Source organism: Musa acuminata, chromosome BXJ2-6, assembly GCF_036884655.1.
Source record: "Musa acuminata AAA Group cultivar baxijiao chromosome BXJ2-6, Cavendish_Baxijiao_AAA, whole genome shotgun sequence".
NCBI classification, from domain to species: domain Eukaryota; kingdom Viridiplantae; phylum Streptophyta; class Magnoliopsida; order Zingiberales; family Musaceae; genus Musa; species Musa acuminata.
Genome location: NC_088343.1, coordinates 8022667 through 8250971, shown reverse-complemented (window position 1 = coordinate 8250971; position 228305 = coordinate 8022667). Strand labels below are relative to the sequence as shown.

The following is a 228305-nucleotide window of genomic DNA, read 5'->3' as shown; positions in this document are numbered from 1 at the left end:
GGCCATGATTTTGGTTTAAGCAACAAGCATGGTGCTCGAGACATGGTGCTGCGGTTCTCAAGTATGGTCTTCCCTGCTGCTATCTCTGTAGCGGGTGTAAATAATGAGCTTTAACGATGCCTATGGTGGAGAGTGTTGGGCTGATGGCCCATATTCAGCTCATGTGGGTTTTATCAGTCCACAGCTCATACCCCCTCTTAACCTAACCCTAATTAAGATTAGGAGGGTGTGGTGGCTGCGTTTTAGAGGCAGATTAAAGCTATAAAAAGGCAGCAACGAGGCAGATCTTTGGGGCCACGGGATTCCAAAGAGAAGAAGGAGATCAAGGCAGAAAAGGAAGAGAAAGAAAGGGAAGAAGACAAGGACAACGCAGAGAGACTGTTCACAATCATCTAGCAGTGTTCTCATCTCAGGTTAGATCAAATCTACAGTAGACTCTTGCTGTGATTACTTGGGGAGGTTTTAGATATTGTGGGTAGTGACGTGATCCTTGTATCCCAGTTATTCTCTTGTGATTGTTGCTAGGGTTTTGGGCAAGAGATTGATATTTGTATATTCATTATTCTCATAGTGGATTATCTCTAGTTTGCCCCGTGGTTTTTACCCTTCACATTGAAGGGGTTTTCCACGTATATCTTGGTGTTCCGTTTGATTGTGTTTCCATTTTATTCCGCTGCGTATTTTGGTCTTCTAGTATTTGTTCCTATACAAAGGTTATTCCTCTTTTTATCCCCATCAACTGGTATCAGAGCGGGGTTTTGGTGATTTAATTTTTGTATTTGAACATGGAGGCCAGTAATATTTCTCGCATGATTAGTTTAAATGGAAATAATTGGATGATATGGAAACTAAGAATAGAAGATCTCTTGTATTGCAAAGATTTGTATGGACCTTTGCAGGGGGATAGTGCAAAACCTACAACTATAACAGATGATGAGTGGAAGAGGTTAGATCGAAAAACAATTGGGTTTATTAGACAGTGGCTTGATGATAGTGTATTTCACCATGTTTCTACTGAAATTTCTGCATATTCTCTTTGGAAAAAATTGGAAAGTCTATATGAAAGAAAAACAGCTGGCAACAAAGCTTTTTTGATCAGAAAACTTGTGAACCTAAAATATAGAGAAGGTGCTTCTATTGCTGAGCATTTGAATGAAATGCAGAGTATTACTAACCAGTTATCCTCTATGAAAATGTCTCTTGATAATGAGTTGCAGGCATTGTTACTTCTCAGTTCATTACCAGAAAGTTGGGAGACACTGGTGGTTTCCCTAAGTAATTCTGCGCCAGATGGTATTGTCACTATGAGTCAAGTAACAAGCAGTTTGTTGAATGAGGAGTTGAGAAGAAAGAGTTCGGCAACATCTCAGAATGATTCACAGGCACTTATCTCAGAGAACAGAGGAAGGTCAAAGTCTAGAAGCAGTTCACGTATGGGTAGGAGCAAGTCAAGATCAAGAAAAGATATTGTTTGCTATAACTGTGGTGAGAAAGGACATTACAAGAACCAATGTAAGCAACCTAAGAAGAACAAGAAAAAGGGAAAAGAAGTGGAGTCTATAGAGTCAAAGGATAATACTACAGCTACAGTGCAGGGTGGTGATTATTTGATTTTGTCTCCTTTTGATGATATTTTTTCTTGTGTGTGTCAGGATCTTGAGTGGGTGATTGACACAGGTGCTTCTTATCATGCTACACCTCGGAGGGAGTTTTTTGCTACATACAGGTCTGGAAACTTTGGTGTTGTCAAGATGGGCAACTATGGCACAGCAGACATCATTGGCATGGGTGATATCCATTTAAAGACCAACCTTGGCTGCAAGTTGGTACTTAAGGATGTGAGACATGTGGTTGACTTGAGGCTGAATTTAATTTCAGTTGGAAGACTAGATGATGAAGACTATGAAAGCAGATTTCACAAAGGGCAATGAAAACTCAGTAAGGGTTCTCTTGTTATAGCTAATGGAAAGAAATGTCATACTTTGTACAGGTTGCAGGCTAAAGCTTATGGTGAGCAGTTAAATGCTACAGAGAAAGACTTCAGTATGGAGTTGTGGCATAGGCGATTGGGACACATGAGCGAGAATGGGCTGCAAACTCTTTCCAAGAGAGAGGTATTACCAGATCTCAGAGGTATACATCTGAACCCTTGTATTGATTGTTTAGCTGGTAAACAACATAGAGTTTCATTTGCTAGTGCTGCTTTGTCTAGAAAAATGCATGCCTTAGACCGTGTTTATACAGATGTATGTGGTCCTTTGAGGACAAAAACTCCTGGTGGATCTGTTGATGTTCTTGGTATAAGTGGTGCACTTTATTTTGTCACTTTTATAGATGATTTTTCTAGGAAAGTTTGGGCCTATGCTTTGAAGACCAAAGATCAGGTTATTAATGTCTTTAAAGAGTTTCATGCCAGGGTTGAAATGGAGACAGAAAGGAAATGGAAATGCATAAGATCAGATAATGGTGGTGAGTATATAGGATTGTTTAATGACTATTGCAGGTCACATGGAATCCAACATGAGATGACAGTTCCTGGTACACCTCAGCATAATGCAATTGCAGAGAGGATGAACCGCACCATCATGGAAAAGATCAGATGTATGCTTTCACAGGCCAAGCTACCCAAAAGGTTTTGGGATGAGGCTTTGAGGACTGTAGTTGATGTGATCAACTTATCACCATGTACAGCCCTAGATGGTGATGTTGCAGAGCATGTATGGTCAGGGAAAGATGTTTCCTACAGGCATTTGAAAGTGTTTGGTTGTCGTGCATTTGCACATGTTCCAGATAATGAGAGGTCCAAGCTGGATGGTAAGTCTAAAGAATGTATTTTTCTTGGTTACTCACATGATCAGTTTGGTTACAGGCTTTGGGATCCAGAAAAGCAGAAGGTGTTCAGGAGCAGAGATGTGATCTTCTTTGATGATCAAACCTTTGAGGATTTGAAGAAGAAGGCACCAGCCAAGACTTCTGCAGAAGGATTAGCAGATTGTGACCCAGTTACTCCTCCAGTATATCAGGGTGATGGGGGAGATATGCAGGAAGATGGTGTAGAACCTGATATTGATCTACCTGTAGGACATGTTGAGCAAGAAGAAGTAGGAGAGCAAGTTCCTGCAGAACCTCAGTTGAGAAGATCTTCTAGACAACGTCAACCTTCTAGAAGATACTCTACAGATGAGTATGTGATGCTTACAGATGCAGGTGAACCAGAGAGTTACCAGGAAGCAGTTGAGAGTGAGCAGAAAGAGAAGTGGTTAGCTGCTATGTAGGAAGAGATGGATGCTCTTCAGAAGAACCACACTTATGATTTGGTGCTGCTACCAAATGGAATGAAGGCCTTGAAGAACAAGTGGGTTTTTAGGTTGAAGACTCAAGAATATTGTTCTCAACCAAAGTACAAAGCTAGATTGGTTGTGAAAGGCTTTGGTCAAAAGAAAGGTATTGACTTTGAAGAGATATTTTCTCCTGTTGTTAAAATGTCTTCTATTCGTGTTGCTCTTGGTATTGCTGCTAGCCAGGACTTGGAGGTTGAGCAGTTAGATGTGAAGACAGCTTTCCTTCATGGTGATTTGGAGGAGGAAATTTATATGGAGCAACCAGAAGGCTTCAAAGTCAAAGGTAAAGATAATTTTGTCTGCAAGTTGAAGAAGAGCTTGTATGGGCTAAAGCAAGCTCCAAGACAATGGTACAGAAAGTTTGATTCATTTATGACAGAAAATGGATACAAAAGAACGGCTTCAGATCATTGTGTGTACATCAAATGGTTTGGTGAGGATTTTATTATTCTCTTACTTTATGTTGATGACATGCTTATTCTTGGGAAAGATATGTCTAAAATTGACAGGTTGAAGAAGGAAATGAGTGAGTCTTTTGCAATGAAGGACATGGGGCCAGCAAAGCAAATACTAGGCATGCAGATTTCTCGTGACAGGAAAAACAAGAAGATTTGGTTGTCACAGGAGAAATACATCGAGAAGGTATTGGAAAGATTTAGTATGAGCAATGCTAAGCCAGTTGGTTCTCCTCTTGCAGGTCACTTCAAGTTGTGCTCAGAACAGAGTCTGTCAAGTGATGAGGAGAAGGAGAAAATGCAAAAGGTTCCTTATGCTTCAGCAGTTGGAAGTTTAATGTATGCAATGGTATGTACGAGGCCAGACATCGCATATGCAGTGGGTGTTACTAGCAGATTTCTTGCAAATCCAGGCAAAGAGCACTGGGCAGCGGTGAAGTGGATTTTTAGATATCTCAGAGGGAGCTCTAAGGTTTGTTTAAGCTTTGGAGGTGGACCACCTGTGTTGACAGGTTACACAGATGCAGATATGGCCAGAGATATAGATACGAGGAAGTCTACTTCAGGTTATGTACTTACTTTTGCAGGGGGAGCTGTGTCATGGCAATCCAGGTTACAAAGGTGTATTGCTCTCTCCACCACAAAATCAGAATATATTGCTGCTACAGAGGTATGCAAAGAAATGTTATGGATGAAAGAATTCTTACAAGAATTGGGGCTGAAACAAGAAAATTATGTGGTGCATTGTGACAGCCAGAGTGCCATCCATTTGTGTAAGAACCCAATGTTTCATTCCAAGTCAAAGCATATAGATGTCAGATACCACTGGGTTCGAAATGTATTTGAAGAGAAGCAGTTGCAGCTTCAGAAAATTCATACAGATGACAACGGAGCAGACATGTTAACGAAGACCTTACCAAAAGAAAGACAGGAGATATGCCGACAGTTGGTCGGCATGGCTTCACATTGAGGAGTCATGGGACAACCTCCCTTATGGGCTGAAGGGGGAGGTTGTTGGGCTGATGGCCCATATTCAGCCCATGTGGGTTTTATCAGCCCACAGCTCACACCCCCTCTTAACCTAACCCTAATTAAGATTAGGGGGGTGTGGTGGCTGCGTTTTAGAAGCAGATTAAAGCTATAAAAAGGCAACAACGAGGCAGATCTTTGGGGCCACGGGATTCTAAAGAGAAGAAGGAGATCAAGGCAGAAAAGGAAGAGAAAGAAAGGGAAGAAGACAAGGACAACGCAGAGAGACTGTTCACAATCATCTAGCAGTGTTCTCATCTCAGGTTAGATCAAATCTACAGTAGACTCTTGCTGTGATTACTTGGGGAGGTTTTAGATATTGTGGGTAGTGACGTGATCCTTGTATCCCAGTTATTCTCTTGTGGTTGTTGCTAGGGTTTTGGGCAAGAGATTGATATTTGTATATTCATTATTCTCATAGTGGATTATCTCTAGTTTGCCCCGTGGTTTTTACCCTTCACATTGAAGGGGTTTTCCACGTATATCTTGGTGTTCCGTTTGATTGTGTTTCCATTTTATTCCGCTGCGTATTTTGGTCTTCTAGTATTTGTTCCTATACAAAGGTTATTCCTCTTTTTATCCCCATCAGAGAGGCCAAAACGATGGAAATGTGGTGTTGTCAACTTCTTGTGCTGTCTGGTGGGGTTTTACTTTGAGGTGACACTTCGGATGTCGAGATGAAAAAAAGGGTTAAGCTTTGGAACGAAAGCTAACAAATAAATCTATGTGATATGGAGGATTTTTCTAAATCCATTATTATCTTAAATAAAGCTAATAAATAAATCTACGAATTGATGTGCTTGTGTTTTTCGAGACTCAAGGGGTGATTTATTTATGACTTTGCAATTGCAAGAAAGAGTATTACTGCACTGGATATTGGGGAAAAAAGGCAAATCAACTGGTGGCTAAGAGAGGTGGACGTGAGTCACATCTGGCACATTAGGTGTTTCAACCAGAGTTGAGTATGTATATACATATTGTATGTTTAAGAGGGGTTGGCAACGCACTAACAGGTTGATGTCTCTCATATCGGCGCTTGCACAACTGACTTCGGAGGAGACCCCAAACCCAGTGGTGGTCACTCACTGATTACTACCTAGCATGGTCGACGGATGTGGCGCCACCGCTTTCATTCTCATCCTCCAAGCACGACGCCGCCGTCGGGAGGGGAAGAATCGTGCTCGTTGGTCCAATGTAGCGACGGGCCGCGGCGCTCTGGGTGACGACAGAGACCGACATGAGAGGTACGAAGAGGACGGGCGGGACTAACTCTGGCATCGAGGACATGCGTGGTGGCGACAAAGACGCGGACCAAGTGATGCTTTCCAAGTCGCAGATAGACACGTGTCATTTTCAGAAGCCCTCTAAAAATCATTTGCATATTTTGATGTGGATTCCCATCACCACCGGTCAGAAGAAGAAGCCAAAACTTGATGGTTTTGAGGCCCAAAATTTGTTTTTGGGGCTTTATATCATCGTATTGGTAGGCGGTAAGTCTAACTGACGGTACTCGTACTTAACATTTGTTGCACCCGGCTAGGTCGTGATTATTAGCCTGGGGGCCACTGGGCCACGGCACCGATAGCACTCTCGTCCTCCGAGCTTGGTGCCATCACCGGCAGGATGACGGTCGTGGTCGACAGACGGACATATTTGCATGCAGCGGATGACATAGGCGGTGAAGGGTGACAGCAAAAGGTCGAGGTCAAGGCCCCCCCGGGCGACGTGTGATGTCGACATGCGCATTGTATTCGCGGTATTGAGAGATTAAAGGGACTCGGGAGAGGTCGCACGGGAGCAGGTGGCAATAGGCGTGGAGAGCCGGTGCGGCACAGAGAGGACGGTGGCAACGAAGAGGCGAATGGCTCGATGCTTTAGGAGTGGCGTAAGCAACCGGCCCTCCGAAAAAAAGAGATTCTGATCACTTCCGGTGAGAATAATAATGACCACCTTAAAGGATTTGACGCTAAAATAATTGTTTTTGGGCCACTTTGTCATCGGACTGGGAACTGTTAAGCTGACCGGAGATGTCGATTCCTAATGGTTATGTGTAAGGCCGGGTCCGGTGGAACGGTTTGAAATGATAGGCCCATATAAACATGTCCGTAGAGTCTGGTCACCACAGTGAGAATAAGGAACTGAAAATTGAAGAGTTTTAGCCCGAAATTTTTTTTTTGCCCACTTTATCATCAGACTGGTGGGCGGTAAACTCACACGAAGGTACTCCTACCCACTCTACGTATATCGGGCCGGCTCAATCGTGATTATTGGGTAATCGCATATTGAGCCATCTAGGCTTAAATCACATGCGTTGTACTCGTAGGAGCCCCATCCTGATTTAAATCTCATGCATTCAATTAGTACATTGCCATATTGTTTTGATCTCCTATGTTTAATTAGTACACCATGTTGGCCCATATTGATTTAGAAATGATGCGTTTAATTCGTAGGCCCACCCATGAGAAGAGAAGAAGGGCGTAACCAGCTTCTCGACATGGGAGGAGTATGCACGACGCCATTTGAGGGGATGCGAAATGATAGGACATGATGCAACGGTGTATTGGAAGATGCAGGCGGTGGCGAAGGGTGATAGCACGAGCTGGGAGGGAGCCAAAGGGCAGTCGCAGAAGCTTAGAGCATTGGATCGAAGACGGTGCCATCGTGCGACGGCGACGGTAGATGCATTATGATTCACAACACGTCAGATGGTCCATCACATCTACAAGATTCCAGTGACCGGAGGTGAGAATAAGACGTGGCCATTGAAGGCTCTGAGCCCCGAAAAAAAAAAATCGGGCCTATTTGTCATCCGACTGGTTGACGGTACGCTCATGCACCGGTGATCGTACCTGATCTTTTATGGGTCAGGCGGAGGCAAGCGTTTCGGCCCGTCGGGTGGGCCTCATTCGATGGAACTGGGCCTAAGCAAACTCTATGGCCCAAGATGTTTTGGGCCAAGACAGCGGTAATCTCAGTCTAATCTCCTGCGCGCTCACCATTCGCGAAATGGGAACTTGGCCCGAACGCGGAAAACCGCGCCCGCCCGCACAAGGACGTAAGCATCTTGAAACGGACGGCGATCCAGAATCCGCATAGAAATCCCACGTGGATGGCCCCACCAAAGGGCGCTGCGTTGACGATCTAGAAGCTTTGCACGTGGGCGAGAGCTCGCGACCAATTGAAACGCTTACTACTGCCTGTACGAGCAAGGAGACGACGGACGCTATGGTTAACGTATGCCGGTCGCCCTCAATTCAAACGCCTTCACGCGTTTCTTTTATCGTCGGCGCTCATGTCAGATTCGCTCCATTCCACACATACACCCATCGGTCTTTATAAACGCCGGCCTTCCCATCGAAACCCCATCGACGAAGCTAACAACACAGCGAAAGAAGAGAGATGACGACACAACGCCCGGACCCTCGCGGCCTGCCTCAGATTCGGTGGCAGCGCCGCCTCCGCCGACGAGGACGTCCCGGCGGTCGATGACTGTAGCTTCATCATCCACCATGATCCTCCGCATCACATCGAGTTCCTAGAGGCGGCGGATGAGGACGACTCCGACGACGACTCCGGCGAGGACTTCGAGTTCGCATGCGTGGTGAGGGACCCGGACGCCTCCCCCTCGGTCACCGCCGACGAGATATTTTCTGGCGGCCGGATCGTCCCCGCTTACCCCGTCATCAACCGCGACCTCCTCCGGCGCGGAGGAGACAGAAGCGGCAGCGGAAGCCAACGATATAGCCGACCAAATTACGCTTCCGATGGCTCCTGACCGAGGAGAGGGAAGCACGGTCGGCTTCGACGTCGGAGGAGCCGAAGGCTGTCGGAGAGTACTGCGTGTGGGCGCCTGACTGGTGCAAGAAGAGCGCCTCCACCGGGTCGTCGCTGCGGTGTCGTCTCCGGGACCTGATGATCGGCCGGAGCCAGAGCGACGGGAAGGAGAAGTTCGTGTTCCTCAGGGCGGCGCCACCATAGCCCCAGCGTGCAAAGGGGAATATCGCAATCTCCACTACTATGGCGGCGGCGGCAACGGCGAAGAAACCGTTGTTATTACGCGATGGCATCATCGTCATTTACACTCTATAGAGTTAAAAAAATGAGAGAAATTTGCAAGCTGTTAACTCCAACAAAATTAGTACAAAATTAGAGCATGCTTGATGATTTAAGGTACAGGATACCCACTGATTAGTGGGGTTAATCAACATAATAAATCAAATGTAAAGGCCCCTGCGCTTTTGCAGCCATTGAAGCATGACCAAATGAAATAACATGGTATCCAAGTAATTGCATATGTGAGACTCTTAACGATGGCTCATAACTCTTGGATGCAACGCTGACGGCGCATAGTCTAACAAAATTGCACGCAGCAGAACCCACCACTTTGGAATCAACCGTATGTCTCTGTAGTTATGGTATATTCCCCCGGAAGTCAACAGCTATCCATCTAGACTTACAGCTGGTAACTAGATGAAGATATCACAACTCCGCATGGACCACATTTTCTTGATCAGCTGTTGTGCTGGATGAATCTTGCGTGGCGTGCCCTGTCTCAGATGTTTGCTCACCAGAAGTGGAGTTGGATGTGCTTGTGCTGTTATCATGGTTGGCTGGTTCTTCCTTTGGAGGCTTCTCAGGTTTTGGTTTTGGCTTCGGAATCCTATTGACGCTTGCTACCTAGAAGCACAAAGGATCTTTCATATGTCAAAGTAGCAAAAAAAAAAAAAAAAAAAAGAGATTAATCTAATGTTAGTTATGCGCACAGGTCAGAGACCGCTCTTACCTTATCCTGAAGCTTGGACACTTTCTGGTAGACTTCATCTGACGTGAAGATTGGTGTGCTGAGGAGGGATGCCCTGGAGCCAGAAAAAATTTAAAAAAAGACTTTAAGTGAGCACAAACATCTAATTGTTTCTGAAATATCTTCTTGTGCCTTAATCTCTTCTAGCGCCACAAATCTAAAGTACAAGTTTGTAATTCGTTGACCAATAATATAGAATATGATTCAGTCAATGGTAGAAATAAGGTAACATATTTTAGAAGAAAAAGATAAGGCTCATCCATTTATTAGAGTTCAAAAAATTACTTCTTTTGTAGTTCCTCCACCTCTACCAACCAATTTTTAAGTTTTCCCGCTTCGCTCAGTACCTGACAGTGAATTTCATTGCAGTTATGGTTACAACTTATTAAGCATGATAATAGCTTACCAGAAAAACACACAACAGGATCAATCGGAGTCATATGATTAATAGCATACCTCCTCGATTCTAGTTTTGGGAAGCCATGGTTTATTTGTTTCCCAATTATTTACGATCTGTAAACATCCAGAGAACAAAATTAATTGAAGTGTATACAGTAATCAGTTACCTACACAATGTTGACAAGACTATATATCAATAAATGACTGTCAAAACCTCTCTACCAAAACCGATAAACAAAATTAAACCATAGTTTCTTTATATAAGCATATATCAATTTCCCATATCATCAAAAAAGGGGAATGAAAAACTGAAAACCCATGATTTAAAAGCTTGCCCATGAATATGCTTTGTGAAAGTCTAGATAAATTTCTGAAAGTAAGCATGATTGTTGCATGAAATCAATTCAAAAACTACAGCAAATATCCTCACAGAAAACCTATATGCAGACATAACAACTTAATAATAGATGATAACATCTCCCAAGGGGAAAAAAAAATTGCATGGGAGAAAAAGCAAACTTAAGGCCTCATATACCATTTAAACAAGTTCTAAACCACAATGAGTAGTTGTCTAAACTGAGAACTTACATACTTTAGCATAAACAAGGATATTTAGCAGAGACAAGGGCATCAAGCATGAACCAGCACACAAATCTAACTTCATACTTTGCACTTCTAGATGTTTCACAGTTAAATCAAAATCTCCTCATTTACCATTTTAAAAATGATATTGATGTCTATGTAACCAATATACCATTTAAACAAGTTCTAAACCATAATGCGTAGTTGTCTAAACTGAGAACTTACATACTTTAGCATAAACAAGGATATTTAGCAGAGACAAGGGCATCAAGCATGAACCAGGACACAAATCTAACTTCATATTTTGCACTTCTAGATGTTTCACAGTTAAATCAAAATCTCCTCATTTACCATTTTAAAAATGATATTGATGTCTATGTAACCAAATCAGTCGTGGAAATTCACAGGGACCTGTTCTGAATATCAAACTAGGGCAGTATTTGTAGTCATACAGGACAACTAAAGCCTTGCACCACAACAGTTTTTCTCCATGGTAGCCTGGGTGTCCAAGAATAGAAGTGATAAGATCACCACTTTTCATGTATAGGCAGGCTCAGTAGATCTGAGCAAGTGAAATCATATGGTAAATTACCTTTTGCAGCTCACCAAGGTACAACTGAGCATGTTCACAAGCAAGTGATCGTGCAGTCAACTCGTTTAATCTAGATAAATATATCAAATATTAGTTACTTCATATTTGCATAAATCATTACCACCATATTATTTATTACTTGAAAGTTAAACTGGGATCTACCTGAAAAATATTGGGTCACCAATGGCTTTAAGTAACTCTAGTCGTTCTTTGAATTCACCTGCTGAAGCATCCTCACCATCAGTATACAACCACTCTTGCACCTTCAGAACAGAAAAGGATGATTAAAACCCAATGCAGAATACCATGTGAGTAAGCCTATCAAACAAGTGACCAAACTCACCTCAGTAAGTTTCTCTACAAAAGAGTGGCGCTCTTCTTCAGATGATATTTTCTCAACTTCATTATTATCTTCTATCTGCAATAAGAAGAAAGAGATATCTAGTTAAAACAAGAGAATTCAGTTTTCAAAATTAAGTTCAGCATATAATAGTCAAGTTGTTTTACCAGCTGAATTATCTGAAAAATTAAATCAGTTAAATGAGATGGTCATATTCTTGTTGGAGAGAACTGATTTTTGCATTGCATGAAAGATCTCTTTTTCAAAGGCCACAAAGCACATGTCAACGTAAGAATCCAATTTCTTAGTCAAAAGAATTTGCAGTCTGCTGTTGTAATCTACTGATGAACTAACAGGCATTTTCCAAAATTTCAGGAAATATGATGCTTGAATTTGTTGTTGTACTTTGTTATCTTGGAAAATTATTGAGATCCGAGCAACTGATAAGAAAATTTATTTCAACATAAAACAAAATCCTGTCATCACCACATATAAGTTGTCATATTTCAACCAGGATAAATTGTTTCAGAGTTGTTTATCAAGCTTAAAGGCAAGCTACTATGAATTTATGATGAGTCATTGCTGACATTTTGAAATAATTACTCCCAAATTCTCCTCTAATCTAGTTTTATAGACGATAAGGCAGTTTATGCTCTCCTCAGAACATGTTTTGACAAAATCTGTTTGATTTGCTTTATTAGATATCTTTTCCGTACAAGACTGTCCTTAAAGATGTTCTCTGACCTTCAAAACAGTTTCCAGAACAAGGCTTTCTAATTGTTTTTCTATACAACACAACACTAGATATAAGATTATGTAGCCTCTTGGCAATTTGTGACTACTCAATAATGACCAAAATGTGCAGTCATTATTTTCTTATATAAACCCATGTTACTATCGTATACAGCCAACCACCACGAGCAAAAGCAAATTTGCACCAACCCCGCACAACCACCACACCCCCCTCCCCTCCCCCCCCCCCCCCCCCCCCAACTCTTATTTTCCTTTTTCTTTGTAAAATCAGGGGTGAAAGGCAAATGACCCAAACCTACAGAACCTGAGACACAATTCTAGGTTAACTGGGAATTTATTGATGGGCTGATTTGATCTTTATAAAGGTAGAGACATCTCTTCACAGACAATATATAAGTTCTCTCACAAATGATCATACCTTAAATTTATAACACAATCATTACTATTATATAGGAAAAACTACATGGCAAACCTTTTCTCTTGTAGAATATATATATTCTTCGAGGCTGTTTTTGAGCTCTGCAGTTATCCTCCTTTCAGCATCCTTTTTGTCAAGTGCCTCTAATTTGATTTTAGCTTCAGAAATTGATTCTTCTGAAAGAACAGATCCAGGGCCTGTAGTTTTTTCCAGTACCTACAGCATATGGATTTACTCTAGTTTCAGTTAATCTCCCCTTGACACTTCAAACATAACAGAAGCGAACAAAAAGCCAGCAGTATAATCATTCAGGTTTTACCTTCAATGGTACCCTAAAGGTTTTCTTCTTTAATACTTTTTCTGTAATGATATCTGAAGCTTGCTCGCCTTTTGTAGAGTTGGATGAGCCATTAGTACTATCAGCAGAATTCAGGTTTTCTGCATTATCTTGCGAACTGTTTCCTGGACTTGTTTCAGTAGATACGTTAAAGCTATTAGTGGCATTATTCTCCAATGTTGTGTTTTTCTTAGGAACTTCTACCCACTCAGATATCTCAATAACCGCCTCAGCTCGATCCAGAGATAAAACTCCACTTCTGCTCAAAGAAAAATGCAGATTTGCTTTGATGGGAGCTGAGAGATTGCGAGCCACATACCTAGAGAAGAAATACACTGAGTTAGCAAAGTAACTAGAACAACACGTAATAAAGCAAATTAGTAATGCAACAATCTAATCAACATAAAATGCATGACTGGCAGTCCACAAAAGCAACTGATAAAATACAACAGAAGTTGCCTATAGCTAGTTGGGTCCATAGGTAGTTGTCTTACTTTTCACTGGCTTCAGTCAGACCCAATACTGAATATTGTGCAAATATGTAAGTAGAAGCTCCTGGGGGCAGTTCATTCACTTTGTCATAGCTAAGAGAAGCTTCAAAGTCCTTGTTATGTTTGATAGACCTGAATAACTGTTCAACAAAAGGTCATGACAATAGCCAAGAAGCTCAAGTCCAAATAGGTGTTACCACATCAGAGAATAATGTGCACTGTTAAAACTTAAAAGTAGGTACGAAGTTTCTACCTTGATGGGCATTTTTTTCATCCGTGGTATAAGCAACATATTAGTATTCTCATCTTTTAAAAGATCAGGGCCATCTAATTCAAGCAAAAAGCCATAAGAAGATCCATCAATCATTCCTAGCTTACGGTTCAGCTTGATGCCATCACTCAAATTTGCAGCATGCAACGATGAGCCAAGAACTATTGCTTCATCAGCATCAAGGTGCTTGTCCAGATAATTCCTTCCAAGAAATTCCTGAAGCTTCGCCTGCATGATGCATTGTAGACAGGCAGTTACATCACTACACTTCTGTAGCTGATGAACAAGAATCTTCAACATGGCATTCATAAATAATTACAATAATAATAACATCAAAGCCGTAAGTCCCAATTGTTTGAGATCGACTATATAGATCTTTTACCGCCATGAAGATCTGTAAGAAATCATATATTTGATTAGGCTCAAAGTACTTAGATCTTTATTTATAATTTCTATTAAGATCTTTTTAGGTCTTCCTCCACCTCTCCTCATACTACAAATATTAATTAATAACAAAAATTTAAATCTCAGTCTTGTATAGTATCAGCATACTAGTGGTACCTGGGGCTATAGCACCTAGTATCACCAGAAAAAGATAAAAAATTGTATAGCAATCATACCGACCCATATGGTTTGGTGCGACCGGTATTGGAAACCTTGATTAAGGGCCATACTTTAGAAAGTGATAGGTATAGCACGTAAATTATTCATCAAGATGCGTATAGGATTCAGCCACATGCAAATGTGTTTCAATTATGCATCAATTATTTTACATGGTATCAACTTGCGCAAGCATATTGCATAGACTTCTGAAGTTTGTGCATATGGAACTGCATGCAACTTGTTTTGACATCAAAACTATCTGACTTGATCTTATTGACAACATATTGTAAATTTTCTGAAAATATCAACCGATTAGAACAAATACAAAACAATGAGAAATTTCTACCTAAACGATCATTCGGACTTCATAGCAAGTACATTTAAATATAAGCATCTGTAAAAGAAGAAATCTAGATGGCACAAATAATAGCGAAAACATACTTTGTACTACATTTGTCATGGTTTTATATCCAATGCCAGTTATACTTAAGGGTGACTAAGGCGAGTGATACCAATTATCTAGGCCAAATTTGGTAAGTAAAAGATGTTTTTGTTAAAAAGCCAGCACCTCAGATTTGCCAACCAGTATGAGAAATAAGCAGATGCTTTAGACAAGCACTACTCCTTTTCTTGTATTTAGATTTTAGATAATGATTATTAACCAAGACAGCATATCAACCTATGTTATACATAATCTTCATTTTACATTAATACACCTTCATACAGTCTCTTTATTTGGCTTGGTTATTGATATACCATCATGGAACTTTGAAATCCAATGCAATTCGAACAGCACCTCCAATGGACAACATAATTAATCAAGTCTTAATCTTTTTAATCCTTGCTATGAAGACTTTTATGCAAGCAGAACTGCTCAAATTCACCTCTTCATATTATGAGGTCACTGTCCGTCATCATACTTACTTAGCTGGTCACTCATTGCATTTACTACTGATGTTGAAGGCAACAGCATCCGTCATAATTTTATATCTAGCAACTCTATTATAATTTAGTAGTCAATCAGCCTTCTCCAATCAAGCAATGCTAGAATAAGTTGTCCCTTTTAATCTCAAGCTCTCTATACTTATGAATTGATTAACATGCACGATAACACAGATTAATTTTTATCACATCTCACTTGGTTTCATCTGATATAGGTTACTGATTGAGATCTCAATTGACAAAAATCCTGGTTCTGTACAAGAAATTTAACCTATGTGTATCTGGTCAATATTGAGTTTGTTGAAGGAATCTTAATTAGTCAGGATAGGTACTAAAATATATGATCCATTTGCATCAGAACAATGAACAACATGCTGAATAGAGATGTAAAATCAGTATGGTGACATAGGTCATCCACACCAACACTGCTCAATATTCATGATGACCACTGTGAGCCATCAAAGCATTTCTGTAGTCATAATACAAGAAACTACGGCAAATCATTTTGTAATGACCACTCGGCTAAAGCTTTCTTCAGAACTCCAGCTTGTCTATGCAATAATGCAGGGAAAATTTTTACACAATTACAGTTGTCAATGGAAAAGAAATAATTTAAGGTTACCTGTAATTTTGGCACACGAGTAGCCCCACCAATCAGCTCCACAGCATAGATTTCATCTATCTTCAAGCTGGAATGTCTCAGCACCTCTTTTACTGGCACAAGCGCCCTCTCCCACAAGTCTGCACATAGTTCTTCAAATTTTTCACGGGATATTGTGCTTCTGGAACACACAAACAATGAATAGTTTCAGTGATTGTTTCCTAAAGGTATGCTACGAAGGCTGCATATAAACATTATCGTATAACACAAACTTGGCCAATATTAGTAGTTTGGTAGCAATATGCAATTAGAAACACTTTTTATAACACCCATTAAGATTCAATACAATATCTTTAAATATTGTAACTTTATACCTCTTAATGCAATGAGTAATGCTCTTAACCCAATGAGGAATGCAAATAAAGAAAAAAGAACATCTTATATAATCAATTATCCCCTAGTACATGCACAATTATGCAAACAGAACAAAACAATGAACATTAAACTCAATAATTTAGTAGTGACAAAATTTAAGGTTTACTCAAGTCATAAACATTCCACAACTATTTTTAACAATCTGAATAATATGATAAAGTCCTAGTAATATAAGTACTAGACATATATTAGCAATATGAAAAACAGCGTAAGATTCATGTCATCAGAGAGGAGAAAATCTGATCAGCGCCAATATGTATATTGTGTTGTTAAGCTTCATGGTGGTTATACCTGAAATCAAGGTCCTCAAAGAGGGATTCCACTGAAACTGGGGCTACCGTATTTGCACTCAAAATTTCTTTTGTACGCTTGACTTGTTTCTTCAGTTTAGCCATTGCCTTAGGAGACTTCCTCACATCAATTCCATTTCCTAATTGCTTATTGAACTCATCAGCAAAATACTCCACCAACCGCATCTCCATATCTTGACCTCCAAGTTTAGCATCCCATCTAACATCCTTTACCTGACAAAAAGTAATATGCTGGGATGAAGTTCCTACAATTTTTAAACAGAAGAAATCATATATTTGACATGACCCTGGCAGGTCAAATTTTGCCGCATGGAACAAAGTTTAGACAATATGCAAGTTGGATACTGAATGGAAGTCAAATGAATGGAGGAAGGTCAACAAAGAAAATGCGACTAGACCAGCAGTCTAAAAGGAAATAAGGGAAAACCGAAGGTGAAGAATTTGAAGAACCAAATTATCAAACCCCAACACATATATAATGCAGGAAATACAATAAAGAAACTTGATAGAATAAACAATTGATAGCCTTCACAGCTAATATCAGTTGCTATTGAATCATTAGGCTTATCGCTCATGCATAACCACAATTTTGGCAGAAATTGGAACTAGCAATAAATATAATGTCTTTGAATGCTTAATGCAAAATAACATGGTTTTAAATTTTCACAGCACCAATCATGTGAGGCATCAGAGAAAGGTGTTAGACCTTCAATCCTAGAAAAAGCTCCTGGTACCCGAGAGCTCACTGTACCTATTCCCTCTTATTCTCCAGATCTTTTAGTATTACTGCTACCCATTATTTGTGTTCTTTACTGTAAGATGACATCAATCATGGACAAAAATTGATCAATTTGGTGACAAACAATCTGTTTGCTGAGAGCTGTCCAAGGTTCCAACAAATAACCAACCTAAATTGCTTAGTTTCAGACTAAGGTCTTTCAGATCAACCCTTGTGAGCATTGCCCAGAAAATTCCTTCACCAAGGTCTAACATAAAATATTCTAAATCTCATCCTTAATACAGCTCCACACAGGCTGTGATTTCATTTATCGAGTTCAGTAAGCTACATTGGAGCAGGAACATTTTAATTTATTTTTCAGTTGAATAAATTTTATAAGTTAGGAGCTATTTAAAAAAATCATAATCAACTCGAAGCGTGGAAACATCTCCTATGTATCTATTTGAGTATCTTTGCGTAATCTTGTCAGATTGAAGATGGAGACCAAACCAAAAATGGATGTAGGAAGATTGTTTAAGGAAATTTATCCCTTGAGTAACAAAAAATAATAATGAAATATAGCTTCCTCGGTCAAATGTATGCCACATTTGAAATTTATCAGGGTAAAACCAAAGCTTACCAGGAACTGATTAACAGATTTTGTCTTCCCGATCTCCTTAGTATTGTACGCCGAGAAGTAAACTAGAGCAGCGTAAGTGCTACTGGAACCCATATCGTAGAGTATAACATGTCGTGACTCGTTCGAGAAATCCTTATCAAGCCCATACTGCAAAGCAGCGCCAGCGTGCTCGTTAATCAGTGAAAGCACATTGATCCCAGCCAGATGCGCTGCCTGAAGCACTCCCCTCCGTTCCGCCTGGCCAAAATAGGGTGGCACTGCAATCACCGCATCCTTCACCGGAACCCTCGCGTGGGACTTCGCTAAGCTCATCCCATAAGTAAGGATCATCGCAAGTAACTCCTCTGCGGTATAGACGGTGACCCCATCATCGACCCTGATACCGGCGGCCCCTCTCGTGTCCTCGATGAGATCGTACGGTAGGTAGAGCGAATTGGCGAGATCCTTGGCATGCTTATAAGACTTCCCAATCATGTCGCGGACCAATGAGTACACCTTATCGGGGTACCTCGCGACGATCCCGGCGGCCTCCTCGCCGACGAAGCGGTTACCACCATGGAAGGCGACTAGGGCCGGGGACTTCCGTTTGGACATCTCGTTGATGGCGATGGAGATCGGGCTCTGGCCGGGCTTCAGGTTGACGACGGCCACCTTCATCCATTCGGAGCCCAGATCGATGCTCGAGACGGCCGATTCGGAGGGAATCGAAAGAGAGGAAAAAATCAAAAATAGGGCCAAGCGTAATCGGATTCCAGCCGCAGATATCATCATCTTGGCGGCGGCCGATCTCGAGCGCCGGCCACGGATCAAGATCAAGAACGGATTTCTGGTAGCGAAAGATGGGCTCATAAACCAGGGGATGGGGAACGGGAGGGGAATACCACCATTGGAAGATGATTAGAATTAGGGTTTGGAGAAGTCGCCTCCGCGGGAATTGGAATTGGAGCTCTACGGAAGGAGGAGGAGGGAAGCGGAGCTCACTCTTCTCTTCCGGAGTTTTCTTACTTCTTTATTTGATTTTTCACCGCTTTATTTTCTTTAAAATAGTTGTCCGTGTCACATATACACACGTATAATAGATCAAGGGAAAATTGGACCCTAAAAAAGCGAATTACTACATGGAAAGGCCGAAAACAGCCAATGGAATCTCGCCACGTTGACTGAGTACACATGGCAGTTGGAAGTACGCAGGGCGCGTTGGGAGATCGTGGGTCCATTCCGCGGGCTGATTAAACTCTATGGGACAATCTTGGCCGTTGATAAATGGACGGCGATGACAACTTCACGCCAAGTTTCCAACGGCCCAATAGACATCTCGATCTGTCGGCCAAGGCTTCTCTAATCAAACAGTCCGGCCCAGATTTGTCGTGCCTCATGACCCTAAGCCTCGGACCAGCCCACCTCACAAACGGATCCAACATCTACGAATCCAAATTTAAATTAAACATATTTAATTTTTATTTACATTTTTTTAACTATATTATATATAGATCTTCTTAGCACATAATTCTCCGTGAATGAAAATATTTTATTTTTGTTAATAACTTTACACATCTAGTTTGATATAAACTTTTTTTTTTCATATATTGTTTCTTAGGGACCAAACGATCATATCTATAAAGCATCATTGGCCTAAAAACTATGTTATAGAATCGTTGTTGATCACACAAAACTGATGATGTCCTCCTCTACTTTAAACATCATCCGAAGAAGAAGATGAGGAGGGAGGGAGGGAGGGAGGACCACAAATGCACTAGGAAAAGAAGATGCATCAAGAAGAAATGCTAAAAACGTAGTGCCCGCCACACGGATGAGGAAAGATGAGTTGGCCGGCCATCGCTGCCAAATTTATCAACACCCACTCCACTACTTAAGTTCTTTGCTTGTGGCCAATGAATTCCTTCCACATGATAAAAAAGATTTGAGTTGAGTTGAATCATCATTTGTCTCAAAAGTTTATGTTGAGTCCATTCATATACTTAACTCCACTTGAATGATCGAGTACTGTAGTGTCAGAGATATTGCCATGCACCTTAAAAGCACGAATGTGGAGAAGGAACAATAAAATATCAATCTTCTTCGCATCTCTATCTAAGCTTTTAAGCTCTACAATTCCCTTCCTATTGTCTATCTCTGTAGAGTTGCATCGCTTGCAGATGCGAAGAGTTTGATTAGGTCGGAGCTCCTTTAGGTGCATGGCGTTGTTTCTTTAGTGGGGGCGGTTTAGTTAGGGATGTGGAATGGAACAAATGCTCCATCTCTTATTGCTCACATATGATGACCCACTATGTATTTTCTTAATCCCTTATTGCTCCATCTCTCTGTCTTTTACTTTACATAAGTCTGGTTTTGATTGCATGCAGAGATCGAGGAAGGCTATTCTCGCACTGCAGCAGTCACCTATAACGTCATTGCACTATGCCACAATTATCTATACACCTATGAGTCAGTGTGAGCCAATCCCTCTTATTTTTAATACCTCTACCGAAATTAAGCAATAAAAGAGAATAGAAAGATGCATGTAGTCATCATCGTCATCCCATTATTACAACCACTAGGCTTAATTAGCAATCGTAAATACATCAGCAACATTAAGCACGGAAACACCCCAACATATATCAGACTCTGAGACACATCAATCGAACTACTAGTCCCACAAACCAACCTAATTAAGAAGCTTAAGGTGACAAATAAAAAGACAAACGCAGAGCATGAAAGTAAAGAAGGAAGACGAACTCAAAGCACGTGTGTGTGTGTGATTAAAAGCCTCGATATCATGGAGGAGCCACGGTCCCTGCAGCTGCTCAGCGGCGCCGGGCGGCTGGCTCCTTCTGCGAGTTGAAGTAGACGGTGGCGACGGGGAGGCCGAGGTCGTACTGCGCCGCCAACGACCGGGTGTTGAAGTTGGCGCGCGTTGCCGGGGGCGCCACCCCCGGCAGGCGAGACTTCTGCTGGAACAGCACCAGGACGTACCGGTGGATCCCCACCGGTGGCCTGGGACCCATGTACGGCACCGCCTCCTGGCCTGCCCAACCAGAGAAGCAAACGTGGTGAGCAAGAGTCCGCCGGCGTCATGCAGCAACGACAGGTGTCGTGCCATCGGTGAGCCACCTCTCAGGCGGAGGCAAAGTGTAACATGTGTCAGACGTAGAGTTCAACAAGTGTGGGGTGCCATATGAGATCCAGTGGAGCAGTTCGTAATTATGTGGGTTTGTAGAAGAGGTTGCTTTCTTTGAAGAGAGGGTTTGTGGGAGAAGATCTCAAGTTGTATGCACCGTTCATGCAGTGGCCAAGAGAAAGAAGACTTTTGGAACATATGCATGCAGGTCACAATCATTCACCATAAAGTCAATGGTCATTTCTAGCCTTCTCTTCTCACTTACCTCGAGAAGGATCCGTTCCACCCGGCATATTAATCACCATCCTGAATCCACAGATACAACAACAACAAAGAAAAAAACGTTTAGAAAGGAAGATTTTGCACGAACAGACCACATATATAGGTACAGGAATGATACTATAGTCACAATAAGCAATTCGAAGGGTGATTACCAGTGGAGCCACTCCCTCATTGTGGGATCACTAGGGCTGGGTGCATCAGGGTCAGTCATTACCTGCACACCAGAAAACTCCCCTGTAATCCCTTTTTCGACTTGAATTCAAGTAACGAAAGAAGAAAGAGGAAACGTTCACTTCAGCAAACAAGCAAGCGAACCCCCAGAAATAAGCTTCACAGACCAGAGTATAGAGGTCGGCCTGCCTGCCTGCGATCTGCACCGACGGCGGGTTGGCAGCCATGGAAGGCTTGATGTCGCAACCGTTGTTGACGTGCTTCAATCCAAACCTCACCATCATGCTTATGGTGGGCACAAAAAGGTCTACCACATCTCCTATCACCCTCCCCACCACCAGGGGATCCACATAGCCAGCCATGCCAGTTATCTACTGGTTTATTACCTAAAACCAAAGGTCACAGAGGAAGTAAACCAAGAAAGTGGTGAAGAGGTTGCAAAGAGAAGAGGAACCAGAGGATGTGTGTTCAAGGTTTAGGGTAGCTGTTCGAGGCTTTATGGCAAGAAAAGCGTGGTCGAGGGCGGGGCGATGGTAAAGCATGGATATATGTCGTAGCGTAGGGTTCTTCTCGGACAAAGCATGAGAGCGACACGTGGAGGCCATTAGCGGAATTGAACAGGTGTCAATCACAAGTGGATTATGGGGATTCGCTGATAGGAAGGCGGGGGATGCAAACGCAGGTGGGAGACGAAGTCGGTTCAGCCATGCACGACATCATCTGCGTTCGCATGGACGAATGATCCGGACAGATTTATCCTTTGGGCCTTCCTGCGCAGGATTAATACTCGTTCTTCCTTCCGATTTCGGAGCACAAGCATATATGATCACCATGCAATCACGTTCAAGTTTTCCTGCGCTACAGCATGCGATCACCGGCTGAGGATGTAGCGATAAGGATCAACCTGAATCATGCAGCAAGAACAATATGTTGAGCGTTACGTCATCCAAGATATGCAGGAGCAGAAGCCTCCAAAGAATGGTTTCGAAGGGTGTGAGGCACGCATAGGGAACGATGACGCAAGGCTTGGAGGGATGCGCAAGAATCTGCACAGGAAGCCAAGTGGATCCAAGTGGATCCAAGTGCACCACCAGGTGACTCCGGCATGGAGCTTTTGTTTGGTCGAATAGCAGCGAGGAGAGAGCAGAGCGCAAAATTCTTGGTAGGCTGCACATGTATCGATCCCATCAAATCGAGCCACCTGTTGATAAGGAAGAATTAACACGAAGTCGAAAGCAGAGTTAGCCTTCCTCGACCTGATACCTCCAAGGAAGCAACTCAAGTACAACAAAACTAAAAGCAGCAAAAGAAGCTCTATCGACTTACTTCCTCAGATCGGTCTCTGTATCTGCGTCGTCTACGCAGCAGCTACCTCTTCCGACTTCCTAATTCCTTCAGCCAAATCGATCCAAGGCTCCTTGTTATATAAACACGATCTAACTTGGAGTGATGATTTGATAATCTATTATTGCCGAGATTAATAACAGCCAACCAGCTGCAATTTTGTAGTGATGATGGAAGATATCCAAAGAGACTATTATAATTTAAGTTCAAGAATTGAAGCTGATCAAAGTTTTCGATTGAAGAATTGAAGAACTTTTGTAAAGAGTGGTGATGTGTTTTTATATAGGTTTTGAGGAAAAGATTTCCCTCCATCATATGCTTAAATTATTCAATCAAATAATGCACAATGTGGTTGATGCTTAAATTTGATTGAGAATGTAAGGAATATAAGAATATCATTCCATATTTGCTTTTGTCATAATCTTCTATCGTGTCCTCACAAGATTGAGCTTCCGATAAGGATGTCAATCTTAGACCATTGTAATTGAAATATCTTATGAATGAGAAGCTTTGTGATGCAATTTGTTAGTTGGTCAGAAGTATGGATGTGAGAAACATGTAGTTGATGTTTGACAACTTGATCTCTAATAAAATGGAATTTAATGACAATATACTTCATGCGTGAGTGAAATATTGAATTAGTGCATAAGTATGTGGCACCAATATTATCACAGCATATTGTAGAAGTGGATTTAGAGGTGATGCCAAGTTCATGTAGCAGATTGGTGACCTAGTTGAGTTTTACAGTGACGATAGCGATAGCTCTTGATATTTAGCTTCAGTAGTGGATCCTGCGATTGTATTCTATTTCTTAGAATTTCAACTGATTAAATTTGCTTCAGACAGTGTAGGTTGACATAGATGTTCTATCATCAGTGTTGCTTGTCTAATCAACATCGACGAAGGCATGAAGATGAAATGATGAGTATTTATAAAGAATAAATCTATAATTGAGAGTCTCTTTAGGATACCACAGAAAATATTTTAGTATCGACCAATACGTAGTGGAGGGATGATATATCGATTATGATAATTTATTGACTACAAATGAGACGTATGAATGTGTGAGAGAGATATACCGTAAGGAATCAAATATTTGTCAATACTATGTAAGATCCATAGTAGAGTTGTCATCATATAATTTAAGTGATTCAATAATGGAGAGTGGGATGGTGATTTCTTTGACATTTTTCATGTTCTTTTTTGATAATAGATCTTGAATGTACTTTTTTGAGATTAAAAAAAATCTAGAATATATGAATGTTGCTTCTATTTCCAGAAATTAGCTTAAGGTTCCTATATCTTTGATATAGAATCGATCTAACAATTACTTAAAAATTACTTGATCTCTATGATATTATTGCTTATGATGATAATATCATCTATATAAATCAGTAGATATATAGTACCTTCCTTTTGTTATCATAGAAATAAAGATGTTTTAGATTTAAAGTTGATGAAGTCATCTAACATAAAAAATTATCTAAGTTTGGTATACTAGGCTCTTGGAGCTTAGCGAAGTTCATAAATAGCTTTTCGTAATTTATAAACATGACTTAGAAATTAAGGATGGATAAAACCAAGATGTTGTTGCATAAAGACATCTTCAGATAATGTCCCATGTAAAAAAATATTGTTAATATCTAGTTGACATATATGCCAATCTTAGTGATAGCCAAACTCAAGATGATTCAGATTATTATCACTTTAACAACCAGACTGAATGTTTATATGAAATCAACACGTGATCGTTAATGAAACACTTTAGCTACCAGATATGTTTTGTATCTGAGAATGAATCCATTTGAGTTCCGCTTAATTTGAAAAATCTATTTACATTTGATAATATTTTGTGTGTGGTAAGATAGTACAAGGGTCCATGTCGCATTATGGAATAGAGTATCATATTTTTTATACATGGTTTTACACCCGTATAAAGATTTTTAGGCTTATGTGATGATTATGGGTTCAGGTGGAGAGCTAATAGTAGCATAAAGATTAAAGATTTGATGTGATTTGAAAATATCATTTTTTGAGCATATTGTGATGTGAAAATATTATTAGGTTATATTGTAGGTATGAGAATTGGTAGAGTTATGACACATACCTGATCAAGCTGATGCATTGTGGTGTTACTTGGATTAAGAGAAGACAAAGACATCATTTGTGATATCGAGGGTATTATTTTATTAGGCATTACAGGGTGAGTTTGTGAAGAAGTAAATACTCGTATGAACCTAATGATGTAGTGAAAGGTGCACTGCTGATTGATGTAGTGAAAAGTGCACTTGGGAGATTTTGATGTATACTCATATGAACCTAATGATGTATGGTTATTGTAGTAGCTCGTATTATTAAAGGAACAAGATTTTGGAAGGGAAAGATGGACTTAACAAAAATAATATGACTTGATACAAATACATTTTGAGTTTAAGATCATAATATCGAAATGTATTATATTCAAAAGAGTGCTCAACGAAGATGCAAGGTATGAATTTTGGTGTTAACTTGATGCATAGGGGCGTAGCCAATGATAATATAAATAACTAAATATTTTAAGTTTTTGAAGGCTTACGGTATTGTGAAATAATTTTTCAAATTATAACTGATGTTATAGGATTGGGGTGAGCATACAATTAATAAAGTGGACTACAGTTTGAAAGTCTGTTGACTAAAAAGTTAGTGGCATAGAGGCTTGGTGGAAAAATGTGAGTTTAGTTTCTAACTATATGTCAATATTTTCATTCATCATAGCCAACTAGTTAAAGTGTATGTGATGGTGATTTAGGATGTTGTATACCACAAGATGAGAGATAAGTTATTGGAGCTTGGTATTCACCTTCTCTATTAGAATAAATTATTTTAATGATAGACTGGAATAAGTTCGTGACCATCTTTCTAAAATGGATAAAAATTCTAGTAACTTTATATTTATATATGAGAGGGTATAGTCAAATATATTTGGTGAAATAATATATGAAAATAACATAAAATCTAAAATTATCAAATGAGGTGGTTGGGGTAGGTCCCATACATAATATAAATAATTTAACGTGGTTTGAAGCAGAATATAAAAAATATTCCAAAAGATATAACTTTCATCGTTAAAACAAACATTATAATGAATTACAATTCTACTTGAAAATAAAAAGGAGTAACAAAATATTAGCTATTATTGAATGAAGGATGATAGATGACTAAGGCGGTGATATCACACATTGATTGGAGTAGCAACTAAAGCAAAAATAATTGATTTGGTGATTTATGAAGTTAATAGTCATTCTTAGATATTATTTTTATCCTGGCCTTGGACCAAGAATGCTATTATGCTTAGATCTTTTACAAGAAACGAGTTAGAAAAAAACTTCATAAAAGTATTATTTTGTTTGCAGAATTGAGATACAAAGATAAGATTTTATTTGATATGAGATGCATATAAAATATCATCAAGTATAAAAATGTTTATATGTGGATTAAGTATTGTAAATCAGAGGTGATATTATGAGAAGTACTATAGTCAACAATCCAGTTATTTAGATGAGTAGTCGGAGTAGTCATGATGCTCACTTGAGGTCAATTGGGTATAGTGGTAAGCTTAAGTCGAGACCAACAAACTTTTACTATGTGTCCAATTTTATGTGAGATGACTTTTTATCAATTATTATTGTTGAGATAACAAAACCGTTGATAATTGTAGTTGAAGTTATTTTTTAGGTTGTTTAGATTAAAGTTGCCATGTGTTACCCATGTGTTTAATAGTATAATAGAAGATGATAACTTTGTGTGTTACCCATGTGTTTAGGAGATATCTTGTTCAATTCTTTATTAAAGTTCTTATTTTGATTAATATTTCTTTTTGGACTTTTGATTGAATTGTGCTATGATAGTTGGTTATGTCATCTACTATTCTTGTTTTAAATATGTTTCATAATCAACCATCTTGTCATACATTTCTTCAAATGACATCGTTAGTTTTTTATATTCATCTAATAAGCCACTGAGAATATGAATAATGTTTTCTTCGTTACTCAAGTGATGACCCATTAATGCTAAGTCATCTATAATAACTTTTAGATTTTACGTATAATCAATAATAATACTTCCTTTTTGGGTTATTTTTAGAAGAGATGGTATTTTCATAAAAGATCATACTTCTATCATATCGCTACGTAAGATTAATGATGCTATAAAGCTAGTAACGGAGGCTTGAATAATTTTTAGAATAATATAGTCTATACATAATCATAATTTATAATTAGGATTTGCTATTAGGGTTGGTTATCCTACTAATTAATATTTTTGAATGGACATAGTCTACTACATGAAGAGAATGTTGGTAAACTAAGCTCTTCAAAATACATAATTACTGCCTAAGGATCAAAGTTGCTGCATGAATAGACGAGAGTCATATAGGTGGAGAGCAAATATTGTTCCCTAAGAGAATAAATCACCGAAACTTAGGAGCTAGAAGAGGAAGAAGACATGATTGTTGGATAGTCAAAGGAGAAGGCACGCCAGAGCAGTAGACAGTAGCAGATGATGTAGTTGAAGAAGCCGATGGAAGGTAGTCGGGAGAAACCAGTGCTTGTGTTGCAGTGATGTCTGATGTTTTTGATCTACGGAGGAGGAAGAATCGTCGGTGCATTAACGAGGCAGCAGATCAGCAAGGAGTCCCAATGCAAATTATAGACGAGTAAAGTAATCTTTGTCGGCGAGGGGAACTATCTGTTACAAATTGCCAACGGATTGGTCAGATCAGCAAGGTGGATGACTGATCAAATCAGCAATGAAGAAGGGAACGATCGCCGGAGACGATAGATCATATCAGCGTCGAAGGAGGACTAATCAGATCATCGAGGTGGTGGAGCAGATCTATTGCGCAGATCGCGTTGTCGTTGCTGCTGCTACGACGAGGAAGCAGTGCTGCTATCGCTACAGATCAATGAAGACTGGTTGCTGCTATTGCTGCAGATCAACAAGGATACGACATTGTTTGCTACAGCAACAACAATAGCGGGGGGTGAAGAGGAGCAACCGAGGAAGCTGTGTCGGGTAGGTCAACGAGAAGAGCCAAGCGGTGGGTGAAGAGGAGCAACATAAGAAGCTGGGTCGGTGATGGACGATGGTGGCGAGCGAGAAGAGCAGATCTAAGAGACTTGGCATTGGAGGAACATCGGGTAGAATAGGAAATCGACAACGAGGTAATCGCTATGGCAGATCAGCAAAGAAAAGGGATTGCTATCTTCTATAGCAAATCACCATAATCTCAGGTATAAGGTACAAGAAGATGACACCAAGTTTAACTTGGATCAGTTCACACACCGATCTCGTATGGTTGCAGTGGAAGAAAAGACACAAATCAGAAGAGGTATGAATCCCAAAAAAATAACAATCTATCAGAAATTAGGCGGCTGCAATGTAGGATCTTCCAATTGAAAGCTTGTATTGCAATATAGGTGGCAATCTTCTCTTTTATTATTCCAATGTAATCCACACCTACCAAACCTTTTAATTTTTGTAAGACAGAAGCACGGAACAATGCAACCTTAATGTTAAGAAAAGGCATCCCGATAGCAAACGATTAGCCAAAGATTACGTGCTTGTATCAATGCACCCTTCATCGTTTTGTATGACCAAACCAGCAAAGTTATGGGAACGGAAAGTGATCTCTTCAAATCGTCAGTTGGACCGATGGATCAATTGGCTGCACCACATCAATTACAAGTATTTTAGAATATATGAATTTATCCACAACTAAATATGGTATAAAATTTAAAATACTATTGTAAATAAAAAAATAAACAATGTTAGACAAATGAAAAATAATTTTTTTCATATAGACTACGATAAAAGTTAATAATATCAAACGACACTATAAACATAGACCTCTCATCCAGAATATCTAAAAAGTAATTACATGAGGATGTAGCATGAGAAGGTGGATATCAGTCAGAAATATTGGATGTGGAATCAAACACAGGTAAGTAAAACAAGGCATGGATTCCTTTTTATTGATATTTAAATAAAAATTGTGAACATAACAGACACTTCAAAATATTGATATCAATGTAACTATTTCAACAAGAAATATTGATATGGATTTAACATACATATATAATGAAAGTTTAAGCAAAACTTGTACTAAAAGCAAAACAGTGCATTTCTGATATCCCTGGATTTGATGGATCTGCTAAGCTGAGCTTTTTAACCACTCAAAACTGTTTTTCTTGAACAAGTTTAGCAGTCGAGCAACGGCTAAACTACTGATTTAGAGGACAGTAAATGCTTCTCTATCGCGACAGATTGGTACAATTCATATAACATGGATCACGTATCTGTAGATAAACAAATTATATTTAGCACAGATCTTTGCAACAGCAGAAAACATAGTTCGATGTCTTTGCAATACAAGTACCTCTTCACTGAAAACATCAAAAAATTTGAGAGCATCAATAAGCTTAGAAAGATGTAACAGTACTATGTGCGCTTGGTTTGTTTGCTTGTGCCAAATCACATCAGATAGACTAATATCATAATTCAAAGCATATATGTGTGCACCTAAACTACCAATACAGGCATAAATTATTTAAAGCAAAGCACAAAACAAGATCCTGCTACTAGAGTTTTCATTTGTCATAACAATATACACGATGCCTAAACATAGCTCTTCAAAAGGAAAAATCAGCAGGACTGGATTACCAGCTACAGACCACACGAGGTAAGGGACAGCTTTTACAAGAAAGAAACACAACATAATTCTATAAATTCAAACAAACATACCGTCCCATGAAACATACTTCACCCTTGGTAGAACCTCAATCACCCAAAATTCAGAAAGTACTCCAGCCTTGGTAGAACCTTAATCACCCAAAATGCACAGAGGTTGCCTCATGCTAAGCTCTGCTCGAAGCTTTGGAAAAAGCTGTAGGTCGTTGCTTGTTCCCAAAACTTTCTGTCATCCAGAAAATCAAGTTACAAATAACTAGCAATAGGAGATTATCAGGACATTGCACTTTTGTTTGTCACAAATAACTTCAACAATGATGACTAAGTTTAATCTGGTAGAAGATGCACCACATAGCATGGAAACATGCTCCTTAGTTCAGCAATAAAGAGAGCAAGAAAGCAATAAACAATACAGAAGATAGGCAGTATTAATTAAAACCATCTTTGCTTAAAGGTTTCACAAGAAGAAGCAGATCAGTGTCCTGTCCTCTTTTCAGAACTCTGTAAACGAAAACTCCACTGAAACTCCTTAGGTACTTTTAGTTGCATGCCTCTGTTGGAAATTGAGCATAGAGGACTCTAATGTGGTGAAGCTTCTAACATCACAGCCAAAACTTAGTACAACATTAAAACTATTGTCGTTGTCACTTCATTCTTATTTTGATAGCCATGAACCAGATCATGTAACTATAGAAACAAGTAATAGGACTAGCAACAATGAAGGGCAACAGATAGCATAGAGCTAACAAAATGATCAAGGAGGCATACTGGCAGCAAAGGTAATTAATATATTCTGCAGAATGGGAACAAATCAGCAATATACCAGCAGAGACATTGCTATCAGCCACCAAAATGTCGGCAAGTGCTTGACATTGGACCCGATATCAAGATAATACAGGTATACTTAGTGTTACGTGGCAAACACTGGAACATAAAACCATGCTGTAAAGACTGGAACATAAAACCAAAAGAAATTACACACTGCCATCAGATTGGAATGAAGGAACCAAAAACCAAAAGGTCCTATCAAGTGATGAGTAATGATAAGTAAATAAAGGCTCCAACAAGACATAGTCCCAAGAGTTTCAAAGAAGACAAAACTTAAGGGATCCCAAACCTTAAACAGGCTCCAAAAAACATTAATTACGGAATAATTAATGTATGAGTTGAAGGAGCTGCCAACATGACATGAATCCCAAGGTCAGCTACATGGCATAAAAGGTTGACAAGATGAACCATCGAAGGTCGTATATGAATTCCCTTGCACTGAAAGACTTGGAAAGTAGAAATATTGTGACCTTTTTTTTTTGGTAAAGAATGTCATAAGTATAAATTTTAAAAGATCATGGACACTTGATAAAGAAGCCCACTCAGCAACTGTCGGAGAGGTGGACATACCACTTTAACTCAAGAAGCATCCGGATAATAGCAAGAAGGATTTAAGTGCCATCTGGTGCCTAATCAAAATCAAGCACCTTTACAAAAGAAGCAATTTTAAAATATAGGCCTAGAGTCATCTACTGGCAATATGCTCAAGACTACTCAGTTTAGGGTTGGCTCCAGTGTTCTTACCTAAGCTAAACGCTCGCCTATGTTTATTTAGGTAGGTCAGTTTAATCACAAACGAATTAAATAATAACACTGACAAGTCAACAACCTAGAAGGAATACTATCATAGGCTTGTAAATATTCAATGTACTAATAAGAGTTATTAACCTTACATTACAGACGATCAGAAAAGATTCCATTGTTCTAGCATGTACATTATAAAAGTTCCAATGAAACATACGACAAAATTTAATGTCAGAATAAGTTAAACTTTTCTTGCAAACCATAACAAGAAAATATATCCAGGATGGTGATTATTACCAAGGCAGCAAGATGAGCTTCCTGTAAAATATTTCCATCAATCTCCAATCTAGCAATTGGAAATTCTGGAATATGTCCTGATTGCTTCTTACCAAGCAAATCACCAGGCCCACGAAGTAGAAGGTCAGCATTTGCCAGGTAAAATCCATCAGAAGATCTTTCAAGTACTTTCAATCGATCGAGACCCGCAGAAGTAGAAGACAAGAAAACACATTTAGATTTTCTTTCTCCTCTTCCAACTCGTCCTCTCAACTGATGCAACTGAGCAATTCCAAATCTCTCAGCATTCATAACAACCATCATAGATGCATCGGGGACATCAACACCAATCTCAATGAGTTGTGTTGCAAGGAGTACACGGGTTTCCCCAGTTCTAAATTTTCTCAGTGCATCATCTTTTTCATCACTGGTCATGCGCCCATGCAGCAGACCACATTGGTAACCTCTAAAATTGTCTGGTATTGATTGAAAATCAGCAGTAGCAGCATGAAGCTGTGGCAGTTGCTCAGATTCTACAATTATTGGATAAACAAGATATACCTTTCCTCCTGCTATCAACTCATCTCTCATCATCTGCAATGACATGCAATATGTTTCAACAAAGATCTTCAGGACATGAACTAAAATGGTAAGTTGTTTTATTGTTATGAAATACCAAGATATTAAATAAATATCATTTTATGGGAAGCACATAGAAGGAAAAGTGGCCATTAATGATTTAAGGAATTCAGAGTCGCCATGTCAAGTTTTATGAGAGCATAGATTTTGTTTGGAAAGTTATTTTTGAATTTCTGCTTGCCAATTTTCCATTGAATTTCTTGTCTAGTATTCATGGCCTCATAATAATGACAAATCAGACCTATGATCAATAAGGAGGAAGTATATCTCAGTTTTAACGAAAACATAACTGTGTTCATTAGAGTGTATGTGTGTGTGAGCATGCATATTTAGGAGAGATTGCCGGGCTACATGACCTTTTTTGTTGTGTCAATTGTTATTTTCTACTTGCTGAGTTTTGATTGAATTTATAGTCTCATAAAGCATAGCCTTGTATAATAACAACAAATCAGTCCTATTACCAATGAGGAAAAATATACATCACTTTTAACCAAAATCAAACAAGACTAAGTGTCTTTCTTAAGAGTGCTTGCATGTCTTCATGTTTAAGGGGATTCATGGGGATGTGAGACCTTTTTCCTTGCGACTTAACAGAGTTGTTCAGCTCAGGTTTAAGAGGTGGTGGCCCGATTCGCCCAAACCCTTCAGTGTGCATAAGAATGAGTGGGAGAGAGCGAGCACAATTTGGCAGTGACGTCAAATCCTATTGAGCTGACAGCTGAAGAAATACGAAGCAGGCAGTAAGATTGGTTCAAAGGGGCTACAAGGCAGTAACCCTTGAATCTGACCCTAACTGTCCACAAAGGAACAGTCCACATCCCAATTTATGCCTGGATCAGTACACACCGCTGGTACATAATGGCCGAAGAAAATTAGGAACCATGTATCTGACATTCTAATGGTGCTGTCAAGTAATCTCAAGGTACTTATAAGTAATAAGCTTACAATACATGCATACCTATAGGCAAAAGCAGCTCACACAGGCCCTCAACCACACACATCGCATCGAGTGGCAGATCTAGTGTTTGTGTTCAGGAACCCACTTGCATGCTCATGCCTTTAAGCTAAAGCAGCCTATACAGTCCCCTTGCACTTCATTCCGGCATAGCAGGCCTCAACTTTATGTTACGAATCCCACCTGCATTTAGTCGTTTATTTTTCGGCCCTCTTGGCAATTGATTTGAAGTGCATATAGGTTGGATTTTTCTAAATATATGAGTGCATTTAGCACTTTTCTTAAATTATGGCTCTGTTAAGGGTGTCAAGTTGTCTCCCAACATTTAAATTTGAATCATTATTGGCAATCTTTGTATTTATAACAGATAAACGCTAATCATGTCCAAAAGACTATGCATTATATAGAAGATGAAACACTTCAATAGTTGTCATTCTAAATTTCTACGAATACATAGCACATGGTTTGAAAAGCAGGTCCAACAGTGTTACTGACTGGTATCTGCCGTTCCAACCAAATGTTCATAATGGTTCATACAACTCGGCATCACTCAGTAGACTGCTCATTTATTATATCAATGTTCGATTACATCATGCGAGACAGGTCAAAATACGATGTGGTATTTTGATATCATACCAATCTGACAATTTGTCAGATCCAGTATTGGACCAGTATTTAAAAACTTGAGATAGCATATTAGCTATTATATGTTTAATCTAACTAGGAACTTTTGATTCTGTTGCAATGTAATGTGCTCAAATGGTTACGCCACTAATAAGCGGCTTGGTGATTTTAATAGAAAAGCTATTTAGCAAATTTTATGGGTAATTTGGAATGTCACAAACCACAAGTTATGGGACTCACACTTGTGGGCCCACTTAACCCAATAAGACTAATCAGCGCTTCATGTTGCATTACTTGCTTGTAGAACAGTCTTCTCCATATATTATTTCTTAGCTTAAAATTTTATCAGCTTATTTACAGTTTCTTTAAATTTTACTTTAAACATGTCATAGGATAACTACAAAAATCAATAACCGCATCTAAAGAAAAAGTTTGAACAAGATAATTTTAATCAGGGCATAATAATCAAAGCTTACCTACTTTGCAATTAAAAATATATATATGGAACAGCTGAAGAAAATATAACGTGACATTCATTTACTAGTTAAACAGGCATCCCCACTTAAAAGTTAAAACCATAAGAAAACTGAAATGAATCAGAAGAGTGATGCACATGCAAAAGGCACATTTTAGCTCACAATGATGGAATCCTTCAGATTACAGAACGAACTGACTACACTAAGATTTACACAAATTAAAAGATGATTGTACAGCTATTGTCAGGGTACAAAATAGTTTATAAAATTGTATTAATTGTTACCTGGAATACCTTCTCAAAACCAATTTCATTTTCTTCAATAGCAAAAGTCTGCACTGGTGACCGACCAGGAGGCAAATCTGTAATCTACAGGAAAGAAGATCAAAGACAATGATCAACTAATCACAACTAAAACACAATGGAACTAAAAGCACTACGGTTGGAGTTATGAATATTGTTAACATATTCAAGGGCATATAAGCTGCACACATGATGTAGTCCAAGCTACAGATATCATTCTATAACATTAAAGACAAGATCTGAAAGTGTTTTTCACCATTCCAATCAAACATATGAGAGAAATTGTCAAATGTTTTCCACATAACATGAATTTCATTTAATTTTCTATTTTAGTAGTTTGCTCTCCCATGCAAAAATTATGATGCTAGTTTACCTCCTTATTTTCTATTTGTCAATAAAAAAGACACAAGTAAAAATGTGAATTCGAGAATAATTATTTGATATGATAGCTTGTACTTAAGTAAAGATGTGAAAAATGGTCACTGAGTCATGTGAGTTTTCACTTTTTTCCGTCTCCCTTTTTTCCAAGCTTCTGTTTTTTGTATAATAGAAGAAATTAAGCTAGATTGTATCAACGCATAAAGAGAATAAATGATCTCTACTCCAATAAATAATACTACTGATCACTTCATTCGAAGTATTGGGAAGAACAAACCATTCAATCTCAATTCTCAAGTAATCACGAATTATGCCATTAATTGTGTGTATAAAAAGCAAGAAAAGAAATATGTACTTGAGTTAGAGACATATCCCCAAATAAAGCCAAAGCCAATGTTCTTGGGATTGGAGTGGCTGACATTGCAAGAACATGTGGAGCCATATAAGCTTTATCTTCAAGAGAATCATCCAAGTTTCTCCAGTTCATTCTTAAGCTTGTTGAAGCAGAATATAACTGTAAAAAAAATTATCTTCCATTTGAGTCAGAGGCATCATTGATTATAGAAGAAAATAACAAATTAAAACAATACTATAGCTACAGTAGCATCTAAGTCTGTACATATAGACTGAGCTTGCCTAACATTTATTTGCGTTTTAACAAAACACTATTTGTTAAGAATGATGTATACATGCTGGAAGAAAACATGTTGAATGATGACAGCACAATTTCATGTTGATTCAGTAAAACAATCATAAAATTGTTTACATGGTCAGAACAACAAATAAAAATAACATATGAACAAGAAAATGGCATGAAGCATCATATCACCTGATCAAAAAAGGAAAAAAATCTACCATTATAAAAGAATTTAGATGTGGAAAGAAAGACTACATAAAAAGCTCTTACACAGTCAGTCACAAGTTAAAGTTCATGCCTTCATGGAGCTCAAGTTGAAGTTATCTGGATTGAGAATTGCCAAACTTGACAAGTTATTCACTCACAAAGGATAAAGCTAATTTGTTAAGATGGTAAAAGGCAAAGTCTCAAATCTCAGTCCAATACCTATTTCGTTGAGTGTGTTGTGTTGATACACCCCCATTCTGAACAATAATGGTCCAGTTAAGAGAGGAGAGAATTGAAAGAGAGGGAGATTGAGAAAGAGTGAAGAGGGGAGAAGGAAGCGGAGGTGAGGATAAGGAGGAAGAGGTGACAGACAGAGGAGGCAGGGCAGCAGTGGCGGAGGTGGTGGCAAGGGAGGAAGAAGAGAAGTCATCATGGTGGCAGGAGGATGGGGAGGGAGCAACAATGCCACAGGGAGGAGGCCATGGCTATATGATGTGAAGAAGGGGAGAGAGATGGACAAAAGGAAAGCGAAGAAAAAAAGAAAAGACAGATGGATGACAGCCAACATAATTTAAAAAAAAAAGGAAATATTGATACCAGAGTGGTAAGTTTACTGCACTATGTCATTCGGTGCTGGTCTACATATCCTCCAGTAAGCTTAGAAATGTCATTCAGTGCAGGTCTACATATCTTCCGGGAATAAGATTAGCATAATGAGCTTATTGGGCAGCACAGCCCACAGCTGAACCATCACTCAGTCCACCCCCTGATTGGCTGTCAGATCAGTAAATACCGACCCGTATCAATCGATAAGCATAGTATTTTAGAGCCTAGACATTAGATACAATACTAAGAGATCACATAGTCATATGTTATTAGTGCAATTTTGACAAAAATGGAGCTAAAAATTGGAAAACAGAAGTCCACAGCTTCAGCTAGTACATCAACGAATTTACATTAATGGGAATGCACATTTAGCTAGTCAAACTATGGGAAACCTTATGTTAAACCAAGACTCCGTCTCCAAAAAAGAAAAGATTTCTGCTCAAAAGGAGACATTAATTCTCGAAACAAATGCAGATCTCAAGCAGGAACATTAAGCAGGAAGAATACCATAGTACAAAATGTTCTAGCAACCAAGATCTTCATGAATAAAAAGCTATTACCAAACGAATTTGACAAAAAAAAATAAAAAATAGTTGAAAAGAAATATTTTTACCAAAATGACTTATGGTAGAAAATCCAAGGTAAAAACAAGTACCAAACTGTAAGAACCTGTGTTGTCAAAGGCGCTAAGAGCTAAAAGGCGCCAAGGTTTCAAAACACACGGGAAACCAAGCGTTCGCCTAAGCGAAATGAGATGCTCATCAATATAAAAATTATAAAATATAATTAAGCAGGAAAACAAGAATTAAAAAATTAGACAATACAGTACAATCTATGATTACCATGATTAAGATCCCAGGATTCTAAAACTATAGTGACAAGTGACACATTCAGTAATTAACACAATTCATAAACTATTATTAACAAGAATTGCAAGGAGAAACAAAGAACGAAAGTTAGTAATGTGGGCCATCGGAGCCCCACTGAAGTAGAGAGGAGAGGGAAGGGAGAAGGGGGAAGAGAGAAGAGGACAGGGTGTGTTGTTGGGGGGATTGGGCGACTTGTCATGAACAAATATGTACAAAGGGTGTTCACTGTAATGTTTGTGTCTTTTAGTTTTGTTTATACTTTGCACAGCATGTAGAGGGCTTACAATAGACTTAGCAGCCCCACTTTGATTGGCTTTCGTGGTCGTCTTAGTCCTGTAAATGCAGGCTGTGTGTAGCCATCACGCAGAGACAAAACTATCCAAAACCAGGCTATCTAAGCAACCATTTGAGGGTTTTCTAGCTCTACAGAGTGGTGCAAAGTATCAGCCAACACAGCACCTTGGAGCTACCCAGGTGGTACATGGTTGGATGAGCCTTTGGGATAGTGTCTAAGGCTAGTTCATTGCGTTATTCCACAACAATGTCATGTGGGCACTTATGGGGACTTTTGGCAGCGGCGGACCATCGTTGGACTTTTATCGCGTGGCTGTTCAAAGCTTACAAAATCTATATTTATAATTTGTATTACATATTAAGTGTTGACTGAAATGTCTACTTGTATAATTTTAAGTTAAATGCTTCCTCCAACCTGTCCAGTGATTTAAAAAGCGCTAGGCGCCAAAAGGCGCCAAGGTCCACAAACGCCCGAGGCGCTAGGCGCTCGCCCAGGCGCTCGCCCGAGCGAAGCGAGGCGCTAAATTATAAAAATATATAATATAATTATAAAAATATATAATATAATTATAAAAATATATAATATAATTATAAAAATATATAATATAATTATAAAAATATATAATATAATTATAAAAATATATAATATAATTATAAAAATATATAATATAATTATAACAATAATTTTAAATAAATAAAAATTAATAATATTAAAATCAAAATAATATATTATTAATCTATTAACAGAAAAATTAATCATTTCAAAATTCAAATAAACTTAATATTAAGAGTATACTGAGCCTAATGGAGAAACGAGGAAGCAGCGGCGAGCGACGGCAGCGGCGGCGAGCGACGGCAGCGGGAAAGGGAAAGGGAGCGGAAGGCGCGAGCAGCGGGAGGCCTCGAGGGAGGCACGAGCAGCGAGAAGGCTCGCGGGAGGGCTCGCAGGAGGCGAGAGGGCTCGCGGGAGGCGCGAGTAGCGGGAGGCGTGAGCAGCGGGAGGGCTCGAGGGAGGCGCGAGCAGTGGGAAGGCTCGCGGGAGGGCTCGCAGGAGACGCGAGCAGCGACAGCGAGCGACGAGATCGCGATCGGGATCGAGAGCGGCAACGGCAGCAGGTTAGTGTTGGGTTAGGGTTAGGGTTGGGGTTATATCGGTTTAGTTGGTTCGATTGAACCAACTAACAACCGAACCAGGACCGAACCAGACCTAAAATTCTGGTTCGGTCGCCTTGGTTTACCTAGGCGCTCGCCCGAAGCGCCCAGCGCCTGGGCTCGGGCGAGCGCCCAGGCGGCGCCTGTTTGAAGCGCGCCGCTTGGGACGTTAGCGAGGCGCTCGGGCCTCGCCTCGCCTCGCCCGAGCGCCTAGGCGAGCGCCCGAGCGCCTTTTGCAATCACTGAACCTGCCTTATCTTTTACAGGTCCTTAACGGACCATAAGAGGTTTCGACTTTCGAGGAGGTTGATCCTTTACGGATAGACATGCAAAGATGTCGCATGACTTAAGCAAAACCAGCCAAGTCTATGACAGATAGCATAATAGCCGAACAAGCATGCTTAGAAACACTTGGCATGCAAACGTGGGAATCTAACGAGATGGTGGACTTATCTAGGAGAGATAAATCCCGATTCTCTAGTGGGAGAATCATGTGCAACGGACTGCACATGTTGATGGGGTACCTCAAGATGACAACTCCATAAAGCTCAATGGACCGAGCAAGTGACGAGGAGTCGTCGTATGATCTCGCATAAGGTAATGCATTAGTAGACGCATTGTGAGATCAAGTCGGAGAGCAACCCTAGGCAACACCAAACGAATACACACTTAGAGCTAATGTGGAGATCAGACTTAATAGAGGGGTGACCCGTGGATTGGTGGGCGCAATAGCCATCATCAACTAAATACAAACTGAGAAACGGAGCAACTTGAGTGAAACTTAGTGAAGTGCTCAAGCCACATGAAGGGAGTCGATATAAAAGACGAAACATGGAGCAAAGGCGTGAAGCTTTCATCAGACAGAGGTCGAGGACATGAACTCTTGTAGAGGCAAGAGCAAGATCATGTCATTCTATAAGTCCCTCATTCTGATAAAGCAGACCTATGTTGGGTGGTGCAAAAGTCAAAGAGAGATTCAAGACACATACACCTTATCTCGATGAAGCAATTGATGGAGGGAATAAGGCAACTCAACTAGCAGAGGCGAAGTTGAGATCAAAAGGCCTTAACACGGGACAAGAGGACGTGGAGGCGGGTACTCTTAAAGAATATATCGATGTGCTACCGTTTGAGTTGCCCCAAAGGAAGCTGTGCACATTGGAGATTGTGTTGGGAAAGGAGGCTGAGATCCATACAATGGCGCACCAATTTCAGCGAAGTCAGTGGACTTCGAGAGTTGCTGAGCGACGGAGTGTCATAGAGCTGCACTTCGTTCGTGTGTGACACGAGAGCGGGTGGACGAAGGTCGATGGACAAAGAGGAGCAAACACAATCGGAGGTGACGAAGGCCCTACGATGTGCTAGCATATGTCATACATGGAGAGATCACAGTGCGAGTTTATCTAACAAATATTATTAATGCAATGGAGATATCAGTGTTCGCAATACCGTATCGTACCGGTATTTCAACCTGGGCTCGGTACCGGTACGGTACGGTGTATCGAGCGGTACACCCAGGTGTACCGAGAGGTACACTCAGGTGCACCGAGCACTGTAGCACTGCTACAGTGCACTGCTACAGTCGGACCGGTACCGGGCGGTCCGCGTACCGCTGGCCTGTCGGATCGGTACGTACCGCCCGTACCGGGCGGTACGATTCGGTATGGCAGACCATGGGAGATATCACTAGGAAGCGACATGGTGTAACAAATCGTGGTGGAACAGTTCAAGACAATGCAACACACAAGGGAGAAGTCCCATGAAGGACTTATCATACAAAAGTATGATCCGAAGCTATTGAGAGCTCCACTTCGGTGAGCAACACGACGACAATAAGGGTTATGGATTCAAGAAGTGAATGTTATGGTACAATATAGGCAAGTCTTCCGTGCGTGGACTGAATTTTGCATTGGATGAAAGCCTTGGTCATCAGCATATGAGGGGGTTGTGTACCACAGAGGGGGATTCCAAGTGCAAGTACTAGTGAATCCCATGGGGTAACTTCATTCGATTGGAGGGAGAGCGCATGGTTGTGAAAGGGAACCGAGAAGGTGAAAAATACAAAGGCAAACTCTAAGTACTGAGACAAGACCGAAGTGTAAAGGCTTGGGAACTTCGTAAGACCGATGCCAACGTGCTTCTAATCAATGTAGCCAAAAGTGGGGAGACTTTAGGTCAATGAAGGTGTACCCAACCAAGGAACGGAGTAGGTAGTATGTAGTGATGTACCTTTTGTACTCAGAGTAGGCGACAGAAATGATAGAGAAGATGGTACAATCTCATAGGCGTACAAAACTATCTAAGGCTCTTAAGTCGAGACAAAAATTTTTTATTTCGAGCAATAAGACGAATTGCAATAACTAATTCAACACAATGAGTGCAAACACTTTGGGTGCTTCAAAAGTGTGAGCAAAGAACAGGCAAAGGCTAGTTACCAACTTGATACATGAAGTACAACCCTCAAGGAGGTAGGCAAAGTCAAGTAACCTTTGCCTTCTCAACTCTTAAGAGAATAGGCGAAATCGAGTACTCAAATTCTTGTATTTATCCAATTGACACATGTTCAAAGGTCTCTCGAAGAGACTTAATAGAAGACAATAATTGTCAAATCCTCACCAATGATGGTCGGTTCTATCGAGAGTAGATTGTTTGCCTCATTTTCCAACAGAATGTCGATCGAAAGCAAAAATAATGCGAACCTATTTGAGACGACAACCTATCGAGAGTGATGCTGCGAAGCAAGAATAGGAGATTGGTAAGGAGGGAGGATCGAGAATGTTGCACATTGTCACACTTACAATCACTCTCACACCACACGTCACAGTATATATGTGGACTCTCATATCGCACATCACTATACATATGAAAAATACATTTTCCTTACAAATTATCTCTTTTTTATGCTTATGCAATGCATATATTAAACTTGTACCTTAACCAAACTCATGGTAATAATATCAATCAAAATAAATTTTAAAAAATATATTATGAACGTATATAATACATATGATCACAGTATCACTAATTTGCCTCAAAATTGAAGTGCCAACAAAAGGACCACAATCTTAATGAACAAATGTGATATAGAGCTGTAAATATGCATTTTTGGAACACATGGTCATGTTATGTCTAAACTAAGAAGCATACATCTTAAGATACTTTACCGGACCTATATTAGTGGTTGGTCGATCAATATGCACCGATCTGATTGATACACTGTTACTTTGTTATGTTGGTCTTACCAATGACTCAAAAAGGAAGGAGCAGCGGGTCAAGAAAGAGGAGGGAGGAAGAGAAGAGGAAGAAAACACGTACAATGGTGCTTGCTGCTCAGGGGCAAAGAGGACCTGTGGATGTGGCAGGCCCTAAACCCAAACATTAAGTATTTTTTTATTTTTGATTTGTTTTTTATAAGAGGAACCAATCAACCCAAAACGGGGATGGTCTGTATACCAATTCATGCCTGAATACCATCCATTTTGTATGATACCAGTACAAAATGCAGTCTATAGGTGACAGCTTCCATTATTATAAATATATATGTAAAATAAAATTAACTTCTTTTGCAAGTTTGGATACGATTATAAAAGGTTAAGAAAGACTTGCTAAAGCTCTTTATATACAGTATACTTCAACACCAATAACTGTTTCATAAATTGAAAATTGTAACGGGGTTATAAAGGTTAAGATGAGAAAGTACAACTTGCTAGAGAGTGAAAGTTCTAGGTAGGAAAAGAAGAGATGGAAGGAGAGTAGAGTAGAGAACAAGAGGAAGAAAAAAATACCTTATTCATATTAATTTTCCTATAAATTACTTCTAAATTACTCAAAAAATAAGAAAGAACATCCACAGTAAAGAACTTCTAGTATAAAAGGAAAGATCTTAGTGAAAAGCAAACAACCTTACTGTTAAATTTTCCTCTTTGGATGACACCAAAGCGATGCTGCTCATCAATGACTGCGATACGTAAAGCGGAAAATTCAACTTTCTCAGCTATAAGGCGGTGAGTTCCAATCACCATTGCTATTTCTCCCATCTGAAGACCCTGTTGACCAACAAGAGAAAAATAAGACTAAGATAATTACCTAAACCACAAAAGAATTAGGAAAAACACGTGCCTTGAGAACCATTCGTGACTGTTTTGAGGATGTAGAACGAGTTAATAAGGCAACAGAAGGTGTGCATTCAGTCCCTCCAATATTCTCCAACAAAGAAAGCAAATGTTCGTAATGTTGGATGGCAAGCAGCTCAGTTGGAACCATAAAAGCAGCCTGACAGAAGTTTTAGCACTTTACAATAATATTGATGGTAAAGCTTATTATTAATAAGCAGGCCAGCAATGCTAACAACATCAGATAAATTAGGATAAAATCAATTGGCAAGTGCATATCTTGATGTATCCAACCTGAAATCCTGAGCTTATAACTTCCATACAAGCCAAAAATGCAACAACTGTTTTCCCGCACCCAACATCACCCTAAAATAGAATTTCTCCGTTCAGTAATCATTTGGAAATCATCAATAGGTGAATTTTATTGTTACTATAAAATCACATGCAGGAATCTATTAGACATAAAATTGAAAAAAAAAAAAAAAAAAGTAGAGCAACTGAACAGCTTGACAGCAAGATCATTGCTGTTCATAAAGCTCAGAAATGTGAACAAAAGGAACTCACTTATTTCATGATTTTAATTAAGATATAACTGAAATAGTGACTAAATTCAAAGAAAAAAAGGCCAACGAAACCAAACATGTCCTCGGTACAGCAGGAGAGAAATCATCAGTCTACAAACAGTTATAAGAATAGCTAAAGATACCAGCTGTCTATAATAAATGTTCAAAGTTGGATTAACATCCAGTTAAATACAGAGGCACAAACACATTTGAATAGATGATACCGCTGCACTATCTATTTTCCTTTTCTGGGGAAAACTAAACAATTAACACTGCTACATGCTTCTTTCTGCTTCTAAAAATATGTTAGTTTCCTTAGGAGACTGGTTCACACAAAGTGACCTAACATCTTGAGCCAAAACTTTAGTAATTGACAGATCCAGTCATATACGCCCAACCAACCCCTTTTTCCATCTTATGACATTGAGCTATAATGTGTTACAAGTTACAACCTCCTCCATTTGAAGGCATCATGTCCTCATTAGGTAGCCTAGAGTCTACCTCTGGGATTCCTATATGGGATTAACATCCAGTTAAATACAGAGGCACAAACACATTTGAATAGATGATACCGCTGCACTATCTATTTTCCTTTTCTGGGGAAAACTAAACAATTAACACTGCTACATGCTTCTTTCTGCTTCTAAAAATATGTTAGTTTCCTTAGGAGACTGGTTCACACAAAGTGACCTAACATCTTGAGCCAAAACTTTAGTAATTGACAGATCCAGTCATATACGCCCAACCAACCCCTTTTTCCATCTCATGACATTGAGCTATAATGTGTTACAAGTTACAACCTCCTCCATTTGAAGGCATCATGTCCTCATTAGGTAGCCTAGAGTCTACCTCTGGGATTCCTATATGGGACCAATCAAGGAACCATAGTCCTAATAGTTGGCCATGGTTGACCCAGACTGAATAGGCCTCTTACCACTTGTTTGAAAAAACTTATACATGCAGAAAACTTTTGGTGATATTTTGAATAATATAGGAATAAGAAACAGTGGGACAGTGTTCATGTTCAAAAACCAATTTCAAGTTATAGCTAAAAACGAAAAAGAAAATAAAAGACAACACCTGTAGAAGTCTATTCATCGGAACAGGCCTCTTGAGATCCCAAATAATCTCTGAAACTGCATTTTGCTGACTAGGAGTAAGAGAATACGGAAGAGTCTTTAGAAAACTCTTAGTAAGATCAGACCAATCCTTAACACAGACAGTGTTTAATTCATGGTTCTTATATTTGTCCAGCAACTTTTCCTTCTCCATTGGTGTTCCAATTGCATCAAGCATCTGAAATAGTTTTGCCAACTGGAACATAAAAAAAAAATTTAGTCACAATACATTCATAAGAAATAAATGATAACGAAGAAGTATATCATAAGCTCCTAACAAGAAATATGACTACAGGTGAAAGTGTGAAAACCAATAAAGTTAAGTGCAGATTTAGCACAACAGTAGCAAAATGAAGGATAGAAGTCCTGGTGAAAGTATTAAGTAATCTTGCATCTGGAATACTCCTAATTAAAACTTTGAAATTCTAATCAGAGTGCAGCAGAATCTCGAAATTTGGGAATTGAAGATTGCATTATTGAAGCAAGGTAATGTTCTTCCTTTCATAATTGATGTGGGAAAGTTTTGTGTGGCATGCACATTGACAAGTTACAACACTATAAAACATAATAAGACAACTCAGCCATTATATGAACTAATACTTAATTCCATTATTTTAGCAACAAAAAAGAGCAGCTTGTGACAAAATTGAAAGTAGCTGTAACCAAGGATTGAAATATCGTACCGTACCAAAGTTTCGATATTCTCTCGGTACGGTACTGTACTGTATACCGCTCGATATATCGTTCGGTATATATATATATATATATATATATATATATATATATATATATATAATTTATAAATTAAAAAAATACTGTCCGGTAGCGAGCGGTCCACGTATTGGTATATACCACCTGTACCGGGTGGTATCATTCGAAACTGTATACCTTAACTGTAACTAAAAAAACAAATTAGGTGACAAAGCCAAAACAGCATCCTGCTTGCTTCCAGGTTTCAGAGTCTGAACCACTAATTGGTGTTATAGCACCAGTTCTCTCAAAATGAGACATGGGAATAAGAATGATTAAGATCAGTTTACGCAATGTATAAATCACTTATCATGGTAAGCAAAGGGACTTTAGCACATGTAGTCTGTATGGCAGCATATGTAAAACAGTATGCATGTTTATTGTTTAAAGCGGCCATTTGTTGTCTCAGTCGGTTTGGTTCATACCAGCTAGTATTTACCGGTCCGAGCCTGAACCAAGATGTCAATCGCCCCCTTTTCGAGTGATCTGGTCCAATATATTAAAAAAGAAAAAAATCCTATATAATTCAGGTTTATATGAGCACTCTTCGCGGTATAAGCTCCCTCTGCAAGTCGTCTAATACCAACCGTTGTGTGTTGCTAATTTTGGGTATGTTCCCTACTCCTCCATGTCTCCTCTTCTTTCTTCAACATCCTCCTTCACTGCCTCCTCTTCTTCCTCTTCCTTCTTTCTTCCTCTTCCTCCTCTTTTATCTTCCTTCATATTTGCAAGAGCTCTTTGTCATACATGCCCCTCTACAAGTTGCATAGCCACCCATAGTGTGTCGCTGATTTCTGATATGCTTCCTTCTCTTCTTCCTTCCTCTTCCTTCTCTTCCTCCATCGCTTCATCTTCCTTCCACTTCCTCCTTTCTCTTCCTCCACATTCGCGAGCCCCCTTGGTTGTACACACACCCCCGCTACCACTTGTCACTGCCCATTGCCACCCGCCATGTGCTGCCAATTACAAATATGCTTCCTCCACATTTGCCTCTTCCTCCTCATCCTCCACTGCTTTCTCTTCTTCCTTCCTATTCCTCCTTCCCCTTCTTCCTCCTCTTCTTCCTTCCTCGTCGTCATCTTCCTCCATCACCTCCTCCTCCTCCTCCTCCTTCTTGCTCAGCTAGAAGCTAGAAGGCTAGGGCCGGCTGTGAAGGGTTGCTTCAAGGCTGCACATAGATTGTTTTGAGGCTACGCCTTCTTCTTTGAGGAGGTTGCATTGGATCCGTCAAGGGGGCTACGACCCCTTTGATTTATAGCTAGGGGGTGGAGTCCTAACCAGGTTAAGACTACCACCTTAGCTAAGATCAGCGCCCCTTGGTGCCTCCTAGTTGGGAAGCAAGTTCTCCTCCAACTCGAGAAGAACTAGGATTGAGAAAGGCTGCTTCTCTAGGCTGGCCGCAAAGCCTTATCCTAATTCGAGTGAGACTCAATAATGTTGGTATGGCCGAACTTGATCTGAAGCTTTCGTCTTGCATTGGTTTAGGCTAGATTGGATTTGACTCAGAGTTCAAGTCAAAGTCCAGGCAAGCCAAATTGGACTTTAATTGGAATTTGATTCGAGCTAACCTAGAATGAGACTTAAGCTGTGTGTGGATCCTTGAGCTCGAATTCGAACTTGAGCTTGGTTCAGTTGGATCAAAATCAATTTGGAGTATGACTCAAAATCCATTGAGCTGAATTCGAGTTCAACTCATACTTGGCCTGATCGTCTAGCGTACATGCACTACAAATAGCTTAGTGTGAGAGATACAGGAATTTTCTGAGAAAGTATACATGCAAAATAAAAAAGTTTCTAAATATTCATAATCGATTTAGGGAATTACGAGTCAGATAACATGCATAGAAACAAGGAGGATGATCAATCTAGAAGTCATATTATGAGAGAGGTGATTTTTACATTTTTTTTCTTTCTTTAAGATAAAATGATTGAGATCCTCAAGTTGTAGTTAAGGCTCATTCTAGGATTCTACCATAAGAACTTTTTTCAATAGGCAATCTTTGGTGGCAAGGCATGATGCAACCAGCATAAGTGGAGGAGTCTATTTTGGAAGAGATATGACAAATTGCACAAACAATTACCCGAAGTAAAAAAAAAAACTCATCAAATATTAGTCTTCTACAAGCTAAATCAGCTTCATTTAAGTTGTTTTGGAAGATATGTGACAAATTGCACAAACAATTACCTGAAGGTAAAAAAATTCATCAAATATTAGTCTTCTACGAGCTAAATAAGCTTCATTTAAGTTCTTCGGAAGGTGGATACCCATATAGGCCTGCATTTTGTTAGAAAGAAACATTCAATGATATAAATTTTGTTTCAGAATAGTCAAAGTAAACACCATGAAGTATGGTAGACATAATTACTAATATTATATTCAGAAAAAATAAGCTGCAAAGAAGAAAAACTGATTATTTAGTGAATAATCACAAGGGCATAAAACAGAGGTAAATAATTCAGAATATGCCAATATAAAATAGGACTAATCAGTTGTGGCCAGTTGAGACACATATGAAGTTGAACAAGCAAACTTCGTCGAACATGATAAGAAAGGTCCCTTTTTCTAACATCACATGAAATTGAATTCCAAAGGATGATAACATCAAAAGGGTTCTATGGATCAAAGCTGATGATAATGGGTTCTAGGACTGCATAGAAGGTTGATTTCATGATGATTACATTAAGACCTGGTTCCTTCCACTTGCTGAATCAATGTTCCAAGGCCAATTCAGGATTGCAATAATGGCTATTAGGTGTATCCTCAATTTGGTGAATTTATTTATTGATTATTTTTCTTTTTGGTTAGTTATTGATGCATTAGAACTTATTTTCAATCACTTATACCTTTTTGGGGGAAGACAGACATATGCAAGTTTTAGGGTCTTTATATATGAGGAAAGTCCTGAGATTTTTCTTTATGTTACATGACGGCAAGAGCATCTGTCAAGGTAAAAAAAACCTTTTTTATGATCATTTTCTTTTATTTCTCATAAATTGTTAGGTGCAGTTTTTTTTTTTTTGTAGTTGACAAAATTTCCAGCTTAAGTCGAGTTTCTTAGCATAACTTCCCTTCCCCACCAACCCAACAGTTAATCCTTAACTTCTGATCATGCACAAATAGACTAACCTAGAGGCAAGACAAATTTCCCAAAGAGGATAAAAAAACAGCAAAAAGAGCAGTACCACTTGTCCATTACCAACATAAAAATGATATGATTCTATAATTGCAAAAATGTTGAAAAATACATACAGAAAAGATAAAGACTACATATAAGGGATTAGATTTGCAATTCCAATGAGTTAATTAGCAACCTTCCGCAAGAAACATTAAGTTGCTGTAAGAAGATATGATATCAACAAAAACCCAACTAGGTAAGATACAGGAATAGGAAGTAAGATAATTGAGAAAATTCAAGCTTAAGAATATTTCGAGTAAAAAAGTTGCTTACATCATAAAGGTTAAGCAAGTTGAAATCCTTACGAATCTCATCAGGCATGGGGTCCATGTCAACAGTCAATGTCTTCAAGGCTCTGCATATATCTAAAGTACACATATTACTTGCCATTGCACATTTATCAGACTTAACTTTTCAGGGATTACAGAAGAAATATACACGTAAAAGCCTAAAATTTGTAGTCATATCTGCTACAAGCAATATATATATATATATATATATATATAGCATATGGGTCCAAGAATTCTACTGGAACTACTTTCTGGGCTCAACTGAGGCAAGTACTATTACCTTAAAAAAATGTTTTTTTTCAATCTATTTCCTACTTCGGCATCAGCAGGTAGCACAAATTACTGGAGAGCTATCACACATCAATTGGGACAATGTCATCTCCCTCTCTATTCACCTGCTTTTGCCCATAAATAATGCAAGCAACAGGCGGAAATATAGCACCCTATTATCATGTCTTAGCAAACAGAGAGAGATGTAGTACCAGGATCTCTTCTATCTGTCTATGCAATAATTAGTATCACTCAAAAGTTTCCTAGAAAACATACATCTACAGTTCCTCAGTGATTGAGCATTCTATTGATGAAGATTGTAAGCATGGGCTGCCAGGCACTTAAAGTATGCTATCAGCACAATATGGTCACAAAGGCTGCCATTTCGTGACAAACAAGCAGTGTCAATACCTTTATAAAATGGTGAAGTATCCATATCATGCCAGCCAACTAAGCCAAAAGATTGGCTAGATCATGTGTCACCATGGCTGGCACAACATGACTCGACACATGTTTCCATTGCCAATCAACATGCACCCCACCTGATCATGACATAGCAGAAAATGCCCATATATATTATACTACAAGGCGATGCACCAAAATATGGATCTTTGGCATTGATCAATGCCATGATGGTAATCTCAAGTACAAAAGCTCTTTAATGCAACAACTTCATATGATGACAAAAAATTAATGGTGTCTAATGTCGCATAAAATCAAACATATAAATGAAGAAATAATAAATAACTAGTGGAAAAGTCTAGCTATAAAAACAAAGACATTTGATGAGGGACAGCTATGAGTCAGCTGACCTTGATATTATGTCACGAAGAAATTGTGGTTTTATGCCAGCTTTAGAAGGATAGAGAGGATATGGCATTTTCTGCCTATTTACATCCCGTTCCTCCTCATCAGGATTACCAATAACGTACTCCGTCATTTCATAATGGCCTTCTGCAAGCATCTTTCTAACCTACACTTCAGCAAATTACAGATACTCAAAAAGATAATTTGTTCACCTAGGCAAATAACAAATAAAAACAGCATATATATTATATGGTATAGCCACAAACAACTAAGCAGGTTTCCTCACCCATGTTTATAATATGTACTTTTAAAGAATGTGCACAAAAATAATATGTAATCATCAGCCAGTTGACTGCAGTCCACGATATTATATAATAACCAAAGTTCTTCAAACAGATTGATTCATAATGGAACACACTGTGCCAGAAATATATTGTCGTGAGTCACGCCAATCCAAGTCAAACATTTCAAGAAATGGCTAGGCCAAATTTTTGCCCCATGTCAACCAAAACAGAGGTGTGCTACATGCCATATTAGAAAGGGCTTCACATCCACTCATGCCACAAAACAGCAATCCCAAACAACAATTATTTTGCAACCAAAGATTTTGTGTGAATGGAACTTCAATATGTCATGATATGTTAATGTAGAAATTCTACCATCAGATATAAAGGCAAGAGTAGTTAGTTGACCTTAAACTTACATTTAAGACTTAAGGCTTCTAGTTCTACCAAATACTTTGGAGAAACCAACATGGCAACACTTCAGCACATTACAGTATTTGAAACTAACCACCGTAATAAACACAATAGTCCATGATTTTCATCATTGATAAACTCCAACTTCATTCATTCGCAGGGAGAAAAAGGTGCAGCAAGTGTGGTTGACAAATAACAATTATCAATTAAAGTGGCATAGTGTTTATTAGCTTTCTTTTTAAAAAAACTTCAAAAAATTTGCTAAATGTGATGCATCACCTTTGGCTTCTGCAAGGTATCATGTGCACCATGTTATGACAAACAGCTAATAACCTTTAGAAGTGCAAAAGACAATATTTTAGATGACTCTTACAAATTGTGGATGAAAATACAAAGCCATATTTCGACCTTGATTGTAATTTTGCAAGTCAAGGTATGATCAGTATTCATGTCACCAGAATAAGGCGAAACACGTAAGTTCATGGAATCCAAATCATAAATCAATAAGATAAATGGACAGCAAGAAACTGAAAAAGCCATTTGATGAAAATGGGGAACAATTGAAAGAATGAACAAACACACAATATCCAAGTCTAACTCACTTTACCACTAACATGTAGACAATCTCCCTCAGTATATTTTGATTCGATACTTCTAAGAAAAGGCTGATATGTAAAGCGTGTTCCACGGAAGAACTTCTTCAAGTGTAAGTAAATCATCTTCTTATCTTCAGTGCCATAATCATCCTCAATTTTAGAATCTTCTTCATTCTTTTGGAACTCACAGCCAACAACAACTTCAAGGAAAGAGAATGATTTACCAGCTCTGATTCCCCTGAAAAAACATGAAAAGGATGTTTAATAAATACAACAACAGAAGGTAGACATCTCCACATAGTTAAAAATTTGCAAGCCAAAATGTTTGTTTTGATCAAAAGAGAGAAAGGAAATGGCACACAAAATGAGAAATATAGCATGCTCCTTGAGGCTAGTCTAGTGCATAAACTTTTGAGGAAAACAAAGAGAATTAAGTTGATTGTAGGCCATAACCTGTCATATAATTTCAATTATTTGGGGGCAGCATGAACAATTTATTCCAGTATCCTATCAAAGGCACCATGCTCAGATAATCTGAGGGTCATGTATGTCCAGTTTCACAGCTTGCAATTTATCCTTCTCTTGATCTTCTTTCTCCAAAGACATGAAACCATATCGGTTTAGTTTTCCACACCGTAACACTTGAAAGTCATAATTAACATGTCTGAAGTACCTTGTTCTCTACTACTAGACACAAATCGGGCTACCAGCCTACCACTAACCAATCGCGAAGTGATTTTCTTATCTTACTTTTTCTCTAGCAAGGTCATTTATCAAACAGGGCTACCTCATTCTCTTCTTGTATTGTTTCACAAGTCAAGTATTCAATATTTTGATATATGGACATGGCTAATCTAATAGCCACCTTTACTATATATATATATATATATATATATATATATATATATATATATATATATATATATATATATATATATATATATATATATATATATATATATATATATATGTATGTATGTATGTATGTATATGTACATGTACGTGTATATATATACACGTATATATATATATATACACACACACATATATATATATATACATATATATATATATATATATCATTTAGGTTAAAGGGCTCCTAACCAGTTGTACAAGAAAACAAATGCAACCATCCTCACTTTATCCCACCTTTTCTTGCAATATCAAAGATTAAACATCCACATCATGTTTCACCATCTTATTGTATAATATCTCAAGTCAATCATCCAACATTTTGATCCATAAACATGGTTAATCTAGTAGCTACCTTGTAGATTCCTTTCAATCAAAGTGCAACTAAACAGTCATACAACAATTCGAATGCAAAATCTTCACTTTATCAAACCTACTCTTAGTGAAATATCATCTTCAAGCTATTCTTGTTCAATAATATATTAGTTTTTAGAGTTTAACTCAACTCTAACCTAAAAACTATATCTGTGGTACCTTAATACAAAAAATATATATCATCATTATATAGATACACCATGGAACTTGAACATGAAGTACATAGACAGTCATGGGTGAAGACTGAGTGGATAATATGTAGCAAGGATTACATATTAATATCTTTTATGGCACTGGGGAATAGCAACACACTAATATCTTTCTAGGAACAAGGGCATAACGACCAGCATAAGCTAAAACTTGGCTTCTTGGCATGTGTCAACCCATGCCAACCAGCATCTGTGATCCTTGGTTTGTCATGAGGCATGTATGATAACAGTCAACCAGTTTTTCTATAGGAACTAGATAGGAGGTAGGAAGATTAATTCCCTTGCCTCATGACCATTTTTTCCATTGTATTGAGAGTTGAGGCATAATCCATAAAATATAAAAAATTGATGCATCTGTGCAGCTAAAAGATTAAGAGCCAGATCACAAGGCAAAGATCCAACGCATAATGATACTTTTCTTAATGGGATTAATCCAACGCATACCAGCGGCTAAAATCATTTTGTGAATTCCTTCACTGACTTTAAGACCAATTTCTGACTTTGCCTCTTAATCATCTTTAGATTAAAAGGATCAAACAAGGTATTATTTGCATAAACACTGATTTAAATATTCAAACAGGAACATAAAGTATCTCTAGATATGTCACTTGTGTCATAAGATTCTACAACCACAGTCATCAAAAATCCATAATCATCACCTATGTTTTAGTCTATAAGGATGTTGTCATCACTCATCACTAAAACTAAGTCAGCTTAGAAAATAAACAGATCCAATATATCTCCTAATTTAAGTGTCAAAACAAAAAGAAGGGAAGATTTATGTGTAGTGAAATTGGGGTAAGTTAATCACATGCTAAGATTCTTAAAAGTTAAAATACAACTGACCTAGAAGATAAAATAATTCCAACAAGCATCACATAGCGCCCTTCCTCTATTGTTTCCAAGGGATTCAGTAGATCAGAATACGTGTGAGGGAAATGATGCAACAATTTTCGGACCTACAAAAGATTTACAAAGAACATATAAAAGATCAACATCAACCAGGATCTACAATCTCACATGATCACCAACTCCTCACCGTATAGAAGCCACCACCTTCAAGCTGACAACATTGTCTACTGGTTGTCCCTGGTAAACTTCTGATAGCTCTGTCCAAAACTGATTCAGTAGATGAACTTTCAAGTAAGTTTTTGCTAGTCTCTTGTTCTTCTACCTTCCCTTCTACATCAGAATCTGCTTCTCGAGAATCTAACTGCACCACGAATGAATTGTCTTCCATAGGTGATGAAGGATTTGTTTCTGTGGGAGGAGGCCTTACTGAATACCATGTGCCAACCAATTTACTACATTTTTCCCAGTTTGCACCAGAAGTAGATAGGTATTTGTTACAGCTTTCAGGAGGTAAAAGATTCTCTTGTTCTTCTGCATGTGGAACCTCATCATATAGTCCAACAAGTGAGGAATCACCCAGTTTAATGCACGGAAACCTTCCACAGGTCAATGAGAAATCAAATTCTTCATATACATCATTTGCATCTGTTGTAGATTGTCTTCGATCTCTTTCTTGCGCAACTAGATCTTGTATGTTGTTATAACCCATAAAAACTGAGATCTACAAGCAGAAAACATAGCAATCAGAATTAATGTAACAAATTACCGTCCACAAGGGAAACATATAATGCACACAAAAAGATATCTTCCTTCAATATAGTCATATTGATCTTGTTAAAATATTTCAACTTGCCTACATCTTAATTCTTCTTTTAAAGAGTCGACAGGACAAATTTTATGTTTCACAGAACAGACAAAATTGTTGGAGTTATCAATATAAATCAGCCAATTAATCTGTCAAACACAAACACTTGCAAAAGCAAGTGATTATGCATCTCAAATTTCAAACAATTCCAAAAGATGTTGCTTGGAAAGTTCCGCAATAAAATTGTCATAAAAAGAACATTTCAGGTTTCCATTCTATGTAACCCTACCAAGCACTACAGCGCTAAGAATATATAAAGATATCACATAATTCGGCAATAAAATGACAAACATAATGGTTAAAGTTGGTGTGCCTGCATTGTACATTTTCTCATAAAATGAACAGCTAAAAACAATTACAGCCACCATGCACTGAATCATATAGCCAATAAAAATCTAGGCATATCTAGGCATAGAAACACAAAGGCAAAGAAACACAAAAAAAGGACACCCAGTTACCATCCATTTTGGCAAGATTCAAACATTCAATAGAGGTAAAGTTCTATTTTGTGCATCAACACATCTGTAAACTATGAGCATATATGCCTAAGCAAAAAAAATCTGAAATTGAACGATATAACAAGGGAAACTATAAGGAAATTTGATTTATTGTGATGTTTCTTAGTTCTTACACCTCGTGCCGGTGATCGAGATGTTGGACTGTTCCAATATATATCCAATTTGGCTTAGATCCTTGCAGCCTTGTCAACCTTGCAAACAAGGATTTAAATCAAGGTCCAATACCAATTTTAATAACCAATCAGACCTGTATAGTACTAATGCACTGGATGGTATATCGACTCATACCTCCCGGTATTACTGAACAAAATAACAATATTGACAACAAGTATCGACCTAGATGGCCTTTTCCCAATCCTTGGTCGGACTAATGAAAACTGAATAACACAGTATTGGAATGGCGTACCGACTCATACCACCCAATATTACTGAAAAATAATAATAAATACACACCAACCAAAGTTTTTAGTTTGCCCAGTATAGCACAATTCAACCGGTATTTACCAATCCAATCATCAGTTGGGAGGATTACTTAAAACCGAGCAGTCCAATCTGATTTGATATATAACATCGTTTTCTCTTTCTTTTTACTTTTAAATGTCTTATATAACGTTGTTTCCTCTCTTTTTTTTTAAAATGTCCCTTTGCCCATGGACTAGGGCTGGCGATTCCTTGAGAGTGTCTCCTCTTTGCAGCCCGTTGCAGCCTACCAGCTAAGAGCTGCCTACATGCTTCCATCTCCTTCCCCTTCCTTCTACTTTTCTCCCTCTCCCTCCCTGGCAGATTGGTACAATAATACATTCCAACGCACCAGTCCGACCATGGACTGACATCACTCAAGTAACGAGAATAAAAAAGCTTGATACCAAGTGTACCAGCTTATGTGGTCCAGTAACAATCCTTGATCAGAGACCAATAAAAGTCAATCAATTATAGTGCATACAAACTTTTTGTTGTGGCAAAGTACAAAATCATCTCAATAATCGAAAGGAATTGAGACTTGAGAGGCAGCCAAGGTTTCAAATATCTGGCATACTACTATGTACGTTCAAGTATTTACTGATTACACAGGACATGGCATATGGATCGAGGGATATTATTTGGTCCCAGTTTGAAATACATAAAGTTCATTTTTTTTAAGTATTTGTAATTGAAAATAGTTGTTAATGGCTGCTGACAACTTATGACTACATCAATATATATGGAAGCAATTGAAACCTGTAAACTAAGATTTCAACAGTTATTTGCTCTCCCCCCCACTCTTTCCTCCACCTCCATCGACTTTGCTTCTGCATCTAAATCCACACATAACAGCCATCATTTTCTTCACATGTAGCTGTTGTTGCCGTCTCCTTCTTCAATATGCATCACCTTATCTGTTTCAGTACCTTCTCTTCTTCTCCTCTTCCTTCGCCATCTCCTCTTCCTCCGTCTTCTCCTCCTCCGATAAAACCTGGGCACACTAACACACAATATGCTCCACAATAGCGACATTGAATTGATTCGCTCAAGAACCAGCATCGTACTAAATCAAGATTTGAAACCTTGGTGTCTGCTATAAAAATTGGTGACTGGGGTTTGACATTGATGAAGCACCATCAAATCTGGAACACGAGCAATTAAATGAGCCTCACCACCAAATTATCAAAAGACAAATTTTAACTCTAATGTGAATTGCAGGCTTCTAAGTATGTCTTAAGCTTAAATCTCTTGGTTTGTATTTTTCAACGTCTTTCAACATCAAAACTATTGCTATAGGTACAGACTCCTAATTGAAGCGTTAGTAGAAGAAAGAAATAAAACCACTGAAAACAAGAACTTTAACTTAACTTACCATGTGACATTTGCTCTTCATTAAAGTATTAACAACAGTAACAAGCAAAAGAGAAAAGACAACAAAGAATTCCAATTTGCCCAAGGGCATCTCATAATGCAGGCACATTAGGTTCCTGTTGTCCTATTCAAGATTTTTTGGCAGATTCTATTTCCAAATCTACTCTCTTGTGATACTTCAAATGATTCCACGGCTACTTATTTAGGCGGGGCATTAACAGCATGCATAATTGTCATAATAGCATGACAAGAATTATGTACCTTATTTAGAAATTTAGACCGTTCTGACGTGCTTGCTGTGCTATAGTCACCAACTTCTTCCAACAGCTTCTGTGAGGACCCATGATTAGATCGGGAACACCATTTTAGGAGTTTCGAGTGGAGAAAGTTGCTAAACCTGCCAGTGAAGTAACTAATATGAAATAGTCTTTTGCAGTTGTGCTCAATTATGAGTAGACATATTGTGAATATATGCACAGTACCTCATAGTCCTACCAAATGTGTTGCAGTGTCCTCTTTCGGCTTCGAAAGATATGGCACGTGTTAGGTGGCTCTCGTTAAAACCCTGAAAACAAACTTTCTAATTAGGTATAATTTAGAAGTTGCTTGTACAAAAAAAATATGTAGTGTAATTAAAAAAATCTGAAACAGCATAAATCTACAATATATAGAAGTATACAGAATGTACAGCCTAACCTAATAAGATAATGTGGTAAGAGTAGATGCTTCAAATAGAAAAAGAAATCCTGAATACCGATCTTGACTTTTTGAATATCATTCATCAAAAAGTAAGAAAAACAGAAGTGTTGATCAAAGGTCCAGCTGGAAGCAAAGTGGGAGGGTGAGAACAGAATTTCACCACCATATTAAGTCAGTAAGCTTCTTACCACTGAAAGAGCTACAAAAAGATGTTTTTTATCATTTGCATACATGACTCAAAAGAAAATGGAGATGCCTGAAGACAAAAGAAATATATAGTGTGAGATCAAGAATTAGAGATTTTGCAATGTATATCTAAGACGAACAGTGGCCAAACTACAAGTAGTTTATGGTGAAGATTTTATCGCATCTACCCAGCCATCACACATAAAACTGATGGGGGATACTGAGAGCTGGTGCACCATTACTCTGGCTTCATGCAAAGAATGTCACTGACAGGAGCATTAATAATAGTACACTAAACATAATTGTTATAGTTTTTTCAAGACCTCAGAAGTCATAACATGAAACAGGGACTAAGTTCCAAGTAAGAGCTACCATGATAGTACATGAAAGTCCTTCCAAACATCATTGAATGGGTCCCTTTTTTTATAAAAAATCATAATTTAAGAAAGATGGACTGTAAATGAAACCATTATTATAAAATAGCTTTGAAAATTTAAGAAAAAAGCAACTCTAATTTAGAGGGAAAAACACATGCAGGGAACAATATTCAACTCTACCTTGCAACATGCTTGTACAAATGAGGTAGCCAGCTGAGCCATCTACGAGGTGATCATTAAGCCACTCTAGGAAGAAAACAAAAGGCACAAGTGACTAAGAAGAAAGAAAAGGGAGTAATGGAGATACTTCAATATTCACAAATATCTATTCCAATTTACTGGAAAAAATCATTACAAGGCAGCAATATTATAGCCACAAATAGAATCATGAGTACTTAATCGGGTATCAAAATCTTGTAGACGTCATATGGCAGGTACCCTTTCAAAAGAATCTTCTTGGATGAGAACAACATCGTGTTGGATATTACCCATGGTATGTTTGTGTAATCACTTCCCGCACATATTCCACCATTACTAAAGTATTTCAAAGAATTGTGATTCTCCCTCATACACATGAAATACAATCCAAAAGAAACACTTTAGACTGTGGCAAATGCCCCCTCATCGTGATTGGTGATCGGTCTGATGGATAAATGACACAATATCCTGGTTTCCTCTCAACCAATCATTAGCCACTTGGAGTGTAAGAACGGGGGCAGGGAAACCATAAGCTATGAAATCAGTCTGAGCACTCAATCATAGCAGTGGAGCAGCCCAAACCATGAATCTTGAAGTGAAAACCAAGCTTCAAGACCAAAAGAATTGATGAGAAACAAGGAGGAAAGAGGATTTTTGTCCAACGATCATTACCCACTCAGAGACCAACAAAGGCCAAGCAAACAACATCGCCATGTCACGAACGGTCGTCGCTCACCCGCAGCAACTTTGTTCAACGAACCGTTCGTTGCTTTTGCATGCTTGTACAGTTACATGGCAGCATGTTTTGCCTTGATTTTATGTTTTTGCAACGACAATTCGCAGCGCTACAGTGCGACCACTCACCGCGTCAGGCCAAATTGCCCCAAAATGGCTCTGTTTTCACGTGTCACGACCTGTTTTCTACAGACCGCAACCTCACGCAAAACGTCAGCCATCTCAGTACCCTAGAACCCCCCCGGTGGCACCAAGAGGGATGGGGTTTCGAGGTAGTGTCAAGCGTTGAACAATCTTCACAAGTTTGCACGTTAACTTGACGAGAATTTACTTTCACCTCCGACACCCAGTGAGCAGTTATTTACGAACTTGCAACTATTCGTTCTACCTTCTAAAGTCTTTGTTTCCTCCTTCATCTCTTTTCTCTCTTACACTCAAGGTGCTCGCGGAATTGCTTGTAAAGCTTTCCTCTTTGCGAGACATCAGGACTTGTCCGTCGCTCATTTTCAAACTAATCAACTTTCTATTTCGCAGGTCCTTCAGGACCTGTACGAGGTTGCAACTAGACCGATCCTTTACGGATGCATATGTCGCAAGAGCGCCGCATGACTTAAGCAATCCCAACTAAAATTCGAGGAGTTGGCGTAAAGGTGCTTCACGACTTAGGCAACTCCAGCTAAATCTGTGACTTTGTCGTAAGAGTGCTTCACGACTTAGGCAATTCCAGCTAAGCCCGTGACAACCTACCAGCTCCGAGTAACCAGTCCTAATGGCAGACCAACTCAAACCACCTTAAACTTTTGGATTAAGACTCAAAAAGTTTCGATGAGTAAAGGGAATAAGATGACGGTGATTAATGTCAATTAATGTCTGATGATCTTTCACCCATACGAAGACCGATGATGGAACACACAGACACACATCACATCGCCGACTCCGCACATCCAATCCCAATGGCAGAAAACCTCAGACCGTGTATTTTGACGTAACAAAACCCTAGGGGTTAAGACTACAAAAAAAAAAAAAAAAGGAAGAGAATAGGGACAAGATCCCTACCAGCTCAACGACCGACTGGGAAGAAGACCACATGATCAGTGCCAACTCCGAGAACGCGATCCCAACGGAAGACCACTTGAACGCTGAATCTTGAAGCGACAAAAGGATGGGGTTTACGACTTCAAACGAATAGATGAGAAAAGGGAAGAAAAAGGGGAAGAGGACTGATGACGACCAATTTTTAACCACTCGACCATGGGACAAGCAGATTCGAGCACCCATCCCAAGGCGGATCAACTCAACCCATGAACCTCGAAGTTTTCTATTCCAAAAGAATCGATAAGAGAAGCGGAAAAGAAGGAGATCATCGTCTAAAGACTTTTAGCCACTCGGAGACCAACGACGGGACAGGAAGATTAAGCACCGAATACCAACGGTTGAGCGTCTCAAACCACCATGAATCTCGAAGCTTTCGACACCAAAAGAATCAACGAAAACTAAGAAGGAGGTAAACTAAAGGATCCACGGATACGGTCTTCACCGACTGGGAGACCACATCGCGCTGCCAGATCCAAGCACCCAAATCCCATTGGCCGAACAAACCATGAATCTTGAAGCGACCAAAACCTATGGCTTGAGACTCCAATACAATCGATGAAAGAGAAAGAGGAGGAGGAGGCGGAAGAGAGAGTTACCGTTGAGCGGGTTTCGAGAGACTCCGATAGCTCGGTGGCTCTGCGGTGACAACGGAAGGTGCCGAGTGTGGGCGAGGGTAGATGTGAAGATAAAGCCAACGGGCAAATCGAGAATCCTTGCGCAATTACGTGGGGACGTGTGGAGCGTCGGATGAAGAACCACAAATGTGATCATAAAATAGGCCGGAATGGCCTAAATGGGCCGTAATGGGTTGAATTACGCTGTAACGGGTTGGATAACTTATGTTCTGAGGCCTGCTTTTTATGAACGCTAAAGGATTTCCTGTTCGTACTCAGATCAAGAAGAGAAAGCTTTCCCTCCCGAGAACAGGTAATGATCAAGCCCTGTTTGAACTCCACCTAAAATCTATGCATCAGTTATCTCAGTTAAGTGTAGTAATATTGATCTGAACTCCTAATATGACCTTCGTTTATGTTATTTGGGTTCATATGTCATATACGAATTAGAATAATTGACTCAGTTCATGAGAAGATCGAGTCAGTCATATTTTATTTTAGGGTCAATAGTATATAATTTTGATTTCGCTCAATCTTATCTTTTATCTCGTTTGCATTAATCAATGCATATATGCTTTGATCAATCAACTCATTTACTAACATAAGGCATAGGTTGACCATCTGATAACGGTTATGGCTTCAGATACGAAGCATTTTTACACCCGAAAAATCCATCGTAATATAGTTTCTACTTTACATCATACGTCTGCACGTAAAATTCTCGAACCAATCACATCAATGATCCAATTGGACCCACCCTGCCCATGTCAGCTGAGCCGACCGTAACAGATGGGAAGGTTGGAAGCACATTAATCCGAGTCATTTAAATTCTTTTCTTTATTTCGGGCACAAACTAGACATGGAAGAGTGCGAATAGGACAAAGGTGGCCATCAGGAAGAGCTGGAACAAAGGCAGAGATCGGACGGCGGAGGATCCGCCACGGCTATCGATCTGGTCGGATCCGACGGCAAGCGGCATGTCGTCGAGGGAGAGAGTGCATGAGGTGGGATCGGGGCCGCCGACGCCGTCGGCCGCCATGAGCACCCGGAGTACAGAGGTGGCGGCCGGCAGGAAGTGCGTCCTGTTCTTTGACAGGAGCCACGTCACCCCCATCAGTTGGCATTCCCGGTCTTGAGTTGGGCCCGCCTTCTTGTCCCACTTGGTTGCGTTGCCGATGCCTCGTTTCTCTTCGGACTTTAGCTGCCAAAGAACACACAGATCGAAGGAGAACAATGAATTCAGATTTAGATATGTTAACAAGAAAGAACTTAAAACAACGGAGATTTGTGCTGGACGTGTTATTTTAATGTGTTATTTTGCTGCAATCATTGATCTGAGAGAAGAGAGTCGCATCAGAGGACAGCGATGCCAATGGTTGGTGCAGGTAAACTCCAAGCTTTCTGGGCCATAGGAAGGTCGAATTCTTATACAAACTGACATGAGTACCGATGCATGTGAATCCATGTTTATACTGCTTTGTTTCAGCTCAGCAAAATCAGAAAAGAAGGAAAAATAAGAGATTATTATAGACATCTCCAAACCAGCGATGCATCAAAACCATGGAAAATGAAGTGATGATAGCTGCATCATCACATTGTTGCAGATGCCGATGGATGCTTAACGAGTTAGCGCTGCCTCGGTTCTAAAGGAACTCGGACGCAAACAGAACTTAGAAAGGAGAGACTCTCACGAATTCTCGTGTCATGGCTGTACGAAGTTTTAATTCTGCAGTATTTCGTTGGCGGACTCCCTTTTCAACTTCTCACCTCGAGTACCGAGTTAAGAACGAGCTGATCAAGCGAGCTAAGCGAGTCAGCTAGGGAGTCGGACAGGGTGAGGAGCCACTCTACTCACCTGGTTGAGGGAACGGAGGCACCGAGTGCACCCGGAAAATCCGAAACGAGAGCAGTCCCTCTCCAGCCGCCGCCCGGCGTCTCCCGCCGGGACCCATCTCCCCTCCGCGGCATCGGCCACGAACGCCCCCGCGCAGGCTAGCCGCCGGAGGCGGACGCCGCAGTAGCAATACGCCGCGTCGCACGTGCCGTTCACGCGCGGCAGATCCACTCCGCGGTCCCGGAGAGCGCGCTCCACGCCGCCGATGCACGCCTCGGAATCGTCGGGCAGGGCGGGCAGGTCGTAGCCGGAGGACGGCGGCGGGTGGGCGGCGAGGGCGGAGGCGGAGTAGGCGGCGAGGAGCCAGGCGTTGAGGGTGGGGCAACACCGGGAGCGGGAGGGAAGACTGTCATCGGAGGCACCGCAGGCAGCGGAGACGGAAGGGAGGAGGTCGGCAGGGGGGTCGAGGGGACAGGCGGCTGTGGAGACGTCGGACTGCTCGGGAAAGGCGGGAATGGTGGCCGGAGGGGAAGAGGAGGAGGCGCCACCAGCAGCGGCAGAGGAGGTGGAGGGTATGAGCTGAATGGAAGCGGCGTCAGGCTCGGGCAGAGCGGGCTGCGCGGCCAGGAGGGAGACTTGGAGGAGGAGGAGAGATAGCAGCAGCGGTAGAAGACGGCTCATCGTTGTCATTCCTCTCTCTCTCTCTCTCCTCTTTCTATCACGGTGTTTTCTTTGAGGCAGTGGACCTTATGATGTGCTGTTGCTTCGTTCTAAGGGAATGAGTAATGAGGGCGGGAGGGTGTTGAGGTGGTGAGTGCAACGCTTTTACTTTTTTTACGTGGCTTCTTTTTCTTCTTTTCTTACTGTGTCTCTCGAGAGGAAATGGGGCGAGAGGGAAAGGTAGACAGGCCAAAGAATAGATCGGTGCACGGAGGAGAGGGGGAGAAGGTTGTGGAGGGGCTGATTGTGTATATGATTGGATAAAGTGGATGTTACTTGTATATGGCTTTGGAGGGCAAGTGTAGAATACACTCAACCACACTGAGGGCATCACTCCAAATCCTCTGAAAATTATTATGATAAATCATTATTACCTCGAGAAGATAGGCCCATCTGAAGAACCAAATTAACAAAAAGATACCCATCACTTGATACTTTTAAGCCTTTTGGATCATAATGCTTTTTTGATCATCAGATTGATGCTTTGCTGATGTGGTATGCATGTAATAAAGTTTACTGTCGTCGTATATTGCTCGTATTTCTGATCGAAATCGTTCGAGTTCCATGGAAAATTTGCATCAAATTAAACTATGTTAGCAATCTTAGTGATCGATAAAGAAAGTATGGAAATCTGCGGTATGTTTGGTACAGTGAGATACACGTACATCGCAGTACGTGCCCACAGGCGACAACCTGGGCCTAAGAGTGTTTTAATGCATTGACTGAGACGCTGAACTTCTCGTGTTCCGAACTCCAGATGACTCTTTCGATCTTCCAGTCAACAACTATCATTCTTAGGCTCTCCACCTTTTTAGGGCTTGTAGTTCCTGCGCAAGATAACTACTGACTGCAGTTTTCACCTTCTCAAGAATTGGGTCAAGGCCTTCCTTTCTTCGTAAAAAGCTATCACACGTTCCAACAGGATGTATACAACGTAGCATGGCAGGAGAATGCAGTATAGAACAGAATTTTCTCCACTGAACTTTACCCTCACCAGACAACAAAAAGCTAACAGTGCAGTGCAGTGCAGGGCTCTTGAGTTGCCATGACCTCCTCCTGCTGCTGTTGCTCCATCATTCTCTGGTCATCATTCCTACCGCTGCCTTTAAAACACATACCACGATAAAGTTCTATAGCAGCTCGTTGCCTCTTCTTAATACTGAACAAAGAAGAAGAAAAAGTTGAAGTCCATCATGTTAGTGTTAGCTTTTTCTCCGGCCTTCAGCATATGTATCGGGCCTGATGCCTTTTGCAGAGTCACAGTCACATTCTTCTCATTCGGCTAAACTCCCATACTTGTGATTAACTCAGCATTAACCTAAACATCATGCCATGTGGTAATCAAGTGTGACATGAGTGCAGCTTTGGATCATTATTTTACTCCCTCAAATCCAACCTTGGATTCGTCCTGGTGTAGAAAAATGGCCACACTGCACTGATGCCGAGAAAGAAATGAAGGCAATGAGAACTCTGAGAAGGACATCGATCAAAGCCCTCCCTTCAAGGGCTCTGTTTGATGTCCCACTGCTGGAGTCTGTAAGCGGTAAATGAGTGGAGTTTTCGATGCAATGGCTGTTGGAAGTACTACTGGGGCATTCGCTTCGCTCATGCCCTGCGCGTGAAGACGCTGGAAGCGGGCATCTGGGCACCGTGCTTCGGACCCCATGACTGCGTGTCTTGCCTTTGTCTGCTTGCTGAGGTGCTCACAAGCTCAGCACGCTGTAGGCATTGGATTCCAAGAAGAAACACTTGACGACGATCTGGTGATCTACTTTGATGGATCACATTCATAAAATGGTTATTAATATCATGCTTGCACAACCATTTTCTCCCCTGATTCATAAGTATCAACAAAGAAGAATGCAAAGAGAATTTGTTCATATATATCTTGTATTTAATTTGATTTAATTGAATGCTGAGATCTATATACTTCATTTTCCGAAAAATAAATATTCGAAAAAGTTAATTTCATACAACAAAAAATAAATTATGCATATATTTATTTGGAATTTTTTTTTCCCAGGCTTTATCGATAACACCCTTCTCCTCCTGCGACTCGTTCAGCGCTGCTGCCCCCCACCACCCTCGACGGTCACGTCTCTCCTCCCACCTCCTTATAGTCAGAAGAGTTCCGTTTTTAATGTAAATATCTCTGTCCAATTATGAGTTATCATCTCCTTTTCTTTTGAATCGTGAGGTATGGTTTTGCTTCTTGCATGCACTTTCTTGAATGATTGCTGATGCGGCGGGGACATCGTGTTAAGCCGTGGTCTCGGGGTCGTCGCGGCTCGGTTCGGGGGTCTCGGGTGGCGTCCCTCGGGGTCTTCCGGCGGTCGAGCACGGTGGTTCGGGTCAGGACGTCGGGTCGGGAGGTCGGGTCAGCAGGTCGGGTCGGGTCGGCAGGAAGCTCCGCCGCAGCGCCTAGAAGAATCGACCCCGTCTGGCACCTGCACAAAGGTCGGGCCGAGGCGCTCGGCCCGACCCCTTCGACGACCAAGTTAGCGATGTGGAGGGGGTTTCAGATGAAGAAGTGTTTGGAGTTGCCCCTTAGGCGTTGTGAGCTCGGGCAGCAGGGGGCCGAGGAGCACGACGCAAGCGGGCAAGCCGCACAGGCGTGGTCTCGGGTAGTACGGAGCCGAGGAGCATAAGGCAGGTGGGCAGGTTGGGCCGGCGAGTCACAAGTCGGAGATCGAACTGGAGCGACTCGGGCTATGGTCTAAGCCGGCGAGTCGCAAGTCGGAGATCGAACTAGAGCGACTCGGGCTATGGTCTGGGCCGGCGAGTCGCAAGTCGGAGATCAAACTAGAGCGACTCGGGCTATGCGCCAAGGAGCACGACGCAGGTGAGCTGGTCGCGCGGGTGTGTCTTGGGTCATGGGCAACGTGCGACCGATGAGCACATCTCAATCGGGAAGCCGAGCAGAGGTCGTGGTCTCGGACGACGTGTGGGCGAGGAGCACGACCAAGCGGGCAGGCCGCGTAGGCGTGTCTCGGGTGATGGGCCGAGCCGGCGAGTCGCAAGTCGGAGGTCGAAGTAGAGCGACTCGGGCTATGAGCCAAGCCGACGAGTCGTAAGTCTAAGGTCGAACTGGAGCGACTCGGGCTATGAGCCGAGGAGCACGACACAAGGCAGGCAGGTCGCGTGGGCGTGTCTCGATCGACACACAGCCGAGGAGAGCAACTCAGTCGGGTAAGCCGATCAGAGGTGGTCTCAGGCAACACGTTGTCGAGGAGTATGACGCAGGCGGGCAGACCGTGCTGAGGTGAACTCGACAGCGTATGGCCGAGAAGCTCGACGTAGGCGGGCTGTAGGTCGGAGGTTCATGCCCTCCTTCTAGCGCCAAAATGATGTGGCGGGCAAACCGTGCTGAGGTGAACTCGACAGCGTATGGCCGAGAAGCTCGGCGCAGGCGGGCTGCGGCCGAGGGACGTGGCGCTCGTGAGCAAGCCGCCCTGAGATGGACTCGGCAGTGCATGGCCGAGGAGCTCGGCGCAGGCAGGCTGGCCGCGCGGGCGTGGTCTCGGGCACCATGCGACCGAGGTGCTTGGCGCAGGCAGACTGTGGCCGCGCGGACGCCGCTCAGGCGGGCAGGCCGCGCTGAGGCGGACTCGGCTGTGTGGCCGTGAAACTCGGCGCAGACAAGCTGCGGCCGAGGGACACCACTCAGGCGGGCAGGCTGCGGCCGAGGTGGACTCGGGTAGTCTACGATCGAGCCGTGCGAATGCAAAAAAGAGGGTTAGGCAGAGCTAACCGCGAGCCAGAAGGTGGTCAGGTAGACACTGAGCCAGTTGGATGATCCCTCGACATTCGGGGCCCTCCTTCTAGCGTCAAAATGATGCGACGGGGACATCATGTTAAGCCGTGGCCTCGGGGCCGTCGTGGCTCGGTTCGGGGGTCTCGGGCGACGTCCCTCGGGGTCTTCCGGCGGCCGAGCACGGTGGTTCGAGTCGGGACGTCGGGTCGGGAGGTCGGGTCGGTAGGAAGCTCCGTCGTAGCGTCTGGAAGAGTCGACCCCGTCTGGCACTTGCACAAAGCTCGGCCCGACCCCTCCGACGGCCAAGTTAGCGATGTGGAGGGGATTTCAGATGAAGAAGTGTTTGGAGTCGCCCCTTAGGCGTTGTGTGTCCCCCTCCCTCTCCCCTTTAGCATGCGAGGGTATTTATAGGGAAGCTTACTGTGCTTGATGTGCCCTCTTGCAGGGGTAGGTAGCGTCTGACACTGGTGTTGGCGTGGCGTGCGAGACCGAGCCTGGGCAAAATGTTTAATGCACCTCGGTCGGTGTTCCAATCCGTTTGACCAGGTGCTGAGGCGTGATGCGTCATATGGGACAGGTGACGTCAGCCCCAGTCTTGTCGCCATTATTTCTCTCATCAATTGCTATGTGTTTGTCGGAATGCCAACGGGGTCATTTTGGAACTGGTACAAGTTGCTCGTCTATTTTTTGCTTGTTCCCTTTTCCCTCGGCTATTAAGATTAAACCACTAGTTTGCAGCTGCCGAATGTAGAGGATGGCATGCAAGTAGGCTGATTGCACCTTGCTTGTTCATTTTAGCTTTCATTTCCTTTCTTATCTTGCATCGCTCGAAAAGTATTTTTAGGTACTGTGCGCTGAAAGGCAAGCATATCAAGAGGAAAAACTAAAAATTGAAAGATTGGATTAACGTTTGCAATTCATGTCATGATTATCCTAGTCATGGAAGTCTAGTATTCGACACTGGAACCAATTTTTTGCTATATGCTATTAGGTGCACCATAAGGTAGACACTCGAGAAAAACACTGCAGCAGATCATGCAATATATATGGAGTCAAGATCAGTTGTGTTGAATCATAATGACATCAAGAAACAATGCGACTCTGATGTTGTGATACAAACTGTTAAGAGCGTGGGAACATGTCTATTAGGTGATGTGATCCCTTCCCTTTCATTGTAAATTGACTGGAATGTGCTTTTTGTGTTATTGTGTTGTAAATAAAACTTACCCGTGATGTTTATTTATCTTAAAAAGATGATAAAATAGAGAAAGCAATGATAGGAACAGTGCTTGGCTGATAATTGGCTTACTATAATCTGTTCTTATTTCAAATGGTCTATGAACTAACCATATATTATCCTCTATAATTAGTTATTTTTAACATTTCGATTCCTATACTTTTAAAAGTTATATTAGGATTTCTATATTTATGAAAATGAAATTTTAATATTTCTATATAGGATTAAAAAAGTAATTTCACATGATTAAAAATCGAGAGATAGGTTTTGTTAGAGCAACATGATTAAATATTTTACTTTCATAAGTATAAATATCTCAATATAACTTTTGAAAGCATATGAACCGATATATTAGAGAGATAATATGTAATTACCTCATGTATTATTTTAAACTCTAGTATTACATAAGATTTAAGGCATCTACTTGGGACCCTATTTTAGCACTAAACTTTAATATTGTCGACAATCTATCACATATCATCTGTCTTATTTTTACATTTCTGTACAATTATATTTACACCCAATTACTGGCATTTGCTTATGTTTTTCAGCTACATATGCAGGCAACAAACTAAAAATTTCATTTCATGCATCATGATCAATGCTGCTTATCGAGGGGTAATAAAAGCGGGTGGAGGTTCATGTTGTAAAAGCTTTTCATGCCGGCAACAATGGGGACTTGCAGAAGCTTTCTTCCATCACCCAATTCGGAGAGGCTTCAGAAAATTGAATCTGAAATATTCACACGACGCTCGGGCCTTGGACTGTCACTGTTGGAAGTTGTTATCGAAAGCTTTCTACTGTCACTGTTGAACTCGGCAGTGGCTCTACAGGACAACCGGTGTTCGTTCTCCGAGGAATACGTTCCAGAATTTATTCTCTCATTTCGTCTATTTGATCCTATGCAGCATGTGATCTCGGAGGACCAGCCAACTCGTGGAAGTTGTTATCGAAAGCTTCATCGACTTGTTGTCTTTCGCTATCGGCACATCTTATTTGACGAGCGAAAACGAGCCTTCAGGCAGTATCGATCATTCTTGTAGATTCTTCTGGCAACTGGAACTCAATATTATCGAGAGAAATATCTCCTCTGAACAGCTTCAGAATTATGCTGGAAATTTGTACGATGGTTCATGATGAAGTAAGGTGCAGATGCCAATGTATGTTATTTCTGTGCGGCATTCAAGCCGTAGAGAAGCAACTGGTGTCAAAACTTGCTCTCATCAATCGATCGTTTGCTGGTCGAGAAGGTGATGTTGCTCTAATCGATGTGTTACAGAAAGAACTTCCTTCTTTACTTTAAGAGAGCTGGAGTGCTCACGATCACACACGAAGGCAGGTTGAAGTTGACTGCATTCAGTGCTGGCCCAGAGTCGACTTGATTTGACTTAGCTCCCTTGCTTCCCATGAGCTTCTACTTGGTCGTAAACTACGTTGCGGAACATTACATGTCCTTGCATGTCAAGCTTCAGTATTATTGAATCCCGTTCCCAGTTGGTTTGGCTTTGATGGAAGCCACAAGTTTGGTCCTTTCCTACTTTTTGTATGTCTATGGATGTAATAAAATAAATCGAAGGAGTTAATCATCCAATAAAACAAAAGAAACCAAACATATTAACTATGCTCTTTCTGAATCATTTCGGATAAGTTTGAACTGAGAGATATCGTACTTCGATCTCTCTCTCTCTCTCTCTCTCTCTCTCTCTCTCTCTCTCTCTCTTTCATTTGCCGACACCCGCCCCCATCTTTTTATCATATAGAAGTGGACGAGGATATGAGAAGTGTTTTTAGTATGAGAAGTCTTAACAGCATTCACGCAGCATGCTAAAACAGACCTAATATTTCCTTGTAGTGCACTAATGGATGGATTGCTCCCAGGTGACGACCAGGGATCTGTGCACAGCTTAAAGTATGAGAAAGATTGTGCATTTTCTTACAGTATCTGGGATTCCATTCCTAGCAAATAATTCTCAATAGGGAACTCTCCGAGCATGATTGTGTACTTTATCTTCAATCACATCGGCTTTCACTTGTTTAAGGATAAGACGACCCTTGAACATTAAATGCTCTTTTAAGTGGCCATTATTGCTTGAGCTTTGCACTCATTTGCATGCATCTCATGGAACGTACAGTTCAGGATCAATGTTAGTCCCAAGCTCTTAGGATCCCATGCACATGATCATTGGACTTTTAAGGTCATGCATTTCTCACTAACAACAGCTGTCCCCGTCCAGCATAAATGCTTTTAACTGCTACCTCGATGAACCATTAATGCTTAATCTCTATCATATTACATTATTGGCCTGCATGCCCATCCGAAGGACACTGCAGGGAACCCACTCATCACTGATCATTCATTTGGATACTAAAATAATCCTTCCGGCAACCAAAGCAAGTGATTTCAGATGTTGTTAATCATGGTGGCAGATGGTTGTAGAAGTTAAGGAGGAAGGTTTACAGCGTAATTTACATCTTAATTAAGACTTGAGCTGCAGTTCCTGAGAACGGCTGCAGAGGAGGCTGAGAAGGTGCCTCTTGGGAGCAACAGAGGGAAACAGGCTTTGCTCGAGATCAACTCCATGATTACTCAGAATTGTTACAGCCCTTCGTCATTTAATTTAACTCGTTGATGATGCTTAAAGAATTAGATCACTTCTTCACGACTACATGTAATTTGGTTCCTCTGACAGCCGAAATGGATTTCTGTAGATTGATCCCAGAGAAACATTATATATAGGCATGGTTTAGTTTGGGCTTCTATATTACGGCAGACCTGATCCTAAGCTATGGAGATCAGATTGTAGGGTATATCAATGGATGGATCGACTGCGCATGTCGATCTCTTGTTTCGATATTGCTGCCGCAAACTGATAGAAAAGGGAAGGCAGCATTTAAAGCGCCACGCAAGTATCTTGTCCAGAACCAGACTTGTCTTGAGATATGGAGAAGAAGATGATGCCCATAGAGGTACAAGATGAGCTTTCATGCCAAGTTCCATGGATTACTCTCATGGAATCTTTGACGTGGGAGCGCAAGATTTCCGGCGTTCCTTTGGCTTCCTCTCTCTCTCTCTCTCTCTCTCTCTTCTCTTCATGCCTGCTAACAACTCCTCGCAAAAATACTTGTAGATTACATGAATTATTCTGATTATATATTTGATGAACCATCGCATATGTATATTAATTTATAAGCTGCAGTAGACATCTCCTTATATGAATGTTTAAGTCCACACCATGCATATATAAGAACATACAAGTACAAGACTTCCCCAAGAGCAAGTCCTTCTTCTTGCTTGTCTTAGTACCACAAATTATTCCCCTCCTTCACAGCTCTGCCTCGCTCTATGGCCCTCGAGAAAGATCGAATTTGGGAAGGCTCACAAGCTTGTCCACTTTACGGTGGAGAGGCATCGATTCAAAGGCTTAATCCTCCTTCACTTGGCCATATGATGATCGGAGAAGGAGAAGGCTCCGATTTCCACGGGAGCAGTTGGAGCAGTCTTCTTCCTTTCTTATCGGACCCTAAAAACTCGTTTAGCAGTACATACACCCTTGAGGCAGTGGATGCGCTACCGCAAGAAGCTCTCTCCATCCTTGACTGCAATGCTACAACATCCGAACACTGGGCCTACTCCAACGCTTCGGTGCTTTGCTTCGAGAAAGGAGGTCGTATGCCTCGTGCTGGTCCTCCGAGCCTGGATCATGACGACGATTGTGCTGCTTGGATCGACGCCATGGACCAAAATTGTCAGCTGAGCGACCTTGATATCAAGTGTCCAACTGCTGATTCCACGTTGATTCACGAGCAAGATTGCTTCGCTGTAGAAAACTGGTCCGCTGTAGTAGGAACTCCTGAGAAAGATAAGCGGCAATGTCAGGATCGGTTTGGGTTGATATACCCTGGTGCAGCTGCTGTGGATGGCCTTCGAGAAAGCATTGTCCGAGCGACAGTCCTACAAAAGCGCCCGTACACGGTAATTTTTGCCTATGTTTTAGAGTTTGATCATGCTGATGCGTGATAGAATAGATTAAACAGGGCTAAGGGGAGAAACGAAGAGATCATGTCATTTCTTGGATTCTCTATAGTGATTAACCAACTTTAGATTAAAATGAGATATGTTTATTGATGCAGGATGCATCTGACAGGCCGAGTCCGAAGAAGCAGTGTCGTGGCAACACTGGAAGGACCAAAGACAAGTCTAGTCCATCCAAGGATCCTCAGAGCACCGCAGCAAAGGTGCCTTCCTCCATCCATTGCATTCATGATTCGATGACCATTCAAATATCCGTGCTCCTTTTTCTTTTTATTTCTCTGATTGTATGAGAAATTACCGATGGAGCAGTACCAACGAGCACTTGAAGGTAGTTAATGGATTACTCGATCCATTTATAGATGTTTCCTTGTTGCAGAATCGGCGGGAACGGATCAGCGAGCGGCTCAAGATTCTACAGGATCTTGTTCCTAATGGCACAAAGGTTTGCCGAGCTTCGGATCAATTTAGTTTCTCGGTTTTGTTTCCTTGTTGTCTTAGCATTTGTAGTTTTTTAGGTTGATCTGGTGACCATGCTCGAGAAAGCAATTAGCTACGTGAAGTTCCTTCAGTTGCAAGTGAAGGTAATGAAGCTACCCAAAATCTAAAGATCTTCTCTTCTTTGCATGAACTAATTACCCGTCCTTCCCTCAATCAAACAAAAAGGGATTCTCTTCTTCGTATGTCGATGCATGAGAGTGACCCTCTCGATCCCTGTGCAGGTGTTGGCAACCGATGAGTTCTGGCCAGCACAAGGAGTAAAAGCCCCGGACGTTGGCAAAGTGAAGGAAGCTCTCGATGCAATCTTATCCTCTCATAGAGATGGAAGCTCCAGTTCTAAGAATGCAATTAGAACCTTTGAATCTGCATGCTGAGGAGAAGGCAAGGGCCGTCTTTTTTGACACTTGCCTTCGTTGAGATGCAATGGTCACTGAACTAAACCGCAGCAACCCCAGTTTTGAATTTTGAACATGTCAGGAGTATATTGGATGTTCTTTTTGTTTTCTTGTTTCTGGAGAACACCCAGTGATCTTAATTTGTTGGGATTAACCTGTTCTACTGGCAGATGGGTCTTAGCTAATTGTGCAACAAGGTTCTACGGTTAATTATAAGATCAATCTAGCTAATGGAATAATACAAGAAGAAACAACCTGGCTTCGAGATCAAGACTAGTGTTCTGTGATTATATATTCAATGTTTCTGACCGTACATGGCCATGAGATGCATCAGCACATAACTTATACCTCTTTAAAGAAACTTGCTTGATTACTGATGGCTTCCTAGCCATGTGATGTGACATCATGGTCCTAATATTCTTTTGGATCGATACCTTCCGTGGGGTGTATTATACTTATCTTCTATTTCAACCACATAACATAAGAAACCTTTTCGGCAACAGGCACCAGACAACTCAACAAATTCAAGATAATTATCATTCGCAGCAAAGTTCCATCAAAACTTCATCTTAAAAGACATGTATGATCAATCACGAGCAGCCAAAAAGACTAATCCTTATGAATAAATAAAAGTTTTAACAACATAACATGTAGATCTAGAACACAAATTTCCAGCTATCTACTAACTAGACACTGTTCTATCAGATTCTGACATCCATTTGAACTCTGATATTATACATCATGAACTATACAGCCCTATCACTTATCAACTTGTCGACCTAAATCCAGCTCTTGAATTGTGGGACAGATGTTGCAAGTATTACGGTATATTACATTACTGAGGCATTCTTGTTTCTCGTCAAGACTTGAAACCATCAATTGAAGCAGAACTAGATTCTACCAGCTTTTCAAAGTTGATTTCCGTCATCCGAAATTTGAATTTGTATCCGCTTTGGACCCATGAGTTGATACACATGAAGGACTGCATGCTGCTGTATGGCAAACAAAACTGCTTCTTGTGTATATCGTCACCTTTACTTGTGAACAACTCGTCAGGCTCTACCGAGGTCCCCTGAACAGCTAAATAATCACGGGCCATAACAGAGAGACGGGGATACCGTGTGCTATTTACCTTCCACCAATCCAAAATGTCAGTGGCGATTGGCAAAGGCGGTTCCGATAAGAATTGGGATAGCTCATCTGCAGCAGTGCTCATGCTCGCACGACGCCTCTTCCTTGCAATCTCTTCAGCAAAGGAAACAACATTCTCTTCATCCGTGGTATCCTGGGTGCCAAATCCATTAGACATGATGGGAAATTGATTGCTGGGGTAATATCTCGTGAAATAGCTTCTTGCTTCCTCCAAATTCTTCTCCGAATTAAGGTTCTCCGGTATGAGCTCTTTTTTTATCCTTGGATCAAGAATTGCAGCCATGAAGGTAAAGAAGTTATAGGCTTGAGTGCAAAAGCTTCTTGCTCTCTTAGCCATATCATCAGCTACACTCTTGAGCCACTCTTGACGACAACTATCCCTGCAAGAACTAATTAATTCGAAGACATGGTCCATGAAAAAAAGCACCAGACCAACTGTAGGAACTTTGCTTGTGGATATGTTGGTCGTTATCTTATGAAATGGCTCTAGATACGAAAGTAAAATATTGACGACAGATTTCTCTGTCGTGCTCAGCAACAAGTTTCTGCTGCTGAATGTTTCTTCGTGCTTTTTGATTGTGCTGTCCATGGCATTAGGTGCCTACATAGTTGATATCATACAGAGAATCAGTATCCAATCTTCAGATAGATCAATGAAAAAATCATTCCACCTATCTATGAAGCCATTAGCAATGAAATCGGTGGGTACCTTTCTCACAATATCAAGCATAGCATAATCACCACTCCAGCTTGTTGAGGAATCAAGGGGGAACTTCCATGAACCCTCCTGGCAGAGTGCCATCATTTGCTTAAAATCCTCAGCGATATCAGGACAGGAATTCACCTCGAGGACAAATTCTCGAATCTTAGATAGTATTGGTTTTGGAGTTCTTAGGCCATCTTCTATGATCAAGTTCAGGGTCCGAGCAGCGCAGGGAATATAAAAGAAGGGCAAACTGTGAGCATGAAGCTCCTCCTTTAGCGCATGGCAGGCTTGAACCGCCTGTGGACTGTTATCATTTGTGCAACAAAGAATCTTTCTATCAATGTTGAACATTGTAAGTACCTTCGTTGTGGCAGTCAATATATCAGACCCAGTACATGGATAAGGGATATGACAGACATCAAGAAGAACCTTGTGCAATGACCAGTTGTCATCTATCCACTGACACTTGACTGACATATAAAATATTTGCTCATAGGAAGTCCAAAAATCCAGGGCAAGGGAAACCTTTGAATTTACATTTTGCAACGATGCCTTTACATCCTCCCGCATGCTTCTGAAAACCTCAAGAGTTACTGCTTGGACCTTTTCTTTATGCCAAATCCTTACTGATGGATTTAAAAACCTAAAAGAATTCAAAAGCATCTCATCCTCAAAGGTAGGAGGAACAGAGGTCCCAGTGAGCCATTTAAGCAGCAACCAGTTCAGATGATCAAGATCAGTTGAAGGTTTTACTTGAGGCTGAGGCTTCTTGGAAGTAACAACAGCCTGTTGGACTTGTTGGCCAGCATCACCAAGCCTATCATACCCTGGATGGCGATGACTGAGATGCCTACCAAGATTTCCTTCATACATCAGAAACTAGTAAGTAACTCTTAAGAATTAAGAATAAAATAATGTTTGACATCAAGCAATTAGAAGACTATCACCCACCCTGACTGCCCTAATGTTATCGCGTTCAATAATCAATATATTATATGCACTAAAGAAAGCCCATGGACAAACCAAATAAAAAACAATTAACAATGGGACAATATAAGGACTAATTAAGGACAAAAACCACAATACTGTGAAGATTAAACATATTATTGTTCCCTTTACATCACTTTTTCTTAGGGGATGAGATATGTACATCGATTATTAATAAATGTGTTAGAAAATATATCATTACAAAAATCACAATAGAAAAGCTTACTTATGCAAATTATGGTAAATGCACACTTGTAATGATAATCTAGTGCTGGACTATATCTGCCAAAATAGAGCCTTTTCTCTTCAAGGCAAAAGAAAAAAATGATTTTCTATGTAACAACCTAGTAGCATATTCAAACAATTCCAGGATCATTAAATATAAATGCAAGTTGCAAAAAGGGTAGCATAAAGATAGCATTTACCAGTAGCAGTAGTTATAGAGTAACTTTGCTTGCAAAATTTGCACCTGCGACTCTTTCCATCAGGAGATGTTTCGAAAAACTTGAGATACAGTGAGGTCATGGACTTTTTTCTTGGTTTAAGTGATGGACCAGCATTCCCTTTCTCTGACAAGCCCAACGAAACATCTGCAGTTGCTCCTGATGGTACAAGTGCCATGTCCATTAAAGCATTTGTTTCCACCACTGTCAGAGTAAATTATCAGTAGAGTGGAAAACCTTCTTGAAATTATAAATCAACAAAAAACAATTTTCAATAACCATAATAAAATAAAAGGAATTCAATTTCTGAATAAGATCTCTACATAAATTACATGTAGATAGAGAAAAATAATGCATAAGATCTTGTAATGCCTTTTCTAGTAAGTTTCACTTTATGCCTTTAGGACAAGTACACTGGTAAATCTGGTGTTACAACTAAGAAAAATCTTTAGGTGAGAGGAGGAGAATTTATAAGAAACTACTTAAAAGACACAAACTATAAGATCAAAAGGCAAAACCAGAACTCCGTGCATCAGACAGTGCCAAGAAAAGTTCAGTCGAGTAAGACATTTTATAATTAGCGGGTGAAAAATCATGATGGAAAGGTATGCAGCCGTTCCAAAAGGCAGAAGTTCCATTCATACAAATTCTCTCTATCAAATCTCAATTACTTCTCAATAGAATTTATTGAAGCATGTATCATAAGTTGTTCTGCTGATAATTTGACTGCTTACAGCTTATAAAGAAGCATCTTCAAATTGGAATAGACCATGAATTAGTGGTATCATATGAAAAGTCTGAATGAGATCAGAAATGATAGAATGAATAGAACAAAGAAATAAAATCCACATAAGCATATGTCCTCAATATTGCAGCCCATAATATTGTATATGACAAGCAAAGCATAAATGATAGGGCACACATGCATCGATATATTCTATTAAAAGGTAAATCAAGCCAACTTTGTTACTGTGAGCCAAATATCTATTAAAGCAATTTAGGTAAGCCAGCTGCTGTTGACCTGCATTTGAATCACATTGTTCTGGTCCTTTTGTCTAAATTCTCCATTCTATTCAAGATATATCACGCTTCTAAGTTATAGAACGAACAAATGCTGGAAAGTTAAGGGGCATGAAGTAGACAAAACACTTTCATTTTAATATTATGTTCTCATATAAATTTGATGAATACACTAATGAACATTATATGCCACGAAACATTCAGCGACGGTATACCGAGTACACTACTCGGTAAGTAGACCTTGCGACTACAGGAGGTGATCTTTCACTTGAAAATACGAAGCAACAAATAACCATGCAACTGCTACCTAGATTTCGGAAATCAAAAGCAGAGTCACGACTGAATGCATGGGTTATCGCCCAAAACGTCCCAGGATCGCTAGTTCGACAGAAAGAACAAGAAAGAACGAATTTTTACCCCAAGATTCATAGCAAAATGGCGCGAAGGCATCAGGCTCAAGCCCGATCCGCACACACGAGCATCAGGTTTTGGATTCTCTAGATGACTATGAAGGATCGGCCATTAGGGCTTCGTCACAAGGGATCGAACCCCCACCCGGCGCCCGATTCGGTCAGCGAGGAGGGGGACGGTGACGCGCCGAGAGAAGAACGGAGCGAGCCGAAGGGGGAGCCGATCGAAGCCGGATCTGAGCCGGGCCGGAGCCAGAAGCCTCTCTTCTCTACGGGGAGAGAGACTAGAAGTCGACGCTTGGGAGCGGAGCGAGGCGTTAGTTCTCTTGACGCCGTTAGCTTCTGAGGGCGTCGGCTTTGTTTATTCGGCGCCTGTTGTCCATCTAGCTGTACATGATGTGCATTTCATTTATCTGATCGGCTAATTGGTTCGGGCGAACCGGCGCGGCTAATTCACGTGTGAGAATATTTCTGATCCGAATAATTATTGGAGCGGAGTCGCACATATAGTCCGTCTAATGAGCCAAATCCTCATCATTTGTCTTTGAGATTCGATAATAGATGATCCGATCACCAAATCTCGGCCATTCATCCGTCCATGTAACATCTCAAGGCTTGTCCTTAAGAGATGGTTATGATACGATGATGGTTGCCATAAGATGACGCGATGATGCTACATACTGATACGCAATAGGTATATGTTTCCTAATCGGATAAAAATCGAGGGGTAATGAATGAATAAGAGGGGGGAGACAGAACATGACGATGTAAGATGAAAATAAAGGACGACCAAATCCACACGTTAATTCACGAGTATTTACTGTATCATATTGGAGATGATAAATCAAGAGGGAAGAACAATTTACTCATAAATAAATAAATAAAAATCGATGATAGATCAAGGAGTTGCACGTGGGCGCCGGAGAGACAGATGCTTATCCTGTGAGTGGGATCCCCTTTCCGTGCCACAATCATTACCTTCCATACCCTGAATTCATCCATCCATCCATCCATCCATCCATCCATCCGCATCGCACTCGGATCGCGATTGAGTACCGAAAAAACCCTCCTCTAGCTTCATATTTCACCAATTAGCAGCCTTCCCGTACCTTTGTTTGGCGAATCTCATCACGCCATGGCAAGGGTAATTTAGGTATTCTAGTCCATATATCCGATGGCCACGTCTCCATCAAACCATCGATAAGAAGAGGAGAGAGAAATGCAGCGGAGAAAGCCAACTCAGTCATCCCTCTGCAATTCTAGGGTTTCGTCTGTCCTCCTCCTCTTCGCTTCTCGTTTCCTTAGCTCTTAGGGTTCTTCCCCGAATTAGGGCCGTAAAGATCTTTCTTTGATCCCGTTTCTCTCCAAATTAGGGCTGTAAAAGAAAGCCTTTCTGTCGTCTGGGAGAAGAAATTCTCTTATTTCTGCTTTTAGCTTGATTTCTTTTAACCTTTTGGGCGTTAAGTTCTCCTCTTCTCGGTTGTTTGAACCTCGTTTGGGGATTTGGGTTTCTGGCTTCCGATCGGAGGACCAGGAGACCTTGCTAGGGTTTAGGCTTTGTGAGGTTTGATGAACGAGGAGGTTTCCTGATGTTTACCCCGCAGAATAAAGGGTGGTCGCTCTCGCCGAGGATTCGCGGCGGAGCCGACGATGGCTCGGGTTCAACGGCCAACCCTCGAGGAGGTCTCGGTGGACTGGCCTCCACCAAGGGGAAGGGGAAGAGCGTGGTAGAGGCAGCACCGCCACCACAGGCTTTGCTTGGTGACGATGGCGAGGATGCCTTCGGTGGCAGCACGGAGGTGGAGGCTTGGCGGCGGTTTCGCGAGGCTGGATTGCTGGACCAGTCTGTTCTGCAGAGAAAAGACAGGGAAGCTCTTGTTCAGAGGATTACAGAGCTCGAGAAAGAGGTTATTATCTTTCTTCTTGTTCTGCAATCATCTCCATGTTCCTTTTTCAATGGTATTGGTAGTTAGCGGATCCTACCTTGTTGCGTATAATAATCTGAGTTTAGAAGATATGCGAGTTTACTCCCGTCCTTATTGTGATGGTCCCTAACTGGTTATGTATTCTTTCACATGATGAAAGTAATGAAACATAAATCTTGAGGTTCATGTTCACTTGCATCGTCTTACGTGCTAGGGACAATATAGTACTTTAGGGAATTCAACGCAAGATCTCTTTTTCGTTACATCATGATGACTATACTCTCTCAAGCTGGTTTGGCTGTATCTTAATTTTTATCTGTTGTGCCGTATATTTGTTTGGTTTATCCAATGAACTTGGACATGCATTTTTTTTACTTCATGTTCAGTTGATAATATAATACCGAAAACACTGTGCTGGTCTATTTCTACCCATTCCTTGAACACGAACATAGCATGATGCCTGAGGTACCCACTTAGATCTCTGTGATCCAGAGATTAATGCAAATTGTGGTTCCATATACCTCGAAGAAAAACATATTATTAAGAATTATAACATTACTTGATTGCAAATAAACTAATCGATAGGTCAAGTAAAACGTTACTTGTTTCTCCTTTCGAAGCATCTGCGTCTAGTCAAACTCTAATATGATCATGAACAAACCAAACCCATCTTGAACTTCAGGTGAAAAGAGCAACAAGTGCATTACTTCTCCAACTTTATGTCACACTTTTTCTTGGATGCCTCTGAACAGTTTGGTCTGATCTGATCTTGGTTGAAACAGAGTTTTCTTATGAATTGATAAAAAATACATGAGAAGTTTTGCAAGCTTGGTCTTGATAGCTTTTCTTTTATGAGTTCCATGATTATTCTTATGGATTATACTATCATATTGTTGCATATCAGTATGTGGTCAATTAAATTTCGTTGATGCTACATGGGGTTTATATTGGTCTTCAAGTCACTATTGGAGGTTGGATCAACTGGAACTTCTTTTTTTTTTTGCTTATAATTTTTCGGCAATCTGTTGAATTTTGTAAAATTTGCTTCTCATAGATGCAATTCTGTTCAATTCTTAATTTCTTTTATATTGTCAAATAAAATACCTTACTTTTGTCAGATACAGAAATTTTTTCCATATTTCAGATAGTTACCATTCAGTAACTTTGCATTGTGATATTTTGTATGCAGCTTCATGAATATCAATACAATATGGGTCTTTTACTGATTGAGAAGAAGGAGTCAATTGCTAGGTATGAAGAAGTTAGGCAAGCTTTGGCAGAGGCAGAGGAGATTCTGAAGAGGGAACAAACTGCACATTTGATTGCGATCTCTGAATATGAAAAGCGTGAGGAGACCTGGCTGAAGGATTTGGGGGTTGAGAAGCAAAAAGTTTCAGCTGTATGAGTCTGACTTTTAACTTTTTACTTCCACATTACGTTTAAGCAACTGCTTGGATACATTAGTCATTTGAAGTTAACCTGTTGCTTACTGATAATCCAACTATACCCGCAAGGAGCTTGGCTTGGGCTTGTGGTATCATTCTTTGGAATTTGAACTATTATTCTTTATTTATCACCATGTACTGCTGTTGAGGCTTTTTCATAAACCTTGAAAAGCACTAATGACTTAGATTTAATTGACTTCATTCTTTTTGAACTTATTATAAGGGAACATCTCTTGGCCTACTATGTCTTTCGTGAAATTTCTTGCTCAAGATCAGACACATGAATGAATGCAGTTACTGATGAAACATCAAGAGATCAATCAATCATGGCTGAAGTGCTTTTGTCTGTAAAGTAGGAGTATGTTAAAAAAATGTAAGATGTTCTTTTTGTGAAAATTTAAATGCTTAAGAAAGAAATAACTTTGGTTTAGGGCTTCTATTACATGTGTTGAGTTGGGTTGGGTTGCCTCACTCCTTGACTTGAACCTGACCAAAATTTAAATCAGATTTCATTTTGTTAGACCAAGCCGCACACAGGCTTTACAAAATTATATACAAGCACATTAAAGAGCGATTGGACTTTATTGGGCTCAGATTGACCCACTCAAGCTGCAGATGTATTTAGCAGAGATAAATGGTGTATTTCACCAAGGGTCATCTAAGGGGATGACTTTGAACAATGGATTTTGTAGTTAACTAGGTTTTAATTATAATGGAAGATATCATCATTTAAGGAAACATGTGCCGATGGTGATACATATGAAAACGTAACTTCTGTAGCTTTAGTTACATATGTAAATAGGCTAATGCATTTTCATATATGTTTTTTTTTTTCCTACCTATCTTTTAAAACTTTTTTAGGCCCTTATTTTTTTTGTATCATGCATCCGTGTGTAGGTTTTTTAGCCACGGAGTTCCTCAATTATTTATTATTGTGAATCAGTGTGTGAACTAGAAGACTCATCATTCTCTAATGTATATTTCTTTTAGACCATTTTTTTTTTCAAATTTTGCAACATACTTCTTCTGAGCTTGGTCCTATTTGTTTTGCTTTAAATAACATCACCCTATTTATCTCTCAGGTATATTTTTTGGTATCTTGTTTAAACATGTACCTTTACATCTTTGTGCTGCACTTTGTCCATGAAATAGTGATTATTTATCTTACAGAAAAGACATTTCTGATCCCCTTTATTTTCCTTTTCCCTTTCTTGGTGATTGAATCATGTCAGCTTGAAAAGGATTTGCGTGAGGTGCGCTTCGAAATTTCAGAAGTCAAGTTTTCATCCGAAAGGAAGTTGAGTGAAGCTCATGCTTTAGAGACTGGTTTAGAAGAGAAATATCTGGAAATTGAAGCCAGGATGCATGCAGCAGATGCTAAGCTAGCAGAAGCAGGTCGCAGAAATTCTGAGACAAATAGAAAATTGGAGGATATTGAGGCACGCGAGAGGAAACTCCAGAGAGATTGTCTGTCACTAACATCTGAGTATGTTTAGCCCCTTTTTCATTTTACCTTCTTCTTTTCTAGTCAATAGATAACTCATTTGACTTGTATTATTATCATTTAGACGAAAAGCACATGAAAAGGACCTTCTTGAACAAAGAGAACATTTGTTTGATTGGGAGAAAAGGCTGCAAGAGAGTCAAAGGAGGCTTGTTGAGGAGCAGAGGCTCCTCAATGAAAGAGAAGATAGTGCGAATGAGGCAGATCACATTCTTAAAAAGAAAGAGACAGAGCTCGAAGAGACACGGGAAGCAATCGAGGCTTCTAAGAGATCCTTGAAATTAGAAGAGGATGATATCACCATAAGACTAAGTTCTTTAGCTTCTAAAGAGAAGGTATAGGCTTCTTTAACATGGTATTTGGTGCAGTTTCTTCCCTCGGTCACCTACTGTCATCATTGTCTAATTTTTTATTTTATCAAACTTTTGATTTTAGGAAGCAGAAATCAAGATGGGGAGTCTCGAGAGGAAGGAGAGGGAGTTATTTGCAAGAGAAGAAAAACTTAATTCTAGAGAAAGAGTAAGTTTTATCTTAAGGTGACTAGGAATGTGTTGAAATGCCTTTGTGATACTACTACTTATATGTAGTTTTCTTTTCACTATTTGTGAAATCTGAGGCTAGGATATTATGGGCTGAAAGTACTGAGAGACAGAATGTGTTGAAATGCCTTTGTGATACTACTGCTTATATGTAGTTTCTTTTCAATATTTGTGAAATCTGAGGCTAGGATATTATGGTCTGAAAGTACTGACGGACAGAATGTGTTGAATTGCCTTTGTGGTACTACTGCTTTTATGTCGTTTTCTTTTTACTATTTGTGAAATCTGAGGCTAGGACAATATGGGCTGAAAGTACTGACAGACAAGAATCCAACCAGTTCGGAACTGTGTTACAGATATGGTTTTAAATAATTCTAAGTGGCATCAAATTTCATTAGGATAATATCATGAATATTGGGGTCATATATCCATCAGTGATTGAGCGAGGAACATGTAAATGAGTTGGCATCTGATTGTTAGTTTCTTATGTATCATATTGGAATCGTTTAAGCATTCATGTAGTTGGTGAGAAGACTTTAGTTATTGTACTAGTCATTAAGGTCGATGAACGAGTTAATTAGTCAAATATTTAGTTTCTTATTCATGTCAATTAAATTTCTTGAATTCTAGAGTTAAAATTTAGCTTAAGCTTTATCATTCGAGATCCAATTCTGATTTTCATCTATCCTCATGATTATGGTTTTTCTTGGCTTTGCATGCTTCTGAAACCATTAGTGGGCATAAGTGTTGTTGCCATGCTGACATAGGTGGTATTATGGCACTCCTTGGCACCATGTTTGCCGGATTGTCACGACCTTAGCTGGTTTTGCCTAAGGCGTGCGGCACCCTCGCGTGTCCGTCCGCAAAGGTCAGTCTCCCCGAAGCCTCCCATTGTCCCTTAGGACCAACAAAAGAGAGAACGGGTTAAAGAGAACGCCTCAATCGGGATCCACAAGCAAACATGTCCGAAAAACACTTCATAGACAATGCAAATTACAAACAGACTTTACAAGCTCTGAACAGTTGCACAACAAAGGGTAAAATGGTCCATTACAGACCGAGAAGCTCTCGCTCGTGTCCACTTGACACAACATTTATTTACAAGCCTAAAAAGGCCACCAACCCAACTAACATGGGACTATTTAGCCTTCGGCCGCCTCTCTATCTGCTGTACAAGGCATGAACATGCCAAAAGACAACGGACAGACATAAGCATTACATCTAACATCTTGTTTAGAAGTTTGTCCGTTACATTCTCCCCCACTTATCCCTTCGACGTCCTCGTCGAAGCCTTTGTGAACACTACAACTCTTCGCCTTTGCTGAGTCTTCAATCTTCTGCTCCAGCTGCAATGCGCCTCCTGGCTCCCAGCTGCTCTCCGCTGCTGTTTCTGAGTAGTCGAACCTTTGATCCGCCATGCTGCTTCAACTCACCAATGACTCTGACTCTGGTGTGGGGGGTTGGCTGAGTTGTGTTGATCCTTGTTGATTCCTACGGATCCACCAAATGAAGGAAAAGACTATCCTTACTGCGCCAGTCTCTCAAAATTTCCCCATACTGCTTGAACTGGGTGGATGCTTGTTGGAGCTTTAACGAGCATCGCCTCGCAAACTTCTGAAGTTTTGGGTCCTTCATCCACAAAATCTGCTCATTGACTCTTCTTTCAGTTAGTTGTCACATCCAAGTAGGTTCGCATCACTTCCGCTTTCGATTGGCATTTCGTAGGGAAATGAGGCGGACAATCTACTCTCAGTAGCACTGATCACCGTTGGTGAGGATTTGACAACTATTGTCTTCCATTATCTTCGAAGGGACTTTGAACTTGTGCAGCGCTCCTCTGCTGGATAGATAAGAGAATTGGGGTACTCAGTTTCGCCCATTCTCTTAAGAGTTGAGAAGGCAAAAGTTACTTGACTTCGCCCGCCTCCTCGAGGTTGTACTTCATGCATCGAGCTGGTTACTGGCCTTCGCCTGCTCTTTGCTCACACTTCTGAAGCACTTGAAGTGTTTGCACTCCTTGCGTTGAGTTAGCTACTATGATTCACCTTCTCAATGCCATTGAACTTCTGGAATGCAGGAAGTTTTCACCCCAACTTGGAGTAATTCTCTGATAGATGAGGTCGCCTCTGGGGTTGTACCGTCTTCTCCATCAACCCTGTCGCCTACTCCACTGAGTAGCAAAGGTACAGCACCGCGTACTGCCTGCTTCGTTCCTTGGTCGTGCACTCTTGCATGACCCGAAGTCCTTCACTTACGGCTATCTTGATGAGAAACTTGTTGACACCGGTCTTACGAATCTTCTTGGCCTCTGCCCTTCAGCCTTGTCTCGGTACTTGGAGATTGCCTCTGCATGCTCCACCTCCTCGGCCCCTTTCACGACCAAGCGCTCTCCCTCCATGAGAGCAAGGGATCAATGACTTGCACGGAAGTCCTGCCTCTGCGGTACCATGGCGCTGCCATGCCCATGGCCCTACTATCCGTCGCCTCGCCTCTGTATCCCTTTTCTTCACAATCATTAGAGATGTCTCCGTGGCACTCCTCTGAGTCCACCTCCATTCTAACTGATGCTTGATTTTGGGTAGCTAAGTCCCTCTGGACTCATCGTCGCTTCCTCGCCCCTTTCGACCCCCTGCTTCAACACCTCTGTGTTCTCCAAGCAGTCCGTTTGGTCGATGGAAAGACTGATTGCAACTCCCATGCATGGCCTCTGCCATCACGTTGTAGAGTTTGCACCGATTCTGTTCTCCTTAGCTTCCTTGGTAGCAACGTTCGCTTACTCGACCTTGTCCTCTGACTTGTCGGGCACCCTTAAGCGAATATGAGTTTTGGAGCAGTCCAACTCTCCAGTTGCTTCGATCATACCTCTGCATGATCAAGTCCCTCCCATGGAACTCACTGGTACTTGCATTCGAACTTTTCCCTTGGTGGAACCCAGCCCCCATATGCTGATGACCAAGGTTTTCATCCGATGCAAAATTCTGTGCACGCCCGGAAGACCCGCCTCTGCGGTACCATGGCTTTCACTCCTTGAATCCATAGCCCTTCTTGCCGTCGTGTTGTTCACCAAAGCGAAGCTCCCAGTAGCTCCCGATCATACCTCCATATGATCTCATCCCTCACGGGACTGATTGTGTGTATCGCATTGCCACGAACTGTTCCACCACGATCCGCTGCACCATGTCGCCTCCTGGTGACATCTCCATTGCATTATGATCCTTGTGGAATAAACTCGAATTGTGAACCCTCAATGTGTGGCCTCTGCCAATACATCGCAGGGTCCCTTCCACCTTCGATTTTGTTCGCTCCTCTGGCAATCGACCTTCATCCACCCACTCCTGGGTCACACCTAGATGAAGCACCGCTCTAGGACAGTCCGTCGCCTAGTAGCTCTCGAAGTCCACCAACTTCACTGTAATCTGTGCACCATTATCTGGATCCTGGGCCTCTGCCCCTACCAGCACAATCTCCGCTGCGCACTGCTTCCTTCGTAGCAACTCAAATGGCAACATTGTGGCATATTCTTCAAGAGTACCCGCTTCTGCGTCCTCTTGCCCCGTGCTAAGGCCTTCTGAACCCAACTTCGCCTCCGCAAATTGAGTCGCCTTAGTTCCTCCATCATATGCTCCTCCGAGATAAGGTGCATGTGCCTAGAAGCTCCCTTCGTCTTTGGCACCATGCAAGATGAGTCCGCTCCGTCAGAATGAAGGACCCATGGAACAACATGATCCTACCCTTGCCTCTGCAAGAGTTCATGTCTTTGACCTCTGTCTAAGGAAAGCACTGTGCTTCTGCTCCATGTCCCAACTTCTCTGCTGGCTCCCTTCATGCAGCTTGGGTACTTCGCCAAGTTACACCCAAGTTGCTCCGCTCCTCGTTTTTGCATTGAGTCGATGGTGGCCCTCGCGCCCTTCATTCCACGGGTCAGCCCTCCCTTGAGTCCGATCTCCATATCGACTCTAAGTGTGCCTTCATTTAAGTTGCTTCAGGTTGCTCCCCCACTTGATCTCGCAATGCATCCACCAATGCATTCTCTCGAGCGAGATCATGCGACAACTCCTCGCCGCTTGCTCAGTCCATCGAGCTTCATGAAGTTGTTGTTTGTGAGGTACTCCTCCTCAACATGTGAAGTCCGTCTCACATGATTCTCCCTCTGGAGTGCCGAGACTTATCCCTCCTAGATAACTGTCCCGTTGGAGCAACATCTCTCTTCGTTTCGGAGACCCCCATCCCCTTGGACTACTCCGATCTGCTGAACAAACTGTGCATTGTTCTGCCTCTTGCAAACGCACTTGCTAGATTGCGCCTCCACGTCAATACAGCCACCGCCGCACCCCTCAAGGCCTAGCAATATGCTAAACTCGTTGCACACTTCAGCCTCCTCCGGACGTATCCTTCACATGACGAAGAGAAAGTTTCAATGCTCCATGGCGCCGAGTCTCGATCGCCTTGGGATGGCCACGAACATTCCATCGTCCGCATACAAGCCCATGCATGAGTACCAAATTCTTCGAGTTAGCAATTCCCCTCACCTCTGTGAGCTTTGCATAACTCTTTTGGTCGTTGAACAACTCATTCCACCTTGGATGGTCTCATTCTTGCCAAGCGCCTCGCTTGCCTAGAGCACCATCAAGTATAGTTGTCAACGTTGAGCCGTAGCTCAAACTCAGCCATCCCAACCTTTGTGCGCTCCGAATTCTTCCAAGCTTGCCTGTTCTCGTGGTGCCTCTTGCGCGAAGGGTTGGCCATTCCACTGAATGCCAATGTTAGATGCCCGCTCCTCTGAGCGACTCTTTTCCCTACATCTCCATGCCCGTTTTCCCTCAAACGGTCGCGCGTGTGCTGACTACCCTCAACGCAGCCCCGCTAGGTCCCCCACGTTTGCATGTCAAGTGTTTCTATGAGTGCTTGTCCCACTCTGATACCATAATGTCACGACCTTAGCTGGTTTTGCCTAAGGCGTGCGGCACCCTCGCGTGTCCGTCCGCAAAGGTCAGCCTCCCCGAAGCCTCCCATTGTCCCTTAGGACCAACAAAAGAGAGAACGGGTTAAAGAGAACGCCTCAATCGGGATCCACAAGCAAACATGTCCGAAAAACACTTCATAGACAATGCAAATTACAAACAGACTTTACAAGCTCTGAACAGTTGCACAACAAAGGGTAAAATGGTCCACTACAGACCGAGAAGCTCTCGCTCGTGTCCACTTGACACAACCTTTATTTACAAGCCTAAAAAGGCCACCAACCCAACTAACATGGGACTATTTAGCCTTCGGCCGCCCCTCTATCTGCTGTACAAGGCATGAACATGCCAAAAGACAACGGACAGACATAAGCATTACATCCAACATCTTGTTTAGAAGTTTGTCCGTTACAGGATGCATGCTGGTTGATGGATCAGGATGGCAATGAGTTGCCATTTTCTTTATGAAATATTGCTGTGGGCCAGCTTTTGTTGTCTAATGTTGTTTATACTACTTTCTCTGGGCATACCAGTCCATGAGGAGTCCACGAGGCTCCCCACAATGTGGGATCTGGAAGAGTTCATATATTTATCTCTAAATATAGAGAGGTTATTACTGTGATTCAAGACCTGGTCTCTTTTGTCGCAAAGGGGCAACCTTGCTGTTGTACCAAGTCTTGATCTCACTTAGTACTTTTCTCTCTCTTTTTCTTGAAAATGCATTCTGATCATTTCATAGATCACAGTTCAACTCTATTATCACAGTCCCGTTGTTCTGTGAGATTTTATTATGCTTTTCTTGTGACATGGGGGATTACACTTTATACCTTCAAATTTTAGTTAAATGGGCAAAGTTTCATGATATAAAAGCTAAAGTTTCTGCTAGGCATGGACAAACTCATGTGTATTCAGGCCATTTATTATCAAATAAGGAATTTTTTTAAACTCTAAAATTTTAATGTTTTGCCAATCTTGACCTGGATTTGGATTATTATGAGTTTGATTTTGAGCAATTACTTCCAATTGGAGCAAATCTGCTTGTAGCAACTGGACGACCTATCTGCATGGCAGTATATGCTCGCTTGTTGTTGTGCATGTCTGTGGACGTGATGTCTCATTTCTCTTGAGAAGCTTGTGTGTCTAGAACTTGGATGGCAAAAATATTGTTTTTACCTGAATGGCATGCCTATTCTTTATTTGCATTTTGACATATATATTATAAAAAGATTGCGCATTTTTCTTCAGATGATGGTACTTGATGGATATTTGTCATTCCCATCCCATTTTCATTGTATGTTTATTTATTTTCGTAATTGTTTAGCAGGGCCAGATTCTTTCAGGCATTGTATGTCCTGACCATGTTGGTCAGCAGATAGTAGACATAGGTTGAAAATTGGTCTGTGCATGTGTTTACATGGCATAATGCACCGTGGCATCTGCTTTTAGATTTTATTTGAATATTTATCTGGTTCCTATTCCTTTTCATGCATATCATATTTGACTTTTTCTTTCTCTGTTTCTGAAGGTGGAGATTCAAAAGCTTCTTGATGATCATAATGCTATGTTAGATTCCAAGAAACATGAGTTTGAACTTGAAATGGAGAATCAAAGAAAATCCTTTGAAGAAGAGATGAAAGCCAAAATTGATGAAGTGGAAGAGATGAAAAAAGAACTTGACCATAAAGAGGAGCAAATTTTGGAAAGAGAGCATGCTTTGGAGATTAACATGCAGAAACTGAAGGAAATGGAAAAAAATCTTGAATCAAAATCACAAGCCTTGAAAAGGTGGGAGGAATCTGTACAAATTTATGAGAAGAAGTTGGAGGAAGATAAGCAGCAGCTGGTCAGAGATCGTGCGGACATTGTGAAATCTATTTCTGAACTGGAGAGCTTGAAGGTTACAATAGAAGCTGCGAAGGAGCAAATTATCAAAGAGGAGGAAAAGCTTAGACTTACCAAGGAAGAGAGAGAAGAACATAACCTGCAGAAGTCAAAACTGAAGCAAGAGATTGAAGATTACATGATAATGAAGGATTCACTTTGTAGAGATAGTGAGGATTTGCGTCAGCAAAGGGAGAAATTTGAGGAAGAATGGCAATTGTTGGATGAGAAACAGTTAGCATTAGAGTCAGAGACAAAGCAGATTAATGATGAACGAGAAAGATTTGGAAAATGGCGACATGATGAAGAGGAAAGGATTAGGAATGAGGCAAAGGCAAAAAGAATTAGCATTGCGACAGAATTGGAAGACCTTAGGATGAAGAAACAAGCTTTTGAGAAAACAATGGAACATGAGAGGTTGGATGTTCATGAGATGCTCACGAGGGAGCGCTCTGCTATGGCTCAGGAATTTGAGCTTCGCAAAGATGAGCTGGAGATGGATATGAGAAAAAGGCAGGAGGCTATGGAGAAGGACTTGCAAGACAGAGAGAGTGAATTCCAGAGAAAGATGACTATCGAGCTAGATGAAATAAGATCTGTAAGCAGTGATTTTGAATTAAAATCCAGGAATTTAGAAATGGAACAAGATAGATTAGAGAGGGAAAAAGAAGTTCTCTCTGCTTTCAGAGAGAGTCTTAAAACTGACCAACTTGAGATTCAGAAGGATATTGACACTCTTCGTGTGCTCAGTAGGGAATTGAAGGATCAAAGGGAAAAATTTGTGGAGGAGAGAGATCGATTCCTTGGTCTGGCCAATCAGTTTAAGATTTGCAAGAACTGTGGCTCTTCGGTTTGTAACTTGGATCTTCTTGGTCTGCAAAATACTGAAGTTGTTCAGCTACCAAGTCTGACATTCGAGGATCGTTTGGAAGCCAAGGATTCTGAAACATCTCCTCGGCATATGGTGTCTCCATCTGTGTCTTCAGGTGGTCGTTTATCGTGGCTGCGAAAATGTTCAGGATTTTTTAGTTTCTCTCCAAAAGGATCGGAGGACACAGCACAAAACCAGGTGAAGAACCCTATTTCTCTTGATGTAAGACTTGCTAGAGAAGCTTTGGATGGTGAAGCCAGCGATGAACCTGCACCATCACAAGGAATTTTTGCCAAATCTTTTGACACCCAGAGAACCCAATCAGATAGTGGAATCAGGGACAACGAAGTAACAAAAAGGTTAGGCAGAGCTAGAGAGGAGCTGGAATCTTCTTTTGGTGTTGCTGATAATTCAGCTGATATTGTTGGGATCCAGACAGATAATGCCATCAAGGAGGTAGCTGTTCATCTTACTCACCCCATTAATGAAAATGAGAGAGGAGGATTGTCTGTACCACCCAGAAATGAGTCCCAGCCTGAACCTTCAAATGAGAAGCCACGCCAGCCTAAGAGGAGTGGTAGGCCTAGAAAGATCAGTAGAACACGCACGGTGAAAGCAGTTGTAGAAGAAGCACAGGCTATTCTTGGTGAGACCTCTATGGAGAAGAATGGGCAGCCAAATGGGCTTGCAAAGCATTCTTTGAATATCCAAGAGTCTACCGAAGGCAATTTAGTTCATGCAGGGCAGAAGAGGGGTCTTGCTCACATATCTGTGGCTGCAGCTAGTGAGCTGGATGGGGAGGACAGTGAAACTCGTTCAGAGAGCATTTCACTTGGAGGGCGCCGTAAAAGGAGACAAATAAACATTCCAGAAACTCAGACTGCTGGGGAAAAACGGTACAATTTCAGGCGCTCTACAATGTGAGTTGCTTTTAGTATACATTCATTTTTTGTTTGAATACATTATCTTGATGTAGAGTTCAGATTTTAGATCTGATGCAGTTGTTATAACTTATAAGTATACTTGTTGTTAGACTGAAATTGCACATATGAGTCTTCTGTTAGGCTAGATTCTTTAAGGTCTGGATGGGTTGTGCTGTGGATGTGTTCTGTTTCTTTCCTTTGCCGGTGTTGAATGTTTTTGGTTTGGCTCATGTCCCAAAGCTCTGTTTCAAACAGTTCATCTCAGTAGGATATCTGATATTTTGTCTGGTATATTTTGGATTTTAAAATATAGTTTGCACTAGAAATGCATAGGCCCGCTTAAATTTTAATCACCACCTCTGCTCAACATTGAACTACTGTTGTTTTCTATGTGTATGTTGTTTATTTCCACAACATTTCACCTTGAAATTTCAAGGATGTGAGTTTTATTATCATTAACAATCTTGAATATCTTATGGAAAGCTGTGGCTGAATAACTTGTTCATATTTTTGAATTCTCAGTGCTGCTGCAGCCAGGTCAATATCTGATCAGACTAAAGGGCATAAAAGAGGAGGTCACCAGCAACCCTCTGGAGATGAATCACTGAGGGGAGATGGTGATGGAGAAGGAACTTCCAAACTGAGGCTAGATGTTGAACCTGCGTCAAGTTTTGCTGCTGAGAGTCTGAAATCAGTAGACATGCAGAAGATGGCTGCAGAAAATGTCTTGGACGTCCAGGAGATATTCCAGAAACCTGTCTCGGTGAGTTTACCATTCTGTGTGGTGCATAAATATGGGAAGGACCCAATCCTCTGGAAGTTTCAGATTGTACTGTTTGCCTCCATTGTTAGCTCCAAGTGGATATACCTTGTTAATCCTCACCATGATTTGTGGTTTGCTGGATCAGTCCTTTCACCAAATATTTCATTGGGTCATCTTTTTGATATAAGACTTGAATAAAAGCATCAATGTTTTGCCAACAAGAATTATGTTTAGACTTTAGTTACATAAGTACCACAGGAATTAATCCTGGGACATCAAGAGTAAGTTGCTGCCATAATGACCATATTAGGATAAGCCGAACTACTTTATGGAATGCTTCATGTGTAGCCAGTGTAATCAATTAGAGCATGCTATTGCGCATATCTGGTTCTATTGACACCTTGAGATACTTGGAACTGTTTAATATTTGGAAGATACTTGAACTGTTTAATTTTTTAATGTGTGACTGAGATGTGTTAATTATGATGATTCTTGACAGCACGAGATAGAGGAGTGCCATGCTGATGATGCTGGGAAGTCGGTTGAATTCAGCGAGCAGACTGGCATAGAAGGGGTCATGGCAGATGGAGCAACAGCAGTAGAAACAGAACCTGCCACTCCTGATGATGGATGCAGTGAAGATGATGACAGCAACCAGGATGAAGAGAACTCTGATGACCAAAATCGTTCAATTGGGAAAAAGCTTTGGACTTTCTTCACGACATGATAAGTGCATAGGACAGAAGTCCAGACTAACCCCCCTCAAAACAAAACAAAAAAAAAGAAAAAAATTGTAGGTCCTGCTTCACTTGTAGCTACACTACTTTGTCAGTTGAGCTTTCTTTAAGCTGCTTTGATGGGTCGGGTACTAGTCATGTAGGTTTCGTGTATCATTGTTTCTTATTTGCTATTTGTTGTCTGTAGTAATTGGTGATGCTCCATAGCAACCAACTTGTGTGTATCAACAGTGGATGTATTCAAGCTTCCACCTTCAGAACATGGTTCTTCTGCCTAAGTCAGATTGCTACCATTGCTCCTCTAGTTCCTGCCGCTGTTATTTATTTAACCTTCAGTTCAACATCCCGTTCGGTTTTCTTCAAGTAATTTCTGGTGGATCTTATGTTAGAACGGCCAGCCCAGGGATGATTAGCTGTTGGCCTTGCCTCGTGAATCAGTTTTAGTTCTTGTGAATGCCTTCGTCGTTTACCAAAGCTATGCAAAGGCCTACTGCCGAACGCAACCGCCGCACGGAGCAGAGGGAGGAGCTGCCAAAATACAAAAAGGCCGGCATGGATAGGGACGGGTCGTGGATGAGAGATGTGAAGGTGGCTTCGCTCACCTCGGCTTCTTTCTCTTTCAGTGGATTGTCCAGAGGATCAGACCTGAATGCGTCACTAATAGCTCCTCAATGCTACCGTGTGGTGGTGATGGTGGTGGGCGTGGTCCTCCCTCTCCCTCTCCCTCTCCCTCTCCCTCTCTGCGAGCTTCCTCACAACCGAGTCACAGCGAGGCGTGAGTTGTGCTCTCCAAGATCTGTCGTCAGAGATCTTTGATAAAGCTGCCTTCTCGCCCCAACTGCCGCAGTAAATTGTTGGCCATCTTAAGAGTGACACCCCCTCCTGTTCTCGAAACTTCCAAGTTGTCTTACCGCTGGCAGACCAACAATTCCCATGGCGAACAGTAATTTACCTTAATTTTTGGAGGCATCGAAGTAGTCATGTGCCGTAGCGCATCGACTGTACATGCTTCCCGCCTGGTGTCGAGTGGAAGGGTAGATACTGTGTCGGGTGGCATTTTGGTGATGGAATGGGCAGGTAGAGTTGTAGGATTAGGCTGAAGGACAGAGCAGTACCTGCTATGTTAGATAAAGGCGGCCTCTCAAATCTTTATGAGACGCTTTTGTATGCCCATCCTGGATCTGCAAACATCACTTTCTGTAGCTTTTCATTGCACCTCTCTCTCCACGCCGTCCCACGATGAGCGGTCCTCCTCCTCCGTCTATGAACGATAGGACATTAGGACAAATAAATGGGAGGTTCGTCTCATCCCACCTCTTCTTCCACCACTTCAATGGTTCACCCGGCCCCGACGGTGCTGTCATCCTGATTGATTTCCTGTGTTTTCTGTTCAGCCATTATTATTGTGGCTCGCTGTTTGGAAAACGAAAGCAACAGTCGACGCGGACAGTGAAAACCCTGTGTGGTATTGGATATGATAAAGAAGTGACAAATGGATGAACTTCCCTCATCACGTAATGTCATGCAGGCACATGCACGGAGCACGGTCCCCTCGTTAAAGAACAATGCTCGATACCTCCAATTTTTTCCTACCCCACACGTATTCCACATCCTTTTCCACCTCAACTAAAATACAACTAAGCAACGTACAGTTCTCGGAGTTACTCACCCATTCCATTCCCTTGGGTTAATTAGGTATATTTAGTATTTTGATCCGTTATATTAATATTCTTATAGTTATAAAAATAAAATATACAGATATACTTACTCAATTTTACTAATAAAAGTATAAAAAATTAAAAAATAATTTTAATATTTTAATTAATGATAGAAAATAACGATATATCGTGAGTTATTATTGTAGATGAAAAAAACTATGGTAAAAGATAAGAACTACTTGACATCTGTTGGCAGTCTCGATATAGATCCAGAGCAACGAAAGAACTTTTCGATAATTATATCGATATTAACGTAGATGTAAAACAATCCTCACTTAATGATACCATGTCATCACTAATCAAAATATTAAAATTATATTTTTATTTTTTTATTTTTTTTTATTTTTTTATTGATAAAATCAACTATATTAGAATGTATGGATAAAGATATTTTATTTTTATAACTATAAATATATTAATATAATATTTAAAAAATATAAATATTAAAAATAACTAACTACATCAGTAATAATAATTAACCCCCTCCCCTTCGTTATTCTCAGCCGCCGTGCATCGATCTCGCCAATCTTTTCAGCGCGCTTCTTCTACTTCTTGTCCTCGCCATCATCACTCGACTTTACCGAGCCCCAATAAATGTCATCGTTAGCGCGGTCTCCCTCTCCGATCTGTATCCGTTCTTTCCATAGATTTTCGAATACTTGTGTTCTTCGAGTACTTGAAGAGGCCATCCACTGCTCTCCTTCGGATTCAATTTTTGGTTGTCGCATCGGTTGTGGGAATGTTCTCGGCACTGCTTCCCTTCTTTCGATCCTTTTCCTTTTGGCATACATTTCTTTTGTTTAGCTCACTTTTTGGATTTTGTGGTAGTTAGAGTTTCCGCATCCCACTTCAGAATCTGCTGCCTACCGTTGCTTTTCTTGTGAGCCCGAGTGCTGCTTTCTCTGATAATGTCGGCCTTGTTTCTACCAGCATGAGACTATCGCGTTTCGCGCATGAGAAGCTCCGCTTCTTCCCACACCGTCGACAGATCACAAGGTTCTCAGGGTTTTAGTCGTCGGAGAGGCTTGCTTCTGCATCTTTATCCAGATGGTTGCGCTTCTTCGCATCTCTTTGATTAGTTTCGGCAGTGTTCTTGCTTGTGTCTTGAGCTGACTGACATCACCCTGGCTCTTCTGCTCTCGAGATACACGAAGACAAAGATGGCTTCTACACGGGCTTTTCTCCTCCTACCATTCCTCATCTTCCATGCGTTATCCCAACCAGAAAGCTCCATCGCTCCGATGGAGAAGACAGAGCAAGAAGCCCTGTACATGGTGATCCAAGGCTTTGTCGGACAACGGTGGAATGGGTCGGATCTTTATCCGGATCCTTGCGGCTGGACGCAAATACAGGTTCCTAACAGACATCAGAAGTTTGATTCCTTCATTAAATCGATCTGCAAGTTCTCTTTTTTGTGTTTAGATTCATGCTGATACATATAAGATAGCAAGACTTCATTTTGAATTGCGAACATCGCTTCCTGCCATCGGCTTTCTTAATAGCGAAAGTTATTTAGGAGATCCAAATAGGTTTGTGTGGCAAAGACAGTACCAAGGTTCCTTCCTCCTTTTCCCTTCTTCTGAGCATCATTCGTATCTCGGAGACATGGGAATTGCTACTTTCGACAAGCATGAGCTTGCATGACTCAAGTGCTGCTTTTCGAATGTTTGATTTGATCTCACTCGCATATGGATATACTTTTGAGTATCTGCCTGCAAGACTGAAAACTCGAGCAGCATTAGCTATCGAAGCTTGTTGCTGTCCAAATCACATAGATGTTAAATTGATTGATGCGGCTTCTCATATTTATTTCAGGAATTCGATAGAGTAGGAAGCTGATGGATGTTCATCATACAACAAAATTTTGTTCTAAAATTGACTTTTTTCCAGAGTCAGTCAGGGGTTTGACTTTACTTATTCGATTCATGATCTTTTCCCAATGCAGGGAGTATCATGCGATCTCTTTGATGGTCTATGGTACGTTACGGCCCTAAGCATCGGACCCATCCTTGAGAATTCACTGGAATGCACGGAGAAATCAGAGTTCAGTCCACTGCTATTTCAGCTCAAGCATCTCAAAACCCTCTCCATCTTCGATTGCTTCTCTTCTCATGAACAAACTAGCTTGCCATCAAGCAACTGGGAGAAGCTAGCTGAAAGCTTGGAAAACCTCGATTTGCGCTCGAATCAAGGCCTCGTGGGAGGAATCCCAGCCAACCTTGGTCAGCTTCGTAATCTACGGTCCCTTGTGCTAGTCGACAACTCGCTGGTGGGAGAATTGCCAATGGAACTTGGGAATTTGATCCAGCTGAAGAGACTGATGCTCTCGGGGAACCGATTCTCTGGTCAAATTCCAGCTTCTCTTTGCAACAATTTAAACCAGCTCTTGATCTTGGACCTCGGCGGGAATTCCCTGACCGGTTCTCTCCCTTCCTCTCTCTGCGGTCTCAGTTCACTCTTAAAGCTGGACATCAACAGCAATCGATTACATGGAAGCCTTCCACCCGGGCTTGGAAATCTCAGCCACCTTACCCTTCTGGATCTCAGGAACAATAGCTTATCTGGTGTTCCTTCCAAATCACTTGCTGGCATGGAGTCACTTCAGGTTTTGCTTCTGTCTTACAACCCATGGGGTGGGAGTCTTCTGGAATTCGAGTGGAAGAACTTGAGGAACCTTACCACCTTGGACCTTTCCCATATGGGTTTAGAAGGCACGATTCCTGAAACTATTGCAAGCCTGAAGAGATTGAGATACCTCGCGTTAGACAACAACCACCTCTCTGGCATTGTCTCTTCCAAGTTCGCAGCTCTGCCTTCTCTTACTGCTCTCTATCTCAATGGCAACAACTTAACGGGGGAGCTTGAGTTCCCCGAAAGGTTCTACCGGAGGATGGGAAAGAGATTTGCTTCTTGGAACAATCCAAATCTCTGTTGCAATGCTGCAGCCATGGCCACAGGAAGTGCCCCTCACGGTGTGGCACAATGCAAGCGAGACCAAGAGCCCTCCGCCAATGGCTCCAATGCCAACGAGAGGGTAGATGATAGGAATCCAGATCAGAATTCTGGTCTGTCGACCTCTTTTCTGTTTCCTGCTTCTTCAATTAGTGGTTTTTGGTGGGGAATTGTTGTTCAAGAGGTGATGGTCATGTTTCTTTTGGTCATGCTCTTGTAGGATGTCCAAACCTGCACAGATAGCTGTACACACCATATTTACTACTTGTATGAAGCAGGCAGTATATTCTGGCAGAATGTTAGAGTAGTTTATCAAGCTATTGTCGCTTATCTGCAGTGCGTATTTATGAATGCTTTCATGGAGTTCGTCATCAGGATAATCCTTCATTCCTGCAGTGCTGAGAAATGAAGACCGCAGAAAGGCAGTTGGATCCATAAATGATCAATATAATGCATGCAGCAAAATTTGACAGGAAAACGATGTCACACCGAAAAGAAAGAGAGAATAGTTTCAATGTAGATTAGGACATGGGTTCTTCCATTAGAGCTGTAGCTCTGTTTTGTGCTTCGGCATTAGGACTTTCATATAGAACAATAAAACTGTTTTTTCTTCTCAGAAGAGGGGATCAAAGCCTAAATCGATAAATGAGATACTTCTGCAGCATGCCAACTCTGCTGTCAGATCGAGCTTCTCTATGGAAGGTGGAATCCGACATCCACTGGCTCGCCACTAACTCAGATCTATCTCTGTCCTATCAACCGAGGTGCGAAGTCAACCAGAACATACTTCTTACCATGAATCCTGACGGCAGCACAGCCAATATGATGGATTCGGAGAAGTTTTACATGGATGCTGGTGATTATGTGGACCATTTACTTGATTGGCTTCCTCAGAAGGTTTTGACCTGTGCCATCTGTTACCATTATTAAGCAGAGCCTCCAAGTAGCCTTGCGGCCATTGCACTACATCCTTATCCTATGATGATTGCGGTGGGCAGAGGACAGCATCATCTTGTGGATGCAGCATTAAAGATTGCACTTCAAGCCAGCATTTGATTGTGGATGGCCAGCTTTCTCTTCCTAGGCTTAAAGGTCGACTCCCTGGATTGCATTGCTGTTCTATCGCTGGTTCATTGTGAGAATAAGTGCAGTTAACAGATCATTGGCTCTCTATTTATTACTTCCACCTATCGAGGATTCCACCATCTGTTTCCTTTCGTCTCCCATCAATGAGGCCGCAGTGAAGATTGATGCAAAGCAGTACATTATTTGATGGAATGGTGGAGTACCATCGTACAGTCTCTGTTCAAGATTTGACATTTCTGCTGTAGCATTTTGGCGGTCCCATCTCTAGATTTGACATTATTTGACTAGGGCTAGACTCGATATGATTGTTTGCAATGAGGAGAGGGGAAAGAATTGGAGTTCATCTGCAGCATCCTCACAAAGCAAACTCCACTTTGTGCGAGTCCAAATACCGTCCCGGTAAGTTTCTCCCAGAATAAGAGACACAGGCCAAAAGCAAATTATCATCAAAGTCTTGTGCAAGAACCACATTTACTTGCAACCCCAACTATTCACCATAAAGAACAGAGATCTTACCAAACAGACAGGGAAAGTTTTCCCTTTTACTGATGCAATTACTCGTTTATTTGGTCATACAAAAGAATTGATACTGTGCAATTAAATACAAGAACTTAATATACAGATTGTCCATGATACTTGGACACTAATGCCAAGGTTATTGCACTGGTGTCATTTTGCTTCTATAACTTTTCTACTTCAGTCACCCTGATAAATTAGTGATCAATACGAGGCAAATCGCATGATCGTATCCAGGGCAAATATGTTACTTTCTTGCTCTCCCGTCCATGAATCCTACGTATATACAAGCTGTTACAAACAGGGAATTCCATTTTCTTCATTATTTCCTCCATCTTCAACCTGAGGAAAAAAATTAAGCTACAGCTGCTAGTCCACCGTCTTGGATTAGATAAATCACATCATAATGGGCCCTCTAGACTTGCAAAAATACGTGGTAACTGCTGATCTGGTGAAATACTGGATTCAGAAACCACCTTGCTGCTTGATTCCTTTGATCTTGAATGTCTCGTTTTCCTTGTAAAATCCTTAAGATCCCTAAATCGTAAAAAATCATCGATGTAGGTATTAATGGAAATAGATAAAAGGGAAATTCAGCAAAAAGAAAAAAAAAATGCACTGTATACATACTTGCACCGTGGCACATGGCAATCAAACTCTTGGCAAACACGGACATGCCACCGGAGAAGCAGCCAGATTTTTTTGCAAGATATACAACCTCCATGAGCACGCACCTTGCATTTCCTACTATGAAGGAAGAGTTTTTTGACTTGCAGACAGCATGTATAAGCACACTGAGGAGCACTGCACTTTGGTGCATGCAGCAAAGCATCAAGGATCATCTGATAATTAACACGTACCAGCATTAAAAAAGTGCACTAAAGCTGTTTCACATGCAAGTAGGAAAATAAGAAAAGAAAAAGGAATCCTCAAAAGCATTGCAATCATGAAATTCCATAGTTACTGCCTTTTTATACAAGTCATACGATGAAGGGGAACTGGTAGCCCATCCTCTCTCTCTCTCTCTCTCTATATATATATATATGTGTGTGTGTGTGTGTACCAGAGTTGAGATATTTTTGATGCCTTAAAAATGTTTGAACTCTTTTTCTTTTTTCAAGTTTCTGCCAGAGACATCAGTGAATTGTAGAAACAGGCACAGAACAAATTTAGTTCCATATGTATCAGAAGAAAACAAGATCACATGGGTTTAGTAATCTATTTGACTGACCAATAACATGACATAATAAACTTGCATTTGATGGAGCTGTAATGTAAAGACACATAAGAATGCTATGCACATAATATAGCGGAACACTCGAGAAGCATTCTAGTGATCGAAAGGAATAATATAAAAAAAGCATATAAGTGCTAAAATGATCCAAATGCCCTAATAATGAAATTTTGAAACCTATGGATGCATGCTAATCAATCTTTTAAAAATCATGGTCTTTAGGACCTACTAGCATCTGTCCCAAAGAACAAGGTGGTGAATTTAGCAACTGTATAAATGGTAAAAGATGTATCAAAGAACCTCGTGGAAAGGAAATGAAGAAAGCGAATTAAAAGACAAAGAGGAAGGGCCATGATCAGCCTATTCTTCATAGATGGATGTCACACTGATAGAAGCATATAAATACTATCAGTTATTCCCTTGGATCAGAGAGGGCAGCATTCTACAAAAGCTAAAAGTTGTCTTCTATATCTTAAAATTATGATGCACTGAATAAATAAGAAAAATTCAAACAAACACCTGAATATTTATTTTTCCATTTCTTTGTTTTTTTGGCTGCAGAGTACGATCAGCCATGGTGGCATGGCTTACCAACTGATGCTTATGGTAAGAAGCTCCTTTCTTATGATAGCAATCAGCACAAAGATGATAATCTTGACAGATCATACAGTGCCAATTCTGATCATTATCCATGTTACAATGGCAAATGGCACATGAGGATGCAGTAGTGATTGCAGTCGGATCATGAAGATGATCAAGGATCATCATTGTTGAATGTTTTGCCCTTCGGAGGGTGTCAAATTGGTATTGCTCACTTTGACAAAAACCTAGAAATCCAGTTCTCATGTCAAACAGTTTACTCTGCATCATTTTATCTTTATCATCAGTATCTGCAGGACCATCTGACTCAACCTGAAATTTCAAAAAATTAGAAAAGATATCAACAAAATTACATGTAAAACAGAGTTTAGGTGCTTACTAGTCGAAAGGAATGTTTTTCCTTAGAAGTAACAGGGTGTCTATCCTTCATATCGAGATTCTGCCCTTTATCATAGCACCTGATAGAAAAATTTTAAATAAAGAAACAATGTTAAAAACCAAAACTTAAAACCAGGTGAAAAAAACCAGAGAGATGTTTCTAAAAAACTCAAAGAAAACAACGATCAGCACTTTTTTTTATTCATAATGGACAGTGCACCAAGCCACCACAACACTATTCTTGACAAGAAGATACATGTAAACCTGCCATGCAACTAATAGTCCTCCTTGATCCAAAGGAACCAAGTTCAAGGGCAGTTCACTTCCAGTCATCCACATATTAACTTCCTATTAAAATAATACAAACTGTCCAGTAATCTCAATCTCACCAGACACAACCCTCATTTCTAATAGCTATTCTGCTTTGATCAAGTCCTGATTTCCATTGTCAGCCCTGATTTCTATTATGCTTAGTAATGCAAGACCAAATACCTTGATGAAAAGTAATTAAAAAAATCAAGAAAATGGAGTTGACCAAATTTTCCTTTCAATTACTATAAGAAATCATCTAAAAACATAATATTGTCAAATGATTCAGATACATTTTCTATTCAGGGTCAGTCTAGAGAATGAAATATGATTAGAAGATATATCTGAAAACTATACATCTTTGTCAACTTATAATATCTTTGTTCTTTCAGAAGTTAAGAAAACAATTGAGCTTGGGCGGCTGGCTATAAGCAGCATATACATTGTACACCATTCATGACTTGTTACCAAATGCAAAAACACCTATTCCAAGTTGATAAGCATGCGCTATATACTCATATCAGCAGTGTCCATTGAGCAACTTGCCCCAGGAATCAAGTGCCAGCCTGCATATATTGAACCTGTATATGCTTATATGATATAAAATAAAGCTAAGCAGATTCATGCATCCACAGCTAAACACCATAACCAAGAATGACAGCCAAAAGACGCTTGCGCACATGATACTTGCGGCCATGCAGAATGTGGCATGGCAATCCATTGGAAGAAACTATCTTTAGTTAATTTATCATAGCTGTGTTCATGTATCAAGTAAACGATTTAGTGACTTTTCATGACCAGGAATGTCACCATTATTGCTGTGCAGTTTGCATGATATCTTTTAAGTAACCATCTTTAGTTGTTTCTTTTGTTGTTTTTTATTCAAATAAATAATTCAATTAAACCAGTTTACTCTTGTTACATTACTTATAACAACAATTTATAGTGTCCAATATACAACTCATAGATATGAGAAGAGGAAGCCACATACTGCTAATAGAAGACAATTCTGTAAAATAATTCCAACACAATTTAAACACCAATAAAATTGTTTTATAAACTGAGTAATTACATATGTAGAGAAAACAAAAAAAGGGCGCATAAACTTAGTGCTTAATCATAGTATAAGGAAAAAAGAAGCTTACCACTCACAAAGATTAAAGTTTTTGCAAACGTTGCAGACCCACTGCTTTCCAGATACAATAGGCAGATAGCAATATTTGCATGTATGCTGCAAATGGATCATGATAAAGTCTTCCTTGATTGGGCGGATGATTTCTCCAAGCTGTTGAATATAAATTAACATATATGACCAAATATGCATGTTAATTAAAGACTCAAATTTCAAGTATTATGTCATAAAGTGTCACAAGCATGCTATGAAAGAAAAAGCAGTAGGAACCAAAATGATCAGGAATCAACATGTAAAATTGGGTCAAGGACTATCTCATGGCTTATGGGTATGGGAATAGATTTTTGACACACCAACAATTTGTGCCAGTTGGAGTTTATTGTGTCAGCAATCAAAGGCCAAAAGATGACCTAAACATGTAACAACAAGACACATACTGTTCATTGCAGATGAATGATAATCATGAACCTTACAATGATGCCAGGTGGAGAAGGCACTATCCTGTGAATAAAAGAAAGACCAGAAAGTGAAGGCTAAAGAGAACTCCAATAGAAGAGTATGGATATGAGAAAGCTCACTGTCCTGGTAAACCACAAAGTTGATACCCACCAAATATAATGCAGGATTAAATTGAACTGATTGTACATATAAACTTGGATTTAACCATAAATAACAACTATTTGGAGGGGAAAAAAATGCAAAGTGAAGATATATGAAATCAATAAATTCGAGAAAGCATTACTTGGTGCATAAGCAGAATATCCTTTGGATTTCCTGCCGAAGCATCACGTTTGGCAGCCCGTAGTGCTCGTTCGATTACAGCCTTCGTTCCTTTTCTCTGAGACTCATTCTTATCCTCCTGAAGGAGGATGTCTGCTTTTCCAGGCCAGAAATCATTATCAAAGTATGGCAAACGAGCTGCAGTGACCTTAGTCTTACATTCACTAGTGTGCACAAAGAAATTATCATATAGATTGGTATGCTCCAGAATTACTTTTTCCTTCATGGCCTTCCGTATCATTGTTTGGTACCTGAGAGATCATCAGACTAAGTTGGAAGGCAAGATAATGGTACAACTTGGAGGTGCATCAAGCATGTTACATGAATAGCACTTACCATTCACGAAGCTTATCAGACTTTGGTGTCTTCTGTGTCTTTGGGTGGCAATACAGAATATAATAGTCTTGCCTCAGAGATGGGCAAGCCCATATATAACAGCTAGTGAAACCACATTTCTTGCAGTAGTTAAGGTACCCTATCTAGATAAACAGAAAATATCAAAATAGTGTCAGATCAATTTCATCAATAATTTCATTTTTAATAGGACAAGATTACAAGAAGTTCAATAGCTATCAATTCTTTTACATACCAAAATTTCATGATAAACAAAAGTCCGTAAAGCCTCCCCTGTAGCAGCCTTTATTTCAGGCCTGAAATATTTAACAGAATCTATATATGAAATACAGACGTATCTTTGATTTGGGAAAGCACAGTCCAAACCATATTCTTGGACATACATGCCAAAGAGGCAAACATCTGCACCTTCAATCTTCTGAAATAACAGAATGACCTAAAGAGGATAAACAAATTTGATACAGCATAAGATATAAGATTGCTAGGATAATGTTGCAACTAATAACATGAAAAAATGCAAGACACAGCAGAATAAGCTTTTAAATTTTCCACCTTAGATTTGTAAGGAAAATGTGAAGGGTACATTTCTTCTTTAAAAACCTCACGAAAATTTGGGTTTACTTCCAATTTCTTGTCAACTGAGGAAACCACCCTAATTATAAGACCTTCAGCTCCAGGCACCTGATATGAGAAAATAAAATCTAATCAAAACATAAAACTGATACTATCTAATTCCACAACTACCATATAACTGGGGTAAATGCTAAAATACAGGAGTTTGATGTTAGTTGAGTTTTATGTCCGATCCATTATAAAAACTAAAGTAAGCAAAATAACTAAAATTCAGTTTAACCAAGACCAAATAACTAAGCAGATCTGCCCATTAGTTATGCATCAAAGCATCGAGGGACTAGTGCCACTGCCACAATCAAACTTCAAAGACCATCATCTGCCACTAGCATGATAGCAGAACATACTGTCGTGTTTAGAAAGAAAGTCCTCACCTTGATCGCATTTAACCACAAATATTCAAGACATTTGATTGAGAATGATTTCTATATGAAAAATCAGGGTTCAATGTTTCACTGGGTTTCACCATCCCAACTAACGTCAGGTATTCCGTTTATATGTAGTCAGCAACTAATCAACCAAAGGAGGCTTTCTGGCGACAAAGCAAGTTGACATAAACGGGCTGCCTTAAAAGTGTGTATCATAACTAGTCCAACGGCTGCTATTGGTAAATTTAATGGAACAATTTAATAAAGAATACAATCCTTCCAAACGATGGCAGAAAACTACTTGTAGTTATAATGTGACTATGTCATTCAATCCACCAATTTGTACTATAAGCACAATCTTTAATATATTACTACATTATAAACGATCTATATAATTACATACCTGTTCATGTATGACCATCCATGAATCTGATAAAGTTATTCATTTTTTTGTTGAAGTTAAAACAATTGGAAGTAGTGAAAAGCCATTATAAACAGTCATACCACACAATGGAACACCAAATTTAGACATGAGCATGACAACCTTTCTTCATTTTTCACAACAAGCTAGAGAATAATATCAGATCTAGTGGAGATTCTTGAACTTCAGTATATAAGACAGGGAAATGATAAGCAACAAGCTAAGTTCATTAAAAAAATTGATTATTCTATTATTAACAGAATAAAAGAATGAAAGGGGGAAGTATTAAAATAAGGTGAAAGGGGGAAGTATTAAAATAAAGTAAGAGACTTTGGATTTACTTGGATTTATAGGTCCATTTGAGTTACTTACGACAGGCATCATGTTTATCATGTTCTTTTCATTTTAAAGGTGAAGCTAGAAACTAGCACGAGAAACTGACTTTCCAATGCCGTTTTGCCAAAGACGATTTGAAAGCTAAAACTTTTATGCTTTCAGAAACTTCACAAACGCAGGACTACAAGAACAGCAGCTGTGGCCACTGTAAACACTTTGTTATTTATTTGGGCTAGTGTTCTCTGCATGACATGCTCTATCCTTAAATGCATAAAAAAGGTCAAACTGCTTAGTATGTTATCAATGGTACAAAGTACTTGGAAAAAAATCAGCTTGCCAAGTATCTTGTGTGCATTAATAAATAAGGATCTTACATAACATGGATGATTTTCATATAAGACAAGGAACATGGATAAATTTCAGAGAATATAAGATGCATTACCTCATCAACACTCCTTTTCAATATCCTTGCTCTTTCTTCTCTCTCTTGTTTAAGACGCTGGAATATCCATTGCTCTATGTGGTCACTCAAGATTGTTTTTGGTAAGTCGCTTGCTCCAAGAATAGAACTCTGTGGTAGTGGTTCACGTTTTCCCCTTTCTAGTTCCTCCAAGTAGCACTTTGGGCAAATGTATTCAGCTTGCAATGCCTCCTTCCTCTTCCCGTTGAAAAGAGCACAAATCTGATGCTGCCAAGCTTTGCACTTATCACATTGGACCCACTGGAAAACACATTCACAAACAAAGTTTAAAAATATTTTCATGGTAAAGAAAAAAGGCAAATTTAATATGAAGGCAGTTACCCATTCAGTTTCAGCATCAGTTTCAGCATAATTTAACCTCCTCTCCAAATCAGACTTTCGAATATCTTCCCCACCAACCTTGATACTCTCACCAGAAGCACCATGGCACTTACCACAGAAAGAAATTTTTGCACCACACCCGTACTTTGTGCTTTTGAAACTTCTCATGGTATAATAAACTCCTTTCGGATTGATTTGCTTGTAGCATGATGAACAATACCTTGGTGGTGCTTCAAAAATAAGTTTCTCCATCCCACACAAACTGCAAAAGTTCTGATCTACCAAGTGCTCCATACCTTGGGACTCGCTGGTGTTTGCTTTATCCTAGATAATTTTCCAGATAAGACACTATAGTTGCAAACTAATTAATTCCTCAAAGCACAATAGAAAGATAGCTAGAGTGAAATCAATAGCACATGTGCACAAAATTCATTATCTCAGGATCATAGGTCTAGAAAAAGATCTCAGCACAACTTTGAAATGAAAAAAAGGTGTTACAGCAAGTTAATCAGAGAATACAGCATGCAAATATGTCGATCTTGATCTTCTCATTCTCCAAGCTGTTTGATAATCACATTTTGCTTTAAACGGTTCATGCTTGTACCAAATCTAAATATAACTAGAAGATCATGCTGCAGCCATAAAAGGTTCATTGGCCTACTTGGCCACAAATTATTACCCTGTATTCCGAGTGTAATTATTGTCTATTTAATAATTCATTCAGTTTAAAGCATGAGAGTAAATTGTACCTTGACCATAAGCACAGCACCACGATGACAGACAGGTTGTACACATTATATGACAAATATGAGCATCACAAGAAGATGTGCAACAGCAGTAACTTATAAGGACATCCTATTCCTTTTTCTTGCAATCAACTTAAGGAATTTTGAGCTCACTAAAGCCGATTGGCTTCAATGCTAGGCCTACATACACATTTTAATTATTGCAGTTCTCCTCATGGAAAAGAGTTTTTAAAAATATACAAAAGTAGCATCATACAACATATATCTTGTAGAAAAGAATACATAATTTCATTTGAATAAAAGACTTCACAACATGAAAAATTTAGCCAAACAACATCTCATGCAAGATACAGCATTAGCATGTTACACCAAAATATTATTTGAAAATGATTGTCGTTTTATTGAAACACCCGAAATGTATCACTTGTGAGAATTTATAAATCCAATGCTCTGATAGAGCTAATATAAATATAGATTTATTAGCACAAAGCTGCCACCAATTTTGACTAGTCAAAACATAAAACTTTACATAATAATAGATACTCCAAAGTGGTAATTAAAATTTCAAAATTAGTCACCAAATATACTATTTTAAGGCCAATCTGAGGCTATATGTGAAATCATGGGTGAAAAATATGTGAAACTCATTCAATATAGAAACCTGCAGAACAGTGTCCTCTTTGGATCCTTTGTTTAGACATCTCTTAGATTCATAGGCATGAAAAACACAAAATCTTAGTTCCAGTAAGTTGGAGACACACCTTGCTAATGTGTTGCTCAAGACTTCTGATATGTTCCCTAAGCATTTCTGCAGTAAATGTATCAAGCAGAGAAACAACTCTTTTTGGGTTGTCCATCTTTGTTTCAGACACTTTAGAGGCTGCTGCTAGAGTGATGTCACACTGACTACTGATATCAGCCTCGAGAAACTCAAGCTGAACAAGGTTTTCTTGTTCAGAATGTGTAACCACCTGTGCTAACTCAGCAGGCTCAACACCAAAACCTTCTTGGATCTTGACTTCTGTATCCTCAATTTTTGTGTCATAGATTTCTCCAGAATCTCTAAAATTGGAATCCACAGATTGCTTTTCCACTGGTTCTGGACTGTCAGTTTTCATATCTACAGGTATGCTCACCTCTTGACCTAGTTGGGACACTCCTCTGTCAGTTAGAAGACTGCAATTCATGACCGGTAGAGATACATGATGAGTTCCATTTTGATCAAAATGATGCATAGTTTTTGCACGTTTAAAGGCGGATTCCTTATGGTCTGGCCTTGGAACAGCAGGCAAAGTAGTCTCTGGTTCAGTGAAGGCATTACTAAAATTCCTCTGAGAAACTTCTTTGAGTCTCATTCTTACAGGACCACAAATACTACATAAACTTTTACAGCACTCTGTATAATGATCAAACAGCCTCTTGTATTTAAAGCAATTCTTCGTGCAGTTAGCATCTTTACAATGTAAAATGTGATGAAGATTCCTTTTCAAGTTCATGCACTGCAACAAGATGCAACCTTTCCCATCATCCTGACAGTTCCTAACATGTTCGTATAGGAATAATACATTGTGGATGGCTTGGAATCGTGTTGGCCTTTGTGGGATTGTAGTTAAATGGTCAACCTTAGAAGCAATACCCTCGAACATTGGTGGAGGTTGCTCATGCTTAATGATGTCATGGATAGCCAGGGGCTCAAGTGGCACTACGTCCAATAAATTTTGACTGTTCATTAGACGTGGCCCATTCAAAAAGCTTTCTGATTGTGATGACGCAAAATCCTGATTTCCAACTATGTTTTCTTCCTGTTGTTGATATTGATCCTTTTGCAAGAATTGATGCTGAACAAATGGATCATATGGTGGATGAGGCCCTTGCAGTGACGGTTGTGAGCCCATACATTTTTGCTTGATTTGACACAAATGCCCCTGCTGTGAATCATGCACCTGTGCTTTTAAATAGGACTGAAGGAGGCTTCCTGAACCAGGTGGTGGGTGTTGCATACCGATCATGTCGGTCAATTCAAAGTTAGAGCCTATAAACCGTCCCTTCATAATTTTGGAATCTATGCTTGAAACAAATGGTGATACAGGCACGCTGGACACATTTAAAGAAGAAAACTTCCAATCAAACATCAATCTAGTATCACCTGCAAAGTCAAGTCAATAAGTTAAATGAAAAAAAGTATGAAGATTCTGGAACAAATCAATTAAGTACTATAGACTCACCATAGATACTGGGATCTGTGAATGCTTCAGGTGTTCCTGCCCCATCTTTTACTTGAACATGACCCATTGAAAAAGGCACGTCGGCATTATGAAAGTTATTAACAGTGCTGCAGAAAGGCATCTGAGCCATGCAAGACATCCCTTTAGTTGTGCTTTCATGCAAAAATTGGTTATTGTGGCATTCATTATATTGCTCTGGTGGCATTTGATTGCCAAAGTGTTGATTAATGGTAATGTTTCTTGATAATGGTGGTACATGTTGAGGAGTTTTTGGTTCAGGTTTCCCTCCGGACCAAGAAGAAAGGTTTCCAGCAGAACCAAGAGAAACACCGGCAACTACACGATGGTGCTCATTAGGTATATATCCTGCAACAGCCAATGTTATTTTAACAACTTAAAGCAGTTCTGAACAATTCTGAGAGTGTAATTCATACTCCTAATCAAACTCACTGTGGGAAGCAGAAAAACCGTCACCAAGCACTGGGCTATCAAATAGATGGGAATTAAATGAGACACTTTGAAACAAGTTACATGTTATTTTAGCATCTCCAGTGCTTGAAGTCGGATCATTGAAGACAGCTGGGAAAGTTTCTTTCATGTCGCTTGGTGTTTCTAAACTCCACACATTTGGAACAGTCATTTGAGAAGAGACACGAAGGTTTCTTATATGCTGTATCCAACCATAAAAAATCACCCATCAATAGTTGATCTACTAAACCAGCTCAGTATATATATATATATATATATATATATATATACACACAGGATTTATAAAAGCAAATAGTACGTTTGATACAGCAGAAGAAAAGCAATATTGAAATTCGTAATTCCATATTTTAAGATAAAATATGGAATTACTTCTATTTTGCAAATCATGAAACCAATTTAGAAACATTTATTAGAAATAACATCATTGATATAGAGGGTACTTCTATTTTGCAAATAAAGGTAAGTATGCACCTAGCATGCGTACAAAAAAAGACTTAAGATATTGAACATGATGTCAACGATAGATGCATGACCTCAATTAGCAAAGCAATCATCTAAAATCAGCATAGAACAGGAAACAGCATATGATAGGTACCATCGTACTAGTACAAAGCACATGAATTTCCAACTGCTCGAGTTACGAACTGAAAGAGAAATCCTGAGGAATTTAAAATGAGGAGACACATTTAGTAATTTGAACCATTTTCACAGCCCCCCAAGACTAAAATTGTCCAACATTCCGAGGGTTCGTAAGTATATGCCACGGTGAATTACGTCGAACCTTTTTCCAGTTCATCGCAACACAACTAAATCCACCAAATGCTTCCGATCAATAGAATTAGCGACAGCAACGAAGAATCTTCGAACTCGCTCGAGGGTACATCAGTTCTTAAAACGTTATGAGGAGAATCGAAGCGGACAGAATTAGGGTTTCAGAGTAATTTTCGTTCACAAAAATCAACAACCACGCTAGATTTGTAAGAAATCACGATTCCTAACAGAAGAACGACGAGAACCATGGACGAAAAGTAAGGGAGGAATACAAAACGAGAAAGCCAAAGCTAGGTAGCCGCGATTACCTCCAGAAAGGAAGCATTGAGCGGATGGTGCTGTTATTCCCGCCACCGAGCTTCCAATTAGGGTTTCGTGAAGATTTGCAGGAGGAAAAAAGAGGGACTAGGGTTTTAATCCCCCGTCCGTGTCGCGAGAAGATCGTCTTATCCTGTTCGGACACCAACCGGTCCGTCCGGTCCGACCCGACCCGACCGCCGACCCGGTCGGATTTCCTTTGCCCCGACATAGTATATACTATATACAAACAGACGCGCGGGGGTCGCGCACGAGCATGTCCGAACGTCGTCCGAGCATCCGATCCACGATCGAAGAAGACCAACACATTTAGAATTTTCCGAGGTGGGAGCGTTGTCGCCATAAGAAAAAGCAACACTTTCATGACGACATCTATCAGATTCAAATCTCGATCCAATATATATCGACTTGTACTAATAATAACAATTAATAGATATTGAAAGGTGGATGAATCTGAGATGCGGTTCCATGATACCTAAGAATATTTTCAGCGACTCGGATCGCACCACGTACGAATCTACAATTGCAGCAACATGCTTGATGATTGAAAAGCAAAAAACCTCAAATGGTACATTCTTCCATCCATATATACAAAAAAAAAAATACTATTTGCATCTCAGAGTGACATCTCGATAGAATGAATCGAGAGTAAGAAGAACTAGCTGCAAAAGAATGAATCGACTCAAAAATTACTTAACAGCCAAGGGTAAGAAGAACTAGCATCTAAAATCAAGTACCAAAATGCAAAAGAGAGCATACATAAATTTTCAAAGGATGAGAAACCAACGAGAAAGAACCTAAAGAAATCCCTAGAACGGCAAGCTTTGATGGGAAGGATCAGTAGAACAGGGGATGCAAGAGAGAAAGTGAAAGGGCACAGTAAAGAAGGAACCGAAAGAAATCCAAGAACAGTAAGCTTTGATTGAAAGGAGCAGTGGAAATAGGGGAGGGAAGAGCAACGGCGTGGGAAGACGAGGGGAAAACCCTGAATGATTCAAGAAGAAAATAACCGAAAAGAAACACAAGAAGAGGGTTTTAATTGGAATCAAATTATAAAGTCGGTAATCATAAAATTATGAATTGAACGGGTTAGGTATGATCTGCAGTGTAATAATTCCACGATTACAACAACAGAACCAATCCGAAGCACAATGGATCAAATAGTTCGTAAGTCCCAACCATTTCTTTCATTGTGTCCGATGGCAAGATGCAACTTCGAAAGAAATGACTCAATAATTCACGACTCCAATTGGAGGCCCTGTTTAAACATCATAGATATCGAAATTACTCATAGAAAACATTAATACAAATGCCTGTGGCAACAAAAAAGGGAAAAAAAGAAAGGAATGGGAACTACAAAACTGCAGCTGGAGCTGGAACTTAATACCATTGCATTTTCAGCTGCATCCCCCTCGTGAACACAATGTTCATTGTCTTGCTAATAAAAGCCTCTTCCCTTTCTAATTTCTATACATGATCATCGACAATACCTACACTTGATCATGATCAGGCCCTGTTTCTTCAAACCAGGTTGCCGCTGCCGCTATTTACAAGCTCGGCCGAGGACGCCGTGCGAGCTGGGTCAAGGAGTGCCAAACGAGCTGGCAAGGCAACCGGCTTATCCAAGTACACCACCCTCGTACTTATGCGGTTGTCATGCAAAACAAAATAATCATGTGCAATAAAAACTCAAGCACAGCTGCATGGTTCTCCAAAAGAAATATAAGCCAATTGCATGATTTCTGCCAGCAGGGATTAGCTGCTGCGATTTGCACCAATACCAGCTCCAATCCAATCTGTTACAATGATATAAGAGACGAATATGAGTAACTTCATTTCAGAACCGAGCAGCAGATAGCATACTTCTGAAAATTTTAGTTTAAAAGATATATCATATAACAAAAATGAAAAGAGATTAACAGGATAAAGCTATTGATATGCTCCCCTATATTAGTAGCAAGCTGTAGTGAATCAGAAACAAGATCCCTAAAATTTACAGTGGCAATTCCAAAAAATATTTTAGATAAAATTTTTTTGAAGCTTTGATCATGCTAAACCAAGGAAGACTTGATATGTGCAACTAGTTGTGTAAATATAAATGCTAACCAAGAAGAGGTAACTGATCATTGACAATTAGATGAATGGAGAAAGAACTCATACCGCTGATTGGCATCTCTTCTACTTTGTGGCACACTTGACCTGCTGGCAAGCCTGCGAGTCCCAAAGGCCCCAAGCTACTCTAGCAATGATGCAGCCCTGACCCATATCTACAAATGTAACTGCCTCAGAGAGTTTATGTTTCATATGGCCTCTAGGGTTATTGATGCTTTTGTAAAAACAGACAGTATGAATGGTGCTTCTTCTCCAGGTTGGATAGTTGTTGGCACTATTGTGTATCCTTTAGAATAAGGTTCCAATACCAATTCACATGATACCTCTCTTGAATTGACATAATCAGTCCCACCAACTGATTCATGCAAGTAAATATTGTATGCAGCACGACGTCCGCGAGTCTTGAGTATCCTCATTCCAATATAAAATAATGAAGAATCATGACTAGATTGGAAATTCCTGAATGCATTGCTCTTTCTGGAGAAGCTCACACCCTAATAATAAATGCATAGAGAACAAATAATTAGATCGGACCTGCAATATGATGTTGATATGCAATTAATGACCATATACATACCTGGGTGAGGGTGATAAACACATGAATTGGGAAAGATGCCTCAGGCCCAGTTGCTCTCAGCCTGAACTGAGGATTCTGATGCCAAGATTCATAATCTTGGCAGCCCCCAGCACTATAGCCACGCCACTGCCCATGGACAGAGTAGCGCATCTCTGGTGGGTATATTCGACAAACATATATGGACCGAAAGTGAATCTGAAAATCTTGCCAAGACATCCAAAATATCCCATCCTTTGACTGTTGATCAAGGAGATAGTCAGAAAATTTGCACAAGAAGCTTGTTACATGTGTATTTGGCAGTCACGATAATGTGACCTAGTTACTATCAAAGAATTCCTCAAGTAACACATTGTTAGCAGGCCAGCATTATAAATGACAACATATAAGACCAATTAAAAAAGACCATGATAAAAGAATTGGCTGAATAAACACCTGAGGTACATGCTTGAGCTTATGCTTCATTCGATCACTCCATTCAGGTGATGTGTCAGACCAAGGGCCATTCCACTCAACTTCATTAGCCCAGGGATTTCGAATCTGAATAAGCTTATGGCCATCTACTTCTCGTACCTGGATCACCAATTGAGAAAGAAGATATGGTTACAGCATATCTAGCAAAGAGTAATTGGGGAAACAATGTTAATAATTTCAGCATACCTGCAATATTGAGTAAGCATGTCCTTGGACAATTCCACTTGATGAAACATGTACATCTGAACCTGATGGACTACCAGCACCTAGTAGAAAACCTTCCCTTTTAAAATGAAGCAACTGAGACCATAACCTTCCACTCGCAAGATCAATCTGTGCCTGAGCAGTTCTCATGTCTATCTCTTCCCCAGCTCCACCTGTAAGATCGACTAGTGCATCTTGGACAAGCCCACCTTCCAATGCCTCATAAGAACCATGGAGCTTGGCATAAGCTTTCTCCAAGACGGAAACCCAGAGTTCATTCCGTTTCCTACTAGTTGCAAATGCTGGTTTTCCAGGAGATTCACAAGGAATCCAATCATCAACTACCACAGGGACCCACTCACCCTACATGGACAAGGTCAGACTTTTCACCAACTACCATACTCATGAAATGAACAATACTGAAATATTGGCATAACAATGCTGAAATATTGGCATAACACACATAAGTGAATGGTTTCTACAACAACAGATGTGATGAAGGGGAAAAGGCAATGATAACAAAATATGATACCAGATAAGGAAACCAACAGCACTCGTAAACTTGTATCTAGACCAATCTTCATTAAGACCAAAGCACATTGCAAACAGTAAAAGGTTAGAAAATGTTGATCATCAACACTAATAAATGAATGAGAATCAAGGCTAGGATATTAATAGAAATTAATTTGGTTTTACGCTAAGATCATTCATTAATGCTGTTTATTTACTGTGGTAAGCTATCATAGGTTTACATCAAGTGTCAACATGTATCTATTCAATTTAAATCATTATAAGAAATTGCAAGATAATCTTCCATTGTGCCAATGTTTTTAAAAGCGCTAGGCGCCAAAGTCCCGAAACGCTAGAGGCGAAAGGCGCCCGCTCGAGCTAACTCCAAAATATTAAATTTTAAAAAATAAATATGATCATAAAAATAAAACTGACATCAAATTGAAATTATATAAACAATGACACATCCACAATGTTTTCATATCAATGTGATATATGTGGCTAAACAAAAATATGCTAAATGGGTTTCTACTGATGGAAACCTATGCTAAAAATGTTTCTAACTGATGCTAAACAGCAAGGTTCATCGCACCACGGTATACCGCCCAATATGGGCATATTGGTACATACCGATCCGACAAGGGACCGATGTGGGGGGTATGTACCGATGTGTCGGCACACCCTACCATACCATGCGTCAATACATTAGTACGGATCGATACATACCGTACCAACGATTGGTCGATACACCGATATGGACCGATAAGACGAACCATGCTAAGCAATTCTAAAGAGTGGGTCAATATAGTACTAAACAACTCTAATCAATGCATAACAATTCTAAAGAGGGAACTGAGAAGAGGAGTAATCGATGGTTGTGGAGGAAGGTGGGGGAAGGAGAAGGCAGCGGGCGAAGCTGCAGATGAAGGCAGCGATGGTGGACGAAGCTGTGGATGAAAGTGGCAGCGACAGCCGTAGGGTTTCACTTATGGTTTGTCTCAGTGGGTCGGATGCGGGTTTTGTGTTAGGGTACATTAGTTGGTTCGATTGAACCAACTTGCTCGTTCAATCAAACCACGCTCGAACCCAGACCCAACTTCACACGGGCATTTGCCCGAGGCGTCCGGCACTTGTGCTCCGGCAAGCGCCCGAGCAGCACTTCATCAAAACGCCTTGCTCGGAGCAGCACTTTATCAAAACACCTTGCTAAGTGAGCGCCCGAGCGCCTTATGAAAACACTGCATTGTGCACGTTATCTGTTGATGAAACTACTGTGTTTGATGAGTTTAAGTAGCTTTGAATATAGACATGAACTATAAAGTCATAAAGTAAAAAAATATGGATTTAAACGAACAGAATTAAACTATACATACGAAGCACAACTTTAGCATACAAAGTTTATAGATGAGATTAAAATCAAAATAGATGTACACGATGCTTCCAAAAGTTAAAAAGAGAAAAGATAGCATAGATATCTTATCTTATTAACAGGAAGGGGAAAAAACTGGTTATCCTGTTTTGAACCCTCTTAGCTAAGAAAACTAGTGCTTTCGATAGAGGCAAAAAAGGTACCTGAATGCAAAATCGAACTGTATATATTCCCTCCTCATTGAACTCTGGTGTAATTATTACTTCTGATATACGAGACACCTCTGTTAAAACAGCAACAGCACTTAAAAACCAGCAGTCACCTAATCTACCCTGCAAGGGAGGTCAAAATTTCAATAATTTTAATGGGAGATTCTGAAACAGTAATTCATTAACATTATTAATCTTTCTTTATTTAGACATAAAGAAAAGACAACAGTTGAAAACCAAAGTTTCTTGGTGATAACAGTAGCCAATAAGCAGTACCTGACAAACATCTGAGGAGTTAACAAAACCAGAAAATAAACAAGGCCGAGAACTGATACATCTTATTTTCACTAAATCAGTTGGTCTCATCCACTCAGAAACAACCTGCAGTAGTGAACAAACATTAGAAGGCATAACAGTAAGACAACACGATAGCAAGTTTTTTTAATTAAGCTAAAGGTTCCATGAGACAAATCAATGGACAAAATACTTGCCTGCAACTTTTGAGGAGGATTTACTGGATCCACATACAAAGAACGATCATTTGGAGGAAAATCCTGGTCAGTAAAATGTGTCTCCCCTTTAGCTAAAAGAGCCTCTTTGACAGCCATTTCAACAGATAACATACGTTGATTGATTTCCTCTTGAGTTTCAAACCGAGGTTTCCTCAGTTTTCTGGTAAAGATATCCATATCAAGTGTCACAGCTTCATGTGCTGACCTCCTTTTCCTGCCACTTGAATATTGACCATCCCAATCTACATCTTCCCTGTCATAAAGTTCCACTTCTGCTTCTTCACTTTCCCAGTCATCTACCTATATAATTTTAGGGCATAGATCAAAAACCTTAGAAGGAATAGTTAAATAAGAAGAATAAATAGCTAGCAAATATGTCATTTAGGTGTCACATGCATGGAAAGATAAGCATTTGCATTACTTTATGTAAAAGTGGGCAAAGAAAAACTATAATCATTCGCCATTAAACAGCTCCTGAGATCCAATTGCAACAAGAATGTGGAACAAATTTGTTTTAGAATAGGAACCTTTTAGTTTAAGATTAACAAGCTAAAGATTTCAAAGATTCTGAGTCAGAGCATCCCTCCAGTACACCATCTATTCCTTTATTTTATGATCATATACAAAAAATTCTGAGTCAGACCAAATTCTGATACAATTTATAATGATGCTGAACCCAAATGAACTAACCAATCATTCTTACTATATACTCCTTACTCATATATGTACCAAAATTCTTAATGGTGCATATCCATTATGGGATAAAATATACACCAACTTTAATCCTTGCAAAGAAGTTGTTTCGTATGACAGTATATGTTGCAATGAAATTATAATTGCATAATCAGAAAAAGAGTACAAAAATAAAAATAAAAAATCAAATAAAATAGCTAACTGTGTCAAATATGCCAAGAATAGTTATCAAATAAAATAGTTTATGTCAAATATAGGACACTTGCAACAAGGGATAAGTCTATCCTGATTAGAAAAGCCACAAAGGAAGCAACACCATGCATTAAAAGAGTTGAGCTTGAAAAGAATCCATAAAGGACTTCGGATGAATGTTTAACATAAACTAGTTATGAAAACTGACAATAGAAAAAGACATCTAGAAATGAAGGTACTTGGCTAAGACGTAATACACAGATAAGCATGAACTGGCTCGAAACAACTCCTTTTTCAGAAGTGCCTTCAACTCAATCAAGCACCTCCTGGTTTTTCATGCACAACATTGCTTGCAATGGCAAGAAACAGAATATGTATAATATATACCACTGCAGCAAGACCATAATACAAGCAGGGAAAGAATTCCTAAATCCTGGCTTACTGTTAAAAGAAATAGTCACGATAATATGATCACCCACTTATCAAACAAGCAAAAGAGTCAGTTGCAGCATTAACAAAGATATAGCAAAGTATCCCTAAGTCGCATGACCCTTGGTTGATTGAAAAATTTTAGCAGAAAGCTTCAGTAAATTAGACTAGTGGGCTGCTATTGGTGATTAAGCCCCAGACTGTCAAAGTCTCAACAAGGTTGCCACTACATGTAAGAGGGCACATCTAGAACTGAAGGGACAGTTAGATGCATCTTTTCCTTCTATTCTATTCTCCCTAGAATATTCATATTAATATGTGTTTTGATAGAAATCTATGCTTTCTGTCAGCTATCTAACAGAAATCCAATTTCGGAACTTGCTCAATCATGTTAGAGTTCAAGAATCTGGAACCTAAGACAACTTATAGTTATGTCCCCTGAAAAAGGCCCAACATCTTTAAGAAATCAACACAGATAATGTAAGCATGACTGGAACGGAGCCAATAAGGAGAGGCATATGTAGTAAAGTTTTGAGCATCATGCTCAAAAGAGTAGTAAAGTTGGTTCACACAAACAAGAAAAGCTGACATACCCTTGAAGGTGAATCACCTAGGTGCCAGACATCCCCAGAGAGATCAATCAAGTCATATGCTGCAGTGCCGACCGCAGCATGGAGTGCAGCTATCTCATCCTCTGTTAAGCACCTTCCCCATAAGAAAGCATCCATTATTTGCATTTTAGAATCAACACCTTCGCTATCAGACCTTCCAAATGCATCCAAATCTACAGGTGGTCTAACTCCAGCCCAGACACTTGTCCCCTCCTCCCAGATGCAACTAGTCCCCTGAAGCAGTGAGACACTTTGATATCCATCATAACCTCCATCTATGTAGGATGTAGCCTCACCTAATTCGGCATCTAAAGTCACCGTCACAATATGCCACCTGTAGATCAGTACAAATTAGCATCACCAAACAGGCAGGTTAAAGGAGATTGTATTATGGCCATGAATATAATACAAGTATACTGATATGAAAAACTCTGAACTGAAGCTCCTGAAGAATATCAAATGCAAAGATTGAGAAAAAAAAAAGTAATGTTGATAACTCCACTGACAGCTCATACCTTCCATCTGTTATGCTTGCAGAGCCTATACTACATTCTTTAGCAACAGTTGTCAGCCTGTCACCCTTGCTAATCAATCTGAGACCAACCTGTCCAGCCTCTATGCCTTGTTCAGAACCTGCAACAAGAATTTCCCAGCAGAGCTTCTTTTCATATTCAGTTCCTAATAGACAGACAGGACCAGACTCAGGTTGAATCATCACGGCAATGGAGAATGTAACCCTTTGACTATGACAAAGACTAGGATGAATCTGCCCACAATGTCTGCCCGAACTCCTAGGCTCATCATCGAGAATGCATACTGCACCTTGGATGCCAGTCTGTGGAGTTCATGTTTGAAGGTTAGCGATTACACGGTCAACACATAAATAAGTAACATCTTAACATATATTCTAATATGAATACATTTCAGAGGCAAAAGCAAGACATGATATATATGACTACATCAACCAGGTGTATCTGGTCAGGACATGTCTAGACAAGATTGCCATTTGGAACAAGATGTGTTGTTTCAGAGTTCAAGGCACCACAAGTTGCAACACGCATGTTTATCAAAGGCTTCAACAATAACATTCACCTACAATTTTCTTGTATTATATAAAAGATTGACAAACAGCAGGAACTATAAGCACCGAAAGACTACAATGACTTTTAAGTTCTAACACAAGGAGAATTTCTGTCAACAAAAACTTGTCCCTAACTCGGTAAGTGTGTATATATCAAGGAATATCATATCACATACCGGACATCGGTCCCTGGCCAGACTGGTACATACAGGTACAACCTGGTGTCTGACACAGTACACCAGTACATCCCTACACATAGCATGCCGGTGTTTTGAAGACAAAGAAGATGAAGGAGAAGAAGCCACAGTGGAGGAAGTGGAGGAAGGATGAAAAAGGAGAGAAGAGGAAGCAATGGAGAAAGAGGAGGAAGGAGAAAGAAGGAAGAAGGAAGAAGAGGAACCAGTAGAGGAGGGAAGAAGAGGAACCGATGGAGGAAGGAAGAATAGGAACTAGTGGAGGAAGGAATAAGAGGGACCAGTGGACAAGGAAGGAAGAAGGAAGAGAAAGAAGAGGAGACGGTGGAGATGGAGGAAAAGGAGGAAGCGTACAGGGGAGGACAGCAGCGGTGCTACAGAGGCGACAGCGAATGACAGTAGCGACAGTGTCCAATATCAGCTGCTCGAAGGCGATTCCATGCTCCCGGAAAGAAGAGGGCACATGGTGGATTGCACCATGGGGTACTGTGCCATTAATCAAACTACATATGGATAGGTCACAGGTTCCATTAATTTTATTTGCATTCCTGAGCTTTAGATGACAATACTTTTGCATATTCTAGTCCAGCATCACTTTCAGATATCTTTAAACTGTCCTATTCTTTGGCCCCTTCTAAGAGCACATCTAGTTGATGTAGACAATATCTTTCTGGAAAATTTGCAGTATATTTTCACATTTATAGAAAAAGCTTGTAAGAGAAAAGGAAACCTGCTCTGCTCGGCGAGCCAATTCTGCTGTGCGAATGTGGCAAGCAATACTGGATATGCGTTCCCTAGCAAAAGAATCATCCAAAACAGAGTCGCCTCCAACAGCACGCACTGCAGCAGCCATAGCTGCAGCCTCCCGGTTTCCAACATTGGGAATTGAAGCCAAAAGAGAAGCTTCAATCTCCTTCCATTTCCTCTCTTCTTTCTCCAATAGTGCCTTTCTCCTTTCTTTTCCTTTGCCCTCCTCTTCCCTTCTCTGCATTAAGATTTCCTCTTCCATCTCTTTTTCTCGTATATAGCTGCAAAATTATAACAAACATTTTTATCAGCATATCAACTAAGGTAATCATTCAATGTAGACATAACATAGATGTGGAAGACTATTTCAAAATGCTCACCTCTCCTGAAGAATCTCAAATTGCCTGCGATCTTCAGGCATCCATTTCTTAATCTCTTTGGCACTTAAATCAGATAGGCCTATGCTGTCAAGAAAAAGTCTAAGGCGGACTTCATCCTGACACAAGATTAAAGCATGAACGTAAGAGACATATCATTAACAAAGTTTTAAAGTGATGTATTTGCTTACTTGTACTTGTTCAGCTTTAGCAGTCAAACCCAACAAAAGAAGTAAATAACCACCAAACTTGTCCCACATATATACCCATTCAGTGTCGATTGCCTCTTCCAATGCCAGAATTCGTGCATGTGCACACATTTTTCTCTTGTAGTCTGCATCACTCAAAGACTCACGATGATACATGAGGCCATTTTTTACTCCACAAAAGAATAAACCAGCAGCAATTTCTTCATTTCTGAGACGATCTCTCAATTTCATGACATCTGCTCTTGGAAGCATAAAGTTTCCAGCTCTATCCCGTGTAACTGTAGGGTCACCAATTAAAAGAGCAGCTGAACTGGCAGACCTCTGAGGTGCTGAATAAGTACCAGCTAATGCATTTCGAGTCTGCACTTCCCACCAAATGAAATAAATTGGTATTATTTTACTAGTAATGTACATAAATTCAAGATAAAGAAATTGCTAAAATTTTGACATGACATGTAATACAGCATGCTAAGATGAAACAAGCTTTATTTGAAGTTAAAAGCAAGAAGAATTTTAAATAGAATAGGATATAGCCCAGCATATCTTATGACTTTATAGTCATGGTTAAATATGGGTCATAAAATCAAAACACATGATTCACCTTGCTAACAATAGAAAGCCACAAAAACAACTAACAGGATAATTTAATGCAAGAAGCAAAAATAATATGGCAAGTGCCAATTGTACATGCTTTCTAAAAGACCTCAACAGTCCAATATGAAATATATTAGTGTGATACATATACATATATAAGTGGATATGTGCATATAAATTCTGGCACATAAGGATGAATGCAAACAAACAAAAACATAAAGACGAACAAGAAAACTATCTAAGTGACAAAACCCTAAGATCTCTTTGGGATGGGGAATTGATTTCATGGGACCTCTACAGAAGTTCCAAGCAGGGATTTCTCCAAATGCCAAGTACGAATCAAAATTTGTAAATGACTGGGGATTGTCGGGCATTGGATACATGGATAAGAATTTGAAAGGTTATGAATCTTGGGATTCAATTCTCTGAGTACCCTTGTTAACTTGAACAAGGGATTTTTATGAGGGTGGAAATGTAGTACAGGATTGTGAGGGTGGGACTTTAAAGGTGTTTAGCTTGACTTTTTATGAATGTGTCATTTGAATGATGGGATTTGAAAGTAGAAATTTTCCGATGGGATTTTCATGGTGTTTGATTAACATTCTCCAAAGGAAATATTTAAGGAAACCCATACAGAAGCAGGGCCTATGAAGACAAAAGATCCAGAAAGGCAGGAATAAAAGAAACAAAATCTGGACAAACTAGAAAATAAAAAAACAACATGAAAGTTATAAAACTTACAAGGTAACCTCAGAGACAATTTACTCTAGGCCGAAGACTCACCTTTGTGGCAGATCGTGCAATTGCCTGCACAACAGTGTCCTTGCTAAGACAGCGTACAGCATCCTCCATCATCTGGAAATACAACACATTTATTAGCAGGGCAGACAAGTAGAAGGCATGTACCTAAGAGGCTAAGACTAACAACAAACAAGAAAAATAAGAGGGAGTATTCAGAAGTATGCTCGTGCTGACCCTTATCCAGAACAGGAATGTGCCTACCTTACATGTCAGGCAAGAACGGGATACAGCAAAACCAAAGGCAACAACAAGAGTAATAGCTGATACAGCAGCACCAGCAAACGGAGGGTATATTTTCAGGCTAGCAATGACACCCCATCCCTCAGTTGCTAAAGCAATGCCATATAAAATAAGAATCGCATGGCTGTTGAAAAGAAACAAATTGTCGGTGATGAAAATATAAATAGGTTATCAAACATGGAAAAAGAAAAAGAAAAACATACATATCTGATGATCAAGCAAACTTTACATTTAATTTGGAAAAATTAACCCAAATAAAGTGGTTTTAGACAAACCTAACATTTTTTGCACAATCTGCATGAGCATCATAAATATAAACTGGTAAAACCCTTGGCGAATATACAACAATTGGGGGTGAAAGAAGCACCTGATAATGGAGAGGAAAAAGAGAATAATTAGTGTCATGAACAACGGGAAACAAATTATAAAGAAAGTATGAACAGGATTATGGATAAAATTATATGATATACAGAAGAATACTAAGACGAGACGAAAAACAGTTTTTAAGAGGATTATATAACATACAGTCAACGCCCTCCCTGCTAGCAGAAACAGAAAAGAGAAGTATCCTACAGATGCACCAACAAATGGTTTGCCTGCAACGAAATTAATTTCTCAACCTGTAAGAAAAACTTAGGAAAAAATTGTTCTAATTATTAATAAAAATACCAAAAGTGAATGACATTTTCCACCTTCAAAAAGCCCCAAAATAAATGCAGCCAGAGCCAGAAGAAAAACAAGAAAGCAAACAAACAACATTTGAGTCCTTGTCAGAAAGAAGTTATTTGATGCCCAATAGTGAATTACGGCAATTGCAAGGAGGATAAGAAGTATAACTAAGAGGAAAGCAACCCCAACCTGTCAAATGCAATAAATAGCTGTAAGCTTGTAAAAAATGATAATCATCACAAACAAAATATATAAGATATTATATGTAGCAACAATTTTCAAACCACACTCACCGTCCAAGGTGTTATCAAACATGTAAGTGCTGATATTGCACCAAGCAATAACATAAACCCAATGCCGACAAAGACATAAACTCCACGGGAAAGTTTCCAATCATCATCTTTCCTGCAAATCAAGTTTGAAAATCTCATATTTCAGTGTCTCGAGATGCAGCTAAACGACTATAGCCAAGACATATTTGCTTACCATTTATATAAACCAGTGAAGAGACACAAAAAGGCAGGAATGCATATCAATGGAAGTAAAGCAGCAAGAAAATCGGCCTTCATTGGAATTCTGTCCTCTTGCGAACTCACCACCCCCCAGTATGATGCGCCAGAGAAGGTAACAAGAACAACTAAAGCAAAATAAGTAACTTTTATTACAAGCTTTCACCAAAGATGATGCCGAGTCATGTAAGGCATCATGCAAAGTGAGCTAGACATGGCATAAACATGGACGGTGTAGCAGCATCATTGAAATTGAAACGTTACTTACTTGTGAAAAAGCCAAGGCATATAGCAGACGAAAGTGAAAACCGATATGTTGCAAACCATGCCACAATAGGCAAGACAGCAGTAAACATCAAAGCAATTGCTGAAGCTAGTGCCCATCCCAAGTACATAGATGTTGTATACGGAGAGTACGCACTGTTTTGGTCTACATTCCATCCTTTGTAGCCTAGATCATCTAAAGGCTTGGCAGATATAATGGCACCAAGAGCTACAACTGATCCAATAAATATGAATAGGCTGAGAGCAAGCAGGATGCGCTGAAAGAAAAACAAACAACAAAAACAAGACAAGAACCATGGACATGTTAGTAAAAATTATATAATACTCGATAATCAGTACATTCATTTATAAATCTGCATACAGAAGCTTTGAAAAGGAAAGATGGCACTTCACATCTTATATTCTGAGATAGATTCAATCATAATCATGCTGGAAATGATTCGAAAATTATGTTTGAGTCTACTGACACTTCTGATACATTCATCATCAATCATCTGCTAAGTAGATTTACTTGGCCATTTATAAGAACCAACAGAACATGAACCGACTTCTGCATTAGCTATAGATGTGAGACCTCAAATAGCTACGAGGATTAAAATTGCCACTTTTCACCAGTACATTATATGTTGTACAGTGTGCTCAAGCATGGCCAAGTTATTTAAAAATTGTTCTGTATCTTACATTGTTATACACAATGTTCTTTACTCAATTTGTTTAGGCATGTGAACAATCTACAATAGAAACACATCATGTTGAAAGTATAACAACAAGTCAACAAGAATATCAGAGTTGTGAGAAATCTAATGGCAAGAAGATGAGAACAGTCCCAGAAAGAGAATGAATGCATCTAACATGTCACCCACAAGAAAAAGGTGAGGAGGGGAATGAACAGAAAGGAAGAGAGAATTAAAACCATAGTATCATATGGCACCTTGGAAAAAAAATTTACTATCAGCAGATCCCAAATCAGTTGTATCCTGATATTAACCATATGAAGAAACTTCATTTACCATTAGATGCATTGCTCTCGTAAGCCCAGTGTATGGGTCCATTTGATATTAAATAACTATCAAATATGAAGAACAGAAAAATGAAGCTAAACTAGCATTTATCAATGACACATATTCTCATACAGTCATACTCATGCATAACCTTGAATGAAGCATAAATGGGGAATGTGTAAGATTCAAAGTTAGAAGAAACAGAAATCCTGACCTCCTTCCTAGAGGACTGCCGACTGTCAGCATGATTTTCAAGGTCTCCTGATATCCAGAAACGGTAACCATTACACTTCCAAATGGGAACAGCAACAGAAAGGCATGCCACCATGAGCGGGAAGGTCAAAGCCAATCCTAGTATCAGAGAGGATTTGCTACAAAATATACACAAACATAAGTAATTTGCAAAAAATTGCAAAACATTGTCCATATAAAATTAACTGTCCATCAGAAGTAAAACAGATACATAAAATGTGCATAACACACAGAAGGAGAAAAGGGAGAGGGGATGGAAGTCATTTAACCGAGCCTCTGTCACAGCCCTCATGGTATCTCTGTGGCACTTTGTCATGCCTCCACTGACCAATGAATACAAGAAAAAGTTGCAAAAATGGAAAACAAAAAGCAAGTAATTTCTCCTTGATCGGATTCTGATCAACCTAAACTTTTCCCTTTTTTTCCATTTTCTGATGGCACAGTGGTTGCATTCATTAATTCAACATGAACAACCAATGTTCACAGTCAATGGAAACTAAATGCCTGGTGATAAATGTTTTGAACTAACTCCTCTTTCTTATAATGAAAGGGCTCAACCGTATGGGAGAGGAAGGGAGCTTTAGACTTTACACGGTAAAGAGACCAGGCCAAAATGGCTATGCCAGATGCTTTCGCAAGAATAGCACACTAGTTCCTTTTACTTGAATTGAGATTGGCACTTGTGTGAAGGGTCTCTCCATACCATAGGATCTCCTGATGAAGTCACTCGGACAAAGTAGATTATCTCATAGAGTGCAGCGAATGTCACCATAAATTGATCCAAGGGTTAGCAGAAAAAATTAAGATATAGATTGCTGATAGATCACATACCAGATGCAGTGCATGATCGATGATCATCTGCTGCAAATTGCAGACATCAGGCATAACCATTGCTCCAAAGAGTGACCATAGCAACTGCTATCATGGTTTGTAAATGTATGTGCTATGCTAAGATTGCAGCAGTGCCATGAAACAGTATATAATGGGTGCCATAACAAGCGCTTAGGCAAATGGCAGCCGTATCACATGATAGGCCCATAGTAAGTGCTTAAAATTGAATGGCTCTAATAATCAACAAGTTCATCAATTTCAACTAAGAAGAACTCAGCTCAAGATAAAAACCTCAGATATTAACTTTTAAACCTTATTTGGTCCAAAAAAAAAAGACCAATGGCACCTATTTTAATCGGAGGGCACAAATCCATCATTTTTACTGATAAATATGATAAATGAGTCCATCATCGCTAAATTTGCATATAATCTTTTGCTTTTGTCCATATAATTGATGAACATTAGTATTTTATTTCTTCAAGTTTTTCTGATTACATAGTGGACGGCGGATGATCCTGGCACATTGGTGATATTTTGGTATGGTAATGATTGCGAATGATCATTCAAGGTTCTCAATTTCAGCTGCTGAATCCATGCCGGTCCATGGCCTTATCTCACTGTACTACATTGGTCTGTGCATTTCAACTAGCACAAATAAGGTACCAGTAATTCAAAATGTGGCTTTTCCATTAAGAAATAAACATTGAGATTTGAGAGCATACTTTATTTTCATTTGCTTAGGTTTCATATAAAAAGATAGTATATCCATGTGACCTGAGTAAAAATCTGAAAGTTGGCTTGTTAAATGATTCCATGAGTGACAAAATAACTAGCAGAAACAAGCATCTCAGAACCTGACAGAAACCTAAAGCTCACTATATTTGGCATACATGTTGGCACAACTCACAACGGTGACCTACTTGTAAAACTCTAATGTAGCATTTGTTTTTTTAAGATGGCATTAGCCCAATAAGTGGCAAACATCAAAAGTTCCTCAGAAAAGCTTATCATTTTTCTAGTTCCAAGTATTTTGTAAAACCAACCAACCACAGATTCAATCAAAGATACCCAAATGGGTTCCTACTAATTGTATATTACACTTAATTGTGGAGAATGACTTTACAGCTAGATGAAAATAGAAAACAAACACATAAAGGTCCATCATGAGAAAAGAAAATTGTGTACCTTAGGAAAGAGAGAAGCAAGCCAACACATGTACTCAAGAGCCATGCGATGAAACCATACTGAAGCACAAAAAAAGAAGTCAGGAAGGATCCAGCTAAAAATAATAAAAACACTTGCAAAAAGGAAAAGGACTTTAGGTAAATGCTTTACTTTAACAGTTAGGCTAGACAAAAAGCACATCAGTTAGTATGAAAAAACTATAAAATTTATTCTTGGACCAAATGTTTAGAGTCAGAAACAAAAAAGGCACATCACATTAAACAAATGAAAGTTTAAAAAAACTTGAAGCTACAAAAGCGACTAAGCATGTATGATATTATACATTAAATAAAATTATAGAAATATAGTATCTAAGCTCAGTGTACAAAGCAAAATAGAAAAAGTAGACAGTACTACTTTAACCTTTAGAGACGTTCTGCTAATAATATAAGAGATTACTTTTTGTAATAAGCAATAGTATTAAAGAACTACAATTGTTCGTGTATCTGCAGTAAAAATCTTAACCTGAATCAAGAAACCAGATAACTGAAAATCACACCCATCAATTACTGAGTTCATATTACATTAAGAAAAGTACTTCTGTTCACAGCCTTCAAACAAGGTATATATATATATATATATATATATATATATATATATATATATATATAACGGAAGAAACATTCTAGGTACTGAACTTATGTGATCTCCCCATGGGAGAAAATGAAACAATCATATTTTTCCAGCTTACCTTGCGAGGTCTAGATGTCATGGACATTCCTTCTGCATGTAGAGACCATAAAAACGCCATAATCGAACAGACAGCAGGTGACAGAAGAAGAACAGAAAAACCGAATTCAAACTGCAGATAAAAGAATAAGAACAAAATATAACACAATATGATAAGTAACAAATGAAGCTACTTCAACAAGTCCAATCATGAACAGTCAACAATTGACATACACCAATTTACCTGTTCATGTGTAGCATTAATAACCGTAACAGGCTTTGGCCGGAAAACTGACACAAGAACTGTCTCCACAATGAAGACCAAACTAAAAAGGATCCAGGCACGCTCAGCAGTACCAGCCATTTGATGCATCATAAGCCTGGAAATGTTGAGCCATTTCTCCAGCCCCCGTTGTCTGAGTTCTTCCGATAAAGATACTTGATTTGGGACAGTACTGTCCAGTCTACCTGAATCAGGTACTGCAACATCTGCAGCATCTTGATGATCTCTATCTGCATCCAAACTGCTTCTTTGAAGTAAGGATAGGATCCTAGGATCCAATCCCTTTTCCTTCAACATGAAAGCAAAATTTGGATCGAGACCCTTATCCTGAAGGAGGCTAGCCAGTTCATGGTCTGCAAGTCCAGCTTTTCTTTTCAAAATAGATGTGATCCTTGGATCATTCAGTCTGTCCTGAAAAATTAGAGCAATATTTAAGTCCAAACCAGCATGATTTATTAAAGTAGCACCTGATCCACTTGACTCGCAGCCTTGGCTCTCTAAGCCACTGCTCGAACAAACAAGAAGAGAACTGTTGTGATCAAGATGTCTATCAGCAGCAGTTCTGATCATTTCAGAATCATGAACAACAGGACGACATGAATTGCTACGTAGTGCTAAGCTTGCACTCCCGCAATCAACATTCTTGTCACAATTAACATCTTCTTGGCAACTACGAGAGCGACCAAAAAGCATGCTGTTCCAATTACTGCTACCACTTGCACAATGAGAGTTACTTCCACAAATATCCTCAATAGCAGTAATATGGTGACCTGCTTCAACACTGCTGCTACTTCGTTTCACACTTGATCCACATCCTTCAGAAGAGCTTGAAGAACTATTCTGTCCTTTGCGCCGAAATCCTTCCCGCAATCGTATTACAGTACTTCTTAAAGCATCTCTCCTTTCAACCAGTGGGTTTGAGACAAACAGACGACGAGAAACAGCTGCAGCCAATAGCACGGATGCGACAAAAGCATAACTTATACAATGACCCAGGTACCTGAAAGATGAAATTAAGATAAACAAGATAAATGTAATATTGTTAACATTCACAGTATATCATGGGGTAAACGAACTGAAGATAAAGGTATACCAGTAATGAACTCCAAAGCAGATAAGAAATATTCTGGATATTCCAGCAACAAATAATGCCACCACCCGACTTCTAACTAGCTCAAATGCAAACAGGCATACCCCCATGTTCCAGTCTATCACAAAATGAAATGAATTGATGAGTTTTAATGAGAAATTCACATAGAATAAGAGACAAAGGAAAAGACAATATTAGAGTGAGCATTACCAAGAACCAGAACAGCAACTGAAGTCACTGCACCCAGCCAATGTGCTTCCTTTGCTGTCAAACCATATAAGACAGAGTACACAACAAGGCTGATCATGGAACCAAGATATAGAACTCCTAGATGTAAGACCCTGTGCAAACGCGTTCAAAGGGAAGAATGAAGATGTGAATATCTGGCACAAACATATCCAACAAAAATAGCCAGGTCATCAAAATTAATGAATCCTTCGTTGAAAAATAAACAGAACTTGCCTACGGGATTTCTGCATATACAACTCATTTGGATCTGGAGGTTCAGGTAAGCAAGCAAGAGGACCAACTTCAATACAATCTGAATATGCAAACTTATATGACTTTCGAACATATTCATCCACATCAAATCCACTTCCTAAGCATATGAAACATTTATTAGTTATGTGATCAATTGTAACATCAACACTTCCCAGATATTAAAGTGTATACATTTGCAGCTCCATCATTTTCAGTATAGTAACGTGATCAAATTAGAAGGAAATCTGAAAACATTACCATTAAAGACCATTCTGCAAATGAAGAGCATATTGATGGCTAGTGCAATTGCAGAAACACCAAAGAAGAATCCAGAGGGTGAATATTGCTCAGAAGCACTTGCACCTGCTGTTACATAGACAGCACAAAGCTCATATGCACAAAGCAATGCTACAGCCAGAAGAAGAAGATAAGCAACTGCCCCTGCAATGCAGAACTCTCAACTTAGTGCAGCAAACAGAGGCCATGAGACTCAATCTTAATTATCACTGTCAATAAGAAGTCTCAAACTCAGAAATAAATTTCCTGACAAATGGACCTATTCAGCAGTCTGTAAACAGTGTTCAAAGGTAAATTCACTGTTCTAAGAGGAGGCAACCTAAGGGATTCCCAGTGGAAGCCTCACTGATGGCATGAGCAGACAAATAGGTCTTACAGCAATTGAATATTAGCCTATAATATTACTGTCAGCTGTATCTCAAACAAGGACAGTTCTTATCTAAGAAGCTTGTGATTAAACTTGGTGGTATGAAAAATTGAGAGAATTTCTATATCTTGAGTTGGTAGGGACCTAGGGATATCAGCACACTTGCACCTCCTCTGCTAACATGCCTAGGCACTTTCATGTCCAAGTTATAGCATGTTAGTACTTTGTTACCAATCTCATTGGAGCCTATACATGCTCAACAGGCAATGCATCAATCTCCAAAGAGTAATTTACTATACTTTCCCTAATTTATATCACCATACACATTGCTAACCATAACTAATGCTGGCAATCCATCTCAGATAATCTTCACTAACTAAAAGTGCAACTCAGCCAAAAGTATTTTACTCCCTTCATCATCCAACAATAACATGCAAAAGAAGTCAAGGAAAGCCACTACTATAAAAAAAAGGGTACAAAAAAACCCATGAAATCGAGATTGCTTATAATCCAAAAGAATAAGTAAAGAAGATAGCAAGCAACTACATGAATGAAATGGAATGAAATACAGATATTAAGAACTCAGATACAGATCATAAAGGATAACCTGATGAAACGAGAGTTATTCAGACAAGGAAGCCTAACTTATAGATCAAAATTCCTAACTGCAATTGCAGTACCAGAACAATTCTAATGGTTTTAGTGATTCACATAATATCAAGTGCCATGTACATGAAATCTAAAAATAATTGAATAAATCAACTACAATATTCAAAAGTTGGAGGGATATACATACTTGAGCTTTGCCATTGTGTCCTCCACCAAAGCATTATAGAATAGAATGCCAGCAAAAGGGCCGTGCCAGCCATTATTACAGCCAAACCGATTATATTTCGTCTCAGAAGTCCAATAACAATGGCTCCCCATGTTATTAGCACAACAATGGGAGAAAGAACAATCACCCATGCAAGAAATGACAACACATTGCTAACTGCACTTAACTGGGGCCCTTGTATGATATCTGGCCATTTTCTTGCATATATCCAACTGAAGGTTACACAAAAAAAGATATATATTATAAACACCAATGACAAGAAACAATTCGCAGTCAATAGTCAGCATAGTATCATGTAAGAGAAAAAACTACAGGTCACATGGCAAAGTGCAGCTTCAAATTGATTACCATTTTCTTAAAAAAAAAGGCAAACAATTCAATTTATTACAATCAGATATGTAGTTCATCAAATAAAAAGTATAGATCAATATAAAATACTGAATCAAATTTAAAAAAAAAAAAACATGACAGAGAAGCATTTAAGAATTACACAAAATTTACAGAAATCCTATCAAGCTATTATGGCCAAATCTGAAAACCTGCCAGACCAATTAGGAGGCCAACTTGAAAGATGGGGAGATCTAATAGTTGTATTTGTCTCCAGTTCATGAAACCAAAACAGCCCATTTGAAGCATATTCAAAAAATAATCAAAACATTATGCCTTCCAGAGTGGCAAGGAAAAGCAACATCATAAAGGAAAATCTCAAAGTTACATACTAAAGCAACCTATTATTGCAAATTAACACTGAAGCACATGATCTATTATCTCCCATCTAAATAACAGCAAGTCATTTTCACTTTAGAACAAATAACCAAAGGCATATGTAAGACAGACAAAGGTATGGGGCCACTGAGTAAGAATAGAAACTGATCAAACCAAGAAGTATTAACTTATGTACGATGAACAATAATTAGATTACTAGTTTGGCTCACAGAAGTTGGAACCACTTGAAATACTAAGTTTCAAAAGACTAAAAAGAAGTACAAATTAATAGTTTACACAATTAGCTAAAGTTTAATTGCTAAACCCATGCATGTAGGATGAACGATAGCCCAGCCCCATTGAACTTGAAGATGAAGCAAAATCTGATGTCATATTGGTCAATGTAACAATCAAGAGTTCTACAAGGAAAACATAACCATTGACTGTACATAAGCTCATTAGAAGCAAAAATATGACAATGCCAACTTGTTTAAAGACATACTAAATCCCAAGATAATTTCAGTGTAGCCAACAGTCCTCATGCAACAGTATACCAAAGAAATCAAGTAACAAAATTTGGTATCATGTGTCAGCATTTCAAATTTGTTGTGGACCACCCAGAGTCTATCAAACTACAGAAGTTTGATGAGTAATCAAAGACTGCATAGTCATGAAACCAAAGATTGAACGTACGTAATTAATTCAGATCCTACCCTCCCCCCCCCCCCCCCCAACCCAACAACAATCTTACATGGTATCAGGGAGGAAATGCTAGATTAAAATGAGTTAAGACAATAATCTAAAATAGGGAAGCTGACAATAGCAATAATCAACTAATACAGGACCCTCTTCACAACCATTATGATTTCAAGACTTCCACTGGCTGGAGAAAAACACATGCAGAAGCTTTATATGAGAAAAAGGTGATGCATTCCACGTTCATGCTGTTTTAATGATCTTGTACCACCTCCTTATAAGCCTAAAACTAAGATACTCTGGTCCAAGGAAAACCAAACTCTCCTAACTGCTGCTCATAATTTCCAATAGATTCCTAGAGGGTCAAGATTCTTGGTGGACATTTCCAATAGATTCCTAGAGGGTCAAGATTCTTGGACATCATGGAGTATAACGCCTTAAAAGTTGCATAGATTTATTTTCATGACAAGCACTTTAGACTGACCCAGTTATGAGCATGAACAAGAAAATAGATCCTTGTCTCCAAGAACTTTGCAGCAGCAAAGTTTGCAAAGCGAACATGAAGTGGCAAGCACCGTGATGTATTAACAGATGGGATGCCAGAGTTAGAAAATTAAGGTTGCTGTTCCAGAAAGTTTGCAATCTCAAATCTTGATAGCTTCTGGAAAAACCCATCTACTTGATCCATTACGTGCCCTGCGTATATCGCATGGCATGAAGATCTCACTCTAGAAGAGTTAACTTATGATATACCTTGTGAACGAAAGATATATGGACTAGATTCTCCGTTTGGCAATTCCAAGGAAGATCACAATAACCCAAAGATACCACAAGATCCACTGGTGAGTTCAACAATTCAAGAAATCGAGCATGATCGTGCTCGTGCTCGTGCCAGAATTGTTCCATGGCAAAAAGCCACAACGGACAATCAATGGCCACTACCACACAAAATAAAAGCAGCATCCAAGGTTTAAAAGGATCGCACCTATATATCCTCCACGGCCTCCAATTCACAGCCCAGAGGATCCAAAAACTGAGAGGACTCAGGACACAGAAGAAAACCCCACAGACGGTGCATGCCAGAACGACCTGATGCTGCTCGTCTCCTTCCATGCCTTCTTCTGCCCCCCACCCAGTTTCTAGTCAAACCATGGAACCGGAACTAGATGCCTGCAGCAAAAGAACATCAAAGATTCAAGAAGGCAACCCTTCCAAGACCAAAATCAAACCTTCAAAGAGCAAGAAGTAACCCTAATCCAACCAAGCAGCATACAAAGAAAAGAAAAAAATCAGCAATTTTTCGTTTCAATTCGAACCTCCCAAGATCCGACCATTTCTCGAAAAATGGTTCGGTTGGCAAACGCACGGACAGAAAAAGAAACAAGAAAAATCCAAGAAGAGAAAAGATTAGGACAGTTTGGACGCCGACCACGTCGGAAGATCAAAGATCAAGCGTTTCGAACAAGAAGACTCGCGAGAGGAATCTTGATCTGTGGAAGAAACCCTAAATGGGAGAGGGTTAGGTGGGGGAAGGTGAGACACGGGGAGATGGGGAAAGGCCGTACCTTTGGCTCCCGGAAGCGGTGTTCTTCCCCGAGCCGTCGCCGGGGACCGAGCTGGAGCGAGGGGGAAGAGCGACAAGCCGGAGATTTTTCTACTCCCGCGATGAGAAAACCCTCGGAATTGAGGATTTAGGAAGAATAAGGGAGTGAGACGGGGAAGAGGAGTCAGCCAGTGGGAAGAGAAGGTGACGTTTGTCAACTCGCTTATGCTGCCGAGGGCAGCGATATAAAGCGACCCGACCCCCGCGACCGACTGAGTCAGCCGGCCTCCCATTTTCCTGGGTGATGCATCTCTCCCCTTCATGGGACCCGCAATCCTATTCGTGGAAGCTACGTCGACCAGGGGGGTTCTGCTGGTTGGTTCGGCCATGGCGAGTAAAATGGGAGCTTAAAGACCAAAGACGCCAGGGAGTGACGATGCTTTCAGGACCTTTTCCGTGTTTGGTGTTTTGTAAGACCAAAAAAAACATTTTTAATGCATTAAATGTAAAGGAACGAATAAGAAAATTGTGTTGTTTGCAGGGAGAAAACATTTTCTGTCATTCATGATAGATGAAAAAGTAAAAATATTTTTTTATAAAAGAGAAAAAAAAAGAATCGAGGAGCGTAAAAGTGGATCACTAAGTGACACTTCTCCATTCGATTTAAGAGACATGAGTAAAGTATTTATTTATTATTGTTCAATCCAATATGGAAGAGGACAACAATTAAACACACTTTGGATGCTTTCTATACATAAATGATAGTGTGACTCGATATGATTGGTATATCGACAAATCAATATAATGTGAATGGCATATGATCGATATCTTAACACTAAAAAATGAGTTTAGTTAGTTTAGACATATCGTCATCGCACAAAAATAATTTTCTTCAAGAATCAATCCGAAGTTAATACAAACTTGATATTAGTCGGGAATACCCTCAACTAATTAGTTTTATAGATTTGACACAATTAAATTATCAATAATTATAATTCATAATGAGATTGACATGAGAAGTACCTTTGTTATCTCATTCAAACTCAAACAATCAAAAACTACACTAAAACAAGTTAAACTTATATTTCAAATAGCAAATAGAAGTATGAATAGGGGGGGTCGACATCTTAGGAGAAAATTATAATGATTTTATGGAAGGATTCTAACGAGCCCTATAACTGGAACGGTTAGATAAGACGAGATATGTAAGGGAAAAATGTGGGCAAAAAAAATGCATTATTATAAACTGCACATTCAATGGTATCGATTTAATTGCTTTGTATAGAGTTTAATGATCGGGAGAAAAAAATTCTAAGATCAATTTAACCAGAAATAGATAAATCACAAAAATACTCTGTGCAAAGTCATGTTCATCTTGAACAGAGACAGTGAAACAGACAGAAGAAGAAGAAGACAAATGTTACTGCAGAACAACATGAAAATAATAAGAGGGGATAAACTAATTTACAGCATACTACCAGTAAAAACTTAAATGTGGACAAATGTGTGTGTATCATGGAATCAAAGATGAGCTGCTCGGTCCTCCGAGTCGCAGTGGACTGGCAGCGTATGATTCGCTTTGTCCGATCTCACGTGATGGTCCAGTCGATCACAATCGGAGCAAACACACAGCAGCAACATTGAGCTCCCCACCCCTCTCTCTCTCTCTCTGTTGATACATAGGAAATTAAGTAGAACACGGTCTCAGCCAATCCCCGTCGCTGTACGGTCGCAGTGACCGCTTGGTATGTCTGAAAGGGTAGACGATGGAAGGAAGACGGGGGATGCGTTCATAACACCGCGTGCTAATCGCGATATATAATTTGACTCTATTAATCAGCGGTATTGTGTGTCATATCATTCCAAAACTGGTAGAATCAACGACGTTTGTAGGGGAGTGCACAGAATTCTGCTTTCACGTGGATCAAAGCCTTACTTTCTTGTGACCTCGAAGGCCAGACGAATTGCTGGTTTGAAGTCCAAGCCTATGGGACCAAGAGGACAGGTAGAACAAGAAACCAGGAAAATTAGAGCACCTACTGCTGCTGCTGTGGCTGTGCGTTTGAAGTGCAGGAAAGAATGGCGTCCTTTTGTTGGCAGGAAGGCAGGGCAGAGTCGATTGGGAAGAGGCGAGTCGCAACAATTTAGGATCACGTGCTCTTCTAAAGTAACGTCATCATCGATGACAGAAAGATGGAGACGAAGGCTTGGCGCTACTACGCTGCTCATACACTGCCCATAAATACCATGCGTTATCGTCTACGATGGAATTTATAGATCGGTGAGGATTTCTTTCGCTTGTGATTGCATGATAACACAAATGATTGCATTCTGAAATATGCAGACTGGTCGTATTCTGCAATAGAACATAATGCCACAAAGAAATCCATTTCATTAGCAACCCAACATGCCGAAAGATCACGCAGATGATAAGGATGGGGCCAGATGAACACAGTAGGGGATGTATTCTTCGTAGTCGAGCCTCCGACTTGGCCCAATATAAACACACATGCTAGCAGGTCCGATGCACTGTGGTCGTGTCATTCCACAAAGGTTCCCTTCCACGCTCGACAAATCTTTGTGGTGAACCTGTGGACCGACAGTCGATGAGACTGATTTCGATTTGAGGATCTGATAGACACTCGGATATTCGATCGGATTATGGTTGATGAAACGTATGACGAAGCCTATGAAAGGATCTCTGTGCCCTTCACCGACTTGAGTGCAGTGCAGGGACGCTTCCCCACACGGCAAAGCTGATCCATACATCTTCATAAATCAAACATGGAAGACAAAGTTGTCGAAAGGTGAAGGCCGGCCGGCGAAGCCGATGTAATGATGTTACCGTCGATGAGGTGCGAGAATGACTGGGAGAAGATCCACTGATTGTCTTGGAGAAGACAGCCTTCCCTTCCCACAACCAACGAGGGCGAGGTGGAAACGGAAAAGGAAATTTCGGTGTGTTTGCGAGACTTGGGTTACGCGACTTCCTATTGCCCTTTCGTTTCCGTCACGTTTTCGCTTGTTCTCTTCTCCCCTCTCCTTTCCTCGAAAGTAAATAAGGGAAGAAAGCAGCATTCATTATTGTTGTCTGAGGGCGGTGTTAGGCCGGACGTGGAAATGGAATCCCACTTTAGAGCATCGTGCTTGCGAACGCGGGAGACTCGGTGAAGTCAACGGTCGGGTCATATCGGTCAAGCCATTGTCCTCGTCATTTACATTCATACGATGCATATGAACAACTTCCACTCGCACATGCTAATCATAAATGTATCATTTTTTAAAATTTTATAGATATATCATATAATAAGAATAAATAATAGATTTTTTTTTGCTTTGATATCATCTTTAAACTACAACTTATTGTCATTCTATAAGATTATTAACGATGATATCAACATTTTTTTTTCACAATCTTCAATTTTTTTTATGATTTAGAGAACAATAATCTCTCGAATATTAAATAATAAAATAATATCAATCTGTATTTTCTTAATATCAAGATTAATTTTAACTGATTGATTCGCTTGATGACCCACTACCACCTAGACGATGAGATGGGCGAAAGAACCCACACGTCTATCTTTCCCAACAACAAGTAGCAATGAGGTGACCTTCCACCACCAACCAATCATAGTTTCGAGAAAGGCATTATAGGCTGGCCGTCGGGAGCATTAACCCATGGTGACAAGTCTATTTACCCTCTTTTCGATCGCCTGGCACAAGCGATCGTCGTTCGCTTATCCTGGGCCGACGTCAGCATTGAAAAACAATGCCCCTACAATCATTCCTCACTAATGATGCACCACAAAGAATTGTACCGATTGACCATTTTTATAAATGAGCTCCCGAAAGACATGAGCACAACCTCATCAATCATCAGCCTTCATCCATCGGCTACTCATGTATAAAAGTCGATCCCCATAGCTTGAAGAGAGGATCGAAGAGAGAACTTTTACTATTCATACTCCAACTATACTAATTTTACCATCGGAGAGATCAGATTGGGAACTCCCCGATGTTGACTACTCGTGCAGGGACCCTAGCAAAGCCAACATATACGTTGGATTGTCTCCGGAAGTCTCGAGGAGGCCTAGGTCACCTTTGCTCGACACATAATCCACCTTACTTCAGCCCGATCTTCCTTAGCTTAGGTCCTATCACATAATTATCACACGAGCCATCAAGCTTACACCTTCGAGATAGAATCAGACTGTGTCTGATCGGTGACATCAAGACAATAACAATTTTCATCCTCATCAAATTATTTGTGTGAGAAGCAAAAAACTCATCAATAATGTACACCGAGTGGTGATGGCTTCGAGATCTAATTTTCCATCCGACTAAATCATCCCTCAAAATTCCGATGCATGATTTGGTCCCTTACAAATCAGATAATGTGCACCACATTCGATATCGATGCAGCATTTAGTGTACGTGGCAACATCATATTCCTTACGAGTGGAAGAGTTAAGACGCACCGAGCAGGAACTAATAATAGCCGATCTCTAACATAACAGGGGTCAAAAGGTTGGCCTGCAAGCGTACAGTAGATACAATGACATCACTATCGATTATATGTGAGAACGATAAGGGTACGATCCACTAATTGTCATGGGATGTCGGCCTTCACTTCCCACCACCGATGAGGGTGAGGTGGGAATGGAAAAGGACTTGACTACGACTTCTTATCCTCCTTTCGTTTCGGTTTGCTAGTTCTTTCTTCTTCTTTTTTTCCCCTTCTCCTTTTCTCTGAATCATCCCATCCCAGGATGATGATCTAAGATACTGAAGAGTGAGAACTCCTTTAAGATAGTGAGGAGAAACGAAGAGGTAAATGAAAAATCTGGAAAAGAAAAGACCAGGAAAACAAGGTCGGGTCGTTTCATTAATTGTGTCTTGCGTCGGCAGGAGACTCGAACAAGGTCGGGTCGTTTCATTAATTGTACCTATTCTTGGTTCTATAAATGCATGCATGTCCAACGTAGCCTATCTATCAACGAAATAGCCATTCATTCACCAAACGGAATGGACAAGAGAAGCACGTACACTGTCTCGCTGCACTGCTCTTGCCTGCTGAGCGTTCTGTTCTTGACGCTTGCGACGGAAACGAGGATGACGAAGGGGTGCATGGACGCGGAGAGGGACGCCCTCCTCGCCTTCAAAGCCGGCATCGACAACCCATCCCACCGCCTGTCGTCGTGGCGACGCCGAGTGGACTGCTGCAGATGGAGCGGCGTGGTGTGCGACGACAGCACGGGCTACGTCGTGCAGCTCAATCTCCAAAATGCGGGGAACATGACTTTCGAGTCGGTCGAGGCGGCTCTGCGTGGTGAGATCAGTCCATCTTTGCTCTCTTTAACGCATTTGGTGTTAAAATAAAGAGATAAATGAGTTGTAGAAGAAGAAGTTGAATGTTATTGACATATCCTCCGTCTTTATATACAGGTTAGAAGGAGAAGTTTCCTCAACGGGTTAGAGGATTTCCCTCAACAGAGTAAGAGATTTCCTCAACAGTTAGGGAAATCTCATCTACTTATCATGCCCCCGCAAGATGATGCTTGGTGCTCCTATCAAGGAGGCCAATCTTGGACTGATATAATGCAAACAGCTTACGAGCTATAGGCTTCGTAAGTGAGTCGGCCAATTGATCAGCTGTATGAACATGAGAAACACGGAGTTGACGGCGGACAACTTGATCACGTACAAAGTGGAAGTCAATAGCAATATGTTTCATGCGGGAGTGGAATACCGGATTAGCGCACAGATAGGTAGCTCCAATATTATCACAATATATTGTAGGAGTGGAATCGATGTTGAGTTCCTGGAGAAGATTCGTGATCCAATTGAGTTCTGCAGTGGTAGCGGCAATGGCACGGTATTCAGCTTCAGTTGTAGACCGGGCGACTGTCTTTTGCTTCTTAGAACTCCAACTGATTGGATGAGCACCAAGGAAGATAATATACCCCGATGTGGATGTTCTATCATCAAGGTTGCCCGCCCAATCAGCATCGGCAAATGCATGAAGACGAAGTGGAGAGTGTTTACGAAAAAAGAGTCCATGATTTAGAGTCCCTTTAAGATATCGTAGAAGTCTCTTGACCGCAGACCAGTGTAGAGTAGATGGTTGCTGCATAAACTGTGATAATTTGTTCACAGCAAATGAGATGTCTGGACGCGTGAGAGCTAAGTATTGTAAAGAGCCAACAACTTGGCGGTATTGAGTGGGTTCCGTAGCAGGACTTCCATCTGATAATTTGAGAGAACCGCTAGTAGAGATGGGGGTTGTAACTGCATTTGCATCCTGCATGTTTGTCTTTAATAACAAATCTTGAATGTACTTGCGTTGTGATAAAAGGAGACGGGAAGATGTGAAGGTAGCTTCGACGCCCAAAAAGTAGCTCAAGGGTCCGAGATCCTTAAGCGAGAATCGAGCTGCCAGCTGTTTGACGAACGCTTGGATGCTGGCGGGATTGTTGCCTGTGACAATAATATCATCCACATATACCAGAATATACATTGTGTTTCCACGATGATGTCGCAGAAACAACGAAGTGTCAGATTTGGAGTTAAGAAAGCCGACAAAAGTCAAAAATGAGCTAAGTTGAGTGTACCAAGCTCTCGGAGCCTGACGAAGTCCATAAATGGCTTTCCGAAGTTTGCAAACATGCTGTGGATACTGAGGATGAGTAAAACCGGGGGGTTGTTGCATAAAAACATCTTTAGATAGAGATCCCTGTAGAAAGGCATTATTAACATCCAATTGTCGTAATTGCCAGCCTTTAGTGGTAGCCAGACTCAAGATAAGCCGGATTGTAGTGGGTTTAACAACAGGACTAAACGTCTCAGTGAAATCAACTCCAAGTCATTGATGGAACCCTTTGGCGACCAGGCGTGCCTTATATCGAGCAACTGAGCCATCTGGGTTCCGCTTAATTCTAAAGACCCACTTACACCCGATGATGTTTTGTGAAGGATGAAAAGGAATTAGATCCCATGTTGAATTATGGAGGAGGGCATTATATTCCTCGCTCATGGCAATACGCCAATGCGGAGATTTTTGGGCTTGAGTGAAGGTGGTGGGTTCAATGTTGGGGGATGAGGAATTCATGACAGCTTGTAGGTTAAGTACTTGACGAGGTTTAAAAATACCATGCTTAGAGCGAGTGGTCATAGGATGATTGGAGATGATAGGATTAGGAGGTAATGTTGGGTGAGGATCAGTGGCACAAGCCGGGTCAAGTGGAGACACGTCAGGGGCACTTGGGCGAGAAGGAGGTAAAGAGGATGGTTGTGTTTCGGAACATATTGCTCCATCAATTGGAGAAGAGTGGAGTGGAGTAGGAACAAAGGAAACGGGCAAGTGTTGAACTGGAACTGGAGTGATATAGTGCGGATCAGGAGGGGAGGAAGTAGACGAAGACATGGGAGGCTCGTCCGATTGATCCGAAGGTATACTCCAGTGAGATAGTGAAGTGGTCCGTATGGCAGGATATGGAAGGGTTTGGAAAGGAAAGTTAGACTCAACAAAGATAACGTGACGTGATACAAAGATTTTGTGAGTGTGGAGATTATAGCAGCGGAAAGCATTATGGTCAAGTGAGTAACCAATAAAGACGCAAGGAGAAGATCGGGATGTTAACTTATGAGAGGCATAGGGACGTAACCAAGGATAACATAAACAACCGAACACGCGGAGTTTACGAAGGTTAGGGGGTTTGTGGAACAGTGTGTCAAAGGGGGACTGGTGTTGTAGAACTGGTGTAGGCATCCGATTAATTAGGTAGACAGCAGTTTGAAAGGCTGCTGTCCAGAAAGTTGAAGGCATGGAAGCCTGATGTAAAAGTGTGAGTCCAGTTTCTACTATATGCCGATGTTTACGTTCGGCAGAACCAACTAGTTGAGGAGTATGTGGAGGAGACTTGAGGTGTTGAATGCCACAAGCTGAGAGATGAGACGCCAGGGATTGATATTCACCGCCACCATCAGAGTAGACTGTTTTAATGGTAGACTGAAAATAGTTTTCGACCAACTTCTGGAAAGTGGAAAAAACGCGAGAAACGTCAGATTTATGAGAAAGAGGATATATCCATGTGTACTTGGAGAAGTGATCTACAAAAATAACATAAAATCGAAACTTATCAAAAGATAAGATTGGAGCAGGACCCCAAACATCAGTATATATAATTTCAAAAGGTTTAGAGGAGGAAATTGAAGATGAACCAAAAGGCTGCCGATGACTCTTATTACTAAGACAAGCATCACAATGCATCATAGAATTAGGGGACTTAAAAAGAGGAAGAGAGTGACAAGATAATAATTTCTGCTGAATAAAGGGTGAGGGATGGCCAAGCCGACGATGCCACACATCAACTGGAGCCGCAACAGAAGAATGAACAGTGGGCTGGGTCATTCGAGAGGCTGACGGCCATTCATAAATGTTGTCTTTATTCGGGCCTTGGACCAATGATGCCCCCGTGCTCAAATCCTTAACAAGAAATGAATCAGGAAAGAATTCAATGGAAGTATTGTTATGTTTGCAAAATTGAGAAACAGAAATGAGGTTGCGTTTAATATGAGGGGCGCATAAAACATCATCGAGAGTAAATGTATTAGAGTCAGAATTAAGCGTTGTGGAACCAGTATGAGTTATAGAAAGTCCTTTACCATCACCGATGATGATATCTTCATTGCCGCCATAGGGATTGTGAAGAGACAAATTCTGAAGATCAGCGGTGATGTGATGAGAGGCACCAGAGTCGACAATCCAGTTGGACTGGCTAGGTGTCGGAGTAGTTAGGAGATTTGCCTGTGGCCAGTGTGACGGAGTAGGGAGGCGGAGACGAGACCGGCAAACTTTAGCGGAATGGCCGACTTTGTCACACAGTTGGCAAACGACCCGTCTCTGATGGCTCGGTAGGGCAGGACGCCAAGACGGATGATGGCTGGAGTCGCCACTTTGCGAGAAGGGATGACTAGGAGGATAAGAGGGGTGTTGCATGGAACTCACAGAATCAAGAGGCGTAGTAGCCAAACCTTAGGTGATGTTCGGTGAGTACCGAGTGTTCTTCCGTTTAGACTTGTGACTGACTTGAGCTGTGACAGTTGATCCAGGCAGTTTGTCCGCATGCTTCAAAGACATCTCGTAGTCAGTCAACTTATCATAGAGATCTTCAAAAGAGATTGGCGAGTCGCGTGCCCGAATTGCAGCAGCCAATTCTTTGTAGTCGGTGTCGAGACCATTGAGGGTACGAATGACAACCTCTTCATCACATAGGAAATGACCTATCAAGGCCAAGTCATCGATGATAACCTTGATAAGTTGTAAATAATCAGAGATAGTACTTCCCTCTTGTTTTGTCTCCATAAGCTTGGATAGAAGACTGAGCTTGCGAGTACGCGAATGATTTGCCAGGGTGGTTTGCAGTTTAGACCATGCATCGGCAGACAAATCATATCCAAATAAAAGATTAGAGAATTGAGCTCGCCAGGACGCATAGTCCCTACAGGAACTGAAACATCAGAAGAAGTGAACGAAGACATTTTCCTTCTTTTTTTTTTTTTTTATTTAGAAGAAGGCAGCGAACCTTGTGTGATACTCAGGTCACACAAGGTGGAGAATGAGAGAGGGGGCTGCTGCTATAGATTGCTTGCTGTAGCAGATTGAGCAATCTACAACAGTGCCAAAAGCTGCCGGCAGCTGCTGTGGATTGCTGCTTGCTGCTACAGATTGTAGGGACTGCAGTTCGCCGGGAGATGGCTGCAAAAACTGCAGCGGTACTCAAGACTGCAGTTCGCTGCTATGGATTGCTGCTTGCTGCAGCAGATTGTAGAGGCTGCAGTTCGCCGGAAGATGGCTGCGAAAACTACAGCGGTACTCAAGACTGCGGTTCGCCGGAAAATGACCGCAAAAATCTGCAGCAGTACTCAAGGAAACTGCAGTGAGAGAAATCTGTAGCAATTAGGTGTATAGAGAAAAGCGGCAATGAAAGCTGCTGCGATAGAGGAAGGAAGATGCAGCGGTTGCGGCTGCTGCTGGCCGGGAAGTGGCTGCGACAGCGAAGGAGGAAGACGCGAGAAAGACACCGTCGTTCGCCGTTCGTCGCTATTGAGGAGGAAGACACCGCCGTTGAGGAGGCGCCGTTGTGTAGAGGGAAACGGCAGCGAAAGCTGCTGCGGTAGAGGAAGATGCAGCAGTTGCGACAGCTACTGGCCGGAGAAGTGCAGGAGGCGGCTGCTGCGATAGAGGAAGATGCAGCAGTTGCGACTGCTACTGGCCGGAGAAGTGCAGGAGGCGGCTGATGTCTTCTCTTGTGCTGCCCAACGTGGGGTTGAAGGACCACGTTGTCCTTCCGGCGAAGAAGAAGGAAGAGGAAGGTGCAGCAGTTGCGACTGCTACTGGCCGGGAAGCGAGGAAGACACCGTTGTTCGCCGTTCATGAGGAGAGAATGTTTTCCTCCTTGCGTGACGGCGACGGAGAGTGTCTGCTGTAGGCAGCAAATAGGAGAGGGAGCAAGGCCGGCGAAGAAAAGCAAGACCGGTTAGCACTGGCTCTGAATCCGTGTCTTGGTGCTTCTTCAATGACTCCGCTTGAGGCAGCGTGCTACTGTGGCCGCTTGGCTAACACATGGCGATGCTGCTGTCGCCAAGAGGAGCTGGCTCTGATACCATGTTAAAATAAAGAGATAAATGAGTTATAGAAGAAGAAGTTGAATGTTATTGACATATCCTCCGTCTTTATATACAGGTTAGAAGGAGAAGTTTCCTCAACGGGTTAGAGGATTTTCCTCAACAGAGTAGAGAGATTTCCTCAACAGTTAGGGAAATCTCATCTACTTATCATTTGGATCGCTTGGATCTCAATCACAATGACTTCGAGGGTTCCCGGATCCCAGCATTTCTGGGCTCTTTTCCGAAGCTGAGATACCTCGATCTCTCTTGGTCCAACTTCAGCGGAGCCATTCCGCCCCAGCTGGGCAACCTGTCGAGCCTCCGCTATCTGGATCTGCGTTCATACGACTTAACCACCGACTGCCTAGACTGGCTCTCGCGTCTCTCTTCCCTGAGATACCTCGACATGAGCGGCGTGAACCTCAGCACCGCCTCCCACAACTGGATACATGCAGTGAACCGGCTGCCCTCCCTCCAACAACTCTATTTGTCATCCGGTTGTGGCCTCACCACCCTCCCCACCTCTCTTTCCCATGTCAACCTCACGGCCCTCGCCGATCTGGAGCTCCGTGATAACTCGTTCAACTCCACCTTCCCCAACTGGCTTTTTGAACTCCCCCGCCTCTCCTATCTCGCGATCAGCAACTCTGAATTGCATGGCACCATATCGACTGGGTTTGGAAACTTGACTCGTCTCACACGGCTCGACCTTACCGGCAACTCGCTTGCCGGTTCCATACCCGCCGATATATGGAGTTTGACCAGTCTGACCCTGCTCGACCTCAGCCATAATTTGTTTACGAGTCGTCTTCTACCTCAGATCGGCAACATGACTCGTTTGTCACAGCTAACCCTCGTTCACTGTTCGCTTATTGGCTCCATCCCTACCGAGATCGGGTACCTGACTAGTCTCACGGATCTAAGCCTCAGTGGTAATTCACTGACGGGTCAAATACCCATCGAGATCGGGAATCTGTCTAATCTAACCAATCTCGACCTGAGACATAATCTGCTCTCCGGACTTATACCACCAGAGATTAGCAAGCTTTCCAACCTAATCACCCTCGATCTCTCCAGTAGCTATTTGGAGGGAACTGTGTCCGAACGCCATTTCGCTAACATCACAAAACTAATCGTCCTGTGCCTGTACGACAACCCCTTGGCCATGCAATTCCACCACAACTGGGTCCCGCCGTTTCAACTCCAGACCGTTAAATTGGACGCCATTAAATTGGGCCCTACGTTTCCCACGTGGCTTCGTTCCCAGAAATCCATCATGGATTTGGATATGTCCAACACGAGTATCGAAGACGCGGTGCCCCTTTGGTTCTGGAAGAATTCTTCTTCTTCCAGCATCATGGACATCAACCTCTCCCACAATCAAATCAGTGGCACTCTGCCAGCGTCCTTGGAGAGCATGTCCTGCTTAATGTTCTTAAATTTGAGCTCCAATACGCTTCGAGGTCACATTCCTGCTTTGCCATCGAACCTACAAGCACTGGACCTATCGAACAATTCTTTGTCCGGATCGCTTCCATGGACCCTGTCACCGTTCTTGGCATACTTATTCCTCTCCCGCAATTATTTTCGGGGAAGCATACCATCCGACATCTGCGACTTGCAGCAACTCTATGCTCTCGATCTATCGAACAACCAGATATCCGGAGAAATCCCTCAGTGTTGGCATGAGGCAACGAAACTATTCTTCGTCAATCTGGCGAATAATAGGCTGTGGGGGAAAATTCCTGACTCCATCGGAAACTTGAGCAACCTGGAGTTAATATTATACTAGATCCAGTGACTCCAGATTTCACATGAATATTATACTAGATTTAATATTTTTTTTCTTTTATCAATAACTATATAAACTTCTCCAGCAATCATTAACAAAAACAAGCACGCTTACGTACCAAAAAACTCACGGAGTCACCCACATCCCCAAGGTAGCTCAGTGCATGTCATCCATCCATTTGCGTGTTAGCCAGGATGATCTCTCGGGAACAAAAGCATAGGGGAATCAACTTGGGATCATGGAAGACCCATCCATTTGCGTTGTAAATCTATATCTTTATTGGTGATTAGGTAATAAGAATTGTATAATCAAGTTAAATTTAAATAAGTACGAAATCATTAATTTTGAAGGGAATACAAAAAAGTGCAATTTTGTAGAAAACGAAAGAGATGAAAAGAAATGCAGCCATTTGTTTCGCTACTGTGGGAACAATTAGCCACAAAATTCATCACAAAATTGGTGGGAAATCCTCATCATCTTCACCACTTGTGTGTCAAACGAATCAATTTGTTGCGTGCCTTTGGGTTTCCAACAAAGACTTGCACACATGTGAAAGCGAAGCGTGCGTTCCGCTACAAACATCGTTGAGTCTCCCTCTTTCGGAAGGACGCTACATGTAAAGCGATGGCTTACCGTGCTATCTTGGGTAAGTAATCGTTTACGGTGGGTCGGAGTCTTCATCCACGTTTTGTCTTCCGTGATGACGTTTGACATGTGGTGGCGACATTTCGAACCCTGAAATAAATGGCCGTATCTTTCAAGTTTGAAATCCAGCATCAATCTCATTCGTTCTTGCGAACCGAGCCCCAATTTTGGGACCCAGGCAGGGTAGAAACCAAGTTCGAGGAAGCTACACGGTGCACAGACTGCAGGTCCAGCAGGAGTCGTATCCCACAAAAGTCAAAGTCTTTTTATCTATCTATCGCTACCAGTGCATCAATCTTCACGTTTCACAGGAGTCTATGATGGGTTGGGGATGGGAGGGCCATCACGCCCGCACGCCACTCTATATATATACATGTCCTCCACCGCCTGCCATCTCTCAGTACACTATGCACTCACCAAATAGCATCATGGCCTCTTGCACCAGAATCACACACCCTGTGCCACAGCACTACTCTTTCGGGCGTTGGCTTACGAGCATTCTTTTGTTCACGGCGGCAACAACGCCGACGACGAAGGGGTGCGTAGAGGGCGAGAGGGACGCCCTCCTCGACTTCAAAACCGGCATCGTCAAGGATCCTTCCAGCCGTTTGTCATCATGGCGAGGCCGAGTAGACTGCTGCAGATGGAGCGGGGTGGTCTGTGACAACAGAACCGGCCATGTCGTGGAGCTCAACCTCCATAATTCACACCCTTATTACAGTGAGACGTCTATCGGAGGTGAGATCAGACCATCCTTGCTCCTGCTAACTCATTTGGAGCGTCTCAACCTCAGCCACAATGACTTCGGTGGGATCCAAATCCCGAAATTTTTGGGTTCCCTTACCGAGTTGACGTATCTCGACCTCTCCTGGTCCAACTTCAGCGGAGCCATTCCGCCCCAGCTGGGCAACCTGTCCACCCTCCGCTCTCTCAACCTAAATTCACTATATGACTTAACGATCGATGGCCTGCACTGGCTCTCGCGTCTCACTTCCTTGAGATACCTCGACATGAGCGGTGTGAAACTTTCCATGGCCTCCCACAATTGGCTTCAAGCGGTGAACATGTTGTCCTCACTGGAGGAGCTACATTTACATGACTGTGGCCTCACCGACCTCCCCTCTTCTCTTTCCCATGTCAACCTCACAGCACTGGCCACTCTGGACATCAGTGACAACCTCTTCAACTCCACCATCCCCAACTGGCTATGGAAACTCCACAACCTCTCCTATCTTGATCTCAGTTCTTCTATGTTTCATGGTGCCATGCCCGCTGGGATTGGAAATTTGGCCGATCTAAGAGAACTTCATCTGAGTGATAATTCACTTTCAGGTCCCATACCCACTGAGATTGGAATTTGTAATAGTCTAAAACTTATCTATCTAAGTTATAATTCACTCTTTGGACCCATACCTGCTGAGATTGGGAATTTGACTAGTCTAAGAGAGCTTTATCTTGATCATAATTCACTCTTCGGAGTCATACCTGCTGGGATTGGGAATTTGACTAGTCTAGGAGTGCTTTATCTTGATCATAATTCACTCTTTGGACCCATACCTGCTGAGATTGGGAATATGGCTGGTCTAAGAGAGCTTTATCTTGATCATAATTCACTCTTCGGAGTCATACCTGCTGGGATTGGGAAGTTGACTAGTCTAGGAGTGCTTTGTCTTAATGATAATTCACTCTTTGGACCCATACCTGTTGGGATTGGGAATTTGACCGGTCTAGGAGAGCTTTATCTTAACGATAATTCACTTTCAGGTCCCGTACCCATTGAGATCGGCAAGCTTTCCAACCTCACCATTCTTTCTCTCTCTAGTAATTCCCTAGAGGGCACCATGTCTGAACTCCATTTCGCTAACTTAACCAAACTAAGTGAGCTTGATCTATTCGAAAACTCCCTAGTCATCTCAATAGACCACAATTGGGTTCCTCCTTTTCAACTCCGATCCATTAAACTGAGTTCTTGTAAGTTGGGTCCTGCGTTTCCAAGATGGCTCCGTTCACAAAACTCCATTAAATATTTGGATATGTCGAACACAAGCATCGAGGACGTCTTGCCTGATTGGTTTTGGAACACTTCTGCTTCTTCTTCTATAAATCTCTCCCAAAATCAGATTAGCGGCACTTTGCCAACTTCCTTGGTTTTGCTATCTTACTTGCGTTATTTGAATCTGGCTTGTAATTCTTTTTCTGGATCATTGCCATCAATCTTTCCCACACTAGAACTTAGAATCTTGGATCTCTCACGTAACCATATTAACGGGAGCATACCGTCCTTTATCTGCAACTGTCAACGACTTGATATTCTCGATCTATCGAGCAACCAAATATCAGGTGAAATCCCTTCGTGTTGGCAGGAGACAAACTACTTTTCCTCCATTAATCTGGCAAATAATAAGCTTTCGGGAGAAATTCCCAGCTCTATTGAAAATTTGATTTGGCTCGAGTCGTTCCACTTAAACAATAATAAACTACATGGGCTTCTTCCATCATCATTGAAAAATTGCAGTGCACTAGTTTTTCTTGATCTTGGCAATAATAAATTCTCGGGTAGCATACCTACATGGATTGCACAAAATTTTCTAGACCTAGAGGTACTCCGACTACGCTCAAATATGTTTTCCGGTAACATTCCTGCAGAGCTTGGGCAACTTGCCTATCTACATGTTATCGACCTTGCTAATAATAAATTATCAGGGCCAATTCCACACTCCTTTGGCAATTTAAATGCTGCAATGACTCATTGGAAACAGCATTTGACTCGTCGAGACAAACAAGTATTTTATAGTCCCTTTGTAAAGGACCGCCCTGCTTTGTTGCCTTTTGACAAATATGAAGATAGCATCGCTCTAACTATAAAGGGAAGATATTATAATTTTTCAATCATTCTTTACCTTGTCAACATTATAGATCTTTCAAACAATTATTTGACCGGAGAAATCCCCATAGAAATTGGGTCTCTTTCAATGCTCCAAACTTTAAATCTATCAAGAAACAATTTTGTCGGCCAAATTCCAGCGGCAATTGGTGCCATGAAATCATTGGAAACTCTGGATCTGTCATTCAATAAGTTATCCGGAGTCATTCCTCAAAGCTTTTCGGCGCTGAATTCTCTGAACCACTTGAATCTGTCTTACAACAATCTATCGGGAGCGATTCCATCTGGGAATCAACTTCGGACGCTGGAGGATGCATCCATTTATATCGGAAATGTCCATCTCTGTGGACCTCCGGTGACCAAGAGTTGCTTCGACGATCCCAACGTCGATTCGACAGAAGAGGAGTACGAACAAGGATCTCATGTGCTGTCATTTTACTTTGGTACCGGGCTCGGATATTTGGTCGGCTTATGGAGTGTGTTCGTGATCATGCTGTTCAAGAAAGATTGGAGGCTCTTCTATTTTGCAACGGTGGACAAGATGTACGACATAGCGTATGTGGCAATCAAGATAAGAATGCGAAATTGGCATGACGCAGCTGGTCGAATGTGATGCAAGTTTCTTTCGTGTTATAAGTGTGATCCATTTCATCTGTCAAAAAGGATCTCGTTTTGAAGATTATGAAATGTTAATCTCAAACTCTGTTTCTGTTCCGATGTAGGAGGCATCGAGAACAACTCGTCTGGTTTGGGAATCCTTCTTCTTCCATCATTGACCGCACAGATCTCTCTCGCATAAACAGGCACCATCGGACGACAAAACTGCACTGATTTAACATTGTTATCAGTTATCGCTACGAGAGGTTCCTTAGCCAAGTGATATAAAGATCACCATTCTGCACAGATTCTTTTCATTGTCGTCGGTGATCGCATGGTGTTCTTGACATTTCGCATCGTTGATCGTTGGGCGCTGTGATGAGCCATTGTTTTTAGGGTGTACGATCACTGTCTGTTGTACTACGACGTCCTTGGCGATCCATTGCATGGTTCCTTTGGCATTTTGCAGTGACGATCTCACGGTTTGGATGTGGCTCATCTCCTTTGCCATCACGAAATCAAGATTTACTCCACGTTTCGGAAATCTATCTTCCGATGCACCAAGTCGCATCGACGATTCGTATCGAGGTTTACTCCACAGACTGCAGGCAGAGGGAGCAGCCCAACCTACCATTCCGGTGCTTGCGAGAAAGGTAGCCGCCACGGGAGGGATCCCACCGAGGCTGAGGCGATGGGTAAAGACAGAGAATGGGCTTATTTCGTGGCCTTTATATAGCCTAAAATTACACATCTCTTCCATCTAATTTCCAATTATCTTTTTTTACTAATTATTGAAGCAGCAAAGTAATAGCCAGGAAGATTACGTGTAATGTGATAGAAGATAAGATTTCCCCACGAGGAAATCTTATCTATTCTGTTGAGGAAAATCCTCCCTCCTAATCCTATAAATAGGAGAGGAACATGTTAATGTACTTCCATTATTGTTCTTATCTTCTATTATTTCTATCATGGTATAGCAGTGAGAAAAGCTGTGGACGAAGGGTGGACTTAAGGAGAACGAAGGGAACGCCTGTGCCCTCACAGCAACAGCAATCGCAGCAACAGTGGACTTAAGGAGAACGAAGGGTGGACTTAAGGAGAACGAAGGGAACGCCTGTGCCCTCACAGCAACAGCAATCGCAGCAACAGTGATAAGAAATCTTATCTATTCTGTTGAGGATTGTCAGGAGCACCATACGAAGGGAACGCCTGTGCCCTCACAGCAACAGCAATCGCAGCAACAGTGATAAGAAATCTTATCTATTCTGTTGAGGATTGTCAGGAGCACCATCTTACGGGGGCATGATAGAAGATAAGATTTCCTTATGAGGAAATCTTATCTATTCTATTGAGGAAAGATTTCCTCACTATATGAGGAAATCTTATCTATTCTGTTGAGGAAAATCCTCCCTCCTAATCCTATAAATAGGAACGCTTGTGCCCTCACAGCAACAGCTTGTGCCCTCACAGCAACAGCTTGTGCCCTCACAGCAACAGCTTGTGCCCTCACAGCAACAGCCTGTGCCCTCACAGCAACAGCCTGTGCCCTCACAGCAACAGCCTGTGCCCTCACAGCAACAGTAGCGATCAACTCTTGCCCTACTCATGAAGCCTCTTGCTTGTAAATCATTCCTTGCATCGTTCCAAGATTGGTATCCTTATCAGGAGCACCATCTTACGGGGGCATGATAGAAGATAAGATTTCCTCACTATATGAGGAAATCTTATCTATTTTGTTGAGGAAAATCCTCCCTCCTAATCCTATAAATAGGAGAGGAACATGTTAATGTATTTAAGCTAAAGCTATTTCATTTCTACAATAAAGCTTCTTCCATTATTGTTCTTATCTTCTATTATTTCTATCACAATGAACGGCAGGTCAAACAAGGCTTTGGAGTAGAGCCAGTGTGGAACCCAATCTGAGGAGGGCCATTAATTGGCCATGTCGAACAGTATCTTAGTTCGCAAATCTCTTTGAAGACCATCTGTCTTTGCTTTCTTGTTACATACGCGTGCAAGAACTAACAAAACCTATTCTTGGTTCTTGCACACTTTTGACCGAGGATTCTATTTGCGACCCTTTATATTTAGATTATCCTTTATAATTAGATAAAAAATATATAATATAACTAATTAGATTCTGATATAATATATTAGTCAATAGAAAAGAAGTACGTGTAAAATATGATTCGTTATGAGATAATATTGATGGAAGGAAGTCTCCTAATTATTTATTTTAGATCCTCTATTCTTACTTATAAATAGACAAGATCTCTAGGGACTAAACAAGAAAGAAAGAAATTATAATTGAGGGATCAAAGTCACTCTCAACTCTTCTCTCTAACCATCAATCTTGGATCTAAATATAGAATGATCAATTTTGATATTGAGGAGATTCAGATTAATTCTCTCATATAATCTCCTATTTGAGTGATTGTTGTTTCTCAAATTAATGAAAACTCTCGCATGATGTTGATGTCGCCACTGATGAACTTGTAGAACAATCACAATCGATAACTTTGAGAAGATCTCAAAGAAAAAGGAAACATGTAATTTCTGATGATTATGTGGTATATCTACAAGAATCATATTATGATATATGAATAAAAAGATACCCCTTTTTGCTTTCATAAGCCATAAAAAGTAACAATTCTGAAAAATGGTACGATGCAATACAAGAAGAGTTAAAATCAATGATCCAGAATGATGTTTGGGAACTCATTGAATTGCTCGATAATTATAAAAGAGTTGTGGCCAAAGGTTTTTCTTAGAAAAAAGACATCAACTATAATGAGACTTTTTCTCTAGTTTCTAAAAGGAACTCGTTGAGAATCGTCATGGCATTAGTAGCTCATTATGATTTCGAGTTATATCAGATGGATGTGAAAACAACATTTTTGAATGGGGATTTGGCTGAGAAAATCTATATGGAATAACCTAAATGATTCATCGAAAAGGAAAAAGAAAGTTGGGCTTGTAAACTTAAGAAATCTATTTATTGCCTTAAATAAGTTTCTAGATAATAGTATATAAAGTTTCGTAATATCATTACTTCCTTTAGATTTAATGAAAACACTGTTGATCAGTGCATATACTGGTCTTATATGTTGATGATATTGTTAGGGAATGAGTCGGCACTAAGAGGGGGGGGTGAATTAGTGCAACGGTAAAATTACGTCAGTTTGAAAATATTCGTTCGATTAAAACCGATTCTTCTAAGGATAACTTTGAGAGTGTATGGAAGAGTATAACAGTAAGTAAGAAGGTTTGCAGTAAGATAAATTATACAAAAGAACATCAAACCATATTTTTATAGTGGTTCACTCATCATGACCTACATCCACTCTATCGATTCTTCTTCCGTCGAGACCATCGGCATCTACTATCGATCTTCTTTCAATGGGCGAAGATCAACTACCATTTTACACCTCTCTTCTCTTTTTCACAGGTTTAGGAGATAACATTTACAAGCACTCACTCCTCACTTCAACAGAATTCTAGACTTAGAGTAGCGGAGAGAATTTCTCAAGAGATTGCAATAGCGTTTTCTCACTTTTAAATTATTTGTGCTTGTGTATGTTAACCAGGGATAAGAGGTGTATTTATAGGCCTCAAGTTGATTCAAACTTGGAGTCTAAAAATATCTCATCGCGGGTTTCCTAGGTACGGGCGATACCACAGCTTGTGCTGGGTGGTACCACCACCTAGACTGGCGGTACCACTGCCTGATAGTCTCTTAGAGACTTTGTCTAGGCGGTACCATCGCCCAGACCGACGATACCATCGCCTGACATAGTCTCGGAGACTGTGTCACGACAGTGCCACCTCTTGGGTCATTGTTTGAGCCTTTTATTAGGCCCAACACAGTCCTTACATGGGCCCAACTAGCCCATAATTGGGTTGGCCAAATTCCAATCCCAATTATATGCTAACTACGAATTCTAAGGCATACACTAAGCTAAATAAGTCCAATAAGTCAAGGTTTCTTCCGGCGAACTTCCGACGATCTCTCGGCATGTTCCAGCGGACTCCCGGCAAGCTCCTAGACTTCACGATGATATTTTTGGCTAATTTCGATGAGCTTCTCTGGCAAGCTCCTGGACTTCTCGGTTGGTTCTGGTAGAATTTCTGACGAAAGTTCGGACTTCTGACGAACTCTCGAACTCCCAACGAAATCACGTTCTTGACTCCGGGACTTCATTTTGCTTTATGCCTTGCTATCGTAGTTAATCCTGCACACATAAAACACACTTCGATCTAGATAATTATTACTAAGCATGAATCATGTTGTCCGACATGTCATTAGTCTATCGACGCTTCATCCGATTCTTCGGCGCATCGTCCTCTCTTGTGGGTCCATTGCCCAATCGACCAGTTGACCTCCGCAACTCCGATATCTTTGGGGCAATATCCGCTCTTCTTGGCCTGAAGCCTTATGTCGATACGTCGACCGATCTTCAGGCTTGACGTCCAATCTTTTGACATGTTCCACTGGCCCAACATGATTCTTCCACTTTAATTGTCTCTCCTAGATTGAAGCATCCTGTATCACTCAAAATGCAGATCAAATCATAAACACTTATTGATTAGTTTCATCATCAAAATTTGAGATTCAACGAATATTTTACTTACAAGTAGTGATCTTGGTTTATTGCACGAAACCAAGATATTTCTCAACAAGAACTTTAAGATGGTTTATATGAATGAGGCAGTATATATTATTGACATTGAGATATTTAAGGATAGATCTCAAGGATTATTATGATTGACTCAGAAACCATATATTAATCATATTTTGGAGAGATTTAATATGAGCTAATGATATACCTATTACTAGAGGTGAAAAATTCAATCAAAACCAATGCCCGAAAAATGACTTACAAAAAAATCAAATAAAAATATTCATTATAGGTGTGCAATTGAAAGTCTATTATATGCTCAAACATATACAAGATCATATATTAGTTTTACAATTATAATGCTATGAAGATACCAAAGTAACCCAGGAATGGAACATTGGAAAGCTGCAATTAAAGTAATGGATATCTATAGGGGACGAAAGATTATATGCTCACATATACGATATCAGATCAGCTTGAAGTGATAGGATATTCAGATGCTGATTTTGCAAATTATCTCGACAGTAGGAAGTCCACTTCTGGATTTGTATTCATGTTAGCTGATTGGGTAATTTCTTGAAAAAGTGTAAAGTAATCACTTATTGTATCATCAACAATGAAAGTTGAATTTGTGGCATGCTTTGTGGCCACAAATCAAGTTTTATGACTGTGAAATTTCATCTTAGGACTTTGTGTGGTTGACTCAATTACCAAACCATTGAAGATATTTTGTGATAATACCACAGTAATTTTCTTCTCTAAAAATGATAAGTACTCTAGTGGTTCTATCGAGATAAATTACTTGGTGGTTAGAGAAAGAATCCAGAAACAATAAGTGTCAATTGACAACCTGAGCACCACTATGATGATTGCTGATCTATTAACAAAAGCTTTATAATATAAAATATTTAAAGAACATGTTCTTAGAATGAGGCTTGTGAGCAAGTCATAAAAGATATGATTATGCATGTTTAGATAAATGCTATTACAAAATTGTCTTGACAAGATAAATTATATGGGTCATTATGAAATATATTAGGAAAGACTAATAATGTTGTGGTATATAGAAAAAAGTATGACATTGATGATATACAACCGTTATGATTCGTATTGATAGTTGAACTTAATATAGTATTATTATGTATATTGGACTTATTGGTTTATTTTAAAATTCATGACCATGTATAAAATGATTTTCAAAATTCTTTGAAATCCAATTAGGTAAAATTATTTTAAAATAAATTTTATTTTATTTATTTTGATTTTGAATATCTTTTTTATATCTTATCAATTAATGGGTCAAGTGACAAAATATTAGTTTTTGTGGTCATTTATAATTAGATAATAAATATATAATATAACTAATTGGATTTTGATGTAATATATTAGCCACTATATTAAAGTAGGATTCCTTAGGATATAGGAGAAACTATCTTAATTACTTATTCTAGACCATCTGCTCTCGTTTATAAATAGACATGACCTATACGGACTAAACAAGAGGAATAGTAATTATAGTTGAGGGATTAAAGTATCTCTTTCAACGCATCTCTTTCAACGCTTCTCCTTAACTATCAATCTAAGTGGTTTTATGAAAGGATAGGAAGAGAGGATATAGTTCATTTTGCAGACTGATAACGATATTGGATTTAAATACGGTATCCTTGTAGATCAAACATCCTTTCAGATGACATCAAAAGGTACGTATCGTAAAATCAGATCTAATTATTTGATTTTAATTTTGACATAAAAGATTATTTTTATATTTAATATAGTATATTATAAATTTTATGCTGACATCACGGCTAGGTTGACAATGAATTAAAGGTTGCGATGAGGTTAATATGTACAAGTATCTCTACTGAATGTTTTGAAGGTTATGTGACGCACAATCTCAAGCCTTTTTTTTTTTTTTTTTTCGTTTGTTCATTATATGCTTGGAAATATTACAAATATTATACGACCAATCTTGGTTTTTCTATGATTGGCTGCAGTAATGGTTTGTTGATTAGATGGTCGTATGATGATTTCGAGTAGGGATGGATCCAAGGAATGGTTTGGTCTCTCACGTATAGATGATAAATGCTGGAACAAGCAAACGATTGAATGAAATCATACAATTATTTATTTTTCATATATTTTATATGTTCAATATAACATACAATTATATTATAATTTGTTTTTGAAAAAAATATTAATGAATGCGTAATTCGATCAGTCATTATATCCCCAGATTTCACATGAATATTATACTAGATTTAATATTATTTTTTCTTTTATCAATAACTATATAAACTTCTCCGGCAATCATTAACAAAAACAAGCACGCTTACGTACAAAAAAACTCACGGAGTCACCCACATCTCCAAGGTAGCTCAGTGCATGTCATCCGTCCATTTGGGTGTTAGCCAGGATGATCTCTCCAGAACAAAAGCATAGGGGAATCAACTTGGGATCATGGAAGACCCATCCATTTGGGTTGTAAATCTATATCTTTATTCGTGATTAGGTAATAAGAATTGCATAATCAAGTTAATTTTAAATAAGTACGAAATCATTAATTTTGAAGGGAATAAAAACAAGTGCAATTTTGTAGAAAACGGAAGAGATAAAAAGAACAGAAAATTTGCAGCCATTTCTTTCGCTCCTGTGGGGACAATTCCCCACAAAATTCATCACAAAAATGGTGGGAAATCCTCATCATCTTCACCACTTGTGTGTCAAACGAATCAATTTGTTGCGTGCCTTTGGGTTCCCAACAAAGATTTCCACACATGTGAAAGCGAAGCGTGCGTTCCGCTACAAACATCGTTGAGTCTCCCTCTTTCGGAAGGACGCTACATGTAAAGCGATGGCTTACCGTGTTATCTTGGGTGAGGAATCGTTTGCGGTGGGTCGGAGTCTTCATCCACGTTGTCTTCCGTGATGACGTTTGACATGTTATGGCGACATTCCGACCCCTGGAATAAGGTATTCATCGCCTCCATACATTTTATCTTGGCTAAGAAGATGATGCGTTCCGATGTGCGGACATCAGAATCAAACCGTGTGGAATGAGGGAGGCATGAATTAGTTTCCACACTATCGCATTCGGGCCGAATGAGACATTCTACGCGATCCAACAAGGCCAATTAAATGGCCGTATCTTTCGAGTTTGTAATCCAGTATCAATCTCTTTCGTTCTTGCGAACCGAGCCCCAAAATTGGGACCCAGGCAGGGTAGAAACCAAGTTCGAGTAAGCTGCACGGTGCACGGACTGCAGGTCCAGCAGGAGTCGAATCCCACAAAAGTCATGTTTTTTATCTATCTGTCGCTACCAGTGCATCAAATCTTCACGTTTCACAGGAGTCTATGATGGGTTGGGGATGGGAGGGCCATCACGCCCGCACACCCACTCTATATATTCATGTCCTCCACCGCCTACCATCTCTCAGTACACTATGCACTCACCAAATAGCATCATGGCCTCTTGCACCAGAAGCACACACCCTGTGCCACGGCACTACTCTTTCGGGCTTTGGCTTACGAGCATTATTTTGTTCACGGCGGCAACAACGCCGACGACGAAGGGGTGCGTAGAGGGCGAGAGGGACGCCCTCCTCGACTTCAAAACCGGCATCGTCAAGGATCCTTCCAGCCGTTTGTCATCATGGCGAGGCCGAGTAGACTGCTGCAGATGGAGCGGGGTGGTCTGTGACAACAGAACCGGCCATGTCGTGGAGCTCAACCTCCATAATTCAGACCCTTATAACCGTGAGACGTCTATCGGAGGTGAGATCAGACCATCCTTGCTCCTGCTAACTCATTTGGAGCGCCTCAACCTCAGCCACAATGACTTATCGACCGATGGCCTGCACTGGCTCTCGCGTCTCACTTCCTTGAGATACCTCGACATGAGCTTTGTGAACCTTTCCATGGCCTCCCACGATTGGCTTCAAGCGGTGAACATGTTGTCCTCACTGGAGGAGCTACATTTACCAGGCTGTCGCCTCACCGACCTCCCCTCTTCTCTTTCCCATGTCAACCTCACAGCACTGGCCACTCTCGATCTCCATGGCAACCACTTCAACTCCACCTTCCCCGACTGGCTATGGAAACTCCACAACCTTTCTTATCTTGATCTCAGTTCTTCTATGTTTCATGGTGCCATACCCGCTGGGATTGGAAATTTGACTGGTCTAAGAGAACTTTATCTTGGTGATAATTCACTTTCAGGTCCCATACCCACTGAGATTGGAATTTGGAATAGTTTAAAACTTATCGATCTGAGTGGTAATTCACTCTTTGGACCCATACCTGATGGGATTAAGAATTTGACTCGTCTAAGAAAACTTTTTCTTAGTTATAATTCTCTTTCAGGTCCCGTACCCACTGAGATTGGAATTTGGAATAGTCTAGAATATATCGATCTGAGTGATAATTCACTCTTGGGACCCATACCTGCTGGGATTGGAAATTTGACTGGTCTAAGAGAACTTAATCTTAATAATAATTCTCTTTCAGATCCCGTACCCACTGAGATTGGAATTTGGAATAGTCTAGAATATATCGATCTGAGTGATAATTCACTCTTGGGACCCATACCTGCTGGGATTGGAAATTTGACTGGTCTAAGAGAACTTAATCTTAATAATAATTCTCTTTCAGGTCCCGTACCCACTGAGATTGGAAATTTGAATAGTATAGAACATATAGATCTTAGTGGTAATTTACTCTCTGGAACGATACCTACTGAGATCGGCAAGCTTTCCAACCTCATTTTTCTTTCTCTCTCTAGTAATTCCCTAGAGGGCACCGTGTCTGAACTCCATTTCGATAACTTAACCGAACTAAGTGAGCTTGATCTATCCGAAAACTCCCTAGTCATCTCAGTAGACTATGATTGGGTTCCTCCTTTTCAACTCCGATCCATTCAACTGAATTCTTGTAAGTTGGGTCCTGCATTTCCAAGATGGCTCCGTTCACAAAACTCTATCGAAGATTTAGGTATGTCGAACACAAGCATTGAAGACGTTTTGCCTGATTGGTTTTGGAACAATTCTGCTTTCTCTATAAATCTCTCCCAAAATCAGATTAATGGTACTTTGTCAACTTCCTTGGAGCATATGACAAACCTGTCCACTCTGAAACTAGGTATGAATTTGCTTGAAGGCCCTATTCCTCGTTTGCCACCTTACTTGAGTTATTTGTATCTGTATAACAATTCCTTTTCGGGATCGTTGTCATCAATCTCTCTCCCACTAGAATTGGAACTGTTGGATCTCTCACGTAACCATATCAGTGGGAACATACCATCATTTATCTGCAACTTGACACAACTTCTTATCCTCGATCTATCGAGCAACCAAATATCAGGTGAAATCCCTTGGTGTTGGCAAGAGACAAACTTCCTTTTCTACATTAATCTAGCAGATAACAAGCTCTCGGGAGAAATTCCTAGCTCTTTTGAAAAGTTGACTCAGCTTCGGTCTTTGCACTTAAACAATAATAGTCTACACGGGCATCTTCCTTTGTCATTGAAACATTGCAGTGGACTAGTTTTTCTTGATCTTGGCGATAACAAATTCTCAGGTACCATACCTACTTGGATTGCACAAAACTTTCAAAAACTAGAGGTACTCCGACTATGCTCAAATATGTTTTTTGGTAACATTCCTATAGAGCTTGGACAACTTCATCATCTACATATTATCGACCTTGCTAATAATAATTTATCAGGTCCAATTCCACGCTCCTTTGGCAATTTAAATGCAACAAAAACTTGTAGGCAACGAAAATTGACTAGTCTAGACCAACATATAGTTTATAGAGATTTGGATGCCGATCGCCCTGCTTTTGATGGCACTTATGATGATAGCATCACTCTAACTATAAAGGGACAAAGTATCATCTTTTCGATCATTGTTTACCTTGTCAATATTATAGACTTTTCAAATAATAATTTGATCGGAGAAATCCCATTAGAAATTGGGTCTCTTTCGGCACTTCAAACTTTAAATCTATCAAGAAATAATTTTGTCGGCCAAATACCAACGACAATTGGTGGCATGAAGTCATTGGAAACTCTGGATCTGTCATTTAATAAGTTATCCGGAGGTATTCCTCGAAACTTGTCAGACCTGTATTCTCTGAATCACTTGAATTTGTCTTACAACAATCTATCAGGAGTTATTCCTTCGGGAAATCAACTACAAACACTCAATGTCTCATCCATTTATATTGGCAATGCATATCTATGTGGAGCTCCCCTCAACAAGAGTTGCTACGATCTTAAAAGTACCAATGTGATAAAAGAAGACAACAAAGACGGATCCTTTATGCTATCATATTATCTGAGTATCATACTCGGATATTTGGTTGGATTATGGAGCGTGTTTATCATCATGTTGTTCAAGAAAAATTGGAGGGTTTTCTATTTTCAGATGTTTGATAAAATGTATGATAAAGCTTATGTTGTCATCAAAATAAGAATTAATAGATTAACAAGTGATTGAGAGTGAGGACGCCATAAAAAGTCAATGTAATAGGAGTATCTTGTGTGTTGTATCCATAATAAGTTTGAATCTTGCAAGATGACATCGTGTTAGAGATCATGTAATGGTTACTTTTCAAACTCTCTCTCTCTCTCTTTTCTTTTTGGTTTCATCTTTGTAAATATTGTGTGTATTATGACGATGGAAACATAATTGTTGAATGTAATAATATTATTGTGAAGAATGCATTGAATTATTATAAAACAATATTTTTATAATATTATGTTATATATTTTGTATTTTTAATATATTACAGTATATTATATTATTTTTAAACTAATATTAAATCTCGATCCACCGATTCAATCATTAATCCGATGACCTGAGACTTGGCCAACACCTATGCTGAAGATAACGCCATAAGAATCCCACGGTATTATGCGCTTAATGTAAACAGTCATGCTTTCACGTCATGTGCTTATGGAAAACGAAGACTGACCGAGTCAACGTTGGGGCATTTCCGTAGCAGTCTCACACGTCCCGTCCATCAAAAAGTAGGAGATGAAGAAGGATGGAGAAGTCACTTCGAGTCCGTTCGCAGCAGCCGTGGAAGCTTCTTCGAAGGCACGCGGTGGGGGACTCGAACCGCTTGGCGACCGGAGTCAACTTTGACAAGGATCGGTGAGTCTATATGGCATTCCACGATTGGGAGGACCATTGTGGACTCTCGTCCTCCCCTGCAGGATTCCTTGCACACGCTATGCCCGTTCTTTAGAGTTAGGAAGAGACTCGACTGCTGAAGCCATTTTAGCCTTCGGAGCTTTTTTGACCTCAACTCCGTGTGCGTCCTTCTTGGCAGCTGCGCTTCCATGATCATTAGATTAGGAGTCCAAGTTGGACGAAAGGACGAAAAAGATTAGCACTCACGTTATAATATGTATCCTTTGTCACTACTTCGATCACATGGGATGCCGGGTGGAGACGAAGGGACCTGTCATTTCACAAGAGGATCCATTGGCAATCGCGGAGAGCAATGGTTCAACCTACCACATTCTATATATTATATTCATATATACATGTTCTCCGCTGTGCCGCCTGCAGCCAACTGGTCATTCGTTCACCAAAGAGCATGGGCGACACGAGAAGCCCATCCCATTCGTCGCTGAGCTGCTCTTGCCTAATGAGCGTTCTGTTCTTGACGCTTGTGACGACGACGAGGGGGTGCATGAAGGCGGAGAGGGACGCCCTCCTCGCCTTCAAAGCCGGCATCCTCGACCCATCCCGCCGCTTGTCCTCGTGGCGTCGCCCAGTGGACTGCTGCAGATGGAGCGGCGTGGTGTGCGACAACACCACGGGCCACGTCGTGCAGCTCAACCTCCAGAATGCGGAGGCTTACTACGACAATTCGACGGTGTTGGGGGGTGAGATCGGTCCATCTTTGCTTTCTCTAACTCATTTGCGTCGCTTGAATCTCACTCAGAACGACTTCGGCGGCGCCCGAATCCCCAAATTCTTGGGTTCTTTTGGGAGACTCAGATATCTGGATCTCTCTTTTTCCAATTTCGGCGGAGCCATTCCTCCCCAGCTGGGTAACCTGTCAACCCTCCGCTATCTGAGCCTGTCCTCGTACAACTTGAGGATCGACGCGGGGGACGACCTACAGTGGCTCTCGCGTCTCTCTTCTCTAACATTCCTCCAAATGAACTTTGTGAACCTCAGCACGGCCTCTCCCGATTGGCTACGAGCCGTGAACCAGCTGCCCTCCCTGCAGCAACTCTATCTGTCAGGCTGTGGTCTCACTGCCCTCCCCGACTCTCTTTCCCGCGTCAACCTCACGGCTCTCACCACCCTCGATCTCCGTGGCAACTTCTTCAACTCCACCTTTCCCAGCTGGCTTTTTGAACTCCGTAGCCTCTCCTATCTCGCGATCAGCAATTCTGAATTGTATGGCACCGTACCTGCCGGCTTTGGGAACTTGACTCGTCTCGCGCAGCTTGACCTTAGCGGCAACTCGCTTTCCGGTTCCATACCTGTCGATCTCTGGAGTTTGGCCAGTCTAACCACACTTGATCTCAGCCATAATTCATTTACGAGTCCCCTTCTACCTGAAATCGGGAACACGACAAGTCTGTCGCAGCTAAACCTCGTTCAGTGCTTCCTCGTCGGTTCCATCCCTGCCGAGATTGGGCGCTTGACCAGTCTTACGGAATTACGCCTCAGCGGCAATTCACTTTCGGGTCGAATCCCCGCCGAGATTGGGAATCTGTCCAGCGTAACGCAGCTCGACTTGGGTCATAATTCACTCTCCGGACTGATACCGGTTGAGATCGGCAAGCTTTCCGACCTTTCCACCCTTGATCTCTCCGATAACTCCCTGGAGGGCACCTTGTCCGAACTCCATTTCGTGAACCTAACCGAGTTGGTCGCCCTGTACGCTTACGCCAACTCTTTGACCATCCGATTCGACCACGACTGGATGCCTCCTTTTCAACTTCAATCCATCAAAGTTGATACCTGTGACTTGGGTCCCGCGTTTCCCAGGTGGCTCCGTTCTCAGGAATTCCTCACTGATATTGATCTGTCCAACACAAGCATCGAAGACACACTGCCTGATTGGTTTTGGAATTCTTCTTCTTCCACCATTATGGACATAAATCTGTCCCACAATAAGATCGGTGGAGTTTTGCCGGCATCCTTGGAGAGTATGGCCACCTTGATGCTCTTGAATTTGAGCTCCAATCTCTTTCGAGGTCGCATTCCTGTTTTGCCACCAAACCTACAAGCGCTGGACTTGTCCAGCAATTCTTTGTCGGGATCGCTACCCTCGACCATCTCGTCACAGTTGGGCTACCTGTTCCTCTCCCACAACTATCTTCATGGAAGCATACCGTCGTCCTACGTCTGCGACCTGCAGCAACTTTATGCCCTTGATCTATCCAACAATCAAATATCAGGAGAAATCCCGCGTTGTCGGCCGGAGGGATCACAACTTTTGTTTGTCAATCTGGCGAACAACAAGATACGAGGAAAGATTCCTGACTCCATCGGAAACTTGGGCAACCTTCAGTTCCTGCACTTAAACAACAACAGCCTCTTCGGACGTATTCCTTCGTCGCTGAAAAATTGCAGTCGGCTGGCTGTCATTGATCTCGGCAACAACAAATTCTCGGGAAGTATTCCAGCGTGGATCGGACAAAGTTTACGGAATCTGCAAGTACTCCTACTGCGCTCAAATATGTTTTCGGGCCATATTCCTCTGCAACTTGGACGATCTAGTAATCTTCAAATCATCGATCTCTCCAACAACAGACTATCGGGATCGGTACCGCACTCTTTCGGCAATTTCAGCGCGATGATCTCCGCGTCAAAGTCGATGGCTTCTACGGTTTCGAACATTATGAATTTTGCGTTATCCTCTTTCGTGGCAAGCGAGAGTATATCTCTGGTTACCAAGGGCGATGAGTTCAGCTTCTCCACCATTCTCCGATTTGTGAAGAGCATAGATCTTTCGAACAATGATCTGAGCGGAGTGATTCCTCCGGAAATCGGTTCTCTTTTTGCGCTTCAAACATTGAATTTGTCGAGAAATAGTTTTGAAGGCATGATTCCGAAAACAATGGGCGATATGAAGTCATTGGAAACTCTGGACCTATCATTCAATAAGTTATCCGGAGTCATTCCTCAAAGCTTTTCGGCGCTGAATTCTCTGAACCACTTGAATCTGTCTTACAACAATCTATCGGGGGCGATTCCATCGGGGAATCAACTTCAGACGCTGGATGATGCATCCATTTATATCGGAAATGTCCATCTCTGTGGGCCTCCGGTGACCAAGAGTTGCTCCGACGATCCCAACGTCGATTCGACGGAAGAGGAGTACAAACAAGGATCTCATGTGCTGTCGTTTTACTTCGGTACCGGGCTCGGATATTTGGTCGGCTTATGGAGTGTGTTCGTCGTCATGCTGTTCAAGAAAGATTGGAGGCTCTTCTATTTTGCAACGGTGGACAAGATGTACGACAAAGCGTATGTGGCAGTCAAGATAAGAATGCGAAATTGACATGACGCAGCAATCAAAGGAAGGCCGGTTGAATGTGATGCAAGTTTCTTTTGTGTTATAAGCCTGATTTACTCCACATTTCGGAAATCTATCTCTTTCGAGGCCATCAGTCTTTTCTTTCTTCCAGATCGACATGAAAAAGGAGTGAAGGGAAGACTTCCCCGGGGAGGGTGGATTCATCTTGCTAAACTGCGCTACCGTTGGACTCTTTCCACGCGCTTTCCTTGGAGCCTGATGGCGACGGCACTCGTTTTCGTTTGGAAGGTTCCGTGGAAATATAGTAGAATTAATCTCTGAATCCGTCAGGTTGTGCTCTCACCAGTATAATGTCCTCCTCCTCTGCTGTGGTGCCCGTGGTCTCCATGCTGCTGCAGCCTACAGAGTCTTCGCTTCACGAAAGGTTTCGAGAGTCATAAACTTGTTCTGCATTCGGATCTGGCAAAAACAGACGCTTGATATTGAAGTTCAACTACACTATGGGTCTTCCAGCATTTGATGTAAAAGAAGATGTTTTCCGACATTGATGCATTGACTATGAATTAGTCCTGTGTCCACACTCGAGGAGAAAATAAAGCATATATATATATATATATATATATATATATATATATATATATATATATATATATATATATATAATAAGAAATTCAACCCCAATAATTTCTCAGGCACAGGAAAAATCAATTTCTCCTTTCATATGAGACATGGTCCTCTTGGTCATCGTCACCTCCTTCATCATATGAGCATTGTCGGTTATCTTAAAATTGTCTCACTTTCACGATGACTCAATCTTTGATAATAAGTTTAATTATGTCTTCACCTTGACCTTTCGTGGATGATGGATAAGCTGGATGCAAGTATAATTCAAGGGGAGGTTGGTTTGACGGACAAAGATGAAGATGAGGTTGAAATGATGATAGATTTAAAGCAATAGATATTGAATGCGAGAAAAGAGAAAGATGTGACAATGATAAATAAAAAATAACGAGATAGGGTAGAAAGAAAGTGAAAAGCTATAGATTTTGCATAAGATGAGTGATGAAGAATGAAGAGCATATATGTAAGAGAGCCTTTGAGGTAAGCAACGTCGAAGATCATGATGATATGAATAATAGGAGCGAATAAACAATTAAGCTTGTTACGGAAGATCGAATCTCCTGAATGCGAGAAAACATCTGGGACTTGACAATGTCCACTAAAAAATGAGATGATAATGAACAAGACTATCACTGTCGAAATAAAAAAGAAAAAAAAATAACAACCAAAAGAGATATTTAGGATGGGACCGTCCGAAAGCAAATGTTTTTTCAAAAAAAATTAAAAATCAAAAAAAATTATTTGAACATTTCAAAGTCTATAATGCCATTGGCTATTTATAGTTTGAGGATCTCTCATTTAGAAAATAAGTAAAATTAAATTTTATTTTTTGATAAATTTATAATCTGGAAGCTCATAGAGGAAAGTTGATTTCTAAAATTATTTATGTAACACAAATAGATATAATTGCATTCGTTTACATACGTCCCATAGGTTTTTGAAAAGTCCTTATCGATAAAACGTAATTAGTAACATTTATTTCCACCCTCGTTGAATTATTTGTGTTGGGTACGAAGAACTCATAAATAACATCGCTGGTTTCTCTTATTTTCATTTTTATTTATTTTTTATGTTACATTTTTATTTATCATCTCGCGTCACTTATTAGGTAAGCATGAAAGATACCACCACATTGCGAATGGCTCACTCATCGACAAACTAAAATCATTTAGGTTGGACTAATTCCAAGTGGCGATAGGATAATATCTCTTAGTCTTCGGATGGGACACCCCACATTTACTGGAGCTTTGCCCGTCCGATACGCCCGTGAACTTAAAGCTTCTCAGGTCACATCGGCCATCTTCCACACCCAACAGGACTCTATAATCCGAACAAGTCATTGCAATCCTACGTCTCACCTTTCCCTTCATGTCATCTCACACTCTGATGGACGGATGAGATGCAGGATGCAGACCCAGTGGCTGTTCGCATGCGAGGTGTGACATTTGCCCAACCAGACGCCTCCTGTGGAATATATATACATGCCCTCCATCGTCTGCGATTTCTCCATAAAGAAGTAGCCATTCACCAATCAAAGATGGCCAATCCCAGGAGAACCAAGCGCCTCTGGCTCACCAGCATTCTGCTCTTCGTGCTCACAACCACGGCGTCGGCCAAGGGGTGCACTGAGGTGGAGAGGGACGCCCTCCTCGCCTTCAGAGCCCGCATCGTCGATCCGTCCCACCGCCTGTCTTCGTGGCGTCGCCGAGTAGACTGCTGCAGATGGAACGGCGTGGTGTGCGACGACACCACAGGCCGCGTCGTGGAGCTCAACCTCCAGAATTCGGCGGACATGACTGTCGAGGCGAATCAGGCGGCTCTGCGGGGTGAGATCAGTCCGTCCTTGCTCTCTTTAACGCATTTGGATCGCTTGGATCTCAATCACAATGACTTCGGGGGGTCACCGATCCCCACCTTCCTGGGCTCTTTCCCCAAGCTCACGTATCTCAACCTCTCCTGGTCCAACTTCAGCGGAGCCATTCCGCCCCAGCTGGGCAACCTGTCCAGCCTCCGCTCGCTCGATCTCCATTCGTATGGCTTATCGAGCGATCGCCTGCACTGGCTCTCGCGTCTCTCTTCCTTGAGATACCTCGACATGAGCGGTGTGAACCTTTCCATGGCCTCCCACGATTGGCTTCACTCGATGAACATGTTGTCCTCACTGGAGGAGCTACATTTACCATACTGTGGCCTCACCGACCTCCCCTCTTCTCTTTCCCATGTCAACCTTACGACGTTGACCATTATCGATCTCCGTGGCAACCTCTTCAACTCCACCTTCCCCAACTGGCTTCTACAACTCCGCAGCCTGTCCAATCTTGCTCTTAGCGATTCAAAGTTGCATGGCGAGCTACCTGCTGGGATCGGGAGATTGTCTCGTCTGACCCAGCTTGACCTCAGCGCCAATTCACTCTCTGGTCCTCTCCCCGCGGAGATTTGGAGTTCGAGGAGTCTAACAAGCATCGACCTCAGCTTTAATTCCTTCAGAGGTCCCATGCAAGTGGAAGCAGGGAATCGGACTAGTCTCTCACAGGTATATCTGATCAACTGCTCACTCACTGGCCGCATCCCTTCTGCGATTGGGAGTTTGACTCGTCTCAAGGAGCTGCACCTCAGTGGCAATCGACTCACTGGTCCCATACCTGCCGAGATTGGTAATTTGACTGCTCTAACAACGCTCGACTTGGGTCATAATTCTCTCTCTGGATCCGTACCACCTGAGATCGGCAAGCTTTCCAACCTAACCTCTCTTGATCTCTCCCTCAATTCCCTGAAAGGTACCATGTCCGAACTCCATCTCGCCAACCTTGCCAAGCTAGATGTCTTATACTTGTACAGGAACTCCTTGGACATCGCAATAGGCCATGACTGGATTCCACCTTTCCAACTCGAGACAATCGGTCTGGATTCCTGTAAGCTGGGCCCTTCGTTTCCCAGATGGCTGCGCTCACAGGAATCCATCGTGGATTTGAATTTGTCGAACACGAGTATCGAGGACACTTTGCCTGACTGGTTCTGGAATTCTTCTTCCTCGTCCATTATGGTCATAAATCTGTCCCACAACAAGATTTCCGGCACTCTGCCGGCATCCTTGGAGAGTCTAACCAACTTGATGCTCCTAAATTTGAGCTCTAATCTGTTCCAAGGTCCCATCCCTGTTTCGCCACCACTCCTACAAGCACTGGATTTATCAAGCAACGCTCTCTCAGGACCGCTACCATCGACCTTTGCACCGGTGTCGGAATACTTGTTCTTCTCAAACAACCATATTAACGGGAGCATACCATCCTACGTCTGCACTTTGCAGCTGCTCTTTGCCCTCGATCTGTCGAACAATCAAATATCAGGAGAAATACCTCGGTGTTGGCAAGAGACAAATGAACTTTTGTTTATCAATCTGGCGAATAATAAGCTCGGTGGAAAGATTCCTAACTCCATCGGAAACTTGACCAAGCTCAGGTCCTTGCACCTGAATAACAACCGCCTCCATGGATATCTTCCACCATCGTTGCAAAGTTGTAGCCAGTTAGCTGTCATCGACCTCGGTCGCAACCATTTTTGGGGCAACATACCGGCATGGATCGGACAAAGCTTTCGATATCTGGAGGTACTGTCGCTACGCTCGAATATGTTGTCAGGCAACATTCCGCCACAGCTTGGTCAACTAAGTAATCTTCGGATCATTGACTTTGCCGATAACAAGCTATCAGGGATCATACCACGCTCATTTGGTAATTTCAGCGCCATAATTTCCATGTCAAAGTCGATGTCTTCCACTTTTACGACCGACATGGAGTTGTCTCCGTTCCGCGAAAGCATAACTCTATCTATAAAGAGACGAGAAGTAACCTTTTCGTCTATTCTCCATCTCGTGAAGAGCATTGACCTTTCAAAAAATTCTCTGACCGGAGCAATCCCCACAGAGATCGGGTACCTTTACGCACTTCAAACTTTAAATCTATCAAGAAATAGCATTGGAGGTATGATTCCGAGTACTATTGGCGGAATGAAATCACTGGAAACTCTTGACTTATCATTCAATGACTTGTCCGGATCCATTCCTCAAAGCTTATCAGGCCTGAATTATCTGAGTGACTTGAATCTGTCTTATAACAATCTATCAGGAGCCATTCCATCGGGTTATCAACTTCAAACACTTGCAGCATCCAGTTACATCGGTAATGCGAATCTTTGTGGCCCTCCGGTTAGCAAGAGTTGCCTCGAGAAGACAAATATCAATGCGACATACGAGGAGGAGGAAGAAGGATTTCATGCCTTTTCATTTTACTTTGGCATCACACACGGTTATTTGGTTGGACAGTGGTGCGTGTTTATCATCATGCTATTTAAGGAAGATTGGAGGATGTTTTATTTTCGAATGATTGATCGATTATATGACAAAGCGTGTGTGGCAATCAAGATAAAGATCAACGGATGGAGGATCAATAAAGGAGAGAGACGTACTCAAAAGTGAAGGTAACGTTATTGTATTATACATAATGTGTTTGAGTACTCAAAAGGGACGTACTCAAAAGTTAATGAATTCCCATTTGCTTCACTTCATTTATTTGAATTTTGTGTTCATACTTCTACATTAAAAATATATGTATATCACTTTGCTCCTATCTTCCATTAGAAGTTTTATGTCTTCGTTAACTTGCAGACTAAAATGTCGACTTGATGACGATGATGTTAGGCACTTCTCGCGATATTTGATAGCCCCCTTACAAGGCTGGTAGGCTGCAGGCTGTCTATGTGAAAACAGAGACAGGGAGTTCTTATTGAAATCAAACCATATGTCCGCATCCCGAGGCCTTTCAAGCGTTTCTGTGGTCTATCACTGTTTCCCCGTCAAGCATTGTATATGTGGGTTCAATCAATTTAATCTGTGACAATATCTACATCCCTTTTGTAATTGCTGCAGCCCAATTGTTCCAAAAATGAAGTACGAAGCGGGAGAAACTTCTTGGTGTAATAAAGAACCCTGTGACTCGCCATTTGCCTGTCAATTCCAAGAAAATAGGTGATAACTTGCATATTTGTTTCTTCTTTGATAGCAACTCCATGATAATTGCTTGTTTGATTTGGTCCCTTTCAACACGGATAATGTACACCTCATTCGATATCGATGTTGCATTTAGTGTAGGTGGCAACATCAATTTTCTTTCGAGGGAAAACATATGTGTCGTTTCGGTGCATTTGAGTGCTTTTGAGGCTGTGGGACAAGTCATATTCCTTGCGTGTGAAAGAGTTAAGATGCGTCGATGATGAAATAAGATACCGAGTGAGAACTCCTGAGGAGAAACGAAGATGTAAATGAAAACTCTGAAAAAGAAAAGATCAGGAAAATACCCTCTTTACTTTCTCGACGTGGAAGAAAAACATGCAAGAAGCTTATGAGAAAACCTAAGAAAGATGAACTATATTAAAGTTGGGAAATCGATAATTCGACACGAGGTGGTATTGCGGACGACAACCCCTAGTATTATCGATTGACGGTGGTGTTAGGCCAGATGTTGCATGAAGTTGAAGAACATCTGTTTCAAGTTTGAAATCCAGTACCAATCTCTTTCTTTGGTTAAATGGCGGGGTGGAAACCAAGTTTGACTAAGGTACACTATCATGCACTGCAGGACCAGAAGCAGTCAAATACCACATAAGTCAAGTCTTTATTTATCTCTATCGCCACCAGCGCATCAATCTCCGCGTTTCACTGGAGTCTGGGAAGGAGGGCCATCACTCCCACACAGCGACTCTATATATGGACTTGTCCTCCACGGCCTGCCATCTCTCAGGACACTATGCATTCACCAAATAGCATGGCCTCTTGCAGCAGAAGCACACACCCTGTGCCACCGCACTACTCTTTCGGGCTTTGGCTTACGAGCATTCTTTTGTTCACGGAGGCAACAACGCCGACGACGAAGGGGTGCGTAGAGGGCGAGAGGGACGCCCTCCTCGACTTCAAAACCGGCATCGTCAAGGATCCTTCCAGCCGTTTGTCATCATGGCGAGGCCGAGTAGACTGCTGCAGATGGAGCGGGGTGGTCTGTGACAACAGAACCGGCCATGTCGTGGAGCTCAACCTCCATAATTCAGACCCTAATTACAGTGAGACGTCTATCGGAGGTGAGATCAGACCATCCTTGCTCCTGCTAACTCATTTGGAGCGTCTCAACCTCAGCCACAATGACTTCGGTGGGATCCAAATCCCGAAATTTTTGGGTTCCCTTACCAAGTTGACGTATCTCGACCTCTCCTGGTCCAACTTCGGCGGAGCCATTCCGCCCCAGCTGGGCAACCTGTCCAGCCTCCGCTCGCTCGGTCTCCATTCGTATGGCTTATCGAGCGATCGCCTGCACTGGCTCTCGCGTCTCTCTTCCTTGAGATACCTCGACATGAGCGGTGTGAACCTTTCCATAGCCTCCCACGATTGGCTTCACTCAATGAACATGTTGTCCTCACTGGAGGAGCTACATTTACCATACTGTTGCCTCACCGACCTCCCCTCTTCTCTTTCCCATGTCAACCTCACAGCACTGGCCACTCTCGATCTCCGTGGCAACCACTTCAACTCCACCTTCCCCGACTGGCTATGGAAACTCCACAACCTCTCTTATCTTGATCTCAGTTTTTCTATGTTTCATGGTGCCATATCTGCTGGGATTGGAAATTTGACTGGTCTAAGAGAACTTCATCTGAGTGATAATTCACTTTCAGGTCCCGTGCCCATTGAGATTGGAATTTGTAATAGTCTAAAACTTATCGATCTGAGTGATAATTCACTCTTCGGAGTCATACCTGCTGGGATTGGGAATTTGACTATTCTAGGAGTGCTTTATCTTAACGATAATTCACTCTTCGGAGTCATACCTGCTGGGATTGGGAAATTGACTAGTCTAAGAGTGCTTTATCTTGATCATAATTCACTCTTCGGAGTCATACCTGCTGGGATTGGGAAATTGACTAGTCTAAGAGAGCTTTATCTTGATCATAATTCACTCTTCGGAGTCATACCTGCTGGGATTGGGAATTTGACTAGTCTAGGAGTGCTTTATCTTAATGATAATTCACTCTTTGGACCCATACCTGTTGGGATTGGGAATTTGACTAGTCTAAGAGTGCTTTATCTTGATCATAATTCACTCTTCGGAGTCATACCTGCTGGGATTGGGAAATTGACTAGTCTAAGAGAGCTTTATCTTGATCATAATTCACTCTTCGGAGTCATACCTGCTGGGATTGGGAATTTGACTAGTCTAGGAGTGCTTTATCTTAATGATAATTCACTCTTTGGACCCATACCTGTTGGGATTGGGAATTTGACTAGTCTAAGAGTGCTTTATCTTGATCATAATTCACTCTTCGGAGTCATACCTGCTGGGATTGGGAAATTGACTAGTCTAAGAGAGCTTTATCTTGATCATAATTCACTCTTCGGAGTCATACCTGCTGGGATTGGGAATTTGACAATTCTAGGAGTGCTTTATCTTAACGATAATTCACTTTCAGGTCCCATACCTGTTGAGATTGGGAATTTGACTGGTCTAGGAGAGCTTTATCTTAACGAAAATTCACTTTCAGGTCCCGCACCCATTGAGATCGGCAAGCTTTCCAACCTCACTATTCTTTCTCTGTCTAGTAATTCCCTGGAGGGTACCATGTCTGAACTCCATTTCGCTAACTTAACCAAACTTAGTGAGCTTGATCTATCCGAAAACTCCCTAGTCATCTCAATAGACCACAATTGGGTTCCTCCTTTTCAACTCCGATCCATTAAACTGAGTTCTTGTAAGTTGGGTCCTACATTTCCAAGATGGCTCCGTTCACAAAACTCCATTAAGGATTTGGATATGTCGAACACAAGCATCGAGGATGCCTTGCCTGATTGGTTTTGGAACACTTCTTCTTCTTCTTCTTCTTCTATAAATCTCTCCCAAAATCAGATTAGCGGCACTTTGCCTGATTTGATCTTTTCATCCATTCTTTACCTTGTCAACATTATAGATCTTTCAAATAATAATTTGACAGGAGAAATCCCAATTGAAATTGGGTCTCTTTCAATGCTCCAAACTTTAAATCTATCCAGAAACAATTTTGTCGGCCAAATTCCGGCGGCAATTAGTGCCATGAAATCATTGGAAACTCTGGATCTGTCATTCAATAAGTTATCCGGAGTCATTCCTCAAAGCTTTTCGGCGCTGAATTCTCTGAACCACTTGAATCTGTCTTACAACAATCTATCGGGAGCGATTCCATCGGGGAATCAACTTCGGACGCTGGAGGATGCATCCATTTATATCGGAAATGTCCATCTCTGTGGACCTCCGGTGACCAAGAGTTGCTCCGACGATCCCAACGTCGATTCGACGGAAGAGGAGTACGAACAAGGATCTCATGTGCTGTCGTTTTACTTCGGTACCGGGCTCGGATATTTGGTCGGCTTATGGAGTGTGTTCGTGATCATGCTGTTCAAGAAAGATTGGAGGCTCTTCTATTTTGCAACGGTGGACAAGATGTACGACAGAACTTATGTGGCAATCAAGATAAGAATGCGAAATTGGCATGACGCAGCTGGTCGAACGTGATGCAAGTTTCTTTCGTGTTATAAGTGTGATCCATTTCATCCGTCAAAAATGATCTCGTTTCGAAGATAATGAAATGTTAATCTCAGATACCAGAAAGATAAGAAGAATTATCGAAGAAACTTGAATGTAGAAGCTTGAATGCATTAACATGTTCATCTTCTATTTATACATAGAGGAAGGATTTCCCTGAATAGAGTAAGAGAGATTTCCTCATATAGTTGGAGAAATTTTATCTGCTATCACTTTTCATGGTGATCACATGGTGTTCTTGATATTTTGCATCGTTGATCGTTGGGCACTGTGATAAGCCATTCTTTTTAGAGTGTATGATCGTTGTGTTGTCTATGACATCCTTGGCGATCCATTGCATGGTTCCTTTCTCACGGTTTGGATGTGGCTCATCCCCTTTGTCATCACGAAATCAAGATTTACTCCATGTTTCGGAAATCTATCTTCCGATGCACCAAGTTGCATCGACGATTCATATCGAGGTTTACTCCATAGACTACAGGTAGAGTGAGTAGCCCAACCTACTATTACGGTGCTTGTGAGAAAGGTAATCGCCACGGTAGGGATCTCACCCGAGTCGTAGAAAAGGGTTCCCACGGAGGATGAGGCGATGGGTAAAAATAGAGAATGGGCTTATTTCGATGCCTTTATATAGTCTAAAATTACATATGAATTCGCAATTAAGAATGAAAGATGTGATGATGATGATATTGAACAAAAATTAAACTCCCATCTCTTGCATCTAATTTTCAATTATCTTTTTTACAAATTATTGAAGCAGCAAAGTAATAGCCCGGAAGATTGTGTCCAATGAACGGCAGGTCAAACAAGGCTTTGGAGTAGAGCCAGTGTGGAACCCAATCTGAGGAGGGCCATTAATTGGCCATGTCCTTCCAAGAACAGTATCTTAGTTCGCAAATCTCTTTCAAGACCATCGGTCTTTGCTTTGTTGTTACATACGCGCGCAAGAACTAACAAAACCTATTCTTACTTCTTTGACACTTTTGACGATCGGAGGATCTTCTACTTCCAAGTTATGGATAACATATATGACAAAGTTTATGTAGCAATCAAGATACGGATCGCTAGGTTGACGATGACTATCTCTACGCATAATCTTAAGTGCAATTTTGTAGAAAACGAAAGAGATAAAAAGAAATGCAGCCATTTCTTTCGCTCGTGTGGGAACAATTACCCACAAAATTCATCACAGAAATGGTGGGAAATCCTCATCATCTTCACCACTTGTGTATCCAACGAATCAATTTGTTGCGTGCCTTTGGGTTCCCAACAAAGACTTCCACACATGTGAAAGCGAAGCGTGCGTTCCGCTACAAACTTCGTTGAGTCTCCCTCTTTCGGACGGACGCTACATGTAAAGCGATGGCTTACCGTGTTATCTTGGGTGAGGAATCGTTTGCGGTGTGTCGGAGTCTTCATCCACGTTGTCTTCCGTGATGACGTTTGACATGTCATGGCGACATTTCGACCCCTAGAATAAGGTATTCATCGCCTCCATACATTTTATCTTGGCTAAGAAGATGATGCGTTCCGATGTGCGGACATCAGAATCAAACCTTGTGGAATGAGGGAGGCATGAATTAGATTCCACACTATCGCATTTGGGCCGAATGAGACGTTCTACGCAATCCAACAAGGCCGATTCAATGGCCGTGTCTTTCAAGTTTGTAATCCAGTATCAATCTCTTTCGTTCTTGCGAACCGAGCCCCAATTTTGAGACCCAGGCAGGGTAGAAACCAAGTTTGAGTAAGCTGCACGGTGCACGGACTGCAGGTCCAGCAGGAGTCGAATCCCACAAAAGTCAAGTTTTTTTATCTATCTATCGCGACCAGTGCATCAATCTTCACGTTTCACAGGAGTCTATGATGGGTTGCGGGTGGGAGGGCCATCACGCCCCCACACCCATTCTATATATTCATGTCCTCCACCGCCTACCATCTCTCAGTACACTATGCACTCACCAAATAGCATCATGGCCTCTTGCAGCAGAAGCACACACCCTGTGCCACGGCACTACTCTTTCGGGCTTTGGCTTACGAGCATTCTATTGGTCACGGCGGCAACAACGCCGACGACGAAGGGGTGCGTAGAGGGCGAGAGGGACGCCCTTCTCGACTTCAAAACCGGCATCGTCAAGGATCCTTCCAGCCGTTTGTCATCATGGCAAGGCCGAGTAGACTGCTGCAGATGGAGCGGGGTGGTCTGTGACAACAGAACCGGCCATGTCGTGGAGCTTAACCTCAATCCAGACTATCTAAACAATGAGACGTCTATCGGAGGTGAGATCAGACCATCCTTGCTCCTGCTAACTCATTTGGAGCGTCTCAACCTCAGCCACAATGACTTCGGTGGGATCCAAATCCCGAAATTTTTGGGTTCCCTTACCAAGTTGACGTATCTCGACCTCTCCTGGTCCAACTTCGGCGGAGCCATTCCGCCCCAGCTGGGCAACCTGTCCAGCCTCCGCTCGCTCGATCTCCAGTCGTATGGCTTATCGAGCGATCGCCTGCACTGGCTCTCGCGTCTCACTTCCTTGAGATACCTCGACATGAGCTTTGTGAACCTTTCCATGGCCTCCCACAATTGGCTTCAAGCGGTGAACATGTTGTCCTCACTGGAGGAGCTACATTTACCATACTGTTGCCTCACCGACCTCCCCTCTTCTCTTTCCCATGTCAACCTCACAGCACTGGCCACTCTGGACATCAGTGACAACTTCTTCAACTCCACCTTCCCCAGCTGGCTATGGAAACTCCACAGCCTCTCTTATCTTGATCTCAGTATTTCTATGTTTCATGGTGCCATACCCGCTGGGATTGGAAATTTGACTGGTCTAAGATGGCTTTACCTTGGATATAATTCACTTTCAAGTCCCATCCCCATCGAGATTGGAATTTGTAATAGTCTAAAACTTATTGATCTCAGTGATAATTCACTCTTTGGACCCATACCTGCTGGGATTGGAAATTTGACTGGTCTAAGATGGCTTTACCTTGGATATAATTCACTTTCAAGTCCCATCCCCATCGAGATTGGAATTTGTAATAGTCTAAAACTTATTGATCTCAGTGATAATTCACTCTTTGGACCCATACCTGCTGGGATTGGAAATTTGACTGGTCTAAGATGGCTTTACCTTGGATATAATTCACTTTCAAGTCCCATCCCCATCGAGATTGGAAATTTGAATAGTCTAGAACTTATAGATCTCAGTGATAATTTACTGTCTGGATCGGTACCTACTGAGATTGGCAAGCTTCCCAACCTCACTTTTCTTTCTCTCTCTAATAATTCACTAAAGGACACCATGTCTGAACTCCATTTTGCTAACTTAACCAAATTAATTGAGCTTGATTTATCCGACAACTCCCTAGTCATCTCAGTAGACCATAACTGGGTTCCTCCTTTTCAACTCCGATCCATTCAACTGAATTCTTGTAAGTTGGGTCCTGCATTTCCAAGATGGCTCCGTTCACAAAACTCCATTAAATATTTGGATATGTCGAACACAAGTATCGAGGACGTCTTGCCTGATTGGTTTTGGAACATTTCCGCTTTTTCTATAAATCTCTCCCAAAATCAGATTAATGGTACTTTGCCACCTTACTTGCGTTATTTGTATCTGTATAATAATTCCTTTTCGGGATCGTTGTCATCAATCTCTCTCCCACTAGAATTGGAACTCTTGGATCTCTCACATAACCATATTAACGGGAGTATACCATCATTTATCTGCAACTTGACACAACTTTGTGTCCTCGATCTATCGAGCAACCAAATATCAGGTGAAATCCCTTGGTGTTGGCAAGAGACAAACTTCATTATCTACATTAATCTAGCAGATAATAAGCTCTCGGGAGAAATTCCTAGCTCTTTTGAAAAGTTGACTCACCTTCGGTCTTTGCACTTAAACAATAATAGTCTACACGGGCATCTTCCATTGTCATTGAAAAATTGCAGTAGACTAGTTTTTCTTGATCTTGGCGATAATAAATTCTCAGGTAGCATACCTACGTGGATTGCACAAAACTTTCAAAACCTAGAGGTGCTCCGGCTATGCTCAAATATGTTTTTTGGTAACATTCCTACAGAGCTTGGACAACTTCATCATCTACATATTATCGACCTTGCTAATAATAATTTATCAGGGCCAATTCCACGCTCCTTCGGCAATTTAAATGCAACAAAAACTTATAGGCAACGACACCCACATTTAGTTTATGGTGTATATTATGGGTCTGGATTATTTTTTGACGACGATAGCATCACTCTAACTATAAAGGGAAATAGTCTCATCTTTTCGATCATTGTTTACCTTGTCAATATTATAGACATTTCAAACAATAATTTGACGGGAGAAATCCCAGTAGAAATTGGGTCTCTTTCGACATTCCAAACTTTAAATCTATCAAGAAATAATTTTGTCGGCCAAATACCAACGACAATTGGTGGCATGAAGTCATTGGAAACTCTGGATCTATCATTTAATAAGTTATCCGGAGGCATTCCTCAAAGCTTGTCAGACCTGTATTCTCTGAATCACTTGAATTTGTCTTACAACAATCTATCAGGAGTTATTCCTTCGGGAAATCAACTACAAACACTCAATGACTTATCCATTTATATTGGCAATGCATATCTATGTGGAGCTCCCCTCACCAAGAGTTGCTACGATCTTAAAAGTAACAACGTGATAAAAGAAGACAACAAAGACGGATCCTTTATGCCATCATATTATCTGAGTATCATACTCGGATATTTGGTTGGATTATGGAGCGTATTTATCATCATGTTGTTCAAGAAAAATTGGAGGATTTTCTATTTTCAGATGATTGATAAAATATATGATAAAGCTTATGTTGCCATCAAGATAAGAATTGCTTCATCGACAACTGATTGAGGGTGAAGACGACATCAAAAGTGGGAGTGTCTTGTGTGTTGTATCCATAATAAGTTTGAATCTTGCAAGATGACATCCTTGAGATCATGTAATTGTTTCTTTTCAATATTTCTCTCTCTTCTTTTTGGTTTCATCTTTCTAAATATTGTGTGTATTGTGACGATGGAAACATAATTGTTGAATGTAATAATATTGTTGTGAAGAATGCATTGAATTATTATAATACAATATTTTTATAATATTATGTTATATATTTTGTATCTTTAATATGTTACAGTATATTATATTATTTTAAAATTAATATTAAATCTCGATCCACCGATTCAATCATGAATCCGATGACCTGAGACTTGGCCAACACCTATGCTGACGATAACGCCATAAGAATCCCACGGTATTATGCGCTTAATGTAAACAGTCATGCTTTCACGTCATGTGCTTATGGAAAAGGAAGACTGACCGAGTCAACGTTGGGCCATTTCCGTAGCAGTCTCACACGTCCCGTCCATCAAAAAGTAGGAGAAGAAGAAAGGATGGAGAAGTCACTTCGAGTCCGTTCGCAGCAGCCGTGGAAGCTTCTTCGAAGGCACGCGGTGGGGGACTCGAACCGCTTGGCGACCGGAGTCAACTTTGACAAGGATCGGTGAGTCTATATGGCATTCCACGATTGGGAGGACCATTGTGGACTCTCGTCCTCCCCTGCAGGATTCCTTGCACACGCTATGCCCGTTCTTTAGAGTTAGGAAGAGACTCGACTGCTGAAGCCATTTTAGCCTTCGGAGCTTTTTTGACCTCAACTCCGTGTGCGTCCTTCTTGGCAGCTGCGCTTCCATGATCATTAGATTAGGAGTCCAAGTTGGACGAAAGGACGAAAAAGATTAGCACTCACGTTATAATATGTATCCTTTGTCACTACTTCGATCACATGGGATGCCGGGTGGAGACGAAGGGACCTGTCATTTCACAAGAGGATCCATTGGCAATCGCGGAGAGCAATGGTTCAACCTACCACATTCTATATATTATATTCATATATACATGCTCGTTCACCAAAGAGCATGGGCGACACGAGAAGCCCATCCCATTCGTCGCTGAGCTGCTCTTGCCTAATGAGCGTTCTGTTCTTGACGCTTGTGACGACGACGAGGGGGTGCATGAAGGCGGAGAGGGACGCCCTCCTCGCCTTCAAAGCCGGCATCCTCGACCCATCCCGCCGCTTGTCCTCGTGGCGTCGCCCAGTGGACTGCTGCAGATGGAGCGGCGTTGTGTGCGACAACACCACGGGCCACGTCGTGCAGCTCAACCTCCAGAATGCGGAGGCTTACTACGACAATTCGACGGTGTTGGGGGGTGAGATCGGTCCATCTTTGCTTTCTCTAACTCATTTGCGTCGCTTGAATCTCACTCAGAACGACTTCGGCGGCGCCCGAATCCCCAAGTTCTTGGGTTCTTTTGGGAGACTCAGATATCTGGATCTCTCTTTTTCCAATTTCGGCGGAGCCATTCCTCCCCAGCTGGGTAACCTGTCAACCCTCCGCTATCTGAGCCTGTCTTCGTACAACTTGAGGATCGACGCGGGGGACGACCTACAGTGGCTCTCGCGTCTATCTTCTCTAACATTCCTCCAAATGAACTTTGTGAACCTCAGCACGGCCTCTCCCGATTGGCTACGAGCCGTGAACCAGCTGCCCTCCCTGCAACAACTCTCTCTGTCAGGCTGTGGTCTCACTGCCCTCCCCGACTCTCTTTCCCGCGTCAACCTCACGGCTCTCACCACCCTCGATCTCCGTGGCAACTTCTTCAACTCCACCTTTCCCAGCTGGCTTTTTGAACTCCGTAGCCTCTCCTATCTCGCGATCAGCAATTCTGAATTGTATGGCACCGTACCTGCCGGCTTTGGGAACTTGACTCGTCTCGCGCAGCTCGACCTTAGCGGCAACTCGCTTTCCGGTTCCATACCTGTCGATCTCTGGAGTTTGGCCAGTCTAACCACACTTGATCTCAGCCATAATTCATTTACGAGTCCCCTTCTACCTGAAATCGGGAACACGACAAGTCTGTCGCAGCTAAACCTCGTTCAGTGCTTCCTCGTCGGTTCCATCCCTGCCGAGATTGGGCGCTTGACCAGTCTTACGGAATTACGCCTCAGCGGCAATTCACTTTCGGGTCGAATCCCCGCCGAGATTGGGAATCTGTCCAGCGTAACGCAGCTCGACTTGGGTCATAATTCACTCTCCGGACTGATACCGGTTGAGATCGGCAAGCTTTCCGACCTATCCTCCCTTGATCTCTCCGATAACTCCCTGGAGGGCACCATGTCCGAACTCCATTTCGTGAACCTAACCGAGTTGGTCGTCCTGTACGCGTACGCCAACCCTTTGACCATCCGATTCGACCACGACTGGGTGCCCCCTTTTCAACTTCAATCCATCAAAGTTGATACCTGTGACTTGGGTCCCGCGTTTCCCAGGTGGCTCCGTTCTCAGGAGTTCCTCACGGATATTGATCTGTCCAACACAAGCATCGAAGATACACTGCCTGATTGGTTTTGGAATTCTTCTTCTTCCACCATTATGGACATAAATCTGTCCCACAATAAGATCGGTGGAGTTTTGCCGGCATCCTTGGAGAGTATGGCCACCTTGATGCTCTTGAATTTGAGCTCCAATCTCTTTCGAGGTCGCATTCCTGTTTTGCCACCAAACCTACAAGCGCTGGACTTGTCCAGCAATTCTTTGTCGGGATCGCTACCCTCGACCATCTCATCACAGTTGGGCTACCTGTTCCTCTCCCACAACTATCTTCATGGAAGCATACCGTCGTCCTACGTCTGCGACCTGCAGCAACTTTATGCCCTTGATCTATCCAACAATCAAATATCAGGAGAAATCCCCCGTTGTCGGCCGGAGGGATCACAACTTTTGTTTGTCAATCTGGCGAACAACAAGCTACGAGGAAAGATTCCTGACTCCATCGGAAACTTGGGCAACCTTCAGTTCCTGCACTTAAACAACAACAGCCTCTTCGGACGTATTCCTTCGTCACTGCAACATTGCAGTCGGCTGGCTGTCATTGATCTCGGCAACAACAAATTCTCGGGAAGTATTCCAGCGTGGATCGGACAAAGTTTACGGAATCTGCAAGTACTCCTACTGCGCTCAAATATGTTTTCGGGCCATATTCCTCTGCAACTTGGACGATCGAGTAATCTTCAAATCATCGATCTCTCCAACAACAGACTATCGGGATCGGTACCGCACTCTTTCGGCAACTTCAGCGCGATGATCTCCGCGTCAAAGTCGATGGCTTCTACGGTTTCGAACATTATGGATTTTGCATTATCCTCTTTCGTGGCAAGCGAGAGTATATCTCTGGTTACCAAGGGCGATGAGTTCAGCTTCTCCACCATTCTCCGATTTGTGAAGAGCATAGATCTTTCGAACAATGATCTGAGCGGAATGATTCCTCCGGAAATCGGTTCTCTTTTTGCGCTTCAAACGTTGAATTTGTCGAGAAATAGTTTTGAAGGCATGATTCCGAATACAATGGGCGATATGAAGTCATTGGAAACTCTGGACCTATCATTCAATAAGTTATCCGGAGTCATTCCTCAAAGCTTTTCGGCGCTGAATTCTCTGAGCCACTTGAATCTGTCTTACAACAATCTATCGGGGGCGATTCCATCGGGGAATCAACTTCAGACGCTGAATGATGCATCCATTTATATCGGAAATGTCCATCTCTGTGGTCCTCCGGTGACCAAGAGTTGCTCCGACGATCCCAACGTCGATTCGACAGAAGAGGAGTACAAACAAGGATCTCATGTGCTGTCATTTTACTTAGTTACCGGGCTCGGATATTTGGTCGGCTTATGGAGTGTGTTCGTGATCATGCTGTTCAAGAAAGATTGGAGGCTCGTCTATTTTGCAACGATGGACAAGATGTACGACAGAGCTTATGTGGCAATCAAGATAAGAATGCGAAATTGGCATGGCGCTGCTGGTCGAATGTGATGCAAGTTTCTTTCGTTGTATAAGTGTGATCCATTTCATCTGTCAAAAAGGATCTCGTTTTGAAGATTATGAAATGTTAATCTCAAACTCTGTTTCTGTTCCCATGTAGGAGGCATCGAGAACAACTCGTCTGTTTTGGGAATCCTTCTTCTTCCATCATTGACCGCACAGATCTCTCTCGCAGGCACCATCGGACGACAAAACTGCACTGATTTAACATTGTTATCAGTTATCGCTACGAGTGGTTCCTTAGCCGAAGTGTGATATAAAGATCACCATTCTGCACAGATTCTTTTCATTGTCGTCGGTGATCACATGGTGTTCTTTATATTTCGCAACGTTGATCGTTGGGCGCTGTGATGAGCCATTCTTTTTAGGGTGTATGATCGCTGTCTGTTGTACTACGACGTCCTTGGCGATCCATTGCATGGTTCCTTCGGCATTTTGCAGTGACGATCTCACGGTTTGGATGTGGCTTCTCTCCTTTGCCATCACGAAATCAAGATTTACATTGTCGAATAGTCAACAATACTTCATATCATTTATAGATTATTACTTTACATATGGATACCTGCTGATACAAGAAAAATCTCAGTCTTTGGATTTGATTGTATTCAAAGCATTTAAAATTGAAGTTGAAAATTAATTCAGCAAAAGGATAAAAAGTATCAGATAGTGGAGAATATTATAGTAAAAATGATGGCTCAGGTGAACAATGTCCAAAACAATTTGCTTTATATGTAGAGGAGTGTGGAATTGTCCCTTATTATACAATGCCTAGGTCACCTATCATGAATGGTATAGTTGAAAGACGAAACCGTATACTTAAGGATATGGTAAGAAGTATGATTTTTCAATCTACTTTGCCAAAGTCACTCTAGGGAGAAGCAACAAAAACTGCAGCTTACATTCTTAATAGAGTATTAACTAAAGCAACTGCAAAAACACATTATGAGCTTTAGACTGGGAGAAAGCCTATTCTAAGATACTTTCGTATATGGGGTTGTCTAGCTAATACAAAGTCTTACCGGCATAATGAAAAGAAATTGGAACCCCGAATAGTAAGTAGTTACTTTATTAGTTATTCTGAGCGATCAGAGGTACAAATTTTATGATCCTAAATCAAGAAATATTTTTGAGACGGGTATTGTTACATTCTTTGAGGATATTGAATTTGAGGGGAGAAATAAGGTAAAAGACTTTACCTTTGAAGGAAAAATTGTATCCAATTCATATAGTTGCCACTGATGTGACAAATTCAATACCTAAAAAGGATATAGTCAATTCAACTCCCATGCAGTATAAAAAAATTATTCATAAGGAACAAACTCAACATCCTCAAGAATCTATGTCGCAAGAGCCAACAACTTTACAACAATCCGCTAAGGAAAGGAGGAGTGCCATTTTGAATGATTATATGATATTTCTCTAAGAATATGAAGAAAATAGTGGTATAATGAAAGAAGATCCAATTAGCTTCCGTCAAGCTATGGAGGATTCCAATTCGGATAAGTTGATTGAAGCAATGAATCAAGACTATAAGTCCATGCAAGACAATAAAGTTTGGAAACTTGTTTCGTTACTAGAAGGTGTGAAACCCATTGGTTGTAAATGAATTTTTAAAACCAAAAGAGATTCTAATGGTAATGTGGAGAGGTATAAGACACGTCTTGTGCTAAAGGGCTATACTCAAAAGGAATGGATTGACTTTAAAGGAACATTCTCTTCCGTTTTAACGAAGGACTCCTTTAGGATAATTATGGCTCTAACCACACATTTTGATTTGGAGCTTTATCAAATTGATGTTAAAACATTATTTCTCAATTAAAACATTGATAAAATAATTTATATAATACAACCAGAATACTTTGTGTCAGAAGACCCAAATAAAATAATTTGTAAATTGATAAAATTTATTTATGGGCTAAAACAAACATCTCATCAATGGTATCACAAATTTCATCAAGTAATTATTTCATTTGGTTTTGAGGTGAACGCGGATGATAATTACATGTATCACAAATTCAGTGGGAGCAAATTTATTTTCTTAATATTATATATGGATGATATTCTGCTTGCCACAAATGATATAATCATATTGTACGAAATCAAGAGATTTTTATTTAAAAATTTTGAGATGAAAGATCTTGATGATGCCTATTTTATATTATAAATCCAAATATACCGAGATAAATATCGGGATATTATAACATTACCATAAAAGAACTTTATTGATAAGGTACTCAAAAACCTACATCGTTGAGACTGATATCGATTTGAGGATCTGACATACACTCGGATATGTGATTTGGAATATGGAGCATGTTTGTTATCATTCTTTTCAACAAAAAAAAAAAAAAAAAAAGAGGATTTGATATTCTTGAATGGTTGATGAAACGCATGAAGAAGCTTATGTAAGGATCTCTGTGCCCTTCACAAGCTTGTGCACAGTTGAGTGACGCTTCCCCACTTGGTAAAGCTGATCCATGCATCTTCATAAATCATCCATGCATCTTCCCCTTCCCACCACCAATGAGGGCGAGGTGGAAACGGAAAAGGAATGCTCGGTGTGTTTGCGAGACTTGGGTACGCGACTTCCTGTTGCCCTTTCGTTTCCGTTACGTTTTCACTTGTTCTCTTCTCCCCTCTCCTTTCCTCGAAAGTACAGAAGGGAAGAAAGCAGCATTAATTATTGTTGTTTGAGGGCGGTGTTAGGCCGGACGTGGAAATGGAATCCCACTTTAGAGCATCGTGCTTGCGAAGGCGGGAGACTCAGTGAAGTCAATGGTGGGGTCATTTCGTGACTCCATCGATCATGCCAGTTTACTCGTCATTTGCATCCCACGAAACCACCAGCAGCAGCAGCCGGTGGTGGTGTCGATTTGATGACTCCACAAATTTGGCACTCACTGTATATATATACAGTTTCTTGTAGTACGATGCATTTGAACAACTACCATTCCAGCACACTAATCGACGGATGGGATGCGGGATGGAGATGAGACTACAAATGGTGGTGGGTCTAAGCAGTAGAGTTGGAAGATAAGGGAGGAGAAGAAAATGGCCACGACAAGATGGAAGTGATGAGATTGGGTGGTAAAGAAGAGAAAGGCTATAGATTTCAAGTAGAACGAGTGACGAAGGATGAAGAGCACGCATGTAAAGCAGCTATTTATGCAATATAAATAGATATAGTTGCATTCATTTACATACATCAAAAGAAAGTAATCGAGTAACATTCTTTTCCATCCTCATCGAATCACTAATGTACACCGAGTGGTGATGGTTTCAAGGTGAGATCTAATTTTCCATCGGACTAAATCACCCCTTAGAATTCCGATGAATGATTTGGTCCCTTTCAACTCGGATAATGTACACCTCATTCGATATCGATGCAGCATTTAGTGTAGGTGGCAAACATATGTGTTCTTTCGGTGCATTTTAGTGCTTCTGAGGCTGTGGGACAAGTCATATTCCTTACGCGTGAAAGAGTTACGACGCGTCGATGATGAAATAAGATACCGAGTGAGAACTCCTGAGGAGAAACGAAGATGAAAATGAAAACTCTGGAAAAGAAAAGATCAGAAAAATGCCCTCTTTACTTTCTCGACGTGGAAGAAAAACATGCAAGAAGCTTATGAGAAAACCTAAGAAAGATGAACTATATTAAAGTTGGGAAATCGATAATTCGACACGAGGTGGTATTGCGGACGACAACCCCTAGTATTATCGATTGACGGTGGTGTTAGGCCAGATGTTGCATGAAGTTGAAGAACATCCGTTTCAAGTTTGAAATCCAGTACCAATCTCTTTCTTTGTTTAAATGGCGGGGTGGAAACCAAGTTTGACTAAGGCACACTATCATGCACTGCAGGACCAGAAGGAGTCAAATACCACATAAGTCAAGTCTTTATTTATCTCTATCGCCACCAGCGCATCAATCTCCGCGTTTCACGGGAGTCTGGGATGGGAGGGCCATCACGCCCCCACACCGACTCTATATATACATGTCCTCCGCCGCCTTCCATCTCTCAGTACACTATCCACTCACCAAATACCATCATGGCCTATTGCACCAGAAGCACACACCCTGTGCCACGGCACTACTCTTTCGGGCTTTGGGTTACGAGCATTCTTTTGTTCACGGCGGCAACAACGCCGACGACGAAGGGGTGCGTAGAGGGCGAGAGGGACGCCCTCCTCGACTTCAAAACCGGCATCGTCAAGGATCCTTCCAGCCGTTTGTCATCATGGCGAGGCCGAGTAGACTGCTGCAGATGGAGCGGGGTGGTCTGTGACAACAGAACCGGCCATGTCGTGGAGCTCAACCTCCAGAATTCAGACCCTTATTACAGTGAGACGTCTATCGGAGGTGATATCAGACCATCCTTGCTCCTGCTAACTCATTTGGAGCGTCTCAACCTCAGCCACAATGACTTCGGTGGGATCCAAATCCCGAAATTTTTGGGTTCCCTTACCGAGTTGACGTATCTCGACCTCTCCTGGTCCAACTTCGGCGGAGCCATTCCGCCCCAGCTGGGCAACCTGTCCAGGCTCCGCTATCTCGACCTAAATTCACTATATGACTTAACGATCGATGGCCTGCACTGGCTCTCGCGTCTCACTTCCTTGAGATACCTCTACATGGGCGGTGTGAACCTTTCCGTGGCCTCCCACGATTGGCTTCAAGCGGTGAACATGTTGTCCTCACTAGAGGAGCTACATTTACATGACTGTGGCCTCACCAATCTCCACTCTTCTCTTTCCCATGTCAACCTCACGACACTGGCCACTCTCGATCTCCATCGCAACCTCTTCAACTCCACCTTCCCCAACTGGCTATGGAAACTCCACAACCTCTCTTATCTTGATCTCGGTTTTTCTATGTTTCATGGTGCCATACCCGCTGGGATTGGAAATTTGACTGGTCTAAGAGAACTTTATCTTGGTGATAATTCACTTTCAGGTCCCATACCCACTGAGATTGGAATTTGTAATAGTCTAAAACTTATCGATCTGCGTGATAATTCAATCTTTGGACCCATACCTGCTGGGATTGGGAATTTGACTGGTCTAAGAAAGCTTTATCTTGATCATAATTCACTCTTTGGACCCATACCTGCTGAGATTGGGAATATGGCTGGTCTAAGAGAGCTTTATCTTGATCATAATTCACTCTTCGGAGTCATACCTGCTGGGATTGGGAAGTTGACTAGTCTAGGAGTGCTTTGTCTTAATGATAATTCACTCTTTGGACCCATACCTGTTGGGATTGGGAATTTGACCGGTCTAGGAGAGCTTTATCTTAACGATAATTCACTTTCAGGTCCCGTACCCATTGAGATCGGCAAGCTTTCCAACCTCACCATTCTTTCTCTCTCTAGTAATTCCCTAGAGGGCACCATGTCTGAACTCCATTTCGCTAACTTAACCAAACTAAGTGAGCTTGATCTATTCGAAAACTCCCTAGTCATCTCAATAGACCACAATTGGGTTCCTCCTTTTCAACTCCGATCCATTAAACTGAGTTCTTGTAAGTTGGGTCCTGCGTTTCCAAGATGGCTCCGTTCACAAAACTCCATTAAATATTTGGATATGTCGAACACAAGCATCGAGGACGTCTTGCCTGATTGGTTTTGGAACACTTCTGCTTCTTCTTCTATAAATCTCTCCCAAAATCAGATTAGCGGCACTTTGCCAACTTCCTTGGTTTTGCTATCTTACTTGCGTTATTTGAATCTGGCTTGTAATTCTTTTTCTGGATCATTGCCATCAATCTTTCCCACACTAGAACTTAGAATCTTGGATCTCTCACGTAACCATATTAACGGGAGCATACCGTCCTTTATCTGCAACTGTCAACGACTTGATATCCTCGATCTATCGAGCAACCAAATATCAGGTGAAATCCCTTCGTGTTGGCAGGAGACAAACTACTTTTCCTCCATTAATCTGGCAAATAATAAGCTTTCGGGAGAAATTCCCAGCTCTATTGAAAATTTGATTTGGCTTGAGTCTTTCCACTTAAACAATAATAAACTACATGGGCTTCTTCCATCATCATTGAAAAATTGCAGTGCACTAGTTTTTCTTGATCTTGGCAATAATAAATTATCGGGTAGCATACCTACATGGATTGCACAAAATTTTCTAGACCTAGAGGTACTCCGACTACGCTCAAATATGTTTTCCGGTAACATTCCTGCAGAGCTTGGGCAACTTGCTTATCTACATGTTATCGACCTTGCTAATAATAAATTATCAGGGCCAATTCCACACTCCTTTGGCAATTTAAATGCTGCAATGACTCATTGGAAACAGCATTTGACTCGTCGAGACAAACAAGTATTTTATAGTCCCCTTGTAAAGGACCGCCCTGCTTTGCGGCCTTTTGACAAATATGAAGATAGCATCGCTCTAACTATAAAGGGAAGATATTATAATTTTTCAATCATTCTTTACCTTGTCAACATTATAGATCTTTCAAATAATAATTTGACGGGAGAAATCCCAATTGAAATTGGGTCTCTTTCAATGCTCCAAACTTTAAATCTATCGAGAAACAATTTTGTCGGCCAAATTCCGGCGGCAATTGGTGCCATGAAATCATTGGAAACTCTGGATCTGTCATTCAATAAGTTATCCGGAGTCATTCCTCAAAGCTTTTCGGCGCTGAATTCTCTGAACCACTTGAATCTGTCTTACAACAATCTATCGGGAGCGATTCCATCGGGGAATCAACTTCGGACGCTGGAGGATGCATCCATTTATATCGGAAATGTCCATCTCTGTGGACCTCCGGTGACCAAGAGTTGCTCCGACGATCCCAACGTCGATTCGACGGAAGAGGAGTACGAACAAGGATCTCATGTGCTGTCGTTTTACTTTGGTACCGGGCTCGGATATTTGGTCGGCTTATGGAGTGTGTTCGTGATCATGCTGTTCAAGAAAGATTGGAGGCTCTTCTATTTTGCAACGGTGGACAAAATGTACGACAAAGCGTATGTGGCAGTCAAGATAAGAATGCGAAATTGGCATGACGCAGCTGGTCGAATGTCATGCAAGTTTCTGTCGTGTTATAAGTGTGATCCACTTCATCTGTCAAAAAGGATCTCGTTTCGAAGATTATGAAATGTTAATCTCAAACTCTGTTTCTGTTCCGATGTAGGAGGCATCAAGAACAACTCGTCTGGTTTGGGAATCCTTCTTCTATCATTGACCGCACAGATCTCTCTCGCATAAACAGGCACCATCGGACGACAAAACTGCACTGATTTAACATTGTTATCAGTTATCGCTACGAGAGGTTCCTTAGCCAAGTGATATAAAGATCACCATTCTGCACAGATTCTTTTCATTGTCGTCGGTGATCACATGGTGTTCTTGACATTTCGCATCGTTGATCGTTGGGCGCTGTGATGAGCCATTGTTTTTAGGGTGTATGATCGCTGTCTGTTGTACGACGACGTCCTTGGCGATCCATTGCATGGTTCCTTTGGCATTTTGCAGTGACGATCTCACGGTTTGGATGTGGCTCATCTCCTTTGCCATCACGAAATCAAGATTTACTCCACGTTTCGGAAATCCATCTTCCGATGCACCAAGTCGCATCGACGATTCGTATCGAGGTTTACTCGATAGACTGCAAATAGAGTGAGCAGCCCAACCTACCATTGCGGTGCTTGCGAGAAAGGTAGCCGCCACGGGAGGGATCCCACCGAGGCTGAGGCGATGGGTAAAGACAGAGAATGGGCTTATTTCGATGCCCTTATATAGTCTAAAATTACATATGAATTCACATCTCTTCCATCTAATTTTTAATTATCTTTTGTACGAATTATTGAAGCAGCAAAGTAATAGCCTGGAAGATTGTGTGCAATGAACGACAGGTCTAACAAGGCTTTGGAGTAGAGCCAGTGTGGAATCCAATATGAGGCCGTTAAATGGCCACGTGCAGTATCTTAGTTCGCAAATATCTTTCAAAACCATCAGTTTTTCTACTTTGCGACATGATAGATAGCATATAAGATTTTGAGGAAATCTCGTTAGGGATATTTGAGTACAACGAAGGTTTTTCAATAATTCTTTTTGTCTTCTATTTTTTCTAAAATTGAAAAATTATTCTAATTATTTATTCTAGATCCTGTACTCTTACTTATAAATAAACATGATATTTAAAGACTAAATAAGAAGAAAAGAAATTATAGTTGAGGGATCAAAGTCACTCTCAACTCTTCTCTCTAACTTTGATATCGAGGAGATCAAGTTAATTCTCTTATATAATCTCTTATTTGAGAGATTGTCGTTCCTCAAATTAATGAGAACTCTCGCATGATGTTGATGTCGCCAGTGATAAACTTGTAGAACAATCATAATCGATAGCTTTGAGAAGATCTAAAAAAAAAAGGAAATATACAATTACTGATGATTATGTGGTATATCTACAAGAATTAGATTATGATATAGAAATAAAAAGAGATCCCTTTTTATTTTCACAAGCCATAAAAAATAACGATTATGAAAAATAGTACGATGCAAAGCAAGAAGAGTTAAAATCAATGGTCCAAAATGATGTTTGGGAACTTATTGAATTACTCAATAATTATAAAAGAGTTGGTTGTAAACAAGTCTTTAAGATAAAACGTGACTCAACGGGTAATATTAAATGATATAAAGTCTAGACTTGTGGCTAAAGATTTTTTTTCAGAAAAAAGACATCGATTACTATAATGAGACTTTTTCTCTAGTTTTTAAAAAGGGCTCGTGAAGAATCGTAATGACATTAGTAACTTATTATAATCTTAAGTTATATCAGATGGATGTGAAAATAATATTTCGGAATAGGAATTTAGTTAAGAAAATCTATATGAAATAACCTAAATGATTCATCGAAAAGGAAAAAGAAAGTTGGGCTTATAAACTTAAGAAATCTATTTATTACCTTAAATAAGCTTCTAGACAATAATATATAAAGTTTCATAATACCATTACTTCTTTGAATTTAATAAAAACACTGTTGATAAGTGCCTGTTGGTACTAAGAGTGGTGGGGGGGGGGGGGGGGGGGAGGGTTGAATTAATGCAACAGTAAAATTACATCGGTTTAAAAATATTCGTTCGATTAAAATCGATTCTTCGGAAGATAACTTAAGAGTGTACGGAAGAGTATAGCAGTAAGTAAGAATGTTTGAAGTAAGGTAAATTGCACAAAAGAAAAGCAAATCAGATTTTTATAGTGGTTCGGTCGTGTGACCTACATCCACTCTATCGATTCCTCTTCCGTCGAGGCCACCGGCATCCACTATCGATCTTCTTTCAACGGAGGAAGATCAACTACCTTTTTACACCCCTCTTCTCCATTTTACAAGTTTAGGAGACAACTTTTATAAGCACCCACTCCTCTCTTAAACATAATTCTAGACTTAAAGTAGAGGAGGAAATTTCTCAAAAGATTATAATAGCATTTTCTCACTTTTAAATTCTCTGTGCTTATGTATGTTAACCAAGGATGAAAGATGTATTTATAGGCCTCAAGTTTATTCAAACTTGGAGCCTAAAAAGATCTTATCCCGGGTTTCCTGGGTACGGGAGGTACCATAGCCTATGTTGGACGGTACCACCGCTTGATAGTCTCTCGGAGACTTTGTCTGGACAATACCACCACCCAGACTGGTGGTACCACCGCCTGACATAGTCTCAGAGACTATGTCACGACGATGCTACCTCTTAGGTCACTGTTTGGGCCTTTTATTGGGCCCAACATAGTCCTTACATGGGCCCAATAAGCCCATAATTGGGTTGGTCAAATTTTAATCTCAATTATATGCTAACTATGAATTCTAAGGCATACACTAAGCTAAATAAGCCTGATAAGTCAAGGTTTCTTCAGCGAGCTTCTGACGATCTTCCGGTGAACTTTTGATAATCTCTCGGTAAAGTTCTAGCGAACTCCCGACAAGCTCCTGGACTTCACGATGATCTTCTTGGGTAGTTTCGACGAGCTTCTTTGGCAAGCTCCTAGACTTCTCGGTTGGTTCTGGTAAAACTTCCGACGAACATTTAGACTTCCGACGAACTCTCGAACTCTCAACAAAATCACATTCTTGACTCCGGGACTTCATTTTGCTTTATGTCTTGCTATCGTAGTTAATCCTGCACACATAAAACATACTTCGATCTAGACAATTATTACTAAGCATGAATCATGTCGTTCGGCATGTCATTAGTCTATTGATGCTTCGTCCGATTATTCGGTGCATCCTCCTCTCTTGTGGGGCCATTGCCCAATCGACTAGTTGACCTCTACAACTCTGATATCCTTATCGTAATATTCACTCTTTTTGGCTCGATGCCCGAAACCATGGCCCGAAGCCTTCTATCAATATGTCGACCGATCCTTCGGCTCGATGTTCAATCTTCTGACATGTTCCATCAACCCGACATGATTCTTCATACTTAAATTGTCTCTTCCTAATCGAAGCATCCTGCGTCACTCAAAACGTAGATCAAATCATAAACACATATTAATTGGTTTCATCATCAAAATTAGAATCAACATATATTTTACTTGCCAGTAGTGATATTGGTTTATTGCACGAAACCAAGATATTTCTCAATAAAAACTTTAAGATGGTTGATATGAATGAGGCAGCATATATTATTGACATTGAGATATTCAAGGATAGATCTCAAGGATTATTAAGATTGACTCAGAAATCATATATTAATCGTATCTTGAAGAGATTTAATATGAGCTAATGATATACCTATTACTAGAGGTAAAAAATTCAGTCAAAACCAATGCCCGAAAAATGACTTAGAAAAGAATCAAATAAAAAATATTTCTTATGGGTGTTCAATTGAAAGTCTATTATATGCTCAAACCTGTACAAGATCAGATATTAGTTTTGTAGTTACAATGCTAAGAAGATACCAAAGCAACCCAGGAATTGAACATTGGAAAGCTGCAATGAAAGTAATGGATATCTACAGAGGACGAAAGATTATATGCTCACATATAGGAGATCAGATCAGCTTGAAGTAATAGAATATTCAGATGTTGATTTTGTAAATTGCCTCGATAGTAGGAAGTCAATTTCAGGATTTGTATTCAGGTTAGCTGGTGGGGTAATTTCTAAGAAAAGTGTAAAGTAATCGCTTATTGTATCATCAACAATGAAAGTTGAATTTGTGGTATGATTTGAGGGCACAAATCAAGTTTTATAGCCGTGAAATTTTATCTTAGGACTTGGTGTGGTTAACTTAATTACTAGGCCATTGAAGATATTTTGTGATAATACCACAGTAATTTTTTTCTATAAGAATGACAAGTACTATAGTGGTTCTAAGCATATCGAAATAAAGTACTTGATAGTTAGAGAAAAAATTGACAACCTGAGCACCACTATGATGATTTCTGATCTATTAATAAAAATTTTATAATATAAAATATTTAAAGAATATGTTTTTAGAACGAAGCTGGTGAGCAAGTCATAAAAGATATGTTGATGCTTGTTTAGATGGATACTATTATTGATATTTTTCTTGCTTAATTAAAGTTATTTGTTTCTGATATCATATTTATATTTATATTTATGTATATTATAGTTAAATGTAAAAACATAATTGTCTTGATAAGACAAATTATATGGTCATTATGAATTATATTAGGAAAGACTAAGAATATTGTGATATATAGAAAGGAGTATGATATTGATGATATACAACCGTTATGACTCGCGTTGATAGTTGAACTTAATATAGTATTATTATATATTAGACTTATTGGTTTATTTTAAAATTAATGGCCATGTATAAAATGTTTTTCAAAATTCTTTGGAATCCAATTAGGTAAAATTATTTTTAAATAAGTTTTATTTCATTTATTTTGATTTAAATATTTTTTTTATATCTTATCAATTAATGGGTGAAGTGGGAGAATATTAAATTTTGTGGTCATTTATAATTGGATAAGATATATATAATATAACTAATTGGATTCTATTACAATATATTCGCCACTATATTAGAATAGGATTCCTTAAGAGATAGGAGGAACTATCTTAATTACTTATTCTAGACCGTTTGTTCTCGCTTATAAATAGACACTGGAAGGACTAAACAAGAGGAATATAGATTATAGTTGATGGATTAAAGTCTCTCTTTCAACGCTTCTCCTTAACCATCAATCTAAATGATTATGTGAAATGATAGGAAGAGAGGATCGAGTTCATTTTATAGATTGATAGTGATATTAGATCTAAATACAGTGTCCTTATAGATCAAACAGAGATATCCTTTCAGATGACATCAAAAGATACACATCATAAAATTAGATCTAATTATTTAATTTTAATCCTGACATAAAAAAATATTTCTATATTTAATATAATATATAATAAATTTTATACTTACATCGAGTTACGGTTAGGTTGACGATGAATTAAAGGTTGTGATGAGGTTAATATGTACAAGTATCTCTACTTCATGTTTTGAAGGTAATGTATGTGATGCACAATCTCAAGCTTTTTTTTTTTTTTTTTTCGTTCGTTCGTTAGATGCTTGGAAATATTACAAATATTATACGACCAATCTTGGTTTTTCTATGATTGGCTGCAGTAATGGTTTGTTGATTAGATGGTCGTATGATGATTTCGAGTAGGGATGGATCCAAGGAATGGTTTGGTCTCTCACATATAGATGATAAATGCTGGAACAAGCAAACGATTGAATGAAATCATACAATTATTTATTTTTCATATATTTTATAACTATTCATATATTTTATATGTTCAATATAAAATACAATTATATTATAATTTATTTTTGAAAAAATATTAATGAATGCGTAATTCGATCAGTCATTAGATCCAGTGACTCCAGATTTCACATGAATATTATACTAGATTTAATATTGTTTTTTCTTTTATCAATAACTATATAAACTTCTCCAGTAATCATTAACAAAAACAAGCACGCTTACGTACAAAAAAACTCACGGAGTCATCCACATCTCCAAGGCAGCTCAGTGCATGTCATCCGTCCATTTGGGTGTTAGCCAGGATGATCTCTCGGGAACAAAAGCATAGGGGAATCAACTTGGGATCCATCCATTTGCGTTGTAAATCTGCATCTTTATTGGTGATTAGGTAATAAGAATTGCATAATCAAGTTAAATTTAAATAAGTACGAAATCATTAATTTTGAAGGGAATAAAAACAAGTGCAATTTTGTAGAAAACTAAAGAGATAAAAAGAAAAGAAAAATTGCAGCCATTTCTTTCGCTCGTGTGGGGACAATTACCCACAAAATTCATCACAAAAATGGTGGGAAATCCTCATTATCTTCACCACTTGTGTGTCAAACGAATCAATTTGTTGCGTGCCTTTGGGTTCCCAACAAAGACTTCCACACATGTGAAAGCGAAGCGTGCGTTCCGCTACAAACATCGTTGAGTCTCCCTCTTTCGGAAGGACGCTACATGTAAAGCGATGGTTTACCGTGTTATATTGGGTGAGGAATCGTTTGCGGTGGGTCGGAGTCTTCATCCACGTTGTCTTCCGTGATGACGTTTGACATGTGGTGGCGACATTTCGACCCCTGGAATAAGGTATTCATCGCCTCCATACATTTTATCTTGGCTAAGAAGATGATGCGTTCCGATGTGCGGACATCAGAATCAAACCGTGTGGAATGAGGGAGGCATGAATTCGATTCCACACTATCGCATTCGGGCCGAATGAGACGTTCTACGTAATCCAACAAGGCCGATTAAATGGCCGTTTCTTTCAAGTTTGTAATCCAGTATCAATCTCTTTCGTTCTTGCGAACCGAGCCACAACTTTGGGACCCAGGCAGGGTAGAAACCAAGTTCGAGTAAGCTGCAAGGTGCACGGACTGCAGGTCCGGAAGGAGTCGAATCCCACAAAAGTCATGTTTTTTATCTATACATCGCTACCAGTGCATCAATCTTAACGTTTCACAGGAGTCTATGATGGGTTGCGGGAGGGGAGGGCCATCACGCCCCCACACCCACTCTATATATACATGTCCTCCGCCGCCTTCCATCTCTCAGTACACTATCCACTCACCAAATAGCCTCATGGACTATTGCACCAGAAGCACACACCCTGTGCCACGGCACTACTCTTTCGGGCTTTGGCTTACGAGCATTCTTTTGTTCACGGCGGCAACAACGCCGACGACGAAGGGGTGCGTAGAGGGCGAGAGGGACGCCCTCCTCGACTTCAAAACCGGCATCGTCAAGGATCCTTCCAGCCGTTTGTCATCATGGCGAGGCCGAGTAGACTGCTGCAGATGGAGCGGGGTGGTCTGTGACAACAGAACCGGCCATGTCGTGGAGCTCAACCTCCATAATTCAGACCGTTATAACCGTGAGACGTCTATCGGAGGTGAGATCAGACCATCCTTGCTCCTGCTAACTCATTTGGAGCGCCTCAACCTCAGCCACAATGACTTATCGACCGATGGCCTGCACTGGCTCTCGCGTCTCACTTCCTTGAGATACCTCGACATGAGCTTTGTGAACCTTTCCATGGCCTCCCACGATTGGCTTCAAGCGGTGAACATGTTGTCCTCACTGGAGGAGCTACATTTACCAGGCTGTCGCCTCACCGACCTCCCCTCTTCTCTTTCCCATGTCAACCTCACAGCACTGGCCACTCTCGATCTCCATGGCAACCACTTCAACTCCACCTTCCCCGACTGGCTATGGAAACTCCACAACCTCTCTTATCTTGATCTCAGTTCTTCTATGTTTCATGGTGCCATACCCGCTGGGATTGGAAATTTGGCCGATCTAAGAGAACTTCGTCTGAGTGATAATTCACTTTCTGGTCCCGTGCCCATTGAGATTGGAATTTGTAATAGTCTAAAATTTATCTATCTAAGTTATAATTCACTCTTTGGACCCATACCTGCTGAGATTGGGAATTTGAATAGTCTAGGAGTGCTTTATCTTGATCATAATTCACTCTTCGGAGTCATACCTGCTGGGATTGGGTATTTGACTCGTCTAGGAGTGCTTTATCTTAACGATAATTCACTTTCAGGTCCCATACCTGCTGGGATTGGGAATTTGACCAGTCTAGGAGAGCTTTATCTTAACGATAATTCACTTTCAGGTCCCGTACCCATTGAGATCGGCAAGCTTTCCAACCTCACTGTTCTTTCTCTCTCTAATAATTCTCTGGAGGGTACCATGTCTGAACTCCATTTCGCTAACTTAACCAAACTAAGTGATCTTGATCTATTCGAAAACTCCCTAGTCATCTCAATAGACCACAATTGGGTTCCTCCTTTTCAACTCCGATCCATTAAACTGAGTTCTTGTAAGTTGGGTCCTGCATTTCCAAGATGGCTCCGTTCACAAAACTCCATTGAATATTTGGATATGTCGAACACAAGCATCGAGGACGTCTTGCCTGATTGGTTTTGGAATAACTCTGCTACTTATATAAATCTCTCCCAAAATCAAATTAACGGCACTATGCCAACTTCCTTGGAGCATATGACAAACCTGCATTATCTGAATCTGGGTTCCAATATGCTTGAAGGCCTAATTCCTCATGTGCAACCTTCCTTGCTTTTTTTGAATCTGTCTTATAATTCTTTTTCAGGATCATTGCCATCAATCTTTCCCACAGTAGAATTGAGAATCTTGGATCTCTCACGTAACCATATTAACGGGAGCATACCGTCCTTTATCTGCAACTTGACACAACTTGAAATCCTCGATCTATCGAGCAACCAAATATCAGGTGAAATCCCTTGGTGTTGGCAAGAGACAAACTTCCTTTTCTACATTAATCTAGCAGATAATAAGCTCTCGGGAGAAATTCCTAGCTCTATTGAAAAGTTGACTCAGCTTCGGTCTTTGCACTTAAACAATAATAGTCTACATGGCCTTCTTCCGTTGTCATTGAAAAATTGCAGTGGAGTAGTTTTTCTTGATCTTGGTGATAATAAATTCTCAGGTAGCATACCTACGTGGATTGCACAAAATTTTCTAGACCTAGAGGTACTTCGACTACGCTCAAATATGTTTTCAGGTAACATTCCTGTAGAGCTTGGGCAACTTGATTATCTACATGTTATCGACCTTGCTAATAATAAATTATCAGGGCCAATTCCACACTCCTTTGGCAATTTAAATGTTACAAGGAGTTATGGGAGACTGCGTTTGAATTTTATGCCCTTTACAAGGGACCCCCTTCCTTTCTTGTTTTGGGACAATTATGATGATAGCATCACTCTAACTATAAAGGGAAGATATTATAATTTTTCAATCATTCTTTACCTTGTCAACATTATAGACCTTTCAAACAATAATTTGACAGGAGAAATTCCAATAGAAATCGGGTCTCTTTTAGCACTCCAAACTTTAAATCTATCAAGAAACAGTTTTGTCGGCCAAATTCCAGCGGCAATTGGTGCCATGAAATCATTGGAAACTCTGGATCTGTCATTCAATAAGTTATCCGGAGTCATTCCTCAAAGCTTTTCGGCGCTGAATTCTCTGAACCACTTGAATCTGTCTTACAACAATCTATCGGGACCGATTCCATCGGGGAATCAACTTCGGACGCTGGAGGATGCATCCATTTATATCGGAAATGTCCATCTCTGTGGACCTCCGGTGACCAAGAGTTGCTCCGACGATCCCAACGTCGATTCGACAGAAGAGGAGTACGAACAAGGATCTCATGTGCTGTCATTTTACTTTGGTACCGGGCTCGGATATTTGGTCGGCTTATGGAGTGTGTTCGTGATCATGTTGTTCAAGAAAGATTGGAGGCTCTTCTATTTTGCAATGGTGGACGAGATGTACGACAAAGCGTATGTGGCAGTCAAGATAAGAATGCGAAATTGACATGACGCAGCAATCAAAGGAAGGCCGGTCGAATGTGATGCAAGTTTCTTTTGTGTTATAAGACCGACTTACTCCACATTTCGGAAACCCATGTCTTTCAAGACCATCAGTCCAGATCGACAGAAAAAGGAGTGCCGGGAAGACTTCCACGGGGAGGGTGGATTCATCTTACTAAATTGCACTACCGTCGGAGTAATTCCTTCGAGCCTGATGGCGACGGCACTCGTTTTTGCTTGGACGGTTCCGTGGAAATATAGTAGAATTGATCTCTGAATCCGTCAGATTGTACTCTCACCATTATAATGTCCTCCTCCTCCGCTGTGGTGCCCGTGGACTCCATGCTGCTGCAGCCTGCAGAGTCTACCTCTTCACGAAAGGTTTCAACAATAATGCACTTGTTGTTCTGCATTCGTATCTGGCAAAACCCGGCGCTTCATTCTGAAGTTCTACTACTCTATGCGTCTTCCAGCATTTAACGTAATAAAGATGTTTTCCGACTCACCAACTTGCCCAAAGTTGAAGCTGTGTGCGTGTGAGTGCAAAACGAAGACGTGCTCTTGAATTAACCGTAACGGTCAACAAAAATTGGCTAATCGAACACCTTACGGTCACATAGACAATATATGACTAATAAGTCCATGCAAATGAACACTTCATTACAACAAGACTACCACTAACAATTAATATTAAAGTTTAAAGACAAAATATTAATGTTGCACGTGCTATCTTCAGATGTGTTTTATCATTATTTGAATTTATAAGTTTATGATAATATATATGAGCATAATTTGTGATTATCTATTGTTCTCTTATTTAGGTTCTCTTGTAAAAATATTTGTTAATCTTAATTCTGTATCGGTTCTAAACAAAACCAACTTTAAGGGTAAGAAAAGAAAATACAAATCTGGAAAGAATAAGGCTGATAAGGGTCCAGTACAGAAGAAACAAAATAAGGATGATACTTGTTTCTTCTGCAAGAATTCTGTGCATTTAAAGAAGGACTATGTCAAATATCGCATGTTAAAAAGGAAACATTCCTTACTTTGGTTTGTTCAGAAGTCAATTTAATTTCAGTAACTAGAAACACTTAGTGGTTAGACTCCGATGCAACAACTAACATCAATGTATTAATGCAAGATTGTATGAGCTACCAAAGGCCCAATAATTCATTTACGAGTCCCCTTCTACCTGAAATCGGGAACACGACAAGTCTGTCGCAGCTAAACCTCGTTCAGTGCTTCCTCGTTGGTTCCATCCCTGCCGAGATTGGGCGCTTGACCAGTCTTACGGAATTATGCCTCAGCGGCAATTCACTTTCGGGTCGAATCCCCGCCGAGATTGGGAATCTGTCCAGAGTAACGCAGCTCGACTTGGGTCATAATTCACTCTCCGGACTGATACCGGTTGAGATCGGCAAGCTTTCCGACCTATCCTCCCTTGATCTCTCCGATAACTCCCTGGAGGGCACCATGTCCGAACTCCATTTCGTGAACCTAACCGAGTTGGTCGTCCTGTACGCGTACGCCAACCCTTTGACCATCCGATTCGACCACGACTGGGTGCCTCCTTTTCAACTTCAATCCATCAAAGCGTATGTGGCAGTCAAGATAAGAATGCGAAATTGACATGACGCAGCAATCAAAGGAAGGCCGGTCGAATGTGATGCAAGTTTCTTCTGTGTTATAAGCCTGATTTACTCCACATTTCGGGAATCTATCTCTTTCGAGGCCATCAGTCTTTACTTTCTTCCAGATCGACATGAAAAAGGAGTGAAGGGAAGACTTCCCCGGGGAGGGTGGATTCATCTTACTAAACTGCGCGACCGTTGGACTAATTCCACGCGCTTCCCTTCGAGCCTGATGGCGACGATGCTCGTTTTCGTTTGGAAGGTTCCGTGGAAATATAGTAGAATTGATCTCTGAATCCGTCAGATTGTACTCTCACCATTATAATGTCCTCCTCCTCCGCTGTGGTGCCCGTGGACTCCATGCTGCTGCAGCCTGCAGAGTCTACCGCTTCACGAAAGGTTTCAACAATCATACTACTCTATGCGTCTTCCAGCATTTTATGTAATAAAGATGTTTTCCGACTCACCAACTTGCCCAAAGTTGAAGCTGTGTGCGTGTGAGTGCAAAACGAAGACGTGCTCTTGACTAACCGAACACCTTATGGTCACATAGACAATATATGACTAATACGTTAATAGTCAAAGTTACATGAATGATACATAACTAACATATTATGATCGATAGTATAACTTAATGTGATTGGCATAACAACAAATTGATGTCACATGGATGGCATATTCCATACTTCAACACCCAAAAATGAGTCCAGTTAGTCAATACGTGACCTGGATTTAATACATCATGATGTCATTATCCCAATTTGATTCAAGAATAATACATAATTATTTTTCATAATATGACCCATTATAAAAAGTACTATCCGCATAGGCACACGATTTTTTTTCAAGAACTCATTCAAACTCAATACAAACTTGATCATCAAAGAAACACTAGTCGAGAATTCTCCCAACTAATTAGTTTTATAGGTTTAAGGTAATTAAATCATTAATAATTATAATTCACAATGAGACCGATAGGAGAAGAACCTTCCTTATCTTGAAGTTGGTTCAGACTTAGACAATAAAAAATTATGCTAAAACAAGTTAAACTTATATTTCAAGTAGCAAATAGAAGACTTAGACAACCAAAAATTACGCTAAAACAAGTTAAACTTATATTTCAATTAGCAAATAGAAGTACGAGTAGGCGCTCAGCATCTCTGAGATAGAATTTTGGATATGATGATCATAATAGCTTTTAGCCTCCAACAGGAAGGGTTTTCTTTGTTTTTTTGGGGCAAGGGGTCCTTGGGACTATCATGGTCATATAATGTTTTTATGGATGGATTCTAATAAGCCCTATAAATGGAATTGTTAGATAAGATGAGATATCGAATACAAGTAATGCAAGAGAGAAACGAGGACCAAAAATACTTTATTATAACCTATACATTCAATGGTATCGATTTAATTGCTTTGTATAGAGTTTAATGATCGAAAAAAAATCAAGAACTGACCCTAAGGGAATTGGAATATTACGACTAGTTTTTTCTTAAATTTCTATTTAACCATAAATAGAGAAATCACAAAAATACTCTATACAAAGTCATGTTAATCTTTAACAGACAGACAGACAGACAGAAGAAGACAAATATTTCGGCAGAACAACATAAAATTAATAATAAGAGGGGATAAATTAATTTACAGCTTACAGCCAGTAAAAACATGAATGTAGACAAATGTGTGTCTCATGGAATCAAAGATGATCCGTTCGGTCCTCCGAGTCGCAGTGGACTGGCAGCGTATGATTCGGCTTGTCCGATCTCACGTGATGGTTCTGTCGATTACATTCGGAGAAAACAAACAGCAGCAACATTGAGCTCCCCTTCTCTCTGTCTCTCTCTCTCTCTCTCTCGCTCTCTGTTGATCCAAAGGAAATTAAGTAGCACACGGTCTCAGCCAATCCACGTCTCTGTGCGGTCGCAGTGACCGCATGGTATGTCCGAAAGGGTAGACAATGGAAGGAAGACGGGGAATGCGTTCATAACACCGCGTGCTAATCACATCACCCCATAAGGCAATCGACTTCGACGTCGATATATAATTTGACTCTATTAATCTGCGGATCATTTCTTATATATTCGATAATCTTGTATGCCATATCTTTTCAAAACGGGTAGAATCAACTACGTTTGTAGGGGAGTGCACAGAATTCTGCTTTACCTCGGGTCATGTTGGATCGCTCATATGTGGGCTTGGACAAATTGAACCGTTTGAATTCAAATCAAAAAAATTAAAAATTAAAAAAGAAAGGGTAAAATTAGAGAGGGCAGCTTACGTGTGTACAGTGAACGTGTGCGGAGAAACAGAGAGAAGTAATGTTTTTGAGATTTTTACTTGATGATCGGTGGCCAAACGTTGTCAGTTTTGATCCAAATTTTATACAGAGAATCCTTGCAGTAAGCTCTACAATCCTAACGGTGTTGATCTATATTTTACTCTTTCTGAGATAGTTTTATATTAAACCCACTTTGTGAGACATAGAATTCTTTTATGAGGAGATCCACCTTATGTGATGAAGATATGTTATTCTTGAGCCAAGATCTATGATCTTGATATTATTGTGATCCTCTAGTTATTCTAGATAAAACCTATTGTAAACATGTTATCATTACTATTGATAATGAAAATTTGAATAGTCTAGGAGTGCTTTATCTTAATGATAATTCACTCTTTGGACCCATACCTGTTGGGATTGGGAATTTGACTCGTCTAGGAGAGCTTTATCTTAACGATAATTCACTTTCAAGTCCCATACCTGCTGGGATTGGGAATTTGACTCGTCTAGGAGAGCTTTATCTTAACGATAATTCACTTTCAGGTCCCGTACCCACTGAGATCGGCAAGCTTTCCAACCTCATTTTTCTTTCTCTCTCTAGTAATTCCCTAGAGGGCACCGTGTCTGAACTCCATTTCGATAACTTAACCGAACTAAGTGAGCTTGATCTATCCGAAAACTCCCTAGTCATCTCAGTAGACTATGATTGGGTTCCTCCTTTTCAACTCCGATCCATTCAACTGAATTCTTGTAAGTTGGGTCCTGCATTTCCAAGATGGCTCCGTTCACAAAACTCCATTGCAGTTTTGGATATGTCGAACACAAGCATTGAGGACGTCTTGCCTGATTGGTTTTGGAATAATTCTTTTCATTTTATAAGTCTCTCCCAAAATCAGATTAACGGCACTTTGCCAACTTTCTTGGAGCACATGACAAACCTGTCCACTCTGAAACTAAGTATGAATTTGCTTGAAGGCCCTATTCCTCGTTTGCCACCTTCCTTGAGTTATTTGTATCTGCATAATAATTCCTTTTCGGGATCGTTGTCATCAATTTCTCTCCCACTAGAATTGGAACTGTTGGATCTCTCACATAACCATATCAATGGGAGCGTACCATCATTTATCTGCAACTTGACACAACTTCGTATCCTCGATCTATCGAGCAACCAAATATCAGGTGAAATCCCTTGGTGTTGGCAAGAGACAAACTTCCTTTTCTACATTAATCTAGCAGATAACAAGCTCTCGGGAGAAATTCCTAGCTCTATTGAAAAGTTGACTCAGCTTCGGTCTTTGCACTTAAACAATAATAGTCTACATGGGCATCTTCCTCTGTCATTGAAACATTGCAGTGGACTAGTTTTTCTTGATCTTGGCGACAATAAATTCTCAGGTAGCATACCTACGTGGATTGCACAAAACTTTCAAAACCTAGAGGTACTCCGACTATGCTCAAATATGTTTTTTGGCAACATTCCTACATAGCTTGGACAACTTCATCATCTACATATTATCGACCTTGCTAATAATAATTTATCAGGGCCAATTCCACGCTCCTTTGGCAATTTAAATGCAACAAAAACTTTTAGGCAACGAAAATTGACTAGTCTACGCCAACATATATTTTATCGTGCATTGAGAAGGGGTCAACTTTATGACACTTATGATAGCATCACTCTAACTATAAAGGGAAAAAGTCTCATCTTTTCAACCATTGTTTACCTTGTCAATATTATAGACTTTTCAAACAATAATTTGACAGGAGAAATCCTGATAGAAATTGGATCTCTTTCGGCACTCCAAACTTTAAATCTATCAAAAAATAATCTTGTCGGCCAAATACCAGCGACAATTGATGGCATGAAGTCATTGGAAACTCTAGATCTATCATTTAATAAGTTATCCGGAGACATTCCTCAAAGCTTGTCAGACCTGTATTCTCTGAATCACTTGAATTTGTCTTACAATAATCTATCAGGAGTTATTCCTTCGGGAAATCAACTACAAACACTCAATGACACATACATTTATATTGGCAATGCATATCTATGTGGAGCTCCCCTCACCATGAGTTGTTACGGTCTTAAAAATAACAATGTGACAAAAGAAGACAACAAAGACGTATCCTTTATGCCATCATATTATTTGAGTTTCATACTCGGATATTTGGTTGGATTATGGAGCGTGTTTATCATCATGCTTTTCAAGAAAAGTTGGAGGGTTTTCTATTTTCATATGTTTGATAAAATGTATGATAAAGCTTATGTTGTCATCAAAATAAGAATTAATAGATTAACAACTGATTGAGGGTGAGGACGCCATCAAAAGTCAATGTAATAGGAGTATCTTGTGTGTTGTATCCATAATAAGTTTGAATCTTGCAAGATGACATCTCGTTAGAGATCATGTAACTGTTTCTTTTCAAACTCTCTCTCTCTCTCTCTTTTTTTATTTCATTTTTGTAAATATTATGTGTATCATGACGATGGAAACATAATCGTTGAATGTAATAATATTGTTGTGAAGAATGCATTGAAATATTATAAAACAATATTTTTATAATATTATGTTATATATTTTGTATTTTTAATATATTACAATATATTATATTATTTTTAAAATAATATTAAATATCGGTCCACCGATTCAATCATTAATCCGATGACCTGAGACTTGGCCAACACCTATGCTGACGATACCGCCATAAAAATCCCACGGTATTATGCGCTTAATGTAAACTGTCATGCTTTCACGTCATTTGCTTACGGAAAAGGAAGACTGACCGAGTCAACATTGGGGCAATTCCGTAGCAGTCTCACACGTCCCGTCCATCAAAAAGTAGGAGATGAAGAAAGGATCGAGAAGTCACTTCGAGTCCGTTCGCAGCAGCCGTGGAAGCTTCTTCGAAGGCAGGCGGTGGGGGACTCGAACCGCTTGGCGTCCGGAGTCAAATTTGACAAGGATCGGTGAGTCTATATGGCAGTCCACGATTGGGAGGACCATTGTGGACTCTCGTCCTCCCCTGCAGGATTCCTTGCACACGCTATGCCCGTTCTTTAGAGTTAGGAAGAGACTCGACTGCTGAAGCCATTTTAGCCTTCGGAGCTTTTTTGACCTCAACTCCGTGTGCGTCCTTCTTGGCAGCTGCGCTTCCATGATCATTAGATTAGGAGTCCAAGTTGGACGAAAGGAAGAAAAAGATTAGCACTCACGTTATAATATGTATCCTGTTTCACTACTTTGATCACATGGGATGCCGGGTGGATACGAAGGGACCTGTCATTCACAAGAGGATCCATTGGCAATCGCGGAGAGCAATGGTTCAACCTACCACATTCTATATATTATATTCATATATACATGTTCTCCGCTGTGCCGCCTGCAGCCAACTGGTCATTCGTTCACCAAAGAGCATGGGCGACACGAGAAGCCCATCCCATGCGTCGCTGAGCTGCTCTTGCCTAATGAGCGTTCTGTTCTTGACGCTTGTAACGACGACGAGGGGGTGCATGGAGGCGGAGAGGGACGCCCTCCTCGCCTTCAAAGCCGGCATCCTCGACCCATCCCGCCGCTTGTCCTCGTGGCGTCGCCCAGTGGACTGCTGTAGATGGAGCGGCGTGGTGTGCGACAACACCACGGGCCACGTCGTGCAGCTCAACCTCCAGAATGCGGATGCTTACTACGACAATTCGACGGTGTTGGGGGGTGAGATCGGTCCATCTTTGCTTTCTCTAACTCATTTGCGTCGCTTGAATCTCACTCAGAACGACTTCGGCGGCGCCCGAATCCCCAAGTTCTTGGGTTCTTTTGGGAGACTCAGATATCTGGATCTCTCTTATTCCAATTTCGACGGAGCCATTCCTCCCCAGCTGGGTAACCTGTCAACCCTCCGCTATCATGGTAGATGGTAGCAAAGGTTTGATACAAATAAGTGGAAGTTGCAGCAAGTATGTGCTGTCTTGTACGAGTAGAATTATCGTCGAAGAAACAACGATTTCTCGACGTAATTTCCAACAAAAACTTGAGAGAATTGAGGAGGGAATTGATAGCAAAATCACAGTTTATATGACATCAAGGATATCTAATTTAATCAAGAAAATTTCGGCAGTATAACAGTAAGGAAATTGGTGCAAGTTTCGCTTGCAGAATTCTCGTCGAGAAATTTCAGCGGGCTACGACGAAAATTTGCAGCAACACAAAATCATTTTTTGAGATGAATTTCTTAATAGATCAGTCTTAGATGGAAGCCAAGATGATCTATAAAGTGTATAAGAAATTTCATTCAAAAAATATTGCAAATAGATGGGTTAAGGCAACAATATGCGACTGAAATTTTCTGCATCATAGATTTTCAAGTGCAGCAGATTGGACATAAAAGATCAGTAGTTTATATTAAGAATTTTTCGATGAAACCATAGGGAAATCCACTGTTACGAAGTGTCAAAGATGTCATAAAAATTTCGTAGAAATTTGGATAGAAAAACGTAGTTTCAAGATCAAACAAGCAGTGCTATGCGGCTGAAATTTTCTGCAGCATAGATTTTCAAGTGCAGCAGATTGGACATAAAAGATCAGTAGTTAATATTGAGAATTTTTCGATGAAACCAAAGGGAAATCCACTGTTAGGAAGTATCAAAGATGTCATAAAAATTTCGTAGAGATTTGGATAGAAAAAATATAGTAGCAAGATCAAACAGATGGTACTATACGGTTGGAATTCTGCAATGTATCTTTCGTCATAGATATGAAAAGTTTATGATGAAAAGTTTATGCAGCACTATAGGAATAATTTTTTTGAGATTTTCAAATAATGATAACTAAATTGCAGCAGCAGTAAGGTAGAAAACCAGAACCTGTTGCAATTCACGTGTAGATTAAAGGATGATCCGCGGTGGTGGAGATAATGGCGGAATTCGACGATGATCTTTTAAGCAATTGTGGGAATTGCTTTGGATGGTTGTGGAGGGTTGATGGATGGCTGTGGAAGGGCAACGAGACGCCAAGAACGCTGCTCTGATACCAGGTGTTAGAACCCTTGCAGATTCTAAACTTGGGGTTGATCTCTTTAGGGGATCGGCCTACTTGGAACTCTATAGGGGTTCCTCCCTCCAAGTTGCTGCTCAAAGGCTGCAGAAAAGATTCATCTATTGCTTATCAAAAGAGAAGGAATACATGGCTATTTATATGGCTTCTAAACCCTAACTCCTAATAGGACTCATACTTAAGACTCTTACTTCTAACCAACTCATAATAGGATTCCTAGTCAAGTCTCCTATTCCCTTACAACTCCTAATTCTTCTCTAAGAAAACACCTCCTACATGAATGCTCCTCTCAATTAGGACTCTCCTAGCTAGAGTCCTAACAGAATGTCCCTCTCAATTAGGACTCTCCTAGCTAGAGTCCTAACAGTTTTACATGAATGTCCCTCTCAATTAGGACTCTAGCTGTCCTCGTACAACTTGAGGATCGACGCGAGGGACGACCTACAGTGGCTCTCGCGTCTATCTTCTCTAACATTCCTCCAAATGAACTTTGTCAACCTCAGCACGGCCTCTCCCGATTGGCTACGAGCCGTGAACCAGCTGCCCTCCCTGGAACAACTCTATCTGTCAGGCTGTGGTCTCACTGACCTCCCCGACTCTCTTTCCCGCGTCAACCTCACGGCTCTCACCACCCTCGATCTCCTTGGCAACTTCTTCAACTCCACCTTTCCCAGCTGGCTTTTTGAACTCCGTAGCCTCTCCTATCTCGCGATCAGCAATTCTGAATTGTATGGCACCGTACCTGCCGGCTTTGGGAACTTGACTCGTCTCGCGCAGCTCGACCTTAGCGGCAACTCGCTTTCCGGTTCCATACCTGTCGATCTCTGGAGTTTGGCCAGTCTAACCACACTTGATCTCAGCCATAATTCATTTACGAGTCCCCTTCTACCTGAAATCGGGAACACGACAAGTCTGTCGCAGCTAAACCTCGTTCAGTGCTTCCTTGTCGGTTCCATCCCTGCCGAGATTGGGCGCTTGACCAGTCTTACGGAATTACGCCTCAGCGGCAATTCACTTTCGGGTCGAATCCCCGCCGAGATTGGGAATCTGTCCAGCGTAACGCAGCTCGACTTGGGTCATAATTCACTCTCCGGACTGATACCGGTTGAGATCGGCAAGCTTTCCGACCTATCCTCCCTTGATCTCTCCGATAACTCCCTGGAGGGCACCATGTCCGAACTCCATTTCGTGAACCTAACCGAGTTGGTCGTCCTGTACGCGTACGCCAACCCTTTGACCATCCGATTCGACCACGACTGGGTGCCTCCTTTTCAACTTCAATCCATCAAAGTTGATACCTGTGACTTGGGTCCCGCGTTTCCAAGGTGGCTCCGTTCTCAGGAATTCCTCACTGATATTGATCTGTCCAACACAAGCATCGAAGACACACTGCCAGATTGGTTTTGGAATTCTTCTTCTTCCACCATTATGGACATAAATCTGTCCCACAATAAGATCGGTGGAGTTTTGCCGGCATCCTTGGAGAGTATGGCCACCTTGATGCTCTTGAATTTGAGCTCCAATCTCTTTCGAGGTCGCATTCCTGTTTTGCCACCAAACCTACAAGCGCTGGACTTGTCCAGCAATTCTTTGTCGGGATCGCTACCCTCGACCATCTCATCACAGTTGGGCTACCTGTTCCTCTCCCACAACTATCTTCATGGAAGCATACCGTCGTCCTACGTCTGCGACCTGCAGCAACTTTATGCCCTTGATCTATCCAACAATCAAATATCAGGAGAAATCCCCCGTTGTCGGCCGGAGGGATCACAACTTTTGTTTGTCAATCTGGCGAACAACAAGCTACGAGGAAAGATTCCTGACTCCATCGGAAACTTGGGCAACCTTCAGTTCCTGCACTTAAACAACAACAGCCTCTTCGGACGTATTCCTTCGTCACTGCAACATTGCAGTCGGCTGGCTGTCATTGATCTCGGCAACAACAAATTCTCGGGAAGTATTCCAGCGTGGATCGGACAAAGTTTACGGAATCTGCAAGTACTCCTACTGCGCTCAAATATGTTTTCGGGCCATATTCCTCTGCAACTTGGACGATCGAGTAATCTTCAAATCATCGATCTCTCCAACAACAGACTATCGGGATCGGTACCGCACTCTTTCGGCAACTTCAGCGCGATGATCTCCGCGTCAAAGTCGATGGCTTCTACGGTTTCGAACATTATGGATTTTGCATTATCCTCTTTCGTGGCAAGCGAGAGTATATCTCTGGTTACCAAGGGCGATGAGTTCAGCTTCTCCACCATTCTCCGATTTGTGAAGAGCATAGATCTTTCGAACAATGATCTGAGCGGAATGATTCCTCCGGAAATCGGTTCTCTTTTTGCGCTTCAAACGTTGAATTTGTCGAGAAATAGTTTTGAAGGCATGATTCCGAATACAATGGGCGATATGAAGTCATTGGAAACTCTGGACCTATCATTCAATAAGTTATCCGGAGTCATTCCTCAAAGCTTTTCGGCGCTGAATTCTCTGAGCCACTTGAATCTGTCTTACAACAATCTATCGGGGGCGATTCCATCGGGGAATCAACTTCAGACGCTGAATGATGCATCCATTTATATCGGAAATGTCCATCTCTGTGGTCCTCCGGTGACCAAGAGTTGCTCCGACGATCCCAACGTCGATTCGACAGAAGAGGAGTACAAACAAGGATCTCATGTGCTGTCATTTTACTTAGGTACCGGGCTCGGATATTTGGTCGGCTTATGGAGTGTGTTCGTGATCATGCTGTTCAAGAAAGATTGGAGGCTCGTCTATTTTGCAACGATGGACAAGATGTACGACAGAGCTTATGTGGCAATCAAGATAAGAATGCGAAATTGGCATGGCGCTGCTGGTCGAATGTGATGCAAGTTTCTTTCGTTGTATAAGTGTGATCCATTTCATCTGTCAAAAAGGATCTCGTTTTGAAGATTATGAAATGTTAATCTCAAACTCTGTTTCTGTTCCCATGTAGGAGGCATCGAGAACAACTCGTCTGTTTTGGGAATCCTTCTTCTTCCATCATTGACCGCACAGATCTCTCTCGCAGGCACCATCGGACGACAAAACTGCACTGATTTAACATTGTTATCAGTTATCGCTACGAGTGGTTCCTTAGCCGAAGTGTGATATAAAGATCACCATTCTGCACAGATTCTTTTCATTGTCGTCGGTGATCACATGGTGTTCTTTATATTTCGCAACGTTGATCGTTGGGCGCTGTGATGAGCCATTCTTTTTAGGGTGTATGATCGCTGTCTGTTGTACTACGACGTCCTTGGCGATCCATTGCATGGTTCCTTCGGCATTTTGCAGTGACGATCTCACGGTTTGGATGTGGCTTCTCTCCTTTGCCATCACGAAATCAAGATTTACATTGTCGAATAGTCAACAATACTTCATATCATTTATAGATTATTACTTTACATATGGATACCTGCTGATACAAGAAAAATCTCGGTCTTTGGATTTGGTTGTGTTCAAAGCATTTAAAATTGAAGTTGAAAATCAATTCAGCAAAAGATAAAAAGTATCAGATAGAAGAGAATATTATAGTAGAAATGATGGCTCAGGTGAACAATGTCCAAAACAATTTGCTTTATATGTAGAGGAGTGTGGAATTGTCCCTTATTATACAATGCCTAGGTCACCTATCATGAATGGTATAGTTGAAAGACGAAACCGTATACTTAAGGATATGGTAAGAAGTATGATTTTTCAATCTACTTTGCCAAAGTCACTCTAGGGAGAAGCAACAAAAACTGCAGCTTACATTCTTAATAGAGTATTAACTAAAGCAACTGCAAAAACACATTATGAGCTTTAGACTGGGAGAAAGCCTATTCTAAGATACTTTCGTATATGGGGTTGTCTAGCTAATGCAAAGTCTTACCGGCATAATGAAAAGAAATTGGAACCCCGAATAGTAAGTAGTTACTTTATTAGTTATTCTGAGCGATCAGAGGTACAAATTTTATGATCCTAAATCAAGAAATATTTTTGAGACGGGTATTGTTACATTCTTTGAGGATATTGAATTTGAGGGGAGAAATAAGGAAAAATTGTTCAGTCTGATCCAATTCATATAGTTGCCACTGATGTGACAAATTCAATACCTAAAAAGGATATAGTCAATTCAACTCTCATGCAATATAAAAAAATTATTCATAAGGAACAAACTCAACATCCTCAAGAATCTATGTCGCAAGAGCCAACAACTTTACAACAATCCGCTAAGGAAAGGAGGAGTGCCATTTTGGATGATTATATGATATTTCTCTAAGAACATGAAGAAAATAGTGGTATAATGAAAGAAGATCCAATTAGCTTCCGTCAAGCTACGGAGGATTCCAATTCGGATAAGTTGATTGAAGCAATGAATCAAGACTATAAGTCCATGCAAGACAATAAAGTTTGGAAACTTGTTTCGTTACTAGAAGGTGTGAAACCCATTGGTTGTAAATGAATTTTTAAAACCAAAATAGATTCTAATGGTAATGTGGAGAGGTATAAGACACGTCTTGTGCTAAAGGGCTATACTCAAAAGAAATGGATTGACTTTAAAGGAACATTCTCTTCCGTTTCAACGAAGGACTCCTTTAGGATAATTATGGCTCTAACCACACATTTTGATTTGGAGCTTTATCAAATTGATGTTAAAACAGTATTTCTCAATTAAAACATTGATAAAATAATTTATATATTACAACCAGAATACTTTGTGTCAGAAGACCCAAATAAAATAATTTATAAATTGATAAAATTTATTTATGGGCTAAAACAAACATCTCATCAATGGTATCACAAATTTCATCAAGTAATTATTTCATTTGGTTTTGAGGTGAACGCGGTTGATAATTACATGTATCACAAATTCAGTGGGAGCAAATTTATTTTCTTAATATTATATATGGATGATATTCTGCTTGCCACAAATGATATAATCATATTGTACGAAATCAAGAGATTTTTATTTAAAAATTTTAAGATGAAAGATCTTGATGATGCCTATTTTATATTATAAATCCAAATATACCGAGATAAATATCGGGATATTATAACATTACCATAAAAGAACTTTATTGATAAGGTACTCAAAAACCTACATCGTTGAGACTGATATCGATTTGAGGATCTGACATACACTCGGATATGTGATTTGGAATATGGAGCATGTTTGTTATCATTCTTTTCAACAAAAAAAAAAAAAAAAAGAGGATTTGATATTCTTGAATGGTTGATGAAACGCATGAAGAAGCTTATGTAAGGATCTCTGTGCCCTTCACAAGCTTGTGCACAGTTGAGTGACGCTTCCCCACTTGGTAAAGCTGATCCATGCATCTTCATAAATCATCCATGCATCTTCCCCTTCCCACCACCAATGAGGGCGAGGTGGAAACGGAAAAGGAATGCTCGGTGTGTTTGCGAGACTTGGGTACGCGAATTCCTGTTGTCCTTTCGTTTCCGTTACGTTTTCACTTGTTCTCTTCTCCCCTCTCTTTTCCTCGAAAGTACAGAAGGGAAGAAAGAAGCATTAATTATTGTTGTTTGAGGGCGGTGTTCGGCCGGACGTGGAAATGGAATCCCACTTTAGAGCATCGTGCTTGCGAAGGCGGGAGACTCGGTGAAGTCAATGGTGGGGTCATTTCGTGACTCCATCGATCAAGCCAGTTTACTCGTCATTTGCATCCCACGAAACCAGCAGCAGCAGCAGTCGGTGGTGGTGTCGATTTGATGACTCCACACATTTGGCACTCACTGTATATATATACAGTTTCTTGTAGTACGATGCATTTGAACAACTACCATTCCAGCACACTAATCGACGGATGGGATGCGGGATGGAGATGAGACTACAAATGGTGGTGGGTCTAAGCAGTAGAGTTGGAAGATAAGGGAGGAGAAGAAAATGGCCACGACAAGATGGAAGTGATGAGATTGGGTGGTAAAGAAGAGAAAGGCTATAGATTTCAAGTAGAACGAGTGACAAAGGATGAAGAGCACGCATGTAAAGCAGTTATTTATGCAATATAAATAGATATAGTTGCATTCATTTACATACATCAAAAGAAAGTAATCGAGTAACATTCTTTTCCATCCCCTAGTATTATCGTTGGGAAACCGATGATTCCACACGAGGTGGTATTGCCGACGACAACCCCTAGTATTATCGATTGACTGTGGTGTTAGGCCAGATGTTGCACGAAGTTGAAGAACATCTGTTTCAAGTTTGAAATCCAGTACCAGTCTCTTTCTTTCTTTAAATGGCGGGGTGGAAACCAAGTTTGAGGAAGGTACATTGTCATGCACTGCACGACCAGAAGGAGTCAAATACCACATAAGTCAAGTCTTTATTTATCGCTATCGCCACCAACGCGTCAATCTCCATGTTTCACGGGAGTCTAGGATGGGAGGGCCATCACGCGCACACAGCGACTCTATATATGTACTTGTCCTCCACGGCCTGCCATCTCTCAGTACACTATACAATAAACAAATAGCATGGCCTCTTGCAGCAGAAGCACACACCCTGTGCCACCGCACTACTCTTTCGGGCTTTGGCTTGCGAGCATTCTTTTGTTCACGGCGGCAACAACGCCGACGACGAAGGGGTGCGTAGAGGGCGAGAGGGACGCCCTCCTCGACTTCAAAACCGGCATCGTCAAGGATCCTTCCAGCCGTTTGTCATCATGGCGAGGCCGAGTAGACTGCTGCAGATGGAGCGGGGTGGTCTGTGACAACAGAACCGGCCATGTCGTGGAGCTCAACCTCCAGAATTCCGACCCTGATAACGATGAGATGTCTATCGGAGGTGAGATCAGACCATCCTTGCTCCTGCTAACTCATTTGGAGCGCCTCGACCTCAGCAACAATGACTTCGGTGGGATCCAAATCCCGGAATTTTTTGGTTCCCTTACCAAGTTGACGTATCTCGACCTCAACGGGTCCTACTTCGGCGGAGCCATTCCGCCCCAGCTGGGCAACCTGTCCAGGCTCCGTTATCTCGACCTAAATTCACTACATGACTTAACGATCGATGGCCTGCACTGGCTCTCGCGTCTCTCTTCCTTGAGATACCTCTACATGGGCGGTGTGAACCTTTCCGTGGCCTCCCACGATTGGCTTCAAACAGTGAACATGTTGTCCTCACTAGAGGAGCTACATTTAACACACTGTGGCCTCACCGACCTCCCCTTTTCTCTTTCCCATGTCAACCTCACAGCACTGGCCACTCTCGATCTCTATGGCAACCTCTTCAACTCCACCTTCCCCAACTGGCTATGGAAACTCCGCAACCTCTCTTATCTTGATCTCAGTTTTTCTATGTTTCATGGTGCCATACCTGCTGGGATTGGAAATTTGACTGGTCTAAGAGAACTTCATCTTAGTGATAATTCACTTTCAGGTCCCATACCCACTGAGATTGGAATTTGTAATAGTCTAAAACTTATCGATCTGAGTGATAATTCACTCTTCGGAGTCATACCTGCTGGGATTGGGAATTCGACTAGTCTAGGAGTGCTTTATCTTAACGATAATTCACTTTCAGGTCCCATACCTGTTGAGATTGGGAATTTGACTGGTCTAGGAGAGCTTTATCTTGACGAAAATTCACTTTCAGGTCCCGCACCCATTGAGATCGGCAAGCTTTCCAACCTCACTATTCTTTCTCTGTCTAGTAATTCCCTGGAGGGTACCATGTCTGAACTCCATTTCGCTAACTTAACCAAACTAAGTGAGCTTGATCTATCCGAAAACTCCCTAGTCATCTCAATAGACCACAATTGGGTTCCTCCTTTTCAACTCCGATCCATTAAACTGAGTTCTTGTAAGTTGGGTCCTACATTTCCAAGATGGCTCCGTTCACAAAACTCCATTAAGGATTTGGATATGTCGAACACAAGCGTCGAGGATGCCTTGCCTGATTGGTTTTGGAACACTTCTTCTTCTTCTATAAATCTCTCCCAAAATCAGATTAGCGGCACTTTGCCAACTTCCTTGGAGCATATGACACGCCTGAGTGGTTTGGAACTAAGTATCAATATGTTAGAAGGCCCGATTCCTCGTATGCCACCTTACTTGAGTCATATGAATTTGTCTAGTAATTCTTTTTCAGGGCCGTTGTCAGCAATCTCTCTCACATTAGAATTGGGAATCTTGGATCTATCACATAACCATATTAGCGGGAGTATACCATCCTTTATCTGCGACTTGAGAAAACTTGTTATCCTCGATCTATCAAGCAACCAAATATCAGGTGAAATCCCTTGGTGTTGGCAGGAGACAAACTTCCTTTTCTACATTAATCTGGCAAACAATAAGCTCTCGGGAGAAATTCCAAGCTCTATTGAAAATTTGACTTGGCTCCAGTCTTTGCACTTAAACAATAATAATCTACATGGGCATCTTCCGTTATCATTGAAAAGTTGCAGTAGACTAATTTTTCTTGATCTTGGCGACAATAAATTCTCGGGTAGGATACCCACATGGATTGCACAAAATTTTCAAAACCTAAAGGTACTTCGGCTACGTTCAAATATGTTTTTCGGTAATATTCCTATAGAGCTTGGACAACTTAATTTTCTCCATGTTGTCGACCTTGCCAATAATAAATTATCAGGGCCAATTCCACCCTCCTTTGGCAATTTAAATGCTGCAATGATGATAACATCACTCAGGAATGGGGCATCCGTAGTTATCTATGATGGTCAAGGAAAAGGGAGAGCCCACAATGGTTATGAAGATAGCATCAGTTTAATTATGAAGGGACAAGATTTGATCTTTTCATCCATTCTTTACCTTGTCAACATTATAGATCTTTCAAATAATAATTTGACCGGAGAAATCCCCATAGAAATTGGGTCTCTTTCAACACTCCAAACTTTAAATCTATCGAGAAACAATTTTGTCGGCCAAATTCCGGCGGCAATTGGTGCCATGAAATCATTGGAAACTCTGGATCTGTCATTCAATAAGTTATCCGGAGGCATTCCTCAAAGCTTTTCGGCGTTATATTCTTTGAGTCACTTGAATCTGTCTTACAACAATCTATCGGGAGCGATTCCATCGGGGAATCAACTTCGGACGCTGGAGGATGCATCCATTTATATCGGAAATGTCCATCTCTGTGGACCTCCGGTGACCAAGAGTTGCTCCGACGATCCTAACGTCGATTCGACGGAAGAGGAGTACGAACAAGGATCTCATGTGCTGTCATTTTACTTTGGTACCGGGCTCGGATATTTGGTCGGCTTATGGAGTGTGTTCGTGATCATGCTGTTCAAGAAAGATTGGAGGCTCTTCTATTTTGCAACGGTGGACAAGATGTACGACAAAGCGTATGTGGCAATCAAGATAAGAATGCGAAATTGGCATGACGCAGCTGGTCGAATGTGATGCAAGTTTCTTTCGTGTTATAAGTGTGATCCACTTCAGATGTCAAAAAGGATCTCGTTTCGAAGATTATGAAATGTTAATCTCAAACTCTGTTTCTGTTCCGATGTAGGAGGCATCGAGAACAACTCGTCTGGTTTGGGAATCCTTCTTCTTCCATCATTGACCGCACAGATCTCTCTCGCATAAACAGGCACCATCGGACGACAAAACTGCACTGATTTAACATTGTTATCAGTTATCGCTACGAGTGGTTCCTTAGCCGATGTGTGATATAAAGATCACCATTCTGCACAGATTCTTTTCATTGTCGTCGGTGATCACTTGGTGTTCTTGATTTTTCGCATCGTTGATCGTTGGGCGCTGTGATGAGCCATTCTTTTTAGGGTGTACGATCGCTGTCTGTTGTACTACGACGTCCTTGGCGTTCCATTGCATGGTTCCTTTGGCATTTTGCATTGACGATCTCACGGTTTGGATGTGGCTCATCTACTTTGCCATCACGAAATCAAGATTTACTCCACGTTTCGGAAATCTATCTTCCGATGCACCAAGTCGCATCGACGATTCGTATCGAGGTTTACTCCGCAGACTGCAGGCAGAGTGAGCAGCCCAACCTACCATTGCGGTGCTTGCGAGAAAGGTGCCGCCACGGGAGGGATCCCACCCGAGTCGTAGAAAACGGTTCCCACCGAGGCTGAGGCGATGGGTAAAGACACAGAATGGGCTTATTTCGATGCCTTTATATAGTCTAAAATTACATATGAATTCACATCTCTTCCATCTAATTTTCAATTATCTTTTTTACGAATTATTGAAGCAGCAAAGTAATAGCCAGGAAGATTGTGTGCAATGAACGCCAGGTCTAATAAGGCTTTGGAGTAGAGCCAGTGTGGAATCCAATATGAGGCCGTTAAATGGCCACGTACAGTATCTTAGTTCGCAAATATCTTTCAAGACCATCGGTCTTTCTACTTTGCGACATGATAGATAGCAGATAAGATTTTGAGGAAATCTCCTATAGGTGAGGGATATTTGAGTACAACGAAACTTTTCAATAATTCTTTTTGTCTTCTATTTTTTCTAAAATTAAAAAATTCTCCTAATTATTTATTCTAGACCCTCTACTCTTACTTATAAATAAACATGACATTTAAAGACTAAACAAGAAGAAAAGAAATTATAGTTGAGGGATCAAAGTCACTCTCAACTCTTCTCTCTAACCTTGATATCGAGGAGATCAGGTTAATTCTCTTATATAATCTCTTATTTGAGAGATTGTCGTTCCTCAAATTAATGAGAACTCTCGCATGATGTTGATGTCGCTACTGATAAACTTGTAGAACAATCACAATCGATAGCTTTGAGAAGATCTAAAAGAAAAAGGAAATATACAATTACTGATGATTATGTAGTATATCTACAAGAATTAGATTATGATATAGAAATAAAAAGAGACCCCTTTTTATTTTCACAAGCCATAAAAAATAACGACTATGAAAAATAGTATGATGCAAAGCAAGAAGAGTTAAAATCAATGGTCTAAAATAATGTTTAGGAATTTATTGAATTACTCAATAATTATAAAAGAGTTGGTTGTAAATGGGTCTTTAAGATAAAACGTGACTCAACGGGTAATATTAAATGATATAAAGTCAGACTTGTGGTTAAAGATTTTTTTCAGAAAAAAGACATCAACTATTATAACGAGACTTTTTCTCTAGTTTCTAAAAAGGACTTGTTGAGAATTGTAAAGGTATTAGTAGCTTATTATGATCTTGAGTTACATCAGATGGATGTGAAAATAATATTTCTGAATAGAGATTTAGTTAAGAAAATCTATATGAAAGAACCTAAATGATTCATCGAAAAGGAAAAATAAAGTTGGGCTTATAAACTTAAGAAATCTATTTATTGCCTTAAATAAGCTTCTAGACAATAGTATATAAAGTTTCATAATACCATTACTTCTTTCGAATTTAATAAAAACACTGTTGATCAGTGTATATACTGGTCTTATATGTTGATGATATTGTTAGGAACGAGTTGGTACTGAGAGTGGTTGGGGGGGGGGGGGTTGAATTAATGCAACAGTAAAATTACATCGGTTTGAAAATATTCGATTAAAATCGATTCTTCGGAAGATAGCTTAAGAGTGTACGAAAGAGTATAGTAGTAAGTAAGGATGTTTGAAGTAAGGTAAATTGCACAAAAGAAAAGCAAACCAGATTTTTATAGTGGTTCGGTCGTGTGACCTACATCCACTCTATCGATTCCTCTTCCGTCGAGGCCACCGGCATCCACTATCGATCTTCTTTCAACGGACGAAGATCAACTACCTTTTTACACCCCTCTTCTCCATTTTACAGGTTTAGGAGACAACCTTTATAAGCACTCACTCCTCTCTTAAACATAATTCTAGACTTAGAGTGGAGGAGGAAATTTCTCGAGAGATTATAATAGCATTTTCTCACTTTTAAATTCTGTGTATGTTAACCAAGGATGAAAGAGGTATTTATAGGCCTTAAGTTGATTCAAACTTGGAGCCTAAAAATATCTCATCCCGGGTTTCCTGGGTACGGGAGGTACCATAGCCTGTGCTGGGCGGTACCACCGCTTGACAGTCTCTCGGAGACTTTGTCTGAACGATACCACCACCCAGACTGGCGGTACCACCGCCTGACACAGTCTCTAAGACTGTGTCATGACGATGCTACCTCTTAGGTCATTGTTTGGGCCTTTCATTGGGCCCAACATAGTCCTTACATGGGCCCAACGAGCCTCTAATTGGGTTGGTCAAATTTTAATCTCAATTATATGATAACTATGAATTTTAAGACATACACTAAGTTAAATAAGCTTGATAAGTCAAGGTTTCTTCCAGCGAGCTTCCGACGATCTTCCGACGATCTTTCGAGAAAATCTCCTATAGAGGGATATGTGAGTACAATGAAGTTTCTTTAATAATTCTTTTTGTCTTCTATATTTTTTAAAACAAAGAAATTCTTCTAATTATTTATTCTATACCCTCTACTTTTACTTATAAATAAATATGACATTTAGAGACTAAATAAGAAGAAAAGAAATTATAGTTGAGGGATCAAAGTCACTCTCAACTCTTCTCTCTAACCTTGATATCGAGAAGATCAGGTTAATTCTCTTATATAATCTCTTATTTAAGAGATTATCGTTCCTCAAATTAATGAGAACTCTCGCATGATGTTTATGTCGCCACGGATAAATTTGTAGAATAATCACAATCGATAGCTTTGAGAAGATCTAAAAGAAAAAGGAAATATACAATTACTGATGATTATGTGGTATATATACAAGAATTAGATTATGATATAGGAATAAAAAGAGACCCATTTTTATTTTCACAAGCCATAAAAAATAACGACTATGAAAAATAGTACGATGCAAAGCAAGAAGAGTTAAAATCAATGGTCCAAAATGGTGTTTGGGAATTTATTGAATTACTCAATAATTATAAAAGAGTTGGTTGTAAATGAGTCTTTAAGATAAAATGTGACTCAACGGGTAATATTAAATGATATAAAGTCAGACTTGTGGCCAAAGATTTTTTCAGAAAAAAGACATCGACTACTATAATGAGACTTTTTCTCTAGTTTCTAAAAGGGACTCATTGAGAATCATAATGACATTAATAGTTTATTATGATCTTGAGTTACATCATATGGATGTGAAAATAATATTTCTGAATAGGGATTTAGTTAAGAAAATCTATATGAAATAACCTAAATGATTCATCGAAAAGGAAAAAGAAAGTTGGGCTTATAAACTTAAGAAATCTATTTATTGCCTTAAATAAGCTTTTAGACAATAGTATATAAAGTTTCATAATACCATTACTTTCTTCGAATTTAATAAAAACACTGTTGATAAGTGTATATACTGGTCTTATATGTTGATGATATTGTTAGGAACGAGTTGGTACTAAGAGTGAGGGGGGGTTGAATTAATGCAACAGTAAAATTACGTCGGTTTGAAAATATTCGTTTGATTAAAATCGATTCTTCGGAAGATAACTTAAGAGTGTACGAAAGAGTATAGCAGTAAGTAAGGATGTTTGAAGTAAGGTAAATTGTACAAAAGAAAAGCAAACTAGATTTTTATAGTGGTTCGGTCGTATGACCTACATCCACTCTATCGATTCCTCTTTCGTCGAGGCCACCGGCATTCACTATCGATCTTCTTTCAACGGACAAAGATCAACTACATTTTTACACCCCACTTCTCCATTTCACAGGTTTAGGAGAGAACCTTTATAAGCACTCACTCCTCTTTTAAACATAATTCTAGACTTAGAGTAGAGGAGGAAATTTCTCAAGAGATTATAATAGCATTTTCTCACTTTTAAATTCTCTGTGCTTGTGTATGTTAACAAGGGATGAAAGAGGCATTTATAGGCCTCAAGTTGATTCAAACTTGGAGCCTAAAAAGATCTCATCCCGGGTTTCCTAGGTACGGGAGGTACCATAGCCTGTGCTGGGCGGTACCACCGCTTGATAGTCTCTCGGAGACTTTGTCTGGACGATACCACCACCCAGACTGGCGGTACCACTGCCTGACACAGTCTCAGAGACTGTGTCATGATGATGCTACCTCTTAGGTCACTGTTTGGGCCTTTTATTGGGCCCAACATAGTCCTTACATGGGCCCAACTAGCCCCTAATTGGGTTGGTCAAATTTCAATCTCAATTATATGCTAACTATGAATTCTAAGGTATACACTAAGCTAAATAAGCCCGATAAGTCAAGGTTTCTTCCAGCGAGCTTTCGACGATCTTCCAGCGAACTTTTGATGATCTCTCGATAATGTTCTAGCGAACTCTCGGCAAGCTCCTGGACTTCACGATGATCTTCTTGGCTAGTTTCGATGAGCTTCTTTGGCAAGCTCCTAGACTTCTCGGTTGGTTCCAGTAAAACTTCCGACGAACATTTAGACTTCCAATGAACTCTCGAACTCCCAACGAAATCGCATTCTTGACTCCAAGATTTCATTTTGCTTTATGTCTTGCTATCGTAGTTAATCCTACACACATAAAACACACTTCGATCTAGACAATTATTACTAAGCATGAATCATGTCGTTCGGCATGTCATTAGTCTATTGATGCTTCGTCCGATTCTTCGGTGCATCCTCCTCTCTTGCGGGGCCATTACCCAATCGACCAGTTGACCTCCGCAACTCTGATATCCTTGGCGTAATATTCGCTCTTCTTGGCTCAATGCCCGAAACCATGGCCCGAAGCCTTATATCAATATGTCGACCGATCCTTCGGCTCGACGTTCAATCTTCTGACATGTTCCATCGGCCCAACATGATTCTTCATACTTTAATTGTCTCTCCCTAATCGAAGCATCCCGCGTCGCTCAAAACGTAGATCAAATCATAAACACATATTAATTGGTTTCATTATCAAAATTTGAGAATCAACATATATTTTACTTGTCAGTAGTGATCTTGGTTTATTGCACGAAACCAAGATATTTCTCAATAAGAACTTTTAGATGGTTGGTATGAATGAGGCAGCATATATTATTGACATTGAGATATTTGAGGATAGATCTCAAGGATTATTAAGATCGACTCAGAAAGCATATATTAATCGAAAATTCTAATGATATACCTATTACTCTAGGTAAAAAATTCAGTCAAAACTAAAGCCCGAAAAATGACTTAGAAAAGAATCAAATAAAAATTATTTGTTATGGGTGTTCAATTGAAAGTCTATTATATGTTCAAACATGTACAAGATCATATATTAGTTTTGTAGTTACAATGCTAAGAAGATATCAAAGCAACCCAGGAATTGAACATTGGAAAGCTGCAATGAAAGTAATGGATATCTACAGAGGATGAAAGATTATATGCTCACATATAAGATATCAGATCAGCTTGAAGTAATAGGATATTCAAATGCTGATTTTGTATAGGAAGTCCACTTTAGGATTTGTATTCAGGTTAGTTACTGGGGTAATTTCTAAGAAAAGTGTAAAGTAATCGCTTATTGTATCATCAACAATGAAAGTTGAATTTGTGGTATGCTTTGAGGGCACAAATCAAGTTTTATAGTTGTAAAACTTCATCTTAGGACTTGGTGTGGTTTACTCAATTACCAGACCATTGAAGATATTTTGTGATAATACCACAGTAATTTTCTTCTATATGAATGACAAGTACTATAGTGGCTCTAAACATATCGAAATAAAGTACTTGATAGTTAGAGAAAAAATTGACAACCTGAGCACCACTATGATGATTACTGATCTATTAATAAAAATTTTATAATATAAAATATTTAAAGAATATGTTCCGAGGCTTGTGAGCAAGTCATAAAAGATATGGTGATGCATGTTTAGATGGATACTATTATCGATATTTTTCTTGCTTAATTAAAATTATTTGTTTCTGATATCATATTTATATTTATATTTATGTATATTATAGTTGAATGTAAAAACATAATTGTCTTGATAAGACAAATTATATGGTCATTATGAACTATATTAGGAAAGACTAACAATGTTGTGATATATAGAAAGGAGTACGACATTGATGATATACAACTGTTATGACTCGCATTGATAGTTGAACTTAATATAGTATTATTATATATTAGACTTATTGGTTTATTTTAAAATTAATGGCCATGTATAAAATGTTTTTCAAAATTCTTTGGAATCCAATTAGGTAAAATTATTTTTAAATAAGTTTTATTTCATTTATTTTGATTTAAATATTTTTTTTTATATCTTATCAATTAATGGGTGAAGTAGGAGAATATTAAATTTTGTGGTCATTTATAATTGGATAAGATATATATAATATAACTAATTGGATTCTATTACAATATATTCGCCACTATATTAGAATAGGATTCCTTAAGAGATAGGAGGAACTATCTTAATTACTTATTCTAGACCGTTTGTTCTCGCTTATAAATAGACAGGACCTGAAAGGACTAAACAAGAGGAATATAGATTATAGTTGATGGATTAAAGTCTCTCTTTCAATGCTTCTCCTTAACCATCAATCTAAATGATTATGTGAAATGATAGGAAGAGAGGATCGAGTTCATTTTATAGATTGATAGTGATATTAGATCTAAATACAGTGTCCTTATAGATCAAACAGAGATATCCTTTCAGATGACATCAAAAGATACACATCATAAAATTAGATCTAATTATTTAATTTTAATCCTGACATAAAAAAATATTTCTATATTTAATATAATATATTATAAATTTTATACTTACATCGAGTTATGGTTAGGTTGACGATGAATTAAAGGTTGTGATGAGGTTAATATGTACAAGTATCTCTACTTCATGTTTTGAAGGTAATGTATGTGATGCACAATCTCAAGCTTTTTTTTTTTTTTTTTTTCGTTCGTTCGTTAGATGCTTGGAAATATTACAAATATTATACGACCAATCTTGGTTTTTCTATGATTGGCTGCAGTAATGGTTTGTTGATTAGATGGTCGTATGATGATTTCGAGTAGGGATGGATCCAAGGAATGGTTTGGTCTCTCACATATAGATGATAAATGCTGGAACAAGCAAACGATTGAATGAAATCATAAATTATTTATTTTTCATATATTTTATAACTATTCATATATTTTATATGTTCAATATAAAATACAATTATATTATAATTTATTTTTGAAAAATTATTAATGAATGCGTAATTCGATCAGTCATTAGATCCAGTGACTCCAGATTTCACATGAATATTATACTAGATTTAATATTGTTTTTTCTTTTATCAATAACTATATAAACTTCTCCAGTAATCATTAACAAAAACAAGCACGCTTACGCACAAAAAAACTCACGGAGTCATCCACATCTCCAAG

General features: G+C 40.7%; 21 protein-coding genes across 32 annotated transcripts; 15 read left to right on the top strand and 6 right to left on the bottom strand.

Annotated features, from left to right (window-relative positions):
* Positions 1–8925: 8925 nt before the first annotated feature.
* LOC103987374 (heat shock 70 kDa protein 17) lies at positions 8926–19061 on the bottom strand. Its single transcript, XM_009405663.3, has 14 exons — positions 18060–19061; positions 16682–16914; positions 15977–16136; positions 13792–14037; positions 13542–13678; positions 13030–13366; positions 12765–12926; positions 11543–11617; positions 11362–11462; positions 11200–11269; positions 10083–10139; positions 9912–9973; positions 9609–9681; positions 8926–9502 (listed from the first exon to the last, which is right to left on the bottom strand). Exons 1-14 carry the CDS (start codon positions 18906–18908, stop codon positions 9305–9307), a joined length of 2760 nt encoding a protein of 919 aa, XP_009403938.2. The 5' UTR covers positions 18909–19061; the 3' UTR covers positions 8926–9304.
* Positions 19062–20597: 1536 nt separating this feature from the next.
* Positions 20598–22129, bottom strand: LOC135613458 (protein MOTHER of FT and TFL1 homolog 1-like). The gene is made up of 4 exons (XM_065110488.1): positions 21798–22129; positions 21612–21673; positions 21443–21483; positions 20598–21084 (listed from the first exon to the last, which is right to left on the bottom strand). The coding sequence occupies exons 1-4, from the start codon at positions 21990–21992 to the stop codon at positions 20864–20866; spliced, it is 519 nt and encodes a 172-aa protein (XP_064966560.1). The 5' UTR covers positions 21993–22129; the 3' UTR covers positions 20598–20863.
* Positions 22130–28393: 6264 nt separating this feature from the next.
* On the bottom strand, positions 28394–60608 carry LOC103987372 (ATP-dependent DNA helicase homolog RECG, chloroplastic). 7 transcript variants are annotated; one of them, XR_671879.3, is made up of 19 exons: positions 60518–60608; positions 58074–58139; positions 57114–57196; positions 56893–57028; positions 53603–54136; positions 53410–53522; positions 51074–51305; positions 49779–49939; positions 48680–48761; positions 47416–47505; positions 44443–44676; positions 43094–43165; positions 42807–42959; positions 42590–42733; positions 35278–35436; positions 34527–34610; positions 31570–32142; positions 29755–29926; positions 28394–28678 (listed from the first exon to the last, which is right to left on the bottom strand). XR_671879.3 is itself a non-coding variant. In XM_009405659.3 (18 exons), exons 2-18 carry the CDS (start codon positions 58113–58115, stop codon positions 29834–29836), a joined length of 2985 nt encoding a protein of 994 aa, XP_009403934.2. In that variant the 5' UTR covers positions 58116–58139; positions 60518–60608; the 3' UTR covers positions 29557–29833. The 7 variants fall into 7 exon arrangements, 1 of the variants encoding a protein (XP_009403934.2); XR_001978710.2 differs by having other exon boundaries at positions 34536–34610; XR_671878.3 differs by lacking the exon at positions 28394–28678 and adding an exon at positions 28960–29309.
* A 746-nt stretch (positions 60609–61354) lies between these two features.
* On the bottom strand, positions 61355–63254 carry LOC135614600 (uncharacterized GPI-anchored protein At4g28100-like). Its single transcript, XM_065112125.1, has 2 exons — positions 62391–63254; positions 61355–61736 (listed from the first exon to the last, which is right to left on the bottom strand). The coding sequence occupies exons 1-2, from the start codon at positions 63057–63059 to the stop codon at positions 61389–61391; spliced, it is 1017 nt and encodes a 338-aa protein (XP_064968197.1). The 5' UTR covers positions 63060–63254; the 3' UTR covers positions 61355–61388.
* Positions 63255–71423: 8169 nt separating this feature from the next.
* Positions 71424–73169, top strand: LOC103988313 (transcription factor bHLH130-like). The gene is made up of 5 exons (XM_009406860.3): positions 71424–72053; positions 72212–72316; positions 72490–72555; positions 72629–72694; positions 72833–73169. The coding sequence occupies exons 1-5, from the start codon at positions 71424–71426 to the stop codon at positions 72983–72985; spliced, it is 1020 nt and encodes a 339-aa protein (XP_009405135.2). The 3' UTR covers positions 72986–73169.
* Positions 73170–78921: 5752 nt separating this feature from the next.
* Positions 78922–93566, top strand: LOC103987369 (nuclear matrix constituent protein 1). Of its 2 annotated transcripts, XM_009405655.3 has the most exons (8): positions 78922–79631; positions 80839–81048; positions 82327–82580; positions 82663–82933; positions 83034–83117; positions 89624–91770; positions 92296–92536; positions 93036–93566. In XM_009405655.3, exons 1-8 carry the CDS (start codon positions 79314–79316, stop codon positions 93261–93263), a joined length of 3753 nt encoding a protein of 1250 aa, XP_009403930.2. In that variant the 5' UTR covers positions 78922–79313; the 3' UTR covers positions 93264–93566. The 2 variants fall into 2 exon arrangements, with proteins under 2 accessions (XP_009403930.2, XP_064968196.1); XM_065112124.1 differs by lacking the exons at positions 82327–82580; positions 82663–82933; positions 83034–83117.
* Positions 93567–95542: 1976 nt separating this feature from the next.
* LOC103987366 (piriformospora indica-insensitive protein 2-like) lies at positions 95543–98259 on the top strand. Of its 2 annotated transcripts, XM_065112123.1 has the most exons (3): positions 95543–96041; positions 96146–96343; positions 96937–98259. In XM_065112123.1, the coding sequence occupies exons 1-3, from the start codon at positions 96039–96041 to the stop codon at positions 98161–98163; spliced, it is 1428 nt and encodes a 475-aa protein (XP_064968195.1). In that variant the 5' UTR covers positions 95543–96038; the 3' UTR covers positions 98164–98259. The 2 variants fall into 2 exon arrangements, with proteins under 2 accessions (XP_064968195.1, XP_009403927.2); XM_009405652.3 differs by having other exon boundaries at positions 95543–96343.
* Positions 98260–99541: 1282 nt separating this feature from the next.
* On the bottom strand, positions 99542–111621 carry LOC135582663 (histone acetyltransferase HAC1-like). 4 transcript variants are annotated; one of them, XM_065112119.1, is made up of 15 exons: positions 111429–111621; positions 110311–110530; positions 109861–110226; positions 108397–109781; positions 106890–107213; positions 106530–106808; positions 104885–105013; positions 104568–104768; positions 104315–104457; positions 103941–104229; positions 103212–103351; positions 101759–101837; positions 101299–101691; positions 100176–100387; positions 99542–100082 (listed from the first exon to the last, which is right to left on the bottom strand). In XM_065112119.1, exons 2-15 carry the CDS (start codon positions 110498–110500, stop codon positions 99947–99949), a joined length of 4266 nt encoding a protein of 1421 aa, XP_064968191.1. In that variant the 5' UTR covers positions 110501–110530; positions 111429–111621; the 3' UTR covers positions 99542–99946. The 4 variants fall into 4 exon arrangements, with proteins under 4 accessions (XP_064968191.1, XP_064968192.1, XP_064968194.1 ...); XM_065112120.1 differs by having other exon boundaries at positions 101371–101691; XM_065112122.1 differs by having other exon boundaries at positions 110392–110530; positions 111429–111620.
* Positions 111622–112674: 1053 nt separating this feature from the next.
* LOC135614599 (calpain-type cysteine protease ADL1-like) lies at positions 112675–135500 on the bottom strand. Its single transcript, XM_065112118.1, has 32 exons — positions 135329–135500; positions 134749–134933; positions 132324–132574; positions 131122–131304; positions 130846–130981; positions 130594–130724; positions 130387–130501; positions 129255–130293; positions 129033–129143; positions 128303–128361; positions 126249–126405; positions 125017–125290; positions 124726–124876; positions 124533–124644; positions 124263–124428; positions 124096–124166; positions 123846–123937; positions 123532–123694; positions 123313–123384; positions 121918–122295; positions 121730–121845; positions 121333–121630; positions 119843–120162; positions 119310–119661; positions 117382–117702; positions 117167–117271; positions 116885–117013; positions 114785–115165; positions 114560–114697; positions 114128–114364; positions 113599–114044; positions 112675–113234 (listed from the first exon to the last, which is right to left on the bottom strand). The coding sequence occupies exons 2-31, from the start codon at positions 134874–134876 to the stop codon at positions 113739–113741; spliced, it is 6492 nt and encodes a 2163-aa protein (XP_064968190.1). The 5' UTR covers positions 134877–134933; positions 135329–135500; the 3' UTR covers positions 112675–113234; positions 113599–113738.
* Positions 135501–146383: 10883 nt separating this feature from the next.
* LOC135613783 (receptor-like protein EIX1) lies at positions 146384–147769 on the top strand. The gene has a single exon (XM_065110822.1). It carries the CDS (start codon positions 146384–146386, stop codon positions 147767–147769), a length of 1386 nt encoding a protein of 461 aa, XP_064966894.1.
* Positions 147770–148842: 1073 nt separating this feature from the next.
* LOC135613782 (receptor-like protein EIX2) lies at positions 148843–151911 on the top strand. The gene is made up of 2 exons (XM_065110821.1): positions 148843–150178; positions 151331–151911. The coding sequence occupies exons 1-2, from the start codon at positions 148843–148845 to the stop codon at positions 151909–151911; spliced, it is 1917 nt and encodes a 638-aa protein (XP_064966893.1).
* An 8042-nt stretch (positions 151912–159953) lies between these two features.
* LOC135614598 (receptor-like protein EIX2) lies at positions 159954–163108 on the top strand. The gene has a single exon (XM_065112117.1). The coding sequence runs from the start codon at positions 159956–159958 to the stop codon at positions 163007–163009; it is 3054 nt and encodes a 1017-aa protein (XP_064968189.1). The 5' UTR covers positions 159954–159955; the 3' UTR covers positions 163010–163108.
* Positions 163109–163995: 887 nt separating this feature from the next.
* Positions 163996–167590, top strand: LOC135614597 (receptor-like protein EIX2). Its single transcript, XM_065112115.1, has 2 exons — positions 163996–167087; positions 167176–167590. Exon 1 carries the CDS (start codon positions 164022–164024, stop codon positions 167046–167048), a length of 3027 nt encoding a protein of 1008 aa, XP_064968187.1. The 5' UTR covers positions 163996–164021; the 3' UTR covers positions 167049–167087; positions 167176–167590.
* A 1413-nt stretch (positions 167591–169003) lies between these two features.
* On the top strand, positions 169004–172690 carry LOC135614596 (receptor-like protein EIX2). Its single transcript, XM_065112114.1, has 2 exons — positions 169004–172121; positions 172309–172690. The coding sequence occupies exon 1, from the start codon at positions 169045–169047 to the stop codon at positions 172117–172119; it is 3075 nt and encodes a 1024-aa protein (XP_064968186.1). The 5' UTR covers positions 169004–169044; the 3' UTR covers positions 172120–172121; positions 172309–172690.
* Positions 172691–173464: 774 nt separating this feature from the next.
* On the top strand, positions 173465–176233 carry LOC135613781 (probable leucine-rich repeat receptor-like protein kinase At1g35710). The gene has a single exon (XM_065110820.1). The coding sequence runs from the start codon at positions 173465–173467 to the stop codon at positions 176231–176233; it is 2769 nt and encodes a 922-aa protein (XP_064966892.1).
* Positions 176234–178236: 2003 nt separating this feature from the next.
* On the top strand, positions 178237–181164 carry LOC135613780 (receptor-like protein EIX2). Its single transcript, XM_065110819.1, has 2 exons — positions 178237–179499; positions 181093–181164. The coding sequence occupies exons 1-2, from the start codon at positions 178237–178239 to the stop codon at positions 181162–181164; spliced, it is 1335 nt and encodes a 444-aa protein (XP_064966891.1).
* Positions 181165–182222: 1058 nt separating this feature from the next.
* LOC135613778 (receptor-like protein EIX2) lies at positions 182223–185177 on the top strand. The gene has a single exon (XM_065110817.1). The coding sequence runs from the start codon at positions 182223–182225 to the stop codon at positions 185175–185177; it is 2955 nt and encodes a 984-aa protein (XP_064966889.1).
* Positions 185178–189143: 3966 nt separating this feature from the next.
* LOC135613777 (receptor-like protein EIX2) lies at positions 189144–192451 on the top strand. The gene is made up of 3 exons (XM_065110816.1): positions 189144–190503; positions 191656–192178; positions 192346–192451. Exons 1-3 carry the CDS (start codon positions 189144–189146, stop codon positions 192449–192451), a joined length of 1989 nt encoding a protein of 662 aa, XP_064966888.1.
* A 6794-nt stretch (positions 192452–199245) lies between these two features.
* Positions 199246–202568, top strand: LOC135614595 (receptor-like protein EIX1). Its single transcript, XM_065112113.1, has one exon. It carries the CDS (start codon positions 199278–199280, stop codon positions 202065–202067), a length of 2790 nt encoding a protein of 929 aa, XP_064968185.1. The 5' UTR covers positions 199246–199277; the 3' UTR covers positions 202068–202568.
* Positions 202569–209368: 6800 nt separating this feature from the next.
* Positions 209369–213959, top strand: LOC135613776 (receptor-like protein EIX2). The gene is made up of 2 exons (XM_065110815.1): positions 209369–209881; positions 211440–213959. Exons 1-2 carry the CDS (start codon positions 209388–209390, stop codon positions 213883–213885), a joined length of 2940 nt encoding a protein of 979 aa, XP_064966887.1. The 5' UTR covers positions 209369–209387; the 3' UTR covers positions 213886–213959.
* Positions 213960–217515: 3556 nt separating this feature from the next.
* LOC135614593 (receptor-like protein EIX2) lies at positions 217516–220593 on the top strand. Its single transcript, XM_065112112.1, has one exon. It carries the CDS (start codon positions 217522–217524, stop codon positions 220414–220416), a length of 2895 nt encoding a protein of 964 aa, XP_064968184.1. The 5' UTR covers positions 217516–217521; the 3' UTR covers positions 220417–220593.
* Positions 220594–228305: the final 7712 nt, after the last annotated feature.

Excerpts from the sequence above, each read along its gene's own strand:
- LOC103987374 (XM_009405663.3), bottom strand. The coding sequence starts at position 18,908 with ATGAGCCCATCTTTCGCTACCAGAAATCCGTTCTTGATCTTGATCCGT. Across the intron at positions 13,367-13,541 it reads CTGACTGAAGCCAGTGAAAA|GTATGTGGCTCGCAATCTCT; the intron begins GTAAGACAACTA and ends TTTCTTCTCTAG. Across the intron at positions 11,618-12,764 it reads TATATTCTACAAGAGAAAAG|ATAGAAGATAATAATGAAGT; the intron begins GTTTGCCATGTA and ends TTCTTATTGCAG.
- LOC135613458 (XM_065110488.1), bottom strand. The coding sequence starts at position 21,992 with ATGGCTGGCTATGTGGATCCCCTGGTGGTGGGGAGGGTGATAGGAGAT. Across the intron at positions 21,484-21,611 it reads ATGAGGGAGTGGCTCCACTG|GATGGTGATTAATATGCCGG; the intron begins GTAATCACCCTT and ends CTGTGGATTCAG. Across the intron at positions 21,085-21,442 it reads TGGAACGGATCCTTCTCGAG|GCCAGGAGGCGGTGCCGTAC; the intron begins GTAAGTGAGAAG and ends CTGGTTGGGCAG.
- LOC103987372 (XM_009405659.3), bottom strand. The coding sequence starts at position 58,115 with ATGGCTCAGCTGGCTACCTCATTTGTACAAGCATGTTGCAAG. Across the intron at positions 49,940-51,073 it reads GTCTACATGTTAGTGGTAAA|GTTAGAAAGATGCTTGCAGA; the intron begins GTGAGTTAGACT and ends GCTGAAGTGTAG. Across the intron at positions 34,611-35,277 it reads GGGATATGTCTCTAACTCAA|ATTACAGATTTGCCTCCTGG; the intron begins GTACATATTTCT and ends TCTTTCCTGTAG.
- LOC135614600 (XM_065112125.1), bottom strand. The coding sequence starts at position 63,059 with ATGACAACGATGAGCCGTCTTCTACCGCTGCTGCTATCTCTCCTCCTC. Across the intron at positions 61,737-62,390 it reads GCCTCCGTTCCCTCAACCAG|CTAAAGTCCGAAGAGAAACG; the intron begins GTGAGTAGAGTG and ends GTTCTTTGGCAG.
- LOC103988313 (XM_009406860.3), top strand. The coding sequence starts at position 71,424 with ATGGCCCTCGAGAAAGATCGAATTTGGGAAGGCTCACAAGCTTGTCCA. Across the intron at positions 72,054-72,211 it reads TACAAAAGCGCCCGTACACG|GATGCATCTGACAGGCCGAG; the intron begins GTAATTTTTGCC and ends TTATTGATGCAG. Across the intron at positions 72,556-72,628 it reads TTGTTCCTAATGGCACAAAG|GTTGATCTGGTGACCATGCT; the intron begins GTTTGCCGAGCT and ends GTAGTTTTTTAG.
- LOC103987369 (XM_009405655.3), top strand. The coding sequence starts at position 79,314 with ATGTTTACCCCGCAGAATAAAGGGTGGTCGCTCTCGCCGAGGATTCGC. Across the intron at positions 81,049-82,326 it reads AGAAGCAAAAAGTTTCAGCT|CTTGAAAAGGATTTGCGTGA; the intron begins GTATGAGTCTGA and ends GAATCATGTCAG. Across the intron at positions 82,934-83,033 it reads CTTTAGCTTCTAAAGAGAAG|GAAGCAGAAATCAAGATGGG; the intron begins GTATAGGCTTCT and ends TTTTGATTTTAG.
- LOC103987366 (XM_065112123.1), top strand. Across the intron at positions 96,344-96,936 it reads GCGGCTGGACGCAAATACAG|GGAGTATCATGCGATCTCTT; the intron begins GTTCCTAACAGA and ends TTCCCAATGCAG.
- LOC135582663 (XM_065112119.1), bottom strand. The coding sequence starts at position 110,500 with ATGACTGTTCCAAATGTGTGGAGTTTAGAAACACCAAGCGACATGAAA. Across the intron at positions 107,214-108,396 it reads TTGAGCAACACATTAGCAAG|GATAAAGCAAACACCAGCGA; the intron begins GTGTGTCTCCAA and ends AAAATTATCTAG. Across the intron at positions 101,692-101,758 it reads AAAAACATTCCTTTCGACTA|GTTGAGTCAGATGGTCCTGC; the intron begins GTAAGCACCTAA and ends TTGAAATTTCAG.
- LOC135614599 (XM_065112118.1), bottom strand. The coding sequence starts at position 134,876 with ATGGAAGGAGACGAGCAGCATCAGGTCGTTCTGGCATGCACCGTCTGT. Across the intron at positions 130,502-130,593 it reads AGTTGCTGTTCTGGTTCTTG|ACTGGAACATGGGGGTATGC; the intron begins GTAATGCTCACT and ends ATTTTGTGATAG. Across the intron at positions 125,291-126,248 it reads GGCAGTCCTCTAGGAAGGAG|CGCATCCTGCTTGCTCTCAG; the intron begins GTCAGGATTTCT and ends TTTTTCTTTCAG.
- LOC135613783 (XM_065110822.1), top strand. The coding sequence starts at position 146,384 with ATGAGCGGCGTGAACCTCAGCACCGCCTCCCACAACTGGATACATGCA.
- LOC135613782 (XM_065110821.1), top strand. The coding sequence starts at position 148,843 with ATGGCCTCTTGCACCAGAATCACACACCCTGTGCCACAGCACTACTCT. Across the intron at positions 150,179-151,330 it reads TAACGATAATTCACTTTCAG|ATCTTTCAAACAATTATTTG; the intron begins GTCCCGTACCCA and ends TCAACATTATAG.
- LOC135614598 (XM_065112117.1), top strand. The coding sequence starts at position 159,956 with ATGCACTCACCAAATAGCATCATGGCCTCTTGCACCAGAAGCACACAC.
- LOC135614597 (XM_065112115.1), top strand. The coding sequence starts at position 164,022 with ATGGTTCAACCTACCACATTCTATATATTATATTCATATATACATGTT.
- LOC135614596 (XM_065112114.1), top strand. The coding sequence starts at position 169,045 with ATGCAGGATGCAGACCCAGTGGCTGTTCGCATGCGAGGTGTGACATTT.
- LOC135613781 (XM_065110820.1), top strand. The coding sequence starts at position 173,465 with ATGGCCTCTTGCAGCAGAAGCACACACCCTGTGCCACCGCACTACTCT.
- LOC135613780 (XM_065110819.1), top strand. The coding sequence starts at position 178,237 with ATGGCCTCTTGCAGCAGAAGCACACACCCTGTGCCACGGCACTACTCT. Across the intron at positions 179,500-181,092 it reads ATAATTTACTGTCTGGATCG|ATGATTGATAAAATATATGA; the intron begins GTACCTACTGAG and ends TTCTATTTTCAG.
- LOC135613778 (XM_065110817.1), top strand. The coding sequence starts at position 182,223 with ATGGGCGACACGAGAAGCCCATCCCATTCGTCGCTGAGCTGCTCTTGC.
- LOC135613777 (XM_065110816.1), top strand. The coding sequence starts at position 189,144 with ATGGGAGGGCCATCACGCCCCCACACCGACTCTATATATACATGTCCT. Across the intron at positions 190,504-191,655 it reads TAACGATAATTCACTTTCAG|ATCTTTCAAATAATAATTTG; the intron begins GTCCCGTACCCA and ends TCAACATTATAG. Across the intron at positions 192,179-192,345 it reads GACAAAATGTACGACAAAGC|GAGGCATCAAGAACAACTCG; the intron begins GTATGTGGCAGT and ends GTTCCGATGTAG.
- LOC135614595 (XM_065112113.1), top strand. The coding sequence starts at position 199,278 with ATGGACTATTGCACCAGAAGCACACACCCTGTGCCACGGCACTACTCT.
- LOC135613776 (XM_065110815.1), top strand. The coding sequence starts at position 209,388 with ATGGGCGACACGAGAAGCCCATCCCATGCGTCGCTGAGCTGCTCTTGC. Across the intron at positions 209,882-211,439 it reads CTCCGCTATCATGGTAGATG|GATCGACGCGAGGGACGACC; the intron begins GTAGCAAAGGTT and ends GTACAACTTGAG.
- LOC135614593 (XM_065112112.1), top strand. The coding sequence starts at position 217,522 with ATGGCCTCTTGCAGCAGAAGCACACACCCTGTGCCACCGCACTACTCT.